The following is a 288,358-nucleotide window of genomic DNA, read 5'->3' on the forward strand; positions in this document are numbered from 1 at the left end:
CTACCCTCTCCCCAATCCCTGATGCTGTCAACCACGAACCTGTTCTCTGTATCTGAGTTCATTTTTGTTTGTTTTAGATTCCATATATAAGTAAGATCATATAGTATTTGTCTTTTCCTGTCTGACTTAATTCACTTGCAATAATTGCCTCAAAGTCCATGCATATTGTCCATGCAAACTTAATTCTTTGCCATGTCATGTAACATATTTACAGGTTCCAGGGACTAGGGTGTGATGTCTTTGGGATGCCATCGTTCTGCCTACCATAATGAGTAGGTACATTACTATAAGTTTATCTCACTTAATCTTCACAACCACCTTGTGAAGTAGGAACTACATTTGCGAGTAAGAAAACTGAGGCTGAGGAGTTAGGAAATGTGCCTGGTTCCAGAGCTAGTAAGCAAAAGTAAGATTCAAATCCAGAGCTGTTTTCCTCTGAAGCCATGTGCCTAATCACTACACTATTCTGAAATTTGTTCAAATGATGTTTTTCTTTCTATTTTCTATGAGAATGATTATTATAGTGAAAATTGGATTTTTGGAAGGTTAGTGGGATAGCCCAAGGAGTACATATGTATCAGTTAAAATTCAAATACAGATTGTCTCTTTATTACCTTAATGTGCTTATACTTTTCTAAATTGAATTTTATGTTATCACAGACTTCTGCAACTAAGTCTGACTTTCCACACTATGCCCCAGATTGTTAATTCCACTTGCTTTTAAAAAGTCAAACAGGGGCTCCTGGGTGGCTCAGTCAGTTAAGCGCCCGACTTCAGCTCAGGTCACGATCTCGCGGTCCGTGAGTTCGAGCCCCGCGTCGGGCTCTGGGCTGATGGCCCAGAGCCTGGAGCCTGCTTCTGGTTCTGTGTCTCCCTCTCTCTCTGCCCCTCCCCCGTTCATGCTCTGTCTCTCTCTGTCTCAAAAATAAATAAACGTTAAAAAAAAAAAAAAAAGTCAAACAGATACAGGTTCCTCCAAGGCTGTGAACTTTGACTTTGCAGAGTTTGAAAGTAAATAAGACCCCAGTAGGTATATGATCCAGTTTCTTGCCTTCAGTACCTCACAGCGCTGTTTTTTGGTTTGGTTTGGGTTATTTTTATTTTATTTTTATTATTTTGCTTTTTGGGGAAATGTTATGAGATTCCATTGTAGGAGTTTAATTTCTATGCTCTTAGATTCTAGCAGTTTTTTCTTCTACCTGTTTTTCATTTTTTCATGATTGTTCTCCAATGGAGATAACTAGCAATTAAAAGCAATTTATCCCAGTCACAAGTGGAAATTATAAGTAACGAGATAAACTTTTAAAGCCAAATAGCACGCTTGTAAAACTTTCAAACAGTATGGTATCAGGCTTGAAGAAATACACCAGGCAGAAGTGGTGAGATAGTTAAAAAGGCAAGGTACTGAGGAATATTCAATAGTGAACAGCATAAGGAAAAATTAATGTGCTTTTCTCATTTTCTATCAAGGATATAAAATCCCCTTGAAAGCACAATGCACCTTGAAAGCACAATGTACCTTGAACCGCTGTATTAACACAGTGCTTTGAGAGGAAATGTTTGTTGAATCAGTGGTATTTATATTTCAGAAAAGCACCTTGCAGATATCTAAAAGAGAAAAGAAGTCAGAAGTGGTTTATTTAAACTACATGAGGGGCATCTGGGTAGCTCAGTCGGTTAAGCATCCGACTCTTGCTTTCTGCTCAGGTCCTGATCTCACAGTTCATGGAATCGAGCCCTGCATTGGGCTCTGCTCTGACAGCATGGAGCCTGCCTGGGATTCTCTCTCTCTCCCTCTCTCTGCCCTTCCCCCACTTATGCATGCACGCGCTCTCTCTCTCTCTCTCAAAACAAATTACTTAATTAAAAAAAATTAACCTACATGAGGGGTGCCTGGGTGGCTCAGTCGGTTAGGAATCTTACTCTTGATTTGGGCTCAGGTCATGATTTCATGGTTCATGAGTTCAAGCCCCACATTAGTGGGGCTGTGCTGACAAAGCAGAGCCTGCTTGGGATTCTCTCTCTCTCTCTCTCTCTCTCTCTCTCTCTCTCTCTCTCTGCCCCTCCCCGCAATAAATAAATAAACATTAAAAAAAATAATAAACTACATGAAAACTAAGTGGGTGTTCAAATGACTAGTTTCAAATTCAAATCCTGACCCCACAGGAAATCATTATCTACGCCAAGGGCTGGTAGAAGAGGTAGGGGAGGGAGCTGAGAAATAGGTGATTCTGTGAAGATTAGTTGTTCGAACAGTTCTTTATTATATGCTTCATAAATTATTTAAACTACTGTTTGTGGTGGGGCGCCTGGGTGGCTCAGTCGGTTAAGCGTCCGACTTCAGCTCAGGTCACGATCTCGCAATCTCGCGGTCCGTGAGTTCGAGCCCCGTGTCGGGCTCTGGGCTGATGGCTCAGAGCCTGGAGCCTGCTTCTGATTCTGTGTCTCCCTCTCTCTCTGCTCCTCCCCCGTTCATGCTCTGTCTCTCTCTCTGTCTCAAAAATAAATAAACGTTAAAAAAATTAAAAAAAAAATAAACTGCTGTTTGTGGGTGAGAATTATATATTTAATTTCTACCTCTCTGAGCATAGTACCGTACCTGGCACACACTAGGTACTCAACAAAAGCTACTGAATGTAGAAGAAAAAGAACAAAAGACATCAAATTCTTAGATGACACCAAACCAGCATGCACACACATATAATTTATGACCTCCTATACTAATATATTGTACACATTGTAAACCAGAAACCCGAAATTTAAACACATGAAATAATCAATATATTTTAAATAATTTAATGGTATTTTATTAATAGTAGAAGAGCCTTTTTGCTTTCATTTGATGCTTTATTCCTTGGTAATTCATTACTTTTTATTTTTTTTATTTTTATTTTTTTTAATTTTTTTTTTTTAACGTTTATTTATTTTTGAGACAGAGAGAGACAGAGCATGAACGGGGGTGGGTCAGAGAGAGGGAGACACAGAATCCGAAACAAGCTCCAGGCTCCGAGATGTCAGCACAGAACCCGACGCAGGGCTTGAACTCACGGACCGTGAGATCATGACCTGAGCCGAAGTCGGCCGCTCAGCTGACTGAGCCACCCAGGCGCCCCTTCATTACTTTTTAAAAATCTTGGTTTAACACCTTATGATGTAGTGATTTGAAGATCGGGTACTAAGGTTAGCTTATTTTGATATTACATTTTAATAGCTGTCATAGCTGAAAAAGATACTTCAAAAAGCTATTTGGATTTAAATTGAAGAAATGCATTGTTGTTGGTTTCTACCTATTAAATTACTCACTTTCTTCTTCAGTCTTATCAACCAGTTCTGCAAAGGTTTTTGCTGAAGTCTTATTAGTAAATTCTCATTTTCTCTGCTATCAATCAGCAGCTCTTGCAAACTAATTTAAAGGTGTTGCATTTTAATTAGAGGCCCACTGAAATTACTTGAAAAATATTTAAAGAAATAAAAAATTGTTTCCAAAATTTTTAATTATGCATATGAGTTTTAAAAGGACACACACACACACACACACACACACCTTTTTTTTGCAACAAAATTACACACTGATAGAAATATTTCTGAACGTAATTTTCAAACATTCTCTAAAGTGTTTCTTTCTAAACACATGTACACTTAAAGGAGAGGGTAGATGGAGTTAGTCTCTCAGGCAGTGTTAAAAGTTTGCCTTAAAAGGAAAATACCACTCACCACAAAGGTAGGGAAATCTGGATCCCTTGTATTGTTGTCAGAGGAAAATGTATCATTCATCTTGATATTTATTTATTTAAGTAATAATAATAACCCGTGCTTATGTAGTGCTTATTTTGGTGGTAGATTTTCACATTTTTAGCTCATGTCATCCTCAGAACAACCCGGTACAGCAGATACAGTTATGCTCTCCAATTTACAAGTGGGGAAACTGAACCCCAGAGATGTTAAATAATTTGCCCAGGATTACATGGCTGGTCATGGCAGAACTATGGTCAGAACCAGGCAGTGTGTATGCAGGAACAATGCTTTTGACCCCAAGAAGTATCTTGGACACTTCAATAGAAGATAAAGAGTTTCCACGATTACTCTCCATCTCAGTACAAAGTATTATATATATTCTATTGAAAGGATTTGTTTTTACAAAATTAACCACATCAATGACCTCCTATGCTACACAAAACTGCAATACACTGACGCTGGATAAAGGAGAGCTTCCCTGCAAGGCGGAAGCCCACCCTTCTCAGGATACCTCACAGAGCACATGAATGACTGCCTGACAAAGGACTGTTTGAGCAAGCCATTGTCAATATGTATGTTAAATAAGAAAGCTTATCCTCTTTGTGTTTAGATAAAATAGACATTGGGGTATGTTCTTTCTAATCTGTATTAGATTGTCTTGAGCACCCTTAGGACATGCACCCTCCACCTTAGATGTTTTTGTCTTAACAAATATAAAATTCAAAATCACCAAGGAAAAGTACAGTTTGGATAAAATAGGTACAGGGGAGTTTCATAGGATAATCAAAATAACTTCTTAAATATAATGCAAGAATACATAAATGGGCTAAATAAGCATTTAGAGTTCAGATTTTAAAATCTGATAATGAAGAAATGTAATTTTAAATGTGAGAATAATTTTAAGTTCCAATATAGGAGCGTGAATTGAAGAGCTGTGAGAGAATGCTCTCACTGTACTAAGGACTTACCTGATCTTTTATAGAGTTCCATGTCTCATACTGGGCATCTCATCTAAATAAGAACATGGAGTATTTGGAAAGAATTCATATGAGAGTCATTTCACATTTAAAAAAAAAGAGGAGGGGAGGCTGGGTGGCTCAGTTGGTTGAGCATCTGACTTTGGCTCAGGTCATGATCTTGAGGTTGACGAGTTCAGGCCCCGAGTTGGGCTCTGTGTTGACAGCTCAGAGCCTGGAGCCTGCCTTGGATTCTGTCTCCCTCTCTCTCTGCCCCTCCCCTCTCTTGCTCTGTCTCTCTCAGTTTCAAAAATAAATAAACATTAAAAAAAAAAAAAAAGAGGTGAGGGAGGGGGGATGGGCTAAATGGGTAAGGGGCATTAGGGAATCTACTCCTGAAATCATTGTTGCACTATGCTAACTAACTTGGTTGTAAATTAAAAAAAAAAAAAAAAAAGTGAGAAAAAGTTAAAAGGACTGAGGTTGTTTATTCTAGAAAACCTAGAGAATTTAAGGGTTTCCCCGTATATGAAGCGTTATAATCCCTTAAAGTCTATTTAAGTCTTTGACACATTTAGTGAGCCAGACACAGACTCCTCAAAGAATCAGTTGTGGAAATAACAGCAACACACTTCTTTAAGCCAGGGACTATTAAGCTTTTGCATTTGAAATGGGTTCAATCATTAATTGCACATAATTAACAGTAAATAACTGAGTCACCAAATGAATAGTGTTTAAGAAAAGCTATTATTTCCTACTGATAAGCAACTAAAATAATTGTTATCTTCAAAGTCCACCCAGTAGGTTTGAGCTCACAGGCCCAATATGATTCTGAGGAACATCGTAACTGCTGACACAACTTATGTAAGTTATTGCCAACTATTTACAGATGTAGTTTATGTATGTAACAGACTAACCAGAGATCAAAAGAAAAAAAAAAAAAAAGGAAAGAAAGAAAAAAAAAATGAGAAAGAAAAAAAGGGCGATTTGTATTTTGTTCTTGATACTTATAATAACTAGATTGGAAGACAATGAGGTTTCCTTAATAGGGAAGGATAATGGTTTTACTTCAGATCTTAGCAAAATTTAAAGTAATTTCTAGCAACTATTTATCAAAAAGCTGTGCCAGCATTTTAAGGGTTCTGGTCTCTTAACACTTCCCCTGGATTTTTCTCAGGAGTCTAATACAGAAAGTGAAAAAGTCCTGTAATCTAAGAGGCCTTATATTTGGTCCTAATGTAGTCTTGCTTTAAAATGGTTTTCACGGGGCACCTGGGTGGCTCAGTCGGTTGGGCGTCCGACTTCAGCTCAGGTCATGATCTCACTGTCCATGAGTTCGAGCCCCACGTCGGGCTCTGTGCTGACAGCTCAGAGCCTGGAGCCTGCTTCCGATTCTGTGTCTCCCTCTCTCTGGCCCTCCCCCACTCACACTCTGTCTCACTCTCTCTCTCAAAAATAAATAAACATTTAAAAAAAATAAATAAATAAAATAAAATGGTTTTCACGTTGTTACAAAACACACTTGAACTTTGGGCACTTCAGTTTTGAGTTTGAACATGGCTAATTTGGCCCAACAAAGATGTTGAGCTGTGGACCACTCCCCCCCGCAACACACAGAATGAGAATACTCTGAACCATTTTCTAGATGAAGGAAACAAGTTAATTTGGCTCTGTGCCAAGGTAGTATAAAACAGTATCAATTTCAGTTCCCATGGATATCTGAGTTTTTTCTGCCTATTCCTTGGGTGGCTTTGTGTTTTATTATATGGTTTCGCTCAGAAAATTCAATAAATTTGTCACTTTAATTCTCATATTCTTACCTATTTATAACAGGCTTTTCCGGGTTAATTATTTCCTGAGCCAATTCATGACTTGGACTATCCTTAAATTACCTTTCCAAGAAAAGTGGTTTTCATTTTTTTTTGAAGCTGTGGGATACTGCATTTGATATACCAAAGGATAAGCATAGCTGGAAACTATAGCAACAACTCATGGTGTCTGACCCACTTAAGTAGATGAGTTTGTAGTAGAATGAAGGAAAAGGTGCTATGGAAGCAATACAAATAATATGAATCAAAAACATCTTTGCTTTTGTAATCATGTGGTTGGTAGCGCTATTCTTACTTCTCTAGTCTTATTGATTTATCTGGTATAAAATAAATATTCCAATGAATGCTGGCCCTCATTTCCATTACCAACTGACTTATGAATGAATAGAAGCCATTCAGGTCCCGTAGCTGTCATTTTATCAATTTTTCTCCTTATGGGAAGTGGTATTTCTTATATTGTTATGCTCTTCAACTCTTCCAAAGTTACAATGAAAGAACTACAAACAACAGAGGACTTTATTATGATATAAAAAGTCATGATGGTTCCATATCAGGCACCAGTTTAGGGAAAAGGTTTCCCATTTTGAAAAGTAGGTAAAAACCAAGCACTGATCTCAGTGGAACATATTACCTAAAAAGAAAAAAAATGCTATATTACCTCCTTAGGTAGTTGTTTGTTTTTGTTTTTAATGTTCGGGTCAACAGTTTACAGTATCACCAGCCCAATTTTCTGAAGTTCTGAACATAACTATATCTTAGTATTTCTTTTATGGTTTTTTTCCTGTTACTTTTAGGACTTCTACAAAAAAAAAAAAGAAAAAGAAAAGAAAACCTCTAAATGTTGACCATTCTTTAAACTAGCACAAAAGAAATATAAATATTGGCATTTTTATATCTGTGTTAGAGCTAATAATAATGATGATGACAATAGCAGTCTACTGATGTTATGTTCCAGGCATTCTACTAAGTTCATTTGATCCTCCTAGCAATTTTATATGATAAACACTATTATTATCTCTGTTTCACTGAGGAGAGACAAGTACTATTATCCTTATGTTACTGATGAAACCAAAGCTCAGAGAGGTAAAATAATTTGCCCAAAGTAGAAAGTGGCAGAGCCAGAACTGAAACCTGAGTCTATTCAATGCCAAAGCTTGTGCTCATAATCTCTGCATTATAGATAAAACAGATAAACAAAATATTTGCCCTATCTGTATGGAGTCCTATTTTAAAAGAAAATATTGGAACCCATAGTCTAAACAAAATACTTTCTGTTTTAAAATTTTACTTATATGAAACCTTTCATTTTTAATTTTTTTAAAGTTTATTATTTTGATGGGGGAGAGAGAGAGAGAGAGAGAGAGAGAGAGAGAACGGGGGAAGGGCAGAGATAGAGGGAGAGAGAGAATTCCAAGCAGGCTCTGCACTGTCAGCACAGAGCCCTACGTGGGGCTCAGTCTCATGAATCATGAGATCATGACCTGAGCTGAAATCAAAAGTTGGATGCTTAACAAACTGAGCCACCCAGGTGCCCCAATTTATATGAAACCTTTAATAAAAGCATAAATATCAGCTAGACATTTAGCTGAACATTCAACAACTTTTCTTTTACAATATAAGCTTAAAAAGATATTGGAACATAAGGGAAAATGGAGATTTGATCTATATAGGTGAATATGATTAATCAAAGTCATCAGCCTTAAAGTGAGCCTTTAAAATTAATTTTAAGTGAAAACCCCTTTAGTATTAAGTTTGTGAATATATTTACAACCTCTAGTATTCTGAAGAAATCAAGCTAGTAAATTGTAGCTTTCTGATTATAAATGCAAAATAACCATTTCTTATTAGTTGAATGTGGCTCATCTACCTTCTTGTCTTAAAATGTAGGAGGTGGTGTGTGTGTGTGTGTGTGTATTCTTCACAGCAGGAAGACAGATTTATCCTGGAAATACAATGGTTTCCAGATGTTTGTTTTTTAAGAGGAAAGGAAAGAAGGAAGGAAGGGTGGAAGGAAGGAAGGAAGGAAGGAAGGAAGGAAGGAAGGAAGGAAGGAAGGAGAAAAGAGAAATAAGAAAGAAAGGAAGGAGGAAGGGAGGAAGGAAGAAAGTTGAAATATGGTGATAGACAGGTATGTATGTCTAAGGCGAGAATGATGTCATTCCATTTGGAGTTTATTGACACAAAATTTCTTTTTGTCTGAGAATATTTTCAGCAATGTGAATATGGTTCTAATTAAGAGATACACTGATCACTTGTTGATTTTGTTACAAGGGAGGAAATTCTGTAGCTTCTCTGTGCCTTATTGTGTGGATCACAGGGAAAACATACAAAGGACCATGGCAACGTATTGAACTGTATCTGTTGTACTTTATATCCATTTCCTTGTGCCACTGAAAATCATTGTTTAGAAAGTTCTGCAGGATTATTATATTTCAAAGTATAAAAATTCTGTATTAAACATTCATTTTCTTTAAGAAGGAGAAAGGCATACTGTGTTAAATGACATTACAAATGAATATTCTTGCCTTTACCTGTGGTTTAAATTTTTGAACATTATTTTAAAACATAAGGAAATGTCCCCTGAATTTAGGGAAGCCACACATGAATGCCAGTTCCTCTATAACTACCTTTGGAAGTTTATTCATAGATTTATGGCACATTCTCTGGAATCATATAGTCTGAGGTATAGATGGTTGCCTCAAAATCTGAAACATGATATGGACGTGGGAATCTTTATATAGTTGTTTGAGTCTATCTTCAAGTGACACCTGATAAAACATTAAACTATAGTAGTGTTGTGGGGCAAACAACAACCCACTCTACCTCAAAATCCTAACCACCTTACTCCACTCCCACTGAATCATGTAACCCTTAGGTTTTCCACTCATCTTCTCTACCTCCCGCTATCTTACCTGGAAAAAAGGAGACGAGTAAGAGTCTAAAATGCAACCTCTATATTTAAAGAATAAGAAAGAGTCATAAGAAACTGTGAAGTGTGCCCTCAGTTGACTTGGAGATTAATGGGAATGCAAAAAAAAAAAAAAAAAGTAAATCTGAAAAATGTGTGTAAATTTTTCTGTACCCAGGATCTGCCAAATTGTGAACTCTTTACCTATAAACACAAAAGCCAAAACGTTGCTGATGAAAAAGAAAAAGAAAAAAAGAAAGAAAACTTCAAATAATACTAAATGAAGCACAGTTGTTGCCCTAAATTACTCGGATACTCATTCACTTCCCTGAGTTTCCAGTTTACACCCAGCCACAGGCCCACCAGGCCGCTCCTGGGGTGACTCTTACTCCTCTGGCGGTCCAGCGGTCCTGCTCGCTGCCTACGCCAGGGTCATCTTCACCGGGCGGCCGGGAGCGTTGGCCCACGCGGCTCCTGGGCCCCAGGGCGGCAGTCACTGTCAGCGAGGAGCCGTAGCCTCTAGATAGGATCCACCAGTGTCCCCAGAACTTTGCGCGCACGGCGAAGCGGGAGCCAGTCCGCGCGCTGTGGCCCGGGCTTTCGCCGGGGTGCACGGGGAAGAGAGAGGGAGCGGCTTTCGGCGGCCGGGCCCGAGCAGGGGCCGCCCAGCCTGAGTCTCCTGCCGCGCGCCGGCAGCCCCCGGCTCGGAGCGGGCGCCCTACCGCCGCGCTGCCGGCCGCCCGGCTCTCTCCAGCCGCCCGACACACTGCGGGAGGAGCCGCCGGCCGCCGTGACGCGTCAGGGAGGAAACGGCGGCGCCCGGCGGCCCTGCGGGGAAGGAGGAAGCGCGCGAGTGCGCTCGCCTCCGCCCCGCCGCACTAGGAGGCAGCACCGCGCGGACCGGGGTAGGTGCGGGGACGCGGGGACGCGAGGCGGGTGGGCCGGCCGCAGGGTCCGCGCGCGTCCGGTCGCAGTCGGAGCCCCCCGGGCGGGTGAGACGGGGCGGGGCGAGCGGTGCCCGGGCCTCGACTGCTGCCTCTCCTCGAAGCAGACGTGACTTTTCGACCCCTCAGCCCGAAAACCTCCGAATTGGTCAGAAGGGCAGAAGCAATACCCCCCGCGCAGACCCCGACTCTGAGAGTTGGTGGTCTGTGTTTCCTCGAGGTGAATTCGGATTCTTTTTGATTCCTAAACGCTCGAGCCTTGTCGGTGGACGGACATTGTTAACCCGTGCGCGGCCTCGCAGCTTAGACGAGCCGGGAACTGTGAAGGTGGGGGACCCCCTCCTGGAGTCGAAAGAGGGTGCGGGTCACCTGCGAGGATCAGGGATGGCGGAGGGCAAGGGAGTCATTAACCTGTTGTCAGCGGATGGTAGTCTCAGACTAATGCGTTCCTGTCCTTAAGTTCTCTGTGATTTATTTAAAGCCTTTCCATCTCTTTTAAAGTGAATTTGGCTCTATTGGTTCCCTCAGCTTTAGCATTAATATGTACCATCTAGAGTGCTTTGAGATTTTTAGATTTGTCATTTTTAGTGGTGGTCAGTTGGAAAGGTAGAAGAGAGAAGGAGTTCATCTCTTGAGACTTAAACTCCATCATTTAATTTTGCACAGTGATTTCTAAAACATAAGTTGAATTTCGGTTCTGCACCAAGAGACTATATATTTGAGATGCAGGTACACTTGAGATGCAAGAATAAATACAGAGCACTATAGTTTCTAAATCTGTATTTAAAAATATTAGAGTTTAGTGTGTTTTGATTCTCTACTTTGTCTCTAGGTTGAGGATTTACCCAACCAATCTGGGAAGTGACTTATTTATTTAACAAACACTTAAATGGCTCTTACTACATGCTTGGGCTCCTTCTAAATGTTTTATAAATATTAACTCAAATTGTTAACTAAAAATACTAAATTGTAGCAGTTCTAGCAGTGAAGAGGTTGTGTACACTTCAGTTCCCCAAATGTCATTGCAAGAACTAGAAACATTAGAGGAAGTTTCAGGCATATTTTAGGACTGGGTGTGCCTTCTGGTGCACTTGGCTACCACTCCTGTAAGACAAGCCACCACCCCTTCATTCCCTGGGGGAAGGTAGTCTGGAGCTACAGGAATGAGACCTCTTCCTTTCAGATCTCCACCAGATCCCTAGTGTCTTCTATAAGATGGTCTTTCTCATCCACTATACTGTCCATCATTATTAGCTAACTCTGGAGAGACCAGAACTTCTCCCTTTTTTCAACTGCCACTACCCTGAGCCTAATTTTGTTTTTAAAAGGAGCTTTGTTCCTAATCTGTTTGACAATTGATGAAACCATAGTTTAGTGAAATATACCATAAAATAGAATGTTTTGGTTTGTACACATCAACATAACAAATAATGCTCTGTGATTTCACTGCCATTTACTGTTGGTAATGTTGAGTTGATAGGTCAATCTGGTAGATGCCCATTTTGTGATTTGCAGACATATAGAGAGAATATTTTTCCAGAATAAAGTACCCTCTTCAAATGAGTCCTTGGCCTGATAGATTGTTACAGACCCAAAACGGTGAATCATGGTTTTTGTCATTATGGTGATTATCAATTTGATGTCAAAATCTGTATGTTCTACTAGCTTTCTCTCTTTGTAGCGTTTTCTCTCTCTCTCATTTAAATTTCCAGAGAGATGATTAAATGAGACTCTAAGCCTTATTTAATAGGTTTATGAAGTATCTCCTGGAAGTAGGAAGGCTCACTTTCCTCTGATATAATTTATGGCACAACAGTGGCATTCATGAATTCAGTTCAGTGAAATGACAACTAATACTTTCCTGGATTACAGAGTACTTCCAGATATATTTGTGAAGTTGGCAGCCATTTTTTTTAAAGTTTGTTTATTTATTTATTTATTTTGGCGGGGGGGGGGGTAGAATTCCAAGCAGAATCTGCACTCACAGAGTCCAAGGTGGGGCTTGAAGTCATTAACCATGAGATCATGACCTGAGCTGAAACTAAGAGTCAGACACTTAACCGACTCAGCCACTGAGGTACCCTTAGCAGCCATTTTTTATTCGTGCTTTTACAGATGAGGAAACTGAGGCAGAGAAATGTTAAAATGCTTTAACCAGTATTGTATAGCTAGTGGGAGACAGAGCTTGAATAGAGAGCAGGTGTGTGGACACAGCTTGGCATGTGCCAGTCTGTAGTAAACGTTGTGGATGAATGACTCCAAATGACTTCAGATTTCTTGCTCTTTCTATAAACATTATGCCTCTCAAATACCATAATTGATTTGTGCCTAAGAGATTTCCAGGCCTATACCAATATCTCTCAGTTATTTCAAACAGTATCTGATACAATAAACATCTTGTCTACAAAAAGAGATGAGAATGCTTTTTGGACTCATTTCATAGGATTTATCCACTTTGGCTTTTGAAAATGCAAATAGGTTGGTTATTTTTTTTCTTCTAAAATATCTTCCTTTTTCCCTATGATTTGGAGATAGTTTAGATTGGACATACGGTTTCATTGTTTGTGTTGATAGCTTCCTTATCTCTCCCTGCTCATTTAAGGTCATTTTTAAGGACTACAAATCACTGTAGGTTTTCAATGTCAGTGAACTCAATTAAGCTACTTAGATTCAAACACAATGATCATAGATACTGTCTTTTTTTTGCGGTGGGGGGGGGGAAGCATCTGACGTTACTACTACTGAATTCTTTGAAATGTTCCAAGTCCTTTAGTATAAAGGAGCTTTAAAAAAAGTTTTTTTTAGTGTTTACTTTTGAGAGAGAGAGAGACAGTGGGAACAGGGGAGGGGCAGAGAGAGAGAGGAAGACAGAATCTGAAGTAGGCTCCTAGCACAGAGCCCGATGCGGGGCTCAAACTCATGAACTGTGAGATCATGACCTGAGCCAAAGCCAGACACTTCACCGACTGAGCCACCCAGGCACCCCAAGGATCTTTTTTTTTTTTAAACAAACCAAAAAACCCCTCAACTATTTATATCCTTCCAGCATAATCACTGAATCCTAACGTATGTAACCTCCAGATAGATAACCTTCAATTAGAGAGGAAATATGGCCATTACCTGGAGGGAGGAATTGAGAAGGGTATCATGGAAAAAAGAGAGATGGGATGGACTTACCCATGAGGGATATTAGGTGGTAAGAAGCTCTTAATGAAGCCAGACTGAGTCATCTGCCTGTCAACATTCTTCTATGTGGGGGTGGAATAAAATACTTTTGAAACCTGCCTTGTTTCAGAAACCACTTTACCTTTTCTGATCCTCATGTTTTTTCTCTCTCTTTCTTTTTAATTCATGTAAATTACTGACTAAAGTGCTGATTCATGAAACTTAAATTATGTAACATGTTATTCCTGACAGAAACAGCTCCCATGTTATTTTAAGGGACTCAGTGCTTCTGTTTTCCTTTACCTATTCCATTACCTATGGTGGCTTCTTTGTTCTCATTTCACTTTTTTTTTTTTTTTCCTATTTCATGGAGAAAAGTAAATCTAAGAGGTGCCGATTCCACCTTTTGTAGTTCATGTCAGAGTAATTTTAACTCAGTACTAACTTTGAGTTAATTGTCTTGCTGAGGAAGACGACATGGAAATCAAATGATGAAGTCCGATTCAGAGCATCAATAAGGAAAATTTTATTACCTGTATGAAACAGAGCCAGGGAACTTTCAAAGGGAATTTGGGCAGTGTACAATATCCTTGCCCTTGCCCAGTTTCCCACAGCCTCTCCTATTCCCCACGTCCTACAACCTGTCTTGGTCCATCTCCTTGTAGTCAGCGTTTCTTCTGTTACTCAAAACCAAAATCTGGTTTCCTCAGGTGGGGTTGGGGGTGGGGGTGAGTGAAAGGAGGGTAGGAGGGTGATGATATAAAGGGAATTACTGTAGGGTAAGAGATTGATAATGTGTAAGATGGAAGAGAGGAGATGTGTGGGTGAAGTAAGATATTTAGTGTGCTCTCAGGGTGGATTTGTGCAGAGTGCTGGCCCCTCAACAGGGCCATAAATATAGGGGAGACCTACATGTGATCAAAGAATGTCTGGCAAGGATTAAAAACATCTGTGATATTGTATGATATCAGCAGGCAGAGCTCGTTTTGACCACCAAATGCAGAAGTATCATTATAGGTAGCTGTTTCTTCAGGCTGTGTTAGAAATTTGTCTGCACATAATCAACATGTAGAGGGCTGATTTAATGGCTTTTAACTTGAGAGGAGGAATGATTTGATAGGACTTTGCTGAGTAAAGGCCTGGATTTTGTACCTTTTTAAAGGCTTACTTTTTTTTGGAGAATGCCTGTAGCTTTGAGATGATAATATTATTTATTTTACTGTATTTACTGCATTAAAATACATTGTATTTATATTGCATATAGTAATGAATATGATTCATGTTAGTTGCTTCCATTCAGGTTCTGGATATATTTTCTATGCCAGTCAATACCAATTTTTTTTTTCTATAGGTAAAATAGACTTCATATACAATATGTGCATACACGAAATTGGACTCATTGATAGACTAACCATTCCAGAGAGTGCTGGATGAGATGTCTTCAAGTACAGTGCGGTGTCACTAGGACTTGACTAATTGTTTGCTTGAGTTCAAAAATGAGAAGCACCTTTATTTCTCTAGTTATTTATTTCCCTGTTTTTAAAATAAAAATAGATTAAAATTAACTTAAAATGATCTGGTTTCCAATTCAGCATCCATATATGCACACAAAAATACATATAGGACCAAGTGTATAGACTATATAATCTAATGCACATGTATATTATATAATATGACTAGCTAAGAAAGAATATAAGAATCATATCCTTAGTTTCCCAAGAAAATGCTATACATCATCTTTCCCCCACATTTGTATTATTGTGTTGTGTGTTTTCTAAACATTATGTTTGATTTACACCTTTGTAATTCAAAGGTATGCATGCCCTTAAATTCAAGCAACTGAGAAGTATGTTACATAAAAAATAAGTCATCTCCGGGGCGCCTGGGTGGCTCGGTCGGTTAAGCGTCCAACTTCGGCTCAGGTCATGATCTCACGGTATTTGGGTTCGAGCCCCGCATCGGGCTCTGAGCTGACAGCTCAGAGCCTGGAGCGTGTTTCAGATTCTGTGTCTCCCTTTCTCTGTGACCCTCCCCCATTCATGCTCTGTCTCTCTCTGTCTCAAAAATAAATAAACGTTAAAAAAAATTAAAAAAAAAAAATAAGTCATCTCCACTCAATCTTACCTACAAAGAGAACCACTGCCAGTTTTTATACCCTTCTAGACTTTTTCCCATGTTTATATAAATTTGTGTATCTGTAAATGTACATTGAGGGTTTTTTTTTAATGGTAATCATTCTATACAATTTGTTTTTTTCTTATTTAGTACTTGATCATGGACATCTATAGATGTATGTAAAATTTGACAGTTACATAGTTAATAATTTATCCATTTTCTAGTTCCAATATTTATATGCTCCCTCTTTAGTGTCTTTTAAAATATATTTAAATCACCAAAGTAATACATTTTTTCAAGAAAATTCTAAAGAAAAAGAGAAAATGGGGGCGCCTGGGTGGCTCAGTCAGTTAAGTGTCTGACTCTTTATTTCGTCTCAGGTCATGATCTCATGGTTCCTGAGTTGGAGCCCTGTATGGGGCTCTGCTCTGACAGCGTGGAGCCTGCTTGGGAAACAGGCTCTCTCTCTCTCTCTCTCTCTCTCTCTCTCTCTCTCTCTCTCTCTCTCTCTAATAAAATTAAAAAAAAAAAAGAGAGAGAAAATAAGAATCACCAAAATCTGCCATCCATTAATAATCACTACTAGCATTTTAGAGTATATCTTTCTAAACTTCTGTGTGTGCATATCCATATTTTCAATGCCATTTAAAAAATTTCTCTTAGCATAACACTCTCCAGTTCCATTCATGTTATGCTAAGTGAAATAAGTCATACAGAAAAAGACAGATACCATATGTTTTCACTCTTATGTGGGTCCTGAGAAACTTAACAGAAGACCATGGGGGAGAGGAAGGAAAAAAAAAAAGTTAGGGAGGGAGCCAAACCATAAGAGACTCTTAAAAACTGAGAATAAACTGAGGGTTGATGGGGGGTGGGGTGGGAGGGAGGGGAGGGTGCGTGATGGGCATTGAGGAGGGCACCTGTTGGGTGCACTGGGTGTTGTATGGAAACCAATTTGACAATAAATTCCATATTAAAAAAATAAAAAATTTCTCTTATACAGGCATGCTTTGTTGGTTAGAGAATCATGTTTATGTAGCCAACCAACGTCATAGATTCCATGCATGTTTGAACCAGTTATTTACAGTTTCCTGGCCACCTGCCATACCCTAAACCTAGATAACACTCATGGAAATTTATACTATACTGCTCATCAAGGGGATGAGGTGAAGGTATGTAGATGGACTGACAAATCCATCCAAATCAGCATAAATCCTTCTAGTGGAAGTCAGTCAATATTTGTATTTTAAGTACATATAAAATACAAGATGTTTAAGAAGAGAAATAATGAAATATTAACATGCACTTGACTGTGATCACTACAGGAGAAGCAGAAGTAATAGACTTGAACCAAGAAAAGTGTTAAATTCAGTTAAGAATTAGAATAGCTGAACTTTTGATGTTTTGAAATCGTCTCTGAGTGATAAGTATGTGGTTTGGACTATTTGGTTTAATAAAGCTCCCACCAGTGGTAGGGAGGAATAGGTGATCTTGAAGTTCCCTGTGATCCTATTCTATTATATAGACTGTCTCAGAGTTAGTAACACCTGACTTAGTATAATTTCATGCATACAACTCCCTAGTTGCATACTAATGCCACCAGTCTTTCCAGACAGCACCTGTCCAGGCTAATATCTCTCCACCCACTGAGCATGTGCACAGCTATCACCCACACAGTCCTCGTATATCTTTTTCCCGCCTTCCTCCCTTTCTGACAGTTTAGTAGCTTTTAAACCTCCCCACCCCCTTTTCTTCCAGCTTTTGCTTCAAGGAAATTTCTGTTCTTTTTCCATCCCACTCTCTTCATTTTCATCTTGAGCAAAAAAGATACTAATCATGGTGATACAGTTAGGAACAAGCCTTTCATAAGGGAAAGGAAAGCTTTTAGTTTGGGAGGGAAGGTAGACATTATAAAGAACCAGTGGTTTCAACCTTCAAAGTCCTTGAGAATACCCAGTAATTCCTTTCAAAATATCCATAGAAGTCTCCACCCACCTCCTTTTCTCTAAATAACCTGGTTTTCCTTAAGCATTAGCATTTATAATGAAATTTAAAACTGTTTATAATTTTGCAGGGGGGGAGTTCATATCATTGCAATAGCATTCTTTTGTGCTACTTTTTTCCTGTTGAAGATGTTAGCTATATAATGGATTGAGTTCACTGTTTTGGTCATGAAAGCTAACTCCTAGAAAAGACCACTCTTCCTTTCAGAAAACACATCTAGCTCTAGATACCTGGCTTAAAAACAGTCTCTTTTGTTTTAAGTAAGTGGAACACTAAGAAAGCTATTTTAGATTAAAGGCTAGCTGTCTTTGAAAAGTGGTATGTCAAGATTCCAAACCCTTTCCTTCCAGATTTGCATCAGCAGAGATATGCATTGGTGAGAAGCATAGATCAGCCTTTGATCCTTGGGAGTCAGAGAAGAAGCAATACTGGTTACAAGAATGATAGGTTGCCACTGGAGAGTCTCTCAAGTCAGGCCCAGGTAGCTGACTTTATACTATCTTCAGCTCAGCTGTAAAAGTGCTTTGGCGAGGTGTTTTGAGGAGCTCCACACCAAGACAATAGCTGCTTAATAGCTACACTGAGAGTAAAGGCCTATTATTTTCATAAATATGAATGAAAAAGGTTGTGAAAAGACATTTTTATTCAGCTTTCAAACAACATGATGCTAAAATTGATGATGGCTTAAACATGAAAGTACTATGTCATTTGCTTATTTGAGCTAGGTTAGTAAACATTCAGAAATTGAGACTGCTAGAATTTAAAAAAGTGGTTCTTATTTTTGTAGTTCTATGTGTGCATACTTGGCATTTAATGCATTCTGACACAAGTAGCTCTCTTTTCTGATTGATCTCCTTTTATCCCTCCTCTCTCTTTTCTCTTCTCATGAATATTTGGTTAATTTTTTTTTTTTTTGTCTATAAGGAAATGATTTCTTTTTAATTAATGAAAGATACTTGTGTTTTATCAGAGAACATTTTTAAAGAGATTAATAAGGCTGTGCCCCCTTTTCTCCTTGAATTTTGTTTCCTCCTTTGGATTTCCTTTATTTCTGATTCCCATTGACATTAACATCATTTATGTTCCTCCTTTTAAAAGTCCACTCAAGTGTGAACAAAAGTCCTTGACCTGTTGATTTATTTGTTGCTTTTATTTGACATTTAGGATTAAAAATTTGCCTTTGAAATGCAGAATGGTATTATAAATTGCTACTTTTGTGTAGAAAAACAAGTAAAGAATAAGAATATATTTTTGCTTTGCTTGTCTTAAGCACAGACAGACTCTGGAAGGCTACTTAAGAAATTAACACTGTTTATCAAGTGGGATTGGGTGATGAGAGCTGTGTGGGTAGGGGCAGGGATGGGAAGCAGACTTTTCACGGTGTATCTTTTGTATACTCTTGTTAGAATCGTGTGAATATATAGCCCACTATAAAAATCCTTTTTAAAATCATGTCTATGGGGGGCACCTGGGTGGCTCAGTCAGCTAAGTGTCTGACTCTTGATCTCAGCTTAGTGTTTTTTTTTTTTTAATGTTTATTTTTGAGAGAGAGAGAGAGAGAGAGAGACAGAGCATGAGCAGGGGAGGGACAAAGAGAGAAGGAGACCCAGAATCTGAAGCAGGCTCCAGGCTCTGAGCTGTCTGCACAGAGCCTGATGCAGGGCTTGAACTCACGAACCGCAAGATCATGCCCAGAGCCTAAGTTGGACGCTTAATCGACTGAGCCTCCCAGGTGCCCCTCAGCTTAGGTCTTGATCTCAGGGTCGTGAGTTCAGGCCCAGCATTGGGCTCCATGCTGGGTGTGGAGCCTACTTTAAAAAAAAATTTTTTTTAATTAAAAAAAAATCATGTCTATGGGTTTCCTGACTTACAGAAAATAGATCTACCCTTTTCTGTTTTCCCTTTTCCATATGTCCAATAACACAATTTTATATTTTTATTTTAAAAATTTTAATTCCAATTAATATACAGTGTAATATTAGTTTCACGTGTACAATAGAGCAATTCATCACTTCCATACATCACTGGTGCTCATCACAACAAATACACTCCGTAATCCCTTTACCTATTCAACGCATCCTCCTACCCACCTCCCCTCTGGTAACCATCAGTTTTCTATAATTAAGAGTCTGTTTTTTGATTTGTCTCTCTCAAAAAAGTTGTTCTTTTAAATCTTTTTTAAAAGAATCCTTTTGTAGTCTAGTCTCAAAGGACTAATAGTATTTTGCGGGCATCTTGACCTGTTCCCTTCTGCTCTCTCAAGTGTGGTGGCTAAGATTCATTATTAAGCCTTCCCTTAGGAAATCCTGATACTGCAAATGCAGCCAGATCTTAAGTTATTGTTGGCTTATTCGCTGAATCATTTAACTGAAAATGTCTGCAGTATTCTGCCAACTGGATACTCCGTTGTTTCCTAATAAAATGATTAGATAATACCAACATAATTAGTGGAAAATTAGTTGATTTTCCCCCTATGGTATCTTGTATCTTATCATCATGATTATAATTTACCTACTTAAGATTGTATGAGTATGATGCTTGTAGAAAATAAAGTTTGATTTACTTTTAGTATTTAGATAATTCTGCTCTTTTCAGCACACACTAAGCCAAATAGTTTCTTTCATCAGAATTTTTTTTTTTAGTTTTTGCCATTTATGACCTGTATTTTTACTTTGTGGAGAGCAAAGAGAAAGGAATATTGTTGAGTATCTACCACGTGTTGGGTGCTTTCAGACATTATTTTATTAGATACTTAGAATAACTCTGGGGAGCAGGTGACTAGTTTTATTTTACAGATGAGCAAATTGGGGCTCAGTGAGGTTTTGAAGGTAGCTATATGTAGGCAACACAGGACAGTGCTGATCTGAACACATCTACCTGGATTTACCAGGAGATCTCCTCTGCCTTTGAGAAGGGGTTAAAAGCCGACTCTGCTCAAACCCCTCATCTGAAAGAACAGACAGAATTGATTTACAGATAACTCAGATTACCATCTGCTGTTGAGGTAGTAGTTAAATGAGTTTGAAGACTGGCTTTTCAGTTTTACTTTATTATTCTGAGATTACGTTTTTTTTTTTTTTAATTTAGTAACTGGTGCCTGACTTCAAGGAGAAAGCTAACTGAAAATGTCTTAAATATAATATATTTCTTAATGAAAAAGAGCTTAAAGTTCTAAATTTAATTACTGAATGGGTTAAATCCCGAACCTAGAGGTTTTGAACGCTTTATGTTGGAATCTGCAGAGGTATTAAACTCCTACTATTAGCAACCAATGCCTGGTGAACTTTGCCAACTCTAAGAAATGGTTGTCTAAAATCCCTTAACGATGATAATCAGCAACCACTTATATAAATTTGGAGATAGAGCAGGTACAATCTATCATGCTAATCTTTGAGGGATGTTAGCTAAGGTAGGTATATCATGTGTCTTGGCAGTTACTGGATGAGCTCACAAGTAAGAATGAAAAAAACATTTTAGGTCTCAATTCATATTATTCTGTTATCTGAGGTATTTATACGATGGGCAAAGATGGTAGGAAAGATACTGAGGAAATTCAAGAAAGGTTTAAAAAGAAGTAAGAGTTCACAGACAGTGAATAAAGAGGACAGAATAAGCCTACCCACAGCATACTCCGGAGTCTGTTATATGTAATACTTAAGGAAAATAAAAAAATTTTATATTCTTTTCCCATTGAATTATCTTGACATCCATGTAAAAAGTCAATTGACCATAAATGTAAAGGTATATTTCTATACTCTCATTTTTATTCTAATTCCAGTGTCACACTGTCTTAATTAGCTTAGTGTGGCTTTTTAGTAAGTTTTAAAATCAGAAAGTGTGAGTCCTCCAACTTTGTTCTTTTTCAAGATTGCACTATTTGGGGTCCATTGTATTTTCATATGAATTTTAGAATCTGCTTGTTGGGGCGCGCCTGGGTGGCTCAGTCGGTTAAGTATCTAACTTCAGCTCAGGTCATGATCTCATGGTTTGTGGATTCGAGCCCTGTGTCGGGCTCTGTACTGACAGCTCAGAACTTGGAGCCTGCTTCGGATTCTGTGTTTCCCTATCTCTCTGCTCCTCCCCCGCTTGTGTTTTCTCTCTCTCTCTCTCTCTCTCTCTCTAATAAACATTAAAAATTAAAAAGAATCTGCTTATCGATTTATCAAAATATGACAACTAGGATTTTGATGGGGATTTGATTGAATCTGTAGCTCAATTTGGAGAGTATTACCATCTTAATGATATTTGGTGTTCACATCCATGAACGTGGGTCATTTTTCCATTTATTAAGATAGTCTATAATTTTTCAACAATGTTTTGTAGTTTTCAGTGTATAAGTCTTCTGCTTTGTTTTGAAAATTTATTCCTAAGTATCTCATTCTTTTTGATACTGTTGTAAATGAAATTGTTTTCTTAATTCATTTTATGTTTGCTCATTGCTACTATATAGAAATACAATTAATTTTTTTATTGAGGTACAATTGACATAATGTTATGTTAGTACAATTGATTTTTAATCATTGACCTTGTATTCTTTAATCTTGCTGAACTTAATTAGTTTGAATCGTTTTTTGGTGGATTCATTAGGATTTTCTATATATAAGATTATATTATCTGCACATATAGTTTTACTTCTTCCTTATCAATCTGAATGTTTTTTACAAATATTTTCTTGCCTGATTGCTATGACTAGAACCTCCAGTACAACATTGAACATAAATGAAGAGAGTTGATATCCTTGTCTTATTTCTTATATCAGGAGAAGAGCATCCAGTTTTTCCTCATTACACATGATGTTAGCTGTGGGTTTTTTGTAGATGCCCTTTAATAGCTTGAGGACATTCTCTTCTTAGTTGCTATGTTTTTATCATTAAAGAGTGTTAGATTTTTCAAGTGCCTTTTCTGCCTCTGTTGAAATGATTGTGTAGTTTCTGTCCTTTATTTTGTTAATACAGTAATACATTTGATTATTTTTCAGATGTTAATCCAACTTTTCATCCCTGGGATAAATCATATTTGGTCAAGGTATATAATCCTTTTTATATGTTGCTGAATCTGGTTTGCTGGTATTTTGTTGCGAATTTTTGCACTATGTTGATCTGTAATTTTCTTCTGATATCTTTGGTTTTGGTATCGGTAATACTGGCCTCCTTGAATGAGTTCCTTCCTCTTCTTTTTCTTTAGGAGGAGGTGAGATTTGGTGAAAGATTGATATTAATTTTTCTTTAAGCTTTTGGTAGAATTCACCAGCAAAGCCATCTGGACCTTGGCTTTTATTTGTGGGATATATATTTTTTTTAATTGCTAATTCAATCTCTTGTTATATATCTATTTTTTTGAGAGAGAGAAAGGGAGAGCAGTGCATACATGAATGAGAGGGGGAGGGGCAGAGAGAGAGGGAGAGAGCATCTTAAGCAAGGCTCCACACCCAGCAAGGAGTCTGGCATAACATGAGCCTAAGTCGAGTTGGACGCTTAACTGACTGAGCCACCCAGGCACCTCTATATATATATCTATTTAGTTTCCAGTTCTTCTTTAGTTTGTTTTGGTAGTTTTTTCCTTCCTACAAATTTGTCCATTTCATCTAGGTGATCTAATTCGCTCCCATTCATTCCTTATTTTACTAATGAGTCTTTTCTTGATCAGTATGGTTAAAGGTTTACCAATCTTGTTATTTTTTTTTTTCAAAGAACCAACTTTTGGTTTTCTCTATTGTTTTTCAGTTCTCTATTTCATTGATTTCTACTGTAGTCATTATTACTTCCTTCCTTTTGTTTGCTTTGGGTTTAGCTTGCTCTTTTTTTTTCTAGTGTCTTAAGGTGGAAGTTTAGGCTATTGATTTGAGATCTTTTTTTTTTTTTTTCAACGTTTTTTATTTATTTTTGGGACAGAGAGAGACAGAGCATGAACGGGGGAGGGGCAGAGAGAGAGGGAGACACAGAATTGGAAACAGGCTCCAGGCTCCGAGCCATCAGCCCAGAGCCTGACGCGGGGCTCGAACTCACGGACCGCGAGATGGTGACCTGGCTGAAGTCAGACGCTTAACCGACTGCACCACCCAGGCGCCCCTAATTTGAGATCTTTTTAATGTAGGCATTCACAACTATAAAATTCCTTCTGAACACTATATTCGTTGAATTCTAGAAGGTTTGGTATGTTGTGTTTTCATTTTCATTTATCTGAAAGTGTTTCCTAATTTCTCTTGTGATTTCTTCTTTGACCCCTTGGTTACTTAAGAATGTGTTGTTTAATTTCCACATATTTGTGAATTTACCAAATTTCCTCTTGTTATTGCTTTCTAATTTAAATTCATTGTTGTCTGAGAACATAATTTGTATGATTGGTGTCTTTTAAAATTTAATGAGGCCTTATTATGGCCAAATATATGGGCTCCCCTAGAGAATGCTTCATGTATATGTGAGAAGATTGTGTATTTTGTTTCTGTTGTTGGAAATGTTCTATGTATGTCTAGTAGGTCTCATTGGTGTCTAGTGTTCATGTCTTCTCTTTCCTTATTGATATTCTGCTGAGATGTTCCCATTAAAGCATTTTAATGATTTATATTAGTATAGATGTGAAAACTTACTATCAAGATAAAAGACTGAAATGCAAACTTATAATGTTGTTTTAGTGGGCTATTTAAACAAAATTAAATTTAAAAATTATTTATTTTCAGCACACTGGAGTCCTGTGTCGGGCTCCATGCTGAGTGTGGAGACTGCTTGGGATTCTCTCTCTCCCTCTGTCCCTCTCCCCTGCTCTCACTCTTTCTCTCTAAAATAAAAAAAAAAATTTAATTATTTACTTTCATTACTTTTTAATGTTAAAATTTAAATGTAACTTAAGTTCAGTGCTATTTTCTCAGGTCCATGATTCTTTTTTATCTTTGTGATAGAATTTGCTAGTAAAGTGCACTGAAATATTTTTTCAAACAGTATTGACACTCATCTCATCTCAAATGAATCAACAGTCTTATTTGATCAACTTACCTATTAGGAACTAAGAATTTATTGCTAACGTGTGGTGGAGGTGACTGCTCCAAAAAATGTTAACAAATGTAACCCACATGTTCACGCTAAGCAGAATTGGTATATAGTTGAATTTTCTTATTTTTAATTTTCAATGGTAACATTTTTTGATCTGCACCTACAAGAATTCTATGAAATACACATTTCAAAATTCGCAGTGGTAGAAAGGCTATGTGAAATTCAGTTAATAGAGGCAATTTTTAAAATGTATAAATGTATGAATACCAGTAAATTCTTTTCCTTAAAGCATCATGTACTTGTGAAGACAATATAATTTTACTTGCCTTGCAGCACATATAGGAATTATTCTGCATTTTACAAATAAACTATTGTTTTGAAATTATACCCACATTTTAGTGTTGTTTGTTTTTTTTAAAAACTGTAGTTAGAATGATCTCTCATTTAATGAATCCTGTTATCCAACAGTGACCATTTTGGAAGGCCATTTGGCCTAAGTAGATAAAGAGTGAGGGTCAGAACATAGAGGAAAAATTCTACATTATTTCTAGATTATCCAGATTTTTGGATTATCAGAGACGACAGTGGTTAGATAGATTGAAGAACAAACAGTAGCTACAGAAGAATCAAAAAGAATGTAATAGTGGAAAAAGTACAGCAGTGGATTAAGAGGGAGAACATAGCTGCAGAAGTCTTTTTAGGTCCTTGGCAAAGAGGCCAGTACACAGAAATGCATTCCTAGATTTTCTAAATCTATATCTACCCTGGGAGGGAAATTTCTGAGGGAAGTGTGTCATTGGAGCACATGCTCTTCAGTACTATACTTATTACAGTAATTGAATTTTCTCTCTCCACTTAGATCATGTGGCAATATTCTCTGGAACACCAAATGACTAAAGGAATGAATTTGATTGTTTTATTAAGTGTTTTAAAAATCTAGGGGCACCTGGGTGACTCAGTTGGTTAAGTGTCTGACTTCAGCTCAGGTCATGATATCATGGTTCGTGAGTTCAAGCCCCGTTTCAGGCTCTGTGCGGACAGCCTGAAGCCTGGAGCTGGCTTCAGATTCTTTGTCTCCCTCTCTCTCTCTGCCCCTCCCCTGCTCATGCTTTGTCTTTCTCTCTCTCTCAAAAATAAATAAACATTAAAAAAAATAATAAAATAATAAATAAAAATAAAAATCTTATGAGCTGATTTAGGAAAGTGATGATAGATGTAAAAATGTTTGGCATAGTAAAGGGCACAAAGTAGGAATGTGATAAATGTTGGCTGATATTAACCTATCCATAATATTCTATAATACTTAATAGCTTTGGCTGAGGAATTTAGAAAGCCCCAGTTACAGTGCTAGATCTGCCACTAACTTATTAAGGGATCCTTAGCAAGTCACTTGATTTTCTTTGATTGTAAATTACTCAAATTTCCTTCTACCTCTAAAATTCTATGGTTCTATTAAATCCATATAGAGAAAAAAAGCTTTAAATAAAGATTATTTTTTTAAATAGAGGTGGAAGTTTTGTTGTTGTTTTCAACTTTTACAATTTTAACTAGGGTACACTACATGAATAAGATTCTTTATAGCATTATCTAAAACCAACCACTGATTTATTTGAAAACAAAGGGTTTCTTTACAGTGTCATTTAGCCTGGCATTGCCATGAATCCAAGAATTATTCCACACTAATCAGAGAACAGTAATTCAGTTGTACTTAAATTAGGAGTTCCACACAGCCATTCACCAGAGATGAATTGAGGTGAACAAGAACTTCTAACTTAATTTGCGAAAGTTCTAAAATGTACTGGTGGAATACACTGTAGGAGAGTGAAACGTAGGTGGGAAGTGTGGCTCAGATCATGCAAAGCTGTTACAGAAACTGTCGCTGCTTTTTGTTAACATTTTCTGATCTGTGTGATTTCTAGTAAAAAAAATTAATGATACGGTAAATTTTGGGAGCATTTTTACCATTTTGAAATGTTGATGTATGGTGTGACTGTTAGATAATGAATTAGTATGTTTGGTCATTTTTGTTTTTTAAAAAAACAAAATGTTATATGGATTCATATTCATGTAGTTGTGAAGGAAAAAACTCTTGTTTTCCTTTACATGAAATACCCTGAACAATTCTGTCCTCTGGTTATAAATGTATGGCAGTTTTTCACACACCAAGCAATTCTGAGACACCAGCTGGGTGTGTCCTACAAATTAACTCAATCCTGACACTGTCTGGAGATCCCACAGATTAAGAGCTCAGTTTTATAGAACTGTCGTCCCGCCCCCTTCTGTTGACAACTGCAAGGCCAGCTGGTTACCTGTGCTTCTGAAGGACAGGCTATAAATTTCCTACGATTCCCTCCTCAGGTTTGACTAATTTGCTAGTGTGGCTCACAGAATTCAGGAAAAACAGTTAACTTACTAGATTGCCAGTTTATTATAAAAGCTGTAACTCAGGAACAGCCAGATGGAAGAGATGCTTGGGGCAAGGTATGTGGGAAGGGATGAGGGAACTTCCATGCCCTCAGTCAGGGGTGCACCACTCTCCCACATCTCTGTGTGCACCAATTCAGACGGAAGCTTTCTGATCCCATCTTTGTGGTTTTCTATGTAGGTTTCATTATGTAGGCATAGTTGCTTAAATCATTGGCCACTGGTGATTTATTCAACCTCCAGCCCCATTCCCCTCCCCAGGGGTGGGGGTGGGTGGGACTGAAAGGTCCATCCCTCTGATCTAATCAGATTGGTTCCCCTGGCAACCAGTCCCTATCCTTAAATTACCTAGGGGTTTTCCAGAAATCACCTCACTAACATAAACTCAGGTGTGATTGAGACAGGCTTGTTATATGAATGACAAAAGACACCTGTTTCACCCTTATGATTTTTGTCACTTATGAGGGTTTTAGGAGCTCTGCCAGAAACTGATAAAGACCAAATAATATATGTATTTCTTCATATAAATCACAATATTGTAGTACATTGTTTTTGTTTTGAGAGGCAAATTATGCTCAGAGACTGAGTTTGTCTTTGCCAGTGAGAAAATTAATAATGGGAAACCTCAGGGCACCTGGGTGGCTCGGTTGTTTAAGCACCCAATTTTGGCTCAAGTCATGGTCTTCTGGTTCATGGGTCGAGCTCCATGTCAGGCTCCACGCTACCGTGGGTTCTTTCTCTCTCCCTCTCTCCCCCAACGCAAGTGCATGCATGCTCCCCTCTCTCTTTCTCACTTTCAAAAAAAGTAAACTTAAAAAAAATTTTTTTTAAATAATGGGAAACCTCACTAAAGTGGGGACAGGTGGAACTCTCACACCCACACTTGTAGTCAACTGCAGACCTAACAGAAAGAGATAGACCTTGCATGTGGCTACTACTTTACTATTAACAGAAGGAAGAAAGGCTTATGTGGCTCTCTCCCAAAAACTCAGCCAATGAGAAACAGCCACAATTTAGCCAATGAAAATCCACTATACTTCCAGTTCCCAGTTTGCACTAATGAAATTCTTTCTTTATAACTGCCTTCCCAACTTACCCTCTTTCTCTATTACAAGAGCCTGTGAGCCCTCTCTGGACTTGTCTGTCCTTTTGCTGTAGCTTACTTGTTCTGGCTTGCAGTTCTCTTTTACTCCCAGATAAACCCATCTTTTGCTGATAAAATAACTGGAAGTTTTATTTTTAAGGTTAACACCAGCAATTTATTTAATGTAGGTTCACTGTAGTAATTTCATAAGCCAATAGCATACAGGATAATGTCTCTTAATAAACCAATAAAGAAATAACATATTCCAAATAATGGTAGATGAATCACACTATTGTTCCAGGCAAGGGATGATAAAAGAAATAAAGTCCAAATTTAGTTGAGGTATGTACTTTTATATAGTCGGTACTCAGGAGAGACAGCTCAGCCAACTGAGAGCTGACATTAAACTGTCAGAGCAAAAGTGAAAGTTTGTTCCCAGCCAACTGAGAGCTGACATTAAACTGTCAGAGCAAAAGTGAAAGTTTGTTCCTTTGTTCCTAGAGCATGTTGGTAAGGAACAGTGGCACTGATGTTGATCGGAAAGATGTTCTTCTTGGGACGACTGCACAGTTTTCACCGCTGCCGATAAAACAGTTGCCTTTACCACACCAGGGTCCAGTGCCCCCGAGGTCTTGGGAGAGCTATTTATATCAGCAAAGAGTAGTCTTGCCAGACTGAATACACTCAGATAGTCCTTACAGACTCTGGGTATTTATAGTCTAAATGTCCACTTGCCATAGCTGCTTCTTCATATGTTTTTATTGATAAGCCCAAGCAGGGTCCTCAGCAGCTGAGCTATGGAGTAATTATCAATGATAATGGATGAGATGATGAAATCCTGACACAACTTACACCAACTTTACTCTTTATGAACTTTACTCTTTACTCCTTACCTTCCTCTTACAAATAGGTTCATTTATGTCACAAGCAGGTGGATTCAAAATCATATCAAAACAATATACAACATCATTGTTTAAGAATTGTTAAAATTGGGGCACCTGGGTGACTCAGTTGTTAAGCATCTGACTTCAGCTCAGGTCATGATCTCCTGCTTTGTGGGTTTGAGCCCCATGTCAGGCTCTGTGCTGACAGCTCGCTCTCTCTCTCTCTCTCTCTCTCAAAAATAAATAACATTAAATTTTTTTAGATAAAAAGAATTGTTAAATTATGACAACCAAAACTATTTTTTCACCTCCATTAAAAGAATACAGTACACTTTAAATGTCCATTTAAGTTTTAATGGAAAAACCAGGAGGCAAGCCATCCAAATGTACTCTGGGGTTTTCTCTTTTGTAATTTTAAGCTCTTACTATTAAAGTTCATTTATCATAATTCTGTGTACATTGCCTTAGGTTCAGTTTTAAAAGGAGGGAAAAGTGGAAAACAAGTTACGAAACACTAAGGTAATGGATGGTGGTTATGAGTCATTATGGTTTATTGTGCAAGTATGTTACAGAAGCAGAAGGATCTATCAGGCACACAGTTCTCTTAAAATGACAGATTTCTCAAATCCTCAGTGACAAGGATCTTGTATATGTGTAATGAAGTCTCTTCTCATGGACTTCTAATCATTAAAATATAAAGTTTGGGTCGCTTGGAGAAAGAAGGTAAGTGATTGTGTTGAAGACTGTATATTTGTTGGGTAATTGTATACTACCCTGGCCAGCATTTGCTCTTAAGTCTTTCTAGGACCCACCAGAGCTAGCCATATCCTGAAGGACCATATTGATTTTCAGACTTTTTTTTTAAACAATTTCTCTTTTTTTTAATTTTTTACTTGTTTAATGTTTAGTTTTAAGAGAGAGAGAGAGAGAGACAGAATTCAAGTGGGGGAGGGGCAGAAAGAGAGGGAGACACAAAATCTGAAGCAGGCTCCAGGCTCTGAGCTGTCAGCACAGAGCCTGACATGGGGCTCCAACTCAGGAACCAGGAGATCATGACCTGAGCTGAAGTTGGACACTCAACTGACTGAGCGACCAAGGTGCACCAATGAATAAACAATTAAAAAAAAAAAATAGCATCGAAGCTATTTTGGATCTCTCTGCCCCTCCATAGCTTGTGCTCTCTCTCAAAAATAAACATTAAAAAAATTGTTTATTTATTTATTTTGAGAGAGAGTGCACGGGGGGGGGGGGAGAGACCCCCAAGCAGGTCCCACGCCATCAGCTCAGAGCCCAGCGTGGGGCTTGATCCCGCTACCTCAAGTTCATGACCCAGGCTGAAATACACTTAGCTGACTGAGGCACCCAGGCGCCCCCAGACTTACTTTTACAGGTAGAAAGCAAGAAGTACCTCATTTCATCTGAGGTAGTAGGCCATAAACAACATTTTGAGCTTAAAAGGTGATTTTCTTTTATTTAAAAAAAATTTTTTTTTACTTTATTTTCTTTTGAGAGAGAGCATGTGCGTGAGCAGGAGGGAGGGGCAGAGGAGAGAGAGAGAGAGAGAGAGAGAGAGAGAGAATCCTAAGCAGGCTGCATGCTCACGAAGGAGCCTGACTCAGGGCTTGATCCCATGACCCTGGGATTGTGACCTGAGCCAAAATCAAGAGTTGGACACTCAAGTGACTAAGACGCCAGGTTCCCCTTTAAATTTTTTTTTTTGAGGGGCGCCTGAGTGGCTCAATTGGTTAAGTGTCTGACTCTTGATTTCAGCTCAGGTCATGATCTCACAGTTTGTGAGTTCAAGCTCCACATCAGCCTCCATGCTAACAGCATGGAGACTGCTTGGGATTCTCTCTCTCCCTCTCTCTCTCTGCCCCTCCCCTGCTCTCACACTCTCTGTCTCATTCAAAATAAATAAACTTTTTAAAATATAATCTATTTTTTATAATTTACATCCAAGTTAGCATATGGTGCAACAATGATTTCAGGAGTAGATTCCTTAAGCCCCTTACCCATTTAGCCATCCCCCCTCCCACAACTGCTCCAGCAACCCTCTGTTTGTTCTCTATATTTAGGAGTCTCTTATGTTTCGTCTCCCTCCCTGTTTTTATATTATTTTTGCTTTCTTTCCCTTATGTTCATCTGTTTTGTATCTTAAAGTCCTCATATGAGTGAAACCATATGATATTTGTCTTTCTCTGACTAATTTCGTTTAGCATAATACCCTCTAGTTCCATCCACATAGTTGCAAATGACAAGATTTCATTCTTTTTATTGCTGAGTAATACTCCATTTTATATATATACATGTATGCTCACAAAGGAGCATATACATACATACATATATATATATATATATGTATAATGGAGTATTACTCGGCAATCAAAAAGAATACACACACACACACATTATATTTATACATACCACATCTGCTTTATCCATTCATCCATCGATGGACATTTGGGCGCTTTCCATACTTTGGCTATTGTATCCATACTTTGGATAGTGCTGCTGTAAACATTGGGGTGCATGTGTCCCTTTGAAACAGCATACCTGTATCCCTTGGATAAATACCTAGTACTGCAATTGCTGGGTCATAGGGTAGTTCTAGTTTTAATTTTTTGAGGAACCTCCATAGTGTTTTCCAGAGTGGCTGCACCAGCTTGCATTCCCACCAACAGTGCAAAAGAGATCCTCTTTCTCCGAATCCTCGCCAACATCTGTTGTTGCCTGAGTTGTTAATGTTAGCCATTCTGACAGGTGTGAGGTGGTATCTCACTGTGGTTTTGTATTTCCCTGATGATGAGTGATGTTGAGCATTTTTTCATGTGTCAGTTGGCCATCTGGATGTCTTCTTTGGAGAAGCGTCTATTCATGTCTTTTGCCCATTTCTTCACTGGATTATTTGTTTTTGGGGTGTTGAGCTTGATACGTTCTTTATAGATTTTGGATACTAATCCTTTATCTGATATGTCGTTTGCAAATATCTTCTCCCATTCTGTCGGTTGCCTTTTAGTTTTGCTGATGGTTTCCTTTGCTGTGCAGAAGCTTTTTATTCTGATGAGGTCCCAATAGTTCATTTTTGCTTTTGTTTCCCTTGCCTCTGGAGACTTGTTGAGTAAGAAGTTGCTGTGGCCAAGGTCAGAGAGGTGTTTGCCTGCTTTCTCCTCGAGGATTTTTATGGCTTCCTGTCTTACATTTAGGTCTTTCATCCATTTTGAGTTTTTTTGTGTGTGTATGGTGTAAGAAAGTGGTCCAGGTTCATTTTCTGCATGTTGCTGTCCAGTTCTTCCAGCACCATTTGCTGAAGAGACTGTCTTTATTCCATTGGATATTCTTTCCTGCTTTGTCAAAGATTAGTTGGCCATACATTTGTGGGTCCATTTCTGGGGTCTCTATTCTGTTCCATTGATCTAAGGTCTGTTTTTGTGCCATCAAAATAAATAAACTTTAAAATTATTTATCAATATAGGAGCACTAATAGTGTAAGAAAATAATAAGTGATGTAACTTGGTTCTATGAAAATAATATTAAGTTCAGTCATTTTATGTAGGCACTTTCCCATTTATATTTAAGCACCACAGACTCTCCTTACTGCATCAGAATGCTAACATTAATGTGATTCAGCTTGCAACAATTTGTATTCATTTCATTAAAGCCCAAGTTACAGTTTATGAAGTTATTTCATTTAATATAGTACAGCTCATAGAACATAGTAGAACCTCAAAAAATGTTTGAGTTGATGAATACTAAGCTCAATCTAGGCAGACTGGGCCTTTGTGGTAAATTGTTCATGTTAGTCTGGCCATCTGTTCACACTTAAAAAAAAGAAAAAGAAAACAGGCTAAAAAAATGGAGGAAAAAATTCCCCCCATTCTATCTTGCATACCAGAAGAGACTAATCTTCGTAAAGCCCTATTTTAATGGCATGCCTACCTTTCTTAACCTACAATAGCTCTTTATTAGTTCAAATCCAAACTTTTCACCCTGTCTTACATATTCAACCTAATTTGGGGCAGCACTTCTGCAGAATCAGTCTGTACAGTTAGATCCACTTAATTAAAATATTGGCAGCATAGGTAGGGGATATGGATTGGTTGTACTAACTTAAAGCAGATTTTGGCTTTCCAAATCTAGACATTAACATCAGGGTATAGACTTTAAAGTTATATGTTGGTACACTAAACAAAAACTTTGTATTCATTAAATATTTATTGAGTGCTCACTATGGGCTAGGCACTGGAATAGTGGATGAGGCTTTGGTGATCATCAAAATCAACATAACCTCTGCCCTCATGGAGATTCTGGTGTAATTGTGAAGGCAAAAAGTTATAATTCAGGGTAGAAAGTGCTAGAACAGGAGAAGTGCCCCAGGAGCCCAAGTTCACAGCAAGAGCATTTAACCCAGCTATATAGGATCAGAGAAGGCTTCTTAGGCTCATTGACTTCTAGGTTGGTGACAGTCAATGGGCTGTGCATTACAGGTTGAAGGCTCGTGAGTTTGAGCCCCGCTTGGGCTCTGTGCTGACAGCTCAGAGCCTTGAGCCTGCTTCGGATTCTGTGTCTCCCTCTCTCCGTGCCTCCCCCACTCACATTGTGTGTGTCTCCCTCTCAAAAATAAATAAACATTAAAAAATTTTTTTAAAAGAAAAATAAATCAGAATGGATAAAATAAGCTGCTTTTACTGCTCAGCTTCTAGTCACGTACTATGTTGCCTTTAATTTATGTAATTTATGCATACAAAATTACTAAGTCACACTGAGATAGTAGAAACATCACTGTAATTTGCTAACACCCCCTAATCCCCTTGAAACATTTCCTTGGATCCACTCCTTGGATTTCCATGGCCATCAGAATAACATTAGGCTCCTCAGCATAGTTGTCTAGCCTTTTGTGCTTAGTCTTTAATCTGCCTCCCTATCTCTATTTTCTATTTGTCTCCTTCATCTGAACTTACTCTTTGCTCTGCCATACCTTTTGCACACCCTGTTTCCTGCTTTTGAGCCTTTACTTAACCTTCTCTTCACTTGGAATAGCCGCCTTCCTTCCCTTTCACTGCCTATAAAATTATCCTTTCTTGAAAACTCATTTCCAATCCTTTTTCTATCAAGTCTCTGATTTTCTTGCTTTCCTTCTTGCCTCCTCCAATTCTCCAGAAGTGTTTTCTTTTTTGTTTTCAATAAAACATACTGTAGTCTTTTGCCGTGCTTTTAAAAAATGTGGGTTGCAACCCATTAGTGACTTGTGAAGTCAATTTAGTGGATTGTGATCAGCATTTTAAAACATGGAATAAAATAGACCACAATATAAAATATCAAAATATGTTGTATATCAAAAGGAGTACAGGTTTTCTCCACTATCCAAAAGTAGAGCGTTCTTATGAAAACTTTCATAAACCAAAATAGTGTAAAGGAAAGAAGCAATTACCATTAATTTATATGGCAAAAAACTTTGAGAGTTCCCAGATCCAAAAATTAACCTCTTAGGCTTTTCTGATACCTTAGGATGTATCTTGCTAATGGATGCCCAAAATAAATCACAGATAAAGTTCAGATGCTCACAGACACTGTACAAAGCTGGCATAGCTTGATGCTGAGATGCTGAGTGTGTTTCTGGGCAGGGAACTTGGTGGTGCCACTGTGGCTGCTTGAGGGGTGCCTTCTCCATAAAGGCTCACTGCAAAACAAATGCTGAATGCGGTTTTTGGTTTTTGTGTTTCACCTTTTTGGTGAAAGCGAAAATCCTCTTCAGATTTCTTTCAGGTAGCAAAAACAGGTACTGAAGTAGGTTTTTCATAAAAGCAAAGTGGTGTAAACACAAAGTTTCAAAAAGCAGGGGATACTGGTGATATTGTTCTATGGTACTTTTGTTATAGATATTTATATATGCTGGCTCATCATGTAAGAAATATTTCTTATAGTTCTTGGTAAAAAAAAATTTGAAAAACACTGGTTAACATATCTGTGGATTGGCTCCCCAATTAGATTATATGTTACTTTATGACAAGGACTTATCACTTGAGCTCTAAATATTCTACCCTCTCTGCTTTGTATCGTATCTAGGGTGTTTTGTTCATTTTAAGTGTTGATTTTCTTTGAACTTGTCTCTAATCCTTCCTAAATTCTTTTAATAGCATTTTCATAAAATTCCCCTTATGGTTCAGTCTAGCAAAGTGGAATCTCCCAGTTCTCTCTCTGCCTCTGGAGAATTTCCTTGGGGAGTCTTCCATTCTCCAGTTCCCATCTGGATTGCTGCTGGACTGTCACTCTTTTTTTTATAGTAAATTGTTTTTATTTTTTTTTAAATATGAAATTTATTGTCAAATTGGTTTCCATACAACACCCAGTGCTCATCCCAAAAGGTGCCCTCCTCAATACCCATCACCCACCCTCCCCTCCCTCCCACCCCCATCAACCCTCAGTTTGTTCTCAGTTTTTAAGAGTCTCTTATGCTTTGGCTCCCTCCCTCTCTAGCCTCTTTTTTTTTTCTTCCCCTCCCCCATGGACTTCTGTTAAGTTTCTCAGGATCCACATAAGAGTGAAAACATGGTATCTGTCTTTCTCTGTATGACTTATTTCACTTAGCATCACACTCTCCAGTTCCATCCACGTTGCTACAAAAGGCCATATTTCATTCTTTCTCATTGCCATGTAGTATTCCATTGTGTATATAAACCACAATTTCTTTATCCATTCATCAGTTGATGGACATTTAGGCTCTTTCCATAATTTGGCTATTGTTGAAACTGCTGCTGTAACCATTGGGGTACAAGTGCCCCTATGCATCAGTACTCCTGTATCCCTTGGGTAAATTCCTAGCAGTGCTATTGTTGAGTCATAGGGTAGATCTATTTTTAATTTTTTGAGGAACCTCCACACTGTTTTTCAGAGCGGCTGTACCAGTTTGCATTCCCACCAACAGTGCAAGAGGGTTCCCGTTTCTCCACATTCTCGCCAGCATCTATAGTCTCCTGATTTGTTAATTTTAGCCACTCTGACTGGCGTGAGGTGATATCTGAGTGTGGTTTTGATTTGTATTTCCCTGATGAGGAGCGACGTTGAGCATCTTTTCATGTGCCGTTGGCCATCCAGATGTCTTCTTTAGAGAAGTGTCTATTCATGTTTTCTGCCCATTTCTTCGCTGGATTGTTTGTTTTTTGGGTGTGGAGTTTGGTGAGCTCTTAAGATTTTGGATAATAGTCCTTTGACTGATATGTCATTTGCAAATATCTTTTCCCATTCCATTGGTTGCCTTTTAGTTTTATTGATTGTTTCCTTTTCAGTGCAGAAGTTTTTTTATCTTCATGAGGTCCCAATAGTTCATTTTTGCTTTTAATTCCCTTGCCTTTGGGGATGTGTCAAGTAAGAAATTGCTGCGGCTGAGGTCAGAGAGGTTTTTTCCTGCTTGCTTCTCTAGGGTTTTGATGGTTCCTGTTTCACATTCAGGTCCTTTATCCATTTTGAGTTTGTTTTTGTGAATGGTGTAAGAAAATGGTCTAGTTTCATCCTTCTGCATGTTGCTGTCCACTTCTCCCAGCACCATTTGTTAAAGAGACTGTCTTTTTTCCATTGGATATTCTTTCCTGCTTTGTCAAAGATTGGTTGGTCATACTTCTGTGGGTCTAGTTCTGGGGTTTCTATTCTATTCCGTTGGTCTATGTGTCTGTTTTTGTGCCAATACCATGCTGTCTTGATGATTACAGCTTTGTAGTAGAGGCTAAAGTCTGGGATTGTGATGCCTCCTGCTTTGGTCTTCTTCTTCAAAATTACTTTGGCTATTCGGGGCCTTTTGTGGTTCCATACAAATTTTAGGATTGCTTGTTCTAGCATTCTTACTCTCTTTGCCTCTTACCTGGTCTGGATCCCTTGCTGCCTCTTTTGTGGCTTATTCTGTTATTTTGATAGAGCACATAGTCCGATAGCTTAGTGAACATTGTACCTTCACATTTGAGTAATAAATTGGTTGCCTGTAGAACTCTGGTTGAAAATTGTTTTCCCTCAGACTTCTATTTATTTTATTTTTATTATTATTCTTAATGTTTATTTTTGAGAGAGAGAGAGTGCAAGAGAGCGTGCAAGCAGGGAAGGAGCAGAGAGAAAGGGAGACACAGAATCCAAAGCAAGCTCCAGGCTCTGAGCTGTCAGCACAGAGGCCGATATGGGGCTTGAACTCACAGACCATGAGATCATGACCTGGACGTTTAACCAACTGAGCCATCTAGGCGCCCCTTCCCTCACACTTTTAAAAGCATTGCTTTGTTGTCTTCTAGTTTCCACTGAGGCATTTAAACCATGCCATTCTTATTCCTGAACTTTGTGACCTCTTTATTCCTCTCTGGAGCTGTTAAGATCTTCTTTTTATATTTTCTATTCTAAAATATTACAGTGATCTGCCTTGTGAGGTCCTCTCTTCAGCCATTGTGCTAGTACTCAGTGCACATTCTTAACATAGAATTTATGTTGTTCATGTTTTGTAAAAGTTATTTGATAATTTCATCCTCACTATTTTCTCTTTGTAGGTCTTTGACTAGTTGTGTGTTTGGTCTTTTGGATTGGTCCTCTAATTTTCTTATCTGTTTTTCCTGTTGTCTGTCTCTTGCTATTTTTGTTCTGCTTTCTGTAAAAGTCCCTCAGCTGTATCTTCCAACCTTTTTATTGAATTTTTTGTTTTAGCAGCGTTGCTACTTTCCAGTAACTCTTTCTTATTGTCTGATTATGCTTTTTAAAAATTATTTTATTGAAAAAAATCTTATTCTTGTTCCATGCATATTTTTCTATATCTATGAAGGTTTTTTTTTTTTTTTTGTAGATTCAAAAACTTATTCCTAGCATTCTATTTCCTGTTTTTATTCTAGTTTGTTTGGTTCACATATTTTTTTCCTTTTCTCTTTGGTCCTTTATATTAGAAGTTTTCCTTAAGTCCCTGATGATCATTTAAGAGTAGGACACAAAGGGCACCTGGGTGGCTCAGTAGGTTAAGTGTCTGGCTTTGGCTCAGGTCATGATCTCAATGGTTTGTGAGTTCGATTGCTGCATTGGGCTCTGTGCTTTGTGTGGAGCCTGCTTCACATTCTCTGTGCTCCTCCTTCTCTTGTGCTCTCTCTCTTTCTCAAAAATGAATAAACATTAAAAAAAAAAGAGTAATACATGTAAAATACATTAAAAATGGAATAAACGTTCTGTGTATCTGAGTGGAACTTGTTAAAAGTGAGCCAGCTTTTTTGATGGGGACCATCACAGCTTTCGTTCTCAGCAGCTGTTTTCTCAAGGACCATTCAGTGTTTTCAGATAAGAAGCCTCTCATCTCTTTCCTGTTGCACCAAATCCTGAGACTTTTCAAGGCATCTACAGGTTAAGTTGACTCACTCCTGCCTGGTGTCCCCTCTGCAGACCCTCACGTTTCACCTTCTAACCTCTCTGCCCATTTAGCACTCCTTCCTATGCTTTCTGTCTTCATATAGTATGGAGTTTGGTGTCTCTTGTGTTTTCCTATTGTTTTAAGGTGACTTCTGAGAGAAAGAGGTGAAACATCTTTCTACCTACATTTTAAAGTGATAAATCCCTTACTGAACTTTTTAATTCACAAATTTTTCCATATACATTATTAAAACTGCAGGGAATATGCTAATGTTTCTTCTACACAGGCATGTTGAGACCTAATTAATTGTTAATGTATTTATGTAGATGAAATCCTTGTGTAAGTATTAAGTGGCATACTGTTTTCCAGAGAGCATAGAAAGAATGCTGTAAATATTTTAATTTTTTTTTAAACGTTTATTTATTTTTGAGACAGAGAGAGACAGAGCATGAACAGGGGAGGGGCAGAGAGAGAGGGAGACACAGAATCTGAAACAGGCCCCAGGCTCTGAGCTGTCAGCACAGAGCCCGACGCGGGGTTCGAACTCACGGACCGCGAGATCATGACCTGAGCCGAAGTCAGACGCTTGACCGACCAAGCCACCCAGGCGCCCCTAATTTTTTTAATTAAAAAAAAAAGTTTATTTATTTTGAGAGAGAGTGAGAGAGAGCAGAGGAGGGGCAGAGGGAGAGAGAGAGAGAGAGAGAGAGAGAGAGAGAGAGAGAGAGATTGAGAGAGAATCCCAAGCAGACTCTACTGCCAGCACAGACCCCGATATGGGGCTTGAACTCATGAAACATGAGATCATGAGCTGAGCCAAAATCAAGAGTTGGATGCTTAACTGACTGAGCCACCCAGGAGCCCCAAGAATGCTATATAGATTTTAAATTGCCTTTTGTGGTTTCTCTTTTTAAAAAAACAAAGTTTCCCCTTTTCCCCCACCCCTTTTAACTTTAGATTTTGGCAGGCCAGTATTTGTTGTTCTCTTGTTGCCAATTCAGATATCAAGAATATGACATCAGGAGGCAATTCATAATACGAAGCATGCTGAAGGTGGCCTTGTGAAAGTTGTTAGTTCTCATGATATTGAGGTGTGAGGTTTACTTTTAAAATAGACTGTTTTATTCCCTAACCTCATTTTAGTGTTCTTTTTCTTTTTGAGCATATGACCATGGTTTCTCCGTCCCAGTAACTTCAGTAAAATTTCTTACAGAGTAATTCCTTACAAATAAAAGACTATCTTCAAGTAATTTAAACAGCCAAATAGTGTTTTTGAGTAAATAGTACAGAATGCCTTTTTTAGAAAGCCCAGGTCTAGAGGAGTAAGAAAGCTGGAGAAGCCTGAGATGGTGCCATGTTATGGAAGAATGGTATTACACGCTATTTTAAAATTCCTTGACATGTGTGCCATTTTAGTATAAATTTAAAAAGCTTCTTATCTTTTAAACTTTTAGCCACTTAGCAATTACTTTTTTTAATTGATTTGATTTGCTCAGTCTCACTCAAAAGTTAATGCAATGTGTTTTACAGCATAGCATGGCAAGTAGAGCACCAGGAATTCTAGCAGTGCCGAGCAAGTTACTTAATGTTTCATTGTCCACTTCTGTAGAATGGAGTTAAGAAGGTGTCCCTATGGGGATTACATGAGAGAATATGTGAAGTCCTCTGCACAGGGCTTGGCTCCATTAATGTTAGTTCCTTCTATTGAGGTATGTAAAGCATCTAGCTCAGTGCCTTTTCCATCTACTTTCCTCCTACTTATTCAGGATGTTCTGCTGAATCAAAACTAACAGTAGGAAGTTATATAATTCAGATCCTTTCTTCTGATTCTTAGAAGATTTAATTTGGAGATAGTTTTGGTGAATTCAAAAACATACTGCCACTAAGGTAGTATCTATTTATGCTCAGAGTTTTCTAAAAAAGTTAATCCTGTCTGTGGTGAATTAGCAACCTATTAAAACAACAGTACATTGCTGGAGGGAATTCCAAATTTTTGAAATAATTTTTTTGCCAAGCTACTCAGGCTTTGGGTATTACCTAGGGGAATTTATAAATATGTCAAGTCTTGATAGATTCTTCCTTTTTATGCTAATGTACTATAAATATGCTGGGCTCATCCTGCCTGTGGGACATATTTTGTCCAGGCTGTTCCTGGTATCACCAGCATCACGATTCTCCTGGACCTGACTAGCACTAGGGACACACAGGACCAGTTCAGCTCTGCCTTGACTTGCATTTCCCTCTATCACTGAGATCAATAAACTCTCTACTCTGACAAGTAGAAGGAGCAGGCTCATCAATTTTAATTTTGAAAATTGCCTACATGCTATTGTCATCAATTTGTCTGGGTTACCTTTGCAAAGATGGTGGACTCATCAATTTGAAACCCATTATGTCAGAGTTGGCCATTAGGGATTTCTAATTTTGCTATTAAATTATTTCCAGTAAAAGTCTAACTAGATATTCTAGCTGTATGAATGCTTATATGAGAGAATGGTAAAGAAAATAGAGAGTAAGGGATGGATCCATTTTGTATTATTCAGAAAATTATTCTATAATACAGTTTCTGAAATTAACTACCTTTGGTCAACGTATAACAAAATGGGTAAAATTTGATTAGTTTCATCTGATAGAAAAATTATCATTTTATTAATGGGCAGTTTCTTGCATTTGGAAGACTAAATTTTGAGGGTAAATAATATATAGCTTTACAGATATATTTTTATTAAACCAAAAATCTCCACTTATGCTTTTTTAGTTAAAAAGTAGAAGGCTTAACATTCCAGGGATACAGTGGACTTAGATTTGAATTGCTTAAAATATTTTTTGTAAGATACTCTTTTTTAAACATATTATTAAACACACATAAGAGAATATTCACAAGTGTGTAAAATATAAAGAGTAACACTAAAGCAGACCCCGATTTATCTACCACTCAGTTTAAGAAATAGAATACTAGTAATACATTAGATTCCCTATGTGCCCTATGCAATTCAGTTCATGTCCCTCCATCCACCAATTAACTATGGCAAAATTTTGTATTTATTATTCTCCTGACTTACTGTAAAATTATTTTTTCAACATTTGTATTTATCTCTAAACAGTAAATGCTGAATTTTTTGTCTTTGAAACTTATATAAATGGAATAATTTCTCCTGATACTTTTTTTTAATTTTTTTTTAACGTTTATTTATTATTTTTGAGACAGAGCGAGACAGAGCATGAACGGGGGAGGGGCAGAGAGAGGGGGAGATACAGAATCGGAAGCAGGCTCCAGGATCCGAGCCATCAGCCCAGAGCCCCACGCGGGGCTCGAACCCACGGACGCGAGATCATGACCTGAGACGAAGTCGGACGCTTAACCGACTGAGCCACCCAGGTGCCCCTCTCCTGATACTTTTAACAGTAGTGTTGGTGACATTCATCCATGTTGATGTATACAGATGTGGTTCATTCAATTTCATTTCTGTGTAATATTCCATTGTATGACTGTCCCAATTTACTTATCTATTTTTCTCTTGATGGACATTTGGGTCATTGTTAGGTTTGGAGCTAGTACAAACATTGACTTCTTATACATGTCCCTTGTTGCACATGAGCAAAAGTGGAATTGCTAAACCAATTGCTTAATTTCTGAATTTCACGAAAACTTCAATTTGGTTTTCTTTGAAATTAGGAGGATTTGAAAGGGTACCTGGGTGGCTCAGTTGGTTAAGTGACTAACTCTTGATCTCAGCTCAGATCTTGATCTCAAAATCATAAGTTCAAGTCCTGTGTTGGGCTCTGCACTGGGCATGAAGCTTACTTTAAAAAAAAAATGAATTTAAGGAAGATTTGAGAGAAATTATTTCAAATCAATGGTTTGATAATATGGTGTCAATTTTAGCAATTTTTCTAGGAAAAATAAATGAATTAAAGATAGTTGATTTATTCAGAAAAGTCAGGAAGTGAGGAATTCTAGACTATTTAGATACGTTTAAACATGGATGTAGGGATATAGATATATAGATATGAGATAAAGACATAGTCAATTTCAGGAATCAGAATATAATCTTAATAATAATAATAGCTAATTTTTATTGAATATGTATTAACCCAAGATGATTGTCCTAGTACATACCAGTTGAATAATTGAATATAAGCCACTGCCTGGAAATGGTTTGTGTGTGTGTAGTGTGTGTGTGTGTGTGTGTGTGAGAGAGAGAGAGAGAGAGAGAGAGAGAGAGAGAGAGAGAGAGAGATTGTCTGAATATGAACAGTGAAAAAATTTCCTTCAGATTGCTTGATTTTTGGACAAAAAAAGCATTTTATATTCACTCAGCCTGCTTTGATCAGGACATCTTCTACCATCTGGAAATAAGATGGACTGTAAGATGCTGAATTAATTTTTTCACTGTGATATTTGAATTTCTACAAATTCAAGGAAAAGTGAGTCAATAATGGCTGTTGTGTCAAGTTTACAATTAGTGTTTATTGCCAATGCTTTCCTTTCTATATATCTGGAAGTGTTTTACAAATGAATTTATGTGAATTTCTCATACAATGCCCTCTCTTCTGAAAAACCCTTGCTTTACAACTATCTAAAATTTGCTCACTTTTTAAAAAAGTTTATTTATTTATTTTGAGAGAGAGAGAGCACGCACATACATGTGTGCACATGCAAGTGGGGGAGGGGCAGAGAGAGTGAAAGAAAGAATCCCAAGCAGGCTCTGTGCTGTGACCATAGAGCCTGACTTGGGCCTTGATCCTGTAATCCATGAGATCATGGCCTGAGCCGAGATCAAGAGTTGTACACTTAACTCACTGAGCCACCCAGGCGCCACTAAAATTTGCTCACTTTTAGGATTTCCTCCCTTCCTCTGTACTTAAGATATTTATTTTTGCCCCTCCATGGGCCAGGCACCTATTTGTCTAAGTGCAGGAGATGTAGTAAGAAACTAGATCCAATCTTGCCCTCAAAGAACTTAGAGTTCAGTGAGAGAGAGAGAGGGATATGTGAACAGGCAATTCCTGGGCAATTTACGTTGATAGGATTAGTTAATCTTATAGTTAATCTTAAGAAGGGGGAAGGGAAAGCTTTCACTATTAAGATATTTTTAAAAACCTGTTCTTTGATTTAAAATAAATACTCAGTAAATTTAAGTACCTGTTTACTTACTCATTTTATGGGTAATTTTTAATACAGCTACTTTCAAAGCTTTCAGGATTTTTTTATGATTTTTTTTATGATTCTTCCTAAAGAGAATACCATTCTGTTTTCTTGTTTGGATTTCACAAAAAAGAAGAACTGCTTTTCTCATTGCTTCAAATATTTTTTTAATTCCATGAGTCATGACTTCTGGAAACTTCTTATTCAGAAAACATTTAGTAGTCCTTGATCACATCTTGTGATTATTTTAATGAACTCATAAGTATGGCATGACATTTAGAACCATGTAAACAACACATGGGACGGTGCCTTGAATCCACATATACTCATGCACTTAATAAATGTCGATATTTTAATACTGGCTTGCTTCACTAAAAGAAAAAGCAGGTATACCACATGAGTAATCTCTGGTTACTAAATATCATTTACTGAGAGGTCAATCTAAGAGGGACTATAAAGTGTCCAGTAGACTTGGCCATGAGGAGAGCACTGTGCTAAGTGTCAAAGCAGTTTGGGGAGATGAAGGGTGGACATTGAGTTGAAGAGTGAACAGTAGAGGAACAGAGAAGACAGGAAGTGTGGACCCTGTTGATTTCAATACATGAATGTGTAATAGGGTGACCATCTACCCGGGACTGTGGGGTTTCCTTGGATTCAGGACTTTCAGGACACTCCCAGGCAAACAGGAGCATTAGGTTATTCTACATACTAGATTCTGTGCTGGGTTCTGAGGTTGTAAAAAATAAGAATGCAAAGAGAAAATTATTATATAATATGATAATTTAGGATATAAATTTAAGAGGCTGTGCAAACACAAAAGGGGACATGCCCTAGTTTGCAGAAGTTGGTCAGAAAGAAGCCAAGGAGAAGATGAAATGAATTCAGTGAAACAGTAGGGGTTACCCCAACAAAAACCAGGGGGACAGAACATTTCAGGCAGAGAAAGAGTGCAGCAGTTGGTTTATAGAGAAATATAGGTAGTTTTTTCCTTAAAGAGAAGGGGAAGTCACTAAAGGCTAAGGGAGCCCAGGTTCTTTACCACAGGGTTTGGGGATGTGGGAGATGTTAATGGAGATAAAGATGTAAAGGGAGATAAGTTTGCAGTGAGACTAGGGCGCTGCTGAGGGAAAGAAAGAAGAAAGGAGGTGCGATGTTTAAGAATAGGGAAATCACAAGTTTCTGAGATGGTCAAATGTGATCATATTAGATGGAAAAGATCTAGGAATTACAAAGCGCTAAAATAAATAGCTAATACTAACTGAATGCTTCCTTTGTTTCAGGCACAAGAGGTAGATACTATTACTATCTCCATTTTACAGCTGAGGAAACTGAGGCACAAAGAAGTTAACACTTACCAGCAGTTATGCAGTTCCTAAGAGGCAGAAGCCAGAACTTTATACATTCTATGGAACCCTTCAGTATATCTGCATTTAATATATTTCCACATGTGATTTCACCTGACATTCACAACCACCTCTTGTGGTATTTTTATCTCCAGTTGAGGGGACAGTAACAAAGGTAGAAACTTGTCCCGAGCCCCATGGATAATCAAGATATATGGTTAGGCAATATGTAGAAAAGAACAACCAAAGACACTGTAAATTGCTGAAACTTTTATTTTCCCCACATTACATACTTTCCCAACCTTAAAATAAAAGAATATGATCCTGCCCTCTCCATACTCCAGAAATATTCTAGCCATTCGCTTGTATTTGTGTTTTTTTTTTAATTCAAATGCACTTCCCCCTTAAAATCATAAATATCATTTCTTAATTCCTAACCAAGTTGCAAGATTACTAATATTGGCCCTAGACTTTAAATGCCCTTACGAACCTCTGAACTCCGGTTGCCCTCTGAGTCCTGAGTTTTGGGGAAGTGGTAGTGACTCTTTGGAACTTTGTTTGACTAGCAACCAACTAGCAAAGCTTTGACAGTTGTGGTGGGAGAGAAGTCTACAGAAGTCTTGAGGTGAGACTCCCAGAGTTTCAGCAGAATTGGTTGATAAAAGTTGGGGTTAACTCTCCCATCAAGGGCAGACAAGGGCCCCAATAGCAAGAGTTGGTTTGTATATTTTGGATATTCACAGATCAGAGGGTTTCTGTTTAAATTGTGACCAGTTTTGATTTTGGATAATTTCTGCATTTACAGATGGAATGAGAGACAATGCAAAGTTAAGGAACATTGTCCCCATTTTTATGTTGCTAGTTAATGATTGAGCCAGGACTAGAGTTAAATCTCTACCCCCTTAACCTATTGCCCCAGTGGGATTAAAAGCCAGTGAGGCTTTACCACCAATATACTGATTTGCCAGTACATCTCTTATGGATGGCAGCTGTTTAAGTACTCAGAATGCTTCCCCAGAAGGCTCACAGACCTGGAGTTTCCATCAGTGAAACTCTCTAATGTTGTGACACACACAGAATTCCCTCACCCACTCATTAAATGGCTCTAGTGTGTTAGGCATTATCCTAAACCCTTTCAGACTCAGTGGTGAATATGACAGACACAGTCTCTGTCCTCATGGTGCTTAAGGGGAGATGGTCATAAAACAATTACACCAAGTGTTTCATTACATTTGTGTGATAAATGGTATGTAGGGTAAGTATTGGATACTATGTGAATGGAACAAGTACCCTAACCTAAATCCAGGGTGAAAGAATGCTTCCTTGAGGAAGTATGATTCAGGCTGATTCCCAAAAGGAAGTAGGAGTTTGCCAAGTCTTATGGAATGAATTGTCTCTCTCCAAATTCATATGTTGAAATCCTAACCCCCAGTACCTTAGAATGTGACTGTATTTGAAGATAGAATCTTTAAAGAGGTAATTTAGGTTAAATAAGGTCATTAGGGAGGACCCTAACCCAACATGACTAATGTCCTTATAAAAATAAATGAAGACACAGATACACACAAAGGGAGGGCCAAGTGAAGACACAAGGAGAAGATGGCCCTCTACAAGCCTTGAGAGAAGCTTCAGAAGAAACCAATCTATAGACACCTTGATCTTGGACTTCTAGCCTTTGCAGTTGTGAGAAAATAAATTTCTGTTCTTTAAGCTACCCAGTGTGTGGCACTTTGGTATGGCAGCCCTAGTAGACTGATACATCAGTAAAAAGTAGAGGTATGAGTGCTCCAGGTAGAGAGAATGACAGACTCAGAGAGTTGTAGTTGGCTAGTTTACTATCTAGTGTTGTAAAAGATAATAATAGGGGTACCTGGGTGGCTCAGTTGGTTGAGCGTCCAACTCTTGATTTCAGCTCATGATCTCAGGGTTGTGGGATTGAGCCCTGCATTGGGCTCCATGCCGAGCATGGAGCCTGCTTGAGATTCTCTCTCTTCCTCTTTTCACCCCTCCCCCACTCATGCTTGGGTGAGTGTGTTCTCTCTCCCTCTCTCTCAAATTAAAAAAAAAATTTGGATATGTAAAATTATGTTTATTAATGGCCCCATCTTCCAACATTATCATGTGTTCACCTGCTTCTAAAGTACATTATACGTTCATGGGGTTCTTTTGCCTGGAAGGGTCTTTCTCTGCCTTCCTGGCCCTGAAAATCCAATGCATAGTTCAAAATAACTGAAATCTTACGTACATGATACCTTTGACCACTCAGGCCACTACTTGTCTATACTTTTTTACTGATTGTGTATGCCAGTGGTGCTCAGACTTTTTGGTCTCAAAACCCCTTACACTCTAAAAAATTATTGAGGACCCCAAAGAGTTTGTATTTATGTGAATTATCAATAATTACTATATAAGAAGTTAAAACTGAGAAATTTTTAAAAAATATATTTTTAAATGTTTACTTTTGAGAAAGACAGAGACAGAGCACGAGTGGGGGAGGGACAGAGAGGGAAACACAGAATTTGAAGCAGGCTCTAGGCTCTGAATTGTCAGCACGGAGCCTGACATGGGGCTCGAACTCACAAACTGTGAGATCATGACCTGAGCCAAAGTTGGACGCTCAACTGACTGCACCACCAGGATGCCTCAAAAATATTTATTTAAATTAAAACAATTTACCTGTTACATATTAACATAAAACATTCTTATGATAAATAAGCGTTTCACAAAGCAAAAAAAATAGATTATTGCCGTTTTACATATTTCAAATCTTTTGAATTATGTCTGTCTTACTAGGAAACAGCTGGATTCTTACACCTGTTTCTGCATTCAAACAGTTAACAATATGTTGTTTTGATTGAGGTATGGAGAAAATAAGGCCTCACAAAGATATGTAGTGGGAAAAAGCAGGGATATTTTAGTAGCCTGTCCAGAAAACTGTGAAGATTCTTCTTTGATACTATACCAAGACTTGGCAAGTGGCCATTTTTTAAACACAAGCTGTGTGGCTTAAAACAACAGAAATTTATTCTCTCACAGTTCTGAAGGCTAGAAGTCTGAAATCAAGGTGTCAGCTGAGCCACAGTCTCTCCAAAGACTCAGCGGGACATTTGTTCCTTACCTCTTATAGCTTCTGGTGTTTGTCTCCCTTCATCTTCACATGACCTTCTCCTCTGCTTGTCTCTGTGTCTTCTTTTCTGTCTCTTATAAGGACACTTGTCATTGGATTTAAGCCTCACCTGGATAATATAAATTATCTTGTGTTCTATTTGGGACACCACCATTCAACCCACTATAGTCATTTATATTTTGAATGGATCTTTGATGCAGGCATGATTTTGTAACTTCATGTATTAGTCTTTTGGAAAATACCGGTTCACTAATGTATGCAGATTTTCCAAATTTTGACACATTTTATTTAACAATATTTTTAAAAATCATATTTATTAATATCACTAAGTGCGTCAAAAAAATCTTTCAGTGGAAGGAAGCAGGCAAACTCAAGGGGGAAGAAACATATTTTCCAATACTCTTAATTTCACTTTAAAGGTTGAATTCTGTCAATGCCAACAAACACACTGAGTTGTTTTCCTTGATGTGACAGGCTTACTTTGTTCATTTTCAAGAAAATGTCTGCCAAATATCCAAGCTTGGCAAATATTGTCATTTGTCAGTCATCCTTTTCAGTAAAAATTGTGTTCTATATAAAGCAGCTACTTCAGCTTTTAACTCAATTACACAAGGAAGGACTTTCCCTCCAGACAATCATTAGAGTTTGGTATACAGCAGAAGTCCTTTATGCATACTTCCCATTTTGTCACACAAGAGTATTAAAAACTAATGTACTCAAAGGTCAAGATTTAATAAAATTTTTATTGCTTTTTCAAGGATATCCTTAAGTGAACTTGATTTTTTTCCCCCTCTTTTTAAACTCCAAGTGAGTAATGGTGAGGAAAATAATGAGTAGTAAAGCAATGAGTCTGCCTTGTTTCATGCCAGGGCACCAGCAGTTCTAGCTACTGTTACTTTTGCACCATCAGTGCAAATCAGTGAAAAACGCAAATAACATCTTATTATGAAAATAGACCTCACAGATCCCCCCCAAAAGGGTCATAGGGCCTTCCAGGGATCCATGGACTATACTTTGAAAACTGCTCGTGTATACTATTCATTTTAGACCTAGATCACCATAGACTGATTAAATTTATAACATATATATATTTCTTTTTTTAAACATTTTTATTTTATTATTTTTTAAAAAGCTTATCTATTTATTTTGAGAGAGAGAGGGAGCAGAAAGAGATGGGGAGAAAGAGAGAATCCCAAGCAGGGCCCACACCCAGCACAGAGCCTGATGTGGGGCTCAGTCTCCCGCCCATGAGATCATGACCTGAGCCAAAACCAAAAGTCAGACACTTTACCTACCGACGGAGCCACCCAGGTGCCCCTGTTAACATATGTGTATATCTTGTTATTTGACTGTTTCCTTAGAAATTAAATATATGTATGTATCTAAAAATAAAAATTAAAAAAAAAACCAAATAGTATAGGAAGGCTTATAATGAAAAACAAACACTCCCCCACCTCACCAGTCCTCTGAAGCAAACACTGTTTTAAGGAAAGAAACCTTTTTATTATAGAAAATTTCAACATATACAAAAGTAATCTGAAGTATAATTAGCTATTATAAACATGTTTCCCACTTTCAACAGTTACATACTTACAGCTAAATCTCATTCAGCTAATCACCCTCTCTTCCTGTCTCTATAATGAAGCAAATCTGCGACATCAGGTCATTTCATCCTTAAATATTTCAGCAGTATGTCTAAAATACAGACTCTTTTCAGAAACATAACAGAAACATTGTATCTTAAAAAACAATTATTTCTTAATGTCATTAGATATCCAGTCATATTTAAATTTCCCTAGTTACCTCATAATTTTTTCAGTTTGTTTAGTCCAATTGAGATTCAAATAATATCTATATAATTGGTAGTTGATATATCTTTTCAGTCTTTTAATCTAAGTGTTTCTTGCCTTTCATTTTTCCCTTATAGCTTACATCATGAAGAAACAAGGTCATTTGTCCTATATAATTTCCCACTAAATTTTGCTGATTGCATCCCTAAAATGTCATTTATCATGTATCTCTAGCCCTTGTATTTCTTATAAATTGGAAGTTAGAAGTAGAAACTTGATGAGATTTGGGTTCAAATTTTTTGGCGAGAATCCTCTGTAAGTGGTGGTATGTTTTTCTATCAGGATTCATAAAAAATGTCTGGTTGGCTGTACTTTTGTAAGGTGAACAGTCATTGATGATCATTGCCTAGATGCATTAACTTGTTAGAGGTTGCAAAATGGTCATATTCTAATTCTGTTCTGCTTTATTCATTAGCTAGAATTATTCTGTAAAAAGCAGCTTCCCCTCATCGACTATTTGGTTACCTTGGGGTGTAATTTGTATTGGAAAGGCAGTATAAAGGTTCGATTCTTACCATTGATTTACCAGTTAAAAAAGAAAAAAAAAGATTTAGTTCCTTAATATCACTCATAGGTAATCCATGAGGTTTGTTTTGTATTTTTTAGTGTCTTTGTAAACTCCTGTATTTAACATTCACTGTGTTTTAGTTCACCATAGTGAACTAATTCTTTTTTATGCTTGATTTTTCCATCTTTGGTTAGCTCTGAATTGGCCCTGAGGCCTTTGACGTGACTATAGTACTCACTGATACCATACCAGAAGTAAGGAAGTTAAGACATTCCAGGCTCATTTTGTGTATTTCCCGACCCAGATCTGCAATCTGCTGATCCTATAAGGAGCCCTGGTTCATTTTAGTGGAAAATGTCTAGAGACCACTATCTAGGTGCTGTTGGTGCTCATTTCTCTGAGATGATTGATATTAGGTCTTTTCTGTATCAAACCTGGGTAATACATATATGCATATATTTTAAAAGTAAAATACAAAATATATTCATAATGTTATTTCCAAGTGAAATTCAGTACTATAGATTTTTTGTGTTTTGGGTTTTTTAAAAACTGATCTCTTCTATGTATCTCCTCTCTCTCACATCAAAATCCTTGGTTTTTAAAGACATAAAGATAATTACTCATTTTATTTATCCCACAACACAAACACAGTCTCAGAATAATAATACCGTTACCCACATATGATTGCTTGGATAGAGTTTAAGATTTTTTTTTAATGTTTATTTATTTTTGAGCGAGAGAGAGAGAGAATGAGAATGAGCAGGGGAGGGGCAGAGAGAGAGGGAGACCCAAAATCCGAAGCAGGGTCTAGGCTCTGAGCTGCCAGCACAGAGCCCTATGCAGGGCTCGAACTTACAAACTACAAGATTGTGACCTGAGCCAAAGTTGGATGCTTGATCAACTGAGCCACCCAGCCTCCCCAAGTTTAAGATTTTCTTTACAGTTCTTTTTTGTCTTTGGGATTTATCCCACCAGGAATACACAGCTGACCCTTGAACAACATGGGTTCAAACTGCACAGGTCACTTATATGCAGATTTTTTTCAATAAATACAGTACTTATGCTTTTTTAAATAACATTTTTTTTCTCTAGCTTACTTTATTGAAAGAATATAGTATATAGTACACATAACATACAAAATAAGTGTTAATTGGCTGTTACCAGTTAGGCAATTACCAACAGTCAACAGTAGCTTAGTAGTAGTTAAGTTTTTGAGGAGTCTAAAGTTATACATGGATTTTCAACTGCAGAATGGGGGCTATTGGTGTCCCCAACCCCCAGCATTGTTTGGGAGTCAGCTGTACTGTTTGAAGTGACTTAAAATAATTCCTCTAATCAATTTGGTTAGGTCTATTTGTTTAACTTTGAGAAAGAGCCATTTTTATTTTTAATCTTTTCTGCTTTTAGTTCCTATTATATTTCCCTCCATGTATGTAAATAATAAACTTTATGTTTTTCTTTCTTGACTTTTGTTAACTTTGCACATTATCTTTGAACAAATAATTAGAATACATGACATCTGAGCTCTCATAGCATCTTCCCTCCCCCTCACTGTAGTAAATATAATTTATACTTAATAACCTTTGTTTCTTGTTCTGTCAATGACACACACGGGGGTATTGAAATTTTCATTTTATACACTTGATATACTATACATAGAGCCCAGTAGAGAGCAGTATACATACTAGGTAATTAATACTTGCTGAATTAAATTGAAATTTTTTTTAGTTAGAGAGAGAGCATGCGCACGTGTGAGTGGGGGAGGTGGCAGAGGGAGAGAGAGAGAAAGAGAGACTTAAACAGGCTCCACACTCAGCGCAAAGCCTGACATGGGACTCAATCCCATGACCCTGGTATAATAATGTGAGCCGAAATCAAGAGTTGGATAGGGCGCCTGAGTGGCTCAGTCAGTTAAGTGTCTGACTTCGGCTCAGGTCATGATCTTGCAGTTGGTGAGTTTGAACTCAGAGCCTGGAGCCTGCTTCAGATTATGTGTCTCCCTGTCTCTCTCTGCCCCTCCCTCCCTCGTGCTGTCTCCCTCAAAAATAAATAAACCTTAAAAAATTAAAATAAGAAAAAAAGAAGTGGACACTCAACTGACTGAGCCACCCAGGTGCCCCTAAATTGAATTTTTATTATACTGTTTGCCAAATAAAATGTTAGTCATCAATTAATGGAGACACTAGTTAAATCAATTAGTAATTTATAAATCGTGGTATCAGATCAAGGATTTAGAATCAAGAACAGTTGCCTTTCTCTTCTTCCCTTTTTCCCTTTATCTGTAAATTATTTAGGTTGTCACGTCATCTTTTTTGTGTTTCTGTTATTCTCTTATTAAAAGATATAAGTATTTGGATACAAATTTGATATGACTAGAGAAAAATTATAAAGGAAGAGAGCTTGTGAGTGTTTTAATGAGGTTAATGGTAAACCCACGTTACAATCTTTAGAAAGGAAATTCATATGAATGAAGCTGTTAGTGCTAAGCTCTGGGACCCAAACTGGAAAAAAAAAAATCACCTATTTATGACATAGTGTATTGAATCATGAAAATACACTGGAAAATAATTTTCCCCCTTAGCATACAAAAGAATGCATAAAAAATGTTCTTGTAGTCTGTGTCTCCATTAATGGAATCTGAATTAGGCAGTCTTTTAAAAGAAATATGCGTAATTAATCATGGATTAAAAATTAGTAACCAGATCATATAAATCATTTGAGGCAAATTTAAACCCAAAGGCTTATTTCAAATTCCAGTGTCAAATAAAATTACTCAGCACATCATTAATAGATGATTTTCTGCATACAAGATTAATAGAAAAGATATGACTTCTGAGAGTTGAGAAAGGATTCAATTGGATGTCAAATTCAAAGATTTTATTTCCTTTCTAAGATAAATAACCCCTAATTGTTGTTATTGAATTTTATTTTCTCTGGCCCATTGCTGTATAGGGCTTCAATGTAATTATATCATAGGTCATTAATTCTCTTTTATAGAGTTAGGTCTCTTCACTATAACATTAATATTTATGTAAACCAACATGGGTTTAAACAAAAGAGGGGCGCCTGGATGGCTCAGTCGGTTGAGGGTCCGACTTCGGCTCAGGTCATGATCTCTCGGTCCATGAGTTCGAGCCCCGCGTCGGGCTCTGTGCTGACAGCTCAGAGCCTGGAGCCTGTTTCAGATTCTGTGTCTCCCTCTCTCTCTGACCCTCCCCTGTTCATGCTGTCTCTCCCTGTCTCAAAAATAAAATAAACATTAAAAAAAATTTTTTTTAAATAAACACAAGATATATAAGAACTATTATATGTAAGAATTATATGGAATTTGGGATTCAGAAAATAACATTTAAAAGTTGTATTATCAGAAATTATACTTATCAGCCTTTCTTTTTAAGTTTCAGGCGCCTTTATATTTCAGTAAATGTATAGTCCCAGGGGTGTACTTAAACGTCGACTGTGTCCCTTTATTATATAGTTCATTTGTCATTGTGTCTTTATTTAAAAAAATTTTTTTTACATTTATTTTTCAGAGACAGTGCAGGCGGGGGAGGGGCAGAGAGAGAAGGAGACACAGAATCCAAAACAGACTTCTTTCTCTGAGCAAGCTGTCAGCACAGAGTCTGACGTGGGGCTCAAACCCACTAACCGTGAGATCATGACCTGAGCCGAGGTCGGACACTCAACCGACTGAGCCACTCAGGTGTCCCAGTCATTATATCTTTAATAGTGCATTATGTTGTGTTCCTGCTTCAACTTTGTTTCTTAGTCAGTATATCTTAGTACAATGGAATCAAGTTTATTTCTAAAAGTTATCTGCCATCTCAAAATTCCAGAGACAAAGTCTGAGAAAACAGTAAAAGTTTCATATTAACCTACTCTAGAATATTAGCAGTGGGTTTTTTCTTGGAAACTCATTGACCTTTCAAAGCCGTTTTATTATACATGGGTAAGTTGTCATTATAGAAAGGTGATGTAGCATAGTGGTTAACAGCATGTACTGGAACAAAAGTAGCCAGATTCTAATCCCTGATCTGCCAGTTAATAGCAAGTGACATTGAGCAAAGTGATTTGGCTTTGTAAGTGTTTCTTCATCTGTAAAATGGGGATGATAGTTGTGCATAGCTCATAAGCTTACTGTGAATATCAGTATATGTAAAAGTGATATATGACTGTTAGCTATTATTATTTTGACTCATACTATTAAGAACATTATTATTAAGAACATAGCTCATAAGCTTACTGTGAATATTAGTATATGTAAAAGTGATATATGACTGTTACCTATTATTATTTTGACTCATACTATTAAGAACATTATTGGGGTGCCTGGGTGGCTCAGTTTGTTGAGCAACTGACTCTTGATTTCGCCTCAGGTCATGATCTCATGGTTTGTGAGTTTGAGCCCCACATCCAGGTTCTGCACTAACAGTGCAGAGCCTGCTTAGGATTCTCTCTCTCCCTCTGTCTCTACCCGCTTCTGTCTCTCCCCCTCAAAAAGACAAAAACGAACATTAGCAATTATTGTCAAGGATGCAAATAGGTCTAGTTATTTCCTATTAGTGTTCAGAAATGTGTTTATAACTGTTTCATCAGGAAACTTAATATTACCTATTTATGTGATTTTTTAAAGGGTTTTAGACATGCTAGAGTCAAATATATTCGCATAAAAACACATCTCCAATTCTATAATGGAAGCCAAGAGGATTCATATGTAGAAATTTATATTAATCTTTTTCCTTCAATAAATATTATGTGGTTGATCCGTGTAAGAATATCCTAAGGACCCTGGAAATAATAGGGTGAATCACATATGGATCTTGCTGACAATTATTGACTAATAGGGGAAAAACAATAAATAACTCTGAGGTAGAAAGAAAGAGGTACAGATAAAATTCTCCTAAGGGCTTACAGGAAAGAGAGATTCCCCACTGAAAGATTGAGAAAAACTTTTGAAGGAGCTTGTATTTGAATAATGCCATGAAAGAAGAGCAGGACTTATATAAGTAGAGAAATGAAGTTCTGTGTTACATGTAAATAAAGGAAAAGGCTTGTTTTGCTTGGAGAATGGGAGGCATAAAGGGGAAGTAGGTTATATGATAGTCAGATACGTAGGATCTAGGAGGCTAGGCTGAGAAGATCTTAGTCATCAGTGGGATATTGTTAAGGCGTTTTTCACAAAATTAAAGTGAGATTCACATAACATAAAACTAACCATTTAAAATGACCAATTCAGTGACATTTAGTATATTTACAGTGTTGTGCCACCAGTACTTCTGTCTAGTTTAAAACATTTTCTTAACCCGAGTTAAACCCCATGTCCATTAAGCAGTAATTTCCCATTCCCTCATCCCTCCTGCCCCTGGCAACTACCAATCTGCATTCTATTTTTGTAGATCTACCTATTCCAAGTAGTGGATTTATTCAGGATGTGACTTCTTGTGACAGGCCTCTTTTACTTAGCATAATGTTTTTGAGGTTCATCCATATTGTAGCATGTGTCAGTACTTCACTCCTTTTTATGACTGAATAATAATCTGTTGAATATATATAGCACAATTTGTCTATCCATTCATCCATTGATGGATATTTGGTTGTTTCCGTCTTTTGGCTATTGTAAATAGTACAGCTGTTAACATGCACATGTAAATATTTATTTGGGCACAGGTATTCAGTCCTTCTGGGTATATATCTAGGTGTGGAATTGCCAGGTCATATGGTAATTCTGTGTTTAGCTTTTTTGAGGAACTGACAAACTGTTTTCCACAGTAACTGCACCATTTTACGTTCCTACCAACAATATACAAGGGCTCCAGTTTCTTAACATTCTTGCCAACACTTTGTTTCCACTTTTTAAAAATTATTACCATCCTAGTGTGTGTGACATGGTATCTCTTTGTGGTTTTAATTTGCATTTTCCTGATGACTAATGATGTTGAGCATCTTTTCATATGCTTCTTGGCCATTTATATATTTTCTTTGTAGAAATGTCTATTTAGGTCCTTTGCCCATTTTTTAATTGTTATTCATCTTTTTTTAAAATGTCTATTTATTTTTGAGAGAGAGAGAGAGTATGAGTGGGGAAGGGGCAGAGAGAGAGAGGGACACAGATTCTGAAGCAGGCTCCAGGCTCTGAGGTGTCAGCAGAGCCCGACATGGGGCTCAAACCCACAAACTGTGAGATCATGACCTGAGCCCAAGTCAGATGCTAAACCAACTGAGCCATTCAGGCACCCTTGTTATTTATCGTTTTGTTATTGAATTATAGGAGTTCTTTATATATTCTGTATACTAGACTCATCAAACATGATTTGCAAATATTTTCTCCCACACCATAGGTTGTCTTTTCACTTTCTTGATAATGATCTTTGATTCACAAAGGTTTTTTTTTAAGTTTATTTAGAGAGGGAGAGAGAGAGAAAGAGTGGAGGAGGGCAGAGAGAGAGGGTGAGAGAGAGAATTTGCACTGTCAGCCCAGAGCCCAATGCAGGGCTCAAATGCATGAACCGTGAGATCATGACCTGAGCCAAAACCAAGAGTTGGATGCTCAACCAACTGAGCTACCCAGGTGCCCCTGATTCAAAGGTTTTTAATTTTTAATTTTAATTTTTTATGAAGTTCAATTTATCTATTTTGTTGTTGTTGCTCATGCTTTTAGGGTCATATCTGAGAATCCACTGCCAAATCCAAGTTCATGAATATTCATCTCTATGTTTTATTAAGATTTTTATAACTTTGGCTCTTATATTTAGGTCATCGATCCATCTTGAGTTAGTTTTTATATAGAGTGTGCATTCCTTCATTTTGTCATTTTGAAGGGAGAAAAGGAATTAATGAGGTAGAAAAATTAAAATTAAAAAATTAAAGTTAAAAAATTAAACACACACACACACACACGAAAAAAAATCGAAAAATGATGCTAGATCCTAGGTGTGTTTTGGTCTGGGTGTTGAAAGTGGTTTGACAGATTAGAGAAAAAAAGGGGGGGGGGGGAAGAAAAAAAAAAAAGGAAGTCGTTTGACAATTTGAAAAAATGGATACACTGAAGTACACTAAAATGAGATGATGGGAGTAAAATAGAATTTGAAAAAATTTACACAAAAGTAAAGAATATAGTAGGAAAAAAATTAAAAACATTTTTAATAAAAATTAAAAATAAAAATGAATTTTTTCTCTTTCTATATTCAAGAAAAAGAAAAGAAACAAAAAAGAGAAAAAAGAGAAAAAAAGAAGTTGTTTGAAAATTTGAAAAACTGAATACACTGTAGTAGACTAAAATAAAACGATGGAAGTAAAATAGAGTTTGAAAACATTTACATAAAAGCAAAAAATATAGTAAAAAAATTAAAGAAAAATATTTTTAATAGAAATTGAAAGTAAAAATGAAGTTTTTCACTTTCTGCATTCAAGAAAAAGAAAAAAAAACAAAAAAGAGAAAAAAGAAAAAGGAAAAAGAAAACAAAGAAATTGTTTGAAAATTTGAAAAGGTGAATACACTGAAGTAGACTAAAATAGAGTGATGGAAGTAAGATAGAATTTGAAAAAATTTACACAAAAGTAAAAACTATAGTAAAAAAATTAAAGAAAAATATATTTAATAAAAATTCAAAATAAAAATGATTTTTTTTCTCTTTCTGCTGAATTCTGTGGTTCAGGTTGTGCAGATTGTTGTGTTAATCCTCCAATCAGTTTTCTAGGTGTGTAGGATGGTTTAGTGTTGGTCTGGCTATATTTCATGGACATGAGACACACAAAAAACTTCCATGCTGTTCTACCATCTTGGCTCTTCCCCAGTTTTTATATAGAGTGTGAAGTAGGGATCCAACTTCATTTTTTTTTTTTTTTTTTTTTTGCATGTGGATACCCAGGTGGCCAACCACTCTATGAAGAGACTGCCCTTTCCCCATTGAATGATCTTAGCATCCTTGTTGAAAATTACTTGGCCATGGATTATAGGCTTATTTATGGACTCAATTCTATCCCACTGGTTTATAGGCTTATCTTTGTGCTTGTTACCATACTATTTTGATTACTATAACTTTGTGGTAAGTTTTGAAATCAAAAGTGTGAGACCTTATTCTTTTTCAATATTGTTTGGGTATATAGGGCCTTTTGCAATTCTATATGAATTTGAGAATTAGTTTTTCCATTTCTGCAAAACAAGGCTGTTAGAGTTTTGATAAAGATTTCATTAAAATCATTACAGGATTTTGAACAGAGAAAATTATGTGACTAGAATTGAATTGTCTTAGACGACATTCTACAATATGGATAAAAAGAAGGAAAAGAGAGGAGTCTGGGAGACCATTTAAAAAGTTAGCACAACAGGAAGGCTCAGACCTATATTTTTGGAGTGAAGGAGAAGGGACAAATACCAGAGACTATGGAAGCAGACTTGAAGGGGCTGAAGTAATGGTCTGTTCGTTTAATGATTTGCACCCCATTGTTATATGCTCCAGGCCCTGAGGATGCTATAGTGAATAAGATGGATATGTTATTTTGCTTTCATGGACCTTGAACTCTAATGGGGCAGGAACAAGGGAACAATAAACAGTGAAATAAAGAGCAAACTGTGATCAGTGCTATGAAGAAAATGAACAAGCTGCTATTACAGAGATCACAGAGGAAGGCCTATTTTAGATAGGAAAGGTCTTGATGAAGAACAGCTATTTAAACAAGACCTGAATGATGAGGAGTTAGCCTCTGGGAAATGGGAGGCAGACAAAAGAAAGGATGTTAACCTAAGAAAACAAAATTATTAGAGGCTCTGAGAAAGGAAAGGAAAGGGAGGGAGATCTAGGGAGAAGTCAAAGAGGAATCCAAAGTTTGAACATGGGTAGCTGAGTAAATTGTAGTGCTGTTAATACAACAGGCATGGAGGGAAAACCATGCATTCATTTATTTTCAGGTGGAAGATATATAGCAGGTACTTGGAAATTTGGAACTAGAGCTGAGGAAAGAGGTCAGGCTTCAGGTTAAGTATATTGTAGTCAGCTGTATGGAGGATGAAACTCAGATATAAGCTTGTATGAAAAACCAGTTATAGTGAAAAGAGTTTAGGACTTAACGTTGAGGAGCTAGATTTAAGTCTTCTCTCTTATTGACTGGTAGTGATACTTCCGGCAATTTCTCTCTATAAGGTCACAAATCTCTATTTACTGTCTAGTTTGTTCTAATGATCTATTTGTCTACCTTTATGACAATTATGATAGCTTTATAAGTCCTCAGTATCAGGTAGTTTTGTTCTGTTTAAATCCTTTTTTGACTTTTCTAGCTTCTTGGTATTTCCACATGTATTAGTTTTCTATTGATGCCATAACAAATTACCACAAACTTAGTGGCTTAAAAACAACACAACTTTATTATCTTATACTTATGTGTTTAGAAATCCAGCAGAGGAGGTCTCAGAGGGCTGAGTTCAAGGAGTCAGCAGGGCTGTCTTCTTTCTGGAGGCTTTAGGAGAGGATTCCTTTCCTTGTCTTTTCCAGCTCCTAGAGGCTGCCTGCATCCCTTGGCACCTAACCCCCTTTCTCAGTCTTTTGTGTGTGTGTGCTGATTAGTCTGGTTTAGCAATTTGACTGATTTTTTTTTTTTTAATCAACTTTTGGTCTCATTGATTTTTCTCTTTGTCATTGGATGTACTCTGATAAATTTCTTTCTTTCTTTACATTATTTTGGTTTAATTTGCTCTTTTTTATTTAATAAGGTAGAATCTGAGGTCATTGATTTAAGAACTTTCTTTTTTTATTATGGGTATTACCTCTTAAGTTCTACTTTAGTGCTGTCTACAAATTTTGATATATAGTGCAAAATATTTTCTAGTTTTCCTTTTGATTTCTTCTTTGACCCATGGGTTATTTAGAATTGTATATTTTGATTTCAAATATTTGGACATTTTCCAGATGTTTTTCTGTTATTGATTTCTAATTTAATTTCATTGCAGTTAGAGAACATAGTTTTTGTATGCCTTAAATCCTAATAAATTTATTGAAACTTATTTTATGGCCCAGTGTATGGTCCATCTTGGTAAATGTCTTATGTGTACTTGAAAAGAATTATATTCTTGTGTCTTGTAGTGATCTGTAAATGTCAGTTAAGATGGTTAATAGTGTTGTTTAGGTCTTTTATATTTTCTATGGTCTGAATGTTTGTGTCTACCCCTAAATTCATATGTTGAAATCTTAACCTCCAAAGGCGATGATGGTATTAGTAGGTGGGGCCTTTGGGAGCCCTCATGAATAGGATTAGGACTCTAGGGGTACCTGGGTGCTTCAGTTGGTTAAGTGCCCAACTCTTGTTTTCAGGCCGAGGTCATGATTTTGTGGTTTGTGAGTTTGAGCCCCAAGTCGAGCTCTGTGCTGACAGTGTGGAGACTGCTTCGGATTTTCTCTCACTGTCTCCTCTCTCTCTCTTTCCCCCTCTCAAAAATAAGTAAATAAACTTAAAAAAAAAAAAAAGGAGTAGTACTCTTAGAAAAAGATACCCTCTATCAGATAAGGACACAGAAGGTGCTAGCCATAGACCATGAAGAGGGCCCTTATTCAACCATGCTGGCACCCTGATCTCAGACTTTCAGTCTCCAGAGCCCATGAGAATTAAATTTCAGTCATTTATAAGCTATACAGTCTGTGATGTTTTGTTACAGCAATCCAAATTGACTAAGCCAGTATCCTGGCCGATTTTCTCTCTACTTGTGCTATTATCATGAAGATTTTTTAAAAATCCCCCCCCAAAAAGGATATGCCTATTTTTCCTTGAAGTTGTTTCAGTTTTTTTATCATTTATTTTGAAGCTCTGTTATTAGGTGCATAAAATATTTAGGACTTTTGTGTCCTCATTGGCCCCTTTATAATTATGAAATGATCTTCTCTTTCCCTGGTAGTATTATTTGCTCTGAAATCTACTTTATTGTGATATTATTTTAGCTGCTCCAGCTTTCTTTTGACTAGTGTTAGCATGGTGTATCTTTTTCATCCTTTTACTTTTAACTTTGTGTCTTCATATTTTTGAAGTATAGTTTTTTTGTAGGTGAAATATAGTTGGGTCTTATTTTATTCATTCAGTAAGACAAATTTTAATTGGGTTGTTTTGACTATTGCATTTAATGTTATTATTGATATGAGTTAAGTTTATGTCTGTCTTCTTGTTTGTTTTCTATTTGTCTTATCTGTTCTTTGTGTCCTTTTTCCTATTATTCTACCTTATTTTGGATTGAGCATTATGCTTCCATTTTTTCCTCCTTTGTTGACTTTTTAGTTGTAACTCCTTTTCTCCCTTTGTTTTATGGCTATTTTAGGGTTTAAGTATATATCTTTAATTTATCACAGTCTATCTTCAAATGAATTATGCCATATCACTTATAGGATGCTTACAGTTAATTATAGAATACACTTTTCAATAATATACTTCCATGTCTCTCCTCACAACCTTTATGCTATTGTTGTCATACATTTTACTTACATATAGGCCACAAAATCCACAATAAATGATTACTATTGTTGTTTAAACATTTGTTATCTTTTAAAAAGATTCAAATTATAAAAAAAAACCCCAACACCTCTATTGTTATTATTTCTAGTGTTCTTCATTCCTAGTGTATATCTATATTTCCAGAAATATGGAGTCATTTTCTGCCTATCATATGGACTTCCTTTAACATTTCTTGTAGTGCAAGTCTTCTGGTTATGGTCTTTTAGCTTCTGTGCATCTGAAAAAAAATATATTATCTTGAGTTTTGAAAGATATTATTTGCTGGGTATAGAATTCTAGGTTTTTAGCTTTTTGTTCTGTACTTCAAAGATGTTGGTCCGCTGTCTTTTTCTTGCACGATTTCTGAGAAGAAATTTGTCATCTCTTGTTTCCCCATATATAGCATGTGTTTCCCCCACTGGCTGCTGTTAAGATTTTGCTTATCACTGGTTTTTAGTAATTGTATTATGAAATATCTTGGTGTAGTTTTCTTCATGTTTCTGGTGTTTAGGTTCATTGAGCTTGTCAGATCTGTGGGTTTATAATTTTCATCAAATTTTGAAAATACCAGTCATATTTCTTTAACTGTCTTTTCTGATACCCTTCCCCAAACCCTTCTTTCTCCTCTCCAACTACAAGTATATTAGGCTGCTTAAAGGTTTGCCATAGCTTATTGATTCTCTTTTCTTTTTTATTTAAAAACTTTTTTTTATTTTTAGAGAGAAAAACATTTTTTTATTTTGAGAGAGAGTGTGCATGAGCACGTGCAAGTTGGGGACTGGGGCAAAGGAAAAGGGAGAGAGAATACCAAGCAGGCTCAATGCTCAGCATGGAGCCTGACACAGAGCTCGGTTCCATGACCTTGGGATCATGACCTGAGCCTAAGTCAAGAGTCAGACACTCAACCAATTGAGCCCCCTAGGCACCCCCTTTTCTTTTTAAATCCTTTTTCTCTCTATAATTCATCTTGGAAATTTCATATTGTGTGTCTTCAAGTTCACTAACGCTTTCTTCTACAATTGTCTATTCTTCTGTTAATCCCATCTAGTGTATTTTTCACCTTAGAGACTGCTTGTTTTTTTTTTTTTTTAATTTTTAATGTTTTATTTTTAAAGGGGAGAGAGACAGGGTGTGAGTGGGAGAGGGGCAGAGAGAGAGAGGAAGACACAGAATCCAAAGCAGACTCCAGGCTCTGAGCTGTCAGCACAGTGCCTGACGCAGGCCTCGAACTCACAAGCTGTGAAATCATGACATGAGCTGAAGTCAGATGCTCAACCGACGGAGCCACCCAGGTGCCCCTAGAGATTGTTATTTTCATCTCTAAAAGTCAGATGTAGAAAATTTTTATAACTTCCTTGTCTCTACTTAATTTTTTCAATATATTACCATAAAATAACTGTTTTAATGTTCTTGTCTGCTAATTCTAACATCTGTGTCAGTGATTGGTTAGTTTTAGTGATGGATTTTTCTCTTAGTTGTGGGTCATATTTTTGTTTCTTGACATGCCTTGTAATATCTGATTTAATGGCAGATGCTGTGAATTTCAATTTATTGGGTGCTGAATATTTTTGTGTTTCTGTAAACATCTGAATTTTTATTTGAGATGCAGTTAAATTACTTTAAAATAGTTAGATCCTTTTGGATCTTTTATTTTTTGGCAGCACCAAAGCAGCATTTAATCTAGGGCTAATTACTCTCCAGTACTAAGCCAATGCTTCCAAGTACTCTACCTCATTGAATTGGGAGGTTTCTAGTTGGCCTGATATGAATAGCCACTATTCCTGGCCCTCTGCGAATGCCCAGTACTTTTCCTTCTAATACTGAGACAGTTTGTTCTTTTCTTGACCTTGGGTGCAGGTATGCACTGATCAGCACTATTGAATTATCAAGGAAGACCCTCCGCAGATCTCTGGGATTCTCTATGTTGTTATCTTATCTCCCATATCTGAGTTGTGAACTCTAGCTGTCTTGTTTTTCTTGGACTTAGAGCTCCTGCAGTTCCTCTTTTATTGCCATGGCCTGTAAATCCTCTGAAGATAATAAGCTGGGGCAAATCTTGTTCATTTTCCATCTCTGAGGCATCATTCTCCTTCACTGCCTAATATCCAGTATCTTGAAAACTGTTGTTTTATATATTTTGTCTAGGTCCTTTTTGTTGTTGTTGTTGGTGGTGGTGGTGGTCAGGTGGGAGAGTAAATATGGTCCTTGTTATCATATCTTGGCCGGATTCAGAAGTTCCCCAAGGCTCCAATCTTCATAGTCACTTCACATTTTGAGAAGAGGAAGAGAAACATTCCGAGAGTCTATAACCAGTTGCCTCTGGTACAACCAGTCTGTAAAATGAAGTGTGACTGTTGTTTAATCTGCCTACTTAATACTTATTAAACACCCAAAAGGTGTTGGTTTGTTGTGAATAGTGATTTATAGATTGTTTGGGCCAGACTTCAGAGCTCTGGGGCTTCCTTTAAACATGCCAGTGACATTTTCAAAACACAGGGGCCATTGATAGATTGCAAATCAGTTTTCATTCTTACTGGGTAGTCATTCTGAAAACTTGGTTCTGCTTCTACTTTTGTCATCTGGGTAAGGTTGCAATTAAGGCAAATTTACTCTCTAAAGATATTAGTACTATGTAGGACCCCCCTAAAATAGGCAATTTACTGTGATTTCAGGGTTTATTTCTGGGACACTAAATACCTTTCTAGTCCAACTCCAAGCAGTGCAATGTGATTCTTGTTTATCTTATTCTTAAAAATTTATTTGAAATTTAAGGGGAAGCTCCTGCAATCATATTTGCATGGAAAGAAAAGATCAGCATTTTAATTAAAGCAAAGGAAAGAGAGGACTTAATAAAGCTGAAAATAATCATAGACTAATGAATATATTTTTAAGCACTTACTATGGGTATAGCATTTTTTTCGGCAATGCAGTGACAAAAGAATGTGTTAGCTACTTTTCATCTTTATGTACCTCTGTGAATGTCATAGATTTAGTCTTAAAAACAAGTCTTATTTAATAGTAATTTATCCCCCCACTTTTAAAAGTAATCTCTATGCCCAAAGTGAGACTTGGAAATCTTGAACTTAAGACCCCAACTAAGATCAAGAGTCACATGCTCTACTGACAGCCAGGCAAGTGCCCCTGTTCCCCCCACCCCCCCTTTTTTTCTTAAGTTTATTTATTTATTTTTAGAGAGAGGGAGAGAATCCAACGCAGGCTCTTCATTGTCAGAGCAGAGCCTGATGGGGGGGCTCAAACTTGCAAACTGTGAGATCAGGACCTGAGCTGAAGTTGAATGCTTAACCAACTGAGCCACCCAGGTGCCCCTGTTTTCCCTTTTTTAAAATCAGTCACATGTAACTGCCCATCAAAGCTTTGGTTAACATGAAGTAATTGGTGTTATTTCAGTGTCATATAATTTCAGATAAAAACAGAGAATCTTGGGATGCCTGGCTGGCTCAGTCAAGGGAGCATGTGACTCTTGATCTCAGGATTGTGAGTATGAACCCCAGATTGGGTGTAGAGATTACTTAAAACCTAAAAAAAAACAAAAATTAAGTAAAAAACAGAATCTTGCTGGTATAGGTAACGAATAGCCTATATAATTTCTTTTAGGTTTTTTGAGATACTGAAAATAGCTTTTTCTTCTTTAATTTACTGGGACCTAGGGTGATCCAGTAAGTAGCTTACAGTTTAGTTTTGGAGATAAATATTATAAATAACAGAAAAAACAAGGTAGGACTGTTAAGTGCCACATTTGAGCGGCATAGATCCTAAGTGTTATAGGATTTTATTGTATAGAAAGGTACCTGAGCTGAGCTATCACAATCTGGACAGGTAGCTAGGACTGAGAAGTATTCTGAGGTGGGAGGCAGTATATATAAATGTTCAGTGGCCAGAATGTTGGCTGTATGTTGTGGATATTGTACAGTGAGAGACTCTTCTATCAGAGAGTAGTTGGAGATGAGGTAGGAAAAATAGGTGAGGGTCAGATCTAAGATCTTGAGTTCTTTGAATTTGTACTTTATACAGAGATGGCAGTGAAAATGAGAAGGGTCATTGAAGAGACTCTGTAATGGAGAAAGCCAAGGACCTGGTGACCAAATGTGAGGATTGAGAGGGAAGAGTAGAGGTTTTGAGCTAAGAGTTATTATTATTACAAATAGAAAAGTCAGAAGAGAGAGCTTAAATGAAGTGATGCCAAAGATCCCTGGGGCTTTTTCTAAAAATTCCCAATTTCTCTGTGTGGCTCCTGACTGGATAGCACTTTCCCTATGGTCCTTTGCCCTCAATTGTTGAGCCTGGCAGGATGAAATCAAGTTTGGAAGGGCATTTCCAGGTCATGAAGTCACCTGGCGTAATTTTTCATTTTACAGATAAGCAAATCAAAGGCTTCAGATATTGTGACTTCCCTTAAGACCACACAGCTAGGCTGGTTTCTTGCTACTGTTTTCTGAAATTCCTTCAGCAAATACTGTTGGTGAAGTGAGCCTTGTGTTTCCCCACCATAATTCAATTAGTGTTTGACATGATTTGCAAATAGTTTTTCACCTTCAAAAATCAAATATATTAATAAAGTATCTCCTTCTTAGTGGTCTGATTTTTTCCTTTATCCATACTTGTCGTAGCAAACTTCGTAGCAGTATACTATGGGCATTAATGCCAAACTCGTTTTGAGTGTAATGAGTCTGCTCTCATGAAAAGTGCCTGAGCTGTTTGAGAAGGAATGATTAACATTAATTTAAGTCTGGAGCTATTCTTACTGAGAGTCCTTTCTAGAATTTTTTAAATGAACGAGATGTGGATGGAGATCAGTAAAGGATTTGCTTCCTTTCTTTGCTTCTCTAAACGCTATTCCTTATTCATGCATGGAACCCTAAATTCGCGTGTGACTCCTAACCTGCAGGAGAATGAGATTAGCTCATTAGCTAATGGAGCTGAAAAAGTGAACTCTTCTGCTTTAAGATGTCTCACCCAGTACTACACCTCAGCTGGAACCTGGGGAGAGCGCCTTCTCTTTTGCCTCCCAAGCCTGTTTCCTTATCTTAGCCCTTGGCTCTCTCCCTTCCCCCTTCCCCCTTCCCTTCGCCTGCCTCGCGCACTTCCTTGCTTGGGGTCATGCACCCCAGGCTCCCCCTCCTTTATTTATTTAGGGCCGCGAGGCTGCATCCAGCTTGCAGCTGCGCTGCGGTCCACCGCCTCCTAAAGCCCGGGGCGGAGCTGAGTGAGCATTAGCCCCGCCCTCAGTTGTGGGCGGGGCCGGCGGCCGAGAAGGTTCCGTTTATTTGTGTGGGCGGGGCCTCCTGCGGGGGGCGGAACTAGGAGGTCGGGCCAAGGCGGGGAGGGTGGCTGGCCCAGCTGGGGGCGAGAGGCGCGGCGCCGAGACTCGTTGATTGTGGCGCAGCTGTGGTGGCGTTTCCCACTCGCTATGCGTCGGGCGAGGATCTCCGAAGGTAAGTATGGGGAAGGGTCTGGGCGTAGCGAGAGCCAGGTGGAGGTACTCCCGCGGGCGCGTTTGAGCCAGGTGTTGTTTGGAACCGCCCCTGTGCTACTTCCGTGCATAGTAGGAGCGCGTGGTACGAGTGGGCGGCCTCCTGGCGTGAACCCCCAGAGGGAGAGGCGCAGGTCTGTCTCTAGTTTTGCAGCACTTGTTCACGGCATTAGCTCCAGGACAGAAAGCGTTTGCGTTGCTCTACACACCTCCTCCCCAAATCTCGAGAGACCTCAGGTACTGAGGTTTTTGTGTTCTTTAAAATGCATTTCTAGTTCGTGGTTCACGACTGGAGGAGAAAGTCGATAGTGAACTTGTAGTGCAGCTTTATTTTGACTTCATGTTAGTCAGTTTGCAAGAACTGTAAGAGTGCAACTGGTAATGGGACTGTTATTTAAACAAGAGCTCCAGGGTTTACATAGGCAGTGTATTGTGGAGATTATTGTGGAGTATTTGAAGCTAGAATGCCTGAGTTTGAATCTACCTGTTAATTGTGAAAAGTTGGGCAGTTTGCCAAATTCCTCTATGACTTTGTTTCTGCATACATAAAATGAGGATAATGATAGTTCCGTCCTTATAGGATTGTTATGAGATTAAATCAGTTAATACTTAGTTCCACCTGGCGCATAGCCCACACTAACGTTGGCTGTTTTTATTATGCATTCAGATGGGCTTTAATCTAACAAAGCCGTCAACACCGGAAAACCTTTCCGCAGAGTTGTTGCTAGAAATGCTTGCAGATTCCTTTGGAATTTCAAAGGCTGAATCCCACCATAAGGTCTCATTATTTTTCTCATTTACCAGAGATGTGATCATCCACCTGGTTTCAAATCTAATCCACTCTCAAATGATAAAGAAGCCTTAAGAGTCTTGAAGGCTGTTCTTAAACGGGGATGAGAAAAGGCAGCACTTGCAGAGTGTAGCCTCATTTTAAACACCAAGCTCTGGCAGGTTTGTTTAAAAGAAGGTCGTATCACTTTTACACAGAACTGACAAGTTGTGTTACTTGGGACGGGTGCTTATTTGTACTATTATTGGAAAAGGAGGTAAACCAGAGTACCCAAATATATAAATAAACTAAACATCATAGGAACCATAACTAGCCACCTAGAATCTCAGATCGAAAGGAATGTGAAAAATCACAACAGCTGCCCTTTACAGATAAAGATGAGGCCCCAGGACCCAGAATCAATAAAAGGCATAGCTTAGACTAGAATTCAGCTCTTCTGAACAATAAATTATAAAATCAAAGAATGATACTACTTCTGGTTTTGATAATTATACTATTTTTATTTTTGACAGTTTTATGGTGCTGTGAATGGTTTTCCTCTCTGTAGCGTCCTCCTTGGTAGCTTAATTGCATGATTCATAATCATTCTTTAGCACCTTTGATTTAAATCTCAAGTCTCAAAATTGCTACATCAATGATTGCTTTGAGAACAAGATGGTTGTCTTCTTAAGCTTTGTATAAACATGTTCTAACAGTGCTTTGGTTTTGTTGTTTTAAAATGTAGTCTTTTTCTCCCATGTAGGGAACATAAACAGCCAGTATAAACAAATTGACCTACTAGGCAGTTTGTTATCACTGTGTTACTGGTGAAGTTTTCTTGATTGGGTAGGATAGAGTCAGGAAGTGGAACACTGAATGCTAGCTCAAGAAAATAGGACTGGGTCACCAAAGAGATATACTGCAATTGCTGCTGACTTCAAAAGCATCATAGGGTGACTGTTTGAAGATACTGGTGTTTACTTGCTGACTCCTCTCAGGCTTCTTGCGTAGTTCACTCCCTTACCTCTAGGTATTTGTTTAGATGTCACACTCTCAGTAAACCCTCCCAATTAAAATTCCGTACAACCCCGTTCTTCCTGTAATATATATTTATCTCTTTATTTACTTGTTCATTATCTCTTGTCTGCCATTAGAGGGTAAGTTCCATGAGGGCTGGGGTACTTGCCAGTTGCATTCACTGCTGTGTCTTAGGTCCCTGGAAACAGTGCCTGGCACCAGAAGGTGTTAGATGTGTGCATCTGATGCAGACATTTTCAGCTAAGGCTAGTAATTACTTAAGCCAATTCACTGTCATTTTGCCCTGCTCTCCCCTCCACCCAATTCTAGTTATTTCTAGGAAATAACCTAGGAATAAAACCTTGTTACCTAGGAATAAAACCTTGAGGCAGTGTTAATGCCTCCTTCTACCTGGCATTCCACATGCAAATAGCAATTGACTAATTTGTCCTGTCAATTTTTTGCAAACTTGCCATTCTTATTGTTGCCAAACCCCTCTTTCTTCAAGCCCTCCTCTATTTCATTCCATTTTCTACACCTATAGCCTTTCAGGTTCCCTTTTCAAATGCCTTTACATCTTCATCTAGAGAATTAAATCCAGAGTGAGAAGCCTGGCATTCAGAGTTCTCTTTGTGATCTCAAATGCACTTTTCTAGCCTCTGTCTCCTATATGTAAGAAAAGTGATTTCTAGGGGCGCCTGGGTGGCGCAGTCGGTTAAGCGTCCGACTTCAGCCAGGTCACGATCTCGCGGTCCGTGAGTTCGAGCCCCGCGTCGGGCTCTGGGCTGATGGCTCGGAGCCTGGAGCCTGTTTCCGATTCTGTGTCTCCCTCTCTCTCTGCCCCTCCCCCGTTCATGCTCTGTCTCTCTCTGTCCCAAAAATAAATAAAAAACGTTGAAAAAAAAAATTAAAAAAAAAAAAAAAAAAGAAAAGTGATTTCTAATTTATGCTTGTAAATATGAAAATAAAATAAGGCTTTAATGATAATGCCCTGTAAAAGCACAAAGTGAATGTTGTTTCTTGACTGTTTCTCTTTCTGTTTTTATGGAGTGAGTCTTTCCCTGCAAGGAGGCAGGAATTCAGACAAATGGGACGAATGGCTATTCCCTATTTGTTCTGAGGACTTTGGCTGCCCTTTCTGCTTTGAGTGCCCGGCCTTCAGGTTCTTCCTTCACCACCACCCCAGAAACCTAGATAAGTTCAGTTGGAAGTGGTTTTATTCTTTCTCTGAATTCTAGAAGCTTTTATACATTTTTTAAAGTTTATTTAATTTTACAGAGAGTGCACGCGCGCGTGCGCGAAAGTGGGGGGGAACAGAGAGAGAGAAAGAGAATCCTAAGCAGGCCCCGTGCTGTGAGCACAGAGCCTGATGCTGGTCTATCTCATGAAGCAGGAGATAATGACCTGAGCCGAAATCAAGAATTGATGCTTAACTGACTGAGCTACCCAAGTGCCCCTAGAATCTTTCCATACTTTGAGAGAATTTATCACAGTCTACTTTGAATTGTAATTCTTTGGGCATTTATCTTTTTCTTTTTTGCTACATACAAGCTCCTGGAGGACAAGAATCATACACACACAAATTCTAGTTCCTTTTTTTAAGAAAAAATAAGACACTCACTTCTTTGTTTCTTTAAATAAAGATGAACTTAAAGTTCTATTTTATAGGTCTTTAAATCATTAAATATTGAGCTTCAGTCACTTCTACAGTATGAGTAATTAAGAAAGAAGGCAGGGTGAAATTTAGTACTACATAAAAAGATCCAAATGAAGATAATATCTGGATTCATAAGGGAAGAGCTGTAGGGAGAGCAACATATCCAACACCCACATAGCTGGACAGGCAGAAGTTTAAAAAGATACACAAACTCACTCAGGAAACCATTAGGACAAGACAGTTTATGGAGCAACATCAGCTTTGGATTTTTCTTGTGGGGAATTACTTCTAAGCTTTATTTTGTTTTTGCATCTCTGTGCACAAATAATACTGTCTCCCTGCTTTGTTTTCTGTGCTGGATAAGACTGAACATTTTCTCTTCCTCTTTCTGGCCTGAAAGTAGTTACCTTCTTTCCTTTCATTGTTTAAACTAATAAAATGTTCATACTTTTTTCTTATTTTCCTGGTATATGGAGATGACACATGCCAGAAGCTTTTTGTTCTTCAGAGAAAGGTGATAGATATATAACTTGAATTTATCTACTGTTAGAAGCTTTTGGTTTTATTTGATATCAGCATGTGGTTTAATATATTTTGTTTCATTTCATTACAGACATATCCTTGCACATACTCCAATTGCATGAATGCTTTTATTTTACTTGTGACTTTTTCTCCTAAATTAAAACTTGTCTCTCTAAAGTCTACAGACATTTCTGAAATTTAATTTTTTCTCTTATTGCCTCTCAAACCTAAACTGGAGTTTACCCATTGTAGGGCATGCATTAGCCTAACTTACTTTTTTTGTTGATTTTGAGTACTTTTAGGTGTCGACTAAATTTATTTTACCACTCCTAGGATGAAGCTGTGGTTTCTGTTGGTAGAAAGAGTTGGTAGGGAAAATATATATATATAAGTCACAATTTTTTAAATGTTAGAACTTTAAGGTAAAATGTTGCTTATATTTTTACTAATAAATAGCTAATATAAGGTCAGGATTTAAAGCTAATATGTGACAATTTATTGTTTAAGTGGTACTGTGATTTAAATATTTTTTAATTTTGATTCTAAGTTTTGTCCTTTGGGAAATTTCTTATGTGCTAACCAGTAAAGCTTTACTGTCAGAAAAAGAATCTTGAAACCAAATATTTGCTTTGGAGTAAGGTTTCCTTTATCACACTGTATAAGCATCTGTGTTTATCCTGAGTTTTCCTTGTTTTTAAAAAGCCTGGTTAAGGGTGCTTATCAGATAGGACCATTCATACAAATAGTAAAAGTTGTGGCAGAGCCTAATTACATATCTCTAGCACATGGTTAACACTTTGTGTCTGTTAAATAAATAAATCTATGCTTTTCAGGAGGATTTTGTTAAGATACTGTAGCATATTAGTGTATTTAATAATGGAATTGATCTAAGGATGCCTGGGTAGCTCAGTTGGTTAAGCATCCAGTTCTTGATTTCACCTCAGGTCATGATCTCAGTTTGTGGGTTCAGGCCCCGCATTGGGCTCAGTGCTGATGGTGTGGAACCTGCTTGGGATTCTCTCTCTCTCCCTGTCTGCTTGCTCTCTCTCAAAATACACCTTAAATTAAAAAAAAAAAAAAAAAAAAAAAAAAAACGGAATTGATCTAGTAAAGAGGGAGAAATTGTTGATTCAGGAGACTGATTTAGGAATGATGATCTGTTGGTTACTTTGAAGATCTCGCACACTTTAGCATATTGGAATTTTTACAAACTCCCTCCACCTGTTTGTTGAAAGAGTAAATTGAATATGTATCAATAAGTGTGTAGCAGTACATAAGTCACAATATCTACACTCTGGTCATGGAGGTTCTCAATAAATAACATGCAGTCTTAGATGATTATAAATGCTAAAATGGAAAGAACCAGGATGATGACAAGATTCCTTTGGGAAAGGAGCACTGTAGTTAGGGTGGTCTTGAAGGCTTGTTGCAGGAAGTGGCATTGGAACAAAGACCTCATTGGGAAGAGGGGGCACAGGTACAAGAGATGAGGTGGGAGAGTGCTCTGTGTGTGAGAACTAGGAAGTGGGCTGTTCCTACGGGAGCCTAGTAAGTGGTGGGTTAGGAGGCACTGGTGGGATGCCACTGAAGAGGTAGGAAAAGGTTAGACCATTCAGGTGCTTATAGGCTGATAGCAATAATTCAGAGTTTGGATTCTAAGAGCAGAGGGAAGCAATGGAAAGGGTTTAAGCAATGGGATGAAATTATCAGGTTTATAGGGATTAAGAAAATGACCCTGCCTACTGCAGGAATGAATAATGGATTGCAGGGGGTTAGAGAAGAAGTGGATATGTCAGGTTGGAGGTTCTCTAAAGATACTATGAAATGCGATATTGATTGTTGTCTTTTTGGGGAGGGGGTGGTAGTTGTTTTGTTTTTGGTTCCTCCTCGGTTCTCCCAATTTCCCCAGCCAGAACAAGGCTTCCTAGGGCCTGCAGTATTTTACCACTGCTAGTTCTGTATAAAATTCCACGTTTGTTTTCTTGTGCCTCATATAATCATCCATCCACCCATCACTCTGCCAGTGATCACAGTTGTCCAGGAATCATCCTTGGAAGTGTTCTGTATTCCCACCTTTTGGAAGATACATTGGGAATGTGCCTTCCAATGGAAAAGCTTGGGATTCCAGGAAGAGGGCAGGTGTTCTGGCAATGGGGAGTCCAAGACAGTGACTTGAGGAGCCTGAGAAAGAGCAGAGCATTGCAGTTGCACTTAACATCCCTACCCTGTCAGTTCTGGAACCAGTGGAGGGACATGTTATCAGTTGGAGCAAATTTAGGACCTTCTTCCTTATCCTGGCAGCTCTGAGTCTAGTACTGGAGAACAGGACTGTCAGCTGTTACTTTTACCTCGTTCAGTCCTTTTTTAAACTATCTGTATTAAGTGAGCTAGTTTCAGAGAACCAACAGACTCCTGTAACTTTTGTCAAGGTTTTTGGATACTCCTGTCAAGGTGTTGGTCACAGATTATTTTTCTGTATTGTGTCGCAACATTGAATACTCTACACATATTTTATTTCTAATTCTTTTATCACTTTTTAAAATCACTTTTATCTATCAAGAAACAATAAATAGAAGGTACCTCAAATAAGAAATGTGATAAACTTTGGAAAAACTAGGACTGCTTTGTGATTATAGAGTGAGGGAAAAATCAAATGGGGGTGGAGTGGGAATTAGAGGAAGGATATATTAGGAAGGAAAACAGGAAAAGTTGTAACTGATTCATCATGTTGATATGTGTAGGGAGAATGTTACTATGCATCTTCCATTGGCACATCCTATTAGATTTTTAATCTGTTCTGCAGTGAATTTAATTTATAGATGTGACAAAGATGTGCTTTGTTTCTTTTGGATGTGTTTGGAGCTAGTATTCTGAGAGGCAGAAATAAACAGATACAGATTATGTACTATTACAGTAGGCTTTCAGTAAAGTAACTAATTAGGAGTAAGAATTTCCTAAGGTCCTTTTAATGTGGTTTAAAATGAAACCCAACTTTCTTGGCCTGTCTTCTCAGGAATAATTCTTGCCCCCACCCCCATGCGATTCCTTTTCGTATTCTCTGGGTCAGTCCCCATTTTCCAAACCAATCCCTATGTATATGGATTTTGTTTTGTCTCTTCCTTTGTCAGTTCCCTCCTAACAAGGTTTCCAAACACCCACCACCCAGTCCTTGTCCCCCTGCTGGAGGAAATTTGTAGCTCTTCCAGGTCTGATTCCTGCCATTTGAAACAGGATTGTTCTTAATTTCCCTTTATGACTTGGTGTGAATCACTGAACTCCTCTCTACCCTGTTAGTTAAGAGTGGTTTCTGATACTTATAAATGTATCTATCTCATAACTTGGGTAGGGTCTACTAGTCAGTACCAAACAGTATCCGTGATGTGTGAAAGAAACAGGGTTAAGAACTTTTCTGCTTAGGGGTACCTGGGTAGGAAGTTAAGCATCCGACCTTGGCTTATGTCATGATCTCGTGGTTGGTGAGTTTGAGCCCCACATCTGACTTTCTGCTGTCAGCACAGAGCCTGCTTTGGATCCTCTGTCTCTCCCCTGCTTGCACACATGTGCACACTTGTGCACGCACTTGCTCTCAAGAATAAACACTTAAAAAACAGAACTTCTCTGCTTAAATTTAGAGGTGAAAGCAGAAGAATCTTTGAATTTTCTCTAAAACATATTTTTGGCTGTCTGAAACAAAGTTGGACAAGATCCAGGACAGTAATTGCATAAAATGGACAAAAAGATGGGCATGATGATGAAGGAAAAAATGCTTTAAAAAAAGCTTAACTAATGTTAACTATACTGGAATTGAAGTAAAAGGCGTATTTTTTTTTTTTTAAGCCTGTCTATTTTAAGTAGTATTTGTCAACAAAGTTTTATGATGTTCAATGAATTTGGACAGTTTTCTATCATGGTGTTTCATCCATATTTCTACTTTTTACAGCCCCCCCCCCCCCCAAAATGAAATCTATTCATGCTTAAAAAAAGAAACAACCTTCCCTTTCTCTTCAAAAAACCATATCTTGTGATAGCATCCTTTCTTGTGTCATCCTTATTTCATAATTTAGCCCACGATTGTCCTTGTGATGGGGCCAGTGCTCAGAACCTGCTCCATACCACACTGGTAGTTATTGACATTCTGATGTTTTAAGAAGATGGGCCACTCCTGACACAGTGCTCCACAAACCTGACCCCTCCTGGTGGCAGAATCAGAAAACTGCTTTTCCTATGCCAAGGCTTTCTTTCTATAACCTGAGAGCTGACGGACACTTGGTATTTTCCTCTCTTCAACCCGTATCTCCAAAGGTAATTTAGAAGAAGGGAATGCCTGCAGTAGTATTATAAGAAATTGAGAGTGTGTGCACACCAGGCTCTGAGGTCAGAGCTATGTTCACATTACAGTGCTGCCATCCAGAGTTGTGTGAGGATGTGGACCTCAGAGCCTAGGTTCCTTCATCTGTAAAATGGAGATGAAGATACTTGCCTCATGGGCTTCTTTGAGGAGAACGTGATGGGTTAGATGTGAGCACTTAAAATAGTGCCTGGCATTAGTACTCAGTATATACTAGTGTCTTCACCTCCACATTATTGATATCTTGGGCTAGATAACTTTTGTCCTGTGCATTGTAGGATGTTTAGCATCATCCTTGACATGTAGCCACTAGCAACCCCCCAAGTTGTGACAACCGAGGATATCCCCAGACATTGCCCGGTCTCCCCCTGAGGAGAACCACTATATAAGTATAATAATTTACTAGCTGTTAGATTACTTTTGCCAAACACTGTCCCTCTTAAAGTCTGGCTGGTCCCCAAAAGTTCTTTTCTCATCTGACCACTTCTTTTTGTCATGTTGGACTTGTCTGAGTTTGTCATGTTGGGCTTGTCATCACTGGATGAAGATTAAGGTTAGTTCTTCCATTCTGGGTTAGTATCTGAACTTAGGCTCATTAGAACCGCATGATCTAGCCTTAGGCCAGCCAGCTGCCCTTGGGAACCAATCTACAAGACTTTATTGTGACTCTGCAGCAGAGTGAAGGCAGATTCTTTTCCTATTCTTTTTTTGAAAAGCTTAACATACATATCTATGAACCTCCCCCCAAATTCCAAGTTTTATTCCCACATGAACAACATAGCTTTTTGTTCTATTCTTTTTAGTTGTAGGGGTTCTTGTATCAGTCATCTTCTCATTTTGTTTTATTTGCCTGCCTGGCCATAAGATGATTTTGCAGAATTTTAATTGCTTCAGTTTCACAGAATAGACATAGATTTAATGTAAAGTAATAGCAGGGTTGCTTTTTCATAGTTTCATTCCTGACCTCTTAAGAATAAGTTTATGAGCCTTCTTCATTGATCTCCAGAGGACTCTTTAGAGCATATATGTGTTAGATAGAGGTAGTGTGGTATAATGGGTAAAAGTCCTGAAGTTCAAATCCTGGCTCCACCACCTGGGGCAGGTTACCTCCTCCCTTTATGCTTTGGTTTCTCCTTGATTTTCCTGTCAGTAAAGCTTTTGTGAGCTGACTTGTAATAAGCTTAGCCACTGAATATTAAATATTGTGAGGTTACTAGATTGATTTAGCTTGAAGGGAAGGAACACCTTACTTAAGGTGAGGCAGTGTGGTATAGCAAACAAGTATATACAGGTTTTGGAGGTAGTCAAATTTGGACTTGAATCCTAGCCCATTAACTCGATAGTAGCTTGGGCAAGTGATTTCTTTCTTCTTGTTGTTATTTGCAGAGGGAGGGGCAGGGAAGTGGTTTAATCTCATTTTTTCTTCACAGCAGCATTTTCATTTCCCAGTGTATGATTTTAGCTCCCTTTTTCCAGAGAAAATTGAGGCAGACAAGGGTGATTTCTTTCAAACTTCTACTCCCATACCTGCCTGGCTTTATTTTTAGTTAGGCTGAGAATATATGGCAGTCTGCATCTGTGTCCCTTGTCTGTGCTTGCATGGTGTACCAGGCATACATGTAACATCACCCTATCACCCTTAGCCAACTATTGAAATTTTTATATTGCTTATCATTCTTTCCCATGAGGTAAGTTCTTTGCAGGTAGGATTTTCTCTTTGTCTTTCTATTACTTAATGCATAATGAGTGCTTAATAAGTGTCTGTTGAACAAAGGAATAAAAACTTATTTTAAACAAATTGCTGTGTATTAGATCCAATTTATTGACTACTACACAGAGCTAGGTCTTTTACACTTATCTCGAATTCTTAAAACAACCGTATGAAGTAGCTGTTGCTAGCCTCATTTTCTAGATTGGGAAACTAGGGCTCAGATAATTTAATCTTGTCCAAGGACTTGAGATAGAGAATTACAGCATTTCATCCACATAAGAGTTGTAGTCACAGGAGAGAAGATCATCTCTCAGGAGTTTTTGGCCTTAGAGAGAGGAACACAGTAGCTATCAAACTGCAGTCTGCTCAGGAGGGAGCAAGATGAGCAAATACATGTCATTATCCCCCTTTGCCTACTCCATACCATGCCAGTGCCTCTCTGGATGAAGTCAACCACTGCTAGAGGCAAAGGGAGCCTATAAGGTGCAGGCTATAGAGGTCTTTGTCCTGGAGCATGGAGCACGGTGGAGATGAGTCTGAAAAGACAAATCAAGAATAACCAGCAGAGTCCTCCCTTTCTGTCCCTTAGTAGTCCCTCTTATACTTTGGGCATAAAACTCTTGTTCCTGACTCAGGGGAAACACAAAGTCCTGTCACTCACTGCATCCAGTTCATTCATACTCCCACCTAAACCACTGCTAGTGTTCATAGAAGGGAGCAGAGAAGAAAACTAAAATAAAACAAAAGTACTATAGTCTCTGCATCTGTAGCTAGTTTTTTGGCTCAAGTTGGTAGCTAGTATATGTTCCCCTACCCTCTTGCAACATCTTAGCTGGTCATAGTTGTTTACTGGTAGGGTACCCCAAACCTTCATTCCCACAGGATCCAAGTCTGTAGTAGTGGCATTTTTAAAAAAAATTTTTTTAATGTTTATTCACTTTTGAGAGAGTGATAGAGAGCATGAGTGGGTGAGGGGCAGAGAGAGGGAGACACAGAACTTGAAGCAGGCTCCAGGCTCTGAGCTCTCAGTCACAGAGCCCAGTGTGGGGCTCGAACACACAAACCATGAGATCATAACCTGAGCCGAAGTCGGATGCCCAACTGAGTGAGCCACCCAGGCGCCCCTGTAGTAGGGTCATCTTTATTGAGTTGGCAGCAGTTTCCCATTGACTAGTACTGTTGGACATGGCCCACTGAATCTCCTCAATTCAGATGTCATTCTCCTCCCCACACTATAATGGCATCCAAGTTTCCTCCTGGAAATTCAGATCAGTCACTTGGAGAGTAACCACTCTCTTATTAGGTTGGGTGGCTTAATGAGCCACAAATGGCTAGTGGGTAGGCTTAGCTTTCAATTTAATAGGGCTAGACTATTCCTTGGTGAAAGCGTTTTTCCACCAAACCCAAGTTTGCAATGGAAGGCAAAAATTCCTTAGAGATAACGCTGAGTGGAGCCATTCTTAGTTCCTGACCCACATATTTTGGCTGTGTGAGAGATAGAACCATATGTTGGTTCTGGGTATAGCACATATACCATATCCAGCCCCAGTGTCACAGGGTATTTGCTCGCAGGTGCTAGAGCTGAGCCTTCTGTAGCCATTCCACTGCCCTTTCAAGCAGCTGCTTCTAAGTGAAGAGATACATGGTAAAAAGAGCACATTCTGTGGCTCTGAGCCTATTGTTATACTTCGTGGCTCTAAATGTGTGCCTTGGTCTGACGTGATGTTGTATAGGATTTTATGACAGTGAATAAGGCCTGCTGTAACCAAGGATGGTGCATCTGGTCAGAAGCATTTCAGGCCAGGAAGGCAACTCTGGCTTCTGTGAGGACAGATGTTGTCCCATGTGGCTGTCTGTTCCCCCTGTGGGATTGTGCCATAGTGGGGATCAGTGTTGGTTTTTGCTGTTGAGGTTGGGCACTCAGCACTGACAGAAGCTAGATCATTATCAGTGCAAGGAAGGCCATATTATTGAGCCCCTCTATGCCCTTTTATCTGTATGGGGGCAGGAGGTACATGGGAGATGTCTGTAACTTCCCCTCAATTTTGCTATGAGCCTTAAACTGGTCTGAAAAATAGTGTTAATAAAATATATAATAGAAGAAAATTTAATGTCTTGAGAGGGAATGTGGTATAGTGTCGTGTTAAATCACAGATTCTGGAGTGAGGCATTACTTCAAATTCTGATTCCACCAACTTCCTGCTTCATGACTTCAAGCAATTACTTAGCCTCATTAAATGTCTGTTTGTTCACTTATGAAATGAGAGTGACCATAGTATCTTCCACAGTTACTGTGAAGATTGTATGTTAGCCCAGTCCTTGGCATATAGTAATAATCATCACTATTATTATTGCTATTAAAATATAAAGTTTAGGGGCACCTGGGTGGTTCAGTTGGTTGGGCGAACGACTTCAGTTTAGGTCATGATCTCATGGTCTGTGGGTTTGAGCCCCACATCAGGCTCTGTGCTGACAGCTCAGACCCTGGAGCCTGCTTCAGATTTTGTGTCTCCCTCTGTCTTTTCTCCTCCACCCATTGTGTTCTCTCTATTAAAAATAAATAAAAATTAAGAAAAAATTTTAAATATAAAGTTTAAAAAGTTTATAGAGCAGTATGTTCCATCATTTTAACACACACAGGCACACATGTACACAGTAATACAGATATGTAAAGACTTCTCACACCTATGTATGTTTATAGGCACATAGAAAAAAAAAGGAATATATGCAAAATAATAATTGGTTGTACATGTCTGTTGTGTACTAAGATGATGTATATTTTTCTTTGTGCTTTTCTATACATTTCTATTTTTATGATTATTTTTGTATTCAAATGGCAAGTTACTTGTTACGAATTATAAAGTGACCCAAGAAGGTAATTTGGCCAAATTTCATCACATAGAAACATAGTTTTTAGTCTAGGGTTAGTCAATCCTTGTTGATGAAATCAGGGAGTATACCACTATCAGCCTGTATAGTATTTTTGGGAACTGAGGGTGCATTCAGTCAGGTACCATTGCAGTTCTGATACTAGGTTTATATTGATGATGGTGGATATCAAGGTCAACAAAATGAAGTATATTGTCATGGAGCCATGCAAAGACAGTGCCCAAAGACTGAACCTGAGTACTCCAGAAACTGAGTGACACTGATAGGACATCATTCAGGAACCTTCTGTATTTAAGCATCAAAAGCAAGCAAAGAAGCTTAAGCCATGATTCACAGCACCAAAATGTGTGAATTGCTTCCGAAAGAGTGATTTCATTTTCTCAGATATCTGCACTTCTTCAGAATTTCTGATCCCATGGAGTTCAGGTCAGGTCACAGTGGAAAAGAAGTCCAACTTTTCTTTGAGGTCTAATAGATTGATTGTCTTAGGATGCTCATGAATTCCTAGAAGTCTTAGATCTGAGTTGGGTAAATACCTTTAACAACTTTCTGGTACTCAGTTGTCTTAGCTGGTTAAAGTCTAACTTTCACAGTCAACTTCCACTCCTTCCAAGTAACCCATAAATTGTCAAAGGTCAAAGGTATTAGAATAAAGAAATCCTACCTTGTCTACTTTGTCATGGGTCCATTGAGCAAGCAATGGGTGATTGAGAAAGAGGCTGATTGATATCCATAGGACTTGTCATATTACCATCTGATTATTGAGAGTCTATAGTGGGCTTTTATGTAGGACACAAATATTTTCATATTCTGTGCTATATTGAAAGGTTCATTCAGACATCCACAAACCTCTCCCCCTTTTTAAACTTTAAAAATTTTTATTAAAGGGACACCTGGGTGGTTTAGTCAGTTAAGCTTCCAGCTCTTGGTTTCGGCTCAGATCATGATCTCATGGTTCATGAGATTGAGCCCCATATCAGGTTCTGTGCTTCAGCATGGAGCCTGCTTGGGATTCTCTCTCTCCTTTTTTCTCTGCCTCTCTTTCTCTCTCTCAAAATAAATATTTTGAAAAATTTTATTTAAAAAAAGATGAAATGAACAACATTTGGGAATATACTCTCCCCTTTAAAAATTTTTTTTAAATGTTTATTTATTTTTGAGAGATAGAGACAGAACAGGAGCAGCAGTGGGGCAGAGAGAGAGGGAGACACAGAATCTGAAGCAGGCTCCAGGCTCCGAACTGTCAGCACAGAGCGTGATGAGGGGCTCAAACCACAGACTGCAAGATCATGACCTGAGCCGAAGTCAGACGCCTAACCAACTGAGCCACCCAGGCACCCCTATACTCTCCCCTTTAAAAAAAATTTGAATCTTACTCTTTCCAACTCTTTAACCAGCAAGCCATCCATTAGCTACTGGCCACAAGTCAGCATAAATGTGTACCTTTGGCATACATTTCTCCTGACATCACGTATACTGCTGAGAATTCTACCCAATGGGAATATTTCCCTTTTGGGGACCATAAAAGACCATATGGTCTTTTTGGGCCATGGGCTACATTATCTCATTTCTGGTCAGGGCTAGCACACCATGCATGTCCATTCATAAGTGGGTATGTCTTTTCCCTCCTCTGCTAACTGGTTGTAGGATGAACCCCATGAGCATGTGTTGAGAGAGCCAACAAGGGTTGGAGAATACTGTTCATGATGGGCTGTTCTTGTTATATAGTCTCTTGGTTTCCCATGGGCAGGTATACAGTCTTTACCTGAGCCTAGTAGCAAGCCAGGAACCAAATGGACAAAAGTTACTGACAGTACCTTAAAGAGTTTATAGCTCTTACACTTCTCTGGATTCTTGTTAGAGGCTACTTACCCCATCCCTGTCTGCCGTGTCATTTTGTAGTACTAGTGGGTGTGCTAAGGCATAGCCCCAAGAGTTAGGGCAGCTTTTCTTGCTGAAGAGCCTTCTTTGGGATCAAGCCCCAGTAAAAACTGGCAGTCTCATGGGTTACCCAGTATAAAGGTCAGAGCAGCATTTCCAAATAGGAAACTCACCAGTCATTTTATCTGTTTCTTAGTGGATATAGTGCCAAGTGTAGCAATGTCTCACTTTACATGGGATATCCTGCCTTAGACCTCTGGAACCATAGAAACCGTCAGTGTGATCTTTGAACTTTCGTGGGGTTTATAACTTCATCCTCTGGCTTTTACATGTGTCTTACAAAGGCATCCTGAGTGTTTGCTGCTTGTTGTTCACCAGATCCAGTTAACAGTGCCATCAATGTGATAGACTAGTGTGGTGATCTGTGGGATATTGAGATGATCAGGGTCCTTCCAGACTATATTATGACAGTGCAGAAATAGCCCTCAGTTAAAACGTTGAAAGTGTACTGTTGTTTCTGGCACTTGATAGCAAATTGCATCATATTGTCCTTACTGATGATGATAGAAAAGAAAACATTTGCCAAGTCCATATTTATCTGCCGGATATCAGGGGTTATTCTCATTTTCTCCAGCAACAAGTATTACATTTAGAAGTGCAGTCATGATTGGCCTCACCATCTGATTAAATTTATACTAATCTGTTGTCATGTTCCAAGATCTTTCTGGCTTTGGTCCAGGTAAACAGGCAAGTTAAATGGAGATATGATAGGAATCAACGCCTCTGTATCCTTCAAGTTTTTTGATAGTAGTACTGATTCCTGAACTTCTCCCATGGATGTGGTAGAGCTTTGGGTTTACTTTCATAGTGGGGACAGAGGGAAGAGTTCCAAGGGCTTCTTCATGGCCCTTTCTTCGTAATATCTTTTATGACATGGGATGGGAACCAGTATGGGAACTTGGCCAGTTAGTAAGTATATCCGTTTGTAGAAAAATTATAGGACTAGGGAAATAACCACAAAATGGGCCTGTGGTCCCATTGTACCCACCATGAGATACAAGGGTTGACTTCATCACACATTTCTTTTCTGGAATGAGGTAGGTGCTCTGACTGGTGGGCCATGTTTTGGGTGTTTAAGGTTTAGTGTCAGTTCAGAGCTAGTGTCTAGTAACCTTTGGAAGAACTACACATTTCTCATTCCCCAGTGGGCAGTCACCCTTGTGAATGGCTGAAGGTCCCTCTTAAGGAATGTCTGGAGAAAGATTGATGGGATACAGTTATGGCCATGTATAGGTTCACAGTAATCTTATATATTTAGTTCTCCTTGGTCTGGTATGCTTCGAATGTACTCCCATTATGTGCTCCTCAGACGCTAGCTAATAAAAATTTTTGAGATCTGCAAATTTTTCAGTATAAAGGCAGTCTATTCCCAGAGTAGGCTTTGAACTTCTTTCTGTACTCTTTTGGGATCTAACTCCTGTTAGCATGCAACAAGAGGTGATAGGAATAGGTAGTGAGAATTGGCATCCTACTTAATTGTCCACTATGCATGCACATTTATATGTCCCCTGTACCTCATATGAAACAACTTATCCTGCTTCCCAGCTCTTTCCCCCTTATCTATTCCTGATGCCACTTAATGTCTTATATATTTTTTTAAACGTTTATTCATTTTTGAGAGAGAGAGAGACCAAGTGTGAGTGGGGCAGGGGCAGAGAGGGAGGGAGACACAGAATCCGAAGCAAGCTCCAGGCTCTGAGCTGTCAGCACAGAGCCTGATGCTGGGCTCAAACTCACAGACTGTGAGATCATGACCTGAGCTGAAGTCGGACACTCAACTGACTGAGTCACCCAGGTGCCCCAACTTAATGTCATATCTTAACGGTCCCTTCCAAAGGGAAGACCAGAGGCATGATGTTCTCCTGTAGTTCTCCTGTAGACCATGGACAGTAAGGCACAAACAGACATTCAAACTCGTACATAATACAATACCAGGAGGACCCACACTCCCTGTGTCCCACATTCTCAAGGGACAGGTGTGGAAAGCATAGCACTGTAATTTTCACCTTCTTGTCACTTCTCCTGCAGCTGGAGAATGGGCTGATGTGGGTCTGGTCAGGTTAATCTGCCTTAGAAGAGCTGAGGTTCCACCTGCTCTGATTCTTTAGCAGTAGAGTGCTGGGCCTACAGGGCAAGACTGCTCAGGTGGCTGCCCTGGTCTAATGGGGGGGCTGAAGAAGCTGGCTGCTTTTATGGGGCACTCTGAGCTTAGGAGGTGGCAGTTACATTTCTGTTTTCTGACTACTAATTCAACTACATATAAATCCTTCTTGACTGCATTTCCAGCATTAAATCTAGCCAAGCAGGTTTTTAGTCACCTCAAAGGAATACCCTTATAATCAGTTAAAATTCACCCTACCTGAATATTCAATGCCTATTGATATTTGAAATCATTAGTTGAATATAATTTACTTACAATTATTAGATCGGTCAGAGTGACTTCCGAAAATTAATCACCAGGGAAACTGCCAAACTAACTCTTTAAAGAGAATTATTTGGTGTCAGTGGAGAGTATGGGCTGCTGCGTTTAGCAAAAGTTACATCAGTTTAACATCTCGAGCCCTTTGTCCTTGGGTGGAATGATACTAACATAATTGTATTTATTCTACATGAAGATCTGTAATGTCTCTGACCAGAGGTCCAGCGCGTAAGAATTATCCAGTTATTATGATGCAGCACAACACAGTGGTTAAGAGTCAAGACTCTGGAGCCACGTAGCCTGGGTTCAAATCCTGGATGGGCGATTTATATAACACCTTCATGTCTAAATTGTCTCTCACTTGTAAAACAGGAGTAAATAGTTATCTATACTGTATAAATATACTATATATAATAAATAGTTGCATACTAACTATATATCTACTATATATGTGTGTGTGTATATATATATAGATTTATATTTATATATATATATATATATTTATTTACCTACCTACTATAGGTACTATATATACCTACTGTATACCTACAACATATAGGTGTATATATATATATATATACCTATTATAGGTATACATATATCCATATACATACCTATATAGGTATGCAATAGGTATATAGGTATACCTATAATAGGTATATATATGTATGTATACTATAGGTATATACTATAGGTATATAGGTTGGCTCAGTTGGAAAAGCATGTGCCTCTTGATCTTGGGGTCTTGGGTTTGAGCCCCACATTGCACGTAGCGATTACTTAAACTTAAAATAAAAACACACTTTTTAAAAACACTGCTCTAGGTCTGCCTGGGTGGCTCAGTCGGTTAAGTGTCTGACTTCAGCTAAGGTCATGAGCCTGAACCTGCTTTGGATTCTTTGTCTCCCTGTCTGTCCCTCCCCTGCTTGCACACGCACGCGCTCTCTCTCAAAAATAAATAAACATTAAACAAAAAATTAAAAACCCTGCTCTAAATCTATCAAAGTAGAGACCTTTTAGGTGAAAGTTGCTCTCAGTCCCATGAACTGTGGTGTATAAGCTTTTAGAATTTAGCAGTAAGGAAGGTAGATGGGATGCACATGTTTGATTTTGGTTTAGCTATTCATAGGCCTGAGATCCAAAATCTCTAACCTGGACTGAAACTTACAATCAAATATAAATTCTTGTCAGAATAAGCATAAAATGGGTGCTATGAATAAGGAATGATGGTATTTTAAAATTATTTTGCTAATCTGTTTCTTTTTTCTTTGTTTTTTTCTGCTGGCTAAGGTTGCATGATGGAATTTGAATATTACCTCAAGAGGTTTTATGTTTTGGATTAGCTAACAGTGTTTGTCCTCTGCTGACTATTTCTCGGACTCATTTTTTGGTGTCCATTTGAGGCAATAAACCCAAAGGGATTATACCATGGACTACAAGGAAAGCTGCCCCAGTGTAAGCATTCCCAGCTCAGATGAACACAGAGAGAAAAAGAAGAGGTTTACTGTAAGTATATAATATAAAGCATATGGGAGAAAATTGAACATAGAGAGTATTTCCATTTCTGCTTTTGTTCTTCCTTAACCTGGAATGTCCTCCCCATGTTTCCACATATCCAGATTTTACTTATCTTTCAAATGATGTATCCTCCCCAGTCTTCCCTGTGTACTGTAAGGGAATACAGTTACCTTTTCAGATTTTTGCCTGTTTACCTATCCCCTTGGAAAAGCTTATGAAACTCTGATAGATCCTCTCACCAGAAAATGTGCAGACACAAGGATCTACAAACATGCACGTAATTTTGCATGCAGTCAGGAGGTTAATGGACTCCAGAAGTCACTAGTCTTATGTTAAGAACTACTGTCTCAACAAAACAAAACAAAACAAAACAAAACAAAACAAAACAAACATGGTTTTGAAATTTCCATAGTGTCTTTCTTGACATTTATATTTCCTACCTCAATTTTTAAAATTTTTAATCCAGTATTTTATCTTTTGTTTACTTTAAAAGCAAAGTCCATTTCTAATTTTACTTTTGACCACTGTAATACATACTATGGAACTATAAAGAATAAGAACAGTGAGTGTTTGCTGAATCATTGTATCAGTGACTATTATTGGAGAATAGCCATTTTTCTAATTAGTGTAATGACACATACAGTATTTAGTTCCAGTAGCCCTGTTAGTGTGTATGTCCAGAGATCTCTGCCCGCCTCCCCCTGAAATAATACCATTTATCTTGTTTATAACTGATCCTTATAACTGATTCCTTGTAAGCCCCACCCACTGAGTAGTATGAAAAAATTCATTTAACCCAGTTCTGTTTAACACTTAGTTTGAGCTAAAATTTAAGCAGTTCTTTTAAGTTAAAATGCTCAGGCTGTCTTCATTCTGCTCTCTCTCTCCCATATGAACACACACTTCTCCAACTTGACATCATGGTTTATGAGTGGAGAGGTGTCCCCTTTCACAGTATTTAAGTCAGTGACTGATCTCATGGTAGCCTGCTGAAGGCTCTTATATTCTTGTCATCCCTCTAGATCTTTGCTGTTCCAAATGTACAGTGACCAGTCTGGCAAGCAGCCAGCTGTGGTTGACCTGATCCAGGTCTGGGCATTTTCTTGGCATCCATTGCTGTCATCTGCAGTCAGCCAACTTATTTTTGATCTATTCTTTGTTGGCTTGGCCAGAGTGGTGGAGATTTACTGCCAATTCACCTTATCCTTGTCTCTTGATGGCTGTAGAGCCCACTGAGGCTCTGCTATGCCTTTCACTGCTCTTTTGATTCAAGTGATCTACCTTGGCCTCTGACTCGGGGGTCAGTCACCTGGCTCCTGCCAGGTGCATCCTATGACAAATGACTTGCAACTCAGAATTCCTGTCACTGAGGAGTTAAACTAAACCCTTTGGTCTGACCAATCCAGTCTCCCTTCTTAACTAGGTGGGGCTGGGGCCCCCAAATGATACTTCTCTTCCAAAGTCCCAGACGAGGAGCTGGAAATAGCTTCTGTCCTCTCTTCTCCTTTTTTAATAAACATACCTCCACACCCTGCACCAAAGCCCAGAGTAGAGATTGCAGTGTGTGTCTGGCCATTTGCCTCTGCTCAGTCTCTGTTGCAGCAATATCTTAAGCATTGTGCATTCCACAGTCTTATAAGCAAGTTTTATAAGTATCTTGCTGATGGTAAACAAGAAGTCAGTATACCTTTGGTAAAATAGTGGAATGTGTGAAAGTTTGTTTTTTCTTCTCCTTATTTTTACTTTTGAGCATTCTCTCCTTCAAGGGCATAACCTCCTGTCAAGTTTGATGGAAGTTCATATATATCAAATATAGGCAGTGAGTTATCTCAGGTCCATTTACTTTTTCATGGTAGAGGTATTTCCAGAGCACCTGTGTGACTCAGCCAGTTGAGGATCTGACTGTTGATTTCGGCTCAGGTCATGATCAGGGGCTTGGAGTCGGGCCCCATGTTGGTCTTCATGCTGACTGTGGAACTTTGCTTGAGGTTCTCCTCCCCCCCCCACCCCCCCATAACATCACTCCCTTGTGTAGGCACTCACTCACCCTTTTCTAAAATAAAATTTAAAAAATTATATGCTATACAGCTACTTCAGCCTAGAAGCTATGTGTGGGTTCTAGTCTTGGTTATACTTGGGTAACCATGGGAAGCCACCTTACCACACTAGGAAGCCAGCATAAGTAATTCAAGAAGCTTGCAATCATCTAAACCTAAATTTCTGATCCTTTGGTAGCAGTCCTACTTCCAGTCCAATCTGATCCTAAATGCTCTATGAGATGAATCTGTAGTTAAGTCTTAGAAACATGGTGCAGTTTCACTGGCACCTTGACCAGGTTCTTTATTCTCTACTTCCGCATTCTGTCCTTATGAACAGTTACCATTTCACAAACAAACAAATCTTACATCCAGCAGCTTCCTCTAAGAGAACTTGATGCCTTTTGGTTAAGACCAGAAGAGCCATGTTACCACCCATCATCACATGTGGCTCATGTAGGGGCCTGGATCCTCTTTTTCTCTTAGCCTATACGTGATAACATCACTTACTCAGGTGACTGATAACCAGTGACTTTGTTTCACCTTTCAGGTGAGGCCTTATCCTCTCCTGTGGAGGAATGTGGCTTTACATTCTGGGACGCCTCTCACTGTGGCTTGTTAAGGTGACTGTATCTCACACAGTGCTACAGAGTTCATATGTTGTAATCACATGCAGTATCAGAGAAGTGCTTTTCTCACAGTATTTTCTCTAACTATGAACTTGTGAATGTAGCTTCCAATCTTTTATGGGAAAGGATAGTTTATACATATTTGTATGCCTATCTTCTAAAATAAACCTGGTTTACTCTAAGTTGTCTAATAGACTGTGGACAACTATTGTAAACCCAAAAGCAACTCCTATCTCTGTAATTCATACCCCAAGTCATACATTAGTGAGCCTTTCCTCAAATGCCTGGATTCTTGTTATTTTTCTCCTTTGAATGACACAAGATCTCTGGGGTCCCAAACCATTGTCTCTATGTTACTATGGTACTCTGAGAGTGTCTGTGGGATGCATTATAAGAATCAATTCTGTGTTATAATTGTTGATGATTTGATACTGGTTCTGGTACATGAAGGGTTAGAAGATTTAAATTTTAGTCACGTAAGTCTATGAATTTGGGCAAGTTATTTGACTTTTTTGGGACATCATTTCCTTACATATATGCTAGGGGTTATAATATTTGTTCTGCTTACTTCATAGCATTGTTGACTATGGTTATATGAAATTATATGAAATTATGTGTATGTGAAATTATTAAACATATGTAAGACGATAGTAAATACTAAGGTAAATTTCTAGTTTGAAAAATACTGTGTACAAGATGATCTGGAAGGAGCAGAACTAATCATTGAGTCTTTACTATGTGCCAGGCGTCACTTTTGAAAATACTTTATAATTTCAGGATAATGGTTACTGCTAGGGAAGAAGAGAGGAAAGTGGCATCAATTGAATCTATAATATTAGAAAAATGGGGGGGAAATCTGAAACAAGAATGGCAAAATGTTAGAATTCAGAAGTTCTAAATGAGTTCACAGGTGTTCACTGTGTTATTGTCTGAAACTATGGAAATATTTCATAACATTTAAAAAATAAAATATCAAGAAGATGAAGTAAGTCTTTCAGCTGGTATGCTTGTGTATTTTGGAGAATTGTGTATAAACATGAATGTCTAATATCAGTTTCATGAGTATGAAAACAAGTTATTTGCCTGTTAAATAGCTAATGGGTTTTTTTTGCAGTCAAGTTTTGTTATGCTATTTTTTATTTCCACAGGTTTATAAAGTTTTGGTCTCAGTGGGCAGGAGTGAGTGGTTTGTCTTCAGGAGATATGCAGAGTTTGATAAACTTTACAATACTGTAAGTAAATGTCAGTCTTAATGATTTTTATTTAAAACAAGACATCTGAGGGGCATCTTGACTGGCTCAGTCAGAAGAACATGTGACTCTTGATCTCAGGGTCGTGAGTTTGAGCCCCGCCTTGGGTGTAAATTACTTAAACAAAGCTTAAAAAAATTAAAATAAAAAATAGAATATCTGAGAAAACTTGCAAATAAGAGAGATTTATTTGAGTGATTAAATAATATTCATATAGAGAAGCAGAAAAGGGTATGAGATTCTTCAAAAGCATCCAAACCTTGGAATTCCTACGAAGAAGGGTGGAGAGAGGATTGTTGAGAAATTCCAAATAAACTGTTGAAGATAGGGAAACTAGATCCAGCTTAAAATACATCTTAATGTCAGAATATTAGAAATAAATTCTGGGCATGTGGGTAGCTTAGTTGGTTAAGTGTCTTACTCTTGATTGGCTTGGGTCATGATCTCATGGTTCGTGAGATCGACCCCTACGTTAGGCTCTGTGCTGACAATGAGGAACCTGCTTGGGATTCTGTCTCTCCCTTGTTCTCTTGCTCTCTCAAAATACATAAACTTAAAAAAAAAAAAAAATTTCTTCTACTACCTCTCTAATAACTGTTAATTATCTTGTTATTTCTGGTTAAATTGCCTAGCTATTAGATTTAGGTCTGAAAGTTTGTCATAAGCTTACCCTCCTTCCATAGTTTCATTCTTGGTTTAGGGATAAGTCTTCAGTTCCAGATTTTAAGTAGCTAATACAATTAAAATGTATATGGACTTTCATAAGTTCTGACAGTAGGGTGGGGGGTAGGGAGTGTGGGAGCATTAGTTATTTAAATAACTAAAACCTGTATATTCAAAATTCAAATATTAAATACTATTTTTAACCCAGTGTTTTTGTAATTACAAATGCTCCCTAAAGTAGGAAGCAAGAGCACCATGGTCATTTTAACATATCAGGCCAGATCTATGCAGGGACCAGTGTTTGTAGAGTGTGTTGCCTCTAGTCATACATACCTTGGAGGCCAAAGAATACCACCTGAGTTGGTCATTATAGACCCCAGATTATAAAGACAGCTCTGGATTCCAGTTTTTGCTTCAGTTAAGAAAAAAAGAAATTCTTCAAATCCCAAATTTAGTTTTTTTCTGGCCTAAGAATAAAAAGGAGTTTCCTTCTGTCATTATTTAATAAGTGGTAGATTAGCAGGCATCCTTCAGAAAAAATTGTTTCATATTTAAGGTAATTTTTTTCAATTTTCTTAACCCTGTCTCTTGATTTTAAAAATAGGGTTAAATAGATACATAAGTCTGTAACTTACCATTTGTAAGATACTTTATTATTATTTTTAAAAATTTATTTATTTTGAGAGAGAGACAGGGAGAGAACTAGTGGGGGAGGGGCAGAGAGAAAGGAGGACAGAGAATCCGAACCTGGCTCTATGCTGACAACAGAGAGCCTGATATGGGACTTGAATTCACAAACCGTGAGATCATGACCTGAGCCCAAGTCCACTGAGCCACCCAGGCGCCCCTGGTAAGATACTTACAGGGGAAGTTAAGTGTGTCTCAGTTAAGAGATAAATTACTTCCTAAATGGGCCAGAATGAACCAAACGTTGTCTAGCTGTACAACATCTCATGTTCTGTTAAGTCATGAAATTTAGGCTTTTCATTCATCTCTATTTAGCATTTCACTATATTTCTTCCAAATAATATTCAAATGCTTTGCTAGTTAAAATTGAACTTTTAAAATAATACTTCAGTATTTTTAAATGGTATTTTTTCCAATGTAAAATTAATATATATTCTAGAAAATCTGGAATATGGAGGAAAATACATATTTAAGCTTAAAGGGGCGCCTGGGTGGCGCAGTCGGTTGAGCGTCCGACTTCAGCCAGGTCACGATCTCGCGGTCTGTGAATTCGAGCCCCGCGTCAGGCTCTGGGCTGATGGCTCGGAGCCTGGAGCCTGTTTCCGATTCTGTGTCTCCCTCTCTCTCTGCCCCTCCCCCGTCCACGCTCTGTCTCTCTCGTCCCAAAAATAAATAAAAAACGTTGAAAAAAAATTAAAAAAAAAAAACCACCTAAGGGGTACCTGGGTGGCTCAGTGAGTTAAGGGTCTGACTTCAGCTCAGGTCATGATCTATCGTATGGTTCACGAGTTTGAGCCCCGCATCAGCCTCTGTGCTGACAGCTTAGAGCCTGGAGCCTGCTTTGGAGTCTGTGTCTCCCTCGCTCCCTGCCCCTCCCCCACTCATGTTCTGTCTCTCTTTCTCCCTCTAAAAAAAATTTTTTTAATCACCTAAAACATATTGCTACTCAGAGATAACTGTAGTGTTTTTACTGTGCTTTTTTCTTTAATTTTTCTATAATACATATGTAACTGAACTTTGTATATATATTTTTAAAGTGCTTAATCAAAGGATATTGAGACAGCGTTTTTTACTTTAGAGACAAAATAATAGCCAAAAAGAGTTTCTGCATGAAGATCTCTTCTGCAATGTTGAGTGATTTAAAAAAAAAAAAAAAAAAGTTTATATTGGAGGCTGGGTGAGGGTTGAATTGCCAGTTCTAGTTGAAATTCTTGGATACCATTATATACATGATGAGCATTTTTTGAGGATGGTACAGATTTGCCGTAGCTATTATGATGGTAACATAACACACACACACACACACACACACACACACACACACACACACAGATGGTTTATATAAACTTCTTAGAGAAATAAGGTCAAATTTTGTTTAGTGAACTAGTAACTGAAAATCTGAGATTTCTTTCTGTATTTTGATTAAAAGATTATATGGGCCAGAATTAGCTTCTAAATGTGTTTGCTTCCGTAGAACTATTCATAAGAAGGAGGAATGTCAGGGATGTCACCTAACAGCTCAGCAGTGTGGAGATCTGCATGAGTAAAAAGCCATCCTAATGTCATGATGGTTTCATGATTTAAGTAGCCAGAGATTAATTAAGTAGAGTGTTAATATTTGAGTATCTTTCAGTATAAAGGTAAAGTAGGACAGTGTGTTTGGGGCACCTTCCCCCCCCCCCCCATGATCACTTTCATTCTTTTTCCATCATACACCCCATCTTAAGCTTTTTGCAGAAAATTTTCCTTAATATATAGTTGAGTTTTTATCCTTCCCCCTCATTTTTCCTGCATTTCTCTTCCTTTTTTCTTTATTTCTTATTTCCCCCATTTTCTCTGTCTCTCTGTTTTTCTGTAACTCCTCTAATTCTGCCTCCTGTGGTGACAGGCAAAGCAAAGAACAGGGGAATGGTACCAGTTGTGTTCTTTGAAACCACGGAAGTGAGGTTAAACCTGGCCTGGATTACCCTAAGTTTGAAAACACAGATTCTTTCCTTGTGCTCCTTTTAGAGTAAAAGAAAAAACAGAAAGTAAAATATCCAATTTGTAAACATTTTGATCATATAAATGTATTTTTATGAGTGTAGTTTGCATTTAAAATTTTTGTTGTAGAAATTGTTGAACACATACAGAAGTAGAATAGTACTACAAACACAGAAAATAATATAACGTACCATCCAGCTGCGGCAGTTACAGATACACGGCCATTCTGGTTTCATCTCTGTCCCTAGCCTGTCCTCTGTAATTTTGAAGCAAATTTAAGACTTCGTATCATTTCATCTGGAAATATTTTTGTATACATCTCTGAAAAGATCTTTAAAAAATACAGAGTACTATTATCACATCTGAATATAATTAACAATAACATCTTAATATCAAATATTCAGTCTGTGCTTATATGACTGGTTGATAAATCTATAAAGTGTCTTTTGGTGACTAAGTTTCCCTGTCCGCCTCTCTTTTCTTTCCTTTATGATTTTTAATTGAAAAAGCAGGGTCAGTTGTCTACAGATTTTTCAGTCTGGATTGTGCTGACAGCATACTCATGGTGTAGAGTGATTAATACATTCTTCTATTCTTTGTATTTCCTGACAGTTGGTAGTTAGGGATGTAGTTTATGTGTGTATGTGGGTTTTTTTGACGTCAAACTTAAAAATGAGTGTTAATCCACATTTATGACTTTACTGCCCCGCATTTAATGTCTCCAGGGCCAAGTTCTTTGGGGATAAGCAAATCTGATAAACAAATGTATTAAAATATGAACAAGGGGAAGGCTAGAGCAGAAGATATTGAAAGCAAAATTCATCAGGTTTCTTAGAAAACAATTGTCAGTAGCACGTTCATATAGAAAGAACACAAAGGTCACAACTTCTCTTGAGGCAATAAACAGTGAGTAACATGTATTCAAAGCTTATACTCCAGGTTCTTGTCTAAGCACTTAACCTAAATGATTTCCTTTAAGGCTCTCAACAGATATGTAAGGTAAGTGCTAAAATCATCTCCATTTTACAGACAAGAAAACTGAAGCACAGAAATGTTAAGTAACTTATCCAGGGTCACAAAGATACTAAATGTTCTCTTGGGACAAAATAGGATGATTAGTCAGACTAATGGTATTTTATTGGTATAATTTAATATTGTATATTTGATCATTATATACTTTAAAAGTATGTCTTTTTGATGGAATTTCTTGAAAATCAGATTGTAATTTGTTTTGGTACGTGTATAACTAGAAGACTTAGAAAATTAAGTTCATATAATGTTATTTTTTTAAATTCTAGTTAAAGAAACAATTTCCTGCTATGGCCCTGAAGATTCCTGCCAAGAGAATATTTGGTGATAACTTTGACCCAGGTAAGCAATAACTTTACAGACCTGCCGTAAGTGATGGTTGAAGTTTGAAGAAGTAGTTAATGTGTTTGTTGTGCTATATAGTAGTACAAGTCTTCACAAAGCTATTTGATCTCATGTTCTATGAAAATAATAGCTCGGGAAGGTGCTCTCTGTGTACCAGGCATTGTTTTAAACACTTAACATGCTTTAATTGATTCAGTGGTCACAAAAATCCTTTGAGGCAGGTGTTCTTATTCTCATCATCGCTCTTCTATAGATAAGGAAACCCAGGTACGTTTAGATTAATTAATTTGCCCAGAGTCACAGGTATTAAGTGTCTCATTTAAAAGTTAATTCAAGCAGTCTGGCTTCAGGTAAATTTATTGGTCATTAAGGATAATTTGGGTACTTTTCTAACCATGAAGGACATTCTTTGTTACATCCAGAAACATTTATTAAATATATAGTCTGTACACAGCACCTTGCAGGCCTCTGAATGGGATACTAAGATAATGTCCTATTATTTACTCTTAGGGAGCTTAATGACACATAGATCTCAGGAGTCTGGAGCTATGTGTCTCAAGCCTCAAGCCTGGAACTTTTTTCACTGGAATCCGTAATATCAATCCAGTCACAAATGGCTACATACAGAGAGACAGAAGGAAGGTTCTTTATCTGCCAGATAATCTCCTTATGCAGATTAGAAAAGCCAACTGTGCCACAGGTGAATCCTGACAAGCTAGAGTGCAGTCCATCCTCATCTGTCTTACCTCTGTAACTAATTCACTTATAACCTTGTAACCCATTACACCTTTGATTCCTTACATGTGTGCTTTCTTGGCTCACTACTCAAAATATAAGCTCTCACGTCACTTAGGATATCCTAACTGTGCCTCCTGTCTGCAACTTAGCCTTATATCATTTCTTGCCCTCTCAAACCTTTTCACTGTGCCCTGTGGAATTCTGTCCACGATTAACAAACTTCTTTTTATCTTCCATCTTTTTCATATTTCTTTTATACTTTTGCTTTAATTAAACTTAGGTTTTTCCCTGTGGCTGTTTCTCCCTCTCAACTGGATGCTCTTAATTATTTTATACTTTATGAACCTTAGGATTGGAGAGGCTGCTCACTTTCCATATCGTAGGTAGAATTTTTTTCTCTTGGGAGAATTTAGCGCACTTTATTGTCATTGCCAGTGTGTCTTGTCTAGCTGTAGATTTTATGAACATTGGTACTTTGTCTTTTTTATTGATTTATAGTGCCTGGTAGATCTTAGGTTTTTAGTAAATATTACTTAAATACATAAATTCATTAATAAAGAGAAGCAAATAAAAAGGAAAAAGAGAGAAAGCAAGAGAAGATTGAGTCACCACAACAAAACCAGATAGTACTTTCTGTAGAATTGATTGTATAGGCCAGTGCCTTTATACTAATTTTGCTTTTAGCTGCAGAACACTTATGTCCCAAGGAAATCTTCCACAGAAAATGTTATGTGTAGAACAAATAAAAATGAGGCTGCTTTGTTGGTCCAGCAGTAAAGTATATCTGTGGAGCACAGGTTGAAAACCATCATCATGGGCAACATGTGGGTCTTAGAGTTATTTGGGTGAGGTGAATATGAAACCCAACGTGAAACCGACTGTGTGTAATATACAGTAGGCACAGCAGAGAGAAGAGACAGGATGGACAATGGGAAACTGGGTAAGCAAATATTCCAGTAGTCCTCACGTTAAATAATTAGAACCAGGACTAGGGTGGAAATGGGCTAACAAATGAGTTCATATGTAGGAATTCTTTTAAGGAAAGATCTGTAAGAAATCTTGGTGATTGCTTAAGTAAAGGAGATCTAGAGAAGAGAATGAGAGATAACTGAGGTGTCAGGACTGGGTGAATGAGAGAATTAATTAATTTGAAGTGGCAGAAGGACATCTGAGGAATCCAACTATGTGTTGCTGAATGGAGACTTGAACTCAGGCTGGAGTTCTGGAGAGCCCTTAGTTGAATCCTAATGATAGAATCGTTTCATTTTATCACAGGAAGAAGACAAAGAGATAAAAACCTGCAACTTCCTTCTTTAGGGCAAAATCCCAGATAGAATGCCCTGTAGTATTTATGTTCTGGTAGATTAATTTGATACTAAAAAAATAGGTTTTTATTGAAGAACAATTTGAAATCGATCCAGAGCATATTGTATATGACTTGGCAACAGCGTAATGGACCATATGTCACAGAGATCTGGAAAGCTTTTTATTGGGGAGATCAAATCTAAGCCATACTCAAACAATCACAGAGTGACAAGATGCTCATTTGATTAGGCTTTGGGGAAACAGGCATATTTTGTTGGTGGGAATGATAAGTGGTACAATCCATATAGAAGGGAATTGGGTAGTATTTAGCAAAACTATATATGTATTTCAATGTGACCAGGAAATCACATATCTAGGAATCTGTTCCAAAGATAAACTGCATATGAAATGATGTGTATGTAAGACTGTTTATTGTGGCATTATTCTTAATAGCAAAAACTGGAAACAACTGAAATATCCTTCCAACCTTGGAATATGATGCAGCTTTAAAAAAGAATGAGCAAGCCCTTTGTGCATTATAGTAGAGTGATCTCCAAAATACATTTTTCAGTGGAAAAGACAAAGTACAGATATGTATAATATATCTTTTTTGTATTGGAAAAGGTATAGAAATAATGGAAGAATAAACTGAAAAACTAAAAACTAGTGACTTTAAGGAGTAGGAAGAGGCCAGTGGGAGGCAAATGGGATAGAAGTTAGATGTTCCTGAATAAGTCTTGTTTATAGCTTTGACTTTGGAATGATGTGCATATTTTAAATATATTTAAGAACAAAAATAAAATACAATAATAAAGCGATCTCTAACAAACTGAAGGAAAAAATCTAACTCTATTTTGATTGGTAGTGGAAACACATGGACAATAATTATCTTAAATGACTTCAAAACAGAATTTTTACTGAATAGTCCTCCTGGGATGTATGCTAAACAAAAAAGGATGTACAGAAAATTTTACACTGCATCCAACAATCTTATTGTTATAATATGGAATTGTTATTTGGTAATTCTGTTACTCTCATGGGAACCAAAGTTTTAAACAAGAAGAAAGAAAAACAGATTTTAAATAAAAATCTTACAATTTTTAACTTAATTTGGAAATACAGTTTGAATTCATGATTTTTTTTTTCATTTTTTTTAATGTTTATTTTTGAGAGAGAGAGAGAGAGAGACAGTGTCAGCAGGGGAGGGACAGAGAGAGAGGCAGACACAGAATCCAAAGCAGGCTCCAGGTTCTGAGTTGTCAGCACAGAGCCGGATGTGGGCTCAAACTCATACACTGTGAGATCATGACCTGAGCCAAAGTGGGATGCTTAACCCACTGAACCACGCAGGCATCCCATGATTTATTTTTTTCTAAAACAACACATATTTCCTAGCTCTCACCTCTGGAAATGCCTAAAACAGTAACAAATAGCAGTGAACATTCCTAGCGTCCAGGTTGTAATCTCCAAATACCATTTCCCCCTTAAAGCAACCAGAGTTCCATGGGAAAACAGTGATTCTAGATCTGGGGCAAGAAATGTATAAGATGGCCCTAGGACATCTTGCCTAAAAAGCAATGAAGCCATACAAGATTACTAAGATTTTATCAAAAGGATGCAGGAGCTCAATTGATGGGGCTTTCATTGGCCAAAGATGGAACAGTTAGAGCACGAAGAAAGAATTTGCCCTGTTAACTTACTTCATGCTTGACAGCCATTGTGCAGAGCTTTTCCATATATCTCTCTTGAGTTCTTTTGTGTGTAGCTTAAGAGCATGTCTCCATGTTCTTTTTTTTTCACTTCTTTATTCTGGTGGTTGCCAACGTCTATAAAATAAGTTTTACATATTTGAAGGTAGATTTTAAGGGTTATTTCTGCCTATACTTTTCAAAGTTAAAATTTCATTTTCAATTTAAGGATCTTTCCGTAGAGTGCAGAGAGATAGCTATACTCTTTATATTTTGAATGGTTTAATATCAAGCCTTTTGCCAATAGGACCCTAAGGTCAATATATAAACTACGTACTGGGTTTTTTTGAAGTTTAAAAAAAAAAAAAGTTTATTTTATCTTAATTATTTTAAAAAAAAGTACAAGGTAATTAAAATCAGTGTGAATCAAGTAAGAAACAGAGCATATGAATTTTAGAAACTACGAATGTTAGAATATATAATTGTTTAGTTATTTGTTCACAAAAACATCAATTAAGTAACTCTTATTACACTGTGTTAAGGGCTAAAGAGGGCTAAATTTTTTTAAAAGCATGACCCTTCAGTGGCTTACATAGAAACTGCTTTGGGGTGGCTGGGTGGCCCAGTGAAGCATCCGACTCTTGATTTCAGTTCAGGTCATGATCTCACAGTTTGTGGTGTTGAGCCCCACATTGGGCTCCACACTGACAGTACAGAGTCAGCTTGGGATTCTCTCCCTCTCTCTCTGCCCCTCCCCCGCTCGCTTGCTCTCCCTCTCTCTCAAAAAAAAAAGTTAAAAGAAACCATTTTTATTTCTTTTAACTTTTACTAATTTAAGAGAAATAGGTTCATACAAGATAAAAAGACAACTCCCCATTATTATTCTAGTCTGTGAGTTCTGGTGAGGCCTAGATGTCATACCCAGCTAGTTCTTTATAAAACTTGATGTAGATACCAGTGTCTTATAAAATTTTTCTTGGTGCATTTGTGAATGGGATCAGTTTCTTTATTTGCCTTTCCGTTGCTTCATTATTAGTGTATAAGAATGCAACTGATTTCTGTACATTGATTTTGTATCCTGCAACTTTGCTGAATTCATGTATCAGTTCTGGCAGACTTTTGGTGGAGTCTATCGGATTTTCCATGTATAATATCATGTCATTGTAAAAAGTGAAAGCTTGACTTCATCTTTGCCAATTTTGATGCCTTTGATTCCCTTTTGTTGTCTGATTGCTGATGCTAGCACTTCCAACACTATGTTAAACAACAGCGGTGAGAGTGGACATCCCTGTCATGTTCCTGATCTCAGGGAAAAAGCTCTCAGTTTTTCCCCATTGAGGATGATGTTAGCTGTGGGCTTTTCATAAATGGCTTTTATGATATTTAGGTATGTTCTGTCTATCCCGACTTTTTCGAGGGTTTTTATTAAGAAAGGGTGCTGAATTTTGTCAAAGGCCTTTTCTGCATTGATTGACAGGATCATATGGTTCTTATCTTTTCTTTTATTAATGTGATGTATCACATAGATTGATTTGCGAATGTTGAACCAGCCCTGAAGCCCAGGAATGAATCCCACTTGATCATGGTGAATAATTCTTTTTATATGCTGTTGAATTCGATTTGCTAGTATCTTACTGAGAATTTTTGCATCCATATTCATCAGGGATATTGGCCTGTAGTTCTCTTTTTTTACTGGGTCTCTGTCTGGTTTAGGAATCAAAGTAATACTGGCTTCATAGAATGAGTCTGGAAGTTTTCCTTCCCTTTCTATTTCTTGGAATAGCTTGAGAAGGATAGGTGTTATCTCTGCTTTAAACGTCTGGTAGAACTCCCCTGGGAAGCCATCTGGTCCTGGACTCTTATTTGTTGGGAGATTTTTGATGACTGATTCAATTTCTTCACTGGTTATGGGTCTGTTCAAGCTTTCTATTTCCTCCTGATTGAGTTTTGGAAGCGTGTGGGTGTTTAGGAATTTGTCCATTTCTTCCAGGTTGTCCAGTTTGTTGGCATATAATTTTTCATAGTATTCCCTGATAATTGCTTGTATCTCTGAGGGATTGGTTGTAATCATTCCATTTTCATTCATGATTTTATCTATTTGGGTCATCTCCCTTTTCTTTTTGAGAAGCCTGGCTAGAGGTTTATCAATTTTGTTTATTTTTTCAGAAAACAACTCTTGGTTTCGTTGATCTGCTCTACAGTTTTTTTAGATTCTATATTTATTTCCGCTCTGGTATTTATTATTTCTCTTCTGCTGGATTTAGGCTGTCTTTGCTGTTCTGCTTCTATTTCCTTTAGGTGTGCTGTTAGATTTTGTATTTGGGATTTTTCTTGTTTCTTGAGATAGGCCTGGATTGCAATGTATTTTCCTCTCAGGACTGCCTTTGCTGTATCCCAAAGCGTTTGGATTGTTGTATTTTCATTTTCATTTGTTTCCATATATTTTTTGATTTCTTCTCTAATTGCCTGGTTGACCCATTCATTCTTTAGTAGGGTGTTCTTTAACCTCCATGCTTTTGGAGGTTTTCCAGGCTTTTTCCTGTGGTTGATTTCAAGCTTCATCGCATTGTGGTCTGAAAGTATGCATGGTATGATTTCAATTCTTGTATACTTATGAAGGGCTGTTTTGTGACCCAGTATGTGATCCCTCTTGGAGAATGTTCCATGTGCACTTGAGAAAAAAGTATATTCTGTTGCTTTGGGATGCAGAGTTCTAAATATATCTGTCAAGTCCATCTGATCCAATGTATCATTCAGGGCCCTTGTTTCTTTATTGACCGTGTGTCTAGATGATCTATCCATTTCTGTAAGTGGAATGTTAAAGTCCCCTGCAATTACCACATTGTTATCAATAAGGTTGCTTATGTTTGTGAGTAATTGTTTTACATATTTGGGGGCTCCTGTATTCGGCGCATAGACATTTATAATTGTTAGCTCTTCCTGATGGATAGACCCTGTGATTATTATATAATGCCCTTCTTCATCTCTTGTTACAGCCTTTAATTTAAAGTCTAGTTTGTCTGATATAAGTATGGCTACTCCAGCTTTCTTTTGACTTCCAGTGACATGATAAATAGTTCTCCATCCCCTCACTCTCAATCTGAAGGTGTCCTCGGGTCTAAAATGAGTCTCTTGTAGACCCAGCAAATAGATGGGTCTTGTGTTTTTATCCATTCTGATACCCTATGTCTTTTGGTTGGTGCATTTAGTCCATTTACATTTAGTGTTATTATAGAAAGATAGGGGTTTAGAGTCATTGTGATGTCTGTAGGTTTCATGCTTGTAGCGATGTCTCTGGTACTTTGTCTCACAGGATCCCCCTTAGGATCTCTTGTAGGGCTGGTTTAGTGGTGATGAATTCCTTCAGTTTTTGTTTGTTTGGGAAGACCTTTATCTCTCCTTCTATTCTATTTTTTTTTCTTCAACTTTTTTTTTTTTTTTTTTTTTTAATTTTTGGGACAGAGAGATACAGAGCATGAACGGGGGAGGGGCAGAGAGAGAGGGAGACACAGAATCGGAAACAGGCTCCAGGCTCCGAGCCATCCGCCCAGAGCCTGACGCGGGGCTCGAACTCACGGACCGCGAGATCGTGACCTGGCTGAAGTCGGCCGCTTAACCGACTGCGCCACCCAGGCGCCCCTCTCCTTCTATTCTAAATGACAGACTTGCTGGATAAAGGATTCTCGGCTGCATATTTTTTCTGTTCATCACATTGAAGATGTCCTGCCATTCCTTTGTGGCCTGCCAAGTTTCAGTAGAGAGATCGGTCACGAGTCTTATAGGTCTCCCTTTATATGTTAGAGCACGTTTAACCCTAGCTGCTTTCAGAATTTTCTCTTTATCCTTGTATTTTGCCAGTTTCACTATGATACGTCGTGCAGAAGATCGATTCAAGACATAAGTCTGAAGGGAGTTCTCTGTGCCTCTTGGATTTCAGTGCCTTTTTCCTTCCCCAGATCAGGGAAGTTCTCAGCTATTATTTCTTCAAGGACATCTTCAGCACCTTTCCCTGTCTCTTCCTCCTCTGGGATGCCAATTATGCGTAGATTATTTCTCTTTAGTGCATCGCTTAGTTCTCTAATTTTCCCCTCCTATTCTGGGTTTTTTTATCTCTCTTATCTCAGCTTCTTCTTTTTCCATAATTTTATCTTCTAGTTCACCTATTCTCTCCTCTGCCTCTTCAATCCGAGCCGTAGTGGTCTCCATTTTATTTTGCAGTTCATTGATAGCATTTTTTAGCTCCTCCTGGATGTTCCTTAGTCCCTTGATCTCTGTAGCAAGAGATTCTCTGCTGTCCTCTATACTGTTTTCAAGCCCAGCAATTAATTTTATGACTATTATTCTAAATTCACTTTCTGTTATATTGTTAAAATCATTTTTGATCAGTTCGTTAGCTGTTGTTATTTTCTGGACGTTTTTCTGAGGGGAATTCTTCCGTTTCGTCACTTTGGATAGTCCCTGGAGTGGTGCGGGACTGTGGGGCACTTCCCCTGTGTGTCTTGAATAACTGGAGTTGGTGGGTGGGGCCGCAGTCCGACCTGATGTCTGCCCCCAGCCCACCGCTGGGGCCACAGTCAGACTGGTGTGTGCCTTCTCTTCCCCTCTCCTAGGGGCGGGATTCACTGTGGGGTGGCGTGGCCCGTCTGGGCTACTTGCACACTGCCAGGCTTGTGGTGCTGGGGATCTGGCGTATTAGCTGGGGTGGATCGGCAAGGTGCACAGGGGCGGGAGGGGCAGGCTCAGCTCGCTTTTCCTTCGGAGATCCGCTTCGGGAGGGGCCCTGCGGCACCGGGCGGGAGTCAGACCCGCCGGAGGGATGGATCCGCAGAAGCACAGCGTTGGGTGTTTGCGTGGTGCAAGCAAGTTCCCTGGCAGGAACTGGTTCCCTTTGGGATTTTGGCTGGGGGATGGGCGAGGGAGATTGAAATTTTTCTTAAACGCTAGTCTCTAGGTAGGGTTGGGAGCCTCTTTTCTGCTATCATAGCAGCTTTTGAAATCTCCGTTCCCTTGGTGGGGCTTGAACTCACAAACTGAGATCGTGACCTGAGGCAAAGTTGGATGCTTAACCTTGGTATGCCCAATTGTAGTGATTTGTTTAAATTTGTCTTCCACTAAATTTGTCTTCCTTCTATCCTTGAGGATAGATACCATGACTTAGTTAAACATTTTTATAAATTTCTGGTGCCTTGTACAGTACAAAATGTATAATAGGTGATTGGTGAACAAATGAATACATGCATGCCATTGGTGAAAACAAATGGAACGCATGTGTGCCATTTTCAACTAGTCACTTGTTCTGGAAAGTCTGCCTAGTACTAGGTTAAAGATTTTAAATATCTCTCACAGAACTTAAATTTTCAAATAGTTGAGGATTCTGAATTAGGTACGTTAATTTCATTAGCCAGTCTTTCTCTTTTTTTTCCTTCTTTTCTGGATGACTTCTATTTCAAATCACAAAATGTTATAGCTAGAAAGAGAGCTTACAGATCATCTAATTCTATCCCCTGCTTGACAGACTACAGAAGGGAGGAGTTTGTGATTATAAAAACAGGCAATGGTGTCTGAGACTCAGTTACATCTTAGACTCTAACTCCAGTGTTGTTTAACTGTGGCAGGCTGTTTTTTAAAATGCTGCTATTGTTATAATAATAGTATAAATAGTATAATAACTATTTATAATAATAATACAATAATGTAATAGTAGTAGCAATAGTAATGATAATAACTGTGCTATTATTTGAGTTCCTTCCTGTAAAGTAGCTCTTTTACCTCTATTTCATGCATGAGGAAAATAGAGAGTTAGCAAGGTTAAGACACTGTCCCCAGCCACACAGCTAATAAATGATAGAATTACATTCATCTGGTTTGTTCTCTTTCACTTCACTCTATTGTCTGGTTTATGCCTGGTACCTTTAGAAACAAAATTCACAATCTTTTATGTTCATGTTCTCTTAAAACGAAAAATTACTTGTTTGGAACATTACAAAAATCTTAACTTTGTTTCCTAATCTGAAAGGTGTGGGTTAAGACTAAAGAATCTCCATGGGGGGTGCCTGGGTGGCGCAGTCGGTTAAGCGTCCGACTTCAGCCAGGTCACGATCTCGCGGTCCGTGAGTTCGAGCCCCGCGTCGGGCTCTGGGCTGATGGCTCGGAGCCTGGAGCCTGTTTCCGAGTCTGTGTCTCCCTCTCTCTCTGCCCCTCCCCCGTTCATGCTCTGTCTCTCTCTGTCCCAAAAATAAATAAAAAATGTTGAAAAAAAAAAAAAATTAAAAAAAAAAAAAAAAAAAAAAAAAAAAATCTCCATGGTCCCCATGGGCTCTAAAACTCCTTTGATGATGAAAATAGGTCACTGTGGCCACCAGTAGCAGTATTAGCACTAAAACTCTAGGTTTCCCAAGTCAAGAGTTTGATGATGTTTTTACCCTATCCTACAGTATTGGAAATTGGGTCCTCTTGGTTCATTTTCTTGAAGCAGTGAAATGACAGAGAAATCGGTATAGGTCAGTTTCATACTTACTGTGGAGACTGAAGCTTTCATTTTGTCTAAACTTTGAGTTCTTTTCAGTCTCTAACTGAAACTTCTTGAATGACAACAGATACATTCATATAAGTTCTTAGAGAGATTTTTAAAAATATCTCTTTCCAACTATAATTCTTAAAGATAATATGTCAGCTTTATGTAAACTTTTGGAATTTATCCAGTAATGAGCTTGTTAGCCATTTCAGTTTTACCTGGAATTTTTTCAGATATTTGCATGCTTAATGTTGATCTAAAAATTAAGTGTGGAATTTCCCCTAAACTCTGACCACTGTAGGCCTCTTTTTCCATTTATTGACTTCTTTGTTTTCTTATGTCAGGCTTTCTATAGGGCCTTTAAAACTTTAAAATCAGTAATGGAAGTGGAAAGCACTTAGTAGCACTTTGTGAACTTCCTTATTAGTTCACAAAGGAAGGAAAATTACAGTTGGTCTCCCAGTATAAAATGTACTTTTAGTAAGTCTCCGTAGAACAATTTAAGCTGTTTCCCTATAATCATTAGGTTTTCTCTAAATGTTTCAAATGTAGTCATTCATTTTAGTTTTCTCCCTTATGTTAACTTACTAAGCTCAGTTCCTGAAAAATAACTGTTTCAAGTATAGTTTCTAATGTAAGCCTTGCATATGCTTTCTGTCTTGTGATAACAAAGAATGCCCTTGGAAGAGTTTTATAAGATACTTTCCTGAGGGGGTGCCTGGGTGGCTCAGTCGGTTGAGTGTCCGCCTTGGGCTCAGGTCATGATCTCACGGTTCATGGGTTCGAGCCCCGCATTGGGCTCTGTGCTGACAGCTCAGAGCCTGTAGCCTGCTTCAGATTCTGTCTTCCCCTCTCTCTCTGTCCTTCCCCTGCTCACACTCTGTCACTCTTTCTCTTGAAAAATAAATAAAAACATTAAAAAAAATTTTTTTTAAAGATATGTTCCTGAAATTCTTCAAGAAATTCACAGTCGAACAAGAAAAAAATACTAAGTGCATCTGATCTAAGAGACCAGATCTAATTTCTATTTGTTCTTTTATAGCCATACCTTACATTTAAGAAATGGAAATAAACGTACGTGACTAGAAACAACCTATAATTTTGGTGTCAAAACGCTATACATTAAAAGCTTTATTGAGTAAAAATAATTGTATTGAACCAAAACTCATTTTTAAGTTGAATATTGTTTCCAGATTTTATTGAGACATTCACCAAGTGTGCTATTTTTCCATTTTTAGAGTATATCTCTTAAGAATCAGGATTTAGGATGATGGATTTTTAACCCCACAACAACAAATAACAAAACAATGAAAGTGGTTAAAGATTGTGCTATCTCTTCCAGGCATCCTACTGTAAACTTATGCGTTCCAATCCTATAACAGAATTACTAGGTATAAATGTTATCCTCATTTTACAAGTAAGGATTTAAGTCTTCGGTTCAGGGTCAGTTAGCTAGTAAGTAGCAGAAGCAAGATATTTGAATTAAGTTTTCTATTTCCAAGAAACTTTTGTGCTTAACCTTTATTGCTAAAACTACTCTTGCATGGTCCTTAATTATCAATAGTACAGACACTTCTGAAACTGCTGGACAGTTGTTCTTTAGGAGTGTTCCATTGTATCTTTCAGGGGATGTTTAGCAGCAGTTTTTTAGCAGGCAAATTTTGGTGATACTCAACCAGTTCATCACCATTCCCCAGTTACAAGGACTATCAGTAATTCTTGGTTTTTTTATCTTAATTAGTAGGATTTTTCAGTCACCAGTGTCATAGTGTTAATTTTTATTCATTGCCTGGTAGTACTTGAGGAATTGGACAAAGCAAACCACCTTTCCATGTTTTATTTTGTTTAATATTTGTTTTTAATGTTTGTTTATTTTGAGAGAGAGAGACAGAGAGACAGAGCATGAGTGGGGCATGAGAGAAACAGATACACAGAAGCCAAAGCAGGCTCCAGGCTCTGAGCTGTCAGCACAGAGCCTGATGAGGGGCTTGAACTCACGAGCTATGAGATCATGACCTGAGCCAAAGGTGGACCAATAACTGACTGAGCCACCCAGGCACCCCTACCTCTCCAAGTTTTGTAATGAGTCTATTTAGAACCTAAAATAGGCATTTCTTTGGAGAGTTTTCTTTTGGGAGATATGTTTTCTGCTTGATTTTAATTTTATAATCATTGTATTTATAGACTTAAAAATATATATATATTTCTAAGTATTTCTTATTGTAGATCAGGAAACATGAATTAAATAGCTTCTCAATCAGAATTCACTGTCTTGTGCTTGTCTATTCTTATATAACTGTATTGATGATAATTACATAATCTGATGTTAAATAATCCTAATAGTTTGTCTCTCTTAACAGATTTTATTAAACAAAGAAGAGCAGGACTGAATGAATTCATTCAGAACTTAGTTAGATATCCAGAACTTTACAACCAGTAAGTAATTTTTATTGTTTTAAAGAGGCGCTGAAACCAAACCTAAGAATAATGAATAAGCTACTGATCTAGACTTTATACGTTCTGTGGAATGTTACTGTGCTGTATATGTTTGTAAAATTATCAAGCTGTTTTTCCCTGGTATTCTTTTTTTTTTATTAAAAAAATTTTTTTTTTTTAACGTTTATTTCTTTTTGAGACAGAGAGAGACAGAGCATGAACAGGGGAGGGTCAGAGAGAGGGAGACACAGAATCTGAAACAGGCTCCAGGCTCTGAGCTGTCAGCACAGAGCCCGACGCGGGGCTCGAACCCACGGACTGCGAGATCATGACCTGAGCTGAAGTCGGCCGCTTAACCCACTGAGCCACCCAGGCGCCCCTCCCTGGTATTCTTAAAACTCCTTTTCCTCCCATCAACTCAAGGCCCTGGTTATCTTCTTTCTTCCTTTTGTACTTGTATTAGTTTTGTAGATTAAACTTAAAAGAAATTTGCATAGCCCATAGTTAAGACACTTTTCTAACTATATTTATTCATGTTATATTTATACTTGCATTCAAAAAGGATTTGTTAAATCACTATACTGTATACCTGAAACTAATATTACACTGTAATGTTAACTAACTGGAATTCAGATAAAACCTTTTTTTTAAATTTTTTTTTAACATTTATTCATTTTTGAGAGAAAGAGACAGAGTATGAGCAGGGGAGGGACAGAGAGAGAAGGAGACACAGAATCCGAAGCAGGCTCCAGGCTCTGAGCTGTCAGCACAGAGCCTGACACAGAGCTCGAACTCACGGACCACGAGATCATGACCTGAGCTGAAGTCAGATGCTTAACTGACTGAGCCACCCAGGAGCCCCTAGATAAAACCTTTTTTTAAAAAGCATTTATGGAAGTACCTGCTGTATGCATTGGTATATAAGGAGAACTTTCCAAAGGCACAGGCTAGTCTAGTGGGAGAAACAGACATGTAAATCAGCAATTAAAGGTAGATAAGTTTTATGATAGAAGTGCTGGAAGATAATGGAGAAAAAAATGTGGCCAGCTTTTCTTCAGAGGAGGTCAAGCAAGGCTTCCTGGAATTTAAAGGATGTGCAGTTGTTCAGGAAAAGGTAGGGAGAGAGCATCCAGACAAAGGGGGCAGAATCTGCAAAAAGCCTGACATATTGAAGATACTTATGTGTTTACATTTCATCTCATGTTAATGAGTTTAAGCTTCTTTCTGTAGGCCAGCAGCTCCTGGTGAAGTCAGAAGTCAGCAGCTCCTTATGAAGTTCCTCTATAGGAACATATAGGTAGATCCATGGTTTGAGATGTGTTTTCAGTTGAGTTTGATAATTCATGGGTATTCATTATATTTATTATGATTTTTAATTTACATATATGTTACCTACATTATCTTATTTTTACAATTTTTTTTTTAATATTTATTCATCTTTGAGAACAACAGAGACAGAGCACAAGTGGGGAAGGGACAGAGAGAGGGGAGACACAGAATCTGAAGCAGGCTCCAAGCTCTGAGCTGTCAGTACAGAGCCCGATGCGGGGCTCAAACTCGCAAGCTGTGAGATCGTGACCTGAGCCAAAGTCGGACACTTAACCGACTGAGCCACCCAGGTGCCCCTTACATTGTTTTGTATATATAAAGTATTGTGTTCTAAGAAGAAGTAAAGGGGATAAAGTAAAATATCTGGGGAGCTTTCCATAGCTCTCCTATCTGTGTAGACATGAAGATTGCCTTATAGACAGTGATGCAAACAGGACACCCTTTAATAGTCTTTTCAGAATCACAGCCTGAAGGACTGTATATTTAGCAGTTCTAAAACAAGTGACTACCATTTGTGTAGTTCTTCACAGTATAATTATTGAGGGCTTGTACCATTCTGAGCAAGTCCTCTGACCTCTTTTTTTAACTTAATTTAATTTATTAAATTAGTAAAATTCTAGAACTGGACCTCCTCTGACCAAGGTCTCCTGCCCAGTGCTTTGGATTTTCCCTCAATGCTCACAGGTAGGATAAGCTCAGGGAGAGGTGTGGCACCTGTGGTAGCTCTGGGGTTAGCCAGTGCATTAAGGAGCAGGTGCCTTTCCATCCTGAGCCTCTAGCAAGTAACAAACACAAAATTAGGGAGGATCTTTGAACTCAGGGTTTGTACATCTGGTCTTTTCCTCAGCAAAGAGCCTTTTGTGATTCGGCTCTCTGTATAATTATTTTTTAAACATTATGCCTTTGCCCTAGGACAAATTCTGTGTCTTCAGCTTAGATCCATCCCTCTAATCTTTAATTTTTGCTGTATGCACTTATTACTTCTAATTGGCATATTAGTGGCTTGTTTTAAATATAATGTATACATTAAGAAGTCGAACTTGTCTTCTTTGATAGAGCCTCATATGGAATAAGTATAGAATAAATGGTGGTGATGGATATTATTTCTCCTGACATTTTGAAGTGTTACTCAGAACTTCTAACACTCTATATTAAGTTCTAAATATTCATCCTGGATCTGGAAAGTAATATTATAAAAATGTTATATTTGGTATTAAAATTCAACTAAAAGCAATTTGATTATATTAATTTTAATTATACATTTGAAATACACATACCATAAAATACACAATTCTTAAGTATACAACCCAGTGGATTTATATGTACATATACAACCTGTAACTACCACCATTCTATTCATGGTCGAGGACATTTCCAGTACCTCAAAAATAAATAACCAAGAGTTTTTTCAAACTTAATTTTTAACTGATGTTTTCTTTTTAACAAAAAAATGACATTTCATATTTTCTGAATCTCATCTTGATGTTAACCAAGCTTTGCTAATTTTCACACTTTTCATTTAAACATCAAACTATAAAATAGTACAGATTTAAGAGAGCAAGAAGAGAAGCCAATCATCAAGTGTATTTCGAACACTTACTATGTGCCTCTTATTCCCATTTAGGGAAATGCACTTTAAAAATACTTCTACTTGAAAAAAAAAAAGTACTTCTACTTGATAAGGTGCCTGGCTGGCCTAGTCAGTGGAGCATGTGACTCTTGATCTTGGATTTGTGAGTTCAAGCCCCATGGTGGGTGTAGAGATTACTTAAAAGTGAAATCTTAAAAAAAAATAGAAAAAAAAGTACCTTTATTTGCTTATGTTAAAACAATTTTATTGGGGTGCCTGGCTGAGCCAGGTGGCTCAGTCAGTTGAGCGTCCGACTTCGGCTCAGGTCATGATCTCACAGTTTGTGGGTTCGAGTCCCTTGTCGGGCTCTGTGCTGACAGCTCAGAGCCTGGAGTCTGCTACAGATTCTGTGTCTCCCTCTCTCTCTGCCCAACCCCCCACCCCCCACTCTCACTCTGTCTCTCTCTCCTTCAAAAATAAATAAACATTAAAAAAAATGTTTAAAACAATTTTATTAAAATTTATTTTTAAAATTATTTAAAAAACTGGAATAAGGCAGGTTGACATTTCTCTGATCTCTGAATAAAAAAGGGTTTTCTGAACATATTGGCAATGCATGATACATGTAAAGTAAAACAATGACAAATTTGACTTAATAAAAACTTTTGAACCCCAGAAATCACAAGTGAAGTTAAAAACCAAAAATGTAGAAAAAGTTTCCCATAATAAAGAACAGTAGATAAATCTGCTTCATCTAGAAAGAGCTTGTGCAGACAGAACACACTTAAGACACCAAAAGAAATGGACAGAGCCCTTTAATGATTTATAAAAGAGGAGATGCAAGTGGCTGATTACCAGAGAAACTGAACATTTCTGTATTATTTAAGAAATGCAAGTTGGGGGGTACCTGGGTGGCTCAGTCGGTTAAGCATCCGACTTCGGCTCAGGTCATGTTCTCACAGCCCGTGAGTTTGAGCCCCGTGTTGGGCTCTGTGCTGACAGCTCGGAGCCTGGAGCCTGCTTTGGATTCTGTGTCTGCCTCTCTCTCTGACCCTCCCCTGCTCATGCTGTGTCTCTCTCTGTCTCAGAAATAAATAAACATTAAAAAAAAATTTTTTTTTAAAATGCAAGTTGGAGTAAAAATACCTTATTTTAGCTTTATTGCAGCGTAACACGTACAGAAAAGACCACAAATCATGATTATGCAGCTTAATGAACTACGAGAAGGTGAATGCATCTGAGTTGCCAGCCCCCAGGCCAAGAAATGTAGAACATTACTAGCATACCTGAATCCCCTCACATGCCTCCCCTCGACCACTGTTGCTTCGTTCCTTCCCAAAGATAACCGTTCTCCTGATTTTTAGCAGGAAAGATTAATGTGCCATTTTTGTACTTTATAATAAATGGAATCATACAATATTCTCTATCTGGCTTATTTTCATGTTTATTTTTGAGAGAGAGAGAGAATGAGCAGGGGAGGGGCAGAGAGCAAGGGAGACACAATCTGAAGCACGCTCCAGGCTCCAAGCTGTCAGCACAGAGCCCGGTGCGGGGCTCGAACCCATGAACTGTGAGATCATAATCTGAGCCAAAGTCAGACTCTCAACTGACTGAGCTACCCAGGCACCCCTCTATCTGGCTTATTTTCAACCATGTGAGAGTCATTCATGTTGTTGCATATAGCTATAATCTGTTGATTTCCATTGCTGTATATTATCCCATTGTATGAATATACTCCATTTTATCCATTTTACTGCTCAGATGCACATTTGAGTTGTTTTTATTTTATTGTGAATAATGTTGCCATTAACATGTGTAGATATTTCTGATGTACTTGGAGTAGAACTTCTGGGTTGTATGCTATGTATATGTTTAACCTTAGGGGATAATGTTAAACATGTTTTCCAGAGTGATTGTACCAAATAATATTTCCACTATCCATTTATAAGATCACATTGCTCACCTCACCAGCACTTAGTATTGTTAGCCATTCTGGTAAGTGGGTTGTAGTATCTTACTGTTGCTTTATTTGTATTTCACTAATTACTAATACCTTTTCTTTAAATTACTGTTTTTCACTTTTAAATTATTAGAGATAATAATATAAACCGAAATATTTAATGCCAATCAGAGCTGGAGAGAGTCTTCAGGATATTCATACACTGCTGGGAGAGAATAAATTAGTATAGCCTTTCTGGAAATCAGCTTAACAAACTATATTTAAAACTTGAAAATGGTTTATAATTCAGACCAAATAATTTTGTTTTTAAAAATCATGAATGCACAAAGATTATCAATCACAACTTTATAGCAGTGAAAATTCTATAGTAAAAATTTGGAATCTTTGTATCCATCTATGTATCCTAAAATGAAAGAATCATTGAGTAGCATTTAGTGCATTCTCACTGTACAACAGTATACATCTATCAAAAGTGACTGTTTACAAAGACTTTTTAACAACACGGGGAAATGTTCGTGATGTAATTTTTATGTGAAAAACATTAAAAATATTTTAAATAGAAGATGGTCTTAGTGGTACAGAAAAAAAGATTAAAATAAAATACCACCAAGATACTAGTAGTAGTTGCTTCTGTGTGATAAGATTAAAGATCCTTACCCTCACCTTTAAAATTTTTTTTATTGAGGGTCCCCTGGCTGGCTCAGTTGGTTAAGTGTCTGACTTTGGCTCAGGTCATGATCTCACAGTTCATGAGTTTGAGCCCTGTGTTGGGCTCTGTGCTGACACCTCAGAGCCTGGAACTTTCTTCAAGTTCTGTTTCTCTCTCTCTCTCTCTCTCTCTCTCTCTCTCTCTCTCTCTCTCTCTCTCTCTCTCCCCCCCCTCCCTCCCTCCCTCCCTCCGCCCCCCACTTCTCCCGCTCACGCACGCTCTCTCTCTCTCTCAAAAATAAACCTTAAAAATTTTTTTTAATTTTTTTATTGAGATAAAATTCACATAAATATAATCCACCCTTTTAACTGTTTTCAAAAGTATACAATTTAGTGATGTTTAATATAGTCACAGTGTTATGCAACCATCACCACTATCCTATTCTGTTGTCTCAAGCCTAATCTAACATTAACATCACTCCAGAAAGAGACTGCAGTTGACCCTTGAAAAATACTCATTTGAACTTTGCAGGTCCACTTATGCATGGATTATTTTTTGGTACAGTACTGTAAATGTATTTTCTCTTTATGATTTTCTTAACATTTTTTTCTCTAGGATACTTTATTGTAAGAATACGCTATATAAAACACATAACACAAAATAAGTGTTAATCAACTGTTTATGTTATTGGTAAGGCTTCAGGTCAACAGTAGGCTGTTAGTAATTAAGTTTTGGGGGAGTCAAAAGTTACACATGGATTTTCAAGTGCATGGGGCATCAGGGCCCCTAAACCCCCATGTTCTTTAAGGGTCAGCTGTACTTTTGAATTTCTCCTTTCACCCAGCCCTTAGCAACCACTAATCTACTTTTCTGTCACTGTGAATTTGCTTATTCTGGACATGGCATATAAATGAGGTCATATAATATGTGATCTTTTTTGTCTTTTGTTTTTTCAGCATACTGTTTTTGAGGCTCATCCATGCAATATCATATGTCAGTACTTCATTCTTTTGTATGTAAGAATAATATTCCTTTGTATGGATATGCTACATTTTGTTCATTTATCAGTTAATGAACAGTTGGGTTGTTACTACTTTCTGGCTATTGTGAATAATGCTGCTTATGAACATTTGTGAGTTTTTGAATGGATGTGTTTTTATTTCTCTTGGGTACATGCTAGGAGTGGAATTGCTTAATATATGGAATTTCTACATTTAACTTTTTTAGGAACTGCCAAACTGTTATCCATAGTGGCTATACTAATTTACATTCTCACCAGCTCCTCACTTTTTTGAAAATTATTTTTTGGAGCACCTGGGTGGCTCAGTCAGTTAAGCAGCTGACTTCAGCTCAGGTCATGATCTCACTGTTCATGGGTTCAAGCCCTGCATCGGGCTCTGTGCTGGCAGCTCACAGCCTGGAGCCTGCTTCAGATTCTGTGTCTCCCTCTCTCTCTCTGCCCCTCCCTGCTTGCTCTGTTTCCCTTTCTCAAAAATAATAAACATTAAAAAAAATTTTTAATAAAAAATAAAAAAATAAAAATTATTTTTCATCTTTCTGAGTTTCTTAGTAAGGCCTTTTATTTTAGTCCACTTTTTTTTTCTCTTCATGTTTGATCTTCATACCCATCTCTTCATCCCTACTGTTGATCCCTACTTGAATATGTTTGTTATATGTCTTCGGATATTTGTTTATTGGGTGCTCCTTCATGTCTGTGAATATTTAAAATATACAAAATGATACTGTGCTACATGGTTCCTTGTTTCTGACTCTTGAGTGGAATTCTCTGGGTCGTCAACCATAGCTTTATTAGTTTCTCTATTGGTGGATGCCTATTCTTCTGATTTATTACTATAGAGAAAGTTGCTGTGAGTATCCTAGTTACATGTCTTTCACTGAACCTGTACAGAATTTTCTTGTGGTTTATTCCTACAACTGGAAATTATGGGCCCTACACAGTTTAACCAATATTGCCAAATTCCTTTTCAGAAAAGTTTCCTCATTTTACTTTCTTACTAGCAATGCATGAGGGTGTCTCTTTCCCTATGTCCCTATCAACTTTTGATATTATCTGTCTTATTCTAATCTTTGCCCATTAATGGACATAAAATGGTATCTCATTTGTTGTTTGACTTTGGATTTCTTTGATTATTAGTTAAGCTAGACATCTTTCTTACCATTTGGGGTTTTTCTTTATGAACTGCCTGTTTTTATCTTTGATCATTTCTCAGGTGGATTCCCTATATTTAAAAACTTAATCAGCTTGTTACTTTTATAATAGTAGTGATGGATTGTATTGGCATTCATACTGTAAATGCTATTACAGTTACTTTTATTTTCATTTTAAAAGGGAGAAAAGCTATAGAGATGCTTTTAAAGTTATAATAGAGTTAATTTTTGTTTTTAGTCCAGATGTCAGAGCATTCCTTCAAATGGACAGCCCAAAACATCAGTCAGATCCATCCGAAGATGAGGATGAAAGAAGCACTCAGAAGGTAGTAAGAGGGATTGTATTTTTTAACAGAAAAAATGCCATTCCCCAAAGATGAAATTACTGGCAACTTGAGGGCAACATTTACTTAAAATGATGTAATCTCATCCACTGTAAATTTTCTACCCTGTAGAATACAAAAAAACAAATGTGTACACCTCTTATTATTTCTTATAAAATTTATAAAATGAGTACTTTTATGATAAAAATTAATCCATGGTAGTATTTAGTAGAAAGTTTTGAAAATAGTAAGAAGTATTTATCACTAACCAGACTAGTAATTTTTAACATTTTAGTGGTTTTCCAACTAATCTTCTCTTAATATATAGGGATTTTTTAGTTACCTAATTTTAATTATACAGTATATACAATTTTATATGCTGTTCTCTTCACTTTACATCTTAATTTTTGATCATTCTATGTCTTCATAATCATTAACATACTTAAACTATTGTTTTGAATTTTGACCAGCAGGAAAGGCCTTTTTAATCAGAATGTTAATTTAATACTTCTTCCTCTTCATTGCCGGGTTTTTATATGCAGAACAATCAATACGCATGTGCCAGTTGGCATCAACTAAGTTTTATTAATGTAGGTACGTGCACATAATCAGTATGTGTTCCAAATAAAGAATAGGGTATTCTTATTTTTTTTAAACCAGTTGTGATAACCAATAAATAAATGTAATAAGCTCTGGCTTATTATAATGATGTTTTCAACATTTACTTTAGAAAGTTACGTGGGAAAGGTAAATTATAGTAATTTAACCCAGAGAATTATTATTTAGCAATTAAAATTATAATGAAAACTATTAATATAAACACAGTAATACCTTTATAATTAAAATTGATGAAAGCTATATATATTTGCTAAATATATACATGAAAATCAGAGATGTTGCCTTAAAGTACATTTTTTGTCTTTATAATGTTGTGTTTTTTCATGGTTCTGTTTCTGTGTTTTAAAAGATAGTATCACTCAGAGCATTACTGTCCCATAGCTAAAATCTTCATTTGGAAAATAGTCCTATTCCTTTTTTGCAACTACTGTAAAGTAGTAATTTTACTTCTCTGATACCACTGGAGGGCTTTCAAGTTAAGAGAGCTGATTTATGTTTTCCATTTGTGACATGGTTGATCCCAGGACAACATAAAAGGATATTTTAATTTTATATCTGAAACTTGTCAAAAGAGAAACAACAAACTGGGAGAGCATTTGTAATAAGGCCTAAGAAGGGAAAACATTTATGTAAAAATATATAGATGGATTTTTGAAAAGAATGATATTTAAAGCCCTGTAGATAAAAAGCAAAGGGACGTGAAGAAATACTGTTCGTAAACAGACATGTGGGAAATGTTCAACCTCAGTGCCAACAACAAGTGAAATTTTTAAAATAGAGATTTTTTTCTCTCTACCAAATTAACAAAAATGTAAATAAAATACTTAAGGACTGATAAGGGTAAGGCACAGCAGGCATCCCTGCCTGGGCTTTCCTGGCACCGCTATAATTTGACAGTTTGGCAGTGTGTATCAAACATGAAAATATTCAGGTCATTTAGGAGTTGACGCAAATGAAATAATCCTTCACGCAGAAACAGACAAAGGTAATCATTTTAGTACGAAAAATTAGAATCAATGTAAATATAAACCAATTCAATAATGTTTGTCCCCATATATTGTACATTAAAAAAAATTTTTTTACGATTCCAGTCAGTTTTTCAAAGCTACACAAAGACTATGTGAAATTACTGCAATATTTGCAAAATCATCTGTTAATAAGGTTATGGATTTTTTAAAAGCATCTTCCTGGTGTTTTCCATATTTTGTAACCATGTATATATATTTTTAATGCAAAAATGAAATATTAAAGACATCTTAAAGAAAATGTATATAATCCTGATTTTCCATGTTTTACTTGCTAATCACGTTGAGAGTATGTAGGTTTAGGTTATTTGAAAAATATCTTGCCTTGCTATAGGAGGCAGCTGGCTTTGAAGAAAGAACCAAATAAAGAGAGCTTCCTGAGTTCTGATTCCTGTCTCTACCACTTTTGACCTTAGATCTGAATTCTATTTCCTTTCTCTTTTTTCATCCATAAAATCTGTAATTGAACTAGGATCTCTTGCAGTTTTAAAATACAGATAAAAAGAATCTGTTCAGAAAAGGGAATAAGGTGTACTTTATCTTACAGCTATAGCTATTTATTAAGGACTTCTAAGTGGATAACTAAATTAATAGCCAGAAAATATCTTCGAGGACATCAGGAGCTTTCCCCTTACTTAGAGAAAAATAGAGTCCAAGAAACATGCTTTTGTTTAATTATCATTAATTATTAATGATAATTATGCTGTTAATAAACTATAACACATCCTCAGTTTAATGATTAACTGTAATCTTTAAAAATAGTAGGTAGTAGGGTACCTCAGACAGTTCAGCAACCCACTCTTGATTTTGGCTCAGGTCATCATCTCACGGGTTCCTGAAAGAGGGTACTGCTGATAGCTCAGAGCCTGCTTGGGATTCTCTTTCTCTGTCCTCCCCCATGCACATGTGTGCACCTTTGCTCAAAATAAATAAATAAAACTTTTTTTTAAAAGGTCTTAAAAATAGTAGGTAAAAAATTAATTATGTTTCCCAATAATTTTCATTATTATTTTGGAAATATGCTCTGTTAGGAAAATCATTGCTATGTAATGAAATCTTTTTATGTATCGGTGTTAATTCAGGGCGCAAGTTGCCCTTGTTTAATCCATGCTTACTGCCTCCTCTTCCCTCACTTATATAATATATAAAGAAAGTTAATTGAATGGAAAAGTGATCCAGTTTCTGCACATTCATTCAAAGAATAAGTGTATTGAAATTGTAATTTAGTTTGGATTATGTTATCAGATTCTCGGAAACACTATAATATATAAACAGAAAAGATTACTCCATGTTAAAATTATGACACAATAGGATCTCGTTTCATGAACCAGATTTTTTACACATTTTTTTTTTTTTTTTTTGGTCTTGTGCTAGATTGTATGGTTCTCTAAATTTCTGTCTTCTGGGGACTGAAAATGTAGTACTTGAAAATTTTTCATGTAAAGATATTGGTAGAAAATAAATTTGTAAGTAGGAAACTGGTGTCAATATTGTTATTTTTATAAGAAATGTATTATTATGCTTAGGAAATTTTGCCCTTTATTTTTCATTTTTTTAAAATTTATTTTGAGATAGAAAGGGCATGTGCGTGAGTGGCGGAGGGACAGAGAGAGGAAGAGAGAGAATCCCAAGCAGGCTCCGCACTGTCAGTGCAGAGCCCAGTGTGTCCTCGATCTCACAAACTGTGAGAGCATGACCTGTGCTGAAATCAAGAGTTGGATGCTTAACTGACTCAGCCACCCAGGCGCCCCTTTGCCCTTATTTTTAAAAGTAGTTTGCATTGTGGAGATTTTCTATAATTTTCAAATGAATTTAAGTGGAAATATATATGATCTATATCACTAATAATAAATTGCTTAGATAAAATTTTTTAGTTCTGATCTTAAAGAGAAAAGTTTTTACGACTTATTTTGTATCTATAACGTATGGAAGTATAATCATATAATAAGGCTCTAGTAAAAGTATGCATATTTGGAATATCTGCAGCTTTGTGATTGTATGTATAAAGAATTTCAAAGGGAATTTATGTGAAGCAGAATTCAGTTACACCTGGCTGTATAAAAAGTGCTCACACTAACAAGATCACTAGATTAGTTTTATGGGATTTGGGGATAAATTTCTAGCTAATTATTAGTGAACTAGAATCTTTTTTTAGTTAAATTGCTTTATGGCATAGTAGGTAAGTAAAGATTTGGTTCTAAATTAATACTAGGGATTAAATTTATGTTAATTATTGTAAAGAAAAAAGACTGTCTAAAATTTTTGTTAGACCACAGTGGTGGAATTAGAAAGAAAAACTCCTGTCTGTGTGTATTTGCTTTAGAAATAAATCTGTCTCCTATAATTTGATCCAGCATCTGCAGTCTTCATCATCATCATATTATCATTTCCATGTCATAAAATTAATGAGCAGTTATTTGAAAATTTGAAACACAGGTAGCCACTTTAACCAGTTTTTAAATGTAAAAATGGTCCCTTGTAAATTGTGGTTTCTACACCCACCTCATCCAAGGAGCTTTCCCCAGTTTACTTCATTCATTTGACAACTTTGAGCTTCATTCCTGTGTTATTTTTTTCCTTACAACTGCTCTTCCAATTTGTCATAAAAATGTGTGTTTATATTGGTTGTGTGTTTCTAAATAAGTTTATGCATTTAATAAGAATTAGGACTTCAGTTTTCTTTAACATGGCTATACATCCAATATCTATGGGAGAGTTATACACATTTTATTTCAGAACCATTATTTTATTGACTGATAATCTTTGAAGTGTTATTAATAGTGTTACTGTTTTTTCCCCCATCTTGATAGCTACACTCTACCTCACAGAACATCAACCTGGGACCATCTGGAAATCCTCAGTAAGTTTAATTTGTTTCAAAAATCCTGTAACTGAATTCTAGGATGACCTGTCTTGTGAATGTGCAGGTATACATAAATTATATCAGTTTAACTAGAACCCTATAAAATACAATAACCATAGTTATGGTGAATATAATGCTATCATATGCTTTGCTTATCTATTTTACTGTTCTAGCTTTCCATTGCTGTAACAGAGTTCTGAGGATTTTGTAAATCCACAGATTATTAATTTGGTTCTGCTGTTTTGCCATTGTCATTTTTCTGGTGTGTGTGTGTGTGTGTGTGTGTGTGTGTATGTGTATGTGTAAAATCAGAAGACTGTATTTCTCAGGGGATCTTAAGTCGTCCTGGGAGGGACTTGGAGGGGCTCTGACAGAAGTATCCATGCAGATCTAACACATATTCTCACTGGTGCTCAGTGTTTATTGGTGCAACCCTGGTTGTCAGCCAGCTTGTTCCAGAGGAGTCATGATGGACATTACCATAGTAAAGTCTATTGAACTTGTTCTAACCAGTTTCTCCCACAGTGCCATATTTTTTTGAGCATGGGGAAAACATTTTGAGGAACACCAGGAATGGCAAATGTAGATTTGAGTATTAGATCTTGATTTTGAGTATCAACTCTAGCAGTTGAATCTAGCAGTGCCTAGATTGCTGAATACATAGGATTCCAGGGCCCCTTCTTGGCTCAGTTTGAGGAATGCCCTGACAGATTAATGATACCTGCCATGGTTTGGAGAAAGAGTATAATTTTTCTATCCTTACTTGTAATTATTCTTCAGTTTCATTGGATTAATTCTGAAGTAGTGTAGCTTTTCTCCCAAGACATTATGCTTCCCTCACTCTTTTGGTCCTCTTAGAGAGTGAGTAAAGACAGATAAAAAGTGGCGCAAGAGGGGCGCCTGAGTGGCTCAGTCGGTTAAGCGGCCGACTTCAGCTCAGGTCACGATCTTGCAGTTTGTGAGTTCGAGCCCCACATCAGGCTCTGTGCTGACAGCTCAGAGCCTGCAGCCTACTTCAGATTCTGTGTCTCCCTCTCTCTCTCTCTGTCCCTCCCCTGCTCGTGCTCTGTCTCTCCCTGTCTCTCAATAAATAAATGTTAAAAAAAAGAAAAAAAAAGTGGCCCAAGGATTGGGTCTTGAGAGACGTCAGCGTTGTAGTAAGGTCAGGGAGGAACCAGTAAAGGAGGAAAAAAAAAAAAAAAAGAAGTTAGTAAAATAGGAGAAAAACTGGGAATGTGATGTCTCAAAAGCAGGTGAAGAAAGTGTGTCAAGGGGGGAGTAATTAACTATGTTAATGTTTCTGGTAAAGCAGGTAAGTGTTGAGAATTGACCATTGGGTTTGATAAATCATTGGCAACCTTTGTAAGCTGTTTCAGTGGTGTAATGGGTACAAACCCTGATAGGAAAGAGTTCAGGAGAGGACAGTGGAAATAGACAATGAATTTAAACCTCTTACTTGAAGAATTTTACTGCAAAGGAAAGCAAAGAAATAGAGTGGTAGCTGGAAGGGAGGTTTAGTTTTGAGCATGCTTTCCTGTCATCATACACTGAGTTGTTCAGGCAGCACAGAAACTTGCTTTCAGCTAGGGTTCATCACCAATAGTTAACAGTGGTGCCTTGGGTACGGCCTCAGTTAGCCTATTTACTATGTTTGAAAAATTTGCATGATTTTTTGCTATTTGTTTAAAAAAATTATTTCAGTATCGACATATCACTAAAGAACAAAATAGTCCAAAGAGCAGGTTCTTGAAGAAGAAAAACACCTGAGCTTAGTTAAGTATTTATCTCCCTAATCTTTACCTGTTATTATTTAACCTAGGCCTGGTGCTACTCTAATGTTTGAATTGGCCATTTATTTTGATAGTAAATTAAAGGAAATTTAAACTCTAAATGGAGGCATTATCTTCTCCTGAGTCCAATTTAAGATTCAGACCATGTTGAAGGAAACCTCTTTCTTGGCTGCTTACGCTCTGATTTCTGTTGCCATGTGCTTTTGTCTACCTGTAACCAATATTGTTTTTATCTGACAAGTTAATGTAAATAAAAGGACAAAATTAGTATTCTCTTTGATCTCTGTACTCCTGGATTTTCTGCATTGCCATCTATGAGAATAAGCGGAGAGGTCTTTTATCTGTAATGTGTGATAAGTGATATATGTGCAAAATCTGTGTGTGTCAGAAAAATTGCCAAACTAGATAGTCCTTGGAATAAATTACTAATTTATATAGTTATTCAGTTTCCTCATTAACAACACTGGTGAGGTTTATGGTTAACAAAATTGGTTTAAAGAGAAGCTACATTGAGTTCAAACAATATATAGATATAGATAAATGCTTTTCTCACAAAAAGACTATTATGGAAGTCCTTCTTAAGCAGAACTTAACAAGGCATAAAGAAGGTTATAAAATGTCTTATCAGAAAGTAGATATTACTTCTATTCATTATTACCTATATTATATTTAAGATGAGGTATATTACCAGTGTGAAAGCTGGAGTCATCATGCTAGAATGTTGTGCCCAGCATTTACTTATTAAAGAGTGAGGTACTAAAAAATGTTTAAAAGTTAACATCTTTCCAATTTCTAGGAGGCTAATTTTTGTCATTGTTCATTTATTTCAGTGCTAAACCAACAGACTTTGATTTCTTAAAAGTTATTGGAAAAGGCAGCTTTGGCAAGGTAAGAGTTTTTATTTTTCCATACAATAAATAAATACTTAAGGAATGCATGCGTTGTATATTCCAGGCCACGGTGCTTGTTGGTATGCAGGATATGGAGTTATGATGTTTTCCCTACCTTCAAGTACTTGAGATAAGACATCTACTCAAATTTTAACATAAAATTCATTTGTTCAACAAATATTTATTGAGCACCTATGATGTGCCAAGCACCATACTGGCTTCTGGTTAGATAGTACTGAACAAAACTGACATAGTCACTACCTTTGTGACGCTTAGAACCTAGTAGGAGAAGTAACCAATTAAAAATATGCAGTCAGGGCACCTGGGTGGCTGAGTTGGTTAAGTGTCCAACTCTCTTGGTTTCGGCTCAGGTCATGATCTCATGGTTGGGGAGTTCGAGCCCCATATTAGTCTCTGTACTGACAGCATGGAGCCTGCTTGGGATTCTCTCTCTCTCCCTCTCTCTGTCCCTCTGTGTGCGTGTGCTCTGTCTCTCTCAAAATAAGCTTTAAAAAAACAGTCAAATAATTGAAAGTAATGGGACTGTGAAGTAAATGAAGAATAGAAGACAATAGGCAGTGGTGGAAAAATTCCTATTTAGATGGGTCAAAGATGGCTTCTTTTTACTTCTTTTTTTTTTAATGTTTATTTTTGAGAGAGGGAGAGGAAGTGTGCAGGGGAGGGGCAGAGAGAGAGAGGGAGAGGGAGAGGGAGAGAGAGAGAGAGAGAGAGAGAGAGAGAATCTCAAGCAGACTCAGTGCTGACATTGCAGGGCTCAAACCCATGAACTGTGAGATCATGACCTGAGCTGAAATCAAGTCAGACACTTAACCTACTGAGCGATGCAGGAACCCCAAGGATGGCTTCTTTAAAGGGATGCTATTTAAGCTGCAGCAGGAAAGACATAAATGAGCAGCAATGAAAATAACAATTGAGGAAGGAAAGGGATGTGTGAAAACCCTGCTGCTCCTCACACAGTGTCAGATGAATCATATAACTTGACCGTGTAGCCAAACCAAGGAAGGAGAATCTACTTTAAGGCCAGAAGCATCATAGATGGAGTTACCAGAATCATAAGATATATTTAATTGCTTTTTGCATTATACTTCAATCTGCAGTGAAAATAAATATGCATGTGTTTAATTATAGGTTGCTACATTCCTAGCTTTCAGTATCTCTAGTTTGTTTTCTGAGTTCCCTAGATACCAGAAACTGTGACCATACAATTAAATCCATGTGTGTTTATTAGTTCAGGACATATATTGACCACCCACTACGTGCTGGACATTGTGCTAGTATAGCAACAGAAGGTTAGAAAGGGATAGTGCACGCAAAATGCTCCCTCACAGTCTGTTGGGATGTTTGAGATAATCTGTCATTAAAAACAAAAAGCATTCTTTTTTAGATCTAGATAATGATGTTTAGATCTAGAGTCTACCAGGAATTGGTTCTCACATATAGTATGAAGTTGTAGGGTCAGAGTTCATTTTTTACCCTATTGATATCCAGCTGGTAACTTCATCATTTATACGGTGTCCATACATGCATGCATCTGCTTCTAGATTTTATGTTTTATATTTCTGTTTTGAGATTTTGTTTTGTTCTGTTAGTCTATGTCGTTTGATATCCAACAAAACAAGGCCTCCCTTGTTTTTCTTCAAGAGTCTTAGCCCTTTGCATGTATTTTTAATTAGCATACCAATTTCCACAAAATTTGCATGCCAATTTCCACAAATTCTGGATTTTGATTGGGATTGCATTGAATCTAGAACAATTTGGGAAGAATTGTCATTTTTACATTAGTCTTCCAATCCATTAACCGTGGTATATCCTTTCTTAATTTTTAGTTCCTCTTTAATTTTTTTCAATAATGTTTTATAATGTCCTATAGAGTTTTTATATATCTTTAATTGGATTTATTCCTATGTGTTTCATTTCTAAATGCTGTTGAAAACTGGTGTTAATTATTGAAGCCGAATATATGCATTACCTGTGTGACACATTGGTTTTACTTCTAGCTATATATCCTTCTAGCTATTTATCTTTCTAGCTATATATCCAACAGATATACATGCACATACACACTAATATGGAATATGGAAAGGAATATGTCATAATATTCATGGCATTGTTACTCATAAACAATCTAAATGTCGGTCAATTAGAGTGGATTAAATTGTGTAATGCAGTTTTTCACAGAACAAATAATCATAAAATTTGTAAGGAGCCACAAAAGACCCTGAATAGCCAACGTAATTTTGAAAAAGAAAAAACAAAACCAGAGGTATCACAATCCCAGATTTCAAGATATTCTACAAACCTGTAGTCATCAAGACAGTATGGTAGTGGTACAAAAATAAACACATAGATCATTGGAACAGAACAGGGAACCCAGAAATAAACCCACAATTATATAGTCAATTAACGTTCAACAAAGGAGGCAAGAATATGCACTGGGAGAAAGTCTCTTCAACAAATGATGCTTGGAAAACTACATGCAAAAAGATGAAACTGGACCACAGTTCTTACACCACACACAAAAATAAACTCAACATGGATTAAGGACCTAACTGTGAGACCTGAAACCATAAAAATTCTATAAGAGCGCACAGACAGCAATTTCTCTGACATCGGCCAGAAAAACATTTTTCTAGATATGTCTCCTGAAGCAAGGAAAACAAAAGTAAAAATAAGCTATTGAGACCACATAAAAATAAAAAGTTTCTGCACAGCAAAGGAAATAATCAATAAAACAAAAAGCCTACTGAATGAGAGAAGATATTTGCAAATGGCATATTTGATACAGGGTTAATATCCAACCTAGATAAGGAACTTCTGCAACTCAACACCAAAAAAAACAAATAGCCCAATTAAAAATCAGCAGAAGACATGACCAGACGTTTCTCCAAAGAGGACACACAGATGGCCAACAGACACAAAAAGATGCTCAACATCATTCATCATCAGGGAAATGCAAATCAAAAGTACAATGAGATATCACCTTACAACTGTCAGAATGGCTAAAATCAAAAGCACAAGAAACAAGTGTTGGCAAGGATGTGGAGAAAAAGGAGGCCTTGTGCACTGTTGGTAGGAATGCAAACTGGTGCGGCCACTGGAAAACAGTATGGAGGTTCCTCAAAAAATTAAAAATAGAACTGTGTGATCCAGTAATTCTACCACTGGGTATGTACCCAAAGTATTAAAAAACACTAATTTGAAAACATATATTCACCCTTATGTTTTAAGCAGCATTGCTTTCAATAGCCAAATTATGGAAACAGCCCAAGTGTCCATTAATAGATGAATGGATAAAGAAGATGTGGTTTGTATTATGTATACACTGGGATATTACCGAGCTATGAAAAAAAATGAAATCTTGCCATTTACAACAACATGGGAACATCTAGAGAGTATAATGCTAAGTGAAATAGGTCAGTCAGAGAAAGACAAATACCATATGATTTCATTCATATATGGAATTTAAGAAATAAAAATAAAAGAGACAAACCAAGAAATAGACTCTTAACTATAGAGAACAAAGTGATAGTTACCGGGGGGGGGGGGGGGTGACTTGGGGGGGAATATGTGAAGTAGGTGAAGGGGATTAAGAATATACTTACTGTTAAAAAAAAAAAAAGTACATTTATCATAATGAGCAGTGAGTAATATATAGAGTTGTTGAATAACTGTATTATACACCTAAAACTAATATAACACTATGTTAACTATATTAGAATTAAATTTTTTAAAATTGTATAATGCATTCTGCACAGTAAAAAGCAAAAATTATGCTACGTGACACAACATGAATGCATATTACATTATTTAGAATGAAAGAAGTCACAGACAACTTTATATGATTCTAATTACATAAAACCCAAAAAAAGACAAAACTTAATCTGTGTTATTACAAATTGCGATAGTTGAGGAAGACAGGGATAAGTAGTTTCTGAAATCAGGGGAAAGGTGAGGCTTCAAGCTACTGATAATGTTTTATTTTTATTTTTATTTTTTTATTTCTTTTTAAAAGTTTTATTTAAATTTCAGTTAGTTAATATTCAGTGTAATATATCAGCTTCAGGTGTGCAACTTGGTGATTCAGTATTTATATACAATACCTGGTGCTCATCACAAGTGCACTCTTTAATTCCCATCACCCATTTAACCCATCCCCCCATCCACCTCCCCTCTGATAACCATCAGTTTCTTCTCTATAGTTAAGAATCTGTTTCTTGGCTTGCCAATCCCTATGATTGTTTATTTTGTTTCTTAAATTCCACATATGAATGAATGAAATACAGACTTTGTCTTTCTCTGACTTACTTCGCTCAGCATAATGTGCTCTAGCTCCATTCATGTCATTGCAAATGGCAAGATTTCATTCATTTTATGGCTGAATAATATTCCATTGTGTATATATACCACGTCTTCTTTATCCATTCATCAGTCAGTGGACATTTAGGCTTTTTCTATGATTTGGATATATTACATAATGCTGCTGTAAACATCTTATGTAAGGGTGCAGGTTTGCCTTCAAATTAGTATTTTTGTATTTTTTGGGTAAATACAAAAATAGACACATAGATCAATGGAATAGAAAACCCAGAAATGAACCCACAACTGTATGATAATGTTTTATTTTTTGACCTGAATAGTGGTTACACAGTGTGACTTCATTTTGTAGTAATTTACTGAGCTATAATGATTTGTGAGTTTTTTTATATATATGTTATGTTTAACAAAAATTAAAAGTCTTATAAAATGGTTAGAAGCCAATAAAATACAATAAAACAAATTAAAGAATACATAAAAAGGAAAAGTAAACAAATACAAATCCACAGTGTGTCTGAAAAGTAGAAAAAATATATGATAGACTAAAATAAATAATGGCAACCTAAAATTTATTACAAACTCTTCTCCACTGAGTGGTCTTGGTTCCATTTTCATTTTCCCAGTTTGTTTCTTAACAGTTCTCCAATCTACCAGTCTATTGAAAAAATACTTAGCTCTTTTAAGGGAATGAGTATCCCTTGATTGCCACATTTGAATTATTTTCTCTTAATATACTTGAAGATGAACCAATCAAAATAGAGAAGGAAAGGTCAGGCTGGGAGGTGGGAGGTGTTGAGAAAAGGAAAGATTTAAGAAAGGAAAGATGTTCAGTAGAGTCAAATATTGTAGCAAACAAAAGAATGGAAAATGGGAGAAATGGCCAACAGTTGAGCACAAGACATTTTTACCTTGAAGATGTTTTGAGTCTACTTTGATTAAAAACATTTTTTTAAATTAATAGGCTTTATTTTTAGAACAGTTCAGATTTACAGAAAAGATGAATATAGAGAAAATACAGGAAATTCAGAGAATTCCCAAACCATCCTCCATTCCACACAATTTCCCTATTGTGAATATCTTACATTAACATGGTACATTTGTTCCAAATATTCAACCAATATGGATGCATATTATTAACTAATGTCCACTGTTCATTTAGATTTCCTTACTTTTTACCTAATGGCCTGTTTTTGTTCCAGGATCTCACCCACAATACCACATTGCATTAAGTTGTCATGTCTCCTTAAGCTTCTCTTAGCTGTGACTGTTTCTTAGACTTTCCTTGTTTTTGAGGACCTTGATGGTTTTGAGAAGTACTAGTTAGGTATATTGTAAGATTGGAATTTGTCTGGTACTTTACTCATGATTAGTCTGGGGTTATAAGTTTTAGCAAGGTTAACAACACCGGGACTAGAATATGAGGCCCAGCAGTGTCCCTACTTGCTGTGTCAGATAATCTCAAAACGCTTTGGAACGTACCCCGTTTAATAGTTACACAGCTTGCTGGGCATCTTGAATCCCTTAAAATTATTTGTAAAATCCTAAGTCTGTTACTTTTTTTTCTGGAGCAAGAGCCTCTAAGTTGCTTCACATCTTTGAAAGTGCATGCAACCTGCCCATTATAAAAACTCGGCTATACAGGGTGCTTCTTCTTCTGAATGTTCCTGAATTTGAGACTTGTATTAAAACCTAAATGCTCAAATAGAAATGCACTTTGATCATATAGAAACCCATTTCCTTCTCCTTTTTTTAAAAAATATATTCATGAAGTTTATAGCCTTAGTATTTTCACTCTTTAGGACTCAGGGCTGGTGCTTGCACGCGTGGGCGCGCGCGCGCACACACACACACACACACACACACACACACACGAGGATCTCAAGCAGTTTAGATTTGGGGACTTAAATTGGGTAAAAATCTCAAACTTTGGCACATTAAGTGACAAAGAAATGGTATCTGGCTATTCAAGTGATAAATGTTTTTTTTGTAAAATATCTAAAGAGAAGTGAAATAGAAATAAATTCAGTACTTTTCAGTTTTCGAAACTAAAATATACAATCTAGGTCCCTTGTGGACTTTTTTTGTACATAATTTAAGTATGAATTTATTGACAAGTGAATTATTTCTATCAAAATACTGAAATTTCTAATAGTATGCACAATCTTTACAACAGGTTCTTCTTGCAAAACGGAAACTGGATGGAAAATTTTATGCTGTCAAAGTGTTACAGAAAAAAATAGTTCTCAACAGAAAAGAGGTAAAGTAAAATAGCATTTTTTTCTCCTAAATCCATTTTCTCAAATAACAAATGTTTTCTGGCATATAATACAAGTGGATCCTTTACTTTTTTTTTTTTTTTTAACAGCAAAAACATATCATGGCTGAACGTAATGTGCTTTTGAAAAATGTGAAACATCCATTTTTGGTTGGATTACATTATTCTTTCCAAACAACTGAAAAGCTTTATTTTGTTCTGGATTTTGTTAATGGAGGGGAGGTGAGTTTTATCATTAGTTTTCTTTCTTTTTTTTTTTTTTTTTTGTATGTTTTTATTTATTTAAGCAATCTCTACACCCAACGTGGTGCTCGAACTCGTGACCCTGAGATCAAGAGTCTCATGCTCTACTGACCCAGCCAGCCAGGTGCCCTTATGATTAGTATTCTTATGTTGATAATGTTTAGAAAAAGTAGAAGGAAGTCACAGTTTTTATTCACTTACCAGTTTTTGGAAGGATAGGCCAGCATTAACAGCTATTATGTTCAAGATTCTGGCTAATAGGCACAAAGCAAGCTAATGAAGAATTGTAAACAAAGCTCTTTTCTTAAGCAGTTTATGGTGTAGGTGGAAGATTCATAAAAGAGCCTTGGTTTGAATCTACAGACTTCACAGATACTATAGCAAGAATAATATACTGAAATGTTAACAATAAAACATGATTTGTATTTAGATAATTATTGTCTCCACAGTTGCATTTAAAGATTAGCCTGTCATTTTCTAAAATGTGCAAACTATAATCAGATGAGATGATCCTCTAATAAAGAGTTCTGTGGTGAAGTCAGTGGAAAATATTTCATGTTCTATCCCATTGGCAATTACCAATAATGTTTCTTGGTGACTCACAATATGTTTCAGCATGTTAAAGATTTTGAGTTCTGCCTTAAACAAAGCAAAGATTTCTTTGAAAATATTTTCTTACCATGTAGTTCCTTTTTGTTTGAACCAAATCTATTAATTATATTCCCCAAAACTCTGAATCAGAGGGATATGGAAATATATTTTGGGAAATGCTACTATCATGATAATAATTACAGTAATAGCTAACATGCATCAAGTGTACTTGATGTGCCCAGCACTCTGGCTCTTTGTGTGTATTATTTTATCTTCACAACAATTCTGTTATATAAGATAAAGAAACTGAGGCACAGAGAAGCTAGTAACTTGCTCAGGTCATGTGTTCAGTAAGTATTAGAGCCAGGAATTAAACTCAGGCAGTGTGATTCCAGGATTTAGACAGCTGACAGTCCCGTTCCTCTGTTGCTCAGCCCCCATGCCTTTGTAATTAGTTTGCTCTCTGACCTATGAATGTCTCTAAAAATTATTCCGGTAGGTAGTGTCATATCTTTACAAAGGGTCTTTGATCCCCTAGTCCCAGAACAGAAAGAGAGGAAAATAATTATTTCAGCCTTGCTATAGTACACTTAGCTGTAGAATAAAGGAATTAGAAGAAAGACTAATGTCTATTCTGCAAACCTGAAAGATGGTCAGACACACCTAGATCATTTTGGGTTTTGTTTTTGGGGTGTGTGTGTGTGTGTGTGTGTGTGTGTGTGTGTGTTTAAAGATTGTATTTTTAAGTAATCTCTGCACCCAACATGGGGCTCGAACTCACAACCCCAAGATCAAGCATCACGCACTCTACTGACTGAGTCAGCCAGGTGCCCTACCCCTAGATCATTTTGGGGGAAGATCATAAAAGAATCATTATTCAACCACCTACATCTATGACAGAAGTGCTAAATGCCTCCTCAGTGTAGAAGCAAGACTATGAAGGTTGAAGATTTTAAGGTTGTCATTTTATTTTGTGTGTACATGAGTGCTAACATATACTGAGAATTTATTGAGGGCCTGGCACTTTGTAATTATTTTACCTGCATTATTTGAATTAATCAATATAATTGTTTTAGATATACACTCTTCTACCCATTTTATATTTAAGGAAACTAAGGCTCAGAGAAGTTAAGTAACTTTTTCAGTGTCATCATGTGTAAGTGTCAGGTCCTGGATTTAATTAACCTAGACCTCAGTACCACTCTGTGTATTAGAAATGTCATGCAAGGCGTTAAATGCAGATCCTCTTGCAAGCTTCCTGTTTTGTCCGTGGTTTCTTCATGCTGTTTTAGGACCTTGCTTCTGAGCTCTTTTTACCCAGTCATCACTCATAAACTGAGTGGCAAAGGTGGAAAGAGGTAGGATTGTGTTCTAAAAAACAGACTTGGCTAGGATAATGAGGAATGAAAAGAATGGAATAGAATATTGGGGTTGGTGGAGGAGGCGTTGAAAGGGCAGTAGTAGGTAGAATAGCAGTAAAGACAAGGAGAACAGATAGAGGTATGAAGAGTATAATTTCATTATGGGTTTCCTGTTGTTATTACTAGTGTTGTCCCCTGATTCTCATACTTAACATTTTAACCTTGATGTGTGATACTTACTTTTGCATGCTACTTCACATCTGTTTTGGAGCCAGGTAGAGTATAAAGAAGTAAGTTTTATGATACGAGGCATATAAACAAGCCTTCCTGAGCCTCAGCTTCCTCATTAATTTTCTACCTCCAAATAGTTGGGTGGATTTAAATAATACAAGCATATAAAGTCCTTAGCATGCTGCCTTTGATTTAGTAAGTAGTGTTAGCTATCATTAGTGAATGGTCAGTTTTTCATTTTGGGTAATTTTCATTACTATTATATTAGACAGATGTGATCAGATCAATATAGCATATTATAATAGTATAAGCCACAGCTAACAAAGGCAGTAATAGGGCTAAATAGGAGGGAGTATTCCAGAAATAATTAAAGGATAACAGCAGAAGAATTTATTCATTAGTTAGAGACAGAGGCTGAGGGTAAAGGAGCAGTCTAGGTAAATCCCAGGCCAGCATCCATTTATCTACTGTGTCAGGATCTGGTATAACTGATCTTCACCATAACCTTTCAGAAGAGGTTAAGAAAAATTTGGGGACAATTTTTGTTAAGTCAGAGAAGTAGAACGAATTGCACACAAAAGGAGAAAATTTGAATCCAGGTCTGATCAGCTATAAAACCTGTACCTTGTTGCCTTCCATGGCTTAGAGAGCTGGATAGAAAGTGATGTCATTAAAGGAGTAGAATACCACAGTGGCAGTTAAGTTTGTAAAAGAAGACAAGGGGCTCTGTTCTAGACAAGTTGAGTTTGTTGGCTTGTGAAATCGTCAAGAAAGAACAGCAGGCAGCAGGTCTTTGTAGAAGAAGCCCTAAGCAGAGGTCTAGGTGGGGTATGGCCATATGAAAGACCTCAGTGTTGAGGGGTTAGTTAAAATCACTGGAATGGACTAGGTCACCCGGGCAGGGTGGGTTTCCAGAGGAAGGATGACTGTGAAGAGACCGAGGACAAAAACCTTGTTATCTCTGCAGAGTAAAGGGGCAGAAAGGAGCAGAGATGGAACTCTCCAAGGAAGGAGACCTAAGGCAAGATCATTGTTTTAAAAGCCAAGGGAACTTAGAGGAAGGACCTAGGACAAACTTTACCCAGGCAGGTAACCTAAGGAGTAAAGGGCAGATTGTAAGTAAGACATAAGTTAAGGATTCAGAAGTGTAAGAAGTGAACTGGAGAGTCCAGCTGCTGCTCAGTTCCCACCATTTGCTACCACATTGGAATTTAGGCTTAATGTTGCAGAGTTTCCTTCTCTCCCCCACCCCCCCAGAAGAAACCAGAACTATGAGTTTTTATCCCCCCAAAATTTCTCCCGTTTTTAAATGTTACCAGTTAATTGAGATTTTTCTAAAAACAGTATTTGGCTCAAACAAATGAGATCTGTGGGTTATATTTGGTCTGCCTGCCGCTTGTTTTCAATCTCTGAATAGGGTTTGATTTTTTTTTTTTTTTTTTTTTTTTTCCAAATGAAAGCACAGTTAAGAAAGGTCTAGTGAGATAACCATATGGCTAGGGTCTTTGTTGATAATCTTTTCCAGAGTGATAAGGACACTGATGCATTGAGGATTGAGTAAATTGGAGATGAGCAAGTTAGCAAGGGTAAAGAAAGATGCATGATTCAAGAGAGAATAATTGCTAGGTGGGGGACACACAAGGGAGAGTCACAGTTCTGGGCTTTGGGGCATTTTTATCTCATGTTAAGAATAACAAAAATCCTATTTTTGTATTTATAGGATATGTTTGTTTCACCTTATGTGTGAATGATCTTAATATCTTTCTTTTTCCCCCATTTTACAGCTGTTTTTCCACTTACAGAGAGAACGGTCCTTTCCCGAACACAGAGCTAGGTTTTATGCTGCTGAAATTGCCAGTGCATTGGGTTACTTGCACTCCATCAAAATAGTGTACAGGTAAATTTTAATGTATTTCTTGTAAAAATGTCATTTTATAACTTTATTTCAGTTAATATTCAGTTTTGCTTTCCTTTTAATTTAATAGGGACTTGAAACCAGAAAATATTCTTCTGGATTCAGTAGTAAGTATTTTAAAAATCTACTGATTCTCAATTTTATTCTCATTTATGCTTAGTGGAAAAAAATCTGTCTCAAAAGCTCTACACTGCATGATTCCATTTATATAACATTCTCAAAATGACAAAACTGTAGACATGGAAAGCAGATTAATGGTTGTAAAGTGACAGGGACAGTGGGAAAAGCAGAGTGAAAAGATAAAGGGGTAGCATGAGTGAGTTCTTTTGATCCTTTGAGGTGTTGGACAGTTCTTTGTCTTGATTATGGTGATAGTTACACAAATCTGCACACCTCTATTGCATAGAACCACACATACCCAAATGCATGTAAAAAACCCAAAACTGGGTAAAATTGGCAATCTGGTTAACAGTATTCTACCAATGTCAGTTTCCTGATTTTGATATTTTACTGCAGTTATATAAGATATCAGCATTGGTGAAGAGTATACAAAACTCTTTGTAATATTTTTGCAATTTCCTGTGTGTCTACAATTATTTTAAAGTGAAATGGTTTTAAAAATTGTGAGTTTATGCCCATGCACTGTTTTATCTTACTGCCCCTGTATTTGTCAGGGACATGTTGTCTTAACAGATTTTGGGCTTTGTAAAGAAGGAATTGCTATTTCTGACACGACAACAACATTTTGTGGGACACCAGAGGTAAGAAATATGTCTCATTTGTCATTTATATAATCATGTTTAAAATGCAAAAATGAATCACAAATTGCATATATAATATTTGAAATCAGAAAAGTAGAATATTTTCTGCTTTCTACTGAAGTAGAATTTCAGCTTCCAGCCACTTGGAAATATATGATAATCATCCCTTCAGAACATTTAAAGTTTACTGATAGTTAGTATTTTTAATTATGATTGCGAGCTACCACAGGTAACCCAACAAAGATATAAATTATGCTTATAATGTTAAAAGTTTACCATATCCTTTATTTAAAAAAAATCACAAATCAGTAATGAAAAAGTCCTAAAGTTGTGGTAATGTTTACACCATTCTAAATGTACTAACAGCCATTGAATTATACTAAGTGTTCATTTAACAGAAGAGAGTAAAGTAGTGGATATGGAAGGAAAGAACTGCAAGTCAGAATTAATCAGAACATCTCACTCTCTAATCATGTTAGCTAGCAGAAAATGTATCCTTCTATTTGAGACAATAATAATAATCCTTACAAGCTATGTTCAAGCCTTGTTATTCTCACTACACACACACACACACACACACACACACACACACACACACACACACACACACACACGTATGTTTAGTTTATTTTAAACTGTCCTAATTTTAATGTATTTATAGTTACCTTAGATGCCAGGTAGTATTTCATCTTTATCATAGAGTAGTTGCGAATATTGTGTTGCAATGTGTGATAAAATGGCTCATGAGTCTTTTAATCAAGATCAGAAAAAAATTTTTAACTTAAAAGTGAGAGTACTTGAAATGTCTTTTTCTTTTCTTCCTTCCTTCCTTCCTTCCTTCCTTCCTTCCTTCCTTCCTTCCTTCCTTCCTTCCTTTCTCTGTCACCCTAGCTCTTGTGTATATTTGTAATCATTCTGTTTCAGTTTGTGTATGAAGAAACCTTTTTTTTGTGAATGTGTGTTGATTTCATAGTTCAACAAAATCTTTAAGTCCTGTAATTTTTAGAAAGGAAACACAAGTTTTTTTGGTCATCTAAATCTAAATGTAATCAGAAATTATTAAACCCTTTTTATATATTTTGCCATATCTTTGGATCACATTAGAAAGAAGGATTAAGAAATTATTTCCTTATTTCATATGGGAACAGAAAATACATGTCTTGGAATCTAGAATTCAAATTCACCATTTTATATGTGTGAAATTGTGATGAGTTTAAATGTTTCACAAATTAAAATGTGCATAGCCATCTAATCACAACTTTTCTAAATAATTATATTAGAGAATTGCTATTTGTAATTCTCTAGTAAAAATTGTAGAATTCTTTTTTCTTTAACTAAAGGGAAAAACATTATATTTGCTACACTAAAAATTCTTGTTTAAAGAGAAACAATTACAAGTAATGACTAGAGGAATTTCTAAAATAAATTTCTTGTGAAAGACTCCCTGCCCCTCCAGCCCAATATCTAGTTTACATAGTGTTACAGATTTCTACATTTGTTCTCATCTTCTGTTTGCCTTAATTGCATCACAGTTTATAGAGGAAAGTACTTGAATATGTGTATTTTGAAAAATGTCCCAGATGATTCTGAAGAGTATTATCACCTTGGAACCACTGATACAGGATGAGAATACCTAGCCAATTAAAAATCTAGATGATAGGTTTTTAGTGTCATAGTAACATCTTAAATTTATTAAATTTCTTAATTATTCCTAAATTTTACCATGAGTTGTGTATCAAGTTGCTCTAATATTTAATGTTTTCCATAGTACCTTGCTCCTGAAGTAATCAGAAAACAGCCCTATGACAACACTGTAGATTGGTGGTGCCTTGGTGCTGTTCTCTATGAAATGCTGTATGGATTGGTATGTATTTCTACTCTTTCATTATTATTCCAGTATATTTTAATTCTTTGAGTTTTTGCTCTCATTTTAGTAATCTGGAGGACTCTTAGTTAACACTAACAGAGCAATAGTAACCTGGTTAAACAAATCCAAAATCACATTAGGGATATGCACACACACACCAAAAAACTTTCGCTTTGTTACTGGTCTTTTAATGTCATTTTTTCTGTTGTCCTAATCAGGTGTTCTCATCCCACTTGGATTTTTTAGAAGTAGATACTAGTTACAACATTAATATTATCCACTTTATTTTTTTTTTAATATTATCCACTTTCATTCAATTTACCCCAGTCATCATTCTGCCCAATTTCAAAAAGATGGGAAGAAAAATATTTTTGTATTTATCAGAAGATAACATCTTTTGGGTTTTGCCTTGTGTTTTATTTTTATAGGATATAATACACTGGTGCTCCACTTTTTCCACCATTGGGAACTTTCTCTTGCCTTTACCATAAACACCATGTCTGGAAGATTTTATTGAAAAAAAAGGGATGTTCACTATGAAATCAATTGCCCTGGTATTTATTAATTAAAGACACATAAGACCAACCAGAGCTTCTGATTAACATGTGTAAAGTTGCTCTACTGTATTGATTAATATCATTCCAACCAAAGCAAACAGTTTAGGCAGTCAGTTTACATATTCTTACAGAAACAACACATGTTTTTCTTTAGGCTTTTTGAGATTTTTAGAATAGTTTCTAGAGTCCTTTTGTGGTCCCCTGAGTATCCAGCAACCTCATGCTGGGAACTGTGCACTCATCTCCTATGCTGCTGCCCACACAAAGCTAAATAATACCATCAGCTGAGACCTGATCTGGGGCTTGGTTTTTTTGTTTATTTCACTTGTTTTGTGTGGGCTTCCCCCCGCCCCCACTGAAAACTGGGGAGCTCTTAGTGTAATCTAACACGTAAGGCACATGTTAGAACATTTGTCTTATGTTGCACACTTTGAATGATGGATTCCTATGACAACCAACACTGTCTCTTCTTTGCCCTTGCTTATTAAAAGAGTCGATTTCCTGGTTATGCTAGTGACTTGGAATACCTGATACACCTTACTTTCTTTAACTGCTGGATATTTGCCATCCTGTTATCTCTGAATCTTTCAAATTTCTTTAGAGGACAATGAAAATGTAAAATATTATCCTTGTATGTAAAATGCAGTTGCCTCAAAAGGGAACATTTGAAACCTATATTTCATAAATGAGACTTTATTTAAAAATGAAGTTCAAGGGTGACCCAGTTAAGCATCTGACTCTTGATTTCGGGTCAGGTCATGATCTCATGGTGGTGAGATTGAGGCCTTATGTGGAGCTCCATACTGAGTGTGGAGCCTGCTTGGGATTCTCTCTCTCTGCTCCTCCCCAGCTCCCTTGCATGCTCTCACTCTCTCTTTCTCTCAAACCTTTAAAAGATTTTTTTTAAATAGAAAAATGAAAAAATTAATTTCAGTTTTAAAAAGTAAAAATGTTACGGGGTGCCTGAGTGGCTTAATCGGTTAAGTGTCCGACTTCAGCTCGGGTCATGATCTCACAGCCCATGTCGGGCTCTGTGCTGTCAGCTCAGAGCCCTGGAGCCGCTTTGGACTCTGTGTCTCCCTCTCTCTCTGCCCCTCCCCCCACTGGTGCTCTGTCTCTCTCTCAAAAATAAATAAAAGTGACAAGCCTATAACTCCCTTAACTTTAAAAATTATTTTTAGTTTAAAACTTAACTGCATGATTAGTTAATCCTCATGTTGAAGCTATACAGGTCTTTAAGCTGTAGCAATAGAATTGTAATTCTGCACAGCACACCCATAATACTGCCATTACCACAAGTACTTAGGAAGGAGCACTATCTTCAGGTCTTCTCTCCTAGCAATCTCTGTTTTAATTAGTTTATTCTGAAGTCTCAAGAAATTATTTAATGTTTGATCTGTGTGGAATCTCTGCAATAATTCTTTCATTATGCTTCTGATGAGGTTGGTGGTTTTCTGTCAGATACTATTATGCAGTTTACACCTGTCTGCAGGGTGTTCCTAAACATTTCAGTGAGCACATAGTGGGCTCTACATGATGCTGGCTTTAAACATTTTTTTTTAACATTTATTTTTGAGAGACAGAGCGTGAGCGGGGGAGGGGCAGAGAGAGAGGGAGACACAGAATGCAAAGCAGGCTCCATCCAGTCTCTGAGCTGTCAGCACAGAGCCCAATGCAGGGCTTGAACCCGTGAACCATGAGATCGTGACCTGAGCCAAAATCAGACGCCCACCAACTCTTGATTTTGGTTCAGGTCATGTCTCACGGTTCGTGAGAACGAGCCCCACATCTGGTTCCCTGCTTACAGTGCAGAGCCTGCTTGGGATTTTCTCTCTCTCTCTCAGTCTCTCTCTCTCCCCCCCCCTCCCCTCCCTCCCTCCTTCTCCTTCTCTGCCCCTCCCCTGCTCGCTCGCACTCTCTCTCTCGCACTCTCTCTCTCTCTCTCTCTAAAAATAAACTTAAAAAAATAAAAACCAACCTCTTTGCATTGGAGACTATGCTGCAGATGTACACGTGCCCACAGAAACCTTTGCATTTCTGCAGCTGTCCAGACCCAGGCTGATTCCTGTAGATCAAGGCTGAATCCAATTCTTTGAACCTCATTTTGGTATAGTTCAATTAACACTAACTTCTGGGGCACCTGGGTGGCTTAGTTGGTTAAGTGTCCAACTTCAGCTCAAATCACGATCTCATGATTTGTGAGTTTGAGCCCTGCTTAGAGCCCTGTGTCAGGCTCTGCACTGGCATTGCAGAGCCTGCTTCAGATTCTCTCTCTCTCTGCCCCGCCTGGCTCACACTCTCTCTCTAAAAAATAAACATAAAACAAACAAACAAACACTGGGTGCTTGAGGGGCTCAGTCGTTTAAGTGTCTGATTTAGGCTCAGGTCATGATCTCATTGTGGGTTCAAGCCCCGCACGGATCTCTGTGCTGACAGTGTGGAGCCTGCTTGGGATTCTCTCTCTCTCTCCTCTCTCTGCCCCTCCCCTGCACACACACGCACGTGCACACACACATACACTCTCTCTCTCAAAATGAATAAACTTTAAAAATAAAATAAACTTTAAAAATAAAATAATAATTTTAAAAAAACACTAACTTTTTTTTTCCTTTTTTTCCCAGCCTCCTTTTTATTGCCGAGATGTAGCTGAAATGTATGACAATATTCTTCACAAGCCCCTAAGTTTGAGGCCAGGAGTGAGCCTCACAGCCTGGTCCATTCTGGAAGAACTCCTAGAGAAAGACAGGCAAAATCGACTCGGTGCCAAAGAAGACTTTGTATGTACATCCTTCCCAGTACCACTTTATTTAAGCTTATTTGAGACTTGAAGAAAAATTCTTATTTTATGTGGCATTTAATGGGATGAATGTAACTCTTAAATAACACCATGAAAAAAAAAGCACATGTGTCCCAGCAGTTTTTACCATGTTTATATGGCATGAAGCACTTGCATGTATGTTTTTTTGTTTGATCTTTATGACCATTTGAGTCTCTCCGCTTCACCCCTCACATTCTGCTTTCACACCCTATATAAATTTTTTTTTAATTTTGAGAGCACATGTGGGGAGAGTGGTGGAGAGAGAGAGAGAGTGAGAGAGAGAGAGAAAGAATCTTAAGCCAGCTCCACACTCAGCGTGGAGCCCAGTGTAGGGCTCAATCCCACGAACCCTGAGCTGAAATTGGGAGTCGGACTCTCAGCCAACTGAGCCACCCAGACACCCCTCACACCCTATTATATATTTTATTTTCATTTATAAGAATTTCCCCTCCCTTTTTAAAAAATGTGTGGCATGAATTTTGTGATTACCTAAACTTTTAAATCATTTTATTGAAACAGAATTTATAAGTGGCTCCTGTCTGCATGAGGTAATGCCTTTTGCCTTGAACTAGCATTAAATAACTTTTTTTCCTGAGAATTTGGTGACACCTCTCTGAGGTAATTATAGAATCTACAGGTTTGGTGGGTCTTTTTTGGTTTTTTGGTTTTTTTTAAATTAGGGCAATTAGGGGCACCCGGCTGACTCAGTTGGTGTAGCGTGTGACTCTTGATCTTGAGGTTGTGGGTTTGAGCCCCACCTTGGGTGTAGAGATTACTTAAAAATAAAAAATCTTTTTAAAAAATTAGTGTAAATTAAATTGCTTATGTAGCTACTGGTGTTATGTTGGTGTGTCAACATGGACTTTTAAACTCAAGTTTCTCACAAATTCTTGGGGACTCTTTTATCAGTCGTGAACTTGAGCTGTGAATAACAAACTTGTCTGTTGGAGCTTTTCCTTTCCCACACTCCCCAGTACGTAGCTCTGTCAACAGTTTTCTGCCTAGCTTGGATTCATTCCGTAGTCCATTGGTTTTATTCAGTCTTTCTAATACTTCACATCTTCTTGCCCCTTGGGCCTTTTATGGAATTCGCTGACAGAAATCACAACCCTGGATGAATCCACTTGTCATCTTCTGGGCTGCTAAACAGTGCTGAAGAAGGCTGCCCCACTGGGCATATTGGAAACACTATGAAGTTATAGTCATTAATCTCCTTTGTGCTTCATCGCTGCTTGGTAATGTTCCTGTGTTTCTCTAGCTGCTTCTCCTACTGTCTGTATTAATGATTTCAGACCTTCTCTCCAAATTTCCAGACTCCTTTTCTTCACTTTTAGCAGATGATCTTGCCTTCTATTTTATAGGGAAAGTAGAATCAGCAGAGTGGAACTAACTCAGCCTCGCTGTCAGATTTGAAGACCTGCACACTCCTGCTTGCTGTCATTTCCTTCTTTCTAATGTAGTGGACAAGGCCAGTTTGTACATCTGCACTGGATCCTGACTTCTTGCAGGGAACCCTGTGCATGCTATTTTTCTGCACAGATAACTGCTTGCTTTTGTTAGAGTGCATTCCAAGCAATAATGAGACATTATCAAATCTCTTGCTTCTTAAACTGAAAGCCCTCAACCATGCTGGCCTGCCAGGTAATAACTGTTTCCCTTCATAAAAGTTTCTGTGTTGATTTTTTTCTTTCCCAGCCTCTTCTCATTTCTCAATTTACCAAAAATAGCTACTAGAATTGCTAAAGCCCTCTATTCCTCAACTTGCCTTCTCAGCAGTATTTAAACTTCCAACACTCTTTCTTGTTCCATAGGCTTCTGCAAGAGCCCACAGTCATCTCATTCTGTATTTCCAGGCCCTCCTCCGTAATGTCCTGTGTAAGCCACTTTCTTCAACCTGATGGTTAAATGTTGTGGTTCCTTGTGGTTGGCCTAAGCCCCCTTTTCTTCTTCTGTGTTCTCTTTCTGGACAGTCTCAGTTGGCCCAGTGGCTTTGGTTATCTCTGTGTTTTCATCTCACATTTATAACTTCAGTCCAGACCTCTCTTCTTAACTCTGGACTCATAATACTTACATGTTCAGCGCCAGTCTTTGGATTTCTGGTTAATACCTTAAACACAGCATATTCAAAACTGCTGAACTCCTGCCATCTTCCTTTTGTGTGCCTCAGGTCAGAAATATGAGTCATTCTCTACTTCTCTCTCTTCCTTACTTCCATATTCAAACGATAGCCAGATCCTGTTGCATTTGCCTCCTAAATCTTTCCTATAGCTATACACTCTTCTACTTGACTGTGACTACACTTTTCCTACCTTTTTCAACTTTTTTTTTTTTAATTTTATTTTTAAGTAATCTTTCCATCCAGCTTGAGCCCCAAACCCACAACCCCGAGATCAAGAGTTGCACACTCCACCAACTGAGACAGGTACCCTTACCATTTTCAACTTTTTTTTGCCACAACAGTAGCTCTGTTTCCTTAATCTGGCCATGGCTTTCCAGTCCATTTCCCTATTACATTCAGGTCTTAAAAAAAACAAACCAGAAATCCCTTATATTTGTGACATTCCCGTATCTAAAATACCCTGATGGCTTTTCATAATCCTAGGATAAAACTCAGAATTCTTAATGTAATTCTTTAACCAGTATGATATGTCAGTTTACCTCTTAGGCTTCACCTTGTGTGACAGTCGCAATCCTTCCTTGTATTTTAAGTTTATTTATTTATTTTGAGAGAGAGCACGCACATGCATGCACGTACAAGCAGGGGAGGGACTGAGAGAGGAAGAGGGAGAATCCCAAGCAGGCTCTGTGCTGTCAGTTTAGAGCCCGATGTGGGGCTCAGACTCACGAATCATGAGATTATGTCCTGAGCTGAAACCAGGAGTCAGACACTTAGCCGACTGAATCACCCAGGTGCCCCTTGGCTCGTTTTCTTCATCAAACTAACCTCTTTGCCACATGAGGGCCTTCATATTCTGCCTGGAATGTTCTCCCCGTCATTTTTTATCTAATTTTTATCATCTTTCAGACTTCTGATCAAACATTACTTAGTCTCCAAGATGTCTTTTTAAACCCACCAAACTAGGTTGGATCCTACTTTATACACTTCTTTGTCATCTTGCAGGGAAAATAACTGGAATAAATACTGTGCCAACTTTTGATAATACTAACCCAGAATAGAATTTTTTTTTTTTTGTAAAATAGCTCATCCCTTTGATTTTACCCCTGCCCCACTGTGTAAAAAACTTTTTGCCTAACTTCTTTTTTACCTCAGCCATTCAGACAATAATTATAGTTCTTTGTAGCTATGTAGTACCTTATTCTTTTCATACCTCTTTTATTTCCATATTTTCCATTGGTCCTTAAAGCAACCTGTGAGGTATCTTTATTTTACCTATGAAGAAACTATGACTGTGAAGAGGATATAACTTAAGTTGGTCATTCCAAGTAACTGTCTTTCCTGTTTTGCTCTGGCAGTCTCTCCCCTATGCCATTTTGCCACATGAATAACATAAACATGTACCTAAAAAGAATTAGTGAGGGACAAAGTGGTAGTGGTTTGCCTTCATATAATTCTTCAGTGAGTACTTAATTATATTTTTCAACATTATAAAAAATATATGTATTTTCTTTAACATTCTAGCTTGAAATTCAGAATCATCCTTTTTTTGAATCACTCAGCTGGACTGATCTTGTACAAAAGAAGATTCCACCACCATTTAATCCTAATGTGGTAAGTATATATCCAAATCTTGCTTTCTGAAATAGTAAAATGGAATGAATAAATAAGTAAATAAATAAATAAATAAATAAATAAATAAATAGTGAAATGTAGAACTATATAGCTCATCATAACTTTGGCAATAGATCTCAAAATCTCATGTGAATGAAATTGAATCAGTACCTTAAATACTTTAAAAATCTGTTTCTCAGCATTTTCTAGTATACTGATAACTTCAAGATGACCAATAAGATTATAGCTACGTTGCATTGGTAAAAGTATCTCCTAGCACAGCAATTATGAAATGTTTCTTTGGAGCATGTATAAGAAAGGGATGAGTTCATTAGATTAAAAAAGATGCAAATTGGGGCACCTGGGTGGCTCAGTCTGTTAAAGCTCCAACTCTTGATTTTGGCTCAGGTCATAATCTTAGGGTCATGGGATTGAGCCCCACATCCACGTTCAGTGTGGAACCACCTTAAGATTCTCTCTCTGTCCCTTTGCTCCTCTCCCCTGACTCATGCTCTCTCTCTCTCTTAAAAAAAAAAAAAAAAAAAAAAAATTAAAAAAAAGCATACCTCTAGATTTAGAGAGGATTGTGCTTTAAATAAATTTTTTTTAATTTTAAGTAACATTAATGCATCTTTTTTCTACATTGATATAAAACTAGGCACAGGCAAACATTAATGGTAATGTAAATTGTCATATCCCTTTTTGGAAAATAAAATTTTCATGTTAGCTTGACTTGGTAAATCAGCTGATAGAAAAAATTTACATAAACATAATTTTTTTTAAAGCTGAAAGCTGCATTGAAGATTATGTTGGAAATTTGGGGAAATAAATATAGAACAATAGGGAATTTTTTAATCATCCATAGTAGACCAATAATGATATTACTAAACTATTGATAGCTATATATATAGGCATATATACTTTTATGATACTTTTATGCATCACAGTATGAAGTTTATTCCCCATACTGCCAGGTTACTGCCATTACTGTCCTCCTTATTATACATGATTTATAAATGAAGAAATAAAAGTCAGAGATGCCACATAGCTGATTTGAAAAGTAGCAGAGCAAGGATTCAAATCTGTGCCTTATTCCAAAGTCACTATTCTTTCTATGCTTTCTTGTGCTTGAGTGTCTAATTAAGTAAATGATAATAATAAATACAGAAATAAGGGTGCATCTGGGTGGCTCAGTAGGTTGAGCATCTGACTCTGGCTCATGTCATGATCTCCCATGAGTTTGAGGCCCACATCGGACTTGCTGCTGTCAGCGCAGAGCCTGCTTCGGATCCTCTATCCCCCTCTCTCTCTGCCCCTCCCCTGCTGTTTCCCTCCCTCCCACCTACCCCCCCCCCCAAATATTTTTTTAAATGAGCAGACACTTAGAAAATTCTTATAATGTTAAGTAAAAACATGGCAATTATGGGGTGCCTGGGTGGAATTCTTTCTTCCTCTCTCTTTGCCCCTACCCAACTTGTGCTCTCTCTCTCAAAATAAATAAACTTAAAAAAAAAAATGGCAGTTATAATTTTTGTGACTTACGATTATAGTAGTAAAAATAACACATAAGGACTGGAAGAGAATATAATATAAACCAAGATTAATTTGGGATTGCAGGGTCATGGGTGAACTTGTGTTTCTTTTATTTAAAGTTTTTTGGTGTTGTGAAATTCATGAAAGACTTTTTAGTAGATTAGTGCAGGATAAGGAAAATACTTTAGGAAAGTATTATTTAGTCTACTCAGATTTTGTTAAATGTTTGTTTCAGTGCATTGCTCATGGCTGGTAATATTTACTAGGTGTGATATTGTACACCTATTAACAGAACATTTATAGATTGCCTCATTTCATTTAGCTTATCCAGAAGTGACTGTTTCAGGAGTAAGGACAGACTCCATTAAGGACAGTTTCTGTCCCTAATTTCTAGAGTTTGCAGTAAGAACCTAGGGCCTTTAAGAATTATTTTATTTTTATTTTTACATTGAAAGTCTTACTGACTTTATTTATCTTCAAATAAATAGGTCATCAGGCACATTGAAGAGTTGAGTTAGGTACTCCTAAGCAATACTGGAAATGGAAACAATGTAGATTTCAGAGTTAGATACCTCAGTTGGGATTCCTGCTTTTTTATGACTAATTAAACTTTTTTAAAGCAAGATCCACAACCAAGAAGCCACAGGGGGGGAAATTTTAAATCTGGCCACATTAAATCTAGAAAGGTCTATATGAAAAAAAAAATGCAGACAACAAACTGGAGAAAATTTCTTTAACATATAAAGCATTCTTGTAAGTCAATGAGAAAAAAGACTAATTACCAATAGAAACATGAACAAAAGACACAAAATACACAGTTACAGAAGGATAAATACAGCTTTTAAATATATGAAAAGAGTTCAAACTCAGGTTACCATTTTTCACTTAACAGATTAACAAAGATCAGAAAGCTAGAGTATGATTAAGTAGATGTTCTCAATACTTGCATCCTTTTTTTTTTTTTTTAACATTGACAGCAATTCTTTGAAATAGTTCTGCTATTTTCCATATAATACAGATGAATTAACTTAGTCACAGAAATGGTTAATAGTTTGCCCAGAGTTCACAATTGAAGAACTAGGGGCACCTGGGTGGCTCAGTTGGTTAAGCCTCTGACTCTTGATTTTGGCTCAGGTAGGTCATGATATTTAGCCCCTCATCCAGCTCTGTGCAGAAGGCACAGAGCCTGCTTGGGATTCTCTCTCCCTCTCTCTCTTCCCCTTTCCCGCTTGTGCATGCACACACACACATGGTTGCTCACGCGCGCTCTCTCAAAATAAACATTTTTTAAAAATAAAATAAAGTTAAAGAACTAGAATTTGAGCTCAGGCTCTTTGAAGACAAAACCTCCCTAACTCTTAACATAAGCAATACAGTATTATCCCTGTTACTACTAGCCAACCCATAACGGCATTCACAAAATACCTATAAAATCAAGTAGAAGAATATTTGCCATCATTTACTGAACACCTTCTACATGTCAGATTCTGGGAATTTTATGTATTCACACATCAGATCCTCACAAAAACCTTAACAGGTGGGTGGTACTATTTTTACTTTACAGAAGCAGAAATGAGCTCACAGAGAGGTAGTTTATATAAAAAATTATAGCTAGCAAATTTCATAGCCAGAATTCAAACCTTAGTCTTATTCCAAGCCCATACTTCTTAGAATAACATGTAAGGATTTGACATTTTTTATATGTACCTAAATTCAGTTCCTTCTCTTCGGTGGGGGAATTTCTCATATTGAGGGATCTAGTATTCTGGGTTTCCCTTGTCTCTGCTCCACTGTTTGTAGTCCTACCTGCCAGACTATATCCTTAGCTTAGAATATCTTCTCTAGATCCTTGTCTTTTACCTCAGTTAGACTTGATGACTTGGACATGCTAAGGATTCCCGCCCCCTTGGCCCCTTAAAGCAGAGGTAACCTAGAGATTCAGGGATGAGCTCTAAGAGTGAGTCACCTGAATTTGTATCTCAACTTTTATCTGCAAATACATTGGAAGCGGAAAGTCCATTAGCTTGTATCAAATTTGTAAAGGAAGATTAAGAACCGCTGCCATCGAGCAGCTGCCATGCTTTACTTCCCAGGTTCTTGGCCACTTCAGGCCTCTAAAGCTAAGGTGTCACAGGCGAATGCTTAACGACCTCTGTAGCGCAAAGAGTGTTAACTTGCACGGTTTTATTTACAACGCCTTCATTCTTTAAGCAAAAGGCTTTACCTACCCAGAGTTCAGAAACTGACAGGCAAGCATTTTCCTGTAAGTTCAAGTGAAAAGTGCTGTCTTGAAAACCTACTTGGGCTCCTTTTCTAAACTTAGAGGTGGTGATGGGTAGAGAGAAAGGGATTCAGTTGGAGGGCCTGAGGTTCACATTGACTTAGGTAAGGACTCTGTTATGCTAGCCACCCTTGTCTCCCCACAGCTCCCAACAAAAAGAACTTTGTTAGGACAGATAACCTCACCTAAATAATAAACTCTGGAAAGGAAAAGCAGAAATTGCTTCGAAGAAGTGATGACGTAGGAAGACATCTAAACTTGCCAGGAATAAATATACAAATTCGTGAAGGGGTTTTAATGAAAGACTAAATTAATGAAAACAAAAGCTAAGATGAGGGGCACCTGGGTGGCTCAGTCGGTTAAGCATCCGACTTGAGCTCAGGTCATGATCTAGTGGTTTGTGAGATCCAACCCCATGTCGGGCTCTGTGCTGACAGCTCAGAGCCTGGAGCCTGCTTCGGATTCTGTGTCTCCCTCTCTCTCTCTGCCCCTTCGCCATTCACACTGTCTCTCTTTCTGTCTCTCTCAAAAATATTTTTTAAAAAAAGCTAAGAGGAATAATAATATGCTTTTGATGTTTTAGGCGGGACCAGATGATATCAGGAACTTTGATGCAGCATTTACAGAAGAAACAGTTCCGTATTCTGTGTGTGTGTCTTCTGACTATTCTATAGTGAATGCCAGTGTACTGGAGGCAGATGATGCATTTGTCGGTTTCTCTTATGCACCTCCTTCAGAAGATTTATTTTTGTGAACAGTTTGCCATCCAGAAACCATTGAGGCAAATACAAGCCTACAGATGAGACTGAAACTCCTGTTTGTGTGAATATATTCAAATCTGTTTAACTAGTGCCTCATTTTTACATGTAATGTTAAAAAATATGAAAAATGTATTTTCTGCTGTATGCAAGAAAATAGGGCATTTCAAAGAGCTAGGTTTTGGATTAAAATTTGTATTATTGTTTATTAAGCTTATTTTTAAACAAATTTTAAAAGCTATTGTTCTCAGCATTAACCTATTTTTAAAGAAAACTTTTTGCTAATGACTGTTTTTCCCCCTCAGTTTACACTAACATCTACCCAAGACAGACTATTTTGCAACAGCCTATTTCAGTTCAGTTAACATAAATTAATGCCTTTGTAACTCTCTACTTTGACCTTTGTTCTCAGATCAGAACTATGCAATTGGTATGTGGTTAAGAAGAAAACACATCTTTCCATGAGAAGTCGTTGGTTGACATAATCAGTTCTTGGTAGGATTAAAATGTAAAAGCATAGTTAACACATGGGCTGTGAGTTAACATTTGGAGTAAGTGTTCATTCTGCAGATCAAATTAAGAAATAACAAGGAGATCCTTTACTTTTGAAATACCAATTCAAATTTGCGAATTTTTTTTTTCTGTAAGAAAAGTAAAAGCTTAATAGTTAGAAGGTTTAAATATTCCCAAAGATCTGAAGGGTAATAAAATACTACTGGATTTTTTTTTAGGTGGTGCCAAAAATGAATGTCTCTGTGTCATGTATTTATATTACAAATACATTCTATTTATGTTCTTTCTGGTCTTTTGATGTTATTGTTAAGTAGGCCTAAATCTCAGTATTTGCTTTTGCAGACAGCTGTGTAAAACTGTTTTCTAATTGGTTAATAAGTGAAAAATATTGAGCTTTCTGGAGTTTTTACCTAATTGGGAATTAAAAAATAGAATAGCAAATTCTAGGTCAGTGTAAATATATATTTCGCTACAATGTAACAGGTTAAAAATAATTCCAGCAGATGCAATGACAGTATCTTACTTGTCTTAGGAAAAGTACAGGAAACTGGCCTTAAAATCATATTAAAAACCAACTAACTGTGGACTTGTCACTATGAAGAGAATACAGAAAAACTAAAAAGAGTGCTTGTCTTGGAATTCTGCTTCTTAGAGTAGAGATTTTTCAAGTCATGTAGGAAACATTGTGAAAGTTTCGAGACCAACTTTAAAAGCTTAAGGAACAAGCATTCTTTCCATGTATTTCCTCTTGAGAAAAAAATCACAGAAGCATTTCACACCAATACCCTTTGGCTTAAAAATGTTCATCAAAATGGAGTGGAGGAGTGTGCTTTTGTTAGATTAATAATATTTGCATCCAATACACTGAATCTTACTTTAGAGGTAAGACTTTAATAGGGACACTGTAAATATTTGGTTTATTTGGCACTACTGTACTGCTTTTACACAAAGCTCTTTGCTTATTATAAAGCAAAATAAAAACTGTAATCTCCTGTATGATTTATTTTTTACTCAGCCACTCCTTAATTAAACTGCCAAAAATTAAAGTGCAATATTGTATATTTTTAAGAACAAATTTAAAATATTATGCTGATGTTTATTGGATCACAAGAAATACAACTTTTACAGTAAAATAAAACTAGCAAAAAGATTAATAATCCTCTAATTCCTGTCATTATTTTAAATTAAATTGGTGATGGTTTATAAAAGTCATTACAAAAATGATTTGTATATGTGAGGAATAAAAGTATAAAACTTAAATATTTGGATACACATAAAAATTAGATTATATGGATTATCATAGGCTGACATATTTAATATTCAGGGAACAAAACCTCTTCCAAGTTTCAAGTTTATTTTTTCTTTCATAGCATGCTAAGTCTTTTAGAAAAGAAGTGTGTGCCCTTTGAATAGTTGAACCATTTCATGGCTATTACCAAAATAAACTCAGAGGTCTAAGTGAAGACTGCCTAACATTCTTCATGTTATCCATACCTCTTATTTTATTGCATATGGTACAGTGTAGAGCTTCCCAGCCATTGTTACATTATAGCACACACTGAAGATTACAAATTTTTGGCATACCTGAGGAGAGGTGCTAAATGATGCAGGTACTGGCAGCAGGTTCTCTGTTCAAGATTTTTAAATTCCAAAATAATTTCTGAACTTAAGATATTTACAGAGAGAGCCAACAAACACTGTTTGGATTTAATTTTAGCAATGGTGAACATTTAAAAGGTGGTTTAAATATTTGAAAGATTTATTGTAAAATTTTATCACTATAAAAACCATTACCAGTGTCTTTTAGCATACTTGTTAACTAGTAATTATCCATAGGCATAATATTACAAAACTTTACATATTTTATGAGTCATTCTTTTGTACATCATACACTATGTGAAAAACAGGAGTGAGAATTACAGGAACGTTTTTGGTGATGTTTGAATGACTTTTTTCAATAAAGTGTTTTGAAATTAATAACTTAATTCCTCATTTATGTAGTTTGGAAATTAGGTCTCTTTTAAAAATGGGATTTCCTGCCACTTACCTTTAAAGTCAGTGTTTACAATTCTGTGGATTTTTATAGATTATTCCATATCCCAAGGTCATTGTTCATTTATGTAGAACCCTAGAAATATGTAGACGAGTTTCAGGTGGCTTGAGTACTTTGAAATAATATGCCAACTTTTGTGTATAAATGAAATTGACTTGGGACAGGAAGTTGTGTTACATGGCTTTGTTCAGATGCCCAAAAGGATTCACTGCTGTAAAATGATTGGGCTTCTTCTCTGCCATTTTTGTTCTTCTTTACTCACCTACAATTAAGAGAAATTGCTCTTGGGGCACCTGAGAGGCTCAGTTGATGGAGCATCCGACTCTTGATTTCAGCTCAGGTCATGATCCCCAGGGTCGTGGGATCGAGCCCCACATTGGGCTCCACACTGGGTGTGTGTAGCCTACTTAAGATTCTCTCTCTCTCTAAAAATAAAAAGAATTAATTTTGTTGTTGTTTAAAGAAATTGCCTTCTAACTTCCCTGAAATCATTCCAATTGGGAATTTTTGTATCTTTAACATTTTTGGTGTCTTGCGAATATTGCATAATCATTCATTTGTAATCCTTTAAACATAGTCCTTAATTAACAGTTAAAAGGACCACTATGCAAAAATATTTTATTTTGCTATTCCCTTACATCATGCCCATTTTTATAGAGGTAATTGAGAAAGAAATATAGCTGTCTCAAAATGTACCTTTTAAATAATTTACCCAAAGTCAAGAGAGTATAGTTTAAAATCATATTACACAAAAAAAGCCTATGAGAAATATAAATTCAGAGTGACATTTATAGCAGTGAAGTAGCTAATCAAAGGATCCTACAAACAAAAGGTTAATTTTACATATACTGAAAATGATGAATCACTATATGAATCTTAGTAACGTAAAACAAAAATTGCATCACTTTACATAACCTTCTTACTGGAAGAACCAGACACGTTTGGTGATTTTACAAATCTTGTGCTCAAATGTAACATGGAAGTTTTTACTATAAATTCTCTTTTGCAGTAATATATCTCACAGATTTATCATTTTCTTCTAACATTTTTCAGCATTTTCATGTTATTAGGAAGCAGAGATTTGCACTTCAAATTTAGGTAAGTTTCTGTGGGAAATTTCACAATGAGTTGTCAATATTTAAGTGTTACTGTGTTAACTTATGGGATCCAGTAGGCGGTAAAACAGACTTACCCAAATAGTCTAATTTGATCTCAGTGTGTTAGACGTTTTCAGTTCTTTCCAGATAGTAGTTAATATAGCCTTGCTTTGTTGAATTTTTCTCTTATATGTCAATGATAGTAATAATAGAAAAATTACAACCTACTTTGCTAATGATACAGTGATGTTGAACATTAACACTTACCTTAGATAGCCCTAGCTATATGCCTCAATTGGGTGTCAAAAGCAAAGTTTTGTGTTTGTCAAAACTCATATGACTTGAATACTTAAAGACTTGTGTATTTTGCTTCATATAAATTACACCTCAGTGAAAAATATTCAAAATAAAAACAGTTATATATGATAAAAAGTAAAATATAAGTAATCCAAAATGCTACCATCTTAAGTATTTAAGCCATTGTACCACATTACATGTGAAAAAATTCAGGAATTTGCAGCCAAAGAAAAACTAAAGGCAAAGAGGTGAAAATAGCACAACCTGAGGCATGTAAGCATATAAGAATGCACAACAGGGACTTCCAGTTTCCCCTGTAAAGTGCTTAGAAGCTGCCAAGTGAAAAACTGAACAGACTGAATCATCAACTCTTCTTGGATACAGAAGAAGAGAGAGGACACAGGGCAAACTGCTACCCCTAACACTGGGGAGATGGGTGAATATAGAGAGTTGGAACTTACTGGAGCAGAGACTCAAACACTGCGGGAGCCAGTGCAGGAGTAAGAAAACCTGAACTAGATTTAACAAATTGCTGGAGGCTAAGTGTAGACCACTGAGAGTTCAAAAGTCCAGGGGGACCCAGTCTTAGGGATCCCTACAGTTTTGTGAAATTGACCACCTAGCTTCTCACAATAAACATTGGGGAAAAATTCTCTTGTGCTTCCAGCAGGAGGAGAAAAGGGACAATTTTCTGTCTTTTTTAAAGAATGCAAGCAAAGGAGGGCAAAGTGAGGGGGACAGAGGATCTGAAGCAGGCTCTGTGCTGACAGCAGTGAGTCCAATGTGGGGCTTGAACTCACAAACTGTGAGATGAAAACCTGAGCTGAAGTTGGACGCCCAACCAACTGAGCAACCCAGGTGCCCCAGGGACAATTTTCAAATATGCCAGGATATTCTGGTCTTCTCCTAACTTTAGGAAAAACTAGTTAATCAGAATGTCACCTCCAGGGGTTTTCTCAGAGTCTAACAGAGACTAATGTACCAGAAGGAAAGTACCAAACTTATAGTTGGTTCAACTCTTATGTGTAGGAGAAGGGACCCAAGTTCAGTCCACTCCACCCACTCTGTCCCACCTAATGAGGGAGAAAAAAATCTAAGAAAGACACTTGTTAAGTTTGTCCAGAGGCATGGGTTTACTAAAATAAGGACCTATCAAAAGGAGCATAGAACACTTCCCCTTCCACTATACCACATTGCCACATTTTAAAAGACCTATTTTTAGCACTTCCTTTTACCCACTACATCATATCTGGCTACCAAGAAAAATTACAAGGCATAGTAAAAGGCAAAAAGCAAAACAAAACAACAAAAAAACCCCACAAATTACAATTTGAACAGATACAGCATCAGAAACAGACATGGCAGGATGTTGGAATTATCAGACCATGAGTTTTAAAAAATTATGTTTAATATGTTTAGGGCCCAAATGGATAAAGCAAGAATAGATGGGTTATGTAAGCAAAGAGAAGGAAATCATAAGACTAAAGAGAAATGCTGGAGATTTAAACAACAAAAACTGACAAATGAGAAATACCTTTCATGAGCTTATTAGTATACTGGACATGGCTGAGGAAAGAATCTCTGAGCTTGAGGTTATTTCAGTAAAAATCTCCAAAGCTGAAAAGCAAAGAGAACAAAGACTGAAGAAAACAGAACCATATCTAGGGACAGTGGGACAACTACAAAAGGTTTGTAATGTACATGTATAGAAATACCAGAGGGACAAGAAAGAGAAAGAAAGAAAAAATATTTGAAGTTATGACAGAATTTTCCCAAATTAATATTAGACACCAAACCATGGATTGAAGAAGCTCAGGATTACCAAGTAAGATAAATACCAAAAAATTATACTGAGGCATGTCATTTTCAAACTTCAGAAAATCAAAGATAATGAAAACAACCTGAAAGAAACTGGAGGAAAAACATTATAGAGGAACAAAGATAAGAATTACACCTGACTTGTGCCTAGGTGGCTCAGTTAAGTGTCCAACTCTTGATTTCAGCTCAGGTCATGATCTCACAATTTGTAGGATCAAGCCCAAAGTCAGTCTGTGCGTTGACAATGCAGAGCCTGCTTGTGATTCTCTCTCCCTCTCTCTCTGACCTTCACCCCTCCCCCTCTCTCAAAATAAATAAACATTTAAGGGAAAAAAAGAATTACACCTGATTTGTCATCAGAAATCCTGCAAGCAAGAAGAATGGAGTGAAAGTGCTGAGAGAGGGGCACCTGCCAGGCTCAGTCAGTGGAGCATGCAACTTTTGATCTGTGGGCTGTGAGTTTGAGCCCCACATTGGGTGTAGATATTACTTAAAAGTAAAATCTTTTGGGGGCACCTGGGTGTGTCAGTCGTTTAAGTGTCCAACTCTTGATTTCAGCTCAGGTCATAATCTCACAGTTCATGGGATCAAGCTCCGCATTGGACTCTGTGCTAGCAGCACGAAACCTGCTTCAGATCCTCTGTCTCCCTCTCTCTCTCTCTCTGCCCCTCCCCTGCTCATTCTCTGTCAAAAATAAACAAACTTTAAAAAATAAAAAAATTTTTAAAAGATGGGGGTGCCTGGGTGGCTCAGTCAGTTGAGCATCCAACTTCAGCTCAGGTCATGATCTCGTGGTTCATGAGTTTGAGCCCCACACTGAGCTCACTGCTGTCAGAGCCTGCTTTGGATTCTCTGTCTCCCCTTCTTTCTTTGCCCCTCCCCCGCTTGCTCTCTCTCTCTCTCTTTCAAACATAAATGTTTTTAGGAGGAGCCAAGATGGTGGAACAGCACGAAGTTTTTTGTGTGTCTCGCGTCCATGAATTACAGCCAGACCAATACTAAACCATCCTGCACACCTAGAAAACTGATCTGAGGATTAACACAACAATCTGCACAACCTGAAGCACAGAATTCAGCAGGTATGCGGTGTGGAGAGGTGAACTTGGGGAGAGAGAACCTGTGGAGGGCAGGGAGCCGCTTTTGCCTGAGGAGAGAGGATGGAGATGGGGGTGGGGGTAGAATATGGGAAAAGCACCCCTCCCCAAAAGCAGCTGGAGAGAAAGTGGAAAATTGAAAATAGCCACAGGGACTGAAAAAGGGAGAAACAAAAAGGGAGAGGGTTTAAATTCCATTAAGACTGTAAACGGGGAGCACAGAGAGTCTGCAACTCCAGAGCTCGATACCTGATGGTGGTCTGGTGGGAAGGGTGAATCCCCAGGAGTAGAGTGGGGACAGTGAGGTTCTCAGGCCACACGGGGAGAAGCAGTTCCACTGCTGGAAAGACATTTGGTAGAGGCTGTGAGGCCACCTGGGCCCAGCAGACCCCAGAGAAAAGTCACATTTGCTGGTGCTGGAACAAGGTCGTTGGGGGCGAAGGCTGGTGCCAGATGTGTGTTGTGATTCTCCATAATCCCTGAGGCACTGCTGCTACACTGTCTCGTGAACTTTTTCTAGGGCAGGCTGGTACCTGGCCACAGTTTCTGGGCATCGGCAGCAGCACGGTCCCACAAGCATTCCTGGGTGTGAATGACACCCAGCCATTGCTCTGTGAGACCCTCCACAGAGGACTGGAATGGATCAAAGCCGCAGTCCCTCAGGAGTGGGGGGGGGGGGGGCACTGGGAAGGCAGCCACATCTGAGACAAAACTCAGGAGGGAGGTGCTGCCTGGGGCTTGGTCACTGACAGTGTGGAAGCAGGGAGTGGACAGAAGCCAAAAATGAAGGACAGGTGTGTGATTGTTGATGGGGAGAACAGAGTTCTGAAACTAGAGACTGGGTAGCTGGGTGATACCATTTTCACTGCTCCTGCTCATGCACATGTGCACCTACAAGCGCCACAACAATCCACCCCAGGAGGCTAGCAGAGCCATCTAGTGGAGAACAGAGCCATTACACTAAGCCCCACCCAACTGGGCCAACCTTGCTCTTCAAGAACACAAGTCTCACCACCTGTTTAGTTTATGGGCTATAAAGTACTTCATAGTTTGACTCCTAGGGGAAAATGAAGTAATTTCAGTCGTATTTCAGTCTGTTAGCTGGTCCAACTATTCAATTTTCTTTTTTTTTTTTTTCAATTTTTATTAAAAATATTTTTCTTTAATTCTTTTCTACTATATTTTTTCTACTGTATATTTTTCTACTATATTTTGTGTAATTTTTTTCAAATTCTATTTTACTTCCATCATTTAATTTTAGTCTACTTCAGTGTATTCATTTTTTCAAGTTTTCAAACGATTTCCTTTTTTTTTTTCTTTTTCCCCTTTTTTTCTCTAATCTATCAAGCCACTTTCAACACCCAGACCAAAACACACCTAGGAACTAGCACCATTTATTTTATTTATTTTGTGTGCGTGTGTTTTTTATTTTTTAATTTTAATATTTTTAAACTTTTAATATTTTTAAATTGTAATTTTTTCTACCTCATTAATTCCCTTTCTCCCTTCAAAATGATGAAATGAAGGAATTCACTCCAAAAGAAAGAGCAGGAAGAAACGACAGCCAGGTACTTAACCAACACAGATACAAGCAAGATGTCTGAACCAGAATTTAGAATCATGATAATAAGAATACTAGCTGGAGTCAAAATTAGATTAGACTCCTTTCTGTGGAGATAAAAGAAGTAAAAGCTAGTCAGGATAAAATAAAAAGTGCTATAACTGAGCTGCAATCTTGAATGGATGCCGTGGCAGCAAGGATGGATGAGGCAGAACAGAGAAACAGTGATATAGAAGACAAACTTATGGAGAATAATGAAGTGGAAAAAAAGAGGGAGATTAAGGCAAAAGAGCACGATTTAAGAATTAGAGAAATCAATGACTCATTAAAAAGGAACAACCTCAGAATCATAGGGGTCCCAGAAGAGGAAGAGAGAGAAATTGGGGTAGAAAGGATATGTAAGCAAATCATAGTGGGAAACTTTCCTAACCTGGGGAAAGACAGACATCAAAATCCAGGAAGCACAGAGGATCCTCATTAGATGCAACAAAAACCGACCATCAACAAAGTGTATCATCGTCAAATTCACAAAATACTCAGGCAAGGAGAGAATCATGAAAGCAGCAAGGGAAAAAAAGTTCTTAACCTACAAGGGAAGAGAGATCAGGTTTGCAGCAGACCTATCCACAGAAACTTGGCAGGCCAGAAAGGAGTGGCAGGATATATTCAATGTGCTGAATCAGGAAAATATGCAGCCAAGAATTCTTTATACAGCAAGGCTGTCATTCAAAATAGAAGGAGAGATACAAAGTATCCCAGACAAAAATTAAGGGAGTTTGTGACCACTAAACCAGCCCTGCAAGAAATTTTAAGGGGGACTCTCTGAGAGGTGAAAAGATGAAAAAATAAATAAATAAATACCAAAAGTAACAAAGACTAAAAAGGACCAGAGAACACCACCAGAAACTCCAACTCTACAAGCAACATACTTGCAATAAATTCATATCTTTCAATACTCACTCTAAACATCAATGGACTCAACGCTCCAATCAAAAGACATAGGGTAACAGAATGGATAAGAAAACAAGATCCATCTATGTGCTGTTTACAAGAGACCCACTTTAGACCTAAAGACACCTTCAGATTGAAAGTAAGGGGATGGAGAACCATCTATCATACTAATGGTCAACAAAAGAAAACCGGAGTAGCCATATTTATATCAGACAATCTAGACTTTAAAATAAAGACTGTATCAAGAGATGCAGAAAGGCATTACATCATAATCAAGGGGTTTATCCACCAAGAAAACCTAACAATTGTAAACATTTATGTGCCAAAAGTGGAAGTACCCAAATATATAAATCAATTAATCACAAATATAAAGAAATTCATCGGTAGTAATACCATAATAGTAGGAGACTTCAACACACCACTCACAGCAATGGACAGATCATCTAATCAAAAAATCAATAAGGAAACAATGGTTTTGAATGACACACTGGTCCAGATGGACTTAACAGATATATTCAGAACATTTCATCCTAAAGCAGCAGAATATACATTCTTCTCCAGTGAACATGGAACGTTCTCCAGAATAGACCACATACTGGGACACAAATCAGCCATCAGCAAGTACAAAAAGATCGAGATCATACCGTGCATATTTTCAGACCACAACACTATGAAACTAGAAATCAACCACAAGAAAAAATTTGGAAAGGTAACAAATACTTGGAGACTAAAGAACATCCTACTAAAGAATAAATGGGCTAACCAAGAAGTTAAAGAGGAAATTAAAAAGTATATGGAAGCCAATGAAAATGATAACACCACAACGCAAAACCTCTGGGACGCAGCAAAGGTAGTCATAAGAGGAAAGTATATAGCAATCCAGGCCTTCCTAAAGAAAGAAGAAAGATCTCAGATATACATCCTAACCTTACACCTTAAAGAGCAGGAAAAAGAGCAGCAAATAAAACCCCAAACTAGCAGAAGACAGGAAATAATAAAGATGAGAGCAGAAATTAATGCTATCGAAACAGATCAATGAAACCAGAAGCTGGTTCTTTGAAATAATTAACAAAATTGATAAAACACTAGCCAGTTGATGGAAAAAAAGAGGAAAGGACCCAAATACATAAAATCAAGAGTGAAAGAGGAGAGATCACAACCAACAGAAGAAATAAAAACAATAATAAGACAATATTATGAACAATTATATGCCAATAAAATGGGCAATCTGGAAGAAATGGACAAATTCCTAGAGACATATACACTACCAAAACTGAAACAGGCAGAAATAGATTTGAATGGACCCATAACCAGTAAAGAAATCGAATTAGTAACCAAAAATCTGCCAAAAAACAAGAGTCCAGGACCAGATGGCTTTCCAGGGGAATTCTACCAAACATTCAAGGAAGAGTTAACACCTATTCTCTTGAAGCTGTTCTAAAAAAGAGAAATGGAAGGAAAAGTTCTAGACTCTTTCTATGAAGCCAGCATTACCTTGATTCAAAAACCAGACAGAGACCCCACTAAAAAGGAGAATTATAGACCAATTTCCCTGATGAACATGGATGCAAAAATCCTCAACAAGATATTAGCCAACCGGATCCAACAATACATTATAAAAATTATTCACCACGACCAAGTGGGATTTATACCTGGGATGCAGGGCTGGTTCGATATCTGCAAAACAATTAATGTGATTCATCACATCAATAAAAGAAAGGACAAGAACCATATAATCCTCTCAATAAATGCAGAGAAAGCATTTGACAAAATACAGCATCCTTTCTTGATAAAAACCCTCAAGAAAATAGGGATAGAAGGAGCATACCTTGAGATCATAAAAGCCATATATGAACGACCCAGCGCCAATATCATCCTCAATGGGGAAAAACTGAGAGCTCTCCCCCTAAGGTCAGGAACAAGACAGGGATGTCCACTCTCGCCACTGCTACTCAACGGTATTGGAAGTCTTAGCCCCTGCAATCAGACAACACAAAGAAATAAAAGGCATCCAAATCGGCCAGGAGGAGGTCAAACTTTCACTCTTCACAGATGACATGATATTCTACATGGAAAACCCAAAAGATTCCACCAAAAAACTGCTAGAACTGATTCATGAATTCAGCAAAGTTGCAGGATATAAAGTCAATGCACAGAAATCTGTTGCATTCTTATTCACCAACAATGAAGCAACAGAAAGAGAAATCAAAGAATCGATCTCATTTACAATTCCACATAAAATACCTAGGAATAAATCTAACCAAAGAGGTGAAAAATCTATACACTGAAAACTATAGAAAGCTTATGAAAGAAATTGAAGAAGACACAAAAAAATGGAAAAAGATTCCATGCTCCTGGATAGGAAGAACAAATATTGTTAAAATGTCGATACTACCCAAGGCAATCTACATATTCAATGCAATCCCTATCAAAATAACAGCAGCCTTCTTCACAGAGCTAGAACAAATAATCCTAAAATTTGTATGGAATCAGAAAAGACCCCGAATAGCCAAAGCAATCTTGAAAAAGAAAACCAAAGCAGGAGGCATCACAATCCTGGACTTCAAGCTGTATTACAAAGCTGTAATCATTAAGACAGTATGGTATTGGCACAAGAACAGACACTCAGATCAATGGAACAGAGTAGAGAGCTCAGAAATGGACCACAATCCTGAGAAACTTAACAGAAACCCATGGAGGAGGGGAAGGAAAAAAAAAAAAAAAAGAGGTTAGATTGGGAGAGAGCCAAAGCATAAGAGACTCTTAAAAACTGAGAACAAACTGAGGGTTGATGGGGGGTGGGAGGGAGGGGAGGGTGGGTGATGGGTATTGAGGAGGGCACCTTTTGGGATGAGCACTGGGTGTTGTATGGAAACCAATTTGACAATAAATTTTCATATATTGAATAAATAAATAAATAAATAAATAAATAAATAAATAAATAAGAAATGGACCCACAAACGTGTGGCCAACTAATCTTTGACAAAGCAGAAAAGAATGGCCAATGGAATAAAGACAGTCTCTTCAGCAAGTGGTGCTGGGAAAATTGGACAGCGACATGCAGAAAAATGAACCTGGACCACTTTCTTACACCATACACACAAAAAAAACCTCAAAATGGATGAAAGACATAAATGTAAGATAAGACAGGAAGCCATCAAAATCCTTGAGGAGAAAGCAGGCAAAAACCTCTTTGATCTTGGCCACAGCAACTTCTTACTCAACACGTCTCCAGAGGCAAGGGAAACAAGAGAAAAAATGAACTATTGGGACCTCATCAAAATAAAAAGCTTCTGCATAGCAAAGGAAACAATCAGCAAAACTAAAAGGCAACCGACAGAATGGGAGAAGATATTTGCAAGCGACATATCAGATAAAGGGTTAGTATACAAAATCTATAAAGAACTTCTCAAACTCAACACCCAAAAAACAAATAATCCAGTGAAGAAATGGGCAAAAGACATAGACACTTCTCCAAAGAAGACATCCAGATGGCCAACTGACACATGAAAAAATGCTCAACATCACTCATCCTCAGGGAAATACAAATCAAACCACAATGAGATACCACCTGACATCTGTCAGAATGGCTAACATTAACAACTCAGGCAACAACAGATGTAGGCGAGGATGTGGAGAAAGAGGATCTCTTCTGTATTGCTGGTAGGAATGCAAACTGGTGCAACCCCTCTGGAAAACCGTATGGAGGTTCCTCAGGAAATTAAAACTAGAACTACCCTATGACCCAGAAATTGCAGTACTAGGTATTTAGTCAAGGGATACAGATGTACTGTTTCAAAGGGACATTTGCACCCCAATGTTTATAGCAGTGCTATCAACAATAGCCAAAGTATGGAAAGAGCTCAAATGTCCATTGATGGATGAATGGATAAAGAAGATGTGGTATATATATATATATATATATATATATATATATATATATATATACACACACACACACACACACACACACACAGGAGTATTACTCGGCAATCAAAAAGAATGAAATCTTGCCATTTGCAACTACATGGAGGGAACTGGAGGGTATTATGCTAAGTGAAATTAGTCAGAGAAAGACAAAAATCATGTGACTTCACCCATGTGAGGACTTTAAGAGACAAAACAAGTGAACATAAGGGAAGGAAAACAAAAATAATATAAAAACAGGAAGGGGAATAAAACATAAGAGACTCTTAAATATGTAGAACAAACAGGGGGTTATGGAGGGGTTGTGGGAAGGGGGATGGGCTAAATGGATAAGGGGCATAAGGAATCTTCTCCTGAAATCATTGTTGAACTATATGCTACCTAATTTGGATGTAAATTTAAAAAGATATACTTATAAAATTAAAAAAAAAAAACACAGAAGAGACAGAGAATAAACATCCGGGTTTTGATTGAAAAAAAAAACATTTAAAATTTTTTTTTAAAAGTTAAAAAAAGTGCTGAGAAAAAAAAAGAAACAACGCTACCAGCCTAGAATTCTGTACCCTATCAAATTATCCTTCAAAAGTGAAGTAGAAATGAAGACTTTCTTAGACAAAAATTGAGGTAATTTTTTTCCCATAGACCTGCTTTGCAAGTAATGTTGAAAGAAGTTCTTTAGAGCAAAAGAGAGTAACATAGGTTAGAAATTCAGATTTACATAAAGAAAGAAATAGCATTGGGGCACCTGGGTGACTCAACCAGTTGAGCATCTGATTCCAGTTCAGGTCATGAGCTCATGGTTCTTGAGTTTAAGCCCCACACTGGGATCACTGCTGCCAGCAGGAAGAGCCTGGTTCCGGTCCTCTGTCCCTCGCTCTGTGCCCCTCCCCACTTGCACCCTCTCAAAGATAAATAAAACATTAAAAAAAAAAAAAAAAGGAATAGCTTCACAGAAAGAATAAAAGAATGTGAAATAAAACTTTTATTTTTATTCTTTTTTTTTTAATGTTTATTTTTGAGAGAGAGAGTGACACAGAGCACAAGCAGGGGAGTGGCAGAGAAAGAGAGAGAGACACAGAATCCAAAGCAGGCTCCAGGCTTCAAGCTGTCAGCACATAGCCCCACTCAGACCCCAACCCATGCACTGCGAGATCATGACTGAGTGAAATCAGAAGCTCAACCAAGTGAACCACCCAGGTGCCTAATTCTTATTCTTAATTGATCTAACAGATAACAGTTTGTTCAAAATAATAGCAACAATGTATTTGATAATATGCATATGTATATATTATATACATATGCTTATTTATGCCTTTAGATAAGTAAAATGAATGACGTCAATGATACAAGAGACAGAAGGGAAGAAGTCAGATTATTTTGTTATTATAAGATACTCATACTGAGGTACTTCACTGTACTGTGAAGCAGTACAGTGTTATTTAAACATGAATTTGGATTAGTTGTAAATGAGTATTGCAAACTCTAGGGCAATCAGTATAAAAAGAGGGGAAAAAAGAAGTATAGCTGGTATGCTAAAAAAAATGGAATCAGTTAAAATCACAAAAGGCAGAAAAAGAATAGAAAACAAAAATAAGAACAAGGAAAAGGCAACGAATAGAAAATAGTAACAAATATGGTTAAGTATTAATCCAATATATCAATAATCACTTTAAACATAAATGGCCTAAATGCACAGATTGTCAGAGTAGATTAAAAAAAAACAAACTAGATTCAACTATATGTTGTCTATAAGGAGTTTACTTTAAATATAAAGACACATACAACCAATTAAAAGTAAATGGATGGAGAAAACTACACCATGCTAACACTAACCAAAAGAAAGCAGGAGTAACTATATATTAACTTCAGACACAGCAGATTTCAAAGTAAAGACATTTATCAGGGATAAAGAAGGGAATTACATAATGATAAAGGAGTCAATTCTCCAGTATGACATAACAGTCTTTAATGTAAATGTTCCTAACAAAAGAGTGTCACATTACATTAGGCAAAAACTGATAGAACTGCAAGGAGAGACAGATGAATCCACTATCATAGTTGGAGATTTCAACACCCCTTTCTCAGAAATGGACAGATCCAGCAGGCAGGAAATCAGTGAGAACATAGTTGAACTCAAAAACACCATCAATCCACTGGATGCAATTGACATCTATAGACTATTTCATCCAACAACAGTAGAATACATTCTTCTCCAGCTCACAGGAAGCATTCACCCATATAGACCAAATTCCGGGCCATAAAACACACCTTGCCAAATTTATAAGTATAGAAATCATACAATGTCTGCTCTAAAACCACAAGTAAACTAAAAATTAAAAACATAACCAAAATAGATGGAGATTAAACAACACACTTATAAATAACACATGAATCAAAGAAGAAATTTCAAGAGAAACTTTAAAATATTTTGAACTAAATGAAAATGAAAACACAACTTACTGAAATGTGTGGGATATAATGAAGACAGTGCTTAAAGGAAAATTTATAGCATTGGATACATATATTAGAAAAGAAGAAAGATCCAAAATCAATAATCTAAGTTTCTACCTGAGGAAACAATGGAAAGAAGCACGTAAGCAGAAGAAAAGAAATAATAAAAATGACAGCAGAAATCAATGAAATTGAAAACAGGAAATCAACAGAGAAAATCAATAAAACCAGAAGCTGATTCTGTGAAGAAAACCAATAAAGTTGATAAGCCTCTAATCAGGCTAACTAAGAAAAGGAAAGAGGGATGCCTGGGTAGCTCAATCAGTTGAGTGTCCCTTGATTTCTGCTTAGGTTGTGATCCAGTGTCATGGAATTGAGCCCCATATTAGGCTCAGTGCTCAGCACAGAGCCTGCTTGGGATTCTCAGTCTCTCTCTCCCTGTGCCCCTCATCCCCACTCACATGTTCTCTCTCTCTAAAAATAAATAAATAAATAAATAAATAATTTGTGATGTTCAGTTATATTCTATAATAATAAAGTGTAAGTATTTACAGCAATGTAACAATGAGAAGCAATGAAATTTTGGGGCACCTGGGTGAATCAGTCGGTTGAGTGTCCTACTTTGGCTCGGTCATGATTTCTGGGTCTGTGAGTTTGAGCCCCGTGTCAGGCTCTGTGCTGACAGCTCAGAACCTAGAGCCTGCTTGGGATTCTGTGTCTCCCTCTCTCTCTGACCCTCCCCCACTCATATTCTGTCTCTCTCTTTCTCAAGAATGAATAAACGTTAAAAAAATCAAAAAGAAGCAATGAAATTTTGACTTTTGATATAATCATTTTCAGAGAGTTTGCAACGTGCAGTAATGCACTGAATACTTAAGATTTTAAATGCTATTCTTATGTTTAATATATTTTAAATATTGTATTAAATATGTAAAAACCTATTAGGTTTTCCTGGACTTGGTTGATATAAAACTCCATTATTACTTTGTTATGGAAATGAATTGTTTTGGTTAACTGATTAACCAAGACCTTAATATATATATATGAGTACCTTTTTGTGAATTGATTCTATCTTAAAATATAACGCCATCACCAGAACTTTCCATCTAAAATAGTATCCATAACCACAGAATTGTTGTACAAAAGTTTTAACATCATTTGCTGTTACAAGTTGATTTAGGCTCCAGCAAAGCATTTTTATCACCTCAACACTAACAAAGATTATATTCCCCCAGAAAAACAAACTCTGAGGTGTTTTATCAACCCTAGTAAATATTGAAAAGAATGGCTTCAATTACTTTTATTCCACCACCTAGGTCCTCTTCAAACCATGGAATACATGAGGACAGGTAACTGTACCAAGTAATGTTGCAGGATTTTATTCCTCAATACCCAGAATTCGTTGTCTCGCCGATTCAAAGAATGAAGAAGTGGACACAAAATGAGAAGCAGGCAAAAGTTTATTCAAGTATAAGATTAGAAAGTAAGAATAGTAGGAAAGCTCTCTTTACAGAGAGGGGACATTCAAAAATGAATGCCCAAGGACTATAGGCAAGGGTCGTTGTTTTATAAGGTTGTGGTCAGCCCTCCTGTTCCTCTTCCCTTCCCCCTTGTTCCTTGTTGCCCTCTACCCTTATTGGCTGTATAACTCTAGGTGCTGGGTTGTCCATTTCTGATTGGCTCATTTCCATTGTATGAGGGGTGGTGTATGGCCAAACTGTTCCTTGTGGGTCATAGGTTTTATGGTCTACTTATTTTTAGTCCTGTCTTTTGTCAAATTCCTGAGGGAACCTGAGGAGGAGTAGGTGGTGTCTGTTACATTCTTAAGATGAACCTTCTTGCCTGGGGGAGGAGGAGTGGTTTTGCTGTGGTCAAACACTCCCAGCATTGTTCCAAAACATGTCTTTCCCCACCCAGAGACCTCAGGTCCTAATCCTTTCTCTTTCTGCCTATTTTATCCTTTTATATTTTGTATTTGTTTCCTATCATAGTAATACTAATGGGGAAGGAGTCAGCACAAGTTTTAAGTTTGTTTGGTAACAGCTTTATTGAGATTAGTTCCAATACCATACAATTCACCAATTTAAAGTGTACAATTCACTGGCTTTTAGGTTTTTGAGTCATGCAACTAACAGTACAATCAATTTTAGAACATTGTCATCACCTCAAAAAGAAATCTTAAATGGTTGGATAAACCAAATGCCATATATACATACAATGGAATATTATTCCATCTTGAAAAGTTAGGAAATGCTACAACATAGATGAACCTTGAAGACATTTTGCTAAGTGAAATAAGCCAGTCACAAAAAGTTAAGGACCTCACTTATATGAGGCTCCTACTAGAGTAGTCAAATTCATGGACACAGAAGGTAGAATGGTGGTTGTCAAGATCTGATAGAAGGTGTGGTGGGGTGGGTAAAGGGAGTTACTATTTTATGGGTATAGAGTTTCATTTTATTTTATGTTGTGTATATTTTACCACAATTAAAAAAAAAATCTGGGGCACCTGGGTGGCTCAGTCAGTTAAGCGTCCAACTCTTGATTTCAGCTCGGGTCATGATCTCACAGTTAGTGATTTCAAGCCCTGATTGGGCTGTGTGCTGACAGCACAGAGTTGGCTTGCGATTCTTTCTCCCTCTGCCCCTCCCCCACTTGAGGGCGCTTATGCCAGGAGGCAATACACTTTCTCTCTCATAATAAATAAATAAACATTTAAAAACCTGTTTAAATAAATAGAAATCCTATACCCATTAGCAGTCAGTCTCCATTTCCCCTCAAGTCTAAGCAAACACTAATGTACTTTCTGTACAGATTTGCCTATTCTAGACATTTCATACAAACGGAATCATACAATACTTGACCTTTTATTTCTGGCTTGCTTTGCTTTGCATAGTGTTTTCAAAGCTTTCATCCATGTTGCAGCATGTATTAGTACACCATTCCTTTTAAAGGTCAAATAACATCCCATTATAGGGATATACCACATTTTATTTATCCATTTATCACTTGTTTCCACTTTTGGGCTATTATGAGTAATACCATGAACATTTTATGTGTTAGTCTTCATGTGAACATATGTTTTAAACCCCCTCATTATACGTGGCAGGGACTTGTTTGATCATATAGTAATCCCACCTTTGAGGTAGTCCCAGAATGTTTTCCAAATTGATTACACCATTTTGCATTCCCAGCAGGAGAGTTCTTAGTAAACAAACAAACAAACAACCATGGACACCCTTGGTTGTGTTCAAAACTTTGGTTGTTGTTAAAACAAGAACTAGCAAAAGTTTGTTATCTTTCTCCCTCTTTTTTGCCTTGCAGCGAGGGATGCATGGTGATTTAATTAAAGGAGGTGGAGGATGACCCGGTAATCACCCTGGCTAAGCGTTGCGGGGGCTGCGGGGGGGGGGGGGGGGGGGGGGGCGGTCCCAGCAGCCCTCGCGCAACTAACCACAGAGGTGAGCGCATGCGCGCGAGGATCACGTTGTGTGTTCGTCCTCAGGTGGCGCTCGCCTGGTTCAGCTCGGTGCGTGAGGAGAGGGTTCTATGTGCTGCTGGGCAGGGGTTCCTCTCACTGGAGGCTGCTGATGTGGGTGAGAGAGGTCGTGGATCCCAGAGTGTGAGGCCAGATTCGCTTTTATCTGCTTTGTGAGGTGTTTTTCTGCTGACGCGGCAGGGGGAGAAGACCTGACCTCCTTTGCCTATCCTAAGTGAACTAACCCTTGAGTTCTTTGGAGTATGAGAACATTTGTAGAATTTTATCCCCGTTCGTTTATTTAATGCTTTTTCACTGGCTTCCATGTCGTGTCTCTACTTTTCCTTTCCAAAAAGTGCATCCACTCCCAGGACTTCTGCTTTACACAGGTGATACCCAGAGCTTTGTCTCTAGCTTTTTTTCTTTTTTTTTTTCCCCTTAAGCTGCTAAAGTCCAGGCCCTGATTTACGTGGTCCTAGTGCTTCTATATATCTGGGTGGCCTAAGAAGCCATCAGAATTAGAACATCTCAAATGAACTTTGCATTATCATTTTCCTACTCTTTTTCGGGGTCCCATATTTCCGTTAGAGCAGCATCAGCCACACCCATTTTGAAAACTCACAGGCTGGTCGCCATGAAATCTTTAAAAGTCTAGAATACATCTGCTCCAGTTCATTTCATTCCTAATGCCCTAGATTGGGCCGTACATCTCTTAGGACTGTATCAGTAGCTAGAAACTGATTATCATCTCTTCCTCTACCCAACCCATATTCCACAATAGCAGTAGGCATTGATTACCAACACAAAAATCTGACCATATTTTTCCCTGTTAAAAACTTTGATGGATTTTTTTTTTTTTTTGGCCTGTGTAATCATAACGGACTTCCAACAGTTATAATCTGATTGAGACTCACCCAACCGTTTCATTATCAATGGACTCTCTTCATTCAGCCCCAGAAACCTTATGTTCAGATGAAGCACAGATGAAATGTTCTGAACACAACATATACTTTAAGATCATTGTATTTATGGCCACTGAGAAACTCTGAACTTTTCCGCCTATATAATAGCAAAAGGACAGTCTCAATTACTTTACTTTGGTAAGTGGCCTGAGTTCCAAGTAGTAGGGGTATGGATTCAGTAGTGTAGATCTGTTGGTTACCCCTGTCTTTGGAAAAGTCCTCCTGTCTTCACCTCTCCTCCAATTAAATCTTTATCAAATGCCACTTTTAAAGTAGAATTCATTGCTTTTTCCCTATGACCCACTGTATTAAATCAAAATGTTCTATACCAATAGAAAACATTATGACCCCTACACAAGGACGATGCTGTTTTAGGAACTATTTAATACATCATGTTTCTTTTGTACTTCTTAGTACATTAATATTTCTTTTATAGCAAGTTTATAGTAAGTTTTTTACATGTCCATCATCCCTTTCTGTACTTTCTGAACAATAGGAATCATATTTTACTCATCTTTGTAGCCCCAGTGCCTATGACAGTCTAGTATCTAATAAATACTAAATGCCCAATAAATATTTGATGATGAACAGATGTGATGGTCGTCTGACTTCTCCAAATTGGCAACTCCTTGATGGCATGATCCAATCCTGAATCATTTTATCCCTAGTACCTAATACAATTATAGATATATACTGTTCCAATTGCTGATTGCTATCTTTAAATGAATTTTACAAATTCCATTCTCATTACCAAGGTTTAATATTTTATGTTGGTTACTGATAAAAGATTTAAAGCCAGAAGAGGCCTTATCATCTAGTACAACCCTTTCATTTCCTGTATATGAAGATACTGAGCCAAGATAGCCCAGGTGATTGCCGCATAGCAACTAGGAAATGCTAGATCTAGGACTAAGTTTTCAGATTTTCTAGTTTAACTACACTTTACTTAGGTTGACTTTTTGTAACAACTTTTACCACTTTCATTTTTTAAACACCCCCTGCAAGGGGACATCATCATCTAATATTTAGTTCAACAACCATATTTTGGGAGCACTTACTCTGTAAAGAGACAGTTGAGGTTCCTGTTCTTAAGTTTGAAATCTTGTAGAGAATCTCATAAACTACTGTTGATAAAAAATATTATTGAGAGCAAAACTTTGTTTTCTTTTGCATAGGAATTTTAAGTTGGGAATTTTACCTTATTTCATTTCACTCTCAATTTTAAGTATAACAGTGTGTAAGATTTTATTAGAGATCGTGAGGTGTAAATTCTAATATATTTTATCTCTAGGTATTCTCATCTTTTCTATGTGTTTCACCATCGGTACTCTTTACCAGCAGTTGTTTAATCAGTTTGTAATAGAGAAGACTCAGTAGGAGAAAATGTCAAATCTAAAAATGAAAGAGGCCGCCCTTATCTATCTTGACAGAAGTGGAGGCCTCCAAAAGTTTATAGATGATTGCAAGTTCTACAATGGTATGTTCAGTAAAGGTGACTGTATATTTTAGAAACTTTAAAATTCCTATGTGCAGCTATCCTCATTTTTATGTTTGTATTTTTACAGATTCAAAACAAAGTTATGCGGTCTATCGATTCAGTATTTTAATAAATCCCTCTGATATTGTTGAATTGGATGCTGAACTTGGAAATTACATTTTACACCAGCCACTAAAAGCTGCTCACGTTTTTCAATCTGTAAGTTAAAGAAAGAAATAATTTTATGCCACATGGCATTTTTGGTAACTTTGTTTGTTTGAAATTACAGGTCTGTTTTGTTGCTGTTAAGACTCTTTCACTAATTGGACAATTACAGACTGAAACTCAAGTAAGTTTTCGTTGAATTTAACAAAGAAAACCAAGGTAAAGTAGTTTGAATGTTACTTATAAATAAATATTTTATATTCAATTTTGTTTATTCATATTTTATTTATTATTTTTAAATAATAAACAATATTTTGTTTATTTTAAAAAGTACTACATTTCTTTCAGATTCAATAGACCATCTTAAATACACATCTTTATTTCCTGTATTATCATTTATAACATTAAATATTTTTATAATAAAACATTTCAAACATACCCTAAAATAAAGAGAATAATACTGTGAACCTCCATATTATGTCATTCAGATCTAATAGTTTGTAATATTTTGCCATACCTGCATCATCTTTTCCCCAAAATATTTTAAAGAAATCCCAGACATCCTTATGTCCCACCTACATACTTTACTATCAACCTCTAAAAATTGTGGACATTTTTCTTATATAACCGCAATGCCACTATGACCCTTTACAAAATAACAATAATTTTTTGGTATCATCTAATATCCAGTCTATATTTAAATTTACCCAATTGGGCTCTCAAGAGTGTTTCACAATTTATTTGTTCAAATCAGGATCAAAACAAGGTCTACACATTGTAATTGGTTTTTATATCTTATTAAATCCTTTTTAATCTAGAGCAATTTCCTCCCCCTTCCTTTTTATACCATTGGAATTTTGAAAAACCTAGATAATTGTCCTGTACAATGTCTCATAATCTGGATTTGTCTGATTATGTTTTGTGGGATTTAAAAAAAAATTTTTTTTTTTTAAATTTTAATGTTCATTTATTTTTGAGACAGAGAGAGACAGAGCATGAACAGGGGAGGGTCAGATAGAGAGGGAGACACAGAATCGGAAGCAGGCTCCAGGCTCTGAGCTGTCAGTACAGAGCCTGATGCAGGGCTCAAACTCACAAACCATGAGATCATGACCTTAGCGAAAGTCGAACGCTCAACTGACCGAGCCACCCAGGTGCCCCATGTTCTTGTGTCATTTAACTTACTCTCCCATACCCCATTTTTCTGGAAAAAGGGAATTTGCTCTTAAAACTTGCTTAAATTCAGATTCAACTCATTTTGACAAGAATACATCATATTTAGTGTCATGTATTTCATATTGTGTTACATTAGGAGAAATACACTCTCTGTTGTCCACTTTTAGTAATCCCACATTTGATTAGTAGGTTTGGGTGATGTCAGTCTGATCTCTTCAGTATACAGTCTCCCATCAACTTCCACCTAATAGTTTTTGCAGCCACTGATGACCATTGCTTAGAATCCATTATTTTATTGAAGTTGCAAAACTGTGAGTTTTTGTAATTTTAGCAACCTTTCTGAACTTATTAACTGAAATTATTCTATAACAGAAGTTTTCTCTCATCGACTATTTGGTTACCCTGAAATATACTTTGTACCAGAAAGGCAGAATAAATGATTGATTCTTTCCATTTATAAATTTTCAGAGAATAATGAGTTGAAATCATTATTTTGTGAGCCTCTAATGATGACCAGTAATTTTTTGGGTTTTGTTTTTTATTTTTTTATTATGAAAAATTCATGAATTTAAAATATCTGACATCTGATATATTAATATATGTGATGTATTTAATATATTTAAAATATATCTGATATATTTCAATGAATCTTTATCATTCCTTTTGATGTTTATTTTATCCTACCTTTGGTCACTGGGAGTCCCTTAAAGCTGGCTTTTATGTCCTTTTGACAGATCCCATGTTTTAGTTTTTTGTAAATCCCTTGGTTTCTGGCACAAGGAGATACAGCAGGTCCATCTGGTATATTTTCCACCCCAGACCTGGAGTCAGCCATTTCTCTTAAGCAGTTTAGGTTCCTTTTGGTGAGAAATTGTATTTAAGAGATCACAATCTGGGCACTAGAAGTGTTCATTACTATTGGGTTGTCATTCTTTTACAGGTCTTTTCAATGGATATAGTCAGGAAATGTGTGGTTTTAAATAAAAATAATGAGTTCATAATGATATTTCCAATTAAAATGTAAGATTTAAGGGTTTTGCATCTTTAATTTTATATTTAAATCTTTTTTCTTATGCTTACATTTTGTTTCCTAATAACACTAACAAATCATTTATTTGATTTACTCCACAAATATACTTATATATTGTACTTAATACAATACTTATATATTGTACTTATATACTTATATAATGTAATGCAAGTGCAATTAGATCTGCAATTTTATTAATACCATTTTTTCCATTCTTATTAGATTAATATAGTGCTGAAGTTAACACATTTACCTCCTCTGCGAAGTTATAGTCTTGATCTTTGTGAATTTCCACTTGATTATGCATCTCAAAGATTTTATATGATGCAAGGTATTGTGATTGCAATGACAACTGTAACCAAGTACACACAAGGTGCAAGATTTCTTTGTTCAGATGAAGCATGCCCTCTGTCGAAAGGTAGATATAAAAATGTAAAATCAAAATACCAAGCAATTATTGTTTAATCCTAAATCAGGTTTATCATTAGTTATGAAACATTCATAGAGTAGAAAGAACGGAATAAAACTTGTTGTCTTATGTTTGTACGTTTATTTTGCATGATCTTGAAGTACATTCTGTCTTCCCCTCTTTTTTCCCACAGTTTAACAGTGCTCTTGGATTACTGAAGTACTTGTTTTCACACATTGTTTCATAACTGTTTGTTCATGCTGTTTCCTCTCCATGTAATGTCCTCTCTCAGACCTTTGCCTTAACTTCAGTTCAGTCCTTCTCAGGACATCTTTTCCATTCATCTCCACTTATCATTGGGTTGGATGCCATTCTCTCTTCTCTCTGAACAGTCCAAATGAAGACCACATATTGAAATTATCTGTTTCTTATTGCTGCCTTTTGAAACTGTGTGTTTATGTATCTATATCACCAGTGCCTTAACACAGTACCTGCCAAGAAAGAGCCATGCAATAAATGTTAATTGAACTTCTCAGGAACCCACGTGCAAAATTGAGTTAATTATACTTTGAATTAGATTAATTTTAAAGGATTGAAAATGGATAGCTAAATCTAAAAGTAAATTTTAGCTTTCCTTTGTTTACTTTTAGGATTTGAGTATATAAGAGTGCATGTGCCTGGTGCTACTGAATCTGCAACAGTAAGAAATGACTTTTTGTGTAATCTGTGTTCATCTTCACTTCAAGAAGACAGAAAATTTAGAGTACTTGGTGGTAAAAATGCATTTACATTTTGTAATTATAAGTTTTAAAATAGTGTTTTATATCTTAATGTGGAAATTAAATTGAATGTGTATTCAAATACCTAATTCTTTTTTTTGCTATTTGCCTTAAGATAAACAGATAGTTGAAATAATCACAGCAAAGGCACTTCATGCTTTTCAAGGATATTCCAATAGCCAGCCATTTAGGTTTCAATCTCTTACAATTTTTCTAAGGGGTAAGTAAGTTTTGTGTGAGCTAAAAGCAAATTGCTAAAAAATGTAAGACTATTATTTATGACTGTTGTTTATGTTTATTATATTTATGTTTGTTTATGACTATTTTATGACTATTGTTTATGACTTATAAATTGGTACTTCTATAGCTTAAGAATCATAGGTCTTTTTAAGAGTGTTTTCAAGAGTCATATTTAGCTAATATATTAATTATTCATTGATTCATACATTATTTACTTAAAAAGATATTAGCACCTTCTATGTCCCAGGCACTGTGCTAAGTCTCAGGGACACAATTACTTATGGTAAAGACCTCCCATTATTCTGTGTTGTGTCTTAGGTAAATATTGGGGTTCTTTTAGAATGTAAACTTCATGAAGGTAAGGACATAGTTTTTTGGTTTTTGTTATTTTTTTTTTTACTGCACATAGTAAAAACTTAATAAATATTTGTTTAAAAATGAATGAGGGTACCTGGGTGGCTCAGTCAGTTAAGCATCTGACTTCGATTCAGATCATGATCTTATAGTTTGTGAGTTTGAGCCCCACTTTGGGCTCAGCATTGACATTGTGGAGCCTGCTTCAGATTCTTTCTCTACCCCTCCCTCTCTCTCTCTTTCAAAAATAAATAAATAAACTTAAAAATAATGAATAAGCAGTGACATATGATTAATTGTTGAGAACTTCATGAGTAGAGACCTGTGAGTAGACTGAGTCTGCCATGGAGAAAATCATCAGTGTCAGTCACCCAGGAAAGAGATGAGTCCTCACTGAAAAGCCAGAACAAGTGAAAATGAGGGTGAGGCTCAGCCTCCTTTCTTGGGCTGAAATTTGAGGAATTAAACTATTTGGAAAGAGAGAGCTTAGATGTCAACCGTGTATAGGAAACTCAAGAGTTAGGAAAGTAGAGACTCAAACAAGAACTCTTTCCACCATGGCCTAACAAGGATGAAGCAGGTATGTAAGCCCAGATGATAATGGTTCATTTTTATATAGCAGTTACTGTGTGCCAGGCACTGTTACATATTTTAACTCATTTAGTTGTAACCCTATCAAGTAAGTTCTATTGTTATCTCAATTTTACAATTTGGAAACTGAGGCACAGAGAAGTTACTTGTCCAAAGTCATATAGCTAGTACATGGCAGAGCCATGATTCAAATTCAGGCCTTCCAGCTTCAAAGTCTATGCTTTTATCTACTTAATTCTGTTAAATACCATATACAAACCATACAGTGTATAAATATAAGTGGCTATCCAACTTATATTTTAGTAGAAAACCCTTTCTTTAGATAAACTTTTCCATGGAACCTAAATGAATTTTTAGAGATTAAATTAATAACAACAGACCTTTTGAGGTTGATATTAGAAGAAATACCAAGACTTCCTGATCTCTGTGCTTTTCTCGTGACCTTTCCTTGATCTCAGGATACATCTACCAAACTCTATGATTCCATGGAACAGTTGAAAAATTGTTTGCTTTTATTTTCCCCTTGTAATTCATTCTGTATCCTTCAGTTAGTTGATTTTGTTTTTGTTTTTGTTTTTGTTTTTTTTGGGTTGGTTGTTTGGTTTGGTTTGTTTGGTTGGTTGTATTGTTTGGTTGGTTTGCAGTTTTTATTTTCCCAATTTTCAAGCCTGATTCTTCCCTTCCAGTCTACAGGGTACACCAATATGCTCTCTGAAACTCCCCCCCCCCACCCCACCAAAAGAGTAGAGAGATTAAGAGAGAGAGGAGAAAAAAAATGATGGAGAAGATCAATGTTTGATCTTCTTCACAGAGAGAAGCTAATCCTGTTCCTCCTTATAAGTCCTTTTTTTCATAGCTTTATAACCACCCAACTTCCGTTTAATGGAGGATCAAGATTTTTAGTGTATGTTTGTAAGATAAATTTTGAATTTGTGCAAAAGCTTTGCACAATCTGTAGGTATGAGAAGGGAAACCTAGCATAGTACAAGGAGATAAGCAGACCTAGATGTGAATTTCAGTTCTGCTACTTACCATTTAGTAAATGCCTTCTGCAAATCACTTAATTTCTCAGTTTCTTTATATACAAAGTGGAATAATAATATCTAACATTTTATAATTAGATGATGTATGTAACATACCTTGGCTATATCATAGATGGTGAAATAAACCTTTTAAAATTATTTTCTTCCCAAATTAAATTATTACTTATAAGATCATTTTTATTAACATTTATTGTCATTTAATGCAAAGATATTTCATCTTAAATACAATGATCTTGTTTTTCCTTTCATTGTATTATAGGAGACTATCTAATTGCTATGTCTCATGCTTCTTGAAGTTAATTCATCATTGCCTATAAATATCAAAATTTATTAGCAATAAAATTGCCTCAATTTACATTATTAGTGCCACTCTATATAGGTATTATACTAAACAAAAGTAAATACAACTAACTCAACTACTGAATTGTTACTAGTTCTAGATCATTGAACCATTTGATCACGTACAAGTTTCATTTAGTGAATACATGTTTTCTTTTGTGTTTAATAATTTTAGATGAATCTGTGAGTAAAATGAATATAGGAAATGAGTATAAAATTATTGGAATTCCAACCTGTGTAAGAACTTCACAAACTGCTGTCTGTATAGAGGCAAACAGTATCATTTCTTATAATCCAGAAGGTAAGGAAATTATTAGTATCATATTTAAAAAATAATTAAATTTAAGTCCTTGTGTTTATGAAATAAGTATTTTTTTTCAGGAAATAAGTATTGTTGGGCACTCTTTTAAGCTCTAGAGATATAGTTGTAATCAGGACAATCAAGGTTCCTTCTCTTAATCATATGGTAGACAGTGAATAAACCTATAAACTAATCAATAAGATGATTACAGATAATAAAGGCTGTGAAAGAAAGAAAATGTGATAATGTAGACCCTTGCCCAGAGGAAGGACTCCTTTTTTTGCCTAAACTTTATTTTGATTTTTTTCATGATTAGCAATGAGAAAATTGTGTCCAGATGTCAGGAGTTTGAGATTCACTAAAAGGTTTTTCACCCCACCTTTTGTTTCACCCCACCCCCATGTTAAGTAACTTGTTGTCTGAGAAAAAGACCCAATAAAATAGCATCCTATTCCTCATCTGAGTTCTGAACCAATCAAGAAATAAGACAAAAGAGAAAGGCAGATGGGGGCCAAAATACCACCTTTATTACTAGTAATTTCCTTTAACAACTCCAACACAAATAAGCATTAAGTAAAAGAGGAGAGCAGACCTACTCTTTTAACTTGGCATATAAATATTTAAATGTTCAGGAAGGACTGGTTAAATCTTGAATAGATTTAGATTTTAGATTTTAGATTTATTTATTTGTTTGTTTATTTATTTATTTATTTAGGAATCACTAGATAATTGTCTGCAATAATAGAGGACCAAGTTGAGTTAAACGCAAGTAGATTCTAGGGGCACCTGATGGCTCAATCGGTTAAGCATGAACTCTCAATTTTGGCTCAGGTCATGATCTCATGGTTGTGAGATCTGGCCCCTCAGGCTCTGCACTGGGCATGGAACCTGCTTAAGGTTCTCTGTCCTTTTCTCTCTGCCCTTCCCCTGCTCACACTCATGCATGTGTGTATGCCCTCCCCTCTCTCTCAAGGAAAATAAGTAAAGTAAGTAAATAAGTAAATAAGTAAGTAAGTAAATAAATAAATAAATAGATAAATAAATAAATAAAAATCTGTCTGGGGCACCTGGTGGCTCAGTTGGTTGAGCATCCAACTCAGGATTTTGCCTCAGGCCGTGATCCCAGGGTCATAGGATCTAACCCAGCACTGGGCTCTGTGGTGATAGCACGGAGCCTGATTGGGATTCTCTCTCCCCCTCTGCCTGTCTCACTCATTTGTGTTCTCTTTCTCTCTTTAAGATAAAAAAATAGTGGAGCCTGGGTGGCTCAGTCAGTTAACTGTTCAACTTTGATTTTGGCTCAGGTCATGATCCACAGTTCGTGAGATCAAGCCCCAAGTCAGGCTGTGTACTGACAGCAAGGAACCTGCTTGGGATTCTCTCTTTCCTTCTCTCTCTGCCTCTCTCCTGCTCATGTGCATGCTTGCCCTCTCTGTCAAAATAAATAAATAAATATCTAAATAAATAAATAAAAATTTAAAAAATAAAAAATAAATGCAGTTAGATTCTAGATACCTCTGCTTGTCTTGAAGAGAAAAGCTTCTTTGAAGAATAAAAATATTGAACAAAGAAAGCACTAATGGACAATAGATATTTTAGTGACATTTAAAATATTTTCTTCTGTGAGGTATTCCCAGATTTATTGATTTGGTAGGAGAACAGGACTTATATGTAGGTGAGAAAGTGTGCTTTCTCATGTTGCATTCCAGAAGTAGGCAGATTTAACCACCCAAATGTGGCAATAGCTACACTAAGGTAGGCTTCCCTCGGTCCATGGCCATGGATGAATAGAAGAAATCATTGCTCTATGATGGCAGCTCAAGAGTTAGGAGAAAGAACTGGCTTATGCATGCATAGCAATTCTTCTCAATGATCAAGTGGATTAAAAGGCTCATTTCAGGAGCTGGACAGAGTAAGGGAGTAGACAAGATCTAGAATGTTACAGTATAGTACAGTGCAGTGCTTTCAAAGTAGTAGAGAATAAATCTTCCTTTTTATTTGTGTATTTTTATTTATTTGTTTTGAGAGAGGGAGTGAGCAGGGGAAGGCAGAGAAGAGAGAGAGAAAGAGAAAGAGAGAGAGAGAGAGAGAGAGAGAGAGAGAGAGAATATCCCATGCAGGCTTTGCATTGCCAGCATGGAGCCCAATACGGGGCTTAAACTCTGCAAACTGTGAGATCATGACCTGAGCCAAAACCAAGAGTTGGATACTTAATCAACTGAGCCACCCAGGCACCCTAAATCATCCCTTTTAACAGCAACATTCAAAAATTTCCCCTTCTGCTGGTTAGCCCTCACTAAAGATGATATTATTTCAAACATATAGAAGCAAACACTGCAATACAGGTGCCCCATGATCTGGCTTGGTTTACATAGGTCTTAAAAGAAGAATGAGGGATTTGCTTGTACCCCACAGCCAATTTATGTAGACACATGGGGTAACTGTTTCATTTTATTACATTCCCTGAGGTAAAATTGAGAGACCAGAGTGACCTTTAATCATAATTTAATATTATAAGAATTTGAATATGGCATCGCTAGAAGAGCTACAATTTGGTAATATTTTTGATAAATGGGATCAGATATCTATAATGTCATTTTCTTATTTTAAAACCCTTTTTAATATATGTTTACTTTCAGTTCCTTCAGGAATAAGCGACAATTTTAGGTATCTCCTCTCTTTGACTTCCAGCTCATGCTGGAAATTTACAGCGATACTTGCCAATATCTTTGCATCACAAATTGTTCCTCCTGGGACTTACAATTTGCTCAAGCTATGTTTGCTGATGAGTCTAGTACAGACAAGTGACCGTAACAAGGAACTGAAAGATTGCCTGGATATTTTAATCATGACAAGTGATACTCTACTTGTAGACAGGTAAAATATGTGACATGAATGTTTTCAAATTATAAATTGGTCACACATTTATTTGCATAAATCCTTTCCATGAGCATTATTATAAGACAAATGTTTAGAATTATCTGGGCAGTATAAATATTTAAATAAACTTTTATTAATGGAGTTCAAAACTTTAAACACAGGAATTAATAAATTGGATATTTGCTTTCAATATTTTGAGGATTTAACCACTCAAAAGTTTCAACCAATTTTCCCACTCACACCTTTACAAATAAATATATCCTTCACAGACTTCCTTTTCCTTTTCCTCAATCCCTAACTCAACATTCCGCTTTTGTACTTTATTTTCATTTGAAAGTAATCTCTCCCACCCACCCAAGAACCAACAAACCATTGTCTTATTTTTCTACAAGATTCCATTCAATAATACTGATTCACTGTGCCCAAATAAGGCTGTGAAAAGTACCAAAATTACTGTTCTGGGACTATCACTCTAACTTTGGAATAAGCTTCTACTCAGCATTTTGGGGCTCCCCATAGCAAGTACTATTTTTAAAGTAACTCACATGTTCAAAAAGCTAGGAACAAGCTTCTTGTATTCATACCTTGGATGCATTTGTAAAGCAAAAACAAATTTATAGAGAGAATTTAAAATTTTAAAAATGCAAATTAAGTTTGTTGGACAGATGATGTTTTGCTAAAATTTAATTTTAGCAAATTAATTAAATTTCAATGTAAATGTGGTACTAATTGCTACAGATTGCACCAATTTAATCCTCCACTGATGAGCATGAGAATATTTCTTTCCTCACAGCCTCACCAACACTGGGTATGGTCAAACTTTTAAATCTGATGGATGGAAAATGGTATTTGACTTTGAATGGCATTTTTTAAATTAGAAGTAAGTTTTAGTGGGGCACCTGGCTGGCTCAGTTGGTGGAGTGTGCAACTCTTTATCTTGGGGTTGAGTTCAAGCCTCACATTGGGTGTAGAGATTGCTTAAAAATAAATTAAAAAAAAAAAGTTTTAGCATTATTTAGAGCTTGTAAACTCTTTTTTTTTTTTTTTAAGTAGGCTTCACACCCATTGTGGAGCCCAATGCAGGACATGACCCTAAGATCAAGACCTGAGCTGAATTCAAGAGTCAGATGCTTAACTGACTGCCACCCAGGCACCCCAAAAGCTTGTTAAACACTTTTATTATTTTTCGATAAACCTCCTTGACCATTGTCACCTTTTCTATTGCTTATTTCTAAATGATTTGTGATACCTCCTATAAATTAACGCCTTTGTGCCTTTTCCTGTTTGTCATTAACCTTTGACTTTTCCTATGGTATTTGGGGTAGTACAAGAGATTTGAGGTTTTTTATTTTAAGTTAAAATTTATAACTAAATAATCAGTAAATAATCAGATCTTAAGTATATAATTCAATGAGTTTTGATAAGTATATATATTGCGATAACCACCACCACAGTAAGATATAGAACATTTCCATCACCTCAGAAAGTTCCTTCAATCAATTCCTATCTACATACATAATTTCTGTAACCAAGGTCAATTTTCCTCTTCTTGAACTTCATAAAAATGGAATCATACAATGCCTCTCTTGAGACTAGTCTCTTTCACTCTATATGTATGTGAGGTTGACCCAGTTGTGTGTATCAGTAGCTCATTGTTTTTATTGATGAGTAGTAGTCTATTACATAAATATAGCAGAATATGTTTATCCATTCTCCTAGTGATGGACATTGGGTTTTGCATGTTTTGACTATTATAAATGAATCTGCTGTAAACATTCCTCTACAGGCCTTTTTGTGGATCTATGTTTTCATTATCTTTGATAAATACCTAGGAATGGAATTGCTTTGTCATTAGATAGGTATATATTTAACTTTATAAGAAACTGCCGAACAGTTTTCCAGAGTGATTATACCATTTTACATTCCTACTAACAACGTAAGGTTCCAGTTGTTTCTATCATCACCAACATCTTGATGGTGTCAGTCTTTTCTCACTTTAGCCATTCTGGTGTATATGAAATGGTATCACATTATGGTTGTAATTTTCATTTCCCTGATGACTACTGATCTGAATTTTTTTCTATGTGCTTATTGGCTGCTCATATATCTTCCTTTATGAAGTGTCTGTTCAAGTCTTTTGCTCACTTTTAAGTGGGGTTGTTCTAGATGCATGTCCTTTGTCACATATATGTGCCATGAAAATTTTCTTTCAATCTAAAACTAGTATTTTTTTCTTAAAAATGTCTTTGATGAGCAGACTTTCTTGTTTTGTTGAAATTCAATTTTTTTTTTTTTTTTAAGTTTAGTGTTTTCTGGATTCTATCTAAGAAATCTTTGGCTACCCTAAGGTCATGAAGATACTCTTTTATATTTTCTCCTAGAAGCATTATAGTTTTATCTTTTATATTGTCTTTTATACATCATAAATTTTTGTATATGGTGTGAGGTAGGAATCAAGGTTAATGTTTTTTTTCTATGCATTTATCCAGTCTTCCCATACCATTTGTTGAGAAGAATTCCCTTCCCCATTGAACTGCTTTGGTACCATTGTTGAAAATCAGTTGAAGTGGGTATAAACTAGGTTTAAAATTGAACTGGGTATAAATCTATTTGAACTCTTTTCTGTTATTTTGACCCATTTGTCTATAATTATGCCAATATCATAATTCTTGATTATTGTAGCTCTATGTAAAGTTTTGAATCAAGTGGTGCAATTTTATTCTTCATTTTCAAGATTCTTTTTCATTATTTTAGGTCCTTTGCATTTTCTTAGAAAGTTGAGAATCCTGCATTTTCTTATAAAGTTTAGAATCCAGAGGTTAATACTACTCACCTACCCTCCAAAAAAGCCCATTAAAGATTTTTGTTGGAACTGCATTTAACTTATAAATCAATTTTAGGGAGAATTTAAATCATAACAATGTTGAGTATTTTAATCTATGTGTATCTCCATTTGTTTAAATCCCCCTTAATTTCTCTCAGCAATGTTTTATAAAGGTCATACATACATTTTGCTAAAGTTATTTCTAAATATTTGAAAATATTGATACTATTAAAAATGGTAGTGTTTTATTAATTTCATTCTTCAAATATTTTCTGTGAATATAGAAATATAATTGATTTTTGTATTTTGACCTTACATTATATAACCTTCTATCAGTATTTTAAAAGTTCCTCATTAGATTCCAATGTGTAGACAAGTTTGAGGCCCATTTTTCTATATAACTAGGTTCTGAGCCTGCCTGCATATTAGAATTACCTGGGAGAAGTAAAAAATATATATATTTATGACTGGCCCACCCCAGGAATTCTAATTTCATGGTTTGGGGTGGGGCTTGACATTAGAATTTTTTAAATCTCCCCAGGTGATTTTAATGTAAGCTAAGGTTGAAAAACACTGCTCTACAGGCTTGCAAAAGTTTCTTTCTAAATCTCATTCCCCCATTTTACAAACCAACATCCAGTTCCTTGGAATGGCATATACACTAGAAACTTTATATCAACTTTGTTGCAGACTATGAGTCTGGAGTTCTCTCTTGTCCAGCAAGAGAGCGGATGCAAAATTGAATATGAGGGAGGCTAATGTCCAGGAGGAGACAAGAGCCCCAAATAGGGGTTTTATCTCTGTATTTATTGAGCTCACAAGATATTACCCATATGAGGAATGTGAAGAAAACAAGATCTTACACATGTGATGAACGTGGAGAAAACAATCAGACAGTAATCATTAATTTGTGTGTGTAAGAAGCAAAGGGTCTGGGGGGGCAAGTGGAGTTTGTGATTAAAGTACATTGGTACCAGATGGAAAGTAATTTCCTGCAGGTGATATAACAAGTTACTAGTTACAGTATCTCGATAGCTAACTTTGGATGCTTTTTGCCTCATGGTGACAGCTTTCTGCCCTAAGCTTTTTTCTAACCCATTTATGTTAGTAGAACCCATTTCCCCACATAACCTGTCCACATTTAAGGAATACTACTTCACCCTTTTGTACTATATGTCTGTGTCTATTCATCATAGTTGATTTCACCAATGAGCTGATTTCTGTGGCATCAGATTTGAAAGCTAAGCTTAAAATAATCATCATCCTTTCTTAGAATTTAAATTTGAGAAATTAAGAGGCTCAGGCAATTGGCAAAGAAATTAGAAAACAAGAAGATGTATCAAGAGTTACCATGATATATAGGCAGCAGGAATAGTCGTGATGGGCTATTGGCAAGCCTAAATGCAAACATTCTGAATAAACAAGAGAAAGCAATCCGTAAAGAGGAAGGCCCAGATCAAATGTCATCTCTTTGTACCTTTCTCTAACTTCCTTCCTGAAAGAAATAATATTCTGATATGGATGCTCTCATGATATTATTTTAGTACTTATCACATTGTGTTTTAGTTTTTTATGTCTCCTTTGCTAGGCTGTGAGCTTTCCAAATTAAGGACCAAGTCTCAAAAGTGGTTTTATCCCTAACAAAAGTGTTCACTAGGGCTGGGGTACCTGGCTGGCTTAGTTGGTAGAGCATGCAGCTCTTGATCTCGGGGTTGTGAGTTCAAGTCCCATGTTGGGTGTAAAGATTACTTAGAAGTAAAGTCTTTAAAAAAAGAAAAAGTTCCATGGGGCGCCTGGGTGGCTCAGTCGGTTAAGCGTCCGACTTCAGCTCAGGTCATGATCTCACGGTTCGTGAGTTCGAGCCCCGCGTTGGGCTCTGGGCTGATGGCTCGGAGCCCGGAGCCTGTTTCGGATTCTGTGTCTCCCTCTCTCTCTCTGATCCTCCCCCATTCATGCTCTATCTCTCTCTGTCTCAAAAGTAAACAAACGTTAAAAAAAAATTAAAAAAAAAAGAAAAAAAAAAAGAAAAAGTTCCTTACTAAACACTGAATCAAATTTAATTGTGTAGCTGTTATACATTATGACTTCTGAAAATCAAATAGTAAATGATAGTAATGAATAATTTATTTTTTCCTAGGCTTTTGAATTTTAGTATAAAACTTGTGCCTCGTGGCATACGTCATCCAGTCTCTACTGAAATTTTTCCTACTCTATCCAGGAATAAGTATGGAACTGGAGCAGTTAGCATTCAAGCTGGCAGTGCTTTGCTAGCTAAAGGTGGTATCTGCTTTATAGGAGACTTGGCTTCACACAAAAAAGATAAACTAGAACAGCTTCAATCAGGTAAACAATATTTTCTCGAATTAATTTTCACCTGTTTAACTTTTTAAAAAAATTTTGTTGATGAATTGGCCTTTTTTTTTTTTTTTTTAATTTACTTCCAAATTAGTTAGCATATAGTGCAACAATGATTTCAGGAGTAGATTCCTTAATCCCTTACCCATTTAGCCCATCCCCCCCTCCCAAAACCCCTCCAGTAACCCTCTGTTTGTTCTCCATATTTATGAGTCTCTTATGTTTTGTCCCCCTCCCTGTTTTTATATTATTTTTGTTTCCCTTCCCTTACGTTCATCTGTTTTGTCTCTTAAAGTCCTCATATGAGTGAAGTCATATGATTTTTGTCTTTCTCTGACTAATTTCACTTAGCATAACACCATCCAGTTCCATCCACATAGTTGCAAATGGCAAGATTTCATTCTTTTTGATTGCCGAGTATATATACCATATCTTCTTTATCCATTCATCCATCCATGGATATTTGGGCTCTTTCCATCCTTTGGCTATTGTTCATAGTGCTGCTATAAACATTGGGGTGCATGTGTCCCTTTGAAACAGCATACCTGTATCCCTTGGATAAATACCTAGTAGTGCAATTGCTGGGTCGTATGGTAGTTCTATTTTTAGTTTTTTGAGAAACCTCCACATACTGTTTTCCAGAGGAGCTGTACCAGCTTGCATTCCATCACCTGTTTAGCTTATAGTCTCATCAGTGTCAAGGAATTACTTAACAGTTAAGATCATATTGTACACATTTTAGGAACTGAGAAATTATATTAAATGGCACTTCTCATTTTACCTGTATTAATAAAGAAAGGAATTTAATATGAAAATGCACTGTTTTAATTTTTCTCTCAGTTGTGCTAACATGTGAATTTGTATTGGGCCAGATTTCTTTTCTTGTCTTGTCTTAGTGTATTAATTAGGACTTCAACTCTTATGCTGAAAAACAGTGGTGAAAGGAGACATCCTTGACTTGTTTCTGATCTTAGCAGGAAAGCTTTGAGTTTTGTTACCATTAAATATGAAGTTAGCTGTAGGTTTTTTGTAGATGTTCTTTTTCAAGTTGAAGGAGTTCCCCTCTATGGTGAAATACACATAACATAAAATTTACCATTTTAACCATTTTTAAGTGTACAATTCAGTGGCATTAGGTACATTCACAATGTTATGTAATTAATACCACTATCCATTTCCAGAATTTTTCATAATCCCTAACAGAAACTCTGTACCCATTGAACAATAACCCTATTCCCCTGTACCTCCAGCCATTGGTAACCTCTGTTCTACTTTCTGTCTTTATGAATTTGTCTATTTAAGAATCTCTCTTCTTCTTATTGCTGAATCATATCCCATTTTATGTATATACCACTTTTTAAAAAAATTCATTCATTAGTTGAGAGAAACTTAGGTTGTTTCTGCCTTTTGGCTATTGTGAATAATGTTGCTGTGAACATGAGACCAAGTATCTGTTTGAGTCCCTACTTTCACCTCTTGGGTGTATACTTAAAAGTGGAATTGCTGGGTCATAAGGTAATTCTATGTGTAGCTTTATGAGAAATCACCAAACTGTTTTCCACAGTGGCTGTGCAATTTTATATTCTTACAAGTAAAGCATAAGGGTTCTAAATTCTCCACATCAGTCCTATTACATTTCATAAGTAATAAAATATTTTTAAAGGAAAAAGCTTTTTATATTAGTACTCTTAATAGCATCTTTTCCCCTGCTTTTGATTAAGGAGCCCAGATTTTTAGTTTACACTAGGCCCCACATATTAAGTAACTGGCCCTGGGGGTGCCTGGGTGGCTCAGTCAGTTAAGTGTCCGATTTCAGCCCAGGGCATGATCTCATGGTTTGTGAGTTCAAGCCCCGCTTCAGGCTCTGTGCTGACAGCTCAGAGCCTGGAGCCTGCTTCAGATTCTGTGTCTCCCTCTCTCTCAGCCTCTCCCCTGCTCATGCTCTTTCTCCCTCTATCTCAACTTTGGATAATAAAACATTAAAAAAAAAAATTAAGTAACTGGCCCTGGCTACTAGAATGGCAAAAATTAAAAAGACTGAAAGCAGATGTTACCAAGGATATGGAAAAACTGGAATTCTTATATACTGTATGTGAAAGTATAACATAGTGCAACCATTTTGAAAACTGCTCTGGCAGTTTCTATAGAATTAAATATGTATTTACCTTATGACCCAAGAGAAAGATAAATATAAAGAAAAGACTCTCTTATCATGAATAAAGAGAAGTTTAATTTGAGAAATATTTGGAATATGGAATCCTAGGATTGAATCCATAGGTTTAATGGTTATAAGGGATGAAGGAAAGATAAAAAGGAAACTATGTTGTTTCTAGATTTTTGTTTGTTTGTTTGGGTTTTAAGTAGTTGGATAGTGATTCCTCTAATTACAAATAATGCACACAGAGCCATTTGAGAAGGAAAAATGATGAATTTGGTTTTTAGCATGTTGAATTTGAGATATATTTTCCCCTTGTCATTGTAGTTTATATTCTCTATCAATCTTATTCTCTTTCACTCTCATACAGATATCCTTTTTTTTCCACATAAAAGAATATTGCTTAATTTCAGCCCCCCTTATAAGCCTGCACTAATATAACCAGTGTCTTAACCCTCTGCCTATACTACCCAGACACTGACCATAATTCTAGCTACATGCTTTGGACTGCTGTTCTCATCAAGCCATGGGACACATAAACTTTCAAATATTTTTCTTGCCTTGTTTTTTTTTTTTTTAAAGTCTAATAAATATTTACTTATTTATTTTGAGAGAGAGAGATAGAGAGCAAGCAGGAGAGAGGCAGAGAGAGAGAAAGACAGAGAATCCCAAGCAGGTTTTGCACTGCCAGTACAGAGCCCGACCATGGGGCTCAAACACACGAGCCATGAGATCATGTATGACCTGAGCCAAAATCAAGAGCCAAATGCTTAACCGACTGAGGCACCCCTCTTGCCTTATTCTTTTTATTAGATCCTCCAATTAAGCCATATCTTATAAAACAACCAAATTTACTTGTGTCTTTACTGTCCCACATTTAGACAGTAAAATTCTATATAATAGTATTTCTTATTAAAAATAATATTTGTTAGTTATTTATAGACATATAGACCAAAATAAACTTAAATAACAAATGGGCAATGTCTTTTTACTTAGTTGTGGAAAGCAGAAGCATCACAGTATACATCCCAGGAAAGAAGTTTGGGGATGATATTAATCAACAAATGACTTTTCCAGTTCAGTGCAGTTTTTGGTCTTTTGTTGATATGGATTCATCTTCAAGGAGAAATATGCAGAAAACCAACACTCTCATTGGTCGGATGGTAAGGTATATGTATTTTTTATTTTTAGAATGTTGTTTATGGAATTTAATCACAGATTTTGATCTTAATGTTTTTGTTGTTCTTAATGTTTTGTTATTAACCCATTTCTATCCTTAATCAGGTACTAGAACTAAATAACAGTGCAATTGTCTGAAAATTTTCATTTTTTTTAGTCGTGCAAAGCAGGTGTCTGTTTACTAGAAATTATTATTTGAATAGGCAGTAGAGTAGGCTTTAGTGAATAATGTGTAAGAAATTAATAAACAGCATTAAAAATTGGTCATAGTAAGTTCCCATGCTATTCAGGAAACACTTTAAATAATAATTAATAATGTCAAATAATGAAGTAAAAATAATAGGTATATAACATATTATTATAATATACATATATTAATAATATAAATAATTATAAACAGTATTTAATTTATAATTATCTAAAGTGTTTGTGGAAATGCCAGAGTTTCATGTTTGCCTTTTACATTTTCATTTGATGTAGGATTGCAGTTTGATTCCAGCTAATCTTGTAGAAGCGTTTGGATTATTGATTAACTGCAATGAATCATCTTCTTCCTACCCACTTATTTCTACTGTGCAACACACTTTAAAGAAAGCCATCAATCCTGAAGAGCTCCTTTATGTAGCTTCTAAGAAGTTCACAACTGAAGATTTTGAAAAGGTAGAGGTAGAAGAGATGATTACCAAGAATACATGTGCTAAGGTTTCTCAATTTAAATAGAACTCACTTTCAGCATCCAATTTTATTTATTTAGAATTATTTTATTCCAAGTCCCTTTCAGCTTTTAAATATTTTAAGGACATTGCATAGAAAATATTAAGGATTATAATTAAATTAAAAACTGTGTAAAGACATAAATATTAAAATGTTAATTATTTGCACCACTATCCACATGGCTTTAAAACTTCTCAATAAAAAGAAAACCAATAGAATATTTCTATAGAAAATTATGATGAGAGGCTGTATAGGTATACAGTTATTTACATTTTACAGACTATTCACAAGGATTTACTTTATGTAAATGCCTTCAGAGCTCTGACTTTAGAGAATACCTGTCATGACTCACTAACCCATTTCAATGTCCTGACAGGGAAATATGCAGCATGTTCAGAGAACCTGAGAGTAGATGATGTAAATTCAGTAATGATTTTTACAGCTATTAAAGGTATACAAGTATTTACAAGTGAAGCCCTTTTAATATTAACTATTCAGAAATCTATCCACACTAAAGTATCTGGATAGGATAGATAAAAGGCAGGGAATATTGGGAGTGGGAATCTATGCGTCATTAACAATTTTGTTCATACCTGCCTTCTTTGTAGGCAGATTGCATGGGTAAAAGGTTGAAAAGTGAGGTGAACTTAAAACCGAATTATGAACATTGTTTATTGATGTAGAATAGAAAAAGAACAATATTTATGATAAAGTAGCTCTTTTTGTTTGTTTTAGTATATAAGAAAAAAGTAGTAGTCTCTAGGAATTAGGGTACTATATATCTATATCTATATCTATATCTATATCTATATCTATATCTATATCTATATCTATATCTACCTATATTAATGACCCAGAGAAATTTTTGCCCAGTTTTTCCCTGAAAAACAACAACAACAAACCCTTGGAATTTATTAATTAGGTATTTACTGAATATTTTATATATATTAACCTATTTCGCTCTTTTATATTCTCACAAAAAAATAAAGTTTCTTCTTTAAATAGTTTATCATTTAATTGAGATATAAACAAAATATATGAAACCATTAAGGGACAATTTAAGTGCTAAGCTGGGTGGTGCTAACTATAAGTACTTTAGGAATTCAGGAAGGAAGATATCAAGTAGAATGCAAGAATTGGGAAGACTTCAAGGAGGTGAGACTTTAGTCCTTAAGGAAAGGTATGATTTAAATGACAGGAAGGATGGGCATTCTAAACAGAATTAAAAGTAGGAGCAAAGATATAAAAGTAGAAATGAATATACATGGAAAATCATGAGAAGACATAACTGACTGGAGCAAAAATTTTATTGTAGAGTCATTGGGATTAAAATTTGGCAAATTTACAATAAGCCTTGAAGCTCCAGCCAAAGATTTTATAGCTGATTCATCGGACTATAGAGAACAGTTGGACTTTACTAGGCTTGTGAAACACCGAAAATGATTTCTCCAGAAGATAAATCTGTCCATTACACAAAACAGATTGGATGGAGTGTGTCACTGCCTGGGCTCTCCAAGAGGCTGACTGAGAGTTTAGTGTGCCATTGTTTATTAGGGAGTGCTCCTCTAGCTCTTCTATCAATACCTGTGGAAGGGAAGAGGAGCAGGATTGGGCAGAGGAGGTAGTCAAGCTGCCGATGCAGGCCCAAAGATAGCCCCACAATGATCTCTGGACTTAAAAGAGACCCACCAGAATTGTCCTGCTTTGGATAGAAACAGAGGGACTTTTTTACAATACCCGCCCCCACTTCCGCTGCAGTCAGTCATTTGATATAGACTGTCCTGAGGCATTCCCTGAAGAAGTTGACAACTGAAGACCAATGCTGACAGCACTTCCAGTAGCTGGGGCAAGTCCTTTCCTGAGGACAGAGATAGGTGGCATATTACTGTGACTCCATATGGTAGAACCTAGAGATGGCTACTGATATTATTAATGGTATTAATTTCCAATTGTGAAGGTCTGGAGGCAACTGTGGAGTGTAAGGAGAATAAAGAAGAGAAGATATATACAGATCCTTTAAAAAGTTATATTTAAAATATAATATAGTTAATAGCAACCTTATTACGATTAAATTTTCCTTTTGATTCTGAGTTGAAAAAAGCAGAAAACAACCAGGATGTTGAAAAGTCTGGAAATGATGTCCCTGAATTAAGGATTTAAGGGACTGAGAATCACTCAGAAAGAATAAAAGCAGGAAGTTCAGAAAAAATAGTGCTAATCATTATGTTGAAGGCTTATTGGAATCTCCAAGGCCTACCTTCATAGTAGTTAACACAGTGCCTTCCATATTGCTAGTGATCACTTGTGTTTAAAAGGAAGGAAAAGGAGAACAAGTAGCTCTAGGGCCCATGAGAGAAAGTTATAAGGAAATAAATTGTCAAAGAATTAAAGCTATTCAAAGGGAAATGAGCTGTTGAGGGAAGCCTCTCTCCCACAGAAAGGAGGTGAGTGAGCCTTTTTTCCACTGGAAGCAAAGACTTGATAGTCATTCAAGTACATTGCACAGAACATTTCTGCACTAAGAGGGAGGAAGAGATTATTCTGGCTAAACTGTAATAATATTTACAAGTATAAGACTATGATTTAAAGTGTTCAATGACTTTGGGACAGCCTCAGATATTTAACGAACTTTGATGTAAATAAAGTATGCAAACTTTGGATTTTTGTAATATAGATTCTATAACAAAGTTTGAATTTCTTAAATTTTTCACATTTTTAATTTAGCTGCTGGCTTTTGCAAAGAATTTGAATGTAGAATTCAGTTTGGAGGCAGAAAGAATGATCCATGGCTATTATCTAGCAAGTCGCAGAATCAGAACAGATTCTATAAGTGGATCAAAACTGTCAGCATCTGCATTAAAATATTTGTAGGTATTCAACATAAAACTTTAAAGCCAGTATTGACTTTTAAGTGATGTGTTTAATTAACTTATTTATGTTTCACTTGTTTCTTGAATTGCTAGTTGGTTGATATCTCATTTATCTTGTTTCAAAAGAATTTAAGGTGACTTAACAATCGCTATTGTTGCATCATTTGAACCTCCAATACATGTTTTCACTAAGTTATTTTTTATTTGAACCTCTGTATGAGATGTGTCTGAGTAAAGTGCACTGATTTGAAATACAAATGATTGATTTTTTTTTTAACGTGGCTTTTTTACACTCTAGGTATTTTTTAGTTGAGCCTAGAAAAAATTCTTTTTAAGTATATTATTCTGTGTACTTTTAAAATACTTTAATAGACACATCTATTATTGTTCCTTAAAGTTTTTTAAAGCTAATTTTTATTATAAAAGTAAAGTATAGACACCGTAAAAGAAAAGTCTAAAGTAATAAATAAGGTGTCCAGCTAACTCTACCCATTGCTGTCCTACTCTCTAGAGAGATTGTCACTGTTAACAGTTTTTATGTATTCTTCCAAAAATTATCCATTTATTTCTTTTAATGTTTATTTATTTATTTCGAGAGAGAAAGAGAGGGAGAGAACACACTAGTGGGAAAGAAGCAGAGAGAGACAGAGAATCCCAAGCAGGCTCTGCACTGTCAGCATAGAGTCCAACACGGGGCTTGATCTCATGAACCCAGAGATCATGACCTGAGCCGAAACCAAGAGTCAGACACTTAACTGACTGAGCCACATAGGCGCCCCCCAAAATTATCCATCTAAATACTAACGTGTACAAATGTGTAATTTAAATTTATGATGTATGTTAAATACATATTTTATTTGAATATGTTATATATTTGTCAATGAATATGTTAAACATATTATAGAGAAAGACAGTTTACTGACTTAGGATGGTTCAACTTACGATTTTTTTTTTTTTTTAATTTTTTTTTTCAACGTTTTTTATTTATTTTGGGGACAGAGAGAGACAGAGCATGAACGGGGGAGGGGCAGAGAGAGGGAGACACAGAATCGGAAACAGGCTCCAGGCTCCGAGCCATCAGCCCAGAGCCTGACGCGGGGCTCGAACTCACGGACCGCGAGATCGTGACCTGGCTGAAGTCGGACGCTCAACCGACTGCGCCACCCAGGCGCCCCCAACTTACGATTTTTTGACTTAATAATGATGTGAAAATGATACACATTCAGTAGAAATCATACTTCGAAGTTTGAATTTTGATCTTTTCCTGGGTTAGCAATATGCAGTACAATACTCTCTTACTGGGCAGTGACAGCAGGCTGCAGCTCGTAGTCAGCCATGAGATTAAAAGGGTAAAACTGATAACCATGCTGTATCCATGCAGCCATTCCGTGCTTTACTTTCATTGCAGTATTCAATAAATTATGTGAGATAGCCAACACTTTATTATAAAATCAGCTTTGAAGGCTGATGTAAGTGTTCTCAGCATGTTTAAGGCAGGCTAGGATAAGCTATGTTTGGTAGGTTAGGTATATTAAATGTATTTTTGACTTATGATATTTCCTAAGTTGAGGAAGATCTAAATATAAATATCTATATATTCATATGGATATATTTTCCTTTTGCACAAATGGAATTATGTATGGTTTACCTATTATAATACTATCAGAACATAAGGAATTACCTTACTCTGTTTTAATAGCTGCTTTACAGTGTGCTTTGATGTGGCTGTACCATAATTTAAGCAGTCCCCTCTCGATATTTCATTTGATACAAACTAATGTATAATCTCAAACAGGTTAGGAACTAGGACCAGGAGTAAAATAATCCATTAAATACATAAATAACATGCTATAACTATAATATAAAATAAGGTAAGTGAAGGACTGGAAGGAAATGTCAGATATAGGTCCAAAGAGATAAATATGTTTAGTTAACTTTTCCAACTCTATATTTATCTTCATAGAACTGGAAAAAAAAGTGCTGAAGAGAAAGTAGAAAACAACTGTGATATTTTAAAATAGTAAATGAAATTTTGTGATATTTTCCATTTTCTGAAGTAACATTTAAAATACTCGCATCAGGGGTGCTCAGTCAGTAAAGCATGCAACTCTTGATCTCTGGGTCATGAGTTCAAGCCCACATTGGGTTTTAGTTGAGTGTGGAGCTTACCTTAAAAAAAGTTACTCAAATCAATACTCAAAGAGTCAATACTTGAAGCCTCGGAAATCCTATTTTCTCATATTTTTTTCTCTGTAGCAAAAAGATATTTATTTAAACTTATATAACCTCAGTTAACATTTGACTATATTAATCCAAATATAAAGCAGAGTTAATTTTAATATGATAAATCTACTTCCCATGGTGGAAATTGGAAGGTATAGGGTTATAGGTGAGGTTTATGAAATAGCAAAGTAAATGAACTCATAAGAGTCATAAACCTTAAATTTTTCTCCTACCTCTATAGACAGGTACCTAATAACACTATCCTTGCTCTTCTAGAGAAGTAGAGCTGGACAATACTCTCTTCTCTTCCCTGAAAGGCTTTATACATATTCTGTTGTGGTCGACATTTTAGAAGGAGCTTAGGTGAGGATATCAGGAACATAATAGCCAAATCTGAAAATAAACAACTCTGGAGTAATTTCCAAAGACTCAAATGATGATCTTGGTCTGAGTATGAATGGATAAGAAAAGGTTGATGGCTTATAATGAAAAAGACTTGAGGTTTTATTCTTTTTCTACTTAATATGAGTAAACAATGTAATATGGCTATTAAGAATACTGTGAATTCAGGTTGTGTTAGTAGAACATAGTATCAAGAGGGAAAAAATGCTAGTTCTGCTTCACCTCTACATTGCTGGTTAAATCACACTCACATCATAATACTATACTGAAAAAGAATATGTTTAAAAACATTTTTTAAAAATGTTTACTTATTTTTGAGAAAGAGAGACAGAGCAAGAGTGGGGCAGGGGCAGAGAGAGGGAGACACAGAATCCGAAGCAGGTTTCAAGCTCTGAGCTGTCAACACTGAGTCTGATGTGGGGCTTGAATCCACAGACTGTGAGATCATGACCTGAGCCAAAGTTGGATGCTTAACTGACTGAGCCACCAGGTGCCCCTGAAAAAAAAAAAAAAAATTAACCAAATCTGGTCATGAGGAGAGTGGTCAGAATGTTGAAAGGCCTGAAAATTGTCTTATGACATTTTTTTTACCTTTTTAAAAATTTTATTTATTTTGAGAGAGACAGAGACAGGATGACATGGGAAGGGTCAGAGAGAAAGGAAGACAGAGAATCCCAAGCAAGCTGTACACTGTCAGTGCAGAGCCTGACACGGGGCTCAAACCCACAAACCATGAGATCATGACCTGAGCCGAAACTAAAACTCAGACGCTTAAATGACTGAGCCACCCAGGTGCCCCATGTCTTATGACATATTAAAGGAGCTAGGAATATTTTATTTTGGAGAAAAGAAAACATAGGACAACTAGAAAAGTTGTCTTTGAATATTTGAAGAGATGTCATATTTAAGAAGTATTAAGCTTTTTTTATAATCACAGAAGACAGAATCAGTGGGTATAAATTTCAGTGAAACCAATTTCAGCTTAAATTTATATATTCTTTGTGGGTGAGTCCCAAAATTTTCAAATGCTTTATCTGAAATCGTAATAACTGTAAGTTATTATTGTCCCCATTTTATACCTGAGATTCAAAAAATTTTCGGGAAGTGAATGATTTATATGAAGTCACACAGCTAGTAAAGTCTAGAGACTGAGACCAGGTTTTCTGGTTTCCAAGTTCAGCAGTCATTCAAGTACATTACATATGCCTAATGAGAACTTGAAAGAGATTTTTGTTTCAATTTTAAATGTTTATTTATTTTTGAGAGGGAGAGAAAGCTAGGGAGTGGCAGAGAGACAGAAGGAGAGAGAGAATCCCAAGCAGGCTCTGTGCTGTCAGTGCAGAGCCCTATGTGGGGCTCGAACTCCCAAACCATGAGATCATGACCTGAGCTGAAATCAAGAGTTGGATGTTTACCTAACTGAGCCATGTAGTTGCCCCTGAGGGAGATTTTTTAGGTAATCAAAGGTTAGTTTAAAAATAAAAGATAAAGGAATATATTCCCAGTGAACCATAGGAAATGTTCGAAAGAGACTGGACAATAAGTAGCCTGGGATATTGTGGAGAAAATTTAATTATCTGATTGGAGATTGAACTTTAAGGTCTCTTTCAAAACTAAAATTTCAAGATTCTGTGAGGACTTCAAATAGATGAAGAAATGGAAGAAAACACCAAAGGTGACTGTAAGAGTTAGTTTTCCTAACTGTATATTGAGGAAGGGTGTGTAGAATCATAAAAATGAAGATAAGCCAGAGCAGATATGAAGTCTGATAATAAGTCAAGATACTTGCTTGTTCTGGCATAGTTTATTGAAGTTGGTAGGAAAAAAATGATTTGAAAAGAAACTAACATTTTTTTTAAAGTAAAAATATGCTGATCTTTAAGGCATGGCTTGTATACACACATAACTTGGTTTATTTCTGCCAAAATATATTTTATCTTTATAATATCAATGTATTTGATTAGCATCAATTTTCTTTTTCAGAGTTTCCCTAGCTGAAGCGCATGCTCGACTGAACTTAAGGAATAAAGTGCTTAAAGAAGATGTACTAATTGCAGCCTTATTGTTTGAAACATCTCTCACACTGAAATATGGTAATCTATTATTAATTTGTTAATGATCACTATAAATAATTATATTTAAATATTTTTAGACTGTTAAAATATCTATAAAATTTTATAAATTTTATGGTATTTATAAAATAAAATGTTATAGATATTTTATTTTTTAATTTTTTAATTTTTATTTTTTTAAATTTAAATCCAAATTAGTTAACATATAGTGTAATAATGATTTTAGGAATAGAATTTAGTGACTCATCACTTACATATAACACCCAGTGCTCATCCCACAAATGTGCTCCTTAATGCCCCTTGTGCATTTAGCCCAGCTCCCTACTCAACACCCTGCCAGAAACCCTCAGTTTGTTCTCTGTATTTAGGAATCTCTTAATGTCTCTTTGTCTCCCTCTCTGTTTTTATATTATTTTTGCTCCCCTTCCCTTATGTTCATCTGTTTTGGATCTTAAATTCCACATATGAATGAAATCATATATTTGTCTTTCTCTGACTTATATTTCACTTAGCATAATACACTCTAGTTCCATCCATGTTGTTGCAACTGGCAAGATTTCATTCTTTTTGATTGCCTAGTAATATTCCATTGTATGTATGTATATATATACCACATCTTTATCCATTCATCAGTCAATGGACATTTGGGCTCTTTCCATGCTTTGGCTGTTGTTGATAACTATAAATAATATTGTTGCTATATACAATGGGGTGCATGTGCCCCTTTTATTTTATTTTTTTATTTTTTATTTTTTTCCAATATATGAAATTTATTGTCAAATTGGTTTTCATGCAACACCCAGTGCTCATCCCAAAAGGTGCCCTCCTCAATACCCATCCCCCACCCTCCTCTCCTTCCCACCCCCCATCAACCCTCAGTTTGTTCTCAGTTTTTAACAGTCTCTTATGCTTTGGCTCTCTACCACTCTAACCTCTTTTTTTTTTTTCCTTCCCCTCCCCGATGGGTTTCTGTTAAGTTTCTCAGGATCCACATAAGAGTGAAACCATATGGTATCTTTCTTTCTCTGCATGGCTTATTTCACTTAGCATCACACTCTCCAGTTCCATCCACGTTGCTACAAAAGGCCATATTTCATTCTTTCTCATTGCCACGTAGTATTCCATTGTGTATATAAACCACAATTTCTTTATCCATTCATCAGTTGATGGACATTTAGGCTCTTTCCATAATTTGGCTATTGTTGAGGGTGCTGCTATAAACATTGGGGTACAAGTGCCCCTATGCATCAGTACTCCTGTATCCCTTGGGTAAATTCCTAGCAGTGCTATTGCTGGGTCATAGGGTAGGTCTATTTTTAATTTTCTGAGGAACCTCCACACTGCTTTCCAGAGCGGCTCATGTGCCCCTTTTAAACAGCACACCTGTATCCTTTGGATAAATACCTAGTAGTGCAATCGCTAGGTTGTAAGGTAGTTCTATTTTTAGTTTTTTGTGGAACTTCATAGTGTTTTCCAGAGTGGCTGCACCAGTTTGCATTCCCACCAACAGTGTAAAGGGTTCCCCTTTCTCCACATCCTTGCCAACATCTGTCATTGCCTGAGTTGTTAATGTTAGCCATTCTGACAGGTGTGAGGTGGTATCTCATTGTAGTTTTGATTTGTATTTCCTTGATAAGGAGTGATGTTGAGCATTTTTTCATGTGTCTCTTAGCCATCTGGATGTCTTCTTTGGAAAAGTGTCTATTCATGTCTTTTGCCCATTTTTTCACTGGATTATTTGTTTTTTGGGTGTAGCGTTTGAGAAGTTCTTTATAGATTTTGGATACTAACCCTTTATCTGATATGTCATTTGCAAATATCTTCTCCCATTCCGTTGGTTGCCTTTTAGTTTTGCTGATTATTTCCTTTGCAGTGCAGAAGCTTTTTATCTTGATGAGGTCCCAGTAGCTCATTTTTGCTTTTGTTTCCCTTGCCTCCGGAGACATGTCAAGTAAAAAGTTGCTGCGGCCGAGGTCAAAGAGGTTTTTGCCTGCTTTCTCCTCGAGGGTTTTGATGGCTTCCTGTCTTACATTTATGACTTTCATCCATTTTGAGTTTGTCTTTGTGTGTGGTGTAAGAAAGTGGTCCAGGTTTATTCTTCTGCATGTCACAGTCCAGCTTTCCTAACACCATTTGTGGAAGAGACAGTCTTTATTCCATTGGATATTCTTTCCTGCTTTATCAAACATTAGTTGGCCATATGTTTGTGGGTCCATTTCTGGGTTCTCTATTCTGTTCCATAAATTTATATGTCTGTTTTTGTGCCATTAGCATATGGTCTTGTTGATTGCAGCTTTGTAATACAGCTTGAAGTCCACAGTTGTGATGCCTCCAGCTTTGGTTTTCTTTTTCAGGATTGCTTAGGCAATTCAGGGTCTTTCTGGTTCCATACACATTTTAGGATTATTTGTTCTAGCTCTGTGAAGAATGCTGGTGTTATTTTGATAGGGATTGCTAAAATATTATGTATATATTAATTATTATTTTAAAAATTAGTAAATTTTTAAAAGTTTATTTATTTATTTATTTTTGAGAGGAGAGAGAGTGAGCACAGGCATGAATGGGGAAGGGGCAGAGAGAGAATCCCAAGCAGGCTGTACACTGTCAGCACACAGCCTGATGCGGGACCCAATCCCACAAACCTTGAGATCATAACCTGGGCCAAAATCTAGCACCCACTGAGCCAAGTGAGCCACCCAGGTGCCCTAGAATAATAAATTTTTGTCAGGTAAGGCCTGTTTCAATTTGAACACTTACTAATTGTTTATAGGTAATATAACACGTTCCTTGTTATGCATGATTGCTTGGATTCTGAAACTTTTGCATTGCTTATAGAGTTCTGATAAAACATGTATTAAATACAACATGAAGTGATTCTAAATTTATCTTTCTTTTACTTAAACATTTTTTTAATGTTTATTTATTTTTGAGAGAGAGAGACAGAACGCAAGTGGGGGAGGAGCAGAGAGCGAGAGAGACACAGAATTTGAAGCAGGCTCCAGGCTCTAAGCTGTCAGCACAGAGCCCAATGCAGGGCTCAAACCCATGAACCATGAGATCATGACCTGAGCCAAAGTCGGATGCTTAACCAACTGAGCCACCAGGTACCCCATAAATTTATCTTCCTTCTACAATAACATGCAACAGGAACACCTGGGTGGCTCAGTCAGTTAATCATCCAACTCTTGATTTTGGCTTAGGTCATAATCTCACAGTTGGTGAAATCAAGCCCTGCCATGGGGCTCTACACTGACAGCATGGAGCCTGCTTGGGATTCTCTCTCTCCCTCTCTTTCTTCCCCTTCCCCTCATGTTCTCTCTCTCTCTCTTTCTCAAAATAAATAAATAAACATAAAATAAATAAAATAACAAGCAGCATTCAATTGTCAAGCAGTCCCCCTCAATGCAGTTAAGCACAGAGACAAAGAAAATGTGTTCATTTTGTATCACTGCCTTCCTGAATTGCTAGCTATAATACTATGACTATAGCATTTAATTGTTTGAAATGAATTTGAGCTTATTATGGTTTTGCTAATAAAAACATAAAAGGGCTCCTAAAGTAAGAGTAAACAGAGTTATTCTCCCAAAGCTCTTGCCGAATTGGATCAAACATTAATTTTCATAAGATATTACAATCCTTGAAGCCAAACTCTGGCTCCAACCTTGGGACTTAAAGGATGTATTAACACTGACTTTTTTGTGTGTATATATTCAGTGCTTAAATTTGCCTTAAATTCAATTTATACAGTAATAACGGTTCACAAAAACTCATTAGAACATTAGAACTTTGGGGGCGCCTGGGTGGCGCAGTCGGTTAAGCGTCCGACTTCAGCCAGGTCACGATCTCGCGGTCCGTGAGTTCGAGCCCCGCGTCAGGCTCTGGGCTGATGGCTCGGAGCCTGGAGCCTGCTTCCGATTCTGTGTCTCCCTCTCTCTCTGCCCCTCCCCCGTTCATGCTCTGTCTCTCTCTGTCCCAAAAATAAATTAAAAACGTTGAAAAAAAAAAAAAAAAAAGAACATTAGAACTTTGTTCTATAATTGTCAAAATCAAACATTATTAACCTGGGATTCATGGATACTTAGAGTTCTCGGGACTTGTGAATCTCTAAATTATATGAAAATATTTACATGTATGTGCTTGACACCTTTTTTGCTTAGAGAGATGAATGGTAAGTTTTATGAAGTATGTCTTATAGGTTCATTACCCCCAGAAAAATTTAGTTACCATCCCATGTTAGTTTTATGCACCAAAAGAGAAAGACATTGATTCCCAACCAATACTAAATAACAGGAAGGATACAAAAATATTTTTATTTTTAATTTGCTTTATCTTTTACAGGCTTCCTTTTTTAGAGATTTTATTGTTTTTATTTTTTATTTTTTTAAATGTTTATTTATTTTTGATGGGTGGGGAGGGGCAGAGAGGGGACAGAAGATCTGAAGCGAGCTCCCCGCTGACAGGAGAGAGCCTGTTGTGGAGCTTGAATTCATGAACCAAGAGATCATGACCTGAGCCAAAGTTGGACACTGACTGAGCCACGTAGGCACCCCAGATTTTTTTTTAATTTTATTTTTTATTTTTTAAAATTTACATCCAAATTAGCATACAGTACAACAATGATTTCAGGAGTAGATTCCTTAATGCTCCTTACCCATGTAGCCCATCCCCCCTCCTACAACCCCTCCAGTAATCCTTAGTTTGTTCCCCATATTTATGAGTCTCTTCTGTTTTGTCCCTCTCCCTGTTTTTATATTATTTTTGTTTCCCTTCCCTTATGTTCATCTGTTTTGCTCTTAAAGTCCTCATGAGTGAAGTCATATGATTTTTGTCTTTCTCTAATTTCACTTAGCATAACACCCTCTAGTTCCATTCATGTAGTTGCAAATGGCAAGGTTTCATTCTTTTTGATTGCCGAGTAATACTCCATTGTGTGTGTGTGTGTGTGTGTGTGTGTGTGTGTATACACCATACCTTCTTTATCCATTCATCCATCGATGGACATTTGGACCCTTTCCATCCTTTGGCTATTGTTGATAGTACTGCTATAAACATGGGGGTGCATGTGTGTCCTTTCAAAACAGCACACCTGTATCCTGTGGATAAATGCTTAGTAGTATAATTGCTGTGTCGTAGGGTAGTTCTATTTTTAGTTTTTTGAGGAACCTCCATACTGTTTCCCAGAGTGGCTGCACCAGCTTGCATTCCCACCAGATTTTATTTTTTAAAAGTAATCAGGTTTTATTTTTTAAAGTAATCTCTACACCCAATATGGGGCTCAAACTTACACCCAGAGATCAAGAATCACATACTCTACCGACTGAGGCTGCTAGGCGCCCATATCTTTTACATTCTTATTATTTGTATTTAAAAGCATACTTGATAAAATCTAACACACATTTTTTATGTACCATAACAAAAAAATTCTGCCAATTTTATTATGACATGCTATCAAAATTAAAATATAGATTTCAATAAGAAGACAAAAATTTGTGTCTTTGAATTTAGAAACTATACTATTTATTATTAAGGACCCCTATGGTAGAATATGGCTATTTTCACTTGGTAACTATTTTGTCAAGACTTTTGTGAAGTATTTAAGAAAGCATCTGTTGAGGAATATAAAACTAAATGAAGATTTTTTTTTTCCTTTAGTTATTTTTTGTTTTCATAATGAATTTCAGTTAGGTATCTTGATTTTTAAGTCTTAAACAAAACAATGTTAAGAGATCCTTAAATGTTGGAGCACCTGGGTGGCTCAGTCAGTTAAGCATCTGACTTCAGCTCAGGTCATGATCTCAGTTTGTGGGTTCCAGCCCCACGTGGGGCACTGTGTTGACAGCTCAGAGCCTGGAGCCTGCTTTAGATTCTGTCTCCCTTTCTCTTTGCCCCTCCCTTGCTCATGCTCTGTCTCTCTCTCTCTCTCTCTCTCAAAAATAAATAAACGCTAAAAAAAAAAAAAAAAAAAAAAAAGAGCTCCTTAAGTGTTATTTCAGTTATAGCAGGAAATTGGAAACAAGAAAAAAAAGAAGAAAAAAACAAAGCAAGAAATTGATCTCTACTCAGGGACATTTTTCTTGGATGCAAAAAACAATAGGTTGTGCTCATGATTAGAAGTTGGGGCAGATTTAGAAGTTGGGGCAGAGGGCATAGGGAAGAATTAAAGAAAACTCCCAATTTTCTGCCTTGAGCAACTGAGTGGACCATGATGCCATTTACCACAACTGGGAACAAAGAGAAAAAGGGTTGGGAGAAAAAACAAATTATAGATAGTTATGTTTGAGACATCCTACAGAGATACCTTTAGATTGATACAAGAATCTGGAGTTAGGTGAGGGTTCTAATTTAGAAATTTAATTTGGGAACCATCAGCCCAAAGATGGTACTCATAGCCATGGAATGGATGAAATTACCTGAAATTACCTAGATTGAGACTATACAGAGAACTCCAGGACTGCCCTTGAAGAATTCCAATATTTAGAAATGGGGTTGAGGAGGGGGAACAAACAGAGGAGAATGAGAAGCTGTAGCTACAATGTAGTAAGAAAATCAAGTGTAGTTATAGAAACAAGACAGTTTAAGATTAGATTTTACAGAATTAGGGGAAGATCAAAGGAATAAAATCCTTAAAAAGGTGAGAGGGGATGGGATCCAGAGCACATGTGAAAATATTGGTCTCTAATGAAAGAAGTCACTTCATTATATAGGAGGGAAGACAAATGGATACAGAATCAGGTCTGTATCCATTTGATCATACACTCTACACAAGGTCATCAGCTAAAAGCAAAAGGTTTGAGGAGAGAAGAATGGAATATCATAGTCATGGGGGCAGGAGGCAGAAGAACATTTGTCTTAGACTCAGCAGGGTTGTCTGGCAGTCAGTGGGCATCCATTTGAGGTTTCTGTGATTCATTTAAAGTGAAAGCAAGAGATGCCAATTATGTGATTTTCTGCCTAGCAGCCTGAGTGCAGGCATAAAGTAAATTGTTGGGTTCATGCAGAGTTGAGGTTTTGATAGGTGACTGTGATAGAGTGTTGCAGAGGGGTAAGGGAGTGGGGACACTGGCTTGGGATAGATTCTTAAATAGGTTAAAAGAAGGAAGTGAATTGAAGGAAGCCATTTGGAGGTCTTGGGATAGAAGCTGGAAGTATAAGAGAAAAGGGGGATTTGAACTAATGGTTTTGAAGTAAGTTTTTGGTAATGTCAGTTTCCTGTGATTTTCCTATGTGTGGTGGAGGTAGAGGAAAAATTCCAGAGAGGTCTGGAGTTAAGAGGGTCGTTCACATGGAAATCACTGAATGGCAGGTATTAGGGAATAGAGGAATATTGTGAGCCATGTGCTGAGAACTGGTTGACTTCACCAAGGAAGAGAAAGAGTAGTAAGCCCAAATGGCACTGGGCATCAGCGGAGAGATTTTTATTAAGAGGAAAGCAGGGACAAGAATGGTCTGGTAGCAGCAAAGGGGCAGCAAGTTAGTCACTGTCTCTGTCTTGTGTTACTAAGGTATGAGTGGTGTTTTGAGAAAAAGCAGCTTCACTTTAGAGAGCCACAGGGAAAGCAGTGTTCTCAAGGAACAGTAAGGATTCAGGTAAGATAAAGGGAATGGTAAAGGGAGCAGTCACGGCAGTCTGAGACTATGTTAAGTGCATACTGATGACACACGGCTCTAGGAAGGTAGGCACTGTCTGCTTGGCTAGCAACTGTACTCCTGGCCAGTCACATGTATGTACTCATTCAATGAATCAACAATGAAACAGAATTTAAGAGCTTAACTCCTAAAGTGGTAGTCAAAAAGTCTTTTTTAAGTTGTGGTAAAATATACGTAACATTTACCATCTTAACGATTTTTAAGTGTATAGTTCAGTGGTGTTAAATACGTTCACACTGTTGCCACCATCCATCTCTATAAACCTTTCATTTTTTTCTGTACCCATTAAACAATAACTCCCCAATCTCTCCTTCCTTCCTCCAGTCCCTGGCAACCACCATTCTTTCTATTTTTATAAATTTGACTTCTCCATGTATCTCATATAAGTCTAATCATATGTGTTTATCTTGTGGCTCACTTCACTTCATATAATGTCCCCAAAGGTTTATTGATGTGGTAGCATGCATTAGAATTTCCTTCTTGTTCAAGATTGAATATTCTATTCCATTGTATGTATGTGTACACACACACACACACACACACACACACACACACACACACACACAATTTTGTTTATTCATTCACCCAACAATGGACCTTAGATTGCTTGCACCTTTGGCTATTGTGAATAATGCTATGAACATAAGTATATGCTTACTTACCTCTTTGAGACCTTGTTTTAAATTATTTTGGGTATATGTCCATAAATGAAATCCCTGGATCAGGTAATTTTTTGAATAAACTGCTACTGTTTTCCGTAAGGGTTGCATCATTTTACATTCTCACCAACAGTGCACAAGGGTACATTTTCTTCATACCCTTGCCAACATTTGCTTGATAGTAGCCATCCTTATGGGTGTAAGATGGTATTTCACACCATTTACCTAGTGATTAGTGATGTTGACCATCATTCACGTGCCTATCTTTGGAGAAATGTCCGTTTCTCCTTTGCCGATTTTTGAATTGGGTTATTTTCTTGTTCAGTTGTAGATCCTGTATCAGATACAATTTGCAAGTATTTTCTCCCATTCCATGGGTTGCCTTTTCACTCTTCATTGTAGTATTTGATGCACCAGTTTATTTTGATGTGGTTTAACTTATCTATTTCCTCTTGTTGCCTGTGCTTTAGTGTTATAACACTAGAAATCTAGTGTTACATAAATTCTAGAAATCACTGCCAAATCCAGTGTCATGAAGCATTTCCCCAATTTTTTGTTTTTGTCTTAGTTCTTATGCTTAGGTCTATAATATAAGGGACCAACTTCATTTTTTTTTTCTTACGGGTATTGTTTTTTCAGTACCATTTATTGGAAACTGTCCTTTCCCCATTGGTTTTGGCACTCTTAAAGCATAAATCATTTAACCATGTATTTGAGGGGTTCTTTCCAGGCTATTCAATTCCATAGGTTTATGTCTTCTTGTCAGTGGTTCTGAATAATTGAGATTACAATGATGTCTTTATCTTCAGTCATCCGCTTAACCTTTATTAAAGTGTTTCCCTACCTTCTAATACCTTCTCTCCCTACTTCTTCCACCTCCTCACAGCACTATTCAGGTTCAAAACTCTAATGCCTAGGTCAACAGATAACAAAGTTCTAGTTTCTACACTTAAAAAAATGTTATTTTTGAGAGAGAATATGAGCTGGGGAGGGGCAGAGAGGGTGGAGGGGACAGGATTTTAAGTGGGCTCTGCACTGACAGCAGTGACCCCAACACTGGGCTCGAACTCATGAACTGTGAGATCACGACCTGAACCAAGGCTGGACACTAAACCAAGCCACCCATGTGCCCCTCTAGTTTCCATGTTTTAAAACATAGTATTTTTTCTTGGCTCTGGTAAGTCTGTGTATATACTGAAACTATTTCATGAGTCTAAAAAACAGATCAGTTTTAAATGATTATTGAAATATTCTATTAAATAGGTCAGAACTTAGTTTAAAAACTCTTATTGGGGGGGCCTGGGTGGCTCAGTAGATTGAGCATCCTACTTTTTTAAAGTTTGTTTATTTGAGAGAGTGGGGGAGGGGCAGAGAGCGAATCCCAAGCAGGCTCAGTGCTGTCAGCGCAGAGCCTGACGTGGGGCTCAATTCCATAAACCATGAGATCATGACCTGAGCCCAGATGAAGAGTCAGATGCTTAACCAACTGAATCCCACAGGTGCCCCAATCATCTGATTCTGTATTTCAGCTCAGGTCATGATCCCAGGGTCGTGGGCTCAAGACCCACAGCAGGCTGTGCAGAGTGTAGAGCACGGTTGGGATTCTCTCTCCCGCTGCCCCTTTCCCCAGCTTGCACTCTATAAAACAAAACAAACTCATACTATTTTGCTGAAAATGTGATTTCACATTTAGCATTTTAAGGACTTCTCATTTACTTTTTTCCTTAGGGGCCACTGTATTTTGTGTTGCTCCAAATGCAGTATTTCCATTTGAATTGTATAATGAAGAATATTTGGAGCAAAGGGATATCTATTTGAATCAATGCCAACAGCAGCTCCAACAGTTTATTGCCACATATGGACCTGGGACAGCTATTTTCACTAGTGATGAATAGGCAATCTGAGGAAAATCATTTTCTTCACTCATATTTAAGCAGTGGAAAGGTGTGATTCTGAAATAATGCTTCAGGTAATACTATGTATGGTAGTACATTAGAAGGCTATCTTAAAAATATAAAAGGTCTCATTATTAAAAATCTGGTCGGGGGACCTGGGTGGCCCAGTTGGTTAAGCGTCCGACTTCAGCTCAGGTCATGATCTCACAGTTCATGGGTTCGAGCCCCGCATTGGGCTCTGTGCTGACAGTTCAGAGCTTGCTTCAGATTCTGTGTCTCCCTCTCTGCCCCTCCTCTGCTCATTCTCTCAAAGAATAAACATTAAAAAAATAAAAAAAGAATCTGGAAACTAAGCAATGTTTAAAAACGGTCACTTTTATGTAGTTCTACTTGTCACATGATGGCAAGAACAGTTTACATGAGAATATTTACCTAAAAATAAATCATTTTTCTTGCACCTGTGAACCTGACAAATGGGAGTAAATAACAGCAACATATAGAAGCAGAAGCCTCCAATTTAAGGACATTTCCTACTTCATTACTTTTTATGTCCATTATATAGTTTTGGAATCCCTAAATATGAATTCAGGGAAAGCTTGGAAATTTTCCATTTTTTAAAGCCAGGTTAAATGAAAAAAAGTAATTTATAACAAATCAAGGGGTAAGAATTGGCTCCTTGTACTTAACTGGTTACAAGAAAGGCACCAAAAGGCAAAGAAACCCAATTTGCAAACCATCTTCATTTTTGGAGGGAAGAGATCTATTCTGAAAAGGTGTGTGCGGGGAAAGAGAAAATATATTTAACTTGTAAAATCCCCAAATCCTTTTCATTTTTCAAAGGTTTAATGTTTTTTTTAAATGTTTTTGAGAGAACAGTGTGAGTGAGGGAGGGCCAGAGAAAGGAGACCCAAAATCTGGAGCAGACTCCAAGGCCCAAATGGGGCCTGAATATACCAGGAGATCCTGACCTGAGCCAAAGTTGGACACTTAAAGCAGTTGAGCCACCCAGGTGTCCCAATAATTATAAAAAAATAAGATACTACCATGCCGATTCTTTAGAAACTGGCACTTTATGGAGCTAAACCATAAAGGTTGACAGCTCTCTCTATAGGCCTTTGACAAATCATTCCTACTCATTCAGCAGTATTTACTGAATATTCACTAGTTTCAGAGACTTGTGTTACTTTTTCAGAATGCAAAGCTAGTTTTTTTGTTTTTGTCTTTTAAGCTTTTATGTATTTTTTTTTTTTAAAGAAATTTTTTTTTAACGTTTATTTTTGAGACAGAGAGAGACAGAGCATGAACGGGGGAGGGTCAGAGAGAGGGAGACACAGAATCTGAAACAGGCTCCAGGCTCTGAGCTGTCAGCACAGAGCCTGACGCGGGACTTGAACTCATGGACCGCGAGATCGTGACCTGAGCTGAAGTCGGCCGCTTAACCGACTGAGCCACCCAGGCGCCCCTAAGCTTTTATGTATTTTTTGAGAGTGTGGGAGAGAATCCCAAGCAGGCTTCATGCTCAGTGTGGACATGGGGCTGGGCTCCATTTCATGACCTGAGCCGAAATGGAGTCAGCAAAGCCAGATTTTAAAAACAATTTACATATTACAGTTCTAGAATTCTAGACTTGCCATAATGAAGTTATAACCTAGATAAAAGCACTCAACAGGGGAAAAGCAAGATTTAGCTAAGTTCAAGTCTTCAGAGTTAAGAATTTAGCTTTAGAATTCCTATAAATTCTAAGCCCTGGTTGGAATGGACTGTCCAGTCACTATTTCCCTTAATATGGCATGTTATTGTTTGTACTAAGATCACAATTTTTTTTGTTCAAAGGCAAAAGCCAAGAATAAGATTAAAACTTAAACTATGTAGGTCACAGGTGAAATCTTTATTTGTAAGGGATAATTCGTTAAGGTGTTTAGGAGATTCCAAATACTTATTTATTGATAAAGAACATACTTTCTTAAAGTATGCTAAAAACAAATCTGACTAATGATTATGGAACTGGAGATGTTTAAACACTCGATATATTTTAAAGATAGCAGACTTTACTGCCCAACAGTTAAAAGTATTCAAGCATGTATTTCTCTACATAACTTATTGTGAGGTGATCAATGTTAAATAAAGTATTTATTCATGTCTTCTTGACCAATTCTTCATTTTTCCTTCCAACTGCATGCCTCTGGGGAAAAAAATCAGAAACCAACAATGAAAATCACTCCATAGTCAAAATCAAAGGAAAATCAGACTTCTGACAACACACACACAGGCAACTTTAACAGGATATGGCCCTAACCCTTTGGAGTTTCAGATACTTTTGAATTATTGTTAGCTGTGATTGCCAGAATTACTTACCGAGGCAATGAAGAATTTTTAACCACAACAGTTATGGACTTGGACATTCATCTGCAGCTACCTACATGATGAAAAGAACATATAACCCATTTTAATGAAAAATTGCATTATACTTGAGTAATTCACATAAACAATATACATAACTGGCATCTCAGTCTTCAAATTATTTCTTCAAAGAAACCCTCAGCTGGGTAAACGGCAAAAAGTAATTTAAGTCATCATTGTGCCAGTTACTAAACCTATCTAGGTCAAAAACCTACTAAATGTTTTTGGTACTGCTTTTCATAGACAGTACCATAAATACATAACAAAGCACAGTGTTTAACATTAAGTTTTGGTACCTCATTACATGCAGTTGTGCTCCTAGTGGTTTTATCACAGCCATCCTCAGATGTTTTTGGAAAACATCACAACGTTCATTCATCTTCAACTCATAGGCTCTGTTGCACCTAGAAATCAAAATATTTCATTGTGAATTCTCATTTGTACTTGCCATCTGTTTGGCATCTTATATGCAGGAATGGTCCAGTAAGACTTTTTCATTCTCATCAAGAGCCATAAACATTTTACTTACAACCTTCCTGACTCCCATCTAACTTTTTATAAAAACTACTAACATTTGAGGCCATATACTGGAATAATTTTGTTATTTAACACATCTCTCATGGAATGAAGTACTTTCTGCTTAGTTCTACTTTTTTTGGTAGTCCAAACAGATAACCCCAAAATTTAGAACCTCTGTAATGGCTTGAACAGATTAGTACTTTTGACTGTTGAGGCCCTAATAGTTCTATAAATGATCTTTCCAAGCTGGAAATGGGTTTATTAGCATGGATAGGAAAAATTGTGGCTATATATAAGATGTTCTTTACTGTGGCAGTATCGATGTTAGGACATGATGGTCCTAATGAGTACCTAGCCATTGCTTTTCTGTCTCAGAGCTTGACAAGGATGAGATGAGTCAGGTTAAAGGTTAGATGTATAAAAACAAGTGTGTAGACCTCCAACTAAAGCATCACAATGGCAAATCTAATGTAGTTTTAGAGCAGATACATTATGTTGACATCATTATTGGACAGTCTTGTAGAATTAAGTCCCAGGTCGCCTGAAAGCACACTTAGGTAGTGCAAAGAATGGCCAGGGCCACAGATCATCTCTTACAGCACCCCAGGAGGGTAAATCATTGAACCAGACAGCTACTGGAAATGATTTATGAAGACACATCAAATGTTGTACCTTGCAAAACAATTTATCATTTTCAAGTCTGGAAATAATTTCACATCGTCAATATTAGGAACACAAACTATTAGTTATGAATAATACCAACTTGGAAAGTTTCAGTGTAATGAGATTCATGGGAACTACTGACAACTATATGCATAATCTCATTTGTGTAAATCCTACAAGAATGTTTAGTGATACATATTTGTAATAAAACTGCTGTGCCTGCTTCGGCAGCACATATACTAAAATTGGAACGATACAGAGATTAGCAAGGCCCCTGCGCAAGGATGACACGCAAATTCATGAAGCGTTCCATATTTTTGAGGTTGCGGAGAAAAAGGAACCCTCTTGCACTGTTGGTGGGAATGCAAATTGGTGCAGCCACTCTGGAAAACAGTGTGGAGGTTCCTCAAAAAATTAAAAATAGACCCACCCTATAACCCAGCAATAGCACTGCTAGGAATTTACCCAAGGGATACAGGAATACTGATGCATAAGGGCACTTGTACCCCAATGTTTATAGCAGCACCCTCAACAATAGCCAAATTATGGAAAGAGCCTAAATGTCCATCAACTGATGAATGGATAAAGAAATTGTGGTTTATATACATGATGGAGTACTATGTGACAATGAGAAAGAATGAAATATGGCCCTTTGTAGCAACGTGGATGGAATTGGAGAGTGTTCTGCCAAGTGAAATAAGCCATACAGAGAAAGACAGATACCATATGGTTTCACTCTTATGTGGATCCTGAGAAACTTAACAGAAACCCACGGGGGAGGGGAAGGAAAAAAAAAAGAGGTTAGAGTGGTAGAGAGCCAAAGCATAAGAGACTCTTAAAAACTGAGAATAAACTGAGGGTTGATGGGGGTGGGTGATGGGTATTCAGGAGGGCACCTTTTGGGATGAGCACTGGGTGTTGCATGAAAACCAATTTGACAATAAATTTCATGTATTGAAAAAAAATAAATATTAAAAAAATAAAAATAAAAAATAAAACTGCTATCCTTCCCACTCAGCTCAAAAAGCTAAGAGCCAGGATACAAAATCCCAGATGAGAGGCACCTCAGGAGTTATGACGGTAGGTAGGTTGAAGGCAGGAGTTATGTGATAGGTAAAAAATTAGATGCTAGAGTAATGAGAAAAATCACAGTTCTTAAATGGTGTGGTGGGCTCCGTATTTATTATGCTTCAGGATTTACCTGTTAATCAGTATTTTTACCAAACATTTGGTTTTAAAACCCCCAGTATTTAGCAATAAAAGTAGGATTGATGCCACTTATGCCTCAAAATAAAGATGACTAATACCAAATGTAAACTATTTTTAGCCATCAAATGCCCTGGTGACAGCAACATATTTGGGAGGAGGTAACAACAAAAAAGCCCGACACAGGATTATACCGTTTCATCGATGAGGTATTAATACCATTTTAAAGTATTTAAGTAATCTCTATATCCAAAGTGGAGCTCAAACTGACAACCCCCACCGCAAGATCCTCCAACTGAGCCAGCCAGGCGCCCCAATAACTTGTTTTTGAATAGGTAACACGTTCTTCCAGCCTCCCAGCTGTTGACCAGTTTCTTCAGTATTCTGTCCAGAAATACACATCTCTATATAAATGCAAGCATCTAAGGGTAGAGCAGGCATTTATGGCTTAGGGATGTTCTAAACAGTACATATTGTTCTCCCAACTTCAAAACATCACGTCTTTAGAAGATATTTACAAAGGAAGATTCACAAACACATGCGACAAGTCACTGTCCTAAGTCGCTACCAGAACTGTTACTAAACTGGTAACAATTTTAAAAGCCAATCACAAACTACAGTTAAGTAAAGGTTGTCTTTAATATCCTAGAGATAATGCCTTTCCCCTTTTATAAAATGCTTGCGTACTACGAATAAGTCGCCCACTAAGGGACCCTAAAACCGTCTAGGATGCACACAAGGCTTTGCTGGGGATACAAAATTGCTCCGAAGGAGGCCCCGGCGTACACCAAAACCACGCGCCATACCTTCCAGCCGCCTCGAAACCACCTCAATCTGAGAAGGCCCTTTATTAATTTTTGACTTTAGAACAGTCGAAACGGGCGTTTACTAAAAAAAAGGGTCAGTTGAGACCCGCGGCTGGTTACTAAAAAATGCGACAGAGCCAATAACCCAGGACGCTCTGGGTGGCAGAAGGGGAAGGCTGCCTCCCGGGCCGACCTCGCGGCCATGCAGCTTACTCGGCTGCGCTCGGCAAGGTCGGAGGCCCTTTACACGGGGGCCCCAGGGCAGAGCCCAGAGGAGGGCCTGGGTTCCGGCAACGAGTCGGGTTCCCGGTAGTAACAGGTTGAACTAAGACCGCAAGGACTCCCACCTCGAAGGGCCCAGCGACTGGTCCGCTGCCGCCCGGTCCGCATGACCGACCAAGTTTCGCACGGCCTCCTCCGTCGACAGCCGCGCGGAAAAGAAAGCACAGCTTCTTCCGTTGGGCTTTTGGGGCTCCAGGCCCCGCCCCTTCCGGGCTCTGGCCCCGCCTCCGACAGGGGAGCGTGTGTCCGGCGGCGGAGTCCGTGCTAAGCACCAGGGCGGTAGTTGGAGCTGCGTTCTCAACGTCTGGGTGGCGCTACCCTGAGATCTGCGTTTCTCCGACTGCGGTGGAGTGCTACACCGTAAGTTCATATTGAAGGGAACTTTTGGAGGCTTTCAAGGCTCATGAGGACTTCACCCAGAGCTATTTCACCGAGTATGCAAACGTGTAGTCTGTCAGTTTGTAATGGACCCAAAAGAGCGGGAAATACTCCAAAAAGGAAGGGTCTCCCATTCCCAGTACTATATATTTGTTTAGTCTTCTACTCCCCCACGTAGTTCAGTGCTTAAAAAAACTGGTAGTATTGGACATCCCAATTTAGAATAAGGGTATCTGGAATCGACCCCATCAAACACATAGAAGAACCAGTTGCCACAAAAAAAGCTGTTATATCTCCCTCATAACAATAGCTACTGCTGCTGTTTTTGTTGATAATAATTATAGAGCATTTAAAAAAAAAGCATTCGTAAAGCAGTCACCCGCTTTGTTTATGAACATGTTCTAATTTGCTATTGATTTTTTATTTTTGTGTTTTTTTACTCTTGTTTCTTTCAATCATTTTATTTGAGTCCTGGCTACAAAGCACTAGACTTAGTGCTGTAGGAGATAGGCTGATGATCTTGTTGCCAGAAAGAACACACGTGAAAGCATGTAATTAAACAATTGAATCAGTAAAAGGCACATCATCTTTCCTTTATAAATTGGAAGTATAAGAAACTGATTCAAAATCCAGTACAAATGTATTTGCCTCAAGGAAACATGGTAAAAAAAAATCTAAACTTAGCAAAATAAATTGTTGGTTATACTTACTTTCTCAAAGAATTTCTCTCTAACGTTTTTGCTGAATGTTTTGCAGGGGTTTAAAATTCTTTGTTTGGGACCCCAACTGGGCAGTTTATTCTGTCAGGTGGTGGCTTGGACCTCAGCCTGCCATTGCAGACTCTTGGCTGGATGTAAACTTCTACAACCTAATTTTGCAACCTGGACAGCCACCTCCATCAGGCCTTTGCCTACAAGTGGATGGGGAGGTGTGGGAGCTACCATTACTGAAAGTTGTACTGAAAGAGGAGGGTGACTTTGCTGAACCCATAAATGCTATGGCAACATTTTAGGCATGTTCTCAGTGTCTAGGGCCATGTGAGAAGGAACTGGAGATCAGCATGGATGCTCCTGCAACAGTTCCTTACAGGATACCTCCTAAGTTGCTAGTTTTCCTTTCCTTCAGTGGGTTGCTCACATGGCACTTATTAGCATCTTCTTCTGAAGGATACCTGACCTGGATAGGATATGGAAGGGACCACTGTTTTAATGACTTAATACGTTCTTCAAACTAGATACAATTAAATTCTGGGACTAAAATTTAGGTGTTCCTAAAACTCCACAGCCACCTATTTTCAGATTATAATTTTAAGTCAGTTGGGTTTTTTTAAAGTTTATTTATTCATTTTGAGAGAGAGAGAGAGAGAGAGAGAGAGAGAGAGAGAGAGAGAGAATCCTGCGCAGGCTCTGTGCTGACAGTGCACAGACTGCACTGCACTGACCAACACAGGGCTCGATCCCACACACCATGAGATCATGACCTGAGCTGAAATCTAGAGTTGGATGCTTAACTGATTGAGAAACCCAGGTGTCCCAAAGCAGGTTTTTTTTTTTAATTTAAGTAATCTTTACACCCAACATTTGGCTTGAACTCATGACTCAAAGATCAAGAGTTGCATGCTTTTTTAAAAATATTTTTTTTAATGTTTATTTATTTTTGAGAGAGCGGGCACAGAGAGAGAGGGGACACAAAATCCAAAGGAGGCTTCAGGCTCCGAGATACCAGCACAGAGCCTGACAGGAAGCTTGAACCCACGAACCATGAGATTGTGACATGAGCCAAAGTTGGACGCTTAACTGACTGAGCCACCCAGGTGCCCCTTGAGTTGCCTGCTCTTCTGAGCCAGCCAGGTGCCCCTTAAATCAGTTATTTTAATTGATTAGTAGTATAATTCATTAAATAAATGTTATGTTTTCAACTGCATCGCAACTAAGTGGCTTTAAAAAAATGAGTAGTGTATTATCCCACATTGCAGGAAGTCCAGAGGTAGCTGGTTCTAGGGTTGGTTAATTCAGCAGCACAGCATTGTCAGAGTTTGTGGTCTTCTCTGAGACTCTTGATTTTCCCTTCATGGTTGCAAAAAGGCTCCCACAACTATAAACATCACATCTTCTTATAAAAACATCCAAAGGCAGGAAGGAAGGAGTTTTTTTTCAGGTGTTTCTTTTTTTTTTTTAAGTTTATTAGTTTTTTATTGTTTTAAATAAACAGAGGCAGAGAAGAAGAGGGAGAGAACCTTAAGCAGCCTCCATGCTCAGCACAGAGCTTGATGCAGGGTTTGATTCCACAACCGTGGGATCATGACCTGAGCCAAAATGAAGAGTCCAGCGCTCAACCAACTGAGCCACCCAGTTGCCCCACGGTGTTTCTCTTTTAATCTGTGTGAAAAGTACTACCAAGAATGCCCTTCAGGTGCCATTGACCATGGTTGGGTTACATGTCCAGAGATGATCAGCTTGTGCTGTGAGAAGGTAGGTTGTTGTAGAAAAGAAAGAGAAGGGCAAATGGCTATTAAAAGAGCTATCAACGGTTCTTGCCACAACAGGTAATCTTAACTTTAAGATTTGGGGATATTGCTGTGAACCTCAAGAGCTCTCTTCTAGGGATACGTGGCTGGCTCAGTTGGTGGAGCATGCAGCTCTGGATCTTGGGGTTATAACTTCAAGCCCTACATTGGGCATAGAGACTACTTAAGATAGATAGATAAGTAAGTAAATAAATAAATAAATAAATATTTTAAAAAAGAGCTCTCTTCTAATTACTCTACAAAGGGAGATAACCTTATAGGAGCATGATTAAGGATATGGGAATTCTGAGAAAGAATGGGTTCAAATATTCAACTTCTGCCCCAAAATTTGCCACAAAAGCAAAAATAGCTTTTTAACACAGGTTAATTGACATACTAAGAATTGCACATATTTAAGATGAAAAATTTCTAAGTTTTGACATGTATACACCTGTGAAGCATCACACTAAAGTTAATGAACAGGAGCGCTTGGTGGCTCAGTCAGTTAAGCATCCAACTCTGGATCTCAGCTCAGGTCTTGATTTCAAGGTTGTGAGTTCAAGCCCCGTGTTGGGCTCCACACTGGGCCTGGGACCTACTTAAAAAAGAAAAAAGATAATGGACATATTCATCACCCCCAGATATTTCCTCATGCTCCTTTGTAATGTCTCCTTCATGCCCCAAAGCTCCACCTTTAAACCCCATCCCCAGGCAACTGCTGACTGACTTTCTGTTGCTACAGATTAGTTGCATTTTTCTATAATTTGCTTAAATGGAATCATATAGTGTGTACTCTTTGTTGGCTCTTTTCATTCAGCATAATTATTTTGAAATTCATCCATGCTATTGTATGTAACAATAGTTAATTCCTTTTTAGTGCTGAGAAGCATTCCCATATATGGATATACCACAGCTTGTTTATCCATAGATCCGTTGATGGACATTTGGATGTATCAGTGTTTGGCTATTACAAATAAAGCTGCTATGAGCAAGTTTCTAGGTGGCTCAGTTGGTTAAGCATAGGACTCTTGACTTTGGCCCAGGTCACGATCTCATGGTTCGTGAGATTAAGCCCCACAATGGGCTTGCTGCTGTCAGTGCAGAGCCTGCTTTAGATGCTCTATCTGCCTTTCTCTGTCTGCCCCTCCCCTAGTTTTGCTCTCCCTCTCTCAAAAATAAATAAACATTAAAAAAAATAGACATTCTTCATTTTGATGGAAACCAATTTATTAATTCTTTGTCTTATATGGATTTGGCTGTTATGTCTAAGGAACTTTACCTAACTCAAAACTTCTGCAAAGTCCTTCCTCCCGCACCCTCCCAACCATAGACCTACTCAGTTATTCCTCAGCAGAATAAATATGCCCTTTTCAGGACTGCAGATCACTCAACCAGGCTCATCAAGTGACTGTATCCAAGATTCAGAGCTATGCCTCTATGAATTATGTCATGAATTTTGCTGAAATCTAATAAGCCCCCTCAATATTGAAAGACTCATCCTAATCCAGACTCCAAAAACCTCATATCCTGCCATTGCCCTTCCCATTATTTTTTTTAAATTTTTTAAATGTTTATTTATTTTTGAGAGAGAGACAGAGGTGAGCAGGGGAGGAGCAGAGAGAGAGAGAGAGAGAGAGAGAGAGGGAGACACAGAATCCAAAGCAGGCTCCAGTCTCTGAGCTGTCAGCACAGGGCCGGGGCTCGATCCCACGAACTGTGAGATCATGACCTGAGCCGAAGTCGGACACTTAACCGAGTGAGCCACTCAGGCGCCCCAGTATTCTTTCCTTTTTTCTTTTTTTTAATGTTTATTTATTTTTGAGAGAGAGCATGAGTTCAGGAGGGGCGGAGAGAGAGGGGGACAGAGGATCTGAAACAAGCTCTGTGCTAACAGCAGAGACCCCGATGAGGGCTCAATCTCATGAACCATGTCTCTAAGCGCATAGATAAACAGATTAGAAGAGTATACATCCACTTCCACATTGTGTGTGCGTGCGTGCGTGTGTGTGTTGTGTGCACCATCTCTAGTGCACGTGTGTGTGTGTTGTGTAACAACCTAAATGTCCAGAGACTGGTAAAATGAATTATATACATTCAAACAATGGAATGGAAATCCTACTCTTGTCTGGCAAATTTATTTACTCCTATTTCAGCCTATTTCTCCCTAAACTTCCTCTTTCTCCTCCCCCCATTCTTAGCTGGTAACTTACTAGGTGAGTCAGGACCCTTTGTGAGACCACAAAGAGAAACCACAAAGTGATTTACACAGCAAAAGTGTAGGGGCGGCTGACTCTTGTTTTTTGGCTCAGATCATGATCTCATGGTTGTGAGATTGAGCCCCACATTGGGCTCTGCACTGGGCATGGAGCCCACTTAAGATTCTCTCCCTCTGCCCCTTCCCCACTTGGGTGCCCCCACGAGCACTCTCTCTCTCCCTCTCGAAATGAAATGAAATGAAATGAAATGAAATGAAATGAAATGAAATGAAATAAACAGCAAAAGCTTAATATAAAGAATTAACTGTGGGAGCGCCTGGCTGTCTCAATCAAAAGAGCATGTGACTCTTGAGCATGAGTTTGAGCCCCATGTTGGATGTAGACATTACTTAAGTGAATAAATAAATACTTTAAAAAAGAATTAACTGTTAAGGGATTACCTAAGAGAAAAAGAAAATTTTAAAGAATACGGAAATAGCATGTATGAAGCTGCCACCCGCTCTGAGCTGAGGCAGACCCTAGCAAGGAACAGATTTGGTGGGAGGCCACTCCAGACTTTGTGGACCAGTGAATGGTAGACAAGTAAGCTGCCCTCTGGGTTGCTAGGGGAAGCTACCCACAGGAAGGTGCTATGTGCTGTTGAGAGGAGCAAACCTGAAACAGGAAGCAAAGCTCCTCCTGCAGTCTCTCTTCAGCACCCTCTGCAGATAAACTTTAATATTATGTGCTTGGCAAAAGAGAAATGTTTACATGGTTCAGGTGCATTATCACAGAGCAGGTAATGAGATGAGCAGATAGATCTGGAGATAAAAGACAGTAAATTGACAACTGGAACATTCTATCCTCTCCATTGAACAAAGAGATGCTACCATATGGGAAATCCTGCCCTGTGCATTAGTGCCCACTTTCTCCTGTCCTGTTGCTGCCCAAAGTATCCCTCTTGTTAAAGGCTTTTGGTCCTGATGCTTCTTTCCTGCTCAAAGACTGGCTCCTTCAAGTATCCTCTCTCTTCTGCCTCATCTATCTGTCCCTTACCAATGGACCATTCCAGCAGCATAGAAACATGTTCCAGTCTCTTTGTACTGTTCCTTTATGAATTTTTAGCTGTACAAAATACATTGGGATGAATACATTAATTTGGGAATGTATCCATTCCTACTTCTTTTGATAAAAGCATGTTTTGATGTTTCCCCAATTTACCTCTCCACCTCAGACCTCACTTCCAAACTAAATTGTCATGTTATTTTCCTACTTCACTGTCTCTAGTGCTGAGGGTGGGGGCAGGTAACGAACCTAGACCCAAACTTTGACCTTTCATTTTCTTCTCTTTCTATTGAAGGCTTTGTATTTTTCTTCCTCTCTAATGGAAACTTCATTTATGTCACTTCTTGAGATTCCGCTTCCTATGCATAATTTAATGTTTACTGCTTTAAACTTTGCTCTTAATAAGTAAAGGGATTTTTGGAATTTAGAATTCCCCTTTCCCTTTCAAGTCTATCATCTTCAAAGGGACTTAAGAAAATCAACGTAGAGTCCAAGGGTTGCCTGATAATCTTGGTTAATAATATGAATAATTTCCTATTATACTTAACAAATATCCACTTGAGGGTCACCTAGGTGGCTCGTCAGTTAAGTGACTAACTTTGGCTCAAGTCATGATCTCACAGTTTGTGAGTTCGAGCCCCACGTTGGGCTCTGTGCTGGCGGCTTGGAGCCTGGAGCCTGCTTTGGATTCTGTGTGTGTCTCTCTCACTCCCGCTCACTCTCTCTTTCAAAAAAAAGACACACTCTGTGTGTCTCTCTCTCTCTTTCAAAAAAAAAAAAAACTTTTTAAAATATTTTAAAAAATATCTACTTGCATATATGGTCAAATGATTTTTGACAAGGGTGCTAAGACCATTCAATGAGGAAAGATAATCTTTTCAACAAATGGTACTGAGAAAACAGTATCTGCATGTGAAAGAATGAAGTTGGCTCCTTAGCCTTGTACAGACAAAAATTAACTCAAAAGAGATCAAAGACCTAAATTTAAGAGCTAAAGCCATAAAACTCATAGAAAAACAGGGGAATAGTTTCATCACTTTGGATTTGAGAATAATTTCTTGGATATCACACTAAAAACTCAGACAACAAGAAAAACTAGATAAATTGGACTTCACCAAAATAAAAAAACTTTTGTTCATTAAAAGACACTGTCAAGAGAGTGAAAAGATAATCCACAGAATTGGACAAAATGTCTGCAAAGCCCATATCTGTTAAGGGATTAACATCCAGAGTATATGAAGAACTCCTAAATTCAACAATGAAAAAACCAAACAACACAGTGCAAAACTCGACAAAGGATATGTATTGACATTTCTCCAAAGAAGATATATAAGTAGCCAATAACCACATGAAAAGATGCTCAATATACAACTAGCTTATCAAGGAAATGCAAATCAAAGCTGCAAAGAGATATATACTTCACACCCATTAGGGTGGCTATTATCAAAACAGCAATAACATAGCAAGTATTGGTAAGGATGTAGAAAAATTGGAACCATTGTATCATTGCTGGCGAGAATATAAAATAGTGTGGCCACTGTGGAAAACAGTATGGCATTTCTTCAAAAAGTTTAACATAGAATTACCCTATTATCCAGCATTCCACAGGTACATACCCAAGACAATTGAAAGACTCAAATACTTGTACACCAGTGTTCACAGCAGTGTTGTTATTCATGATCGCCAAAAGGTAGAAACAACCAAATATCCATCAATGGATGAATGAATAAACAAAATGTAGTATATAAAAGCAGCTGTTTACAATGTATGCCTCTGGAAAGTAAAACTTGGGTTTTGTGGGGAAAGTGGTATTTTAATTTTTTATTGTGTACCATTCTTTACTGTTTGGATTTTTACTATGTGTATGCAATTTTATAATTAAACTTTAAAATAATAATTATTTTTTTTTATTTTAGAGAGAGAGCGTGAGCAGGGGAGAGGGAGAGAGAGAGAGAGAGAGAGAGAGAGAGAGAGAGAGAATCTCAAGCAGGCTCCATGCTTAGTGCAGAGCCTGATCTCATGACACTAGGATCATGACCTGAACGGAAATCAGGAGTCGGATGTTCAACCGACTAAGCCACCCAGGCGTCCCCAAAATAATTATTAAAAAGGTACATTTTTTTCTCTCAACTGCAAAAATAGACCATTTCTAAAATTTACCCCTTAAGCTCATCACTCCCTCCTTCACCCCTGACCTGCATTATGAAAAGTGTTTGGTATTCTCCAGCAATGAGACCTCCCTGGGGGTTGCTGGTCTCCACGTTGCTGAAGTGAGTTAATGTTGCCAGTTTGCGGATATAACTGAAACCACTTTAAGGGGAAAGATTTATGGTTTAATCTGATACAGCAGTTTATCAAAAGTAACTTTTTAAAATAGAGCCATTCTTTGACAGTATAACCAGGATTACCTTGGAAAGTTTACATTTTATAGATGGACATATGTGTGGATTCAGGGCATATAGGATATTATTTTCTCTTAAGCTGTCAGAATCTATAGTCTGTACTTTACACATGTAAATCTCATTAGTAAATTAATACATTTGCCCTTCAGTCCTTTTTCATATTAGTGAATGATTTGGAGAACCTCCTAGTTCCCCTAGATGTTTGCAGCAGAAAATGAGGTTGGAACTGGAAGGAAGTTGGCTATAATAACCATATGTTTGTGCTCTCCCTTGCTCAATAGTAAGCATGTCAAAGTATAGTTAATGTAAGAGAAATGTAAATGACCCTAGTCATAAATGCATGACTTTTATATATAAGATCCTTTTACCTCAGGCAAGATTATTTTTAAACATAATATTGACATTAAGATAATCATAGCATTTATACCTCTCGTCAAGGTTAAAGTTCCAAATCTGTGAAAAATACATTAAATTGTCAGAAAATAGGGCACTGATCTGAATGAAAGTTGATTCTCAAACACTTGAAGTACATGAACTTTACTGAGATAATTTTGGTGAAAATTACCTAAATTACTTATGATTTCTGCCCGGATCTAAAATAACGAGTGGCTTTAATTGTCAATGTGAGACACTAGGGTTTTCCTTTTCTGTTGAAAAATTTAACTTTTATGTTAAGAATAAGCCTTGCAAACAACTACTTAAATCCTTTGACAAATTCTAAATGGAATGGAATGTTATTGAAATTATTCAAGCTGACCAATGGGACCTGAGGGGAAGTTAGCTAGGAGACTTCAGGGAAAGTTTTCTTTGATGGAAAGACACAAATGGGAAGAAATAGCTCTTCTTCCCCTAGACATCATCTGTGAAAGAATTCTTGGCCTTGCTGCAGCCATCTTGTTAAATGAGGGGAGCTTGCCGGAAATGGCAAGTAGAAAGGAGAAGAAATCAAGCAACTTAAAGACATCGAATAGTCACCAAATTAACCAGCCAGGGAGCCACTCCAGTTTAGTCTTCTTGTTTTGTGAAATAATACACTTTTCTTACTGTTTAAAAAAAAATTAAGAACGATTACACAGAGAGTTGAAAATGTGGAAGTAATTGAAAAATTCAACCTAAGGTTAAATTATGTTATTCGTACCTCAGTGATGATCTAATGCAAATTATGTCCTGAAATTAATACTCCATTAACTTAAACATGGTGTAGATTCTGAATGTTTCTTCCACAATGTGTACTTGTGCATATGCATGAGTTTCTCTGTGTCCAGTGGTATTCTGGTAAATAGGTTCTAAAAACAAAACAAAATGCCCAAACCATGATTTGTAGCATTTGCAGATTTCTGTGGTGTAAATATTCCCATCATGGCTGATTTCAAGATGCTAAGTATTTAACAACTGGCTTACATAATACGTACTTGAATACTTGAATAGTTAAGAATTGGTTCTCACAGAACATAATTGCTGAGTTGAAGGATTGAAGGAGAAATGCATCTTTATACTTCATATAGTCAAATTGTTTTCCAGGTGGTTGTACCACATCCCTGTCAGAACTTGCTCATTTCAGAATTTAAGCATTTTTGCCAATCTGATAAATATGGAATTGGTATTTATTGTTATTTTAATTTGCATTTATCATGAGGTTGAAAGATAACTTTCCATATATTTTCTTTTTTCCTTACATTTTTTCATGTTTTTAATCATTTGGGCTTTCTCTTCTATAAGTCTTAGCCTTTACCCAGTTGTTTATTGGAGTATTTATAATTTATGGGATTTCTTTATATATTCTGGATACTAATCTTTTGTCAGTTAATAGTTACATGCATTGCAAATAACCTTTCCCAGTCTTTTCTTTATCATTATACTTAATGGTGTTTTATGTTGTTTAGAAGTCTGTACTCTTCTCTCTGCTTACCCATAGCTCCCTAACACCCAACACCTCTGTATTCCTATGGAGAATCTGGCTACCCTGAAATCCAAATTCTTTAATGTGCCTTTCAAGGCTCTCCTTGATTTGAAAATTGGGAATGATATAGTTACTTATTCCTATCATTTTTGTGAGGATGGAATGAAATAATGTATGTGGGGTATCCATCCCCCTTACCCATGCTCTTTCTTTTCAATATTATTCTCATTTGCTTTTTCCTGTGCCTGGAATGTTCTTCTTGTCCCTCTTTGCCTTCTCAGGAAAGTCTTCCTTGATCTTTTAAGACTGGGTTAAGTACCCATGGCAGACATTCTTGTTGTTGTCACTATAGCCTTCCTAGCCCTCTTTCCTGATAATGAAACCCTGACTTTGTGTTTTGTGCCTTTTCTTAGGGCTAAGCCAATTTGTTAGCCTGTCTCCCTGCCTCCTGTGGTAGCTGCTGGAGACTGGCTCACTTGATAGCTATTCCAGCCTCCTTTGATCTGTGTTTCTGTACTTTGGAGGCTGAAAAGCTAAGTATTATATATTCCAAGACTCTCTTGTAACTAGGATTCTGGATGTGAATTGGGTCCTGCAAATCAAAATGCTTTGGTGCAAAACCTGAATTCTAAATCAAGTTACGTGATAAGCATGCCATCCGCCATCCATTTTGCTGACATGTGCAGCAGAGGCAGTGTGCTTCTAGAGTCAGCCACTGTGGGGGTACTTTCCCATTTGGTAGGCAGAATCCAGATCATTGCAGAAGTATCAGCTGACTTGGCAGCCCAGTTCCATGGAATGACTTTGGAAATTGTTCCTATAAATTCAGCCCAAGTTTGTTTCATCCTGTAAGTGACTAATGCCCTATAATAAGCTTCTATCTTTTTATTTTATTTTATTTTATTTTATTTTATTTTATTTTATTTTTAATTTTTTTTTTCAACGTTTTTTTTATTTATTTTTGGGACAGAGAGAGACAGAGCATGAACCGGGGAGGGGCAGAGAGAGAGGGAGACACAGAATCGGAAACAGGCTCCAGGCTCCGAGCCATCAGCCCAGAGCCTGACGCGGGGCTCGAACTCACGGACCGCGAGATCGTGACCTGGCTGAAGTCGGACGCTTAACCGACTGCGCCACCCAGGCGCCCCGCTTCTATCTTTTTAAACTAGCTGGAGTGCAATACCTCAACAAAACTCAGACTGATATACCTTCTTTACACCTGTGGTGACCTTGTGACCCAATTCTGGTCAATGAGAAATAAGTAGAAGCCTTGGACCCTGATGAATTTCCAAAGCCATCTTACCAGTCCTGGACTGCCTACCTATGGGTTTCTTTTACATGATAGAATAAAATCCTAATTTATTTAAGCCCCTATGGTTGGGTCTTTTTTTTTTTTTTTTAAGTAGGCTTCACACCCAGTGTGGAGCCCAATGTGGGGCCTGAACTCACGACCCTGAGATCAAGACCGGAGCTGATATCAATTGTTGAACACTTAACTGACTAAGTCACCTGGGCAACTCCTGGTTGGGTCTTTTTTGTTAGCAGCGGAATGCAGCTCCTAACTGATACAGTAAGCATTGAACAATGTGTGCTGTAGTGTTAAAAAAAATATTAGCATAGGGGGCACCTGGGTGGCTCAGTCAGTTAAGTGTCCAGCTTCGGTTCAGGTCATGATCTCGCAGTTCGTGAGTTGGAGCCCCACATCTGGCTCTGTGCTGACAGCTCAGAGCCTGGAGCCTGCTTCAGATTCTTTGTCTCCTCCTCTCTCTCTGCCCCTCTCCCGCTCCTTCTCTGTCTCTCAAAAATAAATAAAATGTTAAAAAAATTAAAAAATATATTAGCATAGTACTAATACAGTATTGTTATAGTATAGTATAATATTAAAAAATGGGCAGAGGACCTGAATAGATGCTTTTCCAAAGAAGACATACAAATGGTCAATAGACACATGAAAAAATGCTCAACATCACTCATCACCAGGAAAATGCAACTCAAAACCACAATGAGATATCACTTTACACTGGTCAGAATGGATAGAATCCAAAACATGAGATACAAAAAGTGTTGGTGAGGATGTGGAGAAAAAGGAACTCTCATGTAGTATTGGAGAGAATGCAAATTGGTGCTGCCACTGTGGAAAACAGTTCCTCAAAAAAAATGAAAAATAGTAATAGCATGTGACCCATTAATTCCATATTGGGTATTTATCCCAAGAAAATGAAAACATGAATTCAAAAAGATACATGCACCCCTATGTTTATTGCATCATTACTTACAATAGCCAAGATACAATGGAAGCAATGCCAACTGTCCATCCATAGATGAACAGATAATGAAGATGTGGTGTGTGTGTGTGTGTAATACACACACACATATATATATATACATATATATATATTTACTATATATACACACATATATTTACTATATATATATACACATATATATTTATATATATTTATATATTTATACACACATATGTATTTATATATATTTATATATATATATACACACACATGTATATATTTTTACTATATATATGTGTGTGTGTATATATACTTACTATATATATGTGTGTGTGTATACCCGGTCTTGATTGCAGGGTCGTGAGTTCAGGCCCTGCATTGGGCTCCACACTGGGTGTGAAGCCTACTTAAAAAAGAAAAGAAAAAAAAAAAAAAAAAGACCCAACCATAGGGGCTTAAATAAATTAGGATTTTATTCTATCATGTAAAAGAAACCCATAGGTAGGCAGTCCAGGACTGGTAAGATGGCTTTGGAAATTCATCAGGGTCCAAGGCTTCTACTTATTTCTCATTGACCAGAATTGGGTCACAAGGTCACCACAGGTGTAAAGAAGGTATATCATATATATACATATATATATTTACTATATATATATGTGTGTGTGTGTATTTACAGTGGAATAATACTCATCCATAAAAAAGAGTGAGATGTTGCCATTTGTGACAACATGGATGGACCCAGAGGGTATAATGTTGAGTGAAATGAGTCAAACAGAAAGATACATACCATATGATTTCAGTCATATGTGACATTTAAGAAAACAAATGACCAAAGAAAAAAGAGACCAAAAAAAAAAAAAAAAAAAAAACAACAACCAAAAAAACAGGTTTAAACACAGAGAACAAACTGGTGGTTGCCAGAGGGGAAGTGGGTGGGGGCTGGGTGAAATAAGGGGGATTAAGAGTACAGTTATGAGGAGCACTGAGAATGTATAGACTTGTTGAATCATATTGTACACCTGAAGCTAATATAGCACTGTTAATTATACTTCAATAAAAAATAATGAAAAAAATATTTGTGGACCAATCGATTTATGAATAAAGGCACTGAAGCATGAAATACTGTGTGTGTGTGTGTGTGTGTGTGTGTGTGTGTGTGCTACAATGTAAAGTGTAAAACAGGAAGTGGTAGAGTAAGGGCAATGATGTAGGTAGGGGTTTCATAGGCCAAGTTAAAGAGTTAGACATCACTTTTTTTTTTTTTTTTTTTTTGTTTTAATGTTTATTTTTTTTTGGAGAGACACAGAGTGTGAATGGGGGAGGGGCAGAGAGAGGGAGGCACAGAACCTGAAGCTGGCTCCAGGCTCTGCACCTTATGCACAGAGCCTGACGGGCTGGAACCCACAAACTGTGAGATCAGGACCTGAGCCGAAGTTGGATGCTTAACCAGCCTGAGCCACCCAGGCACCCCATTACCTTTAGATAATAGGGAATCATTAAAGGGATTTGAGCAGGTGTGTTACTTCCTCAGGTTTGCATTTTTGATAGGTTACTTAGGTGTGGCCCAGTACTGCAGGCAATACTGCATTGTTAAATCTACAAATTGCAAGGTAAAAAATGATGAATACTTGCAATAATTTTTTTTAAAAGTATTTTATTTATTTTTTAAAATAAGCCACACTCAATGTGGGGCTGGAACTCACGACCCCAACACCAAGAGTCACATGTTGTACTGACTGAGCCACCTATGTGTCCTGCAATAATTATTCTTACATTTGTGAATATAAGTGTATCTTCAGGGAAATTCTTTAATGTGGAATTACTAAGTTGGAGTGTATACACTTAAAATATTGAGAGATATTGCCAAATTGTATTTAAAAGAGCTCACACTCTCAAAAGTGTGCTCCTTTCCTTATCCTCACCAATAGTAGGTATTTTAAATTTGTAGCATTCTTTTTCCCCCCACATTACTCCATTTAATATTATCTTGGAGAGGTGGGTAAAGGCACAAGGATAAATCTAGAGATTTATTTTCATCAAAAACACACATTCCCAAGCATTAGGGCCTGGTTAAAACAAGTTAACTCCAGTATGCCAGAAAAATTAATTAGCATTTACCTTCTGAGTCCAGTTAACCATTTCCCCCCAGTTTTATTGATACATGATTGACATATAACATTGTTTAAGGTGTTTATATTGTTTGATAATGTATGTGTTATAATATCTTGATATATGTATGTGTTGTGAAATATTACACAATAAGTTTAGTTAACATCCATCACCTCACATAGTTACACATTTTTTTCTTGTGGTGAGAACTTTTAAGATCTTTCTTAGCAACTTTCAGATATATAATACACTATTGTTAACCATAGTCATCACACTGTATATTATATCTTCAGGACTTATTTGTCTTGTAACTAGATAGTTTGTATCATTCTGATAGGTGAAATGTTGTTCCATTGCTTTTTAAATTATATATATATATATATATATATGTTTATTTATTTATTTTGAGAGAGATAGTGCATGGGAGGGGCAGAGAGAGAAAGAGAGAATCCCAAGCAAGCTCTGTACTGTCAGTACAGAGTCCGATGCAGGGCTGGAACTCACAAACCGTGAGATCATGACCTGAGCCAAAACCAAGAGCCAGAAGCTTAACCAACTGAGCGACCCAGGTGATCCCGATTTTACATACTTTTCTACTGAGTTGCTGGTCTTTTTAATTCCTGAGAGCTGATTTTATATAAAGGAAATTTTTACTGTGACTATCTTGTATGTTGTGACTTTCCCCGCCCTGGTTTCCTTTTTGTCTTTTTGCCTTATGTTTTTTTCTTTCATTTTATGAATTTATTTTTATGTACTTTTTTAATTTTTAAAATTTGTTTAAATTCAGGTTAGTTAACACGAATTTATTTTTTATGTAGTCAAAATTATCCATCTTTTCCTTTATGGCTTTTTTTTTTGTTTTCATTTTGCTTTGTTTTTGGTATGTGTGTTATGCTTCATCTTACCATCTTTACCCTCCATGTAACTGAGCTAACCAGCCAGAGAAGACATTCCTGACTTCTCTGCTGTCTACATGCACTTTCTCAGCTATTATTTCACATCACCTTTGTGAGCTGAGGGGAACAGGAGGAAAAGGCAAGGGAAATAATATTATTGAGGGCAAACACTAAGCCAAATGCTTATCACAGTGAAAGATCAGAAGCAAAGAAGGATGTTTTCCAACAGGACTGGGGGTAGGAGACTGGAATACCTGAAGCATCCAGGTAGACAACAGGGCAGGCAGCCCAGAGCAGGTAAGAACCAAACTCTCAGAGCCTGAGTCTGAATCCTGGCTCTGCCACTGACTAGCAGGGCATCCCTGGCCAGCTTCTCATACTCTGGATTTTCCTAATCCATTTACAGAGGTCCATGAATGTCCTCGGTGTCATCACAGTCACTCATTGAGGTGTGTTCTAAACTGGAAGGTAAAAAAAATACAATTTCGTTGTAAATTTGTCAATACAAATAGCTAATCTCCATGGTATAAATGGGTTAAAATGTCCACGCCATGACTTGAGTGTGAAGAAAGTAAGGTAGCTTTCTGTCCTGCATCCAACTTCATCTTATTCTGGAATCCCCACCCTTGAAGAAAAACATCTGCCGATGTTTTTAAATACTGCAGTTAAATATGCAGTCACATAAATGTTGAGACTCTATCAGGGCTGTTTTCTCCTCTCAGTGGGCTTCTTACCTGCCCTTCCCCTTCAGTCTCTGGTTAGCTTCAGGAAGAAGTTATGTATCCAAAGGAGGTGGAGCGAGAGACTGCAGCCCCCATGCCTTTCTGTCCTCTGGGTCTAGACCTGATTGACACAGTGCGTCTGTTACCTTGGTGTCATGCTGATGTCACTGCTGGGGCCCTGAGTCCTGCTTACAGCCTTCTGTTTTGAGGCCCCCTTAGTCTGCCATCTCCCTGATTTCCTGGCATCCTGGCTTCTGCAACTGGCTCCAATATGCCGGCTGCCCTCAGGGTCCCCACTCAGCCATTGCCTCTCACCAGTCTGGGTGGAATCCAGGGCTCTTCCAGGGGTCTGCAGCCTTCCAGGCTTTACCTAGAGAAGTGTGGTGAGGCCAGCCCTTCTCTCCATATCCTCACTGCCCCACATTTCCTCATTCTACCCACAGCGAATGACACGGGGGAATTACATCTGCCCCTTGGCCTGACCCCTCTATTACCACTTAGCGTAAAACTGTTTCTATGCCTCCAATCTTGGCTCTTAATACATAGAGGACAACTTTTGGAATTTTGAATTTTATTTTCTCTCTTAATAAAGTTTGAATTTTAGGTCCATTATCTTGCTAGGAATGCTGACTCACTTTTGTGACTTCAAAGGTGTATATAATGACTTCATTCTAGGAGTCTCCCTTTAACCAGAGGTCCTTAATTCAGTGAATAGGGGAGCCTGCAGACTACTGAATCAGGTTAGTACTTAAAAATACAAGATACCTGCCTGTCGTTGGTAAACTACTTCATGCCCTAAGGCAATGTAGTCACATAGGTAATTCCCCAACTCACTTCTTACTAGGAAGTGGGATTTAGGTTTTTATCTAGAATCTATTTCTTTTTCCATCTCTTCTGGCCTCCCCATTCCTCATTTCCTCAAGTTGGACTAGAGGTGGATCTTGAGTAATACGCTGTCTCACCGCTCACCATTCATTTTTGCAGGAAGCCCTGCTTCAACAAGGGAAGGGAGGGCACTAATGTAATGAGTGTGTATCTCAAGAATGGCCGAAGTCTCGGTGGGGCTTTCATGGGTTGAGGGGTTGGAAGACTGCACTTACTGTTTGAGTGACGAGAAGTTTCTGTCTTGAGTCAAGCCATTCCCACCACTACCATCACTGTAAACATTGTCCAGCCTCTGGCATTGGCTGTCTGGCCAGAGAGGAAAGTAGAACTACCTTGGCCTAGTCCTTCCTGAGACCCCTTGTGGCTGCTCTCTGGGCCTCAAGTGTGGCACAGCATTAGCAGCTTTTTGTCCTTGTTCTGGTCTTGTCCCAAAGTCAGGTCTCCGTTTGAAGGCAGGCTCTCCTGTATGTCCCAGAATAACACTCTTCCAATCTGATTGGTTCCATGGTGGTACTGGCCTCCTCTTTCTGAAAGGAGGATCTGGAAATAGCTTCCTACTTCCCACCGTTCTTCCTTCTCTTGATTCTTCTGTTTCTGCTGTAGCACATCACTTTTTCCACTTGGTTATACCCTACATTTCAAGATGACTCCAGTATAGGAACTTACAATCAGCAAGAGGCACGGATGTACTGCACGCAAAGAACAAACAATCTGGTGCGGGACTTTTTTTTTCTTTTAAATACAACTTAATTAAAAAAATATATTGATCTGTATGGTAAGCCCCTCTATGTAAAGCACTAAGATACTTTATAATAGGACACATTTAAAATTTCTAAATTGAGTGATTTCAGAACTTACTGGAAAATAAGAATGTTTAAAATAAATTCTTATTTAGACTTTGCACTGACCATAAAAATGGAGACAAGTGATTTAAGTCCATCCCCAGAACTCCCCATGGACATACTTCTTGGTCCTGAGAAGGCAGGAATGCATGAGTTTCTTCAGTAACATCATATGCACAGGAAATGACTATTGACATAATCTTTAAGCCTAACAAGCTTATTCTTCAGTTTATAATTTAAAAGCTTCTGACAGCTGAATGCTATGGTAGTTTATAATGAAAGAGTTTGAGTGATTGAGGTGTATTTCACTGAGCTGGTTTCTCCTATGAGTTGAAACTAAGACTTGTATAAACATAGGAAGGGAAGCCCTTCCCCGGTTTATGTAGTTAGGCAAGAATACTTAATGTCCCATGTTCCCAACCGTGCTGCAGTACCATCTGTGCTGTCCTCAAAGTCTGTGGGAAGCAAATCTATAGGATTTAAGGGCATTTATTTTTTTCAGTTATAACAGTTTCATACTGTTACCAATATGTAATAGAAATGCATATTAATTTCTTTGAGATCTACAATTTTATAGTTCTCTACTGTTGCTTTTAAAATTTGGGAATCTTAGCTTTTGGATATTTTTATTAAAGTTTATTTACTTATTTTTGAGAGAGACCAAGAGAGACCAAAAAGAGAGAGGGAGAGAGAGAGAGAAAGAGAGAACGAGAGAAAGTGGGGGAGGGGCAGAGAAAGAGAATCCCAAGCAGGCTCTGTACTATTAGCATGGAGCCTGATGTGGGGCTTGAACTCACGAACCAGGAGATCATGACCTGAGCCGAAACTAAGAGTTGGATGTTCAACGGATTGAGCCACCGAGGCACCCCTGGATATTTTTAAAGTCACAATAAGAACAAAAACAAAACTAAAAGATCTAAAGTGTGTACCATAGAGAAAAGTAGAAATAGTACCCTACTAGTTTTAAGTTATTTGGGAATCTGTAGATGTCACATCCTCCAGCAATGATTTAAAAAAAAGAACCTGTTACCAGATTAAAATAGAATCTGCCAATGCTTGAAGAGTTCAAGTTCGTATCTTTTCAAATACAATATGATTGATATAATCTGCAATAACCTATATAGAGTTAGGAAAGAGTATTTAGATTAAGCCATCCTCTCAAAGTAAGATAGTTAATATATAAGTTTGGATCATAGTCTGTTGTGATTTATAATTTCTTCTCCCCTCCAGCTAAGAATACAATTTTATGTGGAGCCAACAAGCAAGCTTATAATTATGCCAAATACAATTCATGTGTTGATTTTTAAGGGGATCATGTAGGCCACTGCAGAAATGTTTTTTCTGCATTGGCTTATTTCCTCAGAATGGCACTATAATTAATATACCAGGGGTTAAAGAAAAAGATTAAATCATGTGCTGGAAAAATATATAGAGAATTACCTCTGTCCAATAGAAAAGAGAGAGAGAGAGAGAGAGAGAGAGAGAGAGAGAGATCTTACTGGAGCCTGAATACTTTTTCTTTTCTTGACAATAACTGGTTAGTTGCTTTCATGAATATCAAATGAGGACCCATGAGAGAAAGTGAAATTATTGAATAATTTAACCTAAAAAGCAATTTCAACTAAAATAATGACATAATTTCAGCAAGGTCAATCAGCATTTCTTTTCTTTTTGCACAGCTTCTTCTATGTTTAAATAAAGTCCCCATGAATAGATAAGAAAACCACTATTTAAGATATCTATAACTGCAGATTGAAGTAGTTGGCCAAATAAACCTTATAAACATGCAAAACCACTCTTTACTAACAGGTAACATAGATTCCCTCACCCTTACTCTATCCCCAAACACCCTTTTCCACTGTAGGACTTTTACTTTCCACATTATCCCTTTTATTATTAAGTTCTGATTTTTAAAATGGGTATGTATATACTTTTAATGTAACTACTGATGCATAACTGCCATATGATAAACTGCACTGTACTTTTATAATCGGAAAAAGAATATTTTTAAAGTCTGTTGGAACTGGTTATACTTCTAAAAAGATACTTCCCTATCCTCTAAAATTTTCATTACAGAGGAATTTAAATGTATGTCATATTGCTGAGAGCTGAGTGAAATGACAGAAATTTAACCTAGGATTTTCCTTGCAGACGATGGAATACTACTGTGATCCAAATATACCCCATCCCCAGTCCTCATATATACTCTGTTAAGGAGAGCACAGTGAAGAATCTAATGCCAAATAGTTATCTACTAGAAATATTTAAAATGTACCTTAAGTACCTTAAATATTTGTTAAATGTCCACAGAGACAGATGCAAATTTAACAGACTAAATTAATTTTCCAAGTAATGCTTTATTTTAGTAATACCCTTATCCCGACCATGCACCATTAAGTAAAACAGCATGCTCCTTTGAACCTTTGGGTGAAAGTATGCAATTTCTCCCTTGAGATTTTCCAGCCTACCAAAAGTTGTTAGCATATTTAGCAATTTAATGAAATGTTATGTGAACCTATGACAGAAATATACTTCTTTGGCATTAAAACATTTTTTTGTAAGTGGACAAGAGGAAATAAAAAGTAATAATGTTAAAGGCGAAGCTTAACTATTTAACAGGATGAATTCAACAGAAGTCATTATTTCCCCCCAATTAAATGTTTTAACAACTGTAGCCAAATAGATTATTATTATTATTAGCAATGAAACCATTTTTCTGAAATTCTTGCTATCATATGTAGTATTTAGAGTTCAGTTTCGGGTAACTATAAAGAAGTTTGATTTCCTTCCTTAAAAGATTATTCTTAGCACTTTTTTTTTTTTTTTTTTTTTAGTTTTGGGACAGAGAGAGACAGAGCATGAACGGGGGAGGGGCAGAGAGAGAGAGGGAGACACAGAACCGGAAACAGGCTCCAGGCTCCGAGCCATCAGCCCAGAGCCTGACGCGGGGCTCGAACTCACGGACCGCGAGATCGTGACCTGGCTGAAGTCGGACGCTTAACCGACTGCGCCACCCAGGCGCCCCTCTTAGCACTTTTTATGGCAATAACTTATAATAGTGAATGGCTAAATTCATATCTCATTTTACATTTTATTCCTTTCAATGTTATATGAGTGGGTAAATATATTCACAAATATTTAAGTATGTAAACATCTTTGCTACATATTTATATGTAGAAAGTTTTTATTATATGCTTCCTCTTTTAAAGACATGCTTTGGTCACATTACAAGGAGTATTCACATTAAAGTAATGAAAATGACAAACTATCAGGTATGAGCTATGTTCAGCTGAATCAACTGAATGACAGTTTTTGCCTTCAAATGGTCTTTCACATCATTTCACTGCCAAAAGCTAGAAGAAAACTGAGGCGAGGAGAAAATAAAATGGTGGTCAACAGCTATACTAATCCAACTAAGTCCATAAATCCATTAATATACCTTTCTATTTGCTAATCTTGGATCAAATTCAGTTACTTTAACACTGGGTTATTTAGAAATAAATGAACTTTACAGTTGGAAAGTGGAATAGTAAGGACTGAGGAGAAAAAGAAGAAAGGGAGTTAAGACATAAGAGACTGATGATTTTTTAAATCTGTATTACACCCTATTTTGAGATTCAGTGTGTTCCCCGACAAACATTCCTACTTTCTGGCTCTGACCCTCAAGCTTCTGCTGAAAACCGAAACTGGTGCAATCAGGCAGAACAGCAGCTCCCTGGGCACTTGGTGTGTAGTGTGGTGGGAGAGGCCCATAGCAGGGCACCTTCCTGTTGTAGGTTAAATTGGGGCAGATTCAGTGGGGTCTGCTCTGGCCTGATTTATCTCAAGGTAGTCACTCTGTGTCCTCAGACTCTCTTAAGGTGCAGATCAGTGCCAGAATTCCCAAATCAGACAGGTTTTTTCCTATTTCTTCTTCTTTTTTTTTTTAATTTTTAAATGTTTATTTATTTTTGAGAGACAGAGCCTGAGTGATGGAGGAGGCAGAGAGGGAGGGAGACACAGAATCCAAAGCAGGCTCCAGGTTCTGAGCTTGACAGCACAGAGCCGGATGCTGGGCTTGAACTCATGAATGGCGAGATCATGACCTGAGAAGTCAGACGCTTAACTAAGCCACCCAGGCACCCCAGTTTTTTCATATTTCGTAATGGCCAAGTAGGTAGATTGTGAACGGCAATTGACAAGGGAGAGAAGGAGCCTAGCCAAAGCAGTGACTGTCAAGGGTCATGGGCGCTCACTTGAAGCCCCTGACAGGCTTGGCTCTCTGTAAGATGGCTGCAGCTGCACCTGCTCATCTAGTCCAGGACCTGAACACGGGTGGGATGGAGGTGAAGTAACCAGGGAGGAGGGTGACAAACCCTCTGCCCAGTGACACTTATCTGCTATTCACACTGGGCTGCAGGGATTCCCAAAGCCTTCCACAATTTGGAAACATAGTAAGATATTTAACAGTCATTTAGGAAGGTGGCCAAGCCCTGTCCAATACAGCAAACTATTCTAATGCTCCAAGTTTTCTAAGAGGGAAAAATAACTAGTTATAGAAGTTACTGCAACTTCATATTATCTCAACAATCTTTTCACACGTATTTAGCTAAAACTGAATAAATGATCTTGTGCTTTCCAACTGAAATGGCTTCTTAGACCAACTTTAAGCACAAACTGGTTTTCACAAAGATGGAATACTGGTGTCAAGACTATTAAGATATCAGCTTCTCAGTGTGTACTAGATATACTACAGAAAACATGTACAGTCTCTGGATACATACACAATTCTTCGATTTTGGTGTTTTTCTTTTTTCCAATAGTTTTTCTTACAGTATTCAGTAGTGGCTATCTCTCACAATGAATAGATAAGCTGGGTGTTTTGTCCAAGACCAATTATTTAAATCCACATTTATATAGATTAGACAGATAAATCTGAACTTCCAACCATGGATTCACATGTGAACTTTCAGGAATGATGTTTGTTATGTCTGATGTAATAAATATAGAATTATTTCCTACTATTTAAAAATGACGCCACTTTCTACCAGCACCCATCAGAGGAGAGCCTAAGGCTGTGAGTCTGTTGTAGTACTGCCATGATTTGCTCTTTCTCCAGACACAGAATGCTTCAGAAACTGACCAGTAGCACCAATGTATAATCTTGATCGCATGGGCCATTTCTGAAAAAGAATATTTAAACAAGAATCCAAAAGTTAGTATCTATGACAGATATGCCTGTAATAGTAATACTAAAAATTCCAATGTCTCAAGACAAATACAATATCATGATGTTTGTAACAACTGTAATTGTGAAATCTAAGGAACAACATGAAAAAAATGTTTATTAATACTAACAATAAAAGTAAAAATAGGGGCACCTGGGTGGCTTAGTTGGTTAAGTGTCTGACTTTGGCTTGGGTCATGATCTCACTGGTTGTGAGTTCAAACCCTGTACTGGGCTCTGTGCTGACAGCATGGAACCTGTTTGGGATTCTCTATCTCCTTCTCTCTCTGCCTCTCCCCTGCTCACACACACTCTCTCTCTCAAAAATAAATGAACCTTAGGGGCACCTGGGTGGCTCAGTTGGTTAAACACCCGACTTTGGCTCAGGTCATGATCTGACAGTTCGTGAGTTCCAGCCCCCTGTTAGGCTCTGTGCTGACAGCTCAGATCCTGGAGCCTACTTTAAATTTTTTTTTTTTTTTTTTTTTTTTTTTTTTAGCGTTTAATTATTTTTGAGACAGAGAGAGACAAAGCATGAATGGGGGAGGGTCAGAGAGAGGGAGACACAGAATCCGAAACAGGCTCCAGGCTCTGAGCTGTCAGCACAGAGCCCGACGTGGGGCTTGAACTCACGGACCGCGAGATCATGACCTGGGCCGAAGTCGGCCGCCCAACCGACTGAGCCACCCAGGCGCCCCGACCTGGAGCCTACTTTAGATTGTGTCTCCCTCTCTCTCTCAAAAATAAGTAAATATTAAAAAAGAATAAAAATAAACATTAAAGAAAGTAAAAATATACCAAGACTTTGATTATAATTGTATAAATATAATACATGTGCATGTGGACAAGAACTGCAAGAAATTAGGGAGAATGATAATAGTTAAGTGTAGGAAAATCTATCTATCAATAATGTTTTTTTTTTTCAACGTTTTTTTTTTTTTTTTTTTTTTTTATTTATTTTTGGGACAGAGAGAGACAGAGCATGAACGGGGGAGGGGCAGAGAGAGAGGGAGACACAGAATCGGAAACAGGCTCCAGGCTCCGAGCCATCAGCCCAGAGCCTGACGCGGGGCTCGAACTCACGGACCGCGAGATCGAGATCGAGATCGTGACCTGGCTGAAGTCGGACGCTTAACCGACTGCGCCACCCAGGCGCCCCAATAATGTTTTAATTTAAAACTAAACCTAGGGGTACCTGGGTGGTTTAGTCGGTTAAGTGTCTGCTTCTTGATTTCGGCTCAGGTCACAACCTCAGGTCACAACCTGATGTAGGTTTCCAGTCCTACATCAGACTCTACACTGTCAGCCTCTGTCTGTCTGCCCCTCCCCCACTCACACTCTGTCTCAAAATAAACTTAGAAAAATTAAAAAAAACAAAACAAAAACTAAACCTAAAGCAAGATAAAGCCTAAAACAAGATTCCTGGTTTTAAAGATATTTTAAAAAGTAATACATGGTATGTATTATATGTCTCCACTTGTCACAGAACTATAATGAAAAGTGACTAATTCAACTATCTAAACATTTTATCTAGCTAAAAGAGCATCTCAAAGTCATAAATATTAGAATATTTGGGGTTATATAAATATAACATCCAAAATAAATGTCTGGATGTAGCGGCATCATATAGCACTAATCTCTCAGTAGTTATCACATTTGTATTTTGATTGCAACTTTTCTAAATTCACTTTAAACATGTACTTCTCAAAAATAATATAACTTGGGGCGTCTGGGTGGCTCAATCGGTTAAACATCTGATTTCAGCTCAGGTCATGATCTCATGGTTTGTGGGTTCAAGCCTGCGTCAGGCTCTGTGTGGACAGCTCAGAGCCTGGAGCCTGCTTCAGATTCTGTGTCTCCCTCTCTCTCTCTGCCTCACCCCAGCTTGTGCTTCTCTTTCTCTCTCTTTCAAAACTAAATAAACATTTAAAAAATTAACATAACTTATTGCCAAATAGACATGATGATGAAAAAATGTATTACATAAGTAGTACTTTCAGAATTTGGGGGGGGTGGCCTGGTAGTCAGTTTTGTAATAGGTCCTTGGAATACTAATCAGAGAAATAGTATTTTTAATTTTTTTAGTGTTTATTTATTTTTGAGGGAGAGAGTGAGACAGGCACAAGTTGGGGAGGGGCAGAGAGAGAGAGAGAGAGAGAGAGAGAGAGAGAGAGAGAGAGACAGGATCTGAAGCAGTATCCAGGCTCTGAGCTATCAGCACAGAGCCCTACACAGGGCTCAATGTCACTAAATGTGAGAACATGACCTGAGCCAGAGTCTGCCGCTTAACCAACTGAGCCACCCAGGTGCCCCAAGAAATACTACTTTTATACAAAGAGAAAAGTCTTTAGACTAATAAAGTGTAACTCCCAAAGGTCAGCAATGGGATCCCACACTTTCTAGGGAGTAAATGCTGACATGAGCAGCAGGTTATTTTTATCACTGAACATTTACAGGCAGACTGCTGGTTACAAGCACCATGAAATGTTCTTAAATGCCTGACAGATGATCTGCAGTGTTCAAATAGAAATACAATTATTAACAAGGCAAAGACCATAAGAGCTTCTGATTCTAAACCCAAGCTTCGTATTAAAATTACATGGGGAGCTTTAAAAAAGACTGATGACCAAGTCACACACCAGACCAATGAAATCAGAATGGACCTCTTTTTGCAGAAGTTGAGTGTAAGGTACTTCTGAGTATAGTTACTTTCACCTAAACTGGCATTCCAGATGTAAAATGTAGCTATAAGGGATAGTAAGTGCGCATGTGATATAATCCAGGAGTTTCTGTTCTTAACAACCAACAAAAGTCCTATTTTTATGCCTCCATATATGATAAGTGAATTTGCTCTCATGCAGTTCAGGTCCATTTTAGAGTCCTAAATTCAGATTATTCTGGCTGGAAATCTATACTTTAAATACGGATAAAACGTAAAATTTGTGTTACTTAGAATTAAAAATGGCCTACTCCTATAGAATCTTCCTATAAATAACCTTACATTTTACATTTGATACAGTAATAAGACTGACAGTGTGCTACTTATTTTTGCAACTCCATTTCAGGGTTTTTTTTTTTTTTAATATTTATTTATTTTGAGAGAGCCTGAAAGAGCGCATGTGGATGTGTGCAAGTGGGGGGAGGGGCAGAGAGACAGAATCCCAAGCACACAAACTGTGAAATCATGACCTGAGCAGAAATCAAGAGCTCAACCAACTGAGCCACCCAGGTGCCCCTTCAGGTTTGTTGTTTTAAATCACAGATGTGCATTCTTATATGTTCTGGGTGTATCACTGGTCCTGTCCTTGGGATTCTTGCCATGGATTCATAACATGAAGTGTTTTAGAAACTAGTCTGGGGTTTTTCTGATAGGTCAGGACCTGACATTGTTAGGTCAGATTCAAGTCCTGCCTTATACTGAAGAACACTGTGCCACAGTGCTATGGACTGTTTGTGTCCCTGCCCCCTAACCCCCAAAATTCTTATGTTGATTCTCTAACCTCCAACATGATGGTATTTTGTGGAGGTAATTAGGGCCAAATGAGGTTAAAAGGGTGGGTCCTTCATGATAGATTAGTGACCTTTTGAGGAAGAGAAAGTTTCTCTCTTCTGAAAAAGAGCAAAGTTGCCAAACTTCAAGATAGGAAGAGAACTCTCACCAGGAACTCAATTGGCCAGCACCTTTATCCTAGGCTTCCCAGACTCCAGAATTGTGAGAAAATAAATTTCTATTTTTTAAGCCTCTCAGCCTATAGTATTTTGTTATTGCTGCCCGAGCAGACTAACCCATGTAGTGAATAGTGTAGGGCTGAAATCATCAATTTCAAGTGTAAAATTTTTGGCATATTATAAACCTGTGCCTCTCAATCTTTTAAATTCCTGCCTCATATTCATGAGCATAAAGATCTCATGCTTAAAGTTCACATGTAATTTGAGTATTCCGTATGAATTAAATATATTTAAAAGCAAATAAAATAAACATACTACTGAATGCTCCCTGATATTTCTGATATGTGCTACCTGGGTCCTACTGTATTCAGAATCACTCTAAATCATGCAACCAAATGTGGAGACAAATGAAGGTGAGACATAGGTAATTAATGAAGAAAGTTAACGTATATGTCAATTTTGGGGATGCCTGGCTGGCTCAGTGGGAGGAGTGTGTGACTCTTTTTAAAAATATATGTTTTTAATGTTTATTTATTTTGAGAGAGAAAGAGAGCACAAGCAGGGGAGGTGCAGAGAGAGAGGGAGAGAGAGAGTATCAAGCAGGTTCCGCACTGTCAGTGCAGAGCCCAATGTGGGGCTCAAACTCACTAACTGTGAGATCATGACCTGAGCCAAAAATCAAGAGTCGGACACAACCGACTGAGCCACCCAGGCGCCCCCAGGAGTATGTGACTCTTAACCTCAGGGTCAGGAGTTCAAGCCTCACATTGGGTGTAGAGATTACTAAAAATAAACTTAAAAAAATGCATATGTGGATTTTTGCCTCATTTTTCATGAACTTAATAAAACTTTCTATTTTAAGAACTTTTGATTTTGAAAAAGGCTTCTAATGATTTTATTCAACTGAATTTACTGTACACATATAGTTTTAAGAGTCAGAAATAAAATGTAAATAAAATATCAATCTGCATGTCAGCGTCATGCCAAAAAAGCCAGTTGATGGATTTACATTTCACTTTTCAATGGTCTGTTTTAACATTGTGTAGATTAACACAATTCTGACCTCTACCTAATAAAATTTATTTGAAACCATGTTGTTTCATTAGGCTTAGAACAATCTAAGTAAACTCATACAATTAACCGAATTAAACCTGAAAACCTTAAAAATGCACTCTTGGATTTTGGAGTTAAATGACCCAATGACAAAACTTTGTATTTATTTTTTAAATTATTTTATATGTATAATATCAACAATGAGTCTCCAGGGGTAATGCAATGAATAAAGACATTTGTACTTTTCTCCCGATATCAGAATCTGAAATATATCCCTCTTCCTTTGGAGGATCATTTCATTTTGGTACACTCATGCTGATCAAATTGCTCACATCCCAAAAGGATGAAAACTGCTCTTTTAGGCTATGCTCCAGGACCCCATTCACTTAAACTTTCCAGTTTCATTTGAGATACTCTTAAGGTAAATCTCCCACAATGCTAACCCCAATACTGATAATAAGGACTGATGACTCAAAATCATGGCCTTTAAATATTTGTTAACAGATCTTTAATCATCAAAGACATAGTAATACTATGGTGTAAGGCAGAATCTTGGAACATTTTTTTAACTAAGGGTTACAATACCCTTAGTTAACCAAAAAGTACAAATAATCAGAATATTTTTATTCCTTTTGCATAAGATTAATCAAAGATAGACTTAATACTTAAGCATATACATATAATGTGTTACAGGTGGTTTCAATTATGTGTATGAAACCTCTTTACTCCAAACCTCTGCAGCACATGGTTATAACTCTCTTATAGCACACAGAACATTATCCCTTACAGACTGTTGCTTTATTTTTGTCTTTGTCTTTATTATATGTTCATTTAGGGCAGAGATTGAGTCTTATTCTTAATTGTATTCAATCTCCTAACAATGCTTTGCACACAGTAGACACTCAGTAGATAATTTTAATACAGACTAGTCGCTTGTTCAACCATCATCAATTTCATTTTAAAGAGGTAATCCTTGGCCTTATTATCCCTAGAATTGTCTTTTAAAATCAAAATAATTGGTCCAAGGACAAATGAGATTTAATTTTTTTAAAAGAATTGTAAAGCTACAAAAACATTTGGTACCTGAAAAAACAACTACAAAAAAACTCTTGTTAAGCTTATTGTTACATGAAAATTATTAATAGTATTCATTCAAAAAGATACTACAAGAAACGAAGGTGAAAACAATTTGAATCGTATCTCCCACAGAGACATTTAACAGATGTTTTCTGTATTAAAGTCTATTTAATGTTGAACTTTTTTAGAGTATATGGAAAATGTCAAGCCAAAAGAAATCTAATATTAATGATACATTTGAATATCAATCCAAAGCAGACTGTAGTGAAAAACCCCTAATTATTAGTGAATGACTTTTCAGCAGAGATTATATTATATATCACAAAACAAGGTCTATCATAATCATAAATAAGTGATATTCCAAATTTCTATATTTGAAATAATTTGAACCTAGCATCATGTTGATTATATTTGTGAACCTGAACTTCACATAGTTTTAAGTAGAGTTAATATTAGTGTACTTTACCACATTTCAATGATGATTATTCAATACTTTACTGAACATTGACATGCTTAGGCCAAGTCCTAATCTTGTATTTGTGTGTGTGTGTGGCAAAATGTAGAACCAAAAATTCAAAAATTTAGGTTTAGAGAAAACAGGGAAGATGATGTATCTTGAACAAAGCCAGATGAATGCTGGATTTCAAGACAAATCTAGGCGAAAAGGATGATGCAAAGTCTAAATACTGCAATACAGGTAATAAACCATAACTGTATACACTATATTAAATAAAAACCCTATTTTATCTATATGTAATGTAAAAAATTATACAAAGCATTCTGTGGGCTAATTTTGCACATTACAGAATTTGAATATAGTACTCAGTTTGATTAACATATGCCAATCTATTGTGAAAATTACATAAACAATTATTGTTTTTTTAACATTCTAGGTAACTGTCTAATCCATGATAATTAACTTTTATTAAAAGGGACTGAAAATTTACTCTATAGGATGGCAGACCGGTTTCATTTTGTTCTTACCAGTTTTACAAAAAATTTTAAACAGTGATTTCCTGGATTATTTAAAGGGCGATAATTCCATCACCCCCGTTTGAACGAAGCTTTTCAAACATTTGATAAAAACCACAATGGAAATGTAATTATGTGAATTAAAAACACTTAAAAACTCTCAAAGGCTCATAACTGTAACTCTTGATTCTAAAAACCACCAAAACTTGCCAACCAAACACCCTGCCAGGCACCCCTGAGAAACTTTCCATTTAGGAAAGGCATTGCATAGGCTGCATCCCATAAAGAGGCGCGATACACCCCTCCCAAAGCCACCTCGGGTTTAAATTCACTACCTGCCAACGATTATGACCTGCCAACAGTTATGGAGTAGCCTTTTGCAGTGGGGACGTCGCTACCTGGGCGCTGGTGGGCCAAGATCGATCTCCAGGTCAGTTCTCCGCCTCACCCCGAGCGAAGAGTGAGAGTTCGGTGGCATCAGCCCAGGCGATGGCCGACACTGAGGGTTAAGGTGCCCTGCTCCCCGCCCTGGCTCCGCAGGGCGCCCTGCCTACCTTGACAGGGTGTAGGTAGCCGTCGCCGCGCAGGGCGCCCAGCCCGGGGTCTGCCGGCGCCTCGGCGTCGTCCTGCAAGCTGCGGGTGAGGTGGGCAATGTAGGTAGTGGCCAGCAGCAGCACGTCCAGCTTGGACAGCTTGGTGTCCGGCGGCACCGACGGCAGCGTGCGCTGCAGCTCTAGGAAGGCGTGCCGCAGAGTCTGCACGCGGCTTCGCTCCCGCGCAGCGTTCGCTGCTGCCGGCCGCCCGCCCCCCAGGCGCGCACCGCCGCCGGGGCCCGCCGGTCCTGCCCCTGCCCGGCCGGGGCTCGAGTCGCGGGTGGCTGCAACCGCCGGCGCGGTCTCGTTCCTAGCGATCAGGGGGCTGCCTGCGGGTCCGTCGCGGTCCATGGCGGCTTCCTGAGCTGCGTGCCCTGCAAAGGACCCAAGGCGCGGTGAGGCCCGGCGCTGGTCGGGCTTAAACCGGAGAAGCGCAGGCCTCTCGCCTCAGCTGCACTACGGGCCAACGACGTGGCTGGGGCGTTCTCAGAGATGAGGTTGTTTTGACTGGGGCGTGTTTGCCTCCCCGCGTCTGAGGAGAGTTGTGGGGCCTGACAGTTCCTGGGCTTAGAGGGCTAAGGAGGGGCGCGGTGCCGGCTTTACTTTTCACGGACAAATTAAATGGAAGGGCTATTCTACCGAGGAAGGAGGATCTCGGAAGCAGAGCTCCGGTTCGTAACTTGTTTGCACTTCTGGAACCTTGTGCACCAGCCCCGCAGGAAACAGGGTGCAGGTCATTCTCGCGGAGCGCAGCGGGTAGCCCCGGGCCATCTCACGGCCGTCAGTGCTCACGCGGGTAGTCCTCGCACCATTCGCTCTCGAGGCCAGGGATCCCGGGGGGGGGGGGGGGGGGGGCGGGGTGACTGCAGGAGCTCATTCTAATTTCTACGGGAGGAGACGGGGACCCTGACCTCACCTTGTACTAAGGCACCCGCTACCCCTCTGAAACCTGGGGACCAAGCGTCGCGACGGGGGGTCGAACCGAAATCCTCACCTTTCCTGGAGCGGCAGTGCAGGGCTCGGCTCTGCTGCGCGAGCGGGCGAGGAGCGTCGAGCTGGGTCTGCGTGGCCAGGGCCGCCACAGGTCACTCCATCCTCGTCTAGCCGAAGTCTACAGCCGCTTCCAGCCCCTGCTGGGCGCGTCTTTTATACAGGCGCCCCCGTGGCCAGGCGTGTGTGGGCCAGACTTGATGTCAGGCGGAAGAGCAGTACCGGGCGAGGTTCGCGCCCACCTGAGGGGCTCTGCCCGGAGCTGAGAGTCATTAATCAAACCGTCCGGCGGGGCGGGGCTATAGGGGGCGGGGCTTCCGCCTGGCCCCGCCCTCGCCCCCGTCGCGGTTCACTTTGAGGCGAGCTTGCACGCCCTGCCTGTCGAGCGTCCGCGGTGTTGAAGGCCCCCTGAGTTACTGCGCCTCGCCGCGGTTCTTCAGCCCCGGACCCAATCTGAGCGAGGGCGCCTCTTAGGCAGACGCAGAGCTGAGGCGGGAACCCTGGCGTTTTGTGGAGAGTGACTTTTAATTTTCTGAGGAAATGTGAAGTGTGCCGTTGCCATGCGCTAACCTATTATTCTACCACCAAGGTAAATGTTTCGTGTGCCCTAATTACTTAAAGCACCTCCACCTCTGTAGTTCGTGACTAGTTTATTGAGCCGCTCAGAGATAATGCTCCCACTGTGGTACTTGAAGTTCCTCAGACCAGTGTAAATGGCCCTGGGATCGCGGTCGCTTCTCCCCGGGGGCGCGGACCGTTGTGGGCTGCCTCCGTAGCAAACGCCGGGCCCCGGTTTTTTCCCTTCTTTTTTTTTTTTTTTTTTTTTTGACCTAAAATTGGTCCTGGCTCCGCCCCCCTGCGGGGAACTCTCCTGAGAAGTCCTGCACTTGGGAAGACCCGCGGGAAGCGTGGTCCTCGGGCTGCGCGATGAGGCGCTCCAGCCAAGGCTCTTTTAGAATGCTGGCTCTGCGCCTTGGCCTCTTCCGAGCCGGCCTGGGAGGCGCTGGGCCCGGGACGCCCCGCCTCTGTGGCTCCCGCCGGCCCTGGGGACCCATGCATGGCCTTCAGAGGTGAAGTCCTAGTGGACGCACGGTATTTTCTAGAACGTAATTAGTGTATCCTTGAAATAATTCCTACAATTCGAAGAGCAGGACGTTTAGAAATCTTCCATCTTCCTTCGACTCAAGACAATATCAAATTTAAAATATCATTAATCAATTTGCTCTTGTATATGCGACATCATTTCTTTACAATAGATTTTTAAATTGGAACTGTTAAGTAGTACGTAGTAATGGTGACACTAGTATTTTAATGTATCATTCCACACATTATATTAGTGAATCAGTATATCTTCAATTCCCATTCAGTAACTGTAATTACATTTACACTTTAGAAAGGAAAGTGGTTCAAAAAAGGATTAGTTTCTTTTGATGAATGTGGAAGCACATCTTTATTTTCTCAGTAAATTGTATGTGATGAGGCATAAAGCAATTGAAAAGCAATTTTCATTTTCTTTACATAATGAGATACCATAAAGCTACAAATTGCAGAAGATGCTATTGTCTAGTACTGTAAAGGTAAAAAACAAATGTTAAAGAACACTTAAGGACGAATTTACTTTTTTTTTTACAAACATTTTCTTTTGGGTTATGGAGAAGGTGAAATTCATATATATCATTTTTTTGTCAGCAAGCTTTCACATTCCTTCAAAGAGGGATTCCTGTATTAATAGAGAAAAAAAGAGCAATATTATTTCAAAAATGAAATTCATCCAAAACGCGCACAAACATACAGACTCTATAATACAACAATAGTAGAAGCTAATCACTGGAAAAGCTAGTCACCAAACTGTGTGAATCTTCTCAGGCTTTAAAAAGCAGAAGGAAAGATTTCCCCACTTCCCCAGAGTAGGGAAGAATGTGGAAAAAGTATGTGTTAGGAAAAGTGTGGAAATAAGAATTTTGGAAGGAAGGGGTGCCTAGGGCTCCTTAACTTTTGCACCCTTGACATCTCACATGCCTCATTCTAGCCTAGCCTGCTAAAGCCTTGTCTAAGTGCCAGAGGTGGGGTGGAGGTGGGGGCACCAGCGAAGCTCTTCACTGATGACAGTGGCTGGAAAATGGATAGCTTTGTTGCCCCATAGTCAGGTTCAAAAGAAAGGACTGAGGAAACAATACTGACCACTGTGGGCCACCTGGTCATATCTGTTGCTACTCTAAGCAGCCTCTCTGAATCCTCTGATGATTCTAGAGTAGTCCTAATTCCTGTGAGAAACCATGTTCCCCGTTAAATTAAAAATAGAAGATGAAAATCTTCAAATGTTCGACATTACATAAATTAGTAACAGGTACCTTACTTAAGTTTTTATATTTGCTAAGTGCTTTACAAAAAAGCACTTTATTTTTTCAATCAGTCTACAAAAACCCTTTGAGGATTTTACATTTTGTGGTTGAGAAAATAAAGCGCAGAGAGATTAAATAACTTGTGAAGGTCACACAGCTAATAAGTGGCAGAGAGAGGATTCAAGGTAGACAGATTGACCCTAATGCTTTTGCTTTTTACCAGACTATCCTATTTAATATTTAGAGTTCTTCATTATTTGCCAGACATTTTTTGTATCTATTATTTCAATAAAGTTAATGTTTTAACTTGACTCCCTATTAACAACTCAAACACTATTTTCATGGTATAGTATATTATTCTTTGGGAGTTCTTGTTTAGTCTTCCAGAAAGTAGAAGGCTTTAGAGTGCTGTGGATTTTTTTCAGAGTGTGATCTTAAAATTAGATGTCTTTCTAAATATGCCAATTTGTCATTAACTCACCATCTTTATAATGTAAAATAATGTATCAGTGAAGAAAATATATTGCTGCATTTTATATGTATAGATGTATAATATAGTAAAACAATAGGTTTTATATAATCAGTGCTTTTTTTCACCTGTCAACTATTTCCCTTAATTGTTTAGTTAAGGTATAATTTGCATAATTAAATTCACCCTTGTGACTATATAGTCCAGTAAGTTTTGCTAAAAACTACCACAGCAAAGAGATGCAGCATTTCACCTTCCCACCCTTACATTGCCTTGTGCTGACCCTTTGCATTCTACTCCTAAGCCTTGGCAATTGCTGATCTATTTTCTGTCTCTGTAGTTTCACCTTTGCCAGAAGGTCATAGAATCATACAGTATGTAGCCTTTTAAGTTGGCTTCTTTGACTTATAATGCTTTTGAGATCTGTCCATGTTGTTTTGGGTATCACTAGTTGATTTTGATTTTGAGTAGTATTTAATTTTGAGTAGTATTCCATTGCATGGATTTACCACTGTTTGCTTATCCATTCCCCAATGGGAGAGCTTTGGGTCGTTTTCACTTTTTGGTGATTATGAATAAACCACTATGAACATTTGGGTACAGAGTTTTATGTGAGCATAGGTGTTCACTTCACCTTGGAGTGGGACTGTTAGATGTGTTAAGTACATGTTTAATTTTATTAAAGTATGTCTGAATATTTTCCAAAGTGGCTGTGCTATTTTTGCATTCCTACCAGTAGTGCACAAAAGTTCCAGTTGCTCCATATCTTTGCTATCATTTCCACATTCTTTGTATCCATTTTAGTAGATTTTTTTTTAAGAAAAATTGTTGACTCAATATTTTAAAATCAGTTGATTTCTTAATCTAGATATCTTGCTTGCCAGCTAGTCTGATTTCTCAGGTTCAGCATGTCTGCTGGCTATACTGTTTTGGAGTAGAGTGCCTTTGCAGTAGAGTGCCTTTGGAGTAGAGTGCCTTTGCCTTTGCAGGTGCCTTTAGTTGGACATGTACTCTCCAGTTGACCTCAATCACATTCACTTTGTTTCCCTTATTTTACCTACCTATGCCTGAGCGTGTTTTTGAGACCCCCTTGCAGAATAGTTGAAGACCTGGCTTTTACAGTCAGTGACCTCAATTCAAGGTCCAGCTATGCCTTATGGCAGTTGTGTGACTTTGGGCCCCTTTCTGACTGTGCCTCTCTAATGCTCATTTTCCCCATCTGATTCTTATCTCAACAGGTTCTGCTGTTTTAAAAAATTTGTTTGGGTAGTTAAGATTCAGGTATCAAAGTAGACATTTTAAAATTGAAAATATTGGGGCACCTGGGTGGCTCAGTCGTTTGAGTGTCAGACTCTTGGTTTAGGCTCAGGTTATGATCTCACGGTTCAGGGGTTCAAGCCCCATGTTGGACTCTGTGCTGACAGTGCTGAGGCTGCTTGGAATTCTCTCTCTTCCTCTCGCAGCCCCTCCCCACTGGCTTGCTCTCTTTCTCAAAATAAAATAAACTTAAAAATATATAAGACTTCTTTAAAAAATAAAATGGAAAATTACATAATTCTTAAAAATTAGATCTTACATAACTCTTTTCCACAGAGTAAGCCATTGACAGAGTTGAAACTAGAAGTCACAAAACCTAGCTTAGATTGTTCTAAAAAAAAAACAAAACAAAAAAGCCTTGTTGCTTACCACTATTGCTCTTTTTGAGAGGGATGTCCTAATTTAAGAAGGGTTCTTTAACAACTAACTGCAAGTCTTATACCTACATTATTGATACATAGAAGTTTATTTTGCATATAAAATTAATTAGACTGATGTTAGGTTTATCACAGCACAATTAAAGGCATTTAGAGTTTTGCAGATGGGTTCATGTCAGATCATCCCAGAGTTTGCAACTAAAAATATTACTGAAGTTTTAAAACTCTTGAGGCACATAGAGGATCTGTTGTTACAACTGTTCAAACATAATCTTAGCAGTGGTGAAGGCAAGTTATTTTTACTGTTTTTAAAGTTCACTTTTTAACTCAAAGAAACCTAATACTTCCATATTGTAACTAAAGATAGTAGGTATTTTATAAATAGTTAAGTAACATACATTGAACATTTCCTGTGAATTATGGGTCCCAGAGATTCACATTCCTTGAAGGTATCTGAAACTAAGGTCATTCTAACCCAGCTACACAGTTATTTTTACAGTAACAAAAGAGATGGATTGACTCTATGGACATAGCTTAGGGTTTAAAGATAAATAATCAAGTAACAATTTGCTTCCTTCAGTGTACAGTGCTCTACAGTATTCTCAGTGGATCTTATTTACAATATGTAAATGCATTTAATGTCTATTTTAAAATTACTAAGTCTCAAGCACCTCCTAGCATGATTGAAAAGAGAGGAAACATCTGTCAAAAGTATTTACTGTGACAAACACAGAAAGAAACAATCTTTTTAATACCATAAATTATTTTTAATTGAATAGTCAAGGCATTTGTTTACAGCCAGCCTTTAAATAAAAAATAGTTTTGAACTAATCTTTAATTAAAGTGTACATTGATAGTATCAAGTTCAGTTTGAGGGTCAAAAACAACGTCAATGAGTCTGACTTTTTCCTCCCTGTAGGGAAAGCAGGCTTGTATAAATATACATGAGCACAGACTGCACACATTTATAAAGAAGGTGGAAAACATTCCCCTGTCATTGGACAGATGTTGCTTCACTGTGTTCACATAGATACGGGCACAGCTCCTAATGTGCAGAACCTTAAAGGAGCATGGGACACATACTTTCATCATTTTGGAAGAAGACTCTAAGCTCCTTTATACTTCTGAGCATTAAATGTAGACTGTAGGTGACTTGTCTGCTGATGCTAGCTCATTCTCCCCTTAAAGTAATTAAGGGAAGGAGTTGCTTTACTCAACTTTCTAGATTTTTAGATATGAAAAATTCTTTGTGTTTGGGTTAGGTGTTTTTTTTTTTTTAACACTTTAGTGACCTAGCTTTATTCTAATTATCTCTTAGTTTTATGCTAACTTCATAAAATGTTAGAAGTAGGCACACAATAAAAATCTTTATCAAGAGCTTAATGAAATTCCATATTGATCACCTTTTAATAAAGAGAGGTAGAACTGATAGTCCCATTTAGTAAGACTTAAATATTTTTATGATACCAAAATGATGTTTTGGTATGCCCTCAGTAAAAATGTTATCTGAAGAAATAGAAAACTTTTAATTTTTTTTAATGTTTTTATTTATTTTTAAGAGAGAGATGGAACGTGAGTGGGGAAGGGGCAGAGAGAGAGGGAGTCACAGAATCCAAAGTAGGGTCCAGGCTCTAAGCTGTCAGCACAGAGCCCGACGTGGGGCTCGAACTCGTGAACTGTGAGATCATGAACTGAGCTGAAATCAGACGCTTAACCGACTAAACCACCCAGGCACCCAGAAATAAAAAAAACTTTAAAACAAAATATTTATGTAATATTTTTTCACATTATAAAACTGAAGACTTGGGATTGAACATAATTGCCAGTGACAGAAGCAGGACATTCTTTATTTTCTTCTCCCAGGAGCCTCTCTATTCTGCCAGCTTCTTTTAGAGCAGCCTATCTTTGCAGTACATACTAGTTAAAGATGCATTTAGCTCTGTATTTAGTGTTCCTAGTTAGGAAAATGAAGATAGAATGATTTATTTGCTGTTTTGTCAGTGAGGTGATTAGAGCTTTGCTTGGGACTGTAGAATATATGGTATGTGCGGTAGTTCACAGCTGATCTAACATAGTGTGTGTGGCAATGTATAGAATTTACCAACATTGTTTTCTGAGTCTGCGTCCATTTTTATTGTTTTCCTTTCCACCTTGATGATATGTTAGCAAGATCTTTCAAAATTCTTGGCAAAGAAACGAAACTGAAGAACACTGTCATGGAATTGACACTAGTTGTGTAGATCTTTAAGAAACTACCAGGGTGCCATGGACAGAGTGGCTATGGTTTTGGTGGTAACGACAAAGGACATAAGCAGTAAAGCAGACTCTCACACAGCTTCTGTGTTTTTTGTTTGTTTTTGGTGAATGGAGATGAGGCAAGACTAGGACTCTCTCCATTTTCTTTTTCCTCTCCCCAAATAAAGCATTTCCTAGACTCAGAGGACCCTTTCTCCCTTATGCCTCCATCCCAGCAAGCCTAAGCCACTCTTCAGGGAATGGGGGTAGGACAGTGCAGCAGTGTTGTTCATAGATCTTCTCTAGGTGGGCTTCATTAAGTAATGCTAAGTCACCATACCTTGACTAGACTCTGCAAAGAGGGTCTCATGATAAACCTACCTGATCTTCAACAGGCAGTTCTGGAAAAAGGAAATCTATACTAGAGTATGTACCCTGGCTCTGATTACTTTCTCAATGAAATATGCTGTTGCCTCCTTCACTATATTGTAATGACTACTATGATATGATTGGAAGATCAATAGAGCAATCATATGGACTATAAATGAGAAAAAGTTGAATGAATAATTTATAGGATGTATTAGGATCTGGTTTATAATGTTCATAGCATTTATCACACTCTACAGTAATTGTATCATATTTGACTCTCCAACCAGCTTGTTGCAAGATTTTTGAGATCAGGACTATCTCATTTGAATTTTTATATTCAGTATTGCCCAGCATATGGCAGGTACCTATTAGTTTTATGAATAAATGAAGTTCTTTTCTGGTATGGTTTATCTTTACATTGAAGCAATATCATTTTTTAAAACTGAAAAAGCAATTTCCTCCTTATCAGGAAACTTAAAGTTGATTCGTATGGAGCTACATTATACATACACTCAAGGTTTAGAATAGTGACTCTTAAACTAATTTTTTAGATCATAAACCCCTTTGAGAATCTAATGAAACTTCTAATGTCTCCTGCCACCAGATGCCCTTGGTACAGTCATCTACTCACTAGTGGACCACCCATCATCAACTGGGCCTCAGGCTCCTTTGATATGATCCCTGCTCATTTAGACATCTTTACCTGCTGTTTCTGGGACTGTCCTGAGTCATTTGCCCTACCTCAGTGAGTATATGTAGTCTGTGACTCCCAGCTCTTCTTGAACTAGTCGTTCTACCACAACTGTGTGATTATTTGAGTAGACCAATGATGAACTGAACTATTTTTGGGGGTGGGTGTGCTTGGTCAAGAAGAATTGAGAACAGAGAACAAGAAGACAGCTGGAGGGACTTTCTTCCTCTATGTTGTTGATAGGGTATCCCATCTTCCCCCAAGAAAGAAATCACATAAATATTTGAAAGAACCTACCCCATATCTTCAGCAATTTTAGGTTTATCTTCTTGGGAGCTTTCTGAGGATGCATTTCTATTTGCAAGGTTTCTTGGTATATCAGAGAAAAAGACTAATTTTGGCTTACCCACCTGTGGGTAATAAACAGGAACTATGTGATGGATTCTTTCAAAGTTACCTGTAGTGTACAAAGAATTAAAAGGATTCTGCTTTGAAACTAATAACTAAATTGTAAACAAGGCTTATAACAGCATTAGACTATCCAAAATTATAATTTATGAAATGGAATTAAAGTTAAATAGATCCACAGTAAGACCAATTAAAAACTTATATCCCAGATAAAGTATCACAGACTTTCATACATAAAAACCTACCCAGGAAAATTTATGGTCAGCCCTCATTGACAAAATGTGTACACCAATGTTAACATAAATATTAACTTTCCTTGCATTCTGCTCTTCTGAGTTTAGTTTTTCAGAGTGTTAGGCATTTAGAGAGTATATTAGTTATGTATAGTTTATATATAGTTTTTGTAGTACGTTCATGCCTTTATTTTGGTACTTACCATTCCACATCATTTTCCTGTTTACAGATCCTCCTCCCTTTCCAGCGGTTATTTCCCTTTGAATGGGGACTGTTTTATTCACCTTTAATTACAGTGCCTAGCATAGTCCTGTGCTCAGATATTTATTAAATGAATAAATGAATGTTTTCAGAGAAGCACTACAAAAGATATATACTGAAAGATATGCATATGTTTTGGATTTTATTAAAGTGTTTGATTTTGTTTCCAAATTTGGGTTATATAGTTAAGTGGCTATATTTAGGACAAGATTTTTTTTATCATAAGATACTTGAAGTCTGAAGTCATAATCCCTATTAATCTTATCATAATCCTTGAGGTAAAGCTCCAAATTTATAAGGCTATCAAAAATACGTAAAAGGTCAGGAAGTACAAAAATTACTATCTTCCTAAGAATTCCTGTTCACTGACAATGTATTTGTACAGCATTGTCTTTAAAGTGTTCATTTCACCTCTTCTAAAGACCTGAAGGAATATTGTGGATTTTAAAAATACGTAATATATATTCCAAACTTTAATTCATGCTTTCCATTTTTCTTTTTTGAGCCATACTAACAGAGCCTTTGTATAAAGACCATAGTGTTAAGTTGTTGGCCACATACCTAAGGATAGAGTTATTGTGTGCTACAAACATGTTTTCACAGACGTCACTGATTTTAAACCTGAAAGGCTCAGAACTGTAGCATTTGTTTAGATAGGGATGGCAAATGTGTAGGAGGTGAGAGAGAAAGATATCTACAAGTAGCCAAGGGAGAATAACTAAGTGTTCCTGAGGAAAACTCAGATAATTTTCTGTCACAGCTAGTCAGCTTTTAATTTTTTTTCAATTTTATTTTAACTGACCTTAGAGTTTGTTTTTCAATATAGTAAATCATATAATCTACTTAAATTTTTTTATATTATCCCATTTTTCTCTGTAGTTCCTTTTTATTTATAAAAATTATTTGTTTACATTGTCACATAATTACATATCTGGAGATTTTCTTAAATCCCCACCAATTTGAAGTGAATTTCTTTTTTTTTTTTTTTAATTTTTTTGATGTTTACTCATTCTTGAGAGAGAGAGAGACAGACAGACAAAGCATTAGCGGGGGAAGGGCAGAACAAGAGAGAGACACAGAATCTGAAGCAGGCTCCAGGCTCTGAGCTGTCATCACAGAACCCAACGCGGGGTTCGAACTCACAAGCCATGAGACCATGACCTGAACTGAAGTTGGATGCCCAATCAACTGAGCCACTCAGGTGCCCCTGAAGTGAATTTCTATGTAGAGCAGACATCATTGTCCTTGTATCCAAGCACAGTTGAGCCAGTCATTGCTAGAGCAGTCACTAGAAGCCAAGCTGTTTGATGAAGTTAGGTAACTTTGATTAATCTCTGTACCCCTTGCTATCTTTGTGACCTTAGACAAGTTATTTCATCTCTCTAAAACTCAGCTTTCTTGTCTACAAAATGGATGTAATAATTATTTTCTCCATAGGTTATAGTGATTAAATGCAGTGATGTTTATAAATATCTGAAATGTTTAGTACAGTAAGAATTACTTCTCGTTTCTTCCCTTACCCCGTTTTCTTTATTTCCTAGACTGATGTGCTTTCTGTTTTAAATTGTTAATGATTATTAAAATAGCAACTACAATAAGGTATGAAATGATACTTTTGTACTATGTAACAGCCTATTTGGCTTTTTAAAAAATTTATAGTTAGAGGAGTTAAATTTTTTTTAATTTAAATTTTATTAAGTTTTTAATTTTAATTCCAGATAGCATACAGTGTTATATTAATTTCAGGTGTACAATTCAACAATTCTCTACATTACTCAGTGCTCACCATGGTAAGTGAACTCTGATCCCCTTCACCTATTTCACCCATCTCCCCACCCATCTCCTCTTTGGTAACCATCAGTTTATTCTCTGTAGTTAAGAGTCTGGTTTTTGGTTTCTCTCTCTCTCTTTTTTTTTCCATTTGCTCCTTTGTTTCTTAAATTCCATGAGTGAAATCATATGGTATTTGTCTTTCTCTGACTGACTTATTTTGCTTAGTATTATACTCTCTAGCTCCATTCATGTTGTTGCAAATGGCAAGATTTCATTCTTTCTTATGGCTGAATAATATTCCATTGTATATATACACCACATCTTTATTCATCTACCAATGGACACTTTGGCTGCTTCCATAATTTGGCTATTGTAAATAATGCTACAATAAACATAAGGATGCTTTTACCCCTTTGAATGAGTGTTTCTCTATTTTGTATATGTTTACTGGATTGTAGGGTGGTTCTTTTTTTAACTTTTTGAGAAACATCCATACAGTATTCCATGTTAGCTGCACCAGTTTGTTTTCCCACCAACGTGCACAAGAGTTCCTTTTTGTTGACATCTTTGCCAACACTTGTTGTTTCTTGTGTTTTTTATTTTAGCCATTCTGACAGGTGTGAGGTGATACCTCATTGTTGTTTCGATTTGCATTTCCCTGGTGATGAGTAATGTTGAGCATCTTTTCATGTGTCTATTGGTCATCTGTATGTCTTCTTTGGAGAAATGTCTGTTCATATCTTCTACCCGTTTTTTAATTGGATCATTTGTTTTTTTGGTGTTGACTTGTGTAAGTTCTTTATATATTTTGGATGCCAAACATTTATTGGATATATCATTTGCAAATATCTTCTCCCATTCAGTTGGTTGTCTTTTACTTTTGTTGTTTCCTTTGCTGTGCAGAGCTTTTTTTTTTTTTTTAATGTTTGTGGTAAAAACAGTTAACATGAGATCTACCTCGTTAATGAATTCTTAAGTATACAATACATTGTTTTTGATCATAGGTGCGATAGATAATGTAAATCTCCAGAGCTTATTCATCTTGCTTAAGGCCCCTTGATTAGTAGCTCCCCATTTCCTCCTTACCCCAGCCTCTAGCAACCACCTTTCTACTCTTTGATTCTATGAATTTGACTGTTTTAGATACCTCATATAGGTGGGATCATGCAGTATTTTGTCTTTCTGTGACTGACTTATTTTATTTAACATAATGTCCTCAAGGTTCATTCATTTTGACACATGTTGTAGAATTTCCTTCTTTTTAAATGCTGAATAGTATTTTATTGTATGTATATACCATGTTTTCTTTATCCATTCATCTGTCAACGGACATTTAAGTTGTTTTTACATCTTGGCTCTTGTGAATAGTGCTGTAGCAAACACAGGAGTGCTAATGTCTCTTCACGATCTTAATTTCAGTTCTTTTGGATGAATACAGAAAACTGGAATTGCTAGATCATATGATAGTTCTACTTTTAAATTTTGATGCACTACCATACTATCTTTCATAGTGGCTGCAGCATTTTGCATCCCCATGAACAGTGTGCAAGGGTTCAAATTTCTCTATATCCTCACCAACTCTTGTTGTCTTTTGTTTTTTTGATAATAGCCATCTGATAGGTGTGTGGTGATACCTCATTGTGGTTTTGATTTGCGTTTCCATGTTGATTAATGACATTCAGCATTTAAAAAATATACCTTTAGGGGCGCCTAGGTGGCTCAGTAGGTTAAGCATCCGACTTCGGCTTAGGTCATGATCTAGCGGTTTGTGAGTTCGAGCCCCACGTTGGGCTCTGTGCTAACAACTCAGAGCCTGGAGCCTGCTTCAGATTCTGTGTCTTCCTCTCTCTCTGTCCATCCTCTGCTCACGCTCTGTCTCTCTCTCCTTCAAAAATAAATAAACGTTAAAAAAATTTTTTTTAAATATACCTTTAGGCCATTTGGGGATATGCTTGTTTGAGTCCCTAGCCCATTTTTAAATGTGGTTGTTAGTTTTTTTTGCTGTTGAGTTGTAGCAGTTCTATATATTTTGGAACTTAACCCCATATCAAATGTATAGTTTGCAAGTATTTTCTACCGTTCTGTAGGTTTTCTTTTCACTCCATTATTTCCTTTGCCAAGCATGAGCTTTTTCATTCAATGTACTTCCTATCACTTGTTTGTTTTTGTTTTTGTTGCTTGTGTTTTTTGGTGTCATATCCATGAAATCATTGCCAAGACCAATGTCATGAAGCATTTCTCCTATTTTTTCTTCTAGAGTTTTATAGTTTCAGGTCTTATGTTTAAGTCTTTAATCCATTTTGAGTAGATTTTTGTGTATAGTATAAGTGTTCTTTTGTGTGTGGATATCCAGTTTTCTTAACAATTCAGTATCCTTTGCCTACTGTGTATTCTTGGCACCCTTGTTGAAAATCAGTTGACCATTTATAGATGGATTTATTTTTGAGTTTTATATTCCATTCCCTATATCTGTATGGCTGTTTTATGCCAGTTTTGATTACTGTATCTTGTAATACATTTTGAAATCAGGAAGTGTGATGCCTCCAGCTTTGTTCTTTTTTCTCAAGGTTGATTTGGCTATTTGTAGTCCTGTATCGTTCCATATATATTTTAGAGTTGTTCTTTTCAGTTCTGTGAAAATGCCATTAAGATATTGATAGGGGTTATACTGAATCTGTCAACTGCTTTGGGTATTATAAACATTTTAATAATATTAAATTTTCCATTTCATGAACACAGGATGTCTTTCCATTCATTTTTGTGTTAATTTCTTTCATTAGTGTTTTGTAGTTTTCAGTATACAGTTCTTTCATCTTTTTATTTTTCTTACCTTCCTAGTTAAATTTACTTGTAGGTGCTTTATTCTTTTTTGTGCTATTGTAAATAAGATTGTTTTCTTAATTTACTTTTCAGATAGTTTGTTGTTACTGTATCTATATGGCTTTAACGATTGCTTTTTTAAGTTAGTGGTCACACTAGATTATGAAGAAATTAATGAGGATTTTATTGAGAAAATCAGATGTGAGGGTAATTAAAAATTTTTTTAATGTTTATTTTTGAGAGAGAGAGAGAGAGAGAGAGAGCAAGTGAGTGAGGGAGGGGCAGAGAGAAAGGGAGACACAGAATTTGAAGCAGGCTCCAGGCTCCGAGCTGTCAGCACAGAGCCCGATGTGTGGCTTGAACCCACCAACCGTGAGATAATGACCTGATCTGAAGTCTGACGCTTAACCGACTGAGCCACCCAGGTGCCCGACAGTGTAATTTTTTTAAAGTATAAATTTTAGGGCACATTATAATCGTTATTTTGTTGAATTTTATTGGAGAAGTTAAAAACAGATTAACCTAATTATTTCTGAAGTAGGAAGAGTTTTTTAAAAATCTATTAAGATGGAGAAAACTGCATTATTTTTAGAATAGGTTCAATTTTTGGGTGAGGACTGGTATTGAATTTTGTGAGTATTTCAATATTAAGAAAGTACTTTGGCATCTTTGGTATAAAACTGAAAACACGTAAAATACTGGAATTTTTATCCTGGATCTGGTTCTGCCCTTCAAAACCAGCCAGGGATCGATGGAGGAGAAGAAATGTTTCCTGTCCATTTTATAGGTTTCAGACCTTGAAAAATTCACATTGCCAGCACAGTATCATCACTTACGAGTATACTGTCAGTTCAGAAAGTCCCATTCTTCAAAATGATTTCCCATAGTTCATATTCAGTGGACATGATACGGCAAAATCATCAGAGATCCATGCCTTTCCATCTCTGCTTCTACTCACCTCAACCTCCTTGTTCTAGATTGTCAGAGCTCCTAGGATGTGGTATCCATGCATAAAGCCTCACTACAGTATTCTAGTTTCCCTTTCCATATTCCCCTGGCCTAACCCCTTTCTATGATCCCATCCCATTAGCTGTGAAATGAGGACTGTTGGCATTCAAACACTATCATGGAACAGAGGTAGAGGCTTATTCCAATGTTGTGGACTGTAGAATCTGTGAAGAATGAATTCTAGGATGCTCCCAAATGTGATAAAGATAATTGTGGGGCACCTGGGTTGCTCAGTTGGTTAAGCATCCAATTTCAGCTCAGGTCATGATCTCATAGTCTGTGAGTTCGAGCCCCGCGTCGGGCTCTATGCTGACAGCTCGAAGCCTGGAACCTGCTTCGGATTCTGTGTCTCCCTCTCTCTGACCCTCCCCCGTTCATGCTGTGTCTCTGTCTCAAAAATAAATAAACATTAAAAAAAAAAAAGATAATTGTTACATGTTACACTTGGCTACATTTAGTTGAATTAGTTAGGCAAGGGAGGTTGACCTGTCCTTTGTAATATATGTAAACTTGGGGTGCCCAGGTGGCTCAGTGGTTAAGTGTCTGACTTGGCCTCACATCATGATCTCACGGTTCATGAGTTCAAGCCCCACATTGGGCTCTGTGGTGATGGCTCAGAGCCTGGAGCCTGCTTTGGATTCTGTCTCTCCCACTTTCTCTGCCCTCCCCTGCTTGCGCACATGTGCACACACACTCTCTCTCTCTAGAATAAAACATTAAAAAAAAAAGAAAATGTAATGTAGAAAACAGTAAGCATATTATAATCAAATTCAAGTCAAATTCAAGTGGTGGGGCATGTACATAAGAAAGGGGACAGGCTACAGAGTATAGACCACAGATATGGTTGTCATACATTTTTATTTTTTATCCTGATGGAAAATGTGATTTTTGCACTGCTGCTAAACAAATGTACTAGTGACTTAGGTTTCACAATTTATGTAGCTGATTGTTGTTTCACCATTTACATAATTAAATCATGTACTTTTGCCAGATATAAAATTATACATTTTCCTCCACCCTCATGGCTCTGTTTTCATACTGACACATTCAGACTCAACGTGAACTGCTTTTGTTGATAGTAGCCACCATTTTCATATGTAAACATTGCAGGTGGAATTTCTTAGGAATTGTAAATAAGTTTAAAAAAAAAACCCAAATCTTAAGCAAAGAATCTAAACAAAAGTTTCTTATTTCTTGGGGTTTTTTGTGTTGAGTAGAACATTCCCTTTGCTAGTAGAAGTGGTCAACGAATGAATGACAGTCTGCTTACTTATGTATGAGTTACTTGCATCCTCGTTTTTACTGTTCTTTTTCTTGCTGATTTTCTTGGCATCTTTGGATGCTTTCCAATTTATTAGGAATTGTCTTTCCATATTTTTAATTTCTTTTCCATCAAGAAATTCTAGAGAAAAATACATATGTTAAAAAATACAGTATTTAAATATATAGGTAATATATTTAAATTATATCTGAACTTAAATTATACCATAAGTTGAAGTAATTTCTTTTAAAAATACCTTATTTGCACATCTTTGTTCTTGTTGAGCTTTTATTTATTTTTAATTATTTTTTTCTGATTTCAAAAAAAATATGTGCTGATTATAAACAACTTAAACACAGTGGAAAAAAACATAAAAAGACTGTGATTACTACCCATACCTCTCCTTCCCATCACTGACAAAGATAATCACTGTAAACAATTTGATGTATGGTTTCCCTTCTGGGGTCTTATATAAACTATATTGTTGTTTTTGAAAACAAAAATGTTGTCATATTCAACAAAAATTAGATGCTATCTATTCATTTCCATATTATGGTTATTATTCTTAGGAAAAAGCAAAATATATTTTATGTTAAAGTGAATAAGAAGTTTTATACATTTAGCCTGGTATTTTAAAAGCACATATATTAATAATGCTTACTATATTCTAGGATATAAATATAATAGGAACAACCCACAAATCTAGCTTCTTGGTTCTATGAAGATTTCAACTACATTTATATCTTGTTCCCCTAAAAAAGTTATGAAAATTGAGCATCTTAAATTACACAAAAAATTTTTTGTAAGCTGTAAGATATTTGGAAAATACAAAAGTGGAAAAAGAAAAAAATTAATATTGCCTATATCTACAACCAGAAATAATCACTAAAGGCCACTAACAGTATATTTTTAACATTTTTTGTTTTCTGTTTATGTGTCCATGTATGTGTATATGTGTGTGTATACTATATAAAATTGGAACTCTATGCAGTATTACATTCTAATTTTCAATATTGTATTGTGATCGTTTTACCAAGTCTTTCTTTAAACACAATTTTTAATGGCTGACAGTATTCCATTATATATGTATACATAATACATATATTATAAAATATTAAACTATTCCCTTATAGGATATTTTGTGTTACATGTAATCACATGAATACAGGTGGCCTTCACCTGATAAAAAGACTGTCTTTTCTATATAGTAGTTTTTGGGCCTTTATTTTGTTTGTTTATTTATTTTGAGAGAGAGAGTGAACAGGGAGGGGCAGAGAGAGAGAGAGAGGGAGAGAGAGAATCCTAAGCAGGCTCCACACTGTCAGTGCAGAGTCAGATGCAGGGCTCCCTCCCATGAACTGTGAGATCATGACCTGAGCCGAATCGAGTCAGAAGCTCAACTGACTGAGCCACCCAGGCACCCTCTATATGGTAGTTTTTTAAATTAAATATATCTTTTCTCTTATCATCCATGTAATGTCTTCCACTGGATTCCAGAGTGAGAAAAGAATGTAGTAAAAAATTTTAAATCAGGGGCACCAGGGTGGCTCAGTTTGTTAAGCATCTGACTTCAGCTCAGGTCATGATCTCATGGTTCATGAGTTCGAGCCCCTCATCAGGCTCTGTGCTGACAGCTCAGAGCCTGAAGCCTGCTTCAGAATCCGTGACTCCCTCTCTTTCTTTCCCCCTCCCCAGATCATGCTGTCTCTCAAAAAATAAATAAATGTTAAAAGAAAATTTTTTTAAATAAAAAAATTTTGAAATCATATTCTTATAGAGAAAATGACAGTAACCTGATAAAATATTGATTACACTACTGAAAATATTAACATTGCCACTTAAATATGACTCATAATATTGTTAGACCCTATGTACAAAATAAAGTGATGAAACTGGAAATATAAAGAGCCACAAACCTTAGAAGTACAATTGTTTACAATTGCCTTATGTACTTATTTTAACTGAAATTAATACTCTCCAAATTATAATGTAAAAAATTGGTTAAAAGTTCTATTGTCAAGCATCTTAGTATTTAGCACTTTACATTAACAGTTATTATTTTATGCTTAGTTTTCCCAACCACTTGGATTTATTGATATCTTTTTAAGATTTGTTTAATTGTATAATTTGTTAGTGTATTTTTGGATGTGATATATGTAAATCAATACATATTTTTAAAACATCTATTATAAAGATAAAGAATGAAAAATCCAAGTCCTTTACCATGATCCCTTTTTCCTCATGTTAGTGTTCCAGACAGAGCTGAGTAGTGACTAGGAGACTATGCCTCAGTAAGCCTTATTTCATCTTTTAGCAAATGATCATGTAGAGGTGGTTCAGGAGGGGAAGCCAGGTAATGGACATAAGATCAGAGACCTATGAGATTTGTTTTAATGAGTTGTTCTTAACATAAAATTTGTTTCCACTCATGCTAAGTACGTTGCTTGTCATTCTGTTTAGTGAGGACTGGGTTACTTACAAAGCATGAAATGCCTCCCCACAGTCCTTACTGGGACACATCAAACCAGGTCCTCAATTCACTTTCTATATTTTGGTTTTGTATTTAGGAAGAAAGGACATGAAAATAAGACAAGTTAGAATCAGAGAAGAGACTGAAAAGACGTATAGTGAAGTGTTAACAGCATATTTATGGTGGGATTATGAATGATACTCATTTTCTTTTCTATATTATCTGCATTTCTATAAGAAATGTATATTTTTATACAAAATGTGTATGGATTTTATAATCACAAAATATGTTTTAGAAAGTATTTATTAAAAAATATTTTGACTAAGTCCTGTTTATTTGGAAATCAGTACCTTATCTCCACATCTTTTACTGCATCACCTATAGTACTATATCATGAGAAGAGTTTCCAGAAATGGTTCCATTAACATTGGAAGGTTCTTAATCATCTAACATTAGTTGTATTTACTCTGCTTCCTAAGGAAAGTGGAGTAATACAATTGTATGTGGTAGGCAGGGAGGGAAGGAGATGGGAGAGTTGGGGGAAGGTGCACTGCAGATTCATTTGCATGACTTATAAAAAATACACATGACTGTTCTCCCAGTGTATTCTGTTTCCTTCCCTTGACTGGTGGGGTCAAGGGCGGTGGACAGGGTGTGACCCTTGGATATGTATTTTGAAAAATCTTGGATTTTTCTGATACACCCTCTGTCAGCTCCTCCCTACCCCCAAGAGAATTGCTGCACTAGCATCATGATTAATCAACGTTTACTACAGCTATGTGCTTTGAAGTGGTTTTCCCATACATTACTTTTTATACTCGAGTATAGCATGTCATAGAAGTTCAGATATAGGAAACCTCACAAATGTCCTTTGTGAGAAAGCAGTCCTTATCTCTCTGATGTTGTATAACGTGGTTCCTATTGAGAAGCTATGGTCCATTACCCCCAATATAGTGCACAATCAGGATGTTATTGTTTCTAAGGATCTCATAAAGGGACTCCCTACCTTGCTCTCCTTTCAAATGAAGGGAACACTTGTACGTTCCTAGGACAATTTTCAAGCAATGAAAATTTTGATTAATTTTGTCTACAGTTCCAAGTGCTAAAGAATCTCTTGGGATCTTCAGAGGATTTGTGGCAATGAGAATTTGGCAAAAGGTCAGCAAGTTCTACACATTTATGATTAACCATTTTTCTTGGTAACAGCTACATTTTCTTTTTAAAGAAAGGGCATGTGGTGTCTTAATTATTTCTGAACAGAAGATATTTTTCATGTTTTATTTCTCAATTTTAACTTTTGCTTTTATTTATTGAATTTAAAGTTGACTATTTTTATAGATTTAGACATATTTGTATTTCGCAAGGTTTTGTGTTAAAATAACTAAAAAGTTAACCAGGTCTCTTTCTCTAAGAAAATTATATTAATATATATAAATGTGTACCCAGTGATTTGGACACCAGTATCAGTCTGTCTCTGTATTTGGGTTTGAGACAAACAGGATTTCCATTTAGATCCATTTTCCACAGCTTCATCAACTTGTTCAGTAAAAATTCCAAATCCTATAATTAGAAAAGAAAAGCAAGGCACAAGTATATCATAATCATCAGTATTTCTTTTATATTAGTTAACTTTTTATTTTTTTATATTAAAATTTTTTTTTTGTTTTTTATTTATTTTTTGAGAGAGACAGAGAGACAGAGAGCAAGCGGGGGAAGGACAGAAAGAGAGGGAGACACAGAATCGGAAGCAAGCTCTGGGCTCTGAGCTGTCAGCACAGAGCCCGACGTGGGGTTCGAACTCGTGAACTGCAAGATCATGACCTGCGCTGAAGGCAGATGCTTTTTTTTTTTTTTTTAATTTTTTTAACGTTTATTTTTGAGACAGAGAGAGACAGAGCATGAACGGGGGAGGGTCAGAGAGAGGGAGACACAGAGTCTGAAACAGGCTCCAGGCTCTGAGCTGTCAGCACAGAGCCGGACGCGGGGCTCGAACTCACGGACCGCGAGATCATGACCTGAGCTGAAGTCGGCCGCTTAACCGACTGAGCCACCCAGGCGCCCCTGAAGTCAGATGCTTAAATGACTGAGCCACCCAAGTGCCCTGGAAAAATTTCTTTTGATAAGGCTGTATTTTATTCTTTAGATTTTAGAAAATTGTTTTTTTTACTATGAGCTTGTAAGAACAATTCCTTTCCACATGTTAAAAATCCCCACAGGGGGCACCTGGCTGGTCAGTTGGTAAAGTACGTGACTCTTGATCTTGGGGTAGTGAGTTCAAGCCCCGTTTTGGGCATAGAGCTTACATGAAAAAAAAATCCTCACAAAACTCTGTGATATCATGAAGGTAACAAATTTGGAACATCCAGATATGTGCCTCTGTCTACATGAAGAAAGGATATTTTAGGGGAATAATTACAAGGACAGTTGGGGTCTAGGATCCAGTGCAGAGTGATTGGTGGGTCTCTTAGTCTTCCTGAGACCAATGTTTTTCTACATAAAATGGTAAAAATATTTCCAATTCTACCTACTTCATTATTCAACAGAATACTTACTGAATCATGGGCTAAGTTCTGTACCAGACTCTGAGGTATCTAAATATATAGTTTGTGAAAAATATATAGGAATTTAAAAAAATACAGACAACCCCAACCTTTCTGGCACTGTTGCTTACTGTATAACCTTAGTCAAATCTGTGTCCTCGTTTATAAAGTGCGAATAGTTAGGGTTATTTGTTGTGGCATATAAAGTGTCTGGAACAAAGAAGGGAAGTAATAAATATGTTGGTTTTCTTTTTGTCTGCCCTACCACTCCTTGGCTTATAACCTTTCTCTTAATTTTGGTCAATAAAGAGCAAAAACTGTTGTAAGGAAGAATAAGCTCCTGACTCACCGATGAGTAGTTGACTTCTTATAATAAGGATCTCTTCAGAAGTTGTAACTTCGTCCTTCAGTCTTGGGCCCTGGATTATGCCCTGTCCACAGTATTTGTTCAACAGCCTTTGATACAGCCACGATTATTTTATGTGAGAGTTTCACTGTATTTCTCTTAGCCTAAAAACTTCTAAGGAAGGAATTGTGTAATGTATTTTTGTAGTGTTGAATATGATGCCCATCGTCCCAAAAGTTAATAATAAGAGAACTTTAAATTTAATAGATAAAGAGAGTCCTGTAGAGTTTAGTTAATTGTTCCTCACTTGATAAATGACCCTCAACATACTCCCTCCAGTGTATGTTTATTTAAGACTAAACTAATCCTATGCTGAAATATGATTACCCTTTGGATACGCTCTGGTAGTTCATTGCCTTCCTGTCTTTAATAAAATGCTTTCACTTTCCGGCCCTTCAGTGTTACTAAAGGGAGCAGACATTCTTCTGGACAGTCTCTGTTTGATAAATGATCATGTCATGCTATCACTTAGAGGTATGCTGCAAAATACTGAGGAGCTGATTCTATTTCTAATGCAGGGCTGGTGCCCAAGCTTCTGTATAGGCGCTTGCAGGAACTGGCAGTGCTTGCTCTACAATTAATGATGGCCACTGATGAACCTGTATTTGACCAGCATGCAATCTTTATTGGAAATGTCTGGTCCAACTGTCCTAACTAAATCTAAAGACAGCCATTTGTCATCCCCCTGACTGCTTGTCATCATCTGCCTGGGAAAATCTATAATTTTTGGCTTGTTTCTGACTAAACTGTAGAGTGAATAAATTTATCTTTGGGTTACTCTGCTTGTCAGGATCAATATTGAGCAGAGGTTGAATAAATTAGAAACTGGAAAAACATGACAGGCCATAGTGGTTTGTTCGTTTGTGTCTTATAAATCAGATATTTAGTTTATCTAAGAGGCAAGCACATCAAATTCTTTATTTCCACCACTCATTCTGAAGATGCTTTACCTCATGATAAATGGTCCTCAGAAAACCAATGAAGTAAATCACTAATATATCTGATTGTGAGATGAACTTTTCAGATCATTTTATTGATTTAGCAAACTTTGCAGACATAAAAACTATAGGTAAAGATTTTTTATGTTATTGTTCTTTCAAGTTTTTATCCATTTTTGCAACCATGATATTTATTTGACTTAATATATCATCAAAGTTTATAACATTGGCCCTAGTGAAGTTCATGGCTTATCAAGCTACTTATAGAAATGGAAGTTTTATTGTAAATGGCCAGTGAGTATTTAAAATTTTAATCCATTTAAGCGTACTTATTTAAAGGAATTACAGGAAGAAATGCAAAGAAATGTTAACCAAAAGTAAATGTCATTAAAAAATTTTTTTTAATGTTTATTTTTGAGACAATGCGAGAGACAGAGTGCAAGCAGCAGAGGGGCAGACAGAGGGAGACACAGAATCTGAAGCGGGCTCCAGGCTCTGAGCTGTCAGCCCAGAGCCTGACAGGGGGCTCTAACTCACGAACCCTGAGATCATGACCTGAGCTGAAGTTGGACGCTTAACCGACTAAGCCACTCAGGCACCCCACCAAAAGTAAATGTCACTAAAACAAAATTTTTTAAAAAAATTTTTTAATGTTTATTTATTTTTGGGACAGAGAGAGACAGAGCATGAACAGGGGAGGGGCAGAGAGAGAGGGAGACACAGAATCGGAAGCAGGCTCCAGGCTCTGAGCCATCAGCCCAGAGCCCGACGCGGGGCTCGAACTCACGGACCGCGAGATCGTGACCTGAGCTGAAGTCGGATGCTTAACTGACTGAGCCACCCAGGCACCCCAAAACAAATTTTTTTTTAACGTTTATTTTTGAGACAGAGAGAGACAGAGCATGAAGGGGGGGGGGGGTCAGAGAGAGAGGGAGACACAGAATCCGAAACAGGCTCCAGGCTCTGAGATGTCCGCTCAGAGCCCGACGTGGGGCTTGAACTCACAAACTATGAGATCATGACCTGAGCCAAAGTCGGACACTTAACCAACTGAACCACCCAGGTGACCCAAAAGTAAATGTCATTTAAACTAGAGTCCTGTGAATTTATGGAGTATTGTTTGGCCTAAAACCTTTTTGTCCTCCTCAGTGTTTGACTTTGTGATCAATTTTATTGGAGAGAACTGGGTCATTGCCCATGGAGTTTTCTCAGTTTTCTGCCTTTGGTCTCACACTTCCTCATCCTCTTTCCTATTTTTGTTGATAAAGGAAAAGCCCCACCTCTTTTTTTTCAAATTAATCAGTCCTCTTGATCTTTTTGTTTTTCCATGGGCCTCCTCTTCTTGCAGTCTTCTTTGTTTTGCATTTCCATTTCCAATCTCTCCCTCTCCTATGGCTTTTATCTTATCTCTTACCTACCGTCACTATACTTCCTGATAGAGTAGTAGAAAGCAGTGTTTCTCAAACTTTTATGTGCTTAAAAATCACCTAAGGATCTCAGAGCACCTGGTTGTCTCAATTGGTTAAGTGTCTTTGACTCTTGATATCTGCTCAGGTCATGATCTTGTGGTCAAGGGATTGAGCCCCCTGTCAGGCCCCACAGTAACATGGAGCCTGCTTGGGATTCTCTCTCTCTCTCTCTGTCTCTCTCTCTCCCTCCGTCTCCCTCCCTCTCTCTCTGCTCCCCCACCCCACTCACACATGTGCACACAGACACACACTCTCTCTCTCAAAATAAATAAACATAAAAAAAGAATCACCTAGGGATCCCATTTATTAAATGCAGATTCTGATATGTTGGTCTGGGGAAGAAGCTGAGATTCTGCGTTTCCAATGCTGATGCTGCTGATCCTCAGACTACATTTGGTTTAGGCCACTGGCTGTGCTTCTTCAATCACTGGGCATTCCTGCAGCCTAGTACTTCTGAATAGACACTGCTGACCTTGTCACTAAGCCAAACATTGCCAATCTTGGACTTCCTCAGTTTCACTTCTTTGGAACATCTTACCTTACCGACTGCTCCCTAATGGCTTTGTGATTCCACATTTTTGCAGGTTCCCTGATCCTGCATGAATCTCTCATTCTATAAGTAACAAACATTAAAATTTTTTTTTATGTTTATTTATTTTGAGAGAGAAAGCTTGAGCAGGGAAGGAGGGGCAAAGAGAGAGAATCCCAAGCAGGCTCCACACTCTCAGAACAGAGCCCCATGTGGGGCTCAATCTCACAAACTGGTGAGATAATGACCTGAGCCAAAATCAAGAGTTGATGACATTTGGGGCACCTGGGTGGCTCGTCAGTTAAGTGTCAGACTTTGGCTCAGGTCATGATCTCAGTTTGTGGGTTTGAGCCCCGTGTCGGGCTCTGTGCTGACAGCTCGGGAGCCTGGAGCCTGCTTCAGATTCTGTGTTTCCCTCTGTCTCTGTTCCTACCCCCATCACACTCTGTCTCTCTCTCACTCTCAAAAATAAATAAAACATTTAAAAAAATTAAAAAAAAAAAAAGAGTTGACGACATTTAACTGACTGAGCCACCCAGGTGTCCCATGCACTTCTGACCATAGAAATCCCTGATGTGTAAACAAGGTGTTTTCTAAAAGTTGCTTTTGAGACTGGAGAACACATCTCATAAAAAAACAGAGCTATACCCAGTGGACCGTTGCCTGAGTCAGCCTATGGAAAGAACCTATTTGAGAAAAAGCCCAAAGATAATATGTGCAGTGACAGTGCTATAAAACCTCTCCAAGTGCATCACCGTGTTTTCTGAGCATACAGTTTCCTTTGGGGAACAGGAGCAGATAAGTGTCCCTGTGGCAGACCTTCAGGAATCAGTTCACTTGCTTGCTTTTCTATAATCTACATTTATTCCTTTTAAACAGTATTTGTTTCCTCCCTGGAGCACAGCCGACTGTAAAATCATGGCTAGAAAAACAATTGTCTGTAACCCACTGTGATCTCCATTTATTTGCAGACCCTTTACAGAAAAAGAATAGATGCATTGATGAAAATAGTAAAACATCTGCTACACTGAGGAAGGAAGGGTCATCTGTACATGACAGGAAGAACCAGATTTTGTGGGAAACTATATTGAGCATTTTCATCATACGCTCTTTCCGTATCTAGGTAGTCTCATTCATGATGTCAGTTTAAGTGACCACATAACCAATATGCTGAAGTCACCCACGTTCTTCTGTCCATTGAGCTCTGGCCTTATGTATCCAATTGTCCACTTAATATTTTCTTTGGAACACTGCAAAGGCACCTCACACTCTACAAGACCAAAACTCATAATCTTCTCCCACTCTGCTGGATGTGACTCTTGAGTTCCCTATTTTCTGTTATGCAAGGCAGAAGCCAGAGAATCCCTCTTGTCCACTCCTTCTTCAATGCTCTGTATATCCAACTCACCACCCAAGTTCTGTACACTTGATTTCCCAAACAGCTCTCCAGAGTGTCTCCTCACTTCATTTCCACCCCAACTCTAAGTTTTTACCATCTCTCACTTCTTAAATAGTCTAGCCTCTTCCATCTATTCTCCATACTGTAGCTATGCTAATCTTTTCAAAATGCTAATCATTAATTACTTTACCCTTTGCTTAAACACCTTCAGTGATCCTGCATTGTTCTTAGGTTAGAGATAAAACTATAATGACCTGTGTGGCCCATCTACCCATCAGCCTCTTTTTGTAGTATACTGCACCTTCACACTCCCAGTTTACTATTCTCATCTTTGCCATGCTCTTACCTGCATTGGGGCCTTTGCACATGCTATTCTTTACTTGGTAATCCTTTCTGTTCTCTCAGGGTCCAGTTTAGCAATCCCTTCCTAAGGGAAGCCTTCACTGAGTCCCTGACTAAGGCAAATTCCCCTTTTGGAGGTTCTCAGAATCACATACTTTTTCTTTGTAGTATTTGCCACAGGTGCAATTTTACGTATGTTTTGGGGTAATTATGTGCTTAATGTTTCTCTTCCCTTCAATGAGGAGAGCTCTTCAAGGCCAGGGACTATATCTGTTTTTTGTTCATTGTTGTCTCCCCTATCGTCCAGCAAGCACTGCCAGATGGTGGGGGTTTTGAATGAATGGATAAGAAGAAATGAACAAATGAATGCAATGAATCAATGGATCTGAGGCTAGAAGGAGGACAGGAATTATAAAGGAGAAATTATATGGAACCACTTTGAAAAATTCGCTGATTAGAGGGGCCACAGACATAGAATGAGCAAAGACAGGATTTATTTTCTGTTCTATTTCTTCCTCTAGTCCTCTGTTTCCCTCACCTCCCCCTCTCCCCCCTCCCCCTCCTTGCCTCAAATCTCTGACCTGGATCAGCTTTGGACCAGGGAATAGGAGAAATGAGGGCAGGGTTAGAGGATCTTGGGAGGAGTCTTTGGCAGCTGTGGGTCTGTACAAGGTGTGAAGGAAGGGGAATGAAATCCCAAATAGCAGGAAGCTTCTTAACGGGTCCATATCCTGTGCCTCTACCTCTAATGTAGCTGTAGCTACTAGTGCCTCTGGTACCCTCAGTAGGCTAGAGCATGGGCATCATTTGGGAATGTCTATATTTGCTAGTGACCCAATTCTCTTTTCTTTTTTCCTTTTCTTATTCCTTCCACGGAGCCTCAGGATTTTTAGTTGCTCTGACAGTATTTTTTGTTGTTGTTACATGTGTTCCTTTTAATTTTTCTTAAATATCGTTCTCACTGCTCAAACCAAAAATCTTGATTGGAAGATTCAAAGTTATTTAACTCTCTAAGGAACCATTATTTTCCCTCCCGAACCCCCCACCCTTTTTCATGTATTTTCTGTAGGTGTATGTGAGGAAGCTATGGATGTCCTTATAAAAGCAGCTGCTCTAAGTTGCTAAAAACCTTGGGTAATTATAGGGTTTTGTTAGGAGTCTCTAATGATGTTCACTTCTTTTTCCCCATGGCACAAAGCTGTCTGCTGTTGAAGACTTTTAGGATGGATGTCAGCGACCTTCTGTATGGCACATTGAGCTTTCCCTCCCATGGCACAGGGTTTGATGTCAGCAGCTTTGGGGCAGCTTCAATCAGTGAGCATAAAGAATGGAAAAATAAAAGCAAAAAAAAAAAAAAAAAAAAAAAGGAGACACTGACCCCAATAATACATTTCAAGAAACAAGTTAATATTTTGTTGCTAAACTTCAACATGTCCTTTTACTAAGCCATTGGAAGATGATTTGAAATGGACCATAAGAGCACATTTCAAATGAATGCTAGGCAAGTCTATATTCCTCTTCCAAGAAGCTGTGCATTTAAAATTTTTAAATCACTTGTCTCCTTGCTAGAAATATAAGAACTTGAAATTTAATCCTTATTCCCTGAGTATCTTTTCTCTATGGGAGGAAAAAGCAACTTTTGGCATAGCCCAGCCTCAGGAACTTGCTGAATGGTTTACATTCCTTCCTCAGATGGTTGAATATTTTGTATTGTTCCTTTCTTCATTTATTCTGTAAACATGTAGTAGGTGCCTGTTATGTGCCAAGCACTCACTGGGCTGAACTCTAGGGAATTCTGAAGGCAATAAAAATTCCTTGCTCTTAAAGGCTCTCAGTGTAATGGGGATATGGTGGTATATGATAACAAAATTCTATAACCAAGTGTTCCTTACAATCATTCATTTTTAAATTAGATTTTTAAAAATTAAAGCAATGCAATCAAAACTGTTAAAAACAAAAAAAGACCATAGGGTTTATAACAAAAGTTAAAGAGTACTTGAGGGCTTACAACAAAATTTTAATTCTTTTAATTTCTACAGCTATCCCTACACACACTTACCTCCACATTTTACTAAATAACAGCTGCTGTTTATTGATTTTTAAATCTTAGATATTTATCTACTGAATTCCTACTGTGGAAGATGATGATATAATTCTCATAAGTACCACTCCACCCCCCTAATAAACTTCCCTTCCTTAATCCTGTCAATAGAGTTATAGTAAAATTGTTAATCTAGTTAGTATTTATTGACTATGTAATTAAGCTCACTTAAATATTGTTCAAAGCTAAATCACATAATGTACCATGATTGCTTTTTATTTTCCCTACAGTTAAAAAATTGGTTGATTATCTGCTTATTTTTCTGTGTATTTATCACCAATTCAGCCTGCTGTAAACTGGGCTGGTAGATGCTGTCCTAAGACTTCACTTCAGAGTCCCTTCATATCCATTCTGGGAATTTCTTTAGCCTTTCTCCTGTTTCCTAGATCCTATGTCTTCCCTTTTCCTAGTTTTCTGCCCTGGTTAGATGGAACTCATTTTTCAAGGGTTGCCTGAGAAACGGCATGTGGAATATACATTTTTTTGAGAGCATGCATGTTCAAAGATATTTTATACCTCATAACTGATTGAAAAATTGATGGAGTATACAATTCTAGATTTTGAATATTCTTATCTCAAAATTTTGGGAGATATTATTCTACTGTCTTCCACATAGAAAGTCTGATAATTATAATTCCATTTTGATTTTTTGTATTATCTTTTTTTTCCCCCCTCTGTCAAGATCTTTAGGAACTCCTTACTCCTGATGTCCTAAAAACTTTTAAGGTTGAACCTGGATATGGGTCAGTTTCCATCCACTGTGCTGGCATTGGGGAGACAGTTTCAATCTGGAAATTCGTGTCCTTTGGTTTTGAAAGTTTTTCTAACATTAAAAATTAACTTTATTGAGTTGTAACTTACATACGATATGCATCCATTTAAAAACCTAAATCATATACATCCATATGACAATCACTATAATCAAGACAGAATGTTTTCATTATTCCAAAAAATTCACTCATGGCCCTTTCCAGTCAACTTCCCCTTCCCATTCAGCAACTATTGATACATTTGGTACTATAGACATTTGTATATAGTTCCATATAAATGGAGTTTCATATAAATGGAGTTATATAGTATGTACTCTTTTTTGTCTACCTTATTTCTCTCAGTATAATGTTTTTTAATTTGCCCATGTGTGCATCAGTAGCTCATTCATTTTTATTGTTGGGTAATATTCTTCTGCATGGAATACAGTTTGCTTACCCCAAGTTCTGCAGGGATTTTGAATGGGATTGTGTTCAATGTATAGATTAATTTAGAAAGAAATGACACCTTAAGAATATAGAGTCTTCTAATTCATGAAAATGGTACCTATCTCCATTTATTTGGGTCTTCATTACTTTCTCCAAGTAGTATTTTGTAGTGTTTTATTGTACAGCCCTTACATGTATTTTCTTAAATTTATCCTTATGTATTTTATGTTTTTTGACATGATTTGTAGATGGCATCTTAAAAAATATCATTTTCCAGTTCATTGCTAGTATGTAAAAATTGATTTTTGCATATTGATCTTGTATCCTGGCATTGCTAAATTTATTTTATAAGTTCTAATAGCTTTTTATGGATTTTAAAATGATTAAAAATATTTTTTGTGTTTTATTTTAGAGAGAGCATGAACAGGGGAGGGGGCAGAGGTAGAAAGAGAGAGAACTTTTTGTTTTTTAATATTTTTTAATGTTTATTTTTGAGAGAGAGGGAGACAGAGTATGAGCAGGGGAGGGGCAGAGAGAGGGAGACACAGAATTGAAGCAGGCTTCAGGCTCTGAGCCGTCAGCACAGAGCCTGACTCAGAACTCAAACTCATGGACCATGAGATCATGACCTGAGCCAAAGTTGGACGCTTAACTGACTGAGCCACCCAGTTGCTCCAGAAAGAGAGAGAATATTAAGCCGGCACCATACTCAGTGTGGAGCCTGACACAGGACTAGATCTCATGATGATGAGATTATGACCTGAGCCAAAATCAAGAGTTGGATGCTTAATCAACTGAGCTACTCAGGCACACCAGATTTTTTATTTTATATGTATCCAAGTAAAGATATTTTTATTTCCTTCTTTCCAAACTGTTGCTTGTTTTATTTTCTAGCCTTATTGCACTGGCTAAGACTTCTCCTATAAACATCCTTGCTTTATTCCCAGTCTCGAGGAAGAAAGCATTTAGTCTCTCATCATTAACTGGTGTTTTCTATAGATTTTACATGAATGCCAATTATCATGTTAAATTCTTTTCTATTTATTGTTTGCTGAGAATTTTTTAAAAATCAAATGTGTGGGAGGAGGAGAGGAAAAAATGTTACAGAGAGGAAAGGAGGCAAACCATAAGAGACTCTTAAATACTGAAAATAAACTGAGGGTTGATGGGGGGTGGAGGGAGGGGAAAGTGGGTGATGGGCATCAAGGATGGCACCTGTTGGGATGAGCACTGGGTGTTGTATGGAAACCAGTATGACAATAAATTTCATATAAAAAAATAGAAATGTATGTTAAATTTTTAAAAATGCATTTGTGCCTCTGTTGAGATGATCATATTTCTTCTTTATTTTGTTTGGTGTGGTATGTTGATTTTTGAATGTCAAACCAATCTTTCATTCTTGGGATAAATCTCACTAGGTCATTATGGATTATCTATATATTATCTATAATCTATTATCTATAATGTGTGTTTAGTGTGTTTCTGTGTTCATGGGGGCTATTGTTTTTATGTATTTCATTCATTGTATTTTTCTTTTCTTGTAATATTGGAGGGGATAGGAAAATAATGTTAACCTGATAACATGAGTTGAGAAATATTTCCTGCTTATCTATTTTCTAAAGGAGATTGTGTAGGATTGGTTTTTTTTTAATTAAAATTTTTTTAATGTTTATTTATTTTTGAGAGGGGGAAGGGGCAGAGAGAAAGGGAGACAGAATCTGAAGCAGGCTCCACGCTGTCAGTGCAGAGCCCAATTTGGGGCTTGAACTTACGAACTGTGAGATCATGACCTGATTCGAAATCAAGAATTAGACACTTAACTGACCAAGCCACCCATGAGCCCCTAGATTGGTATAATTTGTTTCTTAAGTATATGATAGAATGCATCAAGGGGTCATCTGGGTTTGGAGTTTTCTTTGTGGAAATGTTTTTATTTATAAGTATTTAATAGATATGAACTATATAGAATTTCTATTTCTTCTAATTTTTATTTCAAGGAATTTACGTTTTACCTGAACTTTCAACTTTATTGGCATAAAGTTCTTTACAATATTCCTTTATTATACTTTTAGCTATAGTGATATCTTTTGCTGTTCTGATATTGTTAGTGTCTTCTCTCTTTGTTTTCATATCAGCCCACCTAGAATTGATTATTTTACTTATATTTTCAAAGAGTCAGCTTTTGGTTTCATTGATTTGTCTGTAGTCATTATATTTCTATCTCATTGACTTCTACTTTTACCTTTATTATGTCCTTTTTTTGAATTGAATTTCATTTAGTTTTCTTGCTTTTTGAGGTAGAAGTTAGATCATTTTCCCTCTTTTGTAATACAGGAATTCAAAGCTATAAATGTCCCTCTAAGCACTAGGCTACTGTAGCCCACAAATTTTCAAGTTTTTGTTTTCAAAATACTTTCTAATTTCCCTTCTGATTTTTTAATTTGTCCCAGAGGTTATTTAAAAGTGTGTTTCTGAATTTCCAAATATTTGGAGATTTTAAAGATATCTTTCCTTTATTCCTTTCTAATTTAATTCCATTGTGGTCAAATAACATACTCTATATAATTTCAGTTCCTTAAAGTTTATGGAGCTTGCTTTATGGCCCAGCATATGGATTATTTTGGTGAATATTCTAATTACTAGTGTTAGATGGAATGTTCTGTGAGAGTCAATTAGATTAATTCATGTTGGCTCTGTTGTTACAATTAAAAAAAATTTTTTTTTAATGTTTATTTTTGAGAGACAGAGAGACAGTGTGAGCTGGGGAGGGGCAGAGAAAGAGACACACCCAGAATCCGAAGCAGGCTTCAGGTTCCGAGCTGTCAGCACAGAGCCCGATGGGGGGCTCGAACTCACGACCGCGAGATCATGACCTGAGCCCAAGTTGGCCGCCTAACCAGCTGAGCCACCCAGGCGCCCCTCCAATCTTTTATATCCTGATTTACCATTTACCTGTTCATCAGCTACTTAGAGAAGAGTGTTGAAATCTCTGTTACAATTATGGATTTATCTATTTCCCTTCTGTCAATTTTTGCTTTCTGCATTTTGAAGCTCTGTTGTTAGGTGCATAAATATTGAGAATTGTTATTTTTTTTTTTAAGTTAATTTATTTATTTTGAGAGAGAGACAGAGAGAGAACATGAGTAGGGGAGGGGCAGAGAGGGGGGAGAGAGAGAGAACCCCAAGCAGGCTCTGCATTGTTAGCACAGAGTCCTACACAGACTCCAACTCACCAACCATGAGATCATGACTTGAGCAGAAACCAAGAGTTGGATGCTTAATCCACTGAGACACCCATGTGCCCCCAGATAGTTATGTTTTCTTAATGAATTGGCATTTTTTATCACCATAAATTTTCCTTATCTATCTCTGGTAATATTTCTTATCCTGAAGTTGTTTTTATCTTATATTAATATCGTCACTGCAGCTTTCTTATTTTATTATTTGTTTTTATTGTATATATTTCCCTATGGTTTTACTTTTAACCTTTATATATCTTCATATTTAAAGTATGTTTCTTATAGAGAGTACATGATTGGATTTTTAAAATCCAGTCTTACTATCTCTGCCTTTTAATTGGAAAATTCAGACTATTTACATTTACTACAATTACTGATATAACTGAATTTAAAACTACCATCTTTTATTTGTTTCATCTGTTCCCTTTTCCTTTATTCCTGCTCTCCCCTATTTTTGCATCTCATTTTCTGTCTATTACTGACTAGTTCCATACATCTTTTTAATTTTAGTGGTTACTTTAGGGTTTGGAACAGTCATCTTTAAAGCAGCACAGAATTTCTTCAAATAATGACATCACTTCATATATAACCTTAGTATATTGCCATTTCCACCCTCCCTCCCATTTGTGCTATTGTTATCGTACATTTTAGTTTTACATGTCATTAACCTCATGGTCTGTGGTTATTATTTTTGCTTTAAAAAAAAACTGATCATCTTTAAAAGGAATTAAAAAATGTGAAAAGTATTTACCCTGCACTTACCACTTTTAATATTTTTCTCATTTGTGTAGATAAAAGTTTCTGTTAACATTTTTCCTTTGCCTTGAAGAACTTTAATATATTTTTTTGTAGTGTAGATCTCCTGGGGACAAATTCTTTCAAGTTTAGTTTATCTGAAAACAGTATTTTGCTTTCATTTTTTGAAAGATAGTTTCATTGGATATATAACTAAGTTGATATTTTTTTTTTCTGTTAGCACTTCAGAGCTGTTCCATTGTCTTCTGGCTTGCAATGTTTTTGACAAAAAGTCTGTGATAATTCTCACCTTTCTCTATACAATGTGTCTTTTTTCTAGTTGCTCCAAAGATATTCTTATTATCATTGTTTCAGCAATTTTATTATGGTTGTACACCTTGGTGTAATTTTCTTGGTGGTTTTCTTGTTTGGGTTTTATTGAGCTTCTGTGGGTTTATGATTTTCATCAAATATGGGAATTTGGGGACAATTATATTTTTACATTTTTGTTGTTTGCTTTTAATTTATTTTTTAAGTTTATTTTTTTTTAATGTTTACTTACTTTTGAGAGAGAAAGTACAAGTGGGGGAGGGACACAGAGTGAGAGGGAGACACAGAATCCGAAGTAGGCTCCAGGTTCTGAGCTCTCAGTGCAGAGCCTGATGCGGGGCTCGAACTCACAAAATATGAGATCATGATCTGAGCTGAAGTCGGACATTTAACCGACTGAGCCTCCCAGGCTCCCCTATTTATTTATTTTGAGAGAGAAAGAGAAAGAGCAGAGGGGAGACAGGGAGAGAGGGAAAGAGAGAATCCTAAGCAGACTCTGCACTGTAAATGTAGAACCTGATGTGGGGCTCAAACTCATGAACTGTGAGATCATGACCTGAGCCAAAATCAGGCGTCAGACATTTAACTGACTGAGCCATCCAGGTGCCCCTGCTTTTTGTTTTTCAACAGCCTTATTGACACAATTCACATACCATACATTCACATATGTAAAATATACAATTAAGGGGTGCTTAATCATCGGCACAGAGTCTGCTTGGGATTCTCTGTCTGCCCCTCCCCTGTTTGTGTGCTCCCTGTCTCTCTATCTTTCCCTCTCTCTCAAAATAAATAAAGGGAAACTTAAAAAAATAAAGTATACAATTAAATGATTTTTAGTATATTCACAGAGTTGTATAATCATCAGTACAATCAATTTTAGAATATTTTTATTACCCCAAAAGAAACCCTGTACCTTTTAACATTGCTTCCTATATTTCCCCAACCTCTTAGCCCTAAGCAATCAATAATATAGCTATATCTGTCAATTTACCTATTCTGGACATTTCATAGAAATGGAATCTTACAATACATGGTCTTTTGTGACTGGTGTCTTTCACTTTGTGCAATGTTTTCAAAGTTTATACATGTTGTAGTATAAATCAGTATTCATTTCTTTTTATTGCCAAAAAATTTTCCATGTGATTACACGTACACATTCTTTTATCCATCCATTGGTTGATGGACATTTGAATTGCTTCTACTTTTCAGCTATTATGAATAATGTTGTGAACATTCATGTACAACTTTTTTTGTGGATGTATGTTTCCATTTCTCTTGGTGTATAGTGATTAGTGGAGTTTTGTGTCATATGGTAATGCTGTTTAACATTTTGAAGAACTGTTACATTTTACATTCTCCTCAGAAAGTATGAGTGTTCTAACTTCTCTACATTATTGCCAACACTGGTTATTATCTGTCTTTTTAATTATAGCTGTCTCATCAGGTGTGAAGTGGTATACAATTGTGGTTTTGATTTACATTTCCCTAATGACTAATGATTTTGAGTATCTTCTCATGTGCCTATTATCCACTTTGCATATCTTCTTTGTAGAATGTCTATTCAAGTCCTCTGCCCACTTATAAATTGGATTGTTTGTCTTTTTGTTACTGAGTTGCAAGAGTTTCTGTACACAAGTCTATTATCAGATATAGGACTTGCAAATATTTTTTTCCATTCTGTTGTCTTATCTTTATCACCTCCTTTTTTTTCTAATTTTTTAAATGTTTATTTATTTTTGAGAGATAGAGAGACAGAGCACGAGTGAGGGAGGGGCAGAAAGAGAGGGAGACACAGAATCCAAAGCAGGCTCCAGGCTCTGAGCTGTCAGCAAAGAGCCCAATGTGGGGCTTGAATTCACAAACCATGAGATCATGACTTGAGCCGAAGGTGGACACTTAACCGACCGAGCCACCCAGTCGCCCCTCTTTTCACTTTCTTAATGGTCTTCTTTGAAGCACAAAAATTTTTTATTTCATTTAATTAATTAATTAATTTTTTTACTTATACTTTTGGAGTCGTATCTAAGAAATTTTTGTTTAATAAAGGTCATAAATGCGGTGCCTGAGTGGTTCAGCTGAGTAAGCATCCAACTCCGGCTGGGGTTATGATCTCACAGTTCATGGGTTTGAGCCCCGCGTCGGGCTCTGTGCTGACAGCTCAGAGCCTGGAGCCTGTTTCAGATTCTGTGTCTCCCTCTCTCTCTGACCCTCCCCAGTTCATGTTCTGTCTCTCTCTGTCTCAAAAATAAATAAACGTTAAGAGAAAAAAAAATTAAAGAAAAAATCAATTAACATAAATGTGAAGGTTTATTTCTGGATTCCCAGTTTCACATTTGTGGCAATGCCACACTATCTTAGTTACTATAGATTTGTAGTAAATTTTGAAATAGGAAAGTGTGAATCCTTGAACTTTTTTTTTTTTTTTTTTCAAGAAGGTTTTGACTACTCTGAGTACCTTGAGGTCATTATTTCTTCAAAGATATTTTCTGGTTCTGTCTTAGTTTGGGCTGCTTGTCAAACTGGATGGCCTAAACAACAAGCATTGATTTCTCACAATTCTGGAGGCTGGGAAGTCCAAGATCAAAGTGTAGGGGTGCCTAGGTGGCTCAGTCCATTATGCGTCCGACTTTGGCTAAGCTCATGATCTCACAGTTCCTGAGTTCAGGCCCTGCATGGGGCTTTGCGCTGACAGCTCAGAGCCTGGAGTCAGCTTTGGTTTCTATGTCTCCCTCTCTCTCTGCCCCACCCCCACTTGCACCATCTCTCTCTCTCAAAAAATGAGTAAACGTTAAAAATTTTTTTTTCAAAGTGTTGGCAGATACTGTGATTTGGTGAGAGCATTCTCCCTAGTTTTTTAGATGCCTGTCTTCTCACTGTGTGCTCACATGGCTAAGAGAGAAAGCCCTACTGTCTTTTCTCTTCTTGTAACAACTCTAATCTCATTCATGATGACTCTAGCCTCGAGACCTAATTATTTCCCAAAGACCTCACCTTCAAATACCATCACAGTGGGGATTAGGATTCAATTTATGAGTTTTTTTTTAATTTTTTTTTTAACATTTATTTATTTTTGAGACAGAGAGAGACAGAGCATGAACGGGGGAGGGTCAGGGAGAGAGGGAGACACAGAAGCTGAAACAGGCTCCAGGCTCTGAGCGGTCAGCAGAGAGCCCGATGCGGGGCTTGAACTCACGGACCGGACCGTGAGATCATGACCTGAGCTGAAGTCGGAGGCTTAACCGACTGAGCCACCCAGGCGCCCCTCAATTTATGAGTTTTGAAGAGACATAATCATTTAGTCCCCTATTCCTAGGACTCCATTTTCATACATGTTTGAGTGCTTGTGTCTCACAAGCCATTGAGGCTCTGCTCATCTTTTAGTGTTTTTACTTTCTGTACCTTAGTTTCAGTAGTTCTAATGTGATACCTTTAAGTTCACTGATAATTTCTTCTATAATATCTAATACACTTTTAATCCCATCCAATTAATTTTTCATTTTAGATACATATTTCAGTTCCAAAGTTATTTTTTTCTTTGCATCTTCCATTTCCCTTCTGTTTATGTTCATGCTTCCTTTAAATTCTAGAGCATATTTATAATAGCTTTTTAGAAGTCCTGTCTTCTAATTCCATCCTCCATGTCATTTCTAGATGTTTTTTCTTGAGTGGCTTTTCTCCAGTTATGATTTAATTTTCATAGGGCTTGTTTGCTATTTCCCTCCCTGCACTGTGGTCTGGAAAGTGCCTTCAGGCAGAAAGCTGGGATAATTATAGAGCTCACCTTGTTTGTTTTCATTCTCTTAGAGTCCACAGTCCTGTGTCGCTTATAGTTCAGTGTCTGAAGAAGTTGTTTCACACATTTTGTTTGGCTTTCTGTGTGTATGTGTGTGTGTATGTGTGCGTGTGTACGCATGCGTGTATGTGTACGTGATACTGATTCTTGTTTTGGTTAATACATCATGGCCCATTATGTTATTTAAAAGAATTTTTTTAAGTTTTTATTTATTTATTTTGAGAGATAGAGATAGAGCGAGCATGAGTAGGGTAGTGGCAGGAGAGAGGGAGTGAGAACTCCAGCATGTGGGGCTTGAACTCACGAACCGTGAGATCATGATCTGAGCTGAGATCAATAGTCCAACGTTTAACTGACTAAACCACCCATGCAGCCCTATGTCATTTTTAAATACAATTTTATTTCCCCTTTTTTTTTTCTTATTTTCTGATTCTTATGCTTTTACTAGTCACATGTTGGATCTCCTGAATTTAATTCTCTACATTTCTTTTTTACTTGCTTATTTTCCATTCTTTCTCTTTGTTCTTTCTTGGAGAATATTTAATTTAATATTTAATTTCTTCTATCCTTATTCTAAATTTTGAAGTCCTCTCATTCATTTAATGTTCCTTTTTAAAAAAAAATCCTGTTTTGGTTTCAAGGTTATAGAATCCTTTTTTATTTCTCTTAAATTAATTATAGTGGGATTTTTTTTTTTGTTTCCATATTATCAGTTTCTCCAAAAATGTTTGTTTCTGTCTTTCTCTTTGATTTTACTTTTTATTTTTTTTTAAGTTTATTTATTTATTTTGAGAGAGAGAGAGTGCATGTGTGAGCAGGGGTAGGGAGAGAGAGAGAATCCCAAGTAGGCTCTGTGTCATCAGTGCAGAGTCTGACATGGGGCTCGAACTCGTGAACCATGAGATCATGACCTGAGCCAAAATCAAGAGTTGGGCGCTTAACAGAATGAGCCAGCCAGGTGTCCCTCTCTTAGATTTTAGAAGCTATTTTCAGATTAGTGATGCTTAGCTACTTTTTCATTCACGAAAACAAATGCGACAGGCTTGTTGACTAATTAATTGGTCTCACTGTAGGACAATTAGGCATGCTTAGGTCATGATCTCACGGTTTGTGGGTTTAAGCCCCGCATCGGGCTCTGTGCTGATAGCTCAAAGCCTGGAGCCTGCTTCAGATTCTGTGTCTCCTTCTCTCTGCCCCTCACCCCCATGCATGCTCTGTTTCTCTCTGTCTTTCATAAATGAATGAATGAATGAATGAATGAATGAATGAATGAATAAATAAACCTCCAATCCAGTCACTCCTTTTCATCTCCAAGCAACCATTTTTTTTAACCTCTGTAGTAGTCTCCCAGATGATCTCTTTGCTGTTATTCTTGCAACCTATTCTGCACATAGCTGATAGAGAAGTCTTTAAAATATAATCCTTTCAGTGACTTTCTAATGCACTTAGAATAAAGTCAAACTTGGGGCGCCTGGGTGGCGCAGTCGGTTAAGCGTCCGACTTCAGCCAGGTCACGATCTCGCGGTCCGTGAGTTCGAGCCCCGCGTCAGGCTCTGGGCTGATGGCTCGGAGCCTGGAGCCTGTTTCCGATTCTGTGTCTCCCTCTCTCTCTGCCCCTCCCCCGTTCATGCTCTGTCTCTCTCTGTCCCAAAAATAAATAATAAAAAAAAAAAAAAAAAAAAAAGAATAAAGTCAAACTTATGATCATGGCCTAAAAGATCTTTATGATCTCTCCCCTATCATAATCTTATGTTATACTGTTGCTTCTTCATTCATTCAACCAATTACCTATTGAGCACTCACAATGTGTTAGAGACTGAGCTAGGCACTGGGGTCCCTATCATAGTAAATTGGCCTCTTTTTTGTTCCTAGAATACTCAGAATCTTTACACTTGCTGTTCTCGATGCTTGGCATGTTCTTTCCTTAGCTCTTTGCATAGATTGTTTCTTTATCATTCTTCAGATCTCAGCATAAATGTCATTTCCTCAGAGGCTTTTTTTAATAACCTGATTTAAAATATCCACTGACCCCTTTTCCATTATGTCATCCTATTTAATTCCTTCATAGCCCTTTTCACAATCTTCTCTGCTTATTTATTTTATGACTGTTCCCTCCTCTGTGTCATTTTAATGTAAGCTCTTTGAGGGTAGAGAGACCCTGTCTCTCTTGATCATGGTATCCTCAGTGCCTAGAACATGTTTTTGAAGTCCAAGGGCAGTGCCTGGCACATATGATACCATAAATATTTTTAATAGACTAGCTTGATGGGAACAGGTTCAGGAAACACTACACAGGGGAGGTAACATTGAGTTCAAAATAAAAAAAAAAAAGGGTTTGGTTATTTAGACATTTATCATTGGAATGAATAATTAATAGTAATGAAAGTGTTTATTTTGGTTACACATTTATCCTGGTTATACATTATTAATGTTGCCTAAGAATAATTATTGTAGGTGAAATAGCTAGGTCTTAATGTCATTTAGAAAAACTTCCTTTGGGATCATTTGGAGGCAAGAAGTTTTGTCCCGTTATCAAACTTTCATTTTTCTGTTCAGAGTTAAAAGCATAATAGAATAATTTGTTTTATTTAAAAGATTTTTTTAACATTTATTCATTTTTTAAGAAACAGAGACAGAGCACAAGTAGGGGAGGGCAGAGACAGAGGGAGACACAGAATCTGAAGCAGGCTCCAGGCTCTGAGCTGTGAGCACAGAGCCCGATGCGGGGCTCAAACCCATGAACTGTGAGATCATGACCTGAGCCGAAGTTGGACGCTTAACCAACTGAGCCACCCAGGTGCCCCCCCGCCCCCCTGCCCAAAAAAAATTTTTTTTAAGTAAGCTCCATGCCCAGCGTGGAGCCCAACATGGGGCTTGAACTCACAACCCTGAGAGCAAGACCCAAGCTGAGGTCAAGAGTTGGATGCTTAACCAGCTGAGCTGCCCAGGCACCCCTAAAACTTAAAGTATTTTTGAATGCAGAATTTATCCCATGAACTTCTTACATCCTTCATGTTGTAAGTTGAAACAATTAATTGATTCATGCTTCCTTATTGGTCTTTATATTTTAAACATCCATCCTGATCAGTGGCATTTTGGGTGTTTTTGAGGAATTCATTAGTAGTATAATACATATAATATTTATTTTTGTAATTATCTACTGCTTATAGTAGTTATGGGATGAGCTAGGTAATAGGTATGAATTTGGAAACAAGGTCAGAGAAAAAAATTTTTTTAAGTTTATTTATTTATTTTAAGAGAGGGAGAGAGAGCGCAAGCAGGGGAAGGGCAGAGAGATAGGGAGAGAGAGAATCCCACACAGGCTCTGCACTGTCAGTGCAATGCCAAGCGTCAGGCTCAAACTCATGAACTATGAGATCATGACCTGAGCTGAAATCAAGAGCCAGATGCCTAACAGACTGAGCCACCCAGGCACCCCAGGGAATACTTTTTTAAGGTCAGTGGATAGCTGTCTGGAAGTAGTTTTGAAAACAAGAGCGCTGTTATGGGAGAAAGAAGCTGTTCGTTCCTCTGGTGGCTCCATGTAAAGAAATTATAAATGTTTTTTTTTTAAATAATTTTTTTAACGTTTATTTATTATGGAGAGACAGAGAGACACAGAGCGTGAGCAGGGAGGGGTAGAGAGAGGGGGAGATACAGAATACGAAGTAGGCTCCAGTCTCTGAGCTGTCAGTAGAGAGCCTGCCGCGGGGCTTGAAGTCACAAACTGCGAGATCATGACCTGAGCCAAAGTCAGTCGCTTAACCAACTGAGCCACCCAGGCGTCCCTCCATGTAAAGAAATTATACCACAAGCCATCCCACTGCCAAATCAGAAACTGTGAGGTTATGACAGGGCTCAGCTTACAGACGACTGTTTCCAGGAAGCCTTCCCTAGCCCCAGGCTGAGTTAGTGCCACCACAATACTTGCGAAAACAGAATCACATCATTTTTTCATTACTTGTTGACTGTAGGTTTTTTGAGCCCCTGGACTATAATCTTCCTTCTTCTGATTTACACAGAATAGTACAGTGCCTGAGAGACCTGTAGGTGCTCAGTGCGTATTTGAATGAATAAATAACTGAATGAATATGGGATGATATGACATACTATGACATGAATATAGTTAGTGCAAATTAGAATAAGTTCAAGATCCAGGTACTTTCCCAAGGAGCAGCAGCCTGGAGAGAGTTCAGATCTAATCCCAGTTACTAGAAATTCATTCATTGGGAGATCACTGTTAAGTGGCAAGAAATCTAGTCTCTAGAGGGAAACATTTGCTGGCAAAATATTACAGAGAGGAAAAGCACATACTTTCTTCTCAGAGAAACTTCTTTCTGTTGGTGAGGGGTGGAGGCACTGGGGTATGGAAGAGAAAACCAGGTAAGAGGGCAGAATTATGCAAATAAATATATTAAGAAGTAGAGATTCATAACCTAGTTTTAGAGTAAATCTAGAATAGTTTTTAAAGTAATAAATTTTATAGATATTTAAAATTTTTTTAAATCACAATTTCATGTAAATATTTTTAAACTAATTTTTCTTTACACTACCTTCACATGCAGAAGTTGGTTGTCAACTGCTATGAGCTGATTAAGATTCTCCAGTATTTCTAAGTCTCTTATGTCATCAATATTATTATTGCTGATATTCAATATAGAGAGGGATTTCTGTAAGAAAAATAAATTAGCATTAGTAAACAGTCTAATTAAATACTATATATAGGAACCAGAAATCTTAATCTGTGAAAAATTTAAGATTTATCAGTTCAGGCTGTTTTGCTCTTTAGGTAAGAAAATTAAAATCCATGGAGATTTTGTTTCTATGCCATATGTTTTTTCAGACATAACTTTGGGACTTCAATAATTGTGATATGACTTACTATTTTTGTCTAAAGTTCTTTCATAAGTCTCATTTTCCCTTTCCAGAATATAAAAGAGATTTATAGAAGAAAGAAGCCAGGAATCAATAAAGAAAAAAGATGCCCAGCAAACAAATGTTAACACAGTGTAGAAAAATGCTTATTTCAGTTTAAGCAAATTATCATTTTCTATTAAATATCACTAAGATTTGTACTTATGTAGGAAGAAACAGTTTTTGTCTGTTTTTTAAAATAGGAAACATAGGTAAGAATAAAAGAATATCTGGTTTTTATTTTTATCTCTCTCTCTATAGTTTCCTCTTGATAATCCACATGTTCAGAGGTACTTAAAATAATAATTAGCTAATTAACAAGAGGGATCAACATTGGCTGTTAGTGAGGACATAAATATACAATAGAGCAGCATTAAACCAAAGCCATCTTAAAATCTATGATGGCCCAGTAATCTCTACCAAGATTGAGTCTACCCACCAAGGCATCTATATAGCCAACTTTTAGATAATATACTTCTTGATACTTTTTAAGACTTTAAATACAGCTTAAAAGGATTATGCCTTATATTTAGAATTTTGGAATCTGCTTGAATCTTTGCAAAACTTGAGCAAACAAAAATGTTTTTAGTGGCATTTCATAATAAATGGCATTTCATAAAAAAGCCACCTCTGGCTTCTCAACTAATTGTGACACCTCCGCAATGTATCTGGGTGTCAGGTCACAGCTGGAGCATCAAATCTGGTACTCCCAGATCTACCTGCTTCTGATGAGGCAGAGCCACATGTAAGGCAGCCTACAATGAAATCAGAATCCAGCGAGAAGACAATTTATCATCATTATTCTCTAGGTTGTTTAAAATTTGCCAAATAATTGTCCATTACTTTCCTTAAACTTTTTCCTAAAATTTTGAATCATGATAATCACCAAGGTTGAAATTATGAATGAATTGACATCTGGATTAGAACTTGATAATTTACGTAACTTTTTTATATCCTTCTTTTGATACTTTTAGTACCCTAGAGGCAGGCGTTATTATCCCAACTTTATAGCTGCTGAGTCTCTGAGAAATTATGTGAGAAAAGTTAGTTTTAGCCTTCAAATAAATTAACTGGCCATATAAACATACACAGTATGTATAATGTCCAAATATACCTTTGCCACCTTCCTGTTCCATTATAACTGTTAATCACTATATTCTTTGTCAGAATATTCAAATGTGGCCTTACTCCCAGAGAGTGAAGAGTTCTTGGATCAAACAGAAGCTTTTCTCCAAGGGGAAGCCTCTGACTCTCAACATGAAGCTCTCTTAGTCCTTCTAATCCTTCTAAACCTTCTATGACAGCAATATAATTGCTTCCCAAATACCTGCAAAATATAAAACAGCTTTATTTTTATTTATTTATTTATTTATTTATTTGAGAGTGAGAGAGAGAGAGAGAGAGAGCGAGCATGTGAGCAGGGGAGAGTGCAAAGGGAGAGAGAGAGAATCTCAAGCAGGCTACATGCTCAACACGGAGCCTGATGAGGGGCCTGATGTGGGGCCCAATGCAAGGCTTGATCCCATGACCCTGGGACCATGACCTGAGCCAAAATCAAGAGTCAGATGCTCAACTGCTCAACTGACTGAGCCACCAAGGCATCCCAATATAAAACAATTTTAAATAGACATTCTGAGAACATCATGATCTGTAAACATAATGAAAACATAGTAACAATCACTGAGCTGTGTGAAAATTATACAAAGAATGCAGAAATATGTGGAATTTTCTCTTTACAATGAGCCAAAGAAAGGTTTATTTATATGATTCTTACACTTAATTTAATCTAAGAAATTATTTTTTTTTAAGTGAGAGAATTGGAATGGTCCTTATTAAATGATCTACCAGTACTCCTTTTATATGTTAGAGCACAGAAAAATCATGTGGGTAGTAGGTTTAAAAATGAAGGTTTTTAGGGGCGCCTGGGTGGCTCAGTTGGTTAAGCATCCAACTCTTGATTTTAGCTCAGGTCATGATCTCATGGTTCATGAGTTTGAGCCCCACGTCCGGCTGTGTGCTGATAGTGCAGAGCCTGCTTGGGATTCTTTCTCTCCCTCTCTCTCTGCTCCTTCCCTGCTCGTTCATTCTTGCTCTCTCAAAATAAATAAATAACCTTTTTTTAAAACAAAATTAAGATTTTTGGGCCTAACCCCAGAGATTCTCATTTGGCTATCTAGGTCAGAACCCAGAAATCTGCATTTTTTAAAGTGTTTATTCATTTTTGAGAGGAGACAGAGAAAGAGAGAGTATGAGCAGGGGAGGGGCAGTGAGGGGGGACAGAGGATCTGAAGCAGGCTCTGCACTGACAGCAGTCAGCCTGATGTGAGGATCGAACTCAGGAACCATTGCGAGATCATGACCTGAGCTGAAGTTGGACGCTCAACAGACTGAGCCACCTAGGCACCCTGCCATCTGTGTTTTCAATAAGCATTTCCCTTATCTTCTTCCCATTTTGAGGTTCTTGGCCCACTTTTTGAGAAGGACTGATAGTTCTTCCAGTCTGGGAAAATAAATCTACCAGCCTTCATTGAATTAAAATCATTATAGGCAGTAAATGCCTTTTTACACTCAAATCTAAATCAACGTTATCAACTCTCTGACCCTGCCCTTTGAGATGTGTGATTCTTAAAGACACAGAGCTCATTTGGTTTCCATGGAAAATCAAAAATCAAAATCAAAAAGTTTCCATGGAAACTTTTTTCCCCAGTTGAGCCTTTAAGGATGCTTTAGGTATCCTTATAAGTGGTTAAGACACCTTACTCTCCTGCAAAAGAAAAGTATGTCAGGCTTAATGAAACAAATTGCCAAGTATAACGCGTGTAACACTTTATTTTGCACTAATAATAGTACAAGAGAATAAAAATTGAGGCCTATTCCACAAAAGTGCAGATAATGGAAAGGTCTGCATGCAAAAATATTACTGTAATGATGACAAACAATTATGTTACTTAAAAATAAAAGCAC

General features: G+C 37.3%; 4 protein-coding genes, 1 long non-coding RNA gene and 2 other non-coding genes across 13 annotated transcripts in view; 3 read left to right on the forward strand and 4 right to left on the reverse strand.

Moving 5' to 3' along the window:
* Window positions 1-10,094: 10,094 nt before the first annotated feature.
* Window positions 10,095-150,363, forward strand: SGK3 (serum/glucocorticoid regulated kinase family member 3). Of its 4 annotated transcripts, XM_053896605.1 has the most exons (19): window positions 10,095-10,333; window positions 22,635-22,681; window positions 85,893-86,108; window positions 89,934-90,017; window positions 94,667-94,739; window positions 107,348-107,423; window positions 115,339-115,426; window positions 119,877-119,926; window positions 122,550-122,607; window positions 129,118-129,201; window positions 129,310-129,441; window positions 131,690-131,704; window positions 133,430-133,542; window positions 133,631-133,667; window positions 134,235-134,321; window positions 136,090-136,185; window positions 139,367-139,522; window positions 143,204-143,293; window positions 147,691-150,363. In XM_053896605.1, the coding sequence occupies exons 3-19, from the start codon at window positions 86,031-86,033 to the stop codon at window positions 147,859-147,861; spliced, it is 1,488 nt and encodes a 495-aa protein (XP_053752580.1). In that variant the 5' UTR covers window positions 10,095-10,333; window positions 22,635-22,681; window positions 85,893-86,030; the 3' UTR covers window positions 147,862-150,363. The 4 variants fall into 4 exon arrangements, with proteins under 4 accessions (XP_053752580.1, XP_053752579.1, XP_019308744.1 ...); XM_053896604.1 differs by lacking the exon at window positions 22,635-22,681; XM_019453199.2 differs by lacking the exons at window positions 10,095-10,333; window positions 22,635-22,681 and adding an exon at window positions 67,160-67,291.
* An 18,883-nt stretch (window positions 150,364-169,246) lies between these two features.
* Window positions 169,247-207,081, forward strand: MCMDC2 (minichromosome maintenance domain containing 2). Its single transcript, XM_019453202.2, has 14 exons — window positions 169,247-169,544; window positions 169,633-169,763; window positions 169,834-169,893; window positions 172,138-172,333; window positions 172,975-173,097; window positions 173,219-173,323; window positions 175,846-175,971; window positions 178,611-178,848; window positions 183,813-184,018; window positions 187,182-187,348; window positions 187,845-188,024; window positions 190,803-190,945; window positions 195,557-195,666; window positions 205,680-207,081. The coding sequence occupies exons 1-14, from the start codon at window positions 169,451-169,453 to the stop codon at window positions 205,844-205,846; spliced, it is 2,046 nt and encodes a 681-aa protein (XP_019308747.1). The 5' UTR covers window positions 169,247-169,450; the 3' UTR covers window positions 205,847-207,081.
* On the reverse strand, window positions 172,329-191,055 carry LOC109269306 (uncharacterized). Its single transcript, XR_002081014.2, has 3 exons — window positions 191,008-191,055; window positions 189,816-189,936; window positions 172,329-172,815 (listed from the first exon to the last, which is right to left on the reverse strand). It is a non-coding gene; the product is annotated as an uncharacterized LOC109269306 (long non-coding RNA).
* Window positions 207,082-208,343: 1,262 nt separating the features above from the next.
* On the reverse strand, window positions 208,344-208,432 carry LOC128775374 (small nucleolar RNA SNORD87). Its single transcript, XR_008420104.1, has one exon. It is a non-coding gene; the product is annotated as a small nucleolar RNA SNORD87 (small nucleolar RNA).
* A 1,211-nt stretch (window positions 208,433-209,643) lies between these two features.
* On the forward strand, window positions 209,644-209,747 carry LOC128775390 (U6 spliceosomal RNA). Its single transcript, XR_008420114.1, has one exon. It is a non-coding gene; the product is annotated as a U6 spliceosomal RNA (small nuclear RNA).
* A 23,192-nt stretch (window positions 209,748-232,939) lies between these two features.
* TCF24 (transcription factor 24) lies at window positions 232,940-243,684 on the reverse strand. The gene is made up of 3 exons (XM_019453220.2): window positions 243,433-243,684; window positions 242,400-242,812; window positions 232,940-235,030 (listed from the first exon to the last, which is right to left on the reverse strand). Exons 2-3 carry the CDS (start codon window positions 242,787-242,789, stop codon window positions 234,917-234,919), a joined length of 504 nt encoding a protein of 167 aa, XP_019308765.1. The 5' UTR covers window positions 242,790-242,812; window positions 243,433-243,684; the 3' UTR covers window positions 232,940-234,916.
* Window positions 243,685-244,865: 1,181 nt separating this feature from the next.
* PPP1R42 (protein phosphatase 1 regulatory subunit 42) overlaps window positions 244,866-288,358 on the reverse strand; it is a 52,631-nt gene continuing 9,138 nt past the window's right edge. The window contains exons 4-10 of one of the 4 annotated variants that reach the window (XR_008419910.1): window positions 286,583-286,721; window positions 285,034-285,150; window positions 262,906-263,023; window positions 259,003-259,134; window positions 251,526-251,685; window positions 245,610-245,692; window positions 244,866-245,148 (exon numbers count right to left, since the gene is read on the reverse strand). Coding sequence is in view for 3 of the 4 variants with exons in the window: in XM_019453214.2 (XP_019308759.1) it covers window positions 245,103-245,148; window positions 251,526-251,685; window positions 259,003-259,134; window positions 262,906-263,023; window positions 285,034-285,150; window positions 286,583-286,721 (712 nt within the window). In the remaining variant the exon portion in view is untranslated. Of the gene's footprint in view, window positions 245,149-245,609; window positions 245,693-251,524; window positions 251,686-254,065; window positions 255,790-259,002; window positions 259,135-262,905; window positions 263,024-285,033; window positions 285,151-286,582; window positions 286,722-288,358 lie in introns of those variants that run through there. The other 3 variants (XM_019453214.2, XM_019453215.2, XM_053896149.1) reach the window with 3 other exon arrangements.

Source organism: Panthera pardus, unplaced genomic scaffold (assembly GCF_024362965.1).
Source record: "Panthera pardus isolate Hobbes unplaced genomic scaffold, ASM2436296v1 HiC_scaffold_7, whole genome shotgun sequence".
Taxonomy (NCBI): Eukaryota; Metazoa; Chordata; class Mammalia; order Carnivora; family Felidae; genus Panthera; species Panthera pardus.

Coding starts and splice junctions, on each gene's coding strand:
- TCF24 (XM_019453220.2), bottom strand. CDS start 242,789: ATGGACCGCGACGGACCCGCAGGCAGCCCCCTGATCGCTAGGAACGAG. Junction 235,031..242,399: donor GCTACCTACACCCTGTCAAG/GTAGGCAGGGCG, acceptor ATTCTTTTTCAG/AAATGGCCCATGCGATCAAG.
- MCMDC2 (XM_019453202.2), top strand. CDS start 169,451: ATGTCAAATCTAAAAATGAAAGAGGCCGCCCTTATCTATCTTGACAGA. Junction 175,972..178,610: donor CATTTCTTATAATCCAGAAG/GTAAGGAAATTA, acceptor GTTTACTTTCAG/TTCCTTCAGGAATAAGCGAC. Junction 195,667..205,679: donor ATCTCTCACACTGAAATATG/GTAATCTATTAT, acceptor TTTTTTCCTTAG/GGGCCACTGTATTTTGTGTT.
- SGK3 (XM_053896605.1), top strand. CDS start 86,031: ATGGACTACAAGGAAAGCTGCCCCAGTGTAAGCATTCCCAGCTCAGAT. Junction 119,927..122,549: donor GGACCATCTGGAAATCCTCA/GTAAGTTTAATT, acceptor CATTTATTTCAG/TGCTAAACCAACAGACTTTG. Junction 133,668..134,234: donor ATATTCTTCTGGATTCAGTA/GTAAGTATTTTA, acceptor TGTATTTGTCAG/GGACATGTTGTCTTAACAGA.